This window comes from Prionailurus bengalensis, chromosome D2 (genome assembly GCF_016509475.1).
Source record: "Prionailurus bengalensis isolate Pbe53 chromosome D2, Fcat_Pben_1.1_paternal_pri, whole genome shotgun sequence".
Classification (NCBI taxonomy): Eukaryota; Metazoa; Chordata; class Mammalia; order Carnivora; family Felidae; genus Prionailurus; species Prionailurus bengalensis.
Genome location: NC_057351.1, coordinates 67,005,707 through 67,294,064, shown reverse-complemented (window position 1 = coordinate 67,294,064; position 288,358 = coordinate 67,005,707). Strand labels below are relative to the sequence as shown.

At 40.1% G+C, this 288,358-nt stretch overlaps 3 protein-coding genes across 16 annotated transcripts in view; 1 reads left to right on the top strand and 2 right to left on the bottom strand.

Annotated features, from left to right (window-relative positions):
- The window catches only part of SMNDC1 (survival motor neuron domain containing 1), an 11,853-nt gene extending 7,078 nt beyond the window's left edge, over positions 1-4,775 (top strand). For both annotated transcript variants that reach the window (XM_043597486.1, XM_043597488.1), the window contains exons 4-6: positions 65-226; positions 2,657-2,810; positions 3,519-4,775. In XM_043597486.1, coding sequence (XP_043453421.1) covers positions 65-226; positions 2,657-2,810; positions 3,519-3,656 — 454 coding nt within the window. In that variant the 3' untranslated portion in view covers positions 3,657-4,775. The remainder of the gene's footprint in view (positions 1-64; positions 227-2,656; positions 2,811-3,518) is intronic.
- Positions 4,776-10,579: 5,804 nt separating this feature from the next.
- MXI1 (MAX interactor 1, dimerization protein) lies at positions 10,580-92,543 on the bottom strand. Of its 2 annotated transcripts, none has more exons than XM_043597484.1 (6): positions 92,076-92,543; positions 73,705-73,837; positions 48,545-48,574; positions 18,371-18,485; positions 17,579-17,750; positions 10,580-13,148 (listed from the first exon to the last, which is right to left on the bottom strand). In XM_043597484.1, exons 1-6 carry the CDS (start codon positions 92,335-92,337, stop codon positions 12,985-12,987), a joined length of 876 nt encoding a protein of 291 aa, XP_043453419.1. In that variant the 5' UTR covers positions 92,338-92,543; the 3' UTR covers positions 10,580-12,984. The 2 variants fall into 2 exon arrangements, with proteins under 2 accessions (XP_043453419.1, XP_043453420.1); XM_043597485.1 differs by lacking the exon at positions 92,076-92,543 and adding an exon at positions 75,255-75,494.
- Positions 92,544-148,721: 56,178 nt separating this feature from the next.
- On the bottom strand, positions 148,722-274,685 carry ADD3 (adducin 3). Of its 12 annotated transcripts, none has more exons than XM_043597472.1 (15): positions 274,336-274,675; positions 178,493-178,716; positions 167,425-167,563; positions 163,569-163,720; positions 162,512-162,592; positions 161,299-161,448; positions 160,724-160,867; positions 160,511-160,609; positions 159,226-159,408; positions 157,868-158,125; positions 156,462-156,581; positions 155,683-155,769; positions 153,268-153,391; positions 151,592-151,687; positions 148,722-150,959 (listed from the first exon to the last, which is right to left on the bottom strand). In XM_043597472.1, exons 2-15 carry the CDS (start codon positions 178,685-178,687, stop codon positions 150,667-150,669), a joined length of 2,121 nt encoding a protein of 706 aa, XP_043453407.1. In that variant the 5' UTR covers positions 178,688-178,716; positions 274,336-274,675; the 3' UTR covers positions 148,722-150,666. The 12 variants fall into 12 exon arrangements, with proteins under 12 accessions (XP_043453407.1, XP_043453409.1, XP_043453408.1 ...); XM_043597474.1 differs by lacking the exon at positions 274,336-274,675 and adding an exon at positions 272,767-273,027; XM_043597473.1 differs by lacking the exon at positions 274,336-274,675 and adding an exon at positions 272,136-272,491.
- Positions 274,686-288,358: the final 13,673 nt, after the last annotated feature.

Below are 288,358 nucleotides of genomic sequence, written 5' to 3'. Positions count from 1 at the left end.
GTAAGTCTTATAGGTTGAGTACTAAACCTTTACTCACCTGCTTACAGTCATGATATCTTTACAGGTGTTATGAAGCCGAGATTGAGGAGATAGATGAAGAAAATGGCACCGCTGCAATCACCTTTGCTGGCTATGGCAATGCCGAAGTGACTCCACTGTTGAACCTCAAACCTGTAGAAGAAGGAAGGAAGGCAAAGGAGGACAGTGGCAACAAGCCCATGTCAAAGTAAGTGACTTTGACTTTAGCAGTTTAAATGTAATCTTCCCCATTTTGGTATTTGAGGCAGTCTGTGGAATTCACGCAGGCTAGATTAGGGTGAGAATGTTAAAATACTCCTTATCATTGTTTTGAAGATTAGCTGTATAGGGTCAGCATTGTATGTGTATACCTAGGTAAAGTGAAGACATTTTGGTTCCCACTTAGGCATTCAGTAAACATTTCTTAAGAAGATAGTATGTACCTCTCACTGAACCATGTGCTGGAGTTATACCATAGTGAAAACAACCAACTTAGACCTTGTCCTGATTGAGTGTATAGTCTAGAGAAGAAAACACAAAATTAAAGGAGAATTTTAATAGTAAATTATAGAAGTTACTAAGGGAACATAATGGTTACTTTAAGGGAACAGAGGAAAGATACCTAAACTGTACTTTAGTCATCAGGGGAAATTTCTTTGAGAAAATGACATCTAAACTGAGATTTGAAAAGAAAAGGAGTTGGCTAGGTAATGAACTTGAAGGTATGACCTTGGGCAAACTTTTTAACTTCTTTCCTCATTTGTAAAACAGGGTTGATAGTATCTATTTTGTAGGGTTCTAAGGATTAAGTGTTAGCATTAATAAAGCATGTGGTACAGTTCTTGATAATGTAAGAGTTTAGTAAATGTTTACTTAAAGAAAACAAGGTGGGAACATAGAGGTAACGGAAACAAATTCCTATAGTGAAAATAGGGCTTGAAGATGGGTGGTTTGACAAGAGCTTAGAGATTGAGGCCAAATCACAAAGAGCTTGACAGCCACTGATGTATTTCAAATAGAGGAGATAATATGATCATAGTTGAGCTTTCAAATAATCCCTGACAGCCGAGGGAAAGCAGCTAGTGCAGTGATCAGGTGTGAGGTAATGGTGTCCTGAACTCAGGGAGCAGCAGTGGGAGGATAGAGAAGTGTATGGCTTGACCTGTATATGAGGTAGAATTAACATTTTAATAAACTTACACACATTTTCCACAGTTTTCTCTTTCTGGATTTTTCAACAGTTTTGTTGTTTTAAGTAGGCTCCATGACCAGCATGGAGCAACGTGAGGCTTGAACTCAGGGCCCTGAAATTTAAGACCTGGGTTGGACACTTAACCAACTGAGCCACCCAGGCGCCCCTCAAGACTTTAAAAAGTTGCTACATAAGTAAATATATTTGAGCTTGGGGAAACTAGATCACCTAAGTATCCCAATAAGAAAATCAGACTGTAGGGGCGCCTGGGTGGCTCATTCAGTTAAACGTCCAACTTCAGCTTAGGTCATGATATTGCGGTTTGTGGGTTCAAGCCCTGCATCGGCCTCTGTGCTGACAGCTCAGAGCCTGGAGCCTGCTTGGGTTGCTGTCTCTCTCTGCCCTTTCCCCACTCGTACTCTCTTTCTCTCTCTCCCCAAAATAAACAAACATTAAAAAAAATTAAAAAATCAGACCGTAGAACAATGTAACATCGCTCTATTTTTAGTCTTTGACATCTGTGTAAAAAAGCCACCCTTAGCTTCATAGTGATGATTACATGATACAAAGACCTCTAGATTGTATTGCCTCTTTTTTAAAGACCTCATCATCCTGTTGGTGAGAAGTCAGTATGTAAACTGAGCAGAAATTATTGAGAGAGCTTTAGGCTCTGATCCTAGATAGAGGAGTGTTTTTGAAAACCCCAGTTTTTGTTTTTAAGAATTTTAAGCTGTGATTTTCCTTTGTTCTGTACTTTTCTAGTCTAGATGAAATAGTTTTATCTGCATTGCATCTCTTTATATAGTTTTGCAAAATGCAGCATAAAGTTGCTATCCATTTAGAAAAGGATAAAGGTTTAGACCTCTATTAACATTAAAACTCATTCTAGGGGCGCCTGGGTGGCTCAGTCGGTTAAGCGGCCGACTTCAGCTCAGGTCACGATCTCGCAGTCCGTGAGTTCGAGCCCCGCGTCGGGCTCTGGGCTGATGGCTCAGAGCCTGGAGCCTGCTTCCGGTTCTGTGTCTCCCTCTCTCTCTGCCCCTCCCCCGTTCATGCTCTGTCTCTCTCTGTCTCAAAAATAAATAAAACATTAAAAAAAATTAAAAAAAAAAAAACTCATTCTAAAACACATCTGGCAAAAAGTGAGGTAAATGTCAGAAAGTCCTAGTTTAAATAGTTGATTTGAATGGGTAATAGATTATAGATATGGTTTGAAAGCTTCCAAGGATGCTGTGTATCTCAAATAACCTTACGTAGTAATACTGGGTGATTGGCACTGTTGATGTTTAGTGCTTCTATTCATGGAATGTGTAGGTTTATTATGGGTTTTTGTTGTTGTTGTTGTTGTTCTAGGGTTTTGTTTTTGTTTTTTGCACTGCTAAATATCTCTAAAGAAATCATCTATTAAATCTTAAGAGTTGACATTTAGCTGTTATATCCACACAGAAAAGAAATGATTGCCCAGCAGCGTGAATATAAAAAGAAGAAAGCTTTGAAAAAAGCACAGAGAATAAAAGAACTTGAGCAGGAAAGAGAGGACCAGAAGGTCAAATGGCAACAGTTTAACAATAGAGCCTATTCTAAAAACAAAAAAGGCCAGGTTAGTAAATCCTTTCATCATACTTCATGAACTTGAAAAGTGTAACTGTCATTAAAATAACTTTAAAATGAAAAAGGTGGTGGGGGTGGGGGTGCACCTGGGGTGGCTCAGTCAGTTAAGCATCCAACTTCGGCTCAGGTAATGATCTCACAGTTTGTGGGTTCGAGCCCTGTGTCAGGCTGTGTGCTGATAGCTTGGAGCCTGGAGCCTGATTCAGATTCTGTCTCCCTCTCTCTCTCTCTCTCTGCCCCTCCCCCACTCATGCTCTGTCTCTCTCTCTCTCTCTCTCAAAAATAAATAAACATTAAAAAATAAATGAAAAAATGTGGTACATAGGTTCAAAAGATCATAGCTGGGTCTTGTTATCATAATCCTCTTCAATCTTCCATTTGGCTTATTGCAAAATATCTCCATTAGCCATGGTCTCTGCAATAGAAACACTATGAGAGAGTTTATATCAGGAATTACAAAAGATCTAGATTGTTTACCCTTCTGTAAATTAAAATTTGAAAAACTGTTTGGTACCTAACATACCCTTAGAGGGAGTGTGGTGAATCCTACCTGTTTGTTAACCTGCTTTATATGCTGGGGATCTCTGGTAGATTTTATTTAAAAGAGCACTCCAGTTCTCTTGATGTACTTAAGTGTATCATAGAAATTTTGTTCCCCCAAAACTAATCAAAATGGTTTCTGTTTTATTTCCACTAGGTTAAAAGGAGTATTTTTGCTTCACCTGAGAGTGTAACCGGCAAAGTTGGAGTAGGAACTTGTGGAATTGCTGATAAACCTATGACACAATATCAAGATACCTCTAAATACAATGTCAGGCATTTGATGCCTCAATAATCAGAAAAACTGTTGGATTTCATCTCTGCAGGGCTTTACATTTACCTTTTTATCCTTATATTTTTCTAAAGGTAAATTATTTGTTAGATGAGTAAGGAAGATACCATTGTCGTCCTTGTTTGACTTCAATAGAATGAAACTTGAAGAAATTGCATTTGATAACTGCTATTCATTTAACTTTTGTTACTACTACCACAGTTTCCTCAAAGTTTGTTGAATAAAGCAACTTTTCTAGATAGATGCTGCATAAATACAGCACTTAGATGAATTGTTGATCTTCCTAATATCAGGCCCTTACTTAATGGATGGTGTATACATTTTGTGAAGTCCTAACTTGGAATACTCAGATCTTTGAACTTGCCACATATTGTAGCAATTCACTGGAACATCAAGGCAAAAGACCAACCTGTTAAAGAGCTCTTTTATCTTCAACGTAAACCTAGCTATTGCCTAATTAAGCCTAGAAATATGTTAATTTGTAAATGGCAAACTTTGTTTTGAGGTTTTTCCTTCAATAATTTGTTTGCTAAGCCTATTAGGCTATCTCTAAAATTGATTCAGCTTTTACATTCTTTCCACTGAGTTTTATGTAATAAGAAACCATGTTTAGGACCTGCTACCTTTTCTAAGGTGGTGTTTTTTTTTTTTTAATGTTTGCTCTTTTCCTGTGTTGATTTTTCCCTTATGGTAGTGGTACCATTTTTTGGATGTGTAATGTTTATATAAGAAAACAAAAAGCTGATGTATAGCCCTGTATACAGTGTAGATACTATTTTTGTAAAAAAACAAAAAACAAAAAAACCAAGGCTAAATTAATGAACAAGAATACTGAATGTTTCATCATTAAAAATTTACTGTATTTCTTGTGCATTAATCTGACCATAATTTCCCTGTATATTATGTTCATGTAGCTGAGTTTGTAATTTTTGTTAACTAGATCAAGTTGTCAGCATTTGTTGGTTTAAGTGAACATCACAGTTATCCTGAGTTGAGTTTAAGCCAAATATATGCATAGTAAAATGTCTTCCTATTACTGGAAGATGGTGATTTTTAGGATATGTGTTAATTTCAGTTTTTTGTATGTTTAACTTTTATTAAATAAAGTGTTTTTAAAATCTCCAGGATGTGTTAACAGAAGGGTGGTGAAGTCCTAGCTGGCAGCATTGATCTAGTGATTAAGCTTCAGTGTACATGCATTCATCATTTCCACAGAAAAGAGAATATTGAGTGTGTGATAAAGGTTTCAATAAATCCTTACGTACTTCTTCCATTAGATATAAGACATTGGATCCTAAAGGACAAACTATTTTTATTTTAAGGGTTTGTGCTGTGTATAGAGGTGTTTGTAAATTTTGGTAAGGGGGAAAATAAAAATTTTAATTTAATGAATTTTAATTATTTTGGCAAATTGAAACTTAGGAGGACAGTGGTGAGAAGTAGAATTCTTTACATTGCCCCTTCTCCTCCCTCCCAACCCAGGAGGATCACTGTTTTCCTTTCTATAATTTATGGCCACAGGGTAGAACTTGTAGGACAGAATGAAAGGTGAAGTCTTTCTTAAATACATGGCACAAATTACAACAGAAAGGGGCTACTTAGCCTGAAGAACTCCTAAAAATACACTGTTCTTGTAACCGGTGTAACAAGCATCTTAACTAATAATGGTATCTTTGAAGGATTGCAAGGAAACTCTAAAAAGCACTTGGAAGGAAATTTGGTATAATTGTGTCACCACACAAAATGGATTTTGGTGAGATTACCTTGGCATGTTTGTTGGAATAGTAATTTCACCTGGTGTTTGTGTAGGCAAGACTCTTGTGTTGAGACTTGTATCTCCTTTGACCCAAAGAGTCACATTTAATTTCTGCACATTTAATTCTGGAGGGGCTTTGCGGGAGAGAAAAGTAATAAAGGTGACCATACTATATAAAACATTAAAAAAAAAAAAAGTGTATAGCACAAGTGTCTTTGTGTCAAAGACCTAGATATGGTCCTTTGAAAAGTCCTGGTGTCAAGATGATAACAGTGTTTCTGGACTAAACTAAAAGGATCCCTAGGGACATGGAGTACCTGTCTCCTAGTGTGAGGTTTTAATGAGAAGCATGATACCAGTGGTATTTTACAAATGAAGGTGGCTAAGTTCAATACTCTTAAAATCAAATATGACACTGTCTTATGGAGCTCTGTTATAAAATGTAATTTCCCCTCTGTCAAGAAAGGAGTCTTGAAGCTCTGATGAAACTGAATAAACCATTTGTCATGTACAGCCCCCAAGTAGCTGTCATGGATCTTCTCAAAACTTGACATTTGACTTTGTTATTGACTATTTCAAGGAAAGAACAGTCCCAACCCCCTCCCCCCCAAAAACCCCAAATAATTACATTTAAAATTTTAATGTCACAGATAACAAATGCTTTTTTAATTAACATGTAGAAAGGCCACAGAGGACTCAGGAGCCAGACTGCTGATTGAATCCTGGCCCATTTGTAACCTGTGTGCATAACTCTTCTTTGCCTTAGTTTTCTCAGCTGTAGAATATGAGAGTGTGTTTCATTAGGTTGTAAGGATGAGTGAGTTAATATGTGTAAAGTGCTTAGAATACCTGACATATGGTAAACACTGTAGAAGTGTTTGCTATTACTGTGCAAGCAGTAATGGTGAAGATCGTTTTTTCTAACCTTAACAATGACAATTCAGGGGCACCTGGTTGGCTCGGTTAAGCATCCGAGTCTTGATTTCAGCTTAGGTCATGATCTCATGGTTCAAGCTCTGCAGTCAGGCTCCACGCTCACAGCTTAAGTCTGCTTGGGATTCTCTCTCCCTCTCTGCCCCTCCCCACCCTCTAAATAATAAATATTAAAAAAAAAAATTCATTGGGGCGCCTGGGTGGCGCAGTCGGTTAAGCATCCGACTTCAGCCAGGTCACGATCTCGCGGTCCGTGAGTTCGAGCCCCGCGTCAGGCTCTGGGCTGATGGCTCAGAGCCTGGAGCCTGTTTCCGATTCTGTGTCTCCCTCTCTCTCTGCCCCTCCCCCGTTCATGCTCTGTCTCTCTCTGTCCCAAAAATAAACGTTGAAAAAAAAAATTCACATTATAATGGATTATAATGCCCATTACTTATAATTTGAAGCCTTGAGTTACAAATGTATTAGTGAAGTGCTATCAAATTACCAAAGTTCTATATTAAGTACATGCTACAGAAGTTTTTGTGTTAGAATATTTTAGCACATATCTGTAATGGGAAGAGGTTACAAGTTTATAATAGTTACCTCTAATGCTTGCTTAAAATTAGAGGAATTCCTGGATTTGGGTCCTATTCCAGAGCTATTTAGGCCAAAGTATATCTGTTTCGAGACAAACACCACAGGTGATTCTGGTGTGCATCCCTGGCCTATAACCATGTTACGTTAAACGTAAAGTTTGATTTTTGAAATGAAGGAAAAGTTACATTAGTAACTGGCAATTTTCTGAAGATTATGAAGATTAGGCATCAAACCAAAATGAAGTGCGTTCATTTATTATAACTCCTTATTTTAAATGCTCTGTCACAATGAAGGGTGTGCATGTGTGTATGTGCACAGGGTGTGTTTCCATTACGACGCAGTTTTAACGCTGAGTGAATCTGCCTTTAAAATAGCAAGGGGGATGGTGCCTGGCTGGCTTGGTCTATTAAGTGTCCAGACTTGGTTTTGGCTCAGGTCGTGATCTCATGGTTCCTGGGTTTGGGTCCCTTGTAAGGTATCTGTGCTGACAGAACAGAGCCGGCTTGAGATCTGTCCCCCTCCCCCACCTCCACCCCCCACACTCATGCGTGCTCACTCTCACCCTCTCAAAATAAATGAACTTTAAAAAAAAAAATAAGGGAAAACCGTCAGGTTAACCAACAAAAATCATAGTTTTATAAATCATGTGTCTGTAGGTCGTAATTACAAAAGGTGAAAAACCTCACTTCTGCAAGTTTAACCAAAAATATTTTTAAAGCTCTGGTTTGGCTTTTTGCCTCAACTTGGATATTAACTGAAAGATGAAGGGGGGAAAAAATCTTAAAACTAGTTTTTATATTTGTTAAAATCTTTAAAGAGTTCAATAAATGTCTGCTGGATCGTAATATTTGTATTTTACTATGAAGCAACCAGTTACTATAAATGGTAATTTACCTGTTCAACAGTAAATGTAAACATGCTTTATATCTAGGATTTTTGAGTTGCAAGTTAAACTGAATTTTTACTATAGTGGAGAGGAAGAGCATAGCAGACAATGTAACAGGTAATACCACAGTTTAAACACAAACCCAAGTAATTGAATCCCCTAATACTGTGTGTGTACAGACATGTTCTTAAAAAAATACCTTAGGAGGCACAGAGACCAATATTGACATTCTAAGAATTTGTTTTGGACTAGCCAAAAGAAAGTAGTAAAAGAAAACAAGATGAAGGTGTTAAGAGTTCTGTGAGGTTCTTCAATTGCCTTTTCTGCCTTTCAGCTTATGTATATATAAAAGTGGTTCTTTTGTGGACTTGAGGGGGTAAAGAAGATCTGAAAATAATACTGGGCCTTTGGTAGTTGACAGCTGAACTAGCTAAAAATACCGAATTTTGGATAAAGTAATCTTCTAGTTCCCAGGAAATAAAAATTGACAATTTACTTACACCAAGCATTTCACCAATTCATTTTTACAAAACCAGTACAGACTCAAGCTACTGCAATTACTACAATTGTAATTTGTTTTCCCAGTTATTTAAGATCATAGCTAAAGAAGCCGTAGTTAACACGCATTAGGAGAAAAGGTTGCTTTTTGTTTGAAGAGCTACTGTGTCAACCTGAGGCCCAAAGTCGTATTTATTATTTTGCTGGCTCATGATTTCCTTTTCTTGGTGAAACTGGATGTGCTTTTATTTTTTCCCCTTTCAAGCCCTGAACTGACTTTAGCAAGATGCGATGCATTTCTAACCAAAGAAAGAATTCAGGCTTGGAGGAAACACTTGATTCTATATCCTGGGAAAACTAGAGTTGAAGCCTGAGACCTGCAGCTAGGCTAGTCTTTAACAGATGGTAATTGCCCAATTGTTCATTCATTGCTCAGAAGTATGCAGGAAGGAGTAAATATCCCTTTGGTTCTTTTGCCAAGTTTTTCCTTCCAAAAAAGCACTGTCAGGTTTAGTTGACATAGCTTTCAGAGTGTGATAGTGCTAATTTAGAAGCAACTGGCCTCTTAAATCTGTATTTTTGACATATATTTTAGAGATATTTTATGGCTTTTACATTCTACAATGCTGTCTGATGCCGTGATGTGAAAATCTAAGATAAATATGGCAGTTATTGCCCTACCAGTAAAGACTTGAAGCATTCCCTCCATAACAAAGAGTTAAGAGCTTGAGGAAATGGAAAAAATTTCAAAATTATAGGAAGTTAGTTGGCAATACTTTAAAAGAGCTTCATCTAAGCCATTTCCCCTAACAATTTATGACTGCATAGAAAGGTAAAACAGAACCAAGAAGTGAGGTTGTCAGCCAGTACATGTATCTTGAGCTACACTTATTATTTAAAAGACTCAGACGTATTCCACAAGAAAACCAGTTTCCTATTAGATCTAGTACATGAGCCAAGATTTTTTTCTTGGCAAGGCCAACACTAAATATTAACTAGGGCATTATGCAATGGTTACTATTAGTATTTAACATACTCAAGCTCAGGTTAGTCTTTTTTTAGAAAGACCAGGTAATCACTAAAACCGCTGATACATCAATCTTATAAAGTCTTTATTTAAAAAATTCTATAGGACATCAAAATTGACTTCTTACAAAGTATAGCCTGTCATGGAATTTTGTGAAAATGAACCATTTTATTTAATAGAAATAGTCTTTTTCTGTAAGACCCAGAGTCAGAATAACTAAAATTCAAGATTAAAGATGAAAAAAATTAGAAGGTTGCATTAATCAGAGAAAGCTGAGAAGTACATACCTCTTACTTTCCTTTTGGTGCTACAAACTCCTAGACTGAGTCTTACAATCTTTCAAGATAGAGGTAGTATTTACAACAACTTTTCAGGAGGAAACAGGGTCCATGAAGAAATTAAGTAACTTGCCCAGAGTCCTTAGCAAATATTAGAACTGAGATTTAAATGTGACCCAAAAAACCCTATTCTTCCCACATTATGCTGTTGTTGGTAGGAAGTATGGAATTTTTGAGGTGGAAGGATAATGAAAGAAGAAAGGGAAAAGCAGCTAGTTGCTTCAAGTGGAAGAAAACAAACTTCCCAAAGAAATTTACCTAAGAGGTTAAACAATTTTCTCATGAGAAATGACCCAGGAAGTAGTGTGGCCTTAGGTTAGAAGATGTGCCTCAATAATCCTGCCTTTTGAAATCCCTTCATAATGCTAAAAGCTATCACTGTCATGGGGACTGGAAAAGGCATTTCTACCAGAATTCTCATACCTATTCTAATCAGAAACTAGTTTGACTTCATCAGAATCTTCTTTGGTAACAAATATGCACTGAAACAGGACTTTACCTCTATCTATTAATATATTACTTAGCCATTTTACACAAAGGGTACTTTAACTCAGGTTAGTGGGTGGGGACTAAATAACTTCCAGACTTATTTTCAATTTAAATGACAGTACAAAGTGATTCCTCTAAAAAGTTATTAAGAACGGATAATAACAAATGGCTTTGTGTCCTACCTGAAGCAGTTAAGATTATCGGGTACATTAAACCATCTGCAGTTAGGTTACATGGAGTTATCACATCAGTCAAGAAGGCACCTGTTTAAATTACAGAACAGGAAATGGCAATGATTCAAATTGCCATTAATTCTGGACTACTGAAGTAGTATCAGCTTAGGAGATAGTTGCTTTTCAAGGTGTGGATGCTCATTCATATTTTTTCCTTCATAGAGAAGGGTGTACAAAAAGCACTCGGGTGTTCTTCATTCACAATTTTTATTTCTTGCAATTAACTTTTATATCTTCAAAGTCGATTTGTCTTTTAAAAAATTAATACTTTTCACTCATCATACAATCCATTCCCCTCCCGCAAGGAAAACAAACCCAGGGAAGGAGTAATTTAGGGGGCAGTTGAAATAGGTATTATAGATTCGTGACAAAGGCTTCCCAGCCCACCAACTTGTACATATACAACAAAATGGCAGCACCTCAAGTTCTCCTGAATGAAGACCGAAATTCCAGCCCTAGGCAAGTGATGTAAGTGAATGCCATGGGAGTAACAAAATGGAAGCTGAATCACTGGCTTCCATTTTCTTTCCATGGTAGTTAGCAGAGTCTTTAAACTGTCTCCCTTGGGAAAGTCAAAAGAAAGCAAATATATAGAGCAACATTTTGACCCAGCCAGGAGTAATTATAAGTAAAACCAGAAGTAATTTACCTGGGCCAGAGAAATGAATTTGCCATGTTTTTCATTAAGTCCCCAGCACCTGAAGTTATTAGCAAGTTCTAATAATGGGCTTCTAAAGGCATGCAGTTTTTCACACATCTACTTCAAAGAATTTCTTCCACTCAAACATAGCACAATCAAGGATAAAATATTTTGGGAGGCACAGGAAAAGCACAAAAAACAAGTAAGTATATGCTGAGGCCTTGTGTATGGCCAAGATGGTACACTTCATACAGAGAAGCAGTGAAAGCTGTTAAAGTGCTACTTACAAAGGATAGTCTAACATTACACACACAACTCAACTGCACTGCTAAATATGGTTGTCTTTATTTTCTTTTTCCTTGCCCAGCCCTATCTAAACAAAATAAAACTACAGGACTGAAATTAACAACCCATTAAAATCAGCAATAAGTTATGAAAATCATAAAGCTTTTTTTTTTTTAAGTAATTAAGGGTAGTTAAATTATTTAAAGTATACAAAGTTCAAAGAGCCAGGGATAAGGTGTCCAAGAAGGCTTCCTGGGGTAAAGGAGAGGGCCAGGGGGAACCTTGGATTTTGAAAGACAAAGGGAACACATGACATCAAAGTGCAGGTTAGAAAAGAAATTTCACTTAAAAGAAAACATTTCTGAAAATATTGAGAAGAGCAACAATAGCACCTGCACAGTGGAACTGTGAGGAAGGAGAGAGACTGCCTGTAAGAAAATGGAAGCAAACCTTTACAATAAAATGAGACAAGTGCCAAACTTAACTATGTTAAGTATTATAATGTGTCTACTATAGATATCAGCTGGTTAAAAGCTGGTAAAGGTAATGATTCTAAAAGAAAACAAAAACAGCATTGACCTTTTTCTACCTAGCCCAGACCTCATTCGTTTTGTGCACTATAAAGAGTGAGGTGTGAGGTGTTTTATCATTATCAAATGCTGCATCAAAATAGATGATTTTTTTCCCATGTGTTTTTCCACTATAAAAGACATCTATGTTTTTTATGGACAAGCTTTAAAAAGATGTCATTTTGGTTTTCAACACATACAAACAGTTATCAAAATCTGAAATAAAAATGCTGCCGTGGCTCAGACCTTGACCTGCTAATCTGCGTTGCACAACTCTTCTGGCCTACGCAGACACAGAGGCATGGAGAGCTTTTTCCTTCTGGCCCCTCAATCCGAATTATAGGCCCTGTGTGGTAGAGGCTGTCATACACAGACTGCCCCCATGCTGCCCAAGGGCCTAAGGGCGGCTGACTGTTGAGCTGGCGGTTGGGTGCCCTACTGCTAACAATGCAGGATAAGGTTAGCTTGCTTAGCATGGAATCCAACAGAAAGCTGAGCTGCATGATGATCCCTTTCAAAAGGCTTCATGGGAGTCTCTCCTTTTGCAGAGCATGAAATGAGCTTGCTTTTTTTTTTGTTTGTTTTTTCAAGAATTGATCATCCACAGGCTTCATGATAAGCTGTCCCAGGTTGAGTTTTAATAGCTCTTTAGCTATCCAAGATTAATGCCTGATTATCTTGTCTTCTCATTACTATAGGTTTGATTTTGTTTTTTAGGACCATTAAAACTCGGGAAGGGTTCATAACCCCATCCTTAAATGTGTCTACTCATTGTAGTATGAGCAAACTAGAGAAGATAGAGGACAGAATCTCCAATGTCCTCTTTCGAATAAACTAAATCAAGAAAATTTCACAGAAGTTTTCTGCTGCCATTAGAAGCTGTGATTTTCAAATACGAATGAGTATTTGTTCCGCTGGGGAGGCTCTGCCCCACTTTTTGCTAAGTATTTGCTTAAATAGAGGTCTTTTGACCCTTTTGTTCAAGTATAGTTTTGTTTAGTTTTAAAGAGGAGACTGCATCATGAACCCAATTTAAGAGATTGTTTGGATTGAATTGGCCCAGTGAATATTTTGCCCTGCACTGTTATGTCATGCTGGGTTCTAGGAAGTGAATGAAAGTTTGACACTGGCACTGGAGTAACCCTCGTCACTCCCAATACTCTGCAGGCTGCTGTGGTCATCAATGTCACTGATGCTGGTGGTACTGATATTGTCCACTTCTCCATGGGAGAACTCTGTGCTTTCAACATCCACTTCAATCTCCTCTGCCAAAGAGAAAAAAGGAAGAACATCAGTAATCTAGTATACATGCACTTTCAAACATTAATGAGGAAAGGGCATAAGAAAAGTGATTACTTTGGGTAGTATGAAATAATTTTTCTTAAATAATTGTTATACGAGCTTATTATCGGTGAACCCTGGAGGACAGAAGTAATCAAAGGTGAAGAGACACGGATATATTTTTGCAAAGGGGAATGTCTGGTATCCAGCGGTGGTCTCAATTTAGGCAGCAAGTTTTCTAAAGCCTTTGACGCCAGTCCGTCTGGACCTCCCACCAAAAGCACTTGGCCTATTTGGGAATTAGTGCTTAATATTAAAAGATCCCAACCCCAACTGGTTTAACAACATCTGTTTTGCATTAAACTAGAAACTAATTCTCAGTGCTGTTTATTAATCAGAGTTGCCTTAAAGAGGAAAAAAAGCATAAACTTAGTATAGGTGAACGAGAAAATTTATCCATTAATTCTTGCCTTTGGTAATATCATCCTACAGACAGATCTACAGACTTCTAGGATTCATCATAAAGACCTCTGTGTATTCAATAGCCAAACTAAGCCAGTCATTACAAAGTGAACTCTGAGGGATTTGCCTTCAATTCAATTTAATGTTCTTGCATCAAACATAGCTTGAAATGAGGGTATGAGCCTGAAAAGTCTCTGGATTATAGGGAGATCTACAGTAAAGATTATAGTAAAGATATTTCAATGGTGATATTTAAGTTTACTTCAAACATCAAACATGATTTAAAAAAAAATCCCTAAATACATATACGACCAGCTATCAATAGGTAGTTTGTTAAACATTACATATACAATCACCAGTAATACATAAAATGCAACATACATTTAAAAAAAAAAAAGCACTTGAAAAATTGTTCTCTCCCATAACAGCTAGAATGAACTCAGGATTATTCAATTCTTTTAAACTCAAAGCCTAATGTTTTATATTTGGCACTGATTCTAAGGGTTCACACTGATCACAATTGCTTTAGGAAAAGTGGATTCTTGCTGAGCCCAAGAAGACAGAGTAAGTTATTTCAAAGAGTATAATTTTCAAAAGGACTTGTTGCTTCAAAAAGTTTTAGAAATCTGTTTCTAAAATGCAGGCATCTATCCAAATAAGCTGTCCAAACAATCCTATGAATTCATAACTATTTGTTTTACATCCACAATGCTTCACAGGCTATTTAGTGTTTCCCGGTATGACAGAATACTCATCCAACCTACAACTGGAAAATAAAATCAAGACACCCTATCCAACAGAGCATGCTGCACTCAATCATAACAGTGTAAAATGAGATACTGCTCTAGTCAAATGGACTAGAGATATTACTAAAAGTCCCCTGTAATACTGGGAAACAGGGCTTCCAGATAAGAATAGGGAAAAGAGGTACTACACTAGCACTACTAAAAAAAAAATGAACACTATAATGAAGATATACCATTAGTCAAATTTGGAGGTTGGGATGGGTACAAAGAGGAGTTAACATCAGGAAGGGCAGCTAAAGCTGAACACCTGACAAAGTCACACAGCTAGTAACCAGTAGAAAAAAGACTAGCATCAAGGTCTGCCTCCTAATTCAGGGTTATTTCTGCTACACCTCAGTGTCATTCATAAATGTGGCATGTCCTTGAGGTTCTTGCTGTTGTCTCTGGTAAACTTTTGTTCTCTGAAACTGAGTGCCATGTAAAAATAAACTTACACAGCAAAACAACAAAAACAATAAACCCAGGACTCCCAGGGTTGTGTTAAAAGGGATCAAAAATCAATTTGAAATGCTTCTATGGAATGTGGGAAATTTGATTATTAAAAAGAATAAAGGTTCGCCTGGGTGGCTCAGCTGGTTGAGCGTCTGACTCTTGATTTTGGCTTAGGTTATGATCCTGGGGTTGTGGAATTGAGCCCCGTGTTAGACTCTGCACTGAGTGTGGAGTCTGCTTAAGAGTCTCTCACTCTCTCTGCCCCTCTCCCCCTGCTTGTATTCTTTCTAAAATAAAAAAATTAAAAAAGGACAAAAAGAATGACTTCATGGATTAGAACATATTCAATACATGAAAACCTATGAGGAATTCATAAGATAATAAAAAACAAAAGGCAAAACAAAAAACCCTGTTACCTCTGGAGGTTGCTAAGACACTGATGATTCATTATTCAGAAAATTGACTAAAAAACCAAAAACACCTAAGTTTAAAAAAAGAATCTATCCCATTTTCCCTATATGGACTTTATTTCAGGGTAACCAAAAAAGTTGATGAAGAAACGTTCTTTTTTTTTTTTTTCAATGTTTTTATTTATTTTGAGAGCGAGAAAGAGGGTGGGGAGGGGCAGAGAGAGAGAGGGAAGCAGAGGATGTGAAGGAGGCTCTGTCCTGACAGCAGAGAGCCCGACATGGGGCTCAAACTCATGAACCTCAAGATCATGACCTGAGCCGAAGTCAGACACTTAACAAACCGAGCCACTCAGGCACCCCCCAAAATTTCTTCTTTATAAAAAATTTAATAAATGCAAGAAGAATGGTAGAATTAGGAAGTACTATTTGTAATATCTAAAAAAATAATAAATTGGGGCAATCACTGATGATTACTAAAACTATTAAGTGAAAGGTTGAGCATTTGCATAAATGTATCAGTATCACCTATGAAGTATTCTTGCCTCAAAAAAGAACCTGAATTTAATCAAGTCACTAGATCCACCAACCAGTTTACAGGAAATAAGGACAGAAGAACATGTTAAATGACATCATGAGGATTCCATCAGCCAAATCTAAAATGTGGGAATTCTATAAGAAAAATGACTCAGTTTCTACAACAAAGAAATGGGGAAGGGAAAACTATTATAGATTAAAAGTACCTTAAAAGGCAAAAACAATGCAATATGGATTTTAGGCTCTAATGAAAGATAAAATGCTATCTTTGAGAAAATCTATCAGAAATTGGATTATCAGACATTAAATAAGATTATCTGATTTCATTGATTTTGTGGGCTATAATAGCATTATGATTTTTTTAAGTGCCATTTATTAAAGATACATACTGAACTATTTAGGGACAAAATTATTAATGTTATCTGGGATTTGATTTAAAATATTCCAGAAAAAATGGTGAGGATGAGGGGATAGATAACAGATGAAACAAGTATGGCAGAATGTTGACAGCTGTTCAAATTGGATGATGGGTACATGACAATATTCGATTTTACTTTTGTGTATGTTTGAAAATTTCCATAATAAAAAGTCAAAAGGTATTTTACAAACATTTCCTTTTTTGTTTTAGAATCCTCATGAGCTGTTTCCCCAAATGTAAAGCTTAAAATCATGAGGGTGAAGTTCACCTCTGGGATCTTTTAAGTGCTACAGGCCTGATGTGGTGGGAGTTATAAAGAGATCAGTAAAATTCAAACAAATTTTTGATTAATTCTTGTTCTTTCATTCTGCCAAAGACAAATGTTATGGGACAGATGGGAAGAGAGAAATGAAGGGTGTGGTGCTTTAAAATACAGACATAAAAATTTATATCACCAGTAACAAAACATATCAACATCACATATCTTCCTGATAGAATGAATTGAGAAGGGCACATCACTTCTGTGATATTTCTTCCCCCCAAATGTGTAACCTCAATTTAATAATGGGAGAACATAAGACACTAGAGAGACCCTGTCTAAAATAACTAACCAATACTCTTCAGAAGCGTCATGGTTGGGGGGCGCCTGAATGGTTCAGTCAGTTAAGTGGCTGAATTTGGCTCAGGTCATGATCTTGTGGTTCATGGTTCGAGCCCTGAGTCAGGCTCTGTGCTGACAGCTTAGAGCCTGGAGCCTGCTTCAGATTCTGTGTCTCTTTCTCTCTGTTCCTCCCCCACTCATGCTCTCTCAAAAAAATGAATAAACTTAAAAAAAATTTTTTTAAAAAAGAAGTGTCATGATTACGAAAGACTGAGGAACTATCTAATGCAATGTTGGATCCTGCACAGGATCCTAGATCAGACAAAGGACATTAGTGGGAAAACTGATGAAATTTGAATAAGGTCTACAGATTAATTAAAAGTATTACATGAATATTAATTTTCTGGTTATAATAACTATATTATGGCTACATAAGATGTTAACATTAGGGAAACCTGGGGGAAGAGCATATGAGAACTCTACAATTTTCTATAGAAAACACTTTTATGTCAGTCTAAAATTGTTTCAAAGTGGAAAGTTAATACATTATGTATACAATCAAGGAAAAAAGTTCTATAGTTCATATAGGGGTTGCTAGACAATGTTGTGATTGCACAAAAATCTAGAACGTTACAGTATTAGCTGAAGAAGAAAGCAAATAGAAGAAAACAGAATGCTTTCCAACTTACCCTGCCTAAATTTAGATACAAGGATGCTTAGTATTTCATTAGGGAAGAAGTACACTGCCTACCTCGCTCTGAATCAGAACGATCTGAAGAAATAGTTGATCCAATGCTGTCCATTCGTATTCGTTCCATCTCCTGAGGACCCTGCAGCTGTTCCAGTCGCCGCTTTAAAAATCTCTGTTCTCGTTCCAAGTTCTCTAGCTGGTGCTGGCTCTTCCTTTCAGCTTCTTCAAGTTTCTAAAATGATAAAATGATATTTTAGTTTGTGCACAGTCCAGTACAAACAATAAAACTGATTTCTACCTAATATCTTAAAACATTTCTTCTTTGGCAGAGAAAATATGAAAATACAAGTATATATGTGTGTGTGTGTGTGTGTATAAAAACATACATAAATACATACTTTTAAACATCAAGAATACTTCTTTTTTCACTTTTTGTGTGTGTAATGAATGCTACATTACAAGAACAGTATGGAATTCTCAAAGTCTGTAAAGTTATCTCCATGAAAGAGAAACTTGCTCTGCACTGTAGTTTGATGGAAAAATACTGAGACACGGAGCCAAATAAACTCATCTCCACCAGAGGGCACAACTGCCTTCCTTCTAGGGATCAGCAGAGTAATTGTTTTTCCCTAGTATTTCCAGCTCCTCAAATGGCCATGCTGTCAAAACAGTTTAGTTTAATCAGTTTATGTTGCTCCCATCAGATTAGTTGGTAAGTTTTCAGAAAGATGTCTCTTGAGGTCAGTGATTAAGGAGGGCACAGGGGGCTAGCTGATGTTTATGAATAGGAATCACTGCTTATAATGAAACAAGGGCCGAGACATGTACAAATATGAAAGCAGAAATTCTCACCTTGATGTGTGCTTTGGCTTTGTTGAGCAAACCAAGTGTTGTGTGCCTGGTACAGTCTGGTCCTAGTGGAATCAGAACTTTTAAGCGTTCTAAACACAGGCGCAGATGAGCTCGTCTAAGAAAGACCAAAAAAAAAAAAAAGAAAGAAAGAAAATCAAATCAGCACAGCTTGAATATTCTACTAGAAACATCCTAAAATCTATTTTAAGACAAATAATAATTCACACATTATTTAGTCTATACTCATGTTACAGCCCTAATTCTTCAGTTTCTAAGTATCTGCAAGTATAGGCATGACTACTGGTTTTCAGTCTCTGCCATTTCTGTTGTATTCTGTAGACATGGTCACTTCAGATTATTATCCCCAATGGTAATCTGTCAGAGATGATTTAATTTTTAACCCTCCCCAACTGTCTCCAGCTGTATTAATGTGTAAGTAGGAAAGCATACAGGGGAATTAACTGTATTTCATTTCGAATGCCTAGAACCACAGGCTAGAGACCTAGCGGTCTTCAGCTGGAGTACCCCCAGGGGGTAGAAAAGGCTCACAAATTTCCATTTCCTCCCTCCCATCTTTTGCACACACCCACACACATACCTGTCCCCACAGGGACAGGTTGTTTCAGCCACTGAAACAACAACCTACTTCCTAATATCTAAATGTACCAGCTCATTAGTTTTTAATTTTTATTTCTTTCTCCCTCTCCTCTCTCTCTCATTACCCCACCTCCAATTTTCTACACATGGCAAAAAGCTAGGTGACAAAATTTTTTACTAAAAGTCATTGCATTTATTTAATCCACCCATCCTTTGGGCAAGTTAGGAAAATTTTCTCCTGAAAATGCTAGCACAGAGTCTCACAGATTTACCTTCCCCATATCCTTAAGATACTATGATCATGATGACCCATGATGAGGGTTCTAGGTACATAATTGTACCCTAAAACAATCTCTGGTTCTGTGCTTCATAGGCATAATATAATTCAGCAATTAAAAGTATATCTGAAAAGAAAATCCAAGTATGTATTTACAGTTCATCCTTATTCCTTAAAGAGCTATAACTGAATATTTATAGCAACTGTCTCAGTTGCACCAGGAACAAAACACATCATCTTCTCAAGGAGGGCCAAAATGGTTTTACTAGTTCACCCACCAAACTATGCTTCTGTCTTAATACACAAGACATAATGACAAGTGAAATTCTCAAATGCTAGCAATTTGAAAGAGGAGTAGGAGAAGGCAATAAGCAACCAATTATGTCACAGATAAGCAAGATGATTCAGGGGAATGAGATCAGAGGTTTGGTGATGAACTGTCAAGATTCTTACAGTACCCACTACCCCGGCTATAGTTAGAGGTCCATTAGTATTTCCATTCCAAATCTCTTTACTGAGCCCATTAACTCAAATCTAATAGTTGGCTCCAAGATGAAATCTGTCATACCTGATGTAGATAAAGGAATTTTAAAAATTTCCCTAAATTAAAAGTATATCAATGGATTCCCCTTAAAGAGATTTAACAATTTTTAAAAAATTTTTTAATGATTATTTATTTTTGAGAAATAGAGTGTGAAGAGGGAGGAGGAGTAGAGAGACAGGGAGAAAAAATCTGAAGGAGGCTACAGGCTCCAAGCTATTAGCATAAAGCCTGATAAAGGGCTCAAACCCACGACCTGCAAGATCATGACCTGGTTGCTTAACGGACTGAGCCACCCACGTGCTCCAACTTCAATTTCAAATGTAACAATTTTAATTTTTTTTTTCAACATTTATTTATTTTTGGGACAGAGAGAGACAGAGCATGAACGGGGGAGGGGCAGAGAGAGAGGGAGACACACAATCAGAAACAGGCTCCAGGCTCTGAGCCATCAGCCCAGAGCCTGACGCGGGGCTCGAACTCACGGACCGCGAGATTGTGACCTGGCTGAAGTCGGAGGCTTAACCGACTGCACCACCCAGGCGCCCCTCAAATTTAACAATTTTAAAGTCACTCTGCTCCCCTGCTGTGCTACCCCAAATCACAGAACCTTTAGCAAAATTCTCATTTTTAACTAGGAAACCTCTTAAGGGAGGATTCACATGATCACAAAGCGCTCTTGCTGAGTAGACTAAAACATCAAAAAACCAAACCAAGCAAAAAACAAAAACAAAAACCACCAAAAAAATCCATACTAAAAAATCCTTTAACCTCTTCATTAGGATTATTACAGCATATGCTTAACAACTGTACTCATGATATTACTGGAGGGTAGAGAGAAAGACTGGTGGTTGTCTAGCTAATTAGAGGCTGTCAAGGGGGGCTCTGAATTCAGTCATCTAAAAAAGTTAATAGAGCAACTAGTAAAGTTAACATAAATGACAAGAATAACTTATCAATTTTGTTTAAATTACTTAACCCCAGAACTACATAGGAAGTATCTTTTACAGAGTTTAAGGAACTTCAGAATGACTCCTTACTTTTACATCAAGGAAAAAATAATGGGTGGGTCAGTTTTCTGTTTCGTGAGATCTACAGTCACATTAAAATCTAGGCAGAAATCAACTAACATAATATTAAAATATCTATGTTTTTTCTTTCTTCTTATTATCGAGGGATTTTTTTACTACCTTTTGTTTATTCAGCAATATTCCACACACTTGCTTGAATGGCAGAAGTAGAAACAGAAACTTTAAGAGTTTATAATCTAAACTACAGAATGAAACATATTGTTTTGTTCATTTGGTTCATAATGAAATGAGTCATACAGAAATCAAGGGCAACAGAATCTGAATAAAAGGAGAGATTGTAATTGGAGAAAGAAGACTTACAAGAGAAGCTGAAATTTGACTTTGGACTTGAGAGATATTGAATTCATCTATGAGAAAGCAACACTTCTCAAGGTAATTAAAAGAGTACAGGACTCAAGTTCATATATTGAAATCAAGTTTGAACCTAAAATTAAAAATATCTTAACTTTTTTCTTTCAGGGGAAAACAACTAAGTTGGAATTTTGTAAGGAAGTATCAGCCAAGTTCAGCAGTCTGGTCTGCTGCAATAGCACTATCAAATCAGAATTTGCCCAGGCCAAGGGAGTCAATGTGTAAGATGGCCGATGAACAGGGAGGTCAGACTGCCCTCTAAAATACTTTTTATTAGCCACTATCGAACATTTCTTCAGTCAAATAATTATAAATGTGCTCCAAGTTACAGCTTAAGAAAAGATACTCTGAGTTATCATGTCTCACAAAGGCCAGTGATGCCATTTTCCATGTCTTGTAAATACAATCTCCAAAACAGATATGAGTATGAAGGAGTGGTAAATGATGTCCTCTGCTCTCCTGTGGGGAAAGGTCTATCTGTGAGAGCCAAATGTCATTTCCTTCAGGTTTTATACTTGTGAGTCAGGAATTTATAGAGAATAAAGTAACAAAAGGTTAATGGCAGTTGAAGGACAGCAACTGACCAAGTGGGAGCCACACTTTTCAAAGCTGCCATCCAAATACTGCACACAGTTTTCCACATGCTTGTTATATGCCAGTTTTAGGTAAATTCACCCTTCCAAGAGCCATGTGATACCCTGTGACTGTAAACTGGAAAGTTAAATCAGAAAATTCATTCACCTTCATGTATAAATTTTTTTTCTCCAGCAAATTATTGAAACAAACCGTACGGCAAAATTCTTCTTCCCTTACAGTGGTGCTGTGCTGTTCTCACCCTTTCCCCCATGGTCTCCCTGCTGGTAACCAGATTGCAAGCTTAACCACCAACGACCTAGAAAGGCATATCTTTTGATGCCATCTGGTCCTTTCTTTTCTTGCCTTCATTCTCATGTGACTGGTGGCTCAGGAGCCTCCTGTAAGGGGTTGCCAAATCATGGGCTGCAAGACACTGGAGGAAGAAAGAGGACAAGAGACAGAAGGAAAAAAAAAAACAAAACAAAAAACAAACCCTTGGTTTGATTTGACAATCCTTATGCACTGAGAAAAAAATTTGCCAGTAACATAAAATGGTATTTTTCAAGTCTCCAGGTTGTGGAAGAGCTGACATAGGATTCATGAAAGGCATATACTGCACCTTTAGTCAAAGCAGGTTAAGAAGGCTGGGGAAAGTTAAGGCTGCTGCTCTGAATATTCTGATGAACACCAGACTAGCAACCAACAGAAAAAGCCTGACATTGTAAAATTTATGGAACTAGCCTTGACAGAAAATGAGAAAAAAATTTAGCCCCCTGGTTAGCATTTACTTAAGTTTTCACAACACATGGATAGTTCAATAAAAACTATGAAAACATAAATCCTTCCTAATTTAGCATGAGGATTAGACACTGCAGCAAGGGTGCCCTGTAAGAAAACTGGAGTCTCCTTGCTGAGGGAGGGGGCAAGAGAATGGAGAGATACCAAAGTACTTTTATTTTCAAATACTCTTTGAGGTCTGTTTTAAAATAGATTTAAAAGTGGGTTTTATCCAGGGAAAGAGGCAATTCCCAGTGACTAACCTTGTTAGAGAGAAGGTCCTATCAAACTAACCCATACCTTCAAAAAGGACAAGCCCCCAGCGGGAAAAGGAACAATTAGAGTCTGTTTGGCTTTTATTTTGGTAGATTGGGATCATTTTTCCCTGAAGGAACCAACACTGCTTTTGATTTCAAACCTTGTAAACTCTACTGCCAAACTGAAATATCACAGAACATGAGGAGAAATGATTTTGCTATAAAATGGCCCCTCTTACCTAGTAGCTGTGATATTTTAAAGCAGAGGTATATACACCACAAGAAGCACACAGTGTTGAGGGAAGAGAGAGGAAAGAATTCTCTTTTAGAAAAAAAAAAATTGCAAGTACTATAGGATGATGTTTTTTCAAGCCGTCTCTTGAAACGCTAATCCTTCTGCCCAAAAACAATATGAAATTTAACACCTGCCAGGTCTCACAAACTATCCATTGGCTGATGCCCTCGGAGGCACGGTCCTTCATTGGAACTTGCTTGTCTTTCATTCCCCCACTACAGGATACCAAGACTGTGCCAAGTAACTAAATCAAAATGGAAAACAAGTCAAGTGATAGGGACAGTTTTTGTACTTTCCTCTCTGCTGAAAGTTATGCAACGGGCTGAGAGTCCTCCCTTGAGCCACATTCTTCAAAACTGCAGTGGCTTGTGGCCAGGTTTCCCAACTCCCTACACAACACTTCTGCACATGACAGCAACTAGCTGCTTATCCTATACATTTTTATTTCAATGTTTCTCTAAAATTTAGTGTTGAAAAGCTTCAAAAATCTCAAGTTACAAAAAAAAAATCTGCCTACCCTCTTTTTCTTATGAAAAACGACATTAAAAATGGATCCAGATATAAAGTCATGGATCTTATTTACAAAAACAAATATGATCATATTCTGTTCAGCTTATTCTGTTTGTGAAATAAGAAAACTTAGACAAGCTATTCTCATAAAATGGCATGTGCTAATTATATGTTTTCACTTACAACTTACTTATTATCTGCCTCACAAAAAATAAACAGACTATTAAAGTGCTCCCAGGTAGTAACTTGGTAAATGGCATTTCCCTAGCATCAGAACTGATGGTGGTGTTGTGAGGCTTAATGACAACAAAATAAAAACTTAGTTGAATAGCTGGGACTCTAGTAAAAAAAAAAAAAGCTGCTTTAATATTCATCGTAATTCAATTGATATCTTATCAAATAACCAGATAGAAATATCAACAAGTGTTATAATGAAACTGTAAATTATATATACTATATAATACTATACTAATATAAATTATTCCACAGTCACACTGTCCATCTTAGTACTGAAGGGCTCATCTCTATACAACTGAATAAAATCAGTTAAGGCTGAGATACATGTTATTCACTCTTGGAAGACTTTTTAAAATCACTTTCTCCAAATAAAATCTAAGTAGTTCTTAGGGTAGAAAGCCAGAATATTTAAAGGCAGAAGGTTAAACATACAGTAATATGCCTTCTGAAGTCCTACTTTTCCTCAAAGATTTGGAAGAAAACACCGTTTTATAGGAAAATAAACACAAATGCAAAGTACACTTTTAAGACAAAAGAAGAGTTCAAATAAATCTTGCACTATTTTACACTGTATCTCAAGACCTCCAGGAATCTATGTTCAAACTACTAGAGCAAGTTGCTACAGATCAGTATCAGAACTTTAGAATTCAGAATATCACTTCTGAATCATAGCTAGGATTATGTTTTTCAAATGTTTAGAGAGTGAGGGAGAATGGAGTTGGGGAGAAGAGACGGGGAGACGTGAGTACTCAATAAATTAATGAGGACAAAATAGTGATACATTCTTTCTCAAACTGCACAGATTCCATATGGGTTGAGTTTTATTTAGTCTTTACATCTCAGATATGAAGAGGACGAAGTGCCATTCAGTCAATAACAATGATTATCAGTAAACAATCAGTGGCACCTTATTATGATGCTGAAACAAGATGCTGTGATGCCAGTAGTAATTTTTATCTGTTTGAAGATGCTATAATTTGGACTTCTGCCTACCACTTTTCTAGCCACACTTTCTATTGCCCATATCCTTGCAAACCTCTTCCACAAACCAAATGTGCTTTTATACTTACCCATTTCTCTACCTGGAATGTCCTTCTCTTTACTATCTACCTAGTTCGTATCTAACTCATTTATCAGACCACAGCCAAACTACTACTTCTTCTATGACACCTTCCTTACTACATCCTTCCTCAGAAAATTAATAGTTGGTTTTCATACTAATCATACTATATTTTTGTTACTTTCTAGATAAGACTGAGTCCATATTTTTAGTCATTTCAGTTTGTCCAATAACAAACAGAATAACTGGCACACAGTGGGAAGGAGGAATGTAACATAATTTCTAGTGGATATTTCTGGGACTCTCTAACTCACAAAGTTGAGGTAACAATACTGGGGCCTCCAAACAGTATATTCAGATGCCAGGTCGACATTCATGAGAGATCTGCTTATGGATGCCAGAACTGTACACTAGAAATTCGTGTGCCACTGAAGTTACCACCAAAGATGACTACTTGTAGAGTTCCTGACAATCTCCAATCTAACTCTAGGGTCAGCATCTCTTTTAATAGTGAAACAGGATTAAGAATTACAGCCATTAGACTGATTTATCGATGCATTTACAGGGATGGGGGACTAAGACAATGTAAAATGAACTTCACAGATTTTTTTTTCTTTGTAGGTTCCCTGCGCAGCATGGAGCCCAATATGGGGCTTGAACTCACAACCCTGAGATCAAGACCTAAGCTGATATCAAGAGTGGGACACTCAACGACTGAGCTACCCAGGAGCCCCCACAGATCATTTTTTTTAATCCAGTTTTTTGGTCACCAATTTCAACTTTCTAACCTTATTAATAAGCCTCCTAGCAAACAGAAAATTCAATTTAAGTTTGGCCTTTGTTCCAGCTGTTGTTCAAGAAATAGTAACAGCAACAAGTATAATGGCAGGAAGGCAATTACTAAGAAAAAAACCAGAAAAGACATAAAGCTAAGAAAACCGAGGTAAGAGAGGGAAAGTCTAAAAAGAAATACTCTACAATGCAAGAGAGAAAAAAAAAATTAAATGAACAGTTTTATCCCATCTGATAACATGAGAAACTAGCAACTGCAGTTTTACAAAATCACAGGACTGCTGATCAGTTAAAGCCTATAGTACAGAACACATAAACAATTTTTAAAACTGTCCTGCATTCATCTATAAGGAAAACTTGATTTTTGACAGCCTTATTTGAAAAAAAAATAAAATCTGGTTGTAGAGGCATATGTTCTTCACTGAAAACCCCCACAAGGAACCAAATCTCCAAAGTGATTTAACAAAAATTGTTCATTTGACATCCATTCTGCACTAAATTTAGCTTCCATGTATACATCTCATCCCCCCCGCCCCCTTATCTGCTTATGAGTATTTGGTTAAAAAAAAAACCAAAAAACTTGATCATTCATTCACCATATTTCTTCTTTGGTCACACAAGAACTTTCTGTATTCCAAGTTTCAAAGTCTGGGAAATAGGGCTACATCACTGGAGAAAACAGTGGCAATTTGTTCTAAATACAAAATAGCTTATTTTCCTTTGGCAACTCTCCAGGGGTTTGGGTGGAGGGAAAGGATTCTCCTCTCTGGAGAGATCAGGCTCTGAACCTGGCCTACTGTCAAAACTTAGCTGTGGGTGGGAGAGAAATTTTTAACAATTATTTATCTTTCACATCAATTTGGAAACTGATTAAAGATTTTTGCATTATTAACAGTTTTTCTATTCTTCAGCTTTTTGTTGGTGTTCATCCCTATTCTGGCAGCCCCCATTGGCTGATTTAATGGTACCAAGGGGCTGAGAAGTGTTGCTGTCCAAAGAAAAAGCATTCTCTCACAGGGACTGGGAAGGCAATCTGCAATCACAACAGTAGCTACTTGTTAATTTTCTATTTGAAACACAGTGATGTCAATAGTATTGTACCCTGCCAGCCACCATGGGGTAAAGTACATTTTGAAACCAAAACAAACTTCCTACGTGCTGGCAAGTCAGATTTGAGACACGGTGATAACGTTCTGTAAGATACTGCCCTAGTTTTACACACAAAATGCACACAGCAAGCATTAGTCTACTCTTCTATAAGAGTGTAATTCTAACACTCACAGCCCCACTCCTACCCACAAGCCCAGTGCAACTATTTTATTATACCAAATTATAGTCCAGGGTTGTAGAGGGAAATGAAGAAATACTGTTACTTATCTTTAATAAAATGATGATTCTACACAGCACAAACAACATGCTTGAAGAATGCTTTGGAATACAAATGTTCATTTAGAATTATAAAATGAAAATAGCACAATGCTTTTATAACAAGATGTGATTAGTATAATAGTTCATTTTAAGGAAGTGTACTCACTTAGAAGAAAGACACATTTTATTTAAATGGAAAAGAAATACTCTGGCCTAAGAAGGAACACATCCCTGGAAGATGAATATCCATAATTTGTACTGAATATAAGTAACCTGAAATACGAAGCTAAATGATTAAAAATAGCGACCATGCTTACTACTGGCAGAGGGCAAATGGGTCTGGCATTGCGGAATATCTGCCAATTCAGTCAAGTTAGCCAGGGATTATTTTTAAAGTCCCATTTTAGAAAAATTCCCCTGAAATTGAAATGTGGGGCTGTTTTTTGTTTTGTTTGGGAGAGTGAAATTTAGGGCAGGAAAAGGGTAATAACAAAGAGCAACTGTTGACTAACGTATGATTAAAAAAATAATAATAATCCTGAGGTATTTATTGGGCATTGAAAATCCCTAAAAAAATAAGATACACAGGATGTTAAATATGCCACAGTCCTGACAATGACAGAGAATTAATCTTTTGGTTTATCTTTATTTCAAAGTTACATAACCCTTCCCATCTTTCTCTTTTATTATACTGTATCATATTTTTTTCTGATCACAAAGGGCCCAACTTAAGTGTAGTTTTTGAAAGTTTCTTTTGGAGGCAGCTTCACAAAACACCTGGCTGCAATTCTGGGCATGCTCTCTTCTGATAAACAGAAATATTTTCAGTGTTATATTAGGGCACTGAGCATTTTTAGCAGGTAAAATATGAACATGTCATAAGAACTACTTTACTTCTTAAAACCCTTCTGAAAAGGAAAAAGTATTCAGCAGAGTAAAAACAATTACAACGTCTCCTAAAAGACAAATTTTATCAGTAAAAAACTGTGTTCAAATTTATGACTTGTTTCTATTTGTATCTGTCTAAATCTTAGTTTGACTCTCCTCTGGATAAGCCCAGGAAAAAAATTCAATGAGAGAAAAATCAGAAATCTAATACTTATTTTGTATGATTCCAGCCTTAACTCAATACCAACATAGCCTTCTGTCCAAGAATGCTGCACAAGTGCCATTACACTTTGATTATAGAACAAATCTAGACTGTTCTATGAATATGAAAAGAAGAAGAAGCCGGTCTGAGGGAACATGTTCCATTTTGTTACCACTGCCAATCAAAATCCTGGCTGTTCTGCAAGGCAGTTTGTATGGCTTGCCTAAGTATATTCCAATGAGAATATAAAAATTGTTGCTCCAACCAAAGAAGGTGACAGAATTTGGAGAATAAGTTTGCCCAACTTGGCTGTATTTCCTTTCAGATACTAGAGATATAACAGGATGAAAGTCCTGAAATATCTTTGGGATCACCAACATCTCTAATCTCAGGGGACAAAAGATATGTGAAGGATCCTTTGAAATGATGAAAAATAACACCCAAAATGTATTCAGTAATTTCTTCTAAACATAACAATATTTCCTTGAACATTGCAAGCCAGAAAATGCATGTTTCCTCCTTCATCTGACCCAATACATACAGCAGTAAATTCCAACTGCTTTCAAGGGAGTTCTAGGAGCCCAGTATCACCAAATTGCTCTTTAGGAAAAGCCTCCTGCATTACAAAAATAGCAGTCTTGCAAAGTCATTCAGCTCTATCTAAATTGTGTTATGTTTACAAATGTTTTAACTACAAAGACGGAATTTCCGATTGAAAAAGAACCTTATTTAGAAAAGACTGGATTTTTTTTTTTTTTTTTTACAGCTATGCCAAATACAAGCTGTTCTGTAAAGGAATAATTGTGAATCAGACTGGAATAAAGTGAATCAAGATAGAAAAACCATACAGACATTACAACCCTAGAGAAAAATGCCGTAATTGGTCACACCAATGATCCAAATACCAAAGAGTACATATTTGTCAGTGACACCAACAGATGGCTCAGGAAAAGGATGATGGTTGTCTTCCATGACCATATATATATATATATATATCATATATATATATATATATATATCATATATATATATATATATGATATATATATCATATATATATTACATATAGGGCAGGAATATATTACATATATTACATATATATATGATATATATAACATATAATATATATTATATATATATGATATATATATCATATATGTTATATATATGTTTTATATATATATATAAACAGTAGCAATGTTTTATTAAAGAACTGATCTAAAGTGGTTTGATTTTATTTCCATTTTTTATTAGTGTAATAAATCCCTGTAAGAATTTCACTGTGTAAAGCAGGACTATCCATTTTCTTTTTTAAATTCAAAAATCCCTCTTTTAAGCTTCAAGGGACTATACTTCCTAATTCTAGTCATTATGATTTTGGTGAAAAAAATCTTGGTGTATCCTTTCTTCATTTCCAGATTTCTCCCTTCTTTCCAAATTAGAAAACCCAAATTTTCTCGTTTAATTTTACAGTAGTTTAAAGCGTTAATATTGTTCTAATTACTTTTGGGTAAAAATATTAGAAAATAAAGCATATTATGAAAAATAATTTTTTTTGTAATGGCATAAAATGCCATATAAACCTCCAGTATCAGTTTTTATGCAAACTTAAGAGATAGGCTGTATGTTGAAATTTTTAGAAATCAGTAATCTAAAGTTAATGTACTAGAAAAAAGTTTACAGAAGCACAATATTTCCCACAGAAACATCTTGTTTGGGGTTATCTATTAAAGGATAAATTGTGAAGCACTCAGAAGAAATGTAAGTCACAAAGGGAAAAACATAATCACAGAAGTTTCTAAGACTTCATCATATAGGGCTTACTAAAATAAAAGGAACATCTTCAATAGTACTCCAAACCAAAATGACATAGAAGAGATTCTGGAGAGCTAAGGAAATGGGCTTTCAGTTTTCCTTATTTACCCAGAGCTATAGCAGATTTAACTGTCCCATGTCCCAGTTAAAGCTTTTTCCACAAGACACTTGGGTATTCACCAACACTGCAACTACAAAAGGGAGAAAACCATAGTAGACACCCCTCAGTAAGAAAAACAGCCACTAAAAATGACTTCTGTATTTTAGCTGTGACATGATATGTCACAGCATATCAGGAAAGCAACTATAGATTAAGAAGACTTTATCACAGTCTTTAAATGTAGTCCCAGGTCTATATGAATCTTATACATGCTGAATAGCTGAAAGTTCACTTTCACTCCAGAATAAGTGACAAACTATATTTTAATGATTAAAAGAGCAAAAAAGCTTCAGATGCAGCATTTTTCCTGAAAGCCCTTTCAAACATATTGAAAATATGATAAAACCAATTTTGGCAAATGCCTAGACAGAAGCACACAAGTCACAAGAATAAGCACTTGTAACTAAGTTGTTTATGCTAGTTTTAGCCTATGATAACCTGCTGCTATGAGGTTAACTCAACTCCCATCTGGGATACACACAAGTCAGCACTTAATTATTATATTGCTTATGGGGGCTTTATAATATATATTTTGTCTTCTATCTAGTTAGACTATAAATCCTCAAAAGCAGAATCCAGGACTTCTCCTTTTATCCTATCCCCAGTACCTAGCACAGTCAATACCTAGTAAGTAAGTGCTTATCAGTTGTTTGTAATTCTCTTTAGGGGTCCTTTGTCAGTGCCAGAAATGAAGCCACTTCAAATGAACTCTCATTTCCACCAAAGATTTTAAATTAGAAAACATGATGTTGGGGTTAATGGTGTATAAGACTCTTAAAGAGACATTAGCATAGACATCTAACCATCAGGTGGAAGTCATCTTAGACTGATACTCAAGTCATCTTAGATTGGTGTTCAAAACAAATGCTAAATTTTAAGGATCAAGGAAATTTGAAACAATTCCTAGAACAAAACTTCCAACATATTTCCTAGTTATCTCACATAAAAGTACAAAGGGTGGGAAGGGGGTAGAGAGAAAGAGGTCAAATTGTACTTTGGTGGATAAAGTAAAACTAAAGCTAAAAGATGAATGATTCTTAACAATTGTTTATTTCTAACCTCTGTCTGTTGGACCTGTACTAGCATACAACCCCTCTGTACTACAGTACTCAAAGCTCGATCAAATAGGTTGAGAAACCTCTAATTAACCTTCATTTACCAAGAGAGGTAGAGCCACTTTGCAAATTAAAGCTGCCAAGTTCAAACACCTGTTTGAGCTCCAGCTTTGCTATGCCTAAACTATGAAATCACAGATAGAACACAGTTCTTTATATCATTTCTAAAAATGTTTCTCCATAAAGAACTACCATTTGAAAAAACCCTGTTTTTAAATTAAAGCACTAACCAGAAAATGCCCTCAAGCTAATGTTTAAAAATCTGTTTTTTCAAAACAGATGTTTAAATATAGAGAACAAACTAGTGGCTGCTAGAGGGGGGTGGGGAGAGAATGGGCGAGACAGGTGAAGGGTTAAGAGTATATATGTCATGATAAACACTAATATATATAATTGCTGAATCATTATATTGTATACCTGAAACTAGTATAACACTATATATTATACTTGAATTAAAAAACAAAAATCATTTTTTCCATTCCATTCAAATATTACTAAACTAAACACTGTTGACTACAATTTTAAAATAAAAGGAATTTTCTTATAGCAAATTCTACAGCCAATTAAAAATTTAGAAAATGACAAAGGCCTATTAATTTTCTGAGTAAATTAATCTACAATCTTTATTTCTATGAAAGTTAAAAAAAATCTATGAACAAGAACAGTGAAAAACTAACCTCTAAAATCTTTTCTTCCAAGCATAGCAGATCAAAATGTGCTAAACATAATTTTTAAAATTTCTAATAAAATGCTCAACAAAGCAAGAACAAGTTTCAATATACCATATTTGAAATTCACTAGTTACAGATTTAGTAACTATTTAGTAAAGTCTTATCTCTATTTTAATTACTTCATAGTTTTCAAATGAGCCAAACTCATAACTGCACTTTAAAATAAAACTACAGGCACACGTGTGCACACACACAAATACGCTTTTGAATTCTGGTATAGTAAGTATGACTAGATGAAAACCTATGAACACCAATCGGCCCTTTCAATAACAATCTCTTTGGCTAGAAGCATTTATGGAAATACTCAGCATTCTGTGATTTTGTCCTAAGGTTGTTAATTCTAAACTAAGAGAAACATTAGCCTTTCAAAAAAAAAAAAAAAAGTCTTCCTAAGAATCTTCCCAAGCACAATGTTCTAGCTGATAATGGGAACTTTAATGAGAGAATCTGTTTAAAAAATTCTGCAGGCTTTTAATGATGTCAAATTAAACAGCTAACAGAATAAACCAAGTTACCAAAAAATCAAAAACAAAACAACTGCAGATAAAAATCATAGAAGACTATATCTCAAAAAGCAAGCTGAAATTTAGTAAGATGCTAATATCAAGTTATAGAGCTATTTAGACAGAACAGGGTGACAATACATCAAGGGCAATATGCTTATATAAACTCCCAAACATTTTGAGGAAATGTTTTCACAACAACAAAAAGATCTATCACATCTTCTATGCTATTTATAGTAAAACTTTAAGTCATAATTGAGTTTCTTGGTCTGCTGTACCAATTCAAATACAGAGAAAAATGTACTTTCATCTGTAAAACCATCACACTCAAGAGGCATTTTCCCATGGTACAACAACTTTAGCAGAGGTCCCATTATGAAGCACAATCACCACATATTTCCTAAGTGGGTCATATTACCTAGAATATCCTATGGGGACAAACTGTTCTCTCTGAAGCACGAGTGGAGAACAAAGTATTTTCCTTGGAAAGGGAAGATATTTGCAGGGTAGTAAATATCTCACTATGTGCCTTCCTAAAATACTTTCTATCTTGAAGTTGCTGGCTTCACAAAACAGCAAAAAACAAAAACAAAAAAATCCCCACAGCTGTTTATTTGGTTTGGCATTTAACTTTCCCCTCTTAATCTAACATGAGGTGCACAGCTTGCCACAAAAATCAAACAAAAATATTAATTATTAATTCACTGAGCACCTGTTATCCAAAAAATGTGTGTCAGATATAAAAACGAGCAAGTTAAAATTTTTTCCCTCACGTGATATATATGATCCAGAAGGGAAGGACGTTGTATTATAAGGTAGTGTAGGTGAAATTCATGTAAGTGATACAAGCAATGTACAGATAGGAATTTAGAGAAGATATCCCTTTGTACAATCAGGAAACACTTCATGAAAAACATTTATTTTTGCTGTACCTAGAAGGCAGTGTGGAAAAAGTTCTGGTTTTGGGTATCAGAAAATCTAGATTCTTATCTTGACTTTGTCATTAATCAACTTGGTGGAGAATATAACTTAGATGGGCTTAGGTTTCCTTATCCATAAAATAAGGATACCAGACTAGATGATTTTCTTTTTTTTTTTTTTAATTTTTTTTTCAACGTTTATTTATTTTTGGGACAGAGAGAGACAGAGCATGAACGGGGGAGGGGCAGAGAGAGAGGGAGACACAGAATCGCAAACAGGCTCCAGGCTCTGAGCCATCAGCCCAGAGCCTGACGCGGGGCTCGAACTCCCGGACTGCGAGATCGTGACCTGGCTGAAGTCGGACGCTTAACCGACTGCGCCACCCAGGCGCCCCCAGACTAGATGATTTTCTAAGGCCCCTTCCAGCTTTATTATCTATGGAAATGTATTAATAGGATATGTATTACCTTTTTAATATACACAATATATATAATATTCACAATATACACTTTTATTACAAAAACTCTAACAATAAAATCAACATAATAGTTTCTATTTGACTCCCACTCCCTTTCCTGGAGGTAACAAGTGTATCAATCTGACATTTATCTTTCCAGAAATTTTCTAATGTATTTACACAGATGACTGTGGTAATTTTTAACATAATGAGGTCATATTGAAAATACTATTTTTCTATTTGCTTTTCTACTTAATGTGCCTGGAAATCTCTCCATAAACACACATGGAAGTCTGTATCATTCTTTTTACCTGCTGCAAGTTATGACTATATTACACCATTCCCCTATCAGTGGAAATTCAGGTTACTTCTTCATTTTGGTTATTGTAAAAACTTTTGTTATTCTTGTTCATGCCATCCTGTGCATTAGATGGTCAAAAGAGAAGCTGGGGTGGGGAGAGTCAAAGAATTTGAGCCAAAAGTATAAAAGCAGAAAATAGAGAAGATGAAGTTTGAACCTGGTGTCCAGTTTCAGCAAATGAGGAAGTGGAAGTCATAATAATATAACTAGAAATGCCTTTAAGAGTTAGGAGATAATGGGTCCTAGCCCTTGGTCCAAAAACTGCATCTGAGAGTAAAAAGTGGGATTGGGTACTTGAAATCTCAGAATTTTCTGGACTAGAAGAGATCTTGAGGATCATTCAATTCTATACTTAATTTTAGAGAAAGTAAAGCCGTATCCGTAAACTAGAATGTGATTTTGCCTCACACTCTCTGGGGGGGATTAAAAAAAAAAGTTGAACAGTCACTGTGCTGAATGCCAAATGCTATAGGGAGACAATAAGTGGGAATGACTGACTCCTAAGGAGGTTTCAGTTAGACAGTATAAATTCTAGTGGACTTAGCACAACTCTGGTTTCCAAGAACCCTTAAGAACTCTAAATGGGGTGGGGGTAAGGGATAGTGGAGATGTCCCAAAATTAGGGCTTGGCAGACTATCAAAGTAATGAGGACATTATTGAAAAGCTACTTTGATTCTTCAAATGGTAAGGAAGAAAGATTCTAATACATTGACCTACAGCTACTTTCTCTTCAGATTGTTTATAGATAAAATGTTTTAAGCAAGCTAAACCATCCTTCCTTAAAGTTCTGTGTAACAGCAACGTGCTTTTCCCTCCTGGTATGACATACCTCATCTAGTGATCACAGGGGCCTATTAAAATGACTGATTTGATACAGCAATACAGTTACAATCACAAAACAGAATTTCTGGAGCCTAAGAAAATATAAACTAGTTAGAGAATTAAAAAAAAAAAGTGACTAGGATTTAGCACAGTAATGTTTACAGATTAACTTGTTACATTTCCTTAGAAGTCAGTGGTAAGTATTTTTCCAAAAGGTACAAGGTCCTAAATACTCAGTAGTATTTAAATTTCAGAATTCATATCTACCTGTGTGGGTGTGTGTGTGTGTGTGCGTGTATACAGCTTTGAGGAATGTGTTTATATTATTTATATACACACAGACACATATGCTTCCCAAGGTAAATTCTAGTTTTATAGAATTATAAAATATTATCATTTTAAAATAAGTACTTTTTTATCATTATAAAATAACTACTTACAAAATAGGCTTTTATTATTGTAACTATGGCACCATGTATTACAATAATCTTTAGATATTTTACAAAGTCCCAAAGTTTAAAGGATGAGAGATTCTAAACTCATTTTTCCAGCTGTTTTTTTCATTTTGTGTGTGTGTTGGGAGGAGGGGTTGCATGCATTTGCATTTATGTATGTATTTGTAAATACATATGTTGCACATGTATTTATATTAGGAAAATGCTTTGCAGACAACAGAATAATAAAGTTTCTAAAAAGAATAAAGTTTCTAATATGCCTATGATTACTGAACTTAAATTTCACAGAACTCTAAAACTTCATGTAGGGAGGGAATTCAGAAATCATCTAGGTCTCTTCCTTTTACTGCCAAGGAAAAGCAAGACTCAAAGAAACCAGATAATTTATATAACATCCACAGCCTACCAGTAGTAGAGATGAAAAGAAAATATCTTCTGACTTCTGGTACAATTCTCACATTAACAGATTACGAATCCACAAAGAAGCTGTGTTGGATTCCAGGTATCCTTTTCAACAACTTAGCCCTCAAGCCATGTTTAGTATTAAAGTCTACCTTTCTCCATTAGCTTTCCCCAAAGTAACAAAACAAGGAAATCATATACTTATGAGCTTATTAAGTTTCAACTTTTCTTGAGTTTGAAAATATGAGTATAAGCAACATGTCATGTGTTTATCCCAGGGCTGTTAATTATTTTCTAAGCAAATTTGTCTTCAAGAACTGGTTAGCAAGTAACTATATTAGAAAATTCTATTCTCATTACTGAGTTCTCCTTTAGATCTGTGGTTTTTCCACTAGTAACACCCACGGGACTTTCAATTGGCATTATTCACTAGAATACATAGAAAAATAGAAGTACAAAAGAACTTCTCTTCTCTGAAAAAGCTAAAATATATCAAACATATCTGAATTTCTTCATTTTTAAAGGTTAAAAAATGCAAGATACCAAAGAAATCTCTTCATGTAATAAAAAGATTTCTTACTGATGTACCTTTTGGCATGCATGCTTTAATTGCCAAAATTTCTACCAAAATAGAAATTTCTTTAAATGAAGAAGGTGCTTAAGAAAAAGTACTTGAATTGCAGTTATTATTATTAAACCAATATTTATCAGAGCATTTACACTATACTAAGTACTATATGTGGCAAAGGAATTTAGCAAAATAGCATATTGCCCTTAGAGTCTAGAATTCTGGGTGCCAGCTTGGCTCAGTTGGTTCAGTGTCTGGCTCTTGATTTATGCTTAGGTCTTGATCTCACAGTGTGGTTCATGAGTTTGAGCCCTGCCTCAGATTCTGTGCTAGGAGCATGGATCCTGCTTGGGATTCTCTCTCTCTCTCTCTCTCTCTCCCTCTCTCTCTGCCCTGCCCCTGCATGTGCTCTCTCTCTCTTGCGCGCGCGCGCTCTCTCTCTCTCTCTCAAAATAAATAAACATTTTTTAAAAAGTCTAGTAGAATCCTGCTGCTATATAATTACTATGGGCATCAGTATAAAAAGTATGGCTAGTTTTATGGATCAAACATATTCCTCAAAGATGCATATAAAGTAAAAAGTGATACAGTATCATCTGTATCATCTAAAATGTATCAGAAAAGTCTAGTAATTAAACTATTCCCTTTTTAAAATTACAAATTCACAGTTTGAGAGGAAGTGTTTTCTTAACCAAGTTATAGCTACACAGAAATACACACTCTGCAATCACTTGGATAAAAAGATACTACACCTTCACCATGTTAAGATATTCACCATGTCAATTATTTAAAGTCTTAACAATTATTTTTTTCTAGACAAAATTTTAGAGTTTCAAGTTTTAACATTTCTGGGCTATTTTTAAGACCTACTGTTCTCCTCTCCTCCCATCTTATTGGTTGTAGAAGTGATTTCAACTTTAGGAACTGTACAGCTATAGTTCTGAAAACACTTGATTTCTAGCATGTAATTCTTGTCTAAGTCTGCCTCTGTCACCTTGCAGCCTGGGTCCGGGAGTAGAAAGCTTAACCTTAATGAGCTATTTCTGACAAAGGTCAATTCAGAAACTGTGAATCTATCTAAATAGCAATGCAATGACTTCACTGCATAGACTGCATTTTAGATGTGTAATTTTATCTTGGCTATGCTTCCTTTATTAACCATAAATTTTATCTTCAAAACCCACCAATTACTTCATCTCTATCTCATATAACATTTAATTCTAACAGGTGCCCATCTCTGCACTCTGACAGTTATTTTTAGTTTGTCTGCAGTTTTCAGCATTCCTATCCCTTTACAAAAATACAGTTAAAGTATTCATTTTCTTGCATACAAGAATAAATGTATCAGATATATGTCTCCATGACAAACAACATGGTACTCTACATACTGTTTGATAATGTTAGCATCTACATTTATCTGGTTCTATAGCTTTATAAATAGAAAAACTCTGTTAAATAAGTATCCTCTACTTTCCAATGCATAAATACTTTTTTGTTGTCTATAGTTACTCTCAGTAACTCAGTACTGTAACTGGACTCCTATTATCTAAAGAAGTACAAAGAATAAAATTATCTTATTCAGGACTTTTACATGAATTAAAAATAAAGGTGTCAGTTCTCCATCTTCAGACTAAAAAAGGGAAGTAGCTTCATTTTATTTGCTGAACCAGAAAATTAGATTGGTGGTTCTTTCCTGGTCTCTTGACAATGATATTTCTCCTTCCCTCCACAACTACACTTTTAAACTTTGTTGTTCAAGTCCTAACAAATACAATCAGGCTGTATTTTATTACACCTTAAGAGAAACTTGCACAATTAGTACAACCTTTCAATGTATTATGCATTATGGTCTTAATTCTGTTAGATTTCACTGTTAATTAGAGGTTATTAAAGACCCTTAAATATACCCTTCTTACATGCGACTGAGCTCAAACTTTACTCATTATCAAGTACTCAAGCCATATTAGGTAGTAGCACTATATATTATATTGGAAACTTATCTGTGTTTAATTACAGGTCTTAAGTAACTATAAAGTGTTGAGTCATTTGAGTAGTGTCATCAGATGATGATGGCATCACTACTTTTTAAGTGCCAAACTATGAGTCAGTCAACTTTTTAGGACCTTTCTACCAATCAATAGTGACTGATACAATGAATGGATGACCACAAAAGTTGGTGAGTTTTTTTAAGTTAGCCATTAGTGAGTGTGAGGTAATATCACATAGTTTTGATTTGCATTTCCCTAATGACCACTGATGTTGAACATCTTTTCATGTGCTATTTGTATATTTTCTTTGGAGAAATAGATATTCAAATCTTTTGCCTGTTTTTATATTGGGTTGTCTTTTTATTGTTTAGTTCTAAGAGTTCTTTCTATATTCTGAATACAGGGCTATTAGTGGATACATGTTACAAGTATTTTCTCCCATTCTGTAATTTGTCTTCATTTTCTTAATGGTATCCTGTGAAGCACAAATGTTTTTAATTTTGATAAAGTTCAATGTATGTAATTTTTTATTTTGTTGCTTGTACTTTTGGTGTCATATGGTAAGAAACGATTGCCTAGCACAAATTCATAAAGATTTACTCTAATGTTCTAAGAATTTTATAGTTTTCCTTTTAAATTCAGGTCTACGATCCATTTAAGATAATTATTATATGTGGTGTGAGGTAACAATCTAACTTCATTATTTTTCATTGTAGATATCCAGTTGTATCAGCTACCACTTGTTGAAAAGACACTGAACTGTCTTGATATCTTTGTTGAAAAAATGTCTTTGGCACAACACAAATGTGAGTGATTATCTCTGGACTTCATTCTATTAATCTGTAAGTCTATTCTTTGGCCAATACCACATTACCTTGATTATGTAGCTTGGTAGTAAGTTTTGAAATTAGGAAGTAAGAGTCTTTCAATTTTTTTTTTCAAGATTGTTTTGCTTATCTGGGTACCTTGCATTTCCATATGAACTTTAAAGTCAGTTGTCAATTCCTGTTAAAAAAGAAGCTGGGATTTTAACAGGCCTTGCATTGAATCTGTACATCAATATAGAGAGTACTATCACTTGAACAATGTTAAGTAGTACTTCCCAATATTCAAATATTTTGCCTCCTTGGTTAAATTTATTCCTGGTATTTTATTCTTTTGGATGCCAATAGAAGTGGAATTATTGTCATAAATTCATTTTCAGACTAGTGTACAGAAATACAACTAGTTTTTGTGTGTCAATCTTGAACTCTGCAACTTTGCTAAATTTGTTTACAAGCTCTAATAGGGTTTTTTTTTTGTATATGTGGATTCGTAAGGATTTTCTATACATAAGACTATAATATCTGCAAGTAAAAATGGTTCCTCTTGCCTTCCAATCTTGATGCCTTTTATTTTTCTCTCACCTAATTTCCCTGGCTAGAGCCTCTAGAACAATGTTGAATAGAAGCCATAAGAACAGACATCCTTGTCTTATTCTTGATTTTAGGGGAAAGCATTTAGTCTTTCACCATTAAGTATGATGTTAATTGTGGATTTTTCAGAAATGCCCTTTATCAGGCTAAGGAAGTTACTATAAGGTATTTTCATACTGAGATTTACATCTTAGTAATGAAACAAGGCTAGGAAGAGCTTTTGATTAAACTTCCCAAAATTATTGAACCAATCCCAAACTGTGGACTTCTGATCCAGCTACAGTCATATATTTCAAACCTACAATAAAAGTTTAGTTTCACTAATCCCATAACTTGTCTTTAATGCAAGCAAGTATCTTTTGAGTGCTATTAGTTGAGGTAAAAGTTTCAGTGAAAGTTCTGCCAAACCAATCTTGTAATTTATTTTTTCCTCCTAACAAATATACATTTTTTTCTAAAATGTGCACATTATATATAAAAATGTACATTCTTGGGGTGCCTGGGTGGCTCAGTTTGTTAAGCCTCTGACTCTTGGTTCAGCTCAGGTCATGATCTCATGGTTTTGTGAGTTTGAGCTGCACATTGGGCTCTGTGCTGGCAGCAGGGAGCCTGCTTGGGATTCTCTCTCTCCTTCTCTCTCTGCTCCTTCCCCACTTGTGCTGTCTCTGTCTCTCTCAAAGTAAATAAATAAACCTGAAACATTAAAAAAAAAAATGCATGTTCTTGGGAAGCCTGGCTGGCTCAGTCAGTGGAACATGTAACCCTTGATCTCAGAGTTGTGAGTTCAAGCCCCATTTTGGGTGTACATATTACTTAAAAAATAAAATATTTTTTAAAAAGTGCATATTCTTTTTAAACAAATGTTATACAAGCACCCAAAACAGGCAGCTAAAACCAATCAAGATATGCTCCTCCTTCCAAGGAATCCTAAATAGTCAGGTAATATACTAAGATACCACTGCCTTAACCCATGGTCACCAAGATTTAGTCTTCTGTTTTGTTCTAAGATAAAGTAGACCAAAATAATCACTCTGTCAAAATGTCCATGTCAAATGGAGACTGGCTATGTTGATAGTCTAGAAAAAAAATATTGTATTCTTGGGGCGCCTGGGTGGCGCAGTCGGTTAAGCGTCCGACTTCAGCCAGGTCACGATCTCGCGGTCCGTGAGTTCGAGCCCCGCGTCAGGCTCTGGGCTGATGGCTCAGAGCCTGGAGCCTGTTTCCGATTCTGTGTCTCCCTCTCTCTCTGCCCCTCCCCTGTTCATGCTCTGTCTCTCTCTGTCCCAAAAATAAATAAACGTTGAAAAAAAAATTAAAAAAAAAAAAATATTGTATTCTTTATCATGTAAAAATTATTGGGATAAAGATAACTAATACATCAAAAATTCTAACACAAAAAAAGTTGAAACTATTTATGATATTCTAGTCTCCAAGTATATATAAATCTTTACCTTGTAAAAATGCTTGCCATTTTCAACTCATAGAATGAAAAAGAAATGAAGATCTCACAAGTGGAGCATGAATTCCATCAGATAAACTATTTCTCTACAAAATTACCTTTGTCTTAGTGCACTATATGATATCCTAATGAACTGAAAGAATCAATTAGTTGCTGATTCTCTTCTTATAAGCAAGATAATGTCCTTCATGGTAAAAACCTTTTAAGATGTTCCCAATTATGAAGCTTTTTCATATAATTTATTTACGTTTTAAGAATTCATTAAGTTTTCCATATATATCCTATAAAATTATTTTATTATGATAATATGTCTGTTGAACTCGAGTATTTTATAATTGTCATTTTTCACTGAAGCCATTATAATTCAAGTGCATATATTGTTTGTGATGGGTATACTCAATAACACATATAATCATTTTTTCATTCAATGAATATTTACTGAATGACTGCTATGTGCTAAGGGTAAATAAAGCAAAGTCCCTGCCTTTCTGAAACTTACATTCTATAAAAGAAGTCCCATAACTCAAACATAAATAATTCAGACAGACTGAATGTTAAGATGACAGAAAAGGCAATAGGATAGAGAGTGACTGGGGAGCAATTACTGTTCTCTAAGGAGATGACCTGACAACTAAATAATAACAAGAGCTAGTAGAGCAAGGGTTTTCCAAGCAGAGGAAAGAAGTGCAAAAGCCGTAAGATGAAAATTATCATGTGGAAAAGAAAGCAGTGTCAGCTGGACCACAGGAGACAAGAGATAGGGTAGTAGGACTTTGTAGGTCATAGATTTTACCTAATTGCAAAAGGAAGCTGTGGAGGACTCAAGCAGAAATGACATGATTTGATATGCCCTTTAGGAACATCACTGTTGCTATGCAAATAATGCAATATAAGGAAAAATGAATGGTAGCAGTTAACAGAAAATAATATTCTTTCTTTATGGTGTTGCTTAGTCCTCTGTCTTCCTTTCTGTTCCCAATTCCATTACCTGAGTGCTGGTTCCTATATCCTACTACTAGATGAGGTCCTTCAAAAGCATCCAAACTAGTCTGTACTTTTTTTTTTTTTAATTTTTTTTTTCAACGTTTATTTTATTTTTGGGACAGAGACAGAGCATGAATGGGTGAGGGGCAGAGAGAGAGGGAGACACAGAATCGGAAACAGGCTCCAGGCTCTGAGCCATCAGCCCAGAGACTGACGCGGGGCTCGAACTCACGGACCGCGAGATCATGACCTGGCTGAAGTCGGACGCTTAACCGACTGCGCCACCCAGGCGCCCCTGTACTTTTTTTTTAATAAACACTTTGATCATACCTATCATTTTCCTTCAAAAGCCTCAAAAACTCACTACTACCAACAAAATAAAATCCAAATTCCGTAACATTCAATAACATTCCACAATTGAATACTAAAACACCTTTCTAGCTTCATTTCCCATTTCAATAGACTCTGCTCTTCCATTCAATATGGTCTACTCAGTCTTTCCTTTATGATGTCACCTTCCATGGCTTCCATGGCTCTACTTACACTGACCTCTTTCCCTATTTTTTTTCCATAGATTCAAATTCTATGTCTTTCTTCATGTCTCAGCATACATTCTCCTTCACTATCCAGAGCAGTGGCTTTTTGACTATGACCACAATATTTTATATCATAACCCAGTATACACAAGTCTCATAATTCTACATATAACTTTACTTCAAGCAACGCACTTTGGTATTTTCTAGTCTTTTCTATTTCTTTTTCAAAATGACTCACTGAATGATTGCATAAGACTACTAGGGGGTTTCAACCTTCAACTTCAAAAACACCTTTAATGCACCTTTCTAGACATTCACTGATAACTAAACTAGATCCTGGTACTGAAAGATGAAACCCATAATTACCAAACTATAATGACCTAAATCTTAAAGATAGGATAGAGTCACGATTTTATACTTCATTTTATCCACCACAATGCCACAAAGAATATTTATTAATCATTACTGAAGATTTATATTAAATACAGCTAACATATTTATGATCACATAGAATCATGGTTAGGACTGTTTTTGTGTTTCCATCATCTTGTTTCAAATTGTAGTTATGATGGTCAAAATGGCTAGTTTTCAATAACAATTTGACCTACACTTTCTGCCTTCCTACCATACAAGATTACATAACAGTCTTGCATAGTGGGGGAATACAGTAAGTACTCCATAAATGTCATTTTTATCTTTCCCTCAGAAATATGAGGAAGTCTCTATATGGAAGACACCTATTACCATTCATTGGACCTGCTTCTCTTTTATCCCAAATACTCAGGCACTTCTGCTCTGCCAGTATCCTCATTTGGCCCTACTAGGCTTTGCCAAAATTGCAATAAAGATAAGCCTTTTGTTTCAAAGGAATAACAGCTATCAGGGTTGAATGGCCTCTTCTAACGTTCTTGACCATTAAAGTCCTGTTAAAGTTGTTGACGCTTTTTTTTTAATTTTTTTTTAACATTTATTTATTATTGAGAGACAGAGACAGAGCATGAGCATGGGGGGTGGGGGGAAGGGGCGGGTGGCGGGTAGAGAGAGGAGGAGACATGGAATCAGAAACAGGCTCCAGGCTCTGAGCTGTCAGCACAGAGCCCGATGCGGGGCTCGAACCCACAAACTGCAAGATCATGACCTGAGCCAAAGCCAGATGCTCAATCGACTGAGCCACCCAAGCGCCCCATGATGCTTTCAAAAACATCATCAATAATCTGAATTAAGAAAATGAAAAAGCAATGAAGTGATCTAACATCTGCACGGGATGGGGTTTTTTTCTCTGCTAAGGCTACAACTCATAAGATAAGCCAATGGACGACGTGAACTTCTTAATTCTTAAATCTCAAAGATTCATTAATTTTACCATGAGAGAATTCACATAGATTCCTGAAGAATGTAGAACATCTACATCTAAAGGTACTTTGCTTCCCTTTTACTTCCACCTCTGGAGCCAGTTACAAGTTATTATAGGTCTAGGGGGATAAGGTAAGGATACAAATAATAAATGTATAGGTCTAGGGGGACAAGGTAAGGATACAAGTAATAAATGCTCTGAACCGTCTAGAGTAGGCTCAGTGTAACCATCAGGTTTTAGGCAGAAATAAGCCCCCAGGACCTATCCAGAAAACCCGAATCCCTTTATCAGTCTTGAAACTACTTCAAGCTCCGTATATTGGGGTAACTGCAGGTCAGAGCAAACTACACAGGGCCTGCCAGACTCCAAATGTCAACCATTAGGCTTTCCTCTGAGATATGGGAGTATGAAAATCAACATTTGCTGGCTACTGTCTCCTCAAGGCCAGACCCAGAGCTTCAACAATCTTAGGGCTTCAAGATAGCCATCTGGAATTCCTCTGTTATTCGCTAACACTTCAAAATCATCTACATTAATTCTCACTGCTTTGCCCCAGTAAAAAAAAAAAGACTCAGAGCAGCTTTATATGCAAGATTTTAAGCCACGTTAAAAAAAAAAAACAAAACATTCCTGACATAAATATATCACATGTAAAGTATAAATAAAGACATAAATATATCACATGTAAAGTGGAAAAATTTCAAGAATATGAATTACTTTAGGAACATCTTCTCAGAATGAAGACAAAATCAAATTACCCTTTTGATAGTGAATTACTTTCCTCATGTAAAATCACACTCAAAAGCAAATGAAAGGCAAAGTCAAAATTCTATTTATTTTAAAGGAAGTCAAAGCTAGGTTAACTTTTTTTCTTTAATGTATCAAATAAAAATGGTGCCTTGGGGAAAAGAAAGAGCTGTTAAATAAAATGAGCAAGGGCTTAAAAACTTAGTAACAAAACAGGCTTAGATTTTAAAAATATTCTTGCCTTGTTGCTATTTGGCTAAAATACCTCTCTCCCTTTAAATTATCCTGTGCTTACCAATATTTTTGGTTTTCACTAGATTGCAAGCCTCTAACTTTTCGTAAATGGAGTATAGATTATTAAAATGGATTGATTATTAAAACGGATTCTTCTTTGTTACTCACCATTAAATTTGAGATTTATTTATATTGATAACTACCCCTTCTAAAAACAAATACATCTTGGGGTGCCTGGGTTGCTCAGTCAGTTGGGCATCTGACTTCAGCTCAGGTCATGATCTCATGCTTCATGGGTTCAAGCCCTGTGTTGGGCTCTGCACTGACAGCATGGAGCCTGTTTCAGATCCTCTGTCTCCCTCTCTCTCTGCCCCTCCTTTGCTTGCCAGCTCTCTTTCTCTCTCAAAAATAAATATTTTTTAAAAAACCAAATACAGGGGCACCTGGGTGGCTCAGTCAGTTAAGCGTCTGACTTTGGCTCAGGTCATGATCTCACGGTTTGTGGGTTCGAGCCCCGCGTCAGGCTCTGTGCTGACAGCTCAGAGCCTGGAGCCTGCTTCAGATTCTGTCTCTCTCTCTCTCTCTCTCTCTGCCCCTCCCCTGCTCATGCTCGTCTCTCTCTCAAAAATAAATAAAATTTAAAAAATTAAAAAAAAAGAACAAATACATCTTGGAAAGGTTAAGTTTATATTACCTTTCAATTAAGCCTCAGGGAAGAGAGGAAAGGAGAAAGAAAAGGAGAGAAGGGAGAAAGAAGAAGACAACAGAGGATGAGGAATCATGTCTTAAGTGAGGTAGGGTAGGAAATCAGCTAGAGAGTCTTAGGCCTAAGTAAATAAAATGAAAACAAAAACCTTCACTGGAGATACTGGAGATCACATAAGGACCAGGTAATCAAAAGCTACACATGTTACACCAGTGCCACAGACAGATACTAGATTAAACAACTTTAGGACAAATCAAAGTAATAATATGGGTGATAAAGTTATCAATAAGTCAGAATTGGTACATGAAATGCATTAAACAAAATTTACTCAAAGGTTTAAAAAGCTCCATTTCAAATAGTTTACTAAAGAGTCTCTTCACTTCAGTGTTAAAGGCTTTTACCAGGTTTCCAATGAAGGTCTCCCAAGGACTACATTTGGATGCTTACCACTATTCTATTTTTTAATTTTGTTAAGTTTATTTATTTTGAGAAAGAGTACAAATGGGGGAAAAAGAGAGAGAGAGAGAAAGAAAGAGAATCCCAAGCAGGCTCTGAGCAGTGCAGAGCCCAATGCGGGACTCGAACTCACAAACCCTGAGATCATGACCTGAGCCGAGATCAAGAGTTGGACACTTAACCGACTGAACCACCGAGATGTCCCTAGGTGTTTACCAGTATTTTAAAATGTGATCCAAAATACAGTCTTGATGCTCTAATTTAAAGTACAATGTAAGTTTTTAATTTTAGAATCCTCAGAGCTGTCATTTCTTGGTGTTTTTGTCATGTTTAATCTAGCCATAAATCTTTCCCACAAAGCAGTTTTGGACTAGACCACTGAACTTTGCTCCAGTTTTATCCATCAATATTAAAGCCATCACTTACTGTAAATGCATCAAATACTAAGTACTGAGGTTACAAAATTGAACAAAACAGAATCCCTGCCTTTGAGGCAGTTGTAGTCATTTGGCAGAAAGAGACATGAACAGGTAATTACAATACTACCTGATTAAGTTTTACAATAGGAGATACGAACAGAGCATTGTGCAAAGTGGTAAAAGCCACTAAGTCAGCCTGGAGGACTATGCTAAGCCTGTTCAAGAGGATTTGACATTTAAATTCATCTACAATGAGGCAGTTAGGTTAGTCAATCTATAAAGCCCCTTCTATTTAAAAAAAAGGACCAAGGGGTGCCTGGGTGGCTCAGTTGGTAAAGCATCAGACTTCAGCTCCGGTCATGATATCATGGTTCATGAGTTCTAGTCCTGCATCGAGCTCTGTGCTGACAGCTCAGAGCCTGGAGCCTGCTTCGGATTCTGTCTCCCTCGCTCTGCTCCCCACCCCCACTCATGCTCTGTCTCTCTCTCTCTCTCTCTGTCAAATATAAATAAAAACATTTTTAAAAACTTACAAAAAAAAAAGGACAAAAAGTTGAAGGTCATGGAAATCTTATTTGTCAGAAATGGCTGATGCAGATTATTCCAGTTTGTTGTTATTAATCTAGTCTCTGTATCAAAAACAATATTTTGCTCATACAATCTCATCTTCTCTCCCAAACAATTCCTCGTCCTGCTTTCTTTTTCTTGGTAAATAGTAATACTTCCATAGTCAACAAACCACCAATTTCTACTGATTCTACTCCATATAGTCTCTTTACTCTGGCTACTTCTATCTCCTACATTGGAAGCTTCCAACAGCTTCCAAAAGAGTTTTCTTGTCTGAGATCCCTTCTTCCAATCAACCAGTTCTTCACACTATGGCCAAAGTGATTTTCCAAAACACAAATCTGATCACATGACAACTCACCTTAAAATCATCCAACTGCTCCCTACTGCTCTCAGAAGACACCCAAACTCTTTAGCATAGGTGTCAATAACTAGCCTGGCTTGCCTCTTGCTATAATCTTTTATACAGTACTCATACTGAACCTCTTATAGTTTCTTCAACACAAAGCACTCACTCACCATCGTCTCTAGAGCCTTCTAAGACTCCCTCAAAAGAAAATCAGATGACTTTCCAAAATGATTTTTCAGTATGCTCTACTCCATTACTATACTTACCACACTATACAGTATTTTAATTACCTGTTTCCCTCAGAAAGCTGTAAGTTCTTTAAAGACAAAAACTATCTCACACATTCTTATATTTTCTATCTAAAGCATTATGCCTGCCTGGCACTGACATATAGTTCATGCTTGATAAAGATTGCTGAATGCATGAATAAATGAACAAATAAACAAACTGCAAAAAAAGAGAAATTCAATGGCCTATGATTTGTCATAATATTTGTTAGCTACACTACAGAAACCTAATCCTATAGCATGACCATATTTAAGCCATAGCCTATTACAATTAACCTGTTTTTAGAAACAGAAAGAAAGAAGGCTACACCATAAACTCAAAATTCAAATGAGCTTAAAAATTTACTGAGGTCCTCCAGTTTAGATGGTATAAATTTACTACTTAAGGTCATTTTTTTTGGAAAGAATACATACATACCAGATTCATGATATGCTATACATTTTAAAATTATAACTACATATGTACTATTACATTATTTTCACAGATAAAACACTGAGTTTGCTTTTTAACAAAAATGAAAGCTGCGCTCATCACTGACTCACCGGTTCTTTTCCAGCTCATTGTGTGTAGACCTAAAAGGAAAACAAAAAAGACCATTAGCCATTTGTTGCTAAGGTTATGGAAAGGGGGATTAGTTACTGCTGTACCACACCCAGAGAATTTCTTTAACAATGCAATACATAGTCAGACTTCTACAATCACACTCATCAAGAAGAAATAGCCTACGTTCGTTAGAATTATTCATTCAGATATAGTGTCTTCAGTTAACAACTAAATATTCTGAAACTGGTGTTTCACTGTTACTTTTTTTTAATGTTCATTTATTTTTGAGAGAGGAGACAGAGTGTGAGCAGGGAAGGAGCAGAGAGAGAGGGATACAGAGACTCCAAAGTGGGCTATGCACTGACAGCAGTGAGCCCCATGTGGGGCTCAAATTCTAGAACGTGAGATTATGACCTCAACCTAAATCAAATGCTTAACTGACTGAGCTACCCAGGCGCCCCTCACTGTTATCTTAATAAAATTAATGCTAGCACATGTTTTCTTGCCTACCCCTATCCTACATTTTGTTGATTTGTAGATTAAAAAAAAATTTTTTTTAAGTTTATTTATTTGAGACAGAGAGAATGTGCATGTGCATGAGTCAGGGGGAGGGGCAGAAAGAGGGGGGTAAAGAGAGAATCCCAAGCAGACTCAAGGCTGACAGCACAGCTGACACAGGGTCCTCGAACCCTGAGGTGATGACCTGAGCCAAAATCAAGAGACAGACACTTAACTAAGCCACCTAGGAGCCCTGATCTGTAGATTTTTAATTCACATATAATCCATTTTTGTTTAAAAAGAAAAATGTATTTCTATGTCCTCTTCCATCTCCACTTAGTCACTCCTAAACACAGAGAGAAAAAATGTTTTGGCTAGCACAGAAGCTGAATAAGGTTTGCCTTACTGCTAAGTGATTTTATTTTTTCAAGAGTTTATTCATTTTTGAGGGAGTGGGGAGGGGCAGAGAGAGAGGGACAGAGGATGTGAAGCAGGCTCTGGGCAGACAGCAGTGAGTATGATGAGGGGCTTGAACTCACAAACCCTGAGATCATGACCTGAGCCAAAGTAAGATGCTTAACCAGCTGAGCCACTAGGTGCCCCAAGAAACACACTTTTAAAAGACTGGGAGGATATACCCCAAAATGCTAACAATGGTTGTTTTCTTTTTGGGCCTTTTTTTTCATTTTGCTTACCAATATTTGTTATAATACTTACCATCTACTGAACAAGTACAGTGTCTGCTAAACAGTGTGCTAAGCAGTCCATATATTATTTCATTTTCTCCCCCAAATACCCTTGTTTTATAAACAAGAATACTGAACCTCAGGTCAAGAGACATGCTCTTGTCCCAAGAGTGTAAGTAGTAACCAGGATTTAAGCCCAGGTCTTTCTTATCCCAAAACTCAAGTTCTTAACTACCTGGAAAGAGAGGTTAAGGGCCAGACTCTAGGCCAGATCTCCTGGGTTCAAGTACTGTTTGGTCTAGTTAAAGTCTTCATTTCTCTGTGCTCAGTTTCCTCATCTATGAAATAGGAAAAGTAACAGTACTTGCCTCATGTGATTGTTAGGAGGAATAAATAGTTTACACTGAATAGCAAAATATAACAAACTCTAAAGTTAGCTATTATTAGAATTATGTTATACTAGTTCTCTTGAATGAATATATATTACTTTTACAATAATTTAACATTAGCGATAACAAGAATTTTATAAAGTAGAGTTCAAGTTCCTGTCACAGAAACTAATACTTTAATCATTTAATATATTCTGGTTAATGTCAACTGTTTTCAGAATATTACTGATTACCTTAATCTGATTTGTCATTCCAATGGATATTTAACAATTACATTTCTAAACTTTAGGGGCATCTGGCTAGCTCAGTCGGTTAAGCGTCCAACTCTTGATTTCAGCTTGGGTCGTGATCTCATGGTTCATGGGTTCAAGCTCCACATCAGGCTCTGTGCTGACAGGATAGCACGGAGCCTGCTTGGGATTCTCTGTCTTCCTCTCCCTCTGTTCCTCCCCTGCTCATGCTGTCTCTCAAAAATGAATAAATGTTAAAAAATTTTTTAACTAAATAATAAAACAAATAAACAATAGGAGTGTTGTCATCAATCTCAATTTGTAGAAATTTTACCCACTGTCTTAGTTCAAGAGCCAAAGGTTTTTTTGAGTTACTGTCTCCTGTCCACCCTCTGCTTTCTTAGCAGTATCACAAGGTCCAAGTGACACAGGATAAAAAAGACTAATGTTCATTTTCAAAAGATTATCTTAATAAAAGGACTTCTCCTTCAAAAGAGGTTAAAAAAAAAATCTTAAGATGCTTCAAGAGTTCAGTCAAATTAACAGCAAGGATACGTACAATTCAGATGGAAGAAATTATAAAAACATAGAACCTTTCGTTTAACAGACTTAAGAGTTCAAAACCCAACAAGTAAATTACAGCCAAATCTCTATCACTACAATAAGCATTTACAAAAAGTTTTAAGTTCTTTTTTGTCAAAGTGAATCAGTAAGTCAAAAGAGGAATAAGACATATTTTAGAGAGATTTAAAACAAAAAATTTGTTCAAAATTTGAATGGGTAATCAATAATGAAATTCCCCACCCCCTTGTAGTAAGTTTTGGTTTAACTGCCTTTATCTGAGAAGAAAACCTAGAACAAGTAAAATAAAAACAATGAAATAGTAAATAATAAATGGAAACAACCTATTTAGACAGAAGTAGATTACTTACCATAAACTTAATCTAAACAGTCTAGAGATCCCACATATGGCCATAAATGCAAAATAATATATACCCAAAGATAACCAATTGTTGAATTCCAATATTGCATTGAACCTATTATCAAAGCTAGCACCAAAAGAACATAATCTGACCCACTGCTGTGAACAAAATTAAAACAGCAGGTTCTTCCCACCTCTCTCAGACTTTTATTTGTCTTGTTTCTAAAAAAATATAAAATGACAGCTAAGAATATGAACTTTTTCATCAAACCAAGAAATGCACATCATACTAGTTATACCCCTAGTAGCATTTAACAATATTTCCAAATATCAAGAAACAAAAATGATTGTGTGTGAACTAATCTTTACCATACTGTCATGTTCTTACACTTTTTAAAAAAAATCTATCAGTAGTACTTCTGTTTTCATGGCTTTTTTGCCTGTAATATCAAGTAAACAAATAATGTGTATCTTTAAGACTGTCTTAGACTACAGGGAATCAAAGACTGTCTCTGGTAAATTTAAGACATGTATACTAATAATTATAACTCAAGGCGAAATAAATACATAAAGAAAGGTACAAAGTGTTATGGGAGTTTAAAGTAGGCAGATTTGAGGCGCCTGGGTGGCTCTGTCGGTTAAACATCTGATTCTTGATTTTGGCTCAGGTTATGATCTCATGATTGTGAGATGGAGTCCTGTGTCAGGCTGTGCTGGGCATGGAGTCTGCTTGAGATTCTCCCTCTCCTTCTGACCCTCCCCCACCAAAATAAACAAACACAAACAAACAAGGCAGAATTTACTTCCCAAATATGGCTACCAGGGTAAACTTTAGAAAAAGGTGGCATTTGGTATGGATCTTAAATGATGGACTATTTGCTACTAGTAGAGGCTGGACCTGACAGGGAGAGGACATACCAAGTGGAAAGGAGCATAAGTAAACAAGCAGAGCTGTCCCACAACTACATGGCCAAGTAATCTTCAACAAAGCAGGAAAGAATATCCAAGGAAAGAGTTTCTTCAAGAAATGGTGTTGGGAAAACTGGACAGCAACATGCAAAAGAATGAAACTAGACCACTGTTTTATACCACACACAAAAATAAATTCAAAATGGATTCAAAATTCAAAATAAATGTGAGATAGGAAACCATCATAATCCTAGAGGAAAACCTCTCCGGCATTGGCCGTAGCAACTTCTTACGTCTCCTGAGGCAAGGGAAACAAAAGCAAAAATAAACTATTGGGACTTCATCAAGATAAAAAGCTTCTGCAGAGCAAGGCAACAATCAATAAAACTAAAAAGCAACCTTCAGAATGGGAGAAGATATTTGTAAATGACATATCTGATAAAGCGTTAGTAACTTAAAATATATAAGGAACTTATAAAACTCAACACCCAAAAAAACCCCCAAATAATCCAGTTAAAAATGGGCAGAAGACATAAACATTTTTCCACACTTGATCTCAGCCAAAAGGCCAAGAAGCAATGAATAAACATTTTTTCCAAAAAAGACATACAGATGGCTAACACATACATGAAAAGATGCTCAACATCACTCATCATCAGGGAAATACAAATCAAAACTACAGTGAGGTATCACCTCACACCTGTCAGAATGGCTAAAATTAACAACACAGGAAACAATAGATGTTGGCAAGGATGTGGAGAAAGAAAGAGGAACCCTCTTATACTGCTGATAGGAATGCAAACTGGTGCATCCACTCTGGAAAACAGTATGGAGGTTTCTCAGAAAGTTAAAAATAGAACTATTCTATGATCCAGCAATTTATACTACTAGGTACTTACCCAAAGGATACAAAAATACTAATTTGAAGAGATACATGCACCCCGATGTTTATAGCAGCCTCACCAACAATAGCCAAAGTATGGAAAGAGTCCAAATGTCCATCCACTGATGAATGGATAAAGAAGTTGTCGTATGTAATATAATGGACCATTACTCAACAATAAAAAAGAATGAAATCTTGCCATTTGCAGTGACATGAATGGAGCTAGAGTATTACGCTAAGTGAAATAAGCCAGAGAAAGACAAATACTGTATGATTTCACTCATATGTGGAACTGGAAAAAACAAAACAATGAGTATGGGGCGGTGTGAAGACAGACACACAAACCATAAAACAGATTCATAACCATAGAGAACTGAGGGTTGCTGGAGGGAAGATGGCAGGGGGAGGGTTAAATGGGTGATGGGCATTAAAGAGGGCACTTGTGATGAGCACTGGGTGTTGTATGTAAGTGATAAATCACTAAATCCTACACCAGAAACTAGTATTACACTGTATGTTAACTGGAATTTAAATAAGAACTTGGAAGAAAAAATAAAAATAAAAATAAAATAATAAAATAAGCAGAGCTGTAATGTCCAAAGCAAAACCAGAGAACAGCAACTAATAGGTCATAAAGACCTGTGGTGTTACAGGACAAAAGTCCTGAGTCTATTAACTCCATCACTCACACTAGCTGTGTAACTTTAAACAAATTATTTAACCTCTCTGATTAAGTTTCCTCATTTGTAAAACTGGAATAATAACATGTGGCTTGGCTGGGTTACTGTGAGAATTAGAGAAAAATATGTAAAAGCATGTAACCATAATAAATATTCAGTAAATGTCAGCCATTGCAACTACTCTTATTATTTTTAACAAAACTAAGAATATACTACCTAAAACAACTGAGTATACTACATGGGGCAATAAATCAATAAGTTCTCAATATACTCAGAATGAGCCTGGAAATAAACAACCATAATGATGAAAAAAGAAACTGAAAGAAAATATAAGTATTTTGGTCATTTAGTCAGCTGTGAAGATAGTACAAGGTTTAGGTTATGACAGAGAGAAAGATGACTAATTATGTGTACACAGAAAAAATAATGATCTAAATACTGTTGGCAAGAAATGAGTATCACATACTAGGAACAACCTCTTTTTGCTTCTCTGAGCCTATGTGTCCAAACAAACCCTACCAATAATGTGCCACTGAAATACTCAATTATGATAAATTCTCTATAAAACTGAGATGTTCTAATAATCCATCGGGTTAGCCCACTTCTCTTCTCCAAATAAAATGCACCTCTGAAAGCAAACACTAATGAATTGTATGCCTTTCGGATACCCTTACTCTGAATGCTTAACTTTCAAGGACAGAGAAAAGACATTTCTATCATTCTATCATTGAATCACAGGTAATCTTTTTCACAAATAATATCCCTTTAAGAGAGACATGCTAATGAATTCCCTGTCTGAATGGGAATCATTATCTCAACCAGATCTGTGACTTTTCATTGACTACAACAGAGCTCTAATACATAAACTTTTAATTCTTTAGATTGTAGTTTGTGGCAGTCAATGAAGTGACGCACAGGACTGAAACTGAACAAAACAGTTTGGCTCGAGTAGTGCCACCGTGGAAAAAAATAAAAGCAGCTATTCCCAGAATTAATATTCTCTTTTAGCAAAAGGAAAGATCTCACCACCTTTGTTGAACTGATGAGCCAACCCCAAATTTGTTAACATTTTTGTTTTATTTGCTTTGTAATCCTAAAATGTCTTATGGATGTTACCCTCCACACAATGAAAAGAACACATTCTCTGAAGCTAAACAAATATCTACTAATTGTATCTTAAAGTTTGTAATTTCATATACATATATTTAAAGGAGAAGAAAAACAGAAAACTTCAGCCACATTAGTGCTGAGATAGTTTGAAAAACACTGTAAAAGAAGAAAACCATGCTAACTGGCAATAAAGTAATTATTCCTTTTTTAAATTAAATTTTATTGAAGTATAATTAACATACAGTATTAAACTAGTTTCAGGTACACAACATAATGATTCAACAATTCCATACATTACTCAGTGCTCACTTAGTAAGTGTAGTCACCATCTGTCACCAAACAATGTTATTACAATTTTATGGACTATATTCCCTATGTCATACTTTTTACCTCCAGGACTTATTTATTAAAGTAATTCTTTCAAGAAGGTAATTTTGTATATTTGTTCCTATCAAAGTTACATTTTAAAAACCATAAAAACACTAAAACTTGAATATTGCAGGCTTTTAGGAAAAATGCCTTGTAAGAAATATATTGCTTCTTCCTTAACAATGACAAAAGCGTAACTACCGTAATAACTAAGGTCACAAAAAAAGCAAGTGTCTAAAAAGGATGTGTAACAATAACTACAATCAATTAAATTTCCCTTAAAACTTACATATGAAAGCTGAATATATGCAATCCTTACATGGACTCAGCATCTCCACACATAGGCATATACCAAAATAATATATATGTTCATCAAAGAACATACAAAGCAATGCTTATTCTTTTCATACTAGCCAAAAATTAGAAACAAATGTCCATCAATAGTAGAATAAACAAATTGTGAAATACTCATACAATGTAATACTACAGAGCATTGAAAATGAACACCTTTTATTCAATAACATGGATGAATCTTCTAATTTCAACATAATGTTGGATGAAAAAAGGCAGACACAAAAACATATACTGTGTAACTCCACCCATACAAGCTCAAACCTGGCCAAATTAATTTAAAGTATCAAAAGTTAGAATAGTGGTTGCCTCAGGGAGAGGGTGACACTCACTGGAAAGAGTCAAAGGGAAGGGCTTCGAAGAGAGTCTGTAATATTTTATTTCTTTACCTTTGTGAAAATTCATCAAACTGTACACTTAGGATTTGTTTTTCTGCATGTTCACTTTCAATAAACAGGGAAAAATTTTAATTACATATGAAATTAATTCAGTAAAAAGCAATTCTTATTTCAAATATAGCAAACACCCTAATTTAAGCCTCCGATAAATCTTCTGGCTCACTACATAAATATCCCTAAGTTATACACTTTGTAAAGTATAATTTTCACTACTAAAATTATACAGAGTAAATTCTTTTACCTTAAGAAGCTATGAAAAGAAGAGCAAATTAAACTCAAAGAAATAGAGGAAGGAAATAAGAAGTTACAGGTTAAAGAACAAATCACAAAGAAATTAGAAAATAAGGGTGCCCAGCTGGCTCAGTTGGTAGAGCATGCAACACTTGATCTCAGGGCTGTAAGTTTGAGTCCCACGTTACTTAAAAAAATAAAATCTTTAAAATATATATATATATATATGTGTGTGTGTGTGTGTGTGTGTGTGTGTGTGTATGTGTGTATGTGTGTGTGTGTATATATCCACTTGAAGGTGTGTGTGTGTGTGTATATGTGTGTGTGTGTGTGTGTGTGTATATATGTATATGTATATGTATATATGTGTGTGTATATATATATATATATATATATATATATACACACACACACACACACACACACACACACACCTTCAACTGGATAATAAAGAAAATGCAACATAATCAAAATTTTCTCAATACAGCTAAAGCAGTGCTTTGAGACAAATGTTTAGCTTTAAATATTTTTGTTGGGGGTGGAGTCCAAAATCAATGATCTGAGATTCCACATTTAGAAGCTAGAAAAAGAAGCACACTAAACTGAAAGAAGTTGGGCAATGGTTGTCAAGTGTGGGCTATTTTGCTCACCAGAAGATATTTGGCAATGTCTGGAGACATTCTGTTATTACAACTAGGGAGATCCACTGGCATTTGGTAAGGAGAGGTCAGGGATGCTGCTAAACATCTTATGATGCTCAAAACAGAATTATCTGGCCCAAATTGTCAAGTGCTGAGGCTGATAAACTATGAAGTACAGGAAAAAAATAAAGACAAGAACAAGAATGACCAAAATAAGAAACAGGAAACAACGGAGAATAGCCATAAAACCAAAAGCTGACTGGGGCACCTGGGTGGCCCAAACTCTTGATTTCATTATCTCACGACTGGTGAGTTCAAATCTCACATTAGACTCTGCACTGACAGTGCAGAGCCTGCTTGGGATTCTTGCTCTCTCTCTCAACATAAATAAACTTAGGGGGGAAAAAAAACAAAACAAAACTAAAAGCTGACTTTAAAAAGGTCAGCAAAACTGATAAACTTCTAAGACTGATGAAAGAGACAGAAACTACCAATAAAAAAAAAAAAAAAGCCACCAGGATGAAAGAGCACACATCACTATGGATGACACACATCACAAGAATGGTAAGAGAATATGATGAACAACTTTATGCCAATATATTCAAACAACTTAGATAAAATGGATAAATTTCTTGAAAGATAAAAATTATCAAAACTGACTCAAGAATAATTAGAAACCCTGAATATTCTTGCATCTATTAAAGAAACTGAATCCATAATCAAAAATCTTCCCACAAAGAAAAGTCTAGGCCCAGAAGTTTTCATTGGCAAATGTTACTAAGCATAAAATCTTTCAAAAAATAAAGGAAGAAGAAATACTTCCCAACTCATTTTGAGGCCAGTATTATCCTGATAGCAAACTCTGACCAAGAAATTACACTGGGGGGAAAAAACCTAAAAACCAGATTACTATCCTTTATGAACATAGACACAAAAATTCTTAGCGAACTGAATCCAACAGCAAATAGAAAGTATGAGTTTTACAATAAAAAAAATTTGTCTGGCCTTTGTTCTGACTTCCTGAAACCTTGGAATTTTCAAGTTATAGGAGTGTCTACATTATTCATGGTGGAGCCTTGGACCACGCTTGAATTTATGCTGAAGAGATGACTCAAATCGGGGGCTGGTCTTGCCAGAAAGATGAACTGTGTGATTAGAGGGTTGAGGCTGTAAGACACTGATATCACCTGACCTCCTAACCTCCAGGGAGAGAATGGTCACTAGAGATTGAGTTCAATCATGTGGCCAATGATTCAATCAATTATGACTACATAATGAAAAACTCTGAAATCTGAGGCTCAGGTGAGCTTCTTGGTTGGTAAATACATCCATGTGCCAGGAAGGCAATGCATCTTGATTCTACAGAGAAAAAACACAAAAGCTCCATGTTCCCAACTCTCCCAAACTTTGCCCTATATATCTCTTCATTTGGCTAGTCTTGATTTGTATCATTTATAATAAAATCTGTAATAAGTATAGTGCTCTCCTGAGTTCTGTGAGTAGTTCTAGTGAATTAACAAACTTGAGGGGATTGTGAGAACCCCCAAATTGGTAGCCAGATAGTCAGAAGGGTAGGTGGCCTAGAGACTCCTGAACTTACAGCTGGCGTCTGTAGTGAGGGCAGTCATGCTGAGGACTGCACCTTAGACTTGTGGACGCTGTGTTAACTGCAGGGTGTTGGCATCAGTATTGCAAACTACACCATGACCAAGTAGAGTTTACTCCAGGAATGCAAGACTGATTTAAGATTCAACAAAAATATCAATCACTGTAACTGACCACATTAACAGAATAAAAAAATACAGTATAGTATAATCTCAATAAGTGAAGAAAAAGCATTTGACAAAATTCAGCATCTATTAAAGATTTAAAACACACACACACACACACACACACACACACCTCATAAATTAAGAATTTCCTGAACCTGTGAAAAGGCATCTACAAAAAATTATCATACTCCATGGTGAAAGGATGCATGTTTTCTCAAGATGAGGAACAAGGTAAGGATGTTCACTCTCACTACTTCTATGTAGCACTGTATTAGAGGTCCTCACCAGTAAAATAAGGCAGGAAAAAGAAATATATAGAATGGAAAGGAAGAAGTAAAAATATCTTTACTGGAAACAACATCATTTATCATCTATTTAGAAAACCCTAAGGAATATACAAATTATTAAAATATGCCAAATTCAATTGCCATTTGCAATAATAGCATCAAAGAATAATAAATACTTAAGGATAAATTTAACAAATACGTACGTTACTCACATTCTGAAAAACTACAAAATATTGCTGAACTTTAAAAACATCTAGGGGCACCTGACTTCGGCTCAAGTCACGATCTATGGTTCGTGAGTTTGAGCCTTGCATCAGGCTCTGTGCCGACAGCTCAGAGCTTGGAGCCTACTTTGGATTCTGTGTCTCCCCCTGTCTCTCTGCCCCTCTCTCACTTGTGCTCTCTCTCTCAAAAATAAATAAACATTTAAAAAATAAAACATAAAAAACATCTAAATAATTGACAAAATGAAGAGACATACCATATTCATTAATAGAAAGATACAATATCGTTCACATGTGTCAGGTCTCCCCAAATTAACCTATAGAGTCAATGCAATCCCCATCAAAATTCTAGTAGGCTTTATTATAGAAACTGACAAGCAGATTTTATAATGTATCTTAAATTGCAAAAGACCTAAAATAGTCAAAGGAACTTTTGAAAAAAGGAGCACATTGGAAGACTTACACTACCTGATTCCATGACTTATTAAAAAAAAAAAAAAACTATAGTAATGAAGACACTATGGTTTTGAAATAAAATAAATATTTTGATCAATGGACCAATCATAGATTTGCACATATATGGTCAAATGATTTTTTACAAAGATGTTAAGGTAATTCAATGTAGAAAATATAGTCTTTTCAAAAAATAGTACTAGAACAACCAGATGTCTATTTGCCAAAAAATGGTATTTAGCCCTTGCCTCATACCTTCTACAAAAATTAACTCTAAATAAAGCTTAGATCTAAATGTAAAACCTAAAACTGTAAGACTGCTAGAAGAAAACAAGAGAAAATACTCATGATCTTGGATTATGAAAAGATTTCTTAGGACATAAGGAGCATGAACAATAAATGACAAATATCAACTGGACTTCATCAAAATATGCAACTTTGATTCTTCAAAAGACACTGTTAAGAAAATGATAAAGGCTGGGGCGCCTGGGTGGCTTAGTCGGTTAAGTGTCCAACTTTGACTCAGGTCATGATCTCATTATGAGTTCGTGCTCTGAACTGGGCTCTGTGCTGACAGCTCAGAGCCTGGAGCCTGCTTCAGATTCTGTGTCTCCATCTCTCTGCCCCTTCCCTGCTGGCACCCTGTCTCTCTCTCAAAAATAAATAAGCATTTAAAAAAAATGATAAAGGTAAACCACTGAGTAGGAGAAAACATTTGCAAAACCCATACACAGTAAAGAAATTATATCCAGAATTTGCAAAGAATACTTTACAGCTCAACAAGAAAACAAACAACTCAACAGAAGAAATGCAGAAAATATAATCAGACGCTTCACCAAAGAAGATATATCAATACCAAACAAGCATATATAAAGATGCCCAGGATTATCAGTTATAAGGAAAATGCAAAGTAAACCAGAAGCTATCATGACCCACCCGCTAGAATGGCTAAAATTTACAAAGACTGACAGTACCAAGGGCCATCCAGGTTGTGGAGCTACTGAAAAGTCTCTTACGCTGCTAGTCAGAATGTAAAATGGGTACAGACACTTTGGAGAATGGTTTGGCAATTTCTTTATAAAGTTAAATATACACTTACTGCATGACTCAGTAATGTCACTCCTAGGTACATATATACACAAAGAGCTGTTCGTGAAAGTACATGGCATCTTTACGTATAATAGCTAAAAACTATATGCAACCTAAATGTCTATCAACTGGTGAATGGATAAACAAATTGTGGTAGATTCATACAATGGACTATTACTCAGCAATATAGAGAACTGAACTGTTGAAATACAGAACACCATGAATGAATCTCAAAGAACACTATGCTAAGCGCCCCTGAGTGGCTCAGTTAAGTGTCTGACTTCAGCTCAGGTCATGACCTCATGGTTCATGGGTTCGAGCCCCACTTTGAACTCTGCACTGACAACTCAGAGCCTGGAGCCTGCTTTGAATTCTGTGTCTCCCTCTCTCTCTCTCTGCCTCTTCCCTACTTGTGCTCTTCCTCTCTCTCAAAAATAAACATTAAAAAAAAAAACCCAAAACCCTATGCTAAGTGAAAGAAATCTGACACAAGAGTATGTATATTATTTTATTTATATAAAACTGTAAAAATGGCAAAACTGCAGTGACAGAACAGTTCAGAAGTTGCCAGGAACAAGAGGTACAGATAGGAAACTGTCAAGAAGCATGAGGTAATATTTTGAGGTGATGAAATGTTCTATATCATAATTTTGCTGGAGATTGTATGATTGTATACATATGTCAAGCCACTGAATTATATACTAAAAACTGGGGGTTTTTATTGTATAGAAATTATATCCAAACAAAACTTATTTTTTAAAAAAGTAGTAAGCCTCATCCAGAAATTGAGGCAATAATCTAATGTACCACAAAGTACTAAAAAATGAGAGTAAAATATTAATTCCTTATTGTGGGAGACTAATAATATAAATTACTAGAAAGTACATAATTTAAAAACATCATTCCTTTGGGAAATATCTATATTTATGTCCACTTAAAAAAATTTTCATTTCTGGCATACAATTAATCTGCTGTTAGTTAAGAGTATAGACAGTCAAGTCTTCATCTTCTGTAACAGGAAATCAATAGATAATAAGCAGGACAAGCTTCTCGTTTATTTATTTAAATATTTATTTATTTCTGAGAGATAGCACAGGGGAGTGGCAGACAGAAGGAGAGAGAGAATCCCAAGCCAGCTCTGCCCCTGTCAGCATAGAGCCCAGAAACCAAAAGGGGGTTTGATCTCATGAACCCTGAGATCATGACCTAAGCCCGAAGTCAAGAGTCAGATACTTAATTGACGAAGCCACCTAGGCTCCCTGCTTCTTATTTAGAAATAAAAAAGCAGGGGCACCTGGCTGGCTTGGTTGGAAGAGCATGCAACTCTTGATCGTGGGATTATTAGTTCAAGCCCCACACTGGGAGTAGAGATTACTTAATAAATGAAAGCTTAAAAAAAATAAATAAATAAGAAAGCAAACAGCCGAAGAAATTGTTATATCGTTGGAAGTGGTAGCGTCTAGGAAGTAGAAAATGGAAGGGGAAAGATAAGGCAGGGAAATGTTATTCTTCTTTATAAGCCACTTGGTATTAATGGACTCCTGCTACTATATACAACTATTACTTTTTAAACATGTTATGAATTTAAAATAAAAGATAACTACCTCACTTTCTATTCTTAGCAGTGCCAGAAATTAAGAAGTATCTAATACATACTAAAGTTACACATTATTTATGAAATAATCACTTCTTAGGTGAGAGAGCAATATTAAAAACTACAGACAGAAGCACCTGGATGGCTTAGTCGGCTAAGCGTCCAACTTGGGCTCAGATCATGATCTCACAGTTCATGGGTTCAAACCCTGCTTCAGGCTCCGTGCTGATGCTCAGAGCCTGGATCCTGCTTCAGATTCTGTGTGTGTCTCTCTCTCTCTGCCCCTCCTCCACTCACACTCTTATCTGTTTCTCTCAAAAATAAAATAAAAAAAAATTTTTTTTAATTTTTAAAAGAAACACAGGGAATTTTGAAATTAAAATTATTGCTCTTAAGCATACTTCCAAAAGTTAAAACAGGATATTTAATGTGTGATAACACATTCTATTACAGAGCAACATTCTAAAAATGTTTAAAAATGGAGAAAATATCAGGGGGCTTGGGTAGCTCTGTCAGTTAAGCATCTGATTTTGGCTTGTGTCATGATCTCATGGTCCTGGAGTTCAAGCCCCACATCAGGCTCCGTGCTGACAGCTCAGAGCCTGGAGTCTGCTTCAGATTCTGTGTCTCCCTCTCTCTCTGCCCCTCCCCTGCTTGTGCTCTATCTTTCTCAAAAATAAACAAACATTTAAAAAACGGAGAAAATAGGGGCACCTGGGTGGCTCAGTCAGTTGAGCGTCCGACTTCGGTTCAGGTCATGATCTCACAGTTTGTGGGTTCCAGCCCCGCATCAGGCTCTGTGCTAACCGCTTGCTCGGAGCCTGAAGCCTGCTTCAGATTCTGTGTCTCCTACTCTCTCTGCCCCTCCCCCGTTCACGCTTTGTCTCACTCTGTTTCTCAAAAATAAATGTAAAAAAAAAAAAAAAAAAATTAAAAAAAAATGGAGAAAATATAGGTGATTTCCTAAATCCCTTGACTTCAAAATTGTAATTTGATATTTTAGGATAGAGTTGGGCATGAAATAGACATTCAGTAGTTACTTTGGTGGGAAAAGAAATGAATGGAACCATAATTAACAGCATTACTTATAATATAAAGCCCATTTTTTTTTGAAATTGATCCTAAGTTTTATTGTTAATATATTACATTCTTCTCTATAGTACTAGATGTTATGCATCTATTTCAAAGAATCTTACTAAGAGAAGTACATCACACAGAAAAGTGATTCTCAAAGAGAGTAGTAGAAGAGAGGCTGGCAGGACAGCTGAATCTCCTTGCTTTGGTAGCTGTGGGAGAACTGAGGTACCTTTTTCCAACTGGCTACACTCCCTACTTCTAACCTCTTATTGGTTTATTTCAAGTTTTGAAGGCTTCATTGCTTAATATTTATGCATTCATTCATTCATTCATTCACTACACCTTTAGTTCTTTTTAGCATCTATCACATGTTCAAGACTCATCTTAGTGCAATAAACAGGAATGGGCAATTTTCTTTTTCTTTTACACTTCTACTGAGGTATAATATGCATACTATAAAATTCACCCATTTTAAGTATACAGTTCAGTGAGATTCAGTAAATTTATACAGTTGCATAACCTTTATCACAACCTAGTTTTAGGACACTTCTATCACCCCCAAAAGTTTCCTCATGCCCACTCGCAGCCAATTTCCACTCCCATTTCCTAGACCACCACTGATCTGTTTTCTAATTTCTATAGTTTTCCCTTTTTTATAAATTTCACATGATGGAATCATGTGAAATATGTACTATTAAGTATCTGACTTCATTTAATGTTTTTGAGGTTCATCCACTTTGTTATACATATGAGTAGTTTATTTTTATTGCTCAACGTATTTCCATTGTATGAATATACCTCATTTTGTTTGTCCATTCATTCACCAGCTTATGGATATTTTGTTTCCAGTTTTTGGTGATTATGAATAATGCTATGACCATTCACACTCAAGTATTCCTGTGGACATGTAGAATAGGAGACCTTCATCTCATAGGACAGTGTTTCACACTTGTTACACTCTATCATTAACATCCAAGTTATTTACCACATCTATGAAAAAGGCCAACAGTATGAAACACTTACTGGTACTTAGTAAGTTAATATTAAATTCCTACTAATACTTAAATGTTTGTTTAAAGAATAAAAGAAACGTTACTCAGCAATTCTGATAATATGGGCTTCAACTTCAATGTTAAAAACACAAACATAACTTTGTCTGCAATAAGGATACCTGTCACAAAATTACAATGAGAATAATGACATTAAACACCCCTATATTTCATACAAAGCAATCAATTGTGCCTAAGTCTCTCTAAAAGTCTTGTCAAAAATATGTGAACATTTCATTCAAAAATACCTTCAGATCTACATGATCATGCTCAAAGTATTCAGCTATTCATTTAGTATTTAATGAGTAGCACCTACACTAGGAATATAAATACTGTAAAATTACAAAGTCTCTGCCCTTGTATAACTCACGTTCCATCACCCACTTTTTGCAAATAAATAAATAAGGCATAACTCATTAAAAAAATTACAACTATATAACATACACTATGACTTTGCCATTATATCCTTACAATAGTTAAGTAACCACCATGTAATTCTATTTAATTAATTTATATATACTTAAAGACGTTTAACTTTTATGTAGATAAATTGTTTTGTTTCTTTAAATGGATGAAATGTGGTGTTTGTGATAAATTCCATAAAAATATTAGACTTTGGGTTTTTGGTAACCTCCCTAAAAAACCATGATTCTATAGAAAAATGAGATTCAAATACTTCTTTTTGGCATACTGTACTATTTCCAGGAATGTAGCCTGCCTTCCAAAGGACAATGGACTGGATAACATGTTAAAATGATAATGTTAAGAACATCAAATGGTTTTAGAACCAGACTAGTTTTAAATTTTAAATTGTAACTTCTGCGGACTGTTACCAACAAAGACTACAGAAACCAATCCTAACACGTTCCGTATTAAAAACAATATATCGCCCAGAGTTTTGTGGAGTCTGAAAATCACTTTTTTCCTGGTATTCATATAGAAGACATATACTATCACACAAATCTATGGTAATCAAAACTTAAAACCTCAAAATTTACACTTCCTCTAATACCAAAACAAACTTACCTTTTACCCGCTAGTCTCTCATTACATAAAAAGAAAGGTTCTTTACAGTTCCTCAAAGAGAATCCTAAATTGTCCATGTCTAATTAATCAAAATAAGAATAAAGGAAAATCAGTTGTTTTGTCAAAATATGTGACAAATTTATGTTCTTCTATATTTAAAATTATATTCTTCTATAATTAAAATTATGTTCTATATTAAAAATTATGTTCTTCTGTATTTAAAATTATATTCTTCTATAATTTAAAAATGCCCATTTCAAATGGCTTCAAAGCTCTCATCATGTGGCCTCCACAAATGGTGTTTACATAGTGTTCTCAAAAGACTATCAAAAATATTTCCCATGATAAACAAACATAAGGAAATAAATACCGCACAGAAACCCTTTTATCCAATGTCATAAAACTAAATAAAAAGAAAATCCACAATACTTTTCCCTGAAATGTATGAAGCAACGTTAATAACAAAATTATCTATCAAACCAAATATTTTCTAAGAAATTAGTTACTTAGATAAAATGCAAGGAATTTCACTTACATTAAGTTATGGAATCCCTATATCTCCCTGAATGTATGTTAAAGTTAATCAATGAATAAGTATATACTAGGAGTCTACAGCATTTCTACAAGAACCTATTGTAATCTTTTCTATAAATCTAAATAATTTAATCTGTATACCTGTCATCTGATAAATAAAAACAGCCATGTTTATGACATCTTACTGATTGGATTATTTACCATTTTACTATATACATATATTTCCAAACATACCATAAACTCTATTGTAGGGAAGCATGTATAGCAACATATATAGCATATATAGCAACATATATAGCAACTATATATATATATATATATAGTGTCAGTTCAATACATTTGGTTACTAATTACCTTTAAGAAAGCAGTCTCAGTAGCTATAGTGAAAAAGGAAGTAAATTACAAAAGTTGAAAAATATTGGTGGGAAGGCATTAAAGTAGCAGATGCTGACCACGTGTTTCAAGCATTTGGCAGAGCGGAAGAGGAGAGCGCTAACACAAAAATTTCAGGGTACAGTCACTGAGTCTTTGTTTTTTTTTTAATGTTTTATTTATTTTTGAGAGAGAGAGAGAGAAAGAGCGAGCGAGCAAGCAGGTGAGGGGCAGAGAGAGAGGGAGACACAGAATCTGAAGCAGGCTCCAGGCTGTCAGCTGTCAGCACAGAGACCGACGCGGGGCTTGAACTCACAAACTGTAAGATCATGACCTGAGCTGAAGTCGGACACTTAACAGACTGAGCCACTCAGGCACCCCTTTAAGTAAATTATTACTGAGGATTATTTGCTGATCCTAGAGAAACAAATCCAGGGATCTGTCTCATCTCCTAGTTCTACCTGTGCAAGTTACCTTGCATTGCATGCCAGTCCAGTTTCCTCATCAAAAAAATAGGGAAAATATTTTCATTTTACCTCACAGAACTGTTATGAAATTCAAATGAGGTAATAATGTACATTACAGGTATTTATGCATAAGTAGTATATTAAATGTAAGGGGTTACTATTCATTATTATTGAAGATGGATTCTACTCTTTGAGCCAACAATTCTAATTCTTCATGTTTATCCGAAGGATCTAGGTGGACAAATGCACAGAGGTATCTGCACAAAGTTGTCTGTTCATAGTGTCCTGTTTCAAATGAAAAAAATTATCTAAAAATAACTTAAATGTCATCAATGGATGACTGGGTTAACGAATTATGGTATACACATGAATCAGAGTATCATACTATAATTAAAAATGATTTAACAGATGTGTATGAACATGAAAAAACATTCAAGATAAGAGAAAGCAAGACTGCAAAAGGTTCAATTCTTGAGATGCCTGCCTTCATCTATCAAACTTAATCAGGTCCTCTGTTATGCCCCCCCATGGAATCCTATATTTCCCTCATATTAAACTCATCACAGTTTGAAATAATATATTTATATATTTACTTGACAACATGTGTTTCCTTCATTAAATGGTAACGAAGATGGTGTGTACACACACATACACAGCCGGGGGTGGGGGGGGGGGGGGAGAGCGGGGATGGGGGAAGGCTGCCAGTACTTTAAAATGTAGGAAGCCAAAATGAAAAATAAAAATAATCTAACAAAAAATATGCACACTTAAATTACATTGGCATTACTGATCAAAATTGGGACCCAGAAATATACTTGGTCAAACCATATCATCAAACCTCTTTGATTAGATTTCTGTTTGGAAAACAGCTTCACTTAAGATATCATACTATACCCAAAAGGAGGTAATGCTGTTTCATTTGTAAGGAGAAATCTAGAAGGAAAAGGCTTTCTTCAGACCAACAGTCTCATCTGGTTAGAATGATGCACATTCTGCTTAAAATCCAGACTGATCTTAAACCAACCACCACTTATAGTTAAATAGGTATCTCTTACCATCTCTAGGTCACATGAGTGTTAATCACAAAATGAGTGTTAATATCTTACCTTCATAAAGCAGAGAACTATACCAAATGAAATCCTGAATTCCCTTTCTAAAATTTGTGATCTTCTACATCATGTATTCAATATTCTGGCAAAAGGCTAGGAACATAAGCAGCTGTCCTACTGACTTATAAGTCATGATCATCATGTCTCCTTGAAACAATACTTCCACAGGGAGTATGTCCTTTAGAAACTCTGCAACAGTAAACTTCTGTTTCAATGAAGCATTTAATGGAAAGTCTGAGTTTGTTTAGAGCGAGGCATATAAATAATTCTTGAGAATTTTTCATTTAAACTTGGTTTTAGTCAAAGAATATCACAGAAAACATTACATAGGCTGTGTTAATCACTCAACGTTTGGAAAATACTGAAGAACAATACTAATATCACAAAGAATTTAACTGCTACTAATCTCTACTTTTGTCCTGAAACTTTGGGAATTTTCTACTCGACAGAGACTCAGAAACTATTTCTTTTTTTAAATTTTTTTTAACATTTATTTATTTTGAGACAGAGAGAGAGAGACAGAGCATGAACGGGGGAGGGGCAGAGAGAGAGGGAGACACAGAATAGGAAGCAGGCTCCAGGCTCTGAGCCATCAGCCCAGAGCCCAACGCGGGGCTCGAACTCACGGACTGCGAGATCGTGACCTGAGCTGAAGTCGGACGCTCAACCGACTGAGCCACCCAGGCGCCCCAGAAACTATTTCTTGATACAGAAAATTTGAAAAGCACAGAATAGTAAAAAGAAATTTCACAATAACTATATGGTTTCATTCAACTATTTAGTGAACAAATAGGTACATGTTTAAAAATAAAAACAGAAGATATAACAAATTTCAAATTACTTCTACTGGAAAGAATCCTCTACAACTATCCTAAAGAAAGAATTCACCACTATTCCCCCCAAAAACTAATAATGCACAAAGGCAGCTCAAAAGGCTACAAACCTGAAAACATAACACTACAATCATTCCCTCTAAGACTAACATATTTAATTATTCTGTAGTTTTAAGAAAAGTTAAACTAAAGCCTTACAAGCAAAAGGAAAGTTGTTTTGTTTTTCGATGTCCTCAGTCCTAAGCAGGTGGAACTGAAATATAGCTGTTATTGTGAGATTCCTTAATATCCAAAAAATACCAAATAGAATAAATTTTTCTCAACTTAAAATTCAAGCATAAATTGGTACTTACTACCACTTCCTACATCATCTTAAAACAATGCAATTGCTATGTGTCATAAGCTCATACCAACATTTACTGCCAATATTTGATAGACTTATGGTTCTTACATATACAAGTTTTAATATTTTTCGTGACAAGATGACAATGAATGTTCTTTAAAATTAAGTGCAACATTCTACAGTCTACTATAATATACTTATAGACTATATTATAGTATACTATAATATACACTTAGTATATTATAGTAGTTTGAGTTTTTTACTCTTCAAATACTATATATTATTTTCCCTTCCAGATGTATTATTGTTAACGTCCTTTAGGATACAAAGTAATCAGGGGTACCTGGGTGGCTCAGTCGGTTAAGCATCTGACTCTTGGTTTCAGAACAGGTCATGATTTTGTGGCTTTGGGAGTTCAAGCCCTGCATTGGGCTCTGTGCTGGCAGCATGGAGCCTGCTTGGGATTCGGTTTCTCCCTCCCTCCCTCCCTCCCTCCCTCCCTCCCTCCCTCCCTCTCTCTCTCTTTCTCCCCCCTCCCCCCCTCCCCTACTTGTGCTGTCTCTATCTCTCTCAAAATAAATAAATAAATAACTTAAAAAAAAAAGTATTCAGTTTGCCAAAGCAGGAATTGCATAATTTTTCCTTCCACAGTTGAATATGATACTCAGCACAAAGAGAAACTCAATTCCTAAAGAAGGCAGGCTACCTGGAGTTTGAAAACCTTCCATTCTTTAAGAAACACCTACGATGTACAAAGCACTGTAATAGTTACTGGGGATAAATCCTTAAGCAGTAGAGATTCAATTTCTGCTTTCATATAGCTTCTAGTCCAATGAATGAGACATGAATTCTTCAGTCAGAGAACTGTATGTATCTACAAACTGTATATTCACAAACGTGCCATCAGGTACGTGACTACCTTATCTACTTTGGCAGATGAAGAAAAGCTTCCCAGAAGTTATGACTGAGTGGAAATGAGTGTTATTAGACAGACACAATTTGGCACAAGGGGAAAGAACAGAATATGTGCAAAGACAGTGAAGCAGGAGGAAACATGGTGTACTGAAGGAACTGAAAGGCAGCTAGCCAATATAATTAATCAGAATTGTATATGGGGCAGGAGTGGTTGCACAGATACAAGTTAGGAGGTTATGATGGTTCTCCAGGTTGAGAGATGGATGGTATCTCATCAGCAGGGTCGTAATGAAGATAAGAGAAAAGAAGGTAAATTCATGAAGTATTTAGGACAATATCAGCATTACAGTGAAGCCAGGCAGACTAGTGGTAGTAGAGTTCTAAAGCTGACAGATCTTGAAATTTTTCAGTTGTGAGACCAAAGAGTTAAAACGCTGGGAATTTAAGCTTATCTGATGCTCCTCAATGAGCCAGATAGCAATTGCAGCCAGGTTTTCTAATACCAGTAACATCTCAGGAAGGGTAATTTCAGGAAATGTGCCAGAAGGCCATGGCCAAGACTACAGTAAAGTCAACCAGGTATTTAAAAAATAATTACATATTATAGATCCCACTTCTGAATTGTCAGTTAGAAGGATACCAAAAGATGAAATTACTGAGATTTTCAAGGTACATGCCTGTAATATCACATTACATCACTTATTTTCTCTCCTTTGTACTTGTGTGAAAATAAGATTTCAAGACTTATAATATTAGGAGTTAACATTCACCCATAAATTTATAAAATAATATTTTATATCAGGAAGACCATATTATACCTGACAATATTAGGGGGGAAAAATCAACCAACATTATATCTAAAAGATCCTACAATGTCAGAGAAATGAATGTCATTGTATGACATACAACATACCCAACATCCAAGATGCATAACAGTAACAACCTCAACACAAGTGCTTTTTGTTCCCAAAAGTAAAACAAATATACTCATAACTCTATTCCTTTCCTTGTTTAAGATGACCACAAGTGGAAATTTTTACAAGTATTCTTTCTCTATGTATATATGTATATATACATATATGTATATATGCTCTATGTAACCAATATAATAAAATTTCTTTTAAGTCCAGTAATAGGCTTAAGGTTAACAGAAGTCTATAAGGTCTCCTTCAAATGGACTAACAACCCCATTTCCACATACCCTGGCACTGGAAATTGATCCTTGGCTCCTCTAGTCCATGAAGCAGAAATTTTAAACGAATGTAAGGAAAAATAATTTCTAATGTTCCACTTAACATACTAGTTCTCATCTATAGGCCCCGGCCTAAACCCTACCCATGGGTGGACCTTAATACATTCTGAACTCTATTTCTTTCTCTTTCCTTCTTATTACTTACATTTCCATGAAAAATTATCTTCCTTAGCCTTGGGTGGTCCAGTATATACACAATTATTTTCCCATGGGTACTGTAAGAACAACATGGCATGCCTGTAGTTTTAAAATTTTTCTGATATGCTATGTTAAAACATATGGTAATTAGCACTGTGGTCCTACACACAATCACAGAATCCTAAAAGGAACACTACCACAAAAGAGAAACAGCACTGAGTCAAAACTCCAAGCTGAGCAAAGTATAAGTCAACAGATGACAAAGACTTATTCATGACCTGCAACATAACTGGTAAAATCTAGAAATGAATGTCTAATTAATGCCTCTATAATCCTTGAATTGTTAGTAAAAATGTCACATCTGCAATGATGGAAGTGGTATATTGAATAACTAATATAGTAACTGATCTCTAAAAGTATCAATAAATCAGTGTCATAGAACTTCAGGGGAGGTAGGGACCTTGGTGAGTACGTGGACCATCCCTTCATTTTACAGATGAGAACAGAGATGAAGAGAAAATGTAACGATATCATTTACCTGATTTCTATAAAATAGGAAAAACTCAATAAATACTTGTAGCATAACAAAACCCAGGCCTGGTTTCCTATCTGGTACTCTCTGCACATCTCTAAATTAAAAAAAAAAAAAATTTTTTTTAACCTACACGTGGGTTGAAAAACCCATGAATTCTTGAATATAGATCCTAATTGCTGAGACATTAACCAGAGAAACTGTGAACAAGAAAATTTGTATTTATTGTTTTAATACTGTACATCATGTTACATATTTTCATCCCAAACCCATCATACTATAGCAAACCCTCTAGGCCCACACATAAAAATATAACATATCAAGTTCATGGGTAATTAGTTTTACAATTTTAAAAATTAAGTTTAAAAGATACAAAATAGTCTTAATGACGAAGCCAAAAAAGAAAACACAGCTTTAACGATTAGTCAAAGGGAGAAGAGTGAATCCTAGTTTTGCCTCAGCAGTGTCAAAAATACAGAGTGGGAAGATCCAACCTTTTAAGCTTAATTATTATCTATAGGAGCCTCAGGTTTCCTGCATCAATTAGTAAGAGCCCCTACTCCTGCTCTCTTCCCAACCTGCTTCTTCAAGTGACTACCCAACTACTTGCCCAGAGTTCTCCAAACTCTTCAAGCAAACTTAGTTACTGGGAGATTGCTCTGTACCTCTCCAAAAAAAATGCTTGTAGGGGCGCCTGGGTGGCTTGGTCGGTTAAGCGTCCGACTTCGGCTCAGGTCACGATCTCACCGTCGGTGAGTTCGAGCCCCGCGTCGGGCTCTGTGCTGACCGCTCAGAGCCTGCAGCCTGTTTCAGATTCTGTGTCTCCCTCTCTCTCTGCCCCTCCCCTGTTCATGCTCTGTCTCTCTCTGTCTCAAAAATAAATAAACGTTAAAAAAAAAAAATTTAAAAAAAAAAAAGAAAAAAAAAGCTTGTATTCTCTTTGGGAATCAGGAAAAAAGGTCTCATTTAATTCCTTTTACTGATGGAAAAGACAACATCTGTTGATTTTAAGATGGCCTTTTGAAAACTTCCTATGAGATGAATCCTTAGGATTTGCTGGCCCTCTGGGACAAAACACTGAAGAGACAGCCAGACACTACCAAAAGTTTTCAAAAAATGGAAGTCAACTGTGTCTGAATACACCCAGACAGGCATTTTCTAGGGACCTCTTTGGACTGAAAAGTAAGCATATTCTTTGTGTCATTTGTTGTTTTTAATTTAAAATCTCCCTTACCAATTCAATCTTACCCAATAAGAGACAACACTTTCATAGCATGGTCTTCCCTTTCATCCATAAACAACAAACAGACCATGCCCACTAACTTCCTACTCTAAATATTTTTATTCCTTTAACAAAACCCTTGATTCTGCTTTATATCCTGCATGAGCTATTTCTGGGTTTTAGAAATTCTTGGATCATCCAAGTTTAAGGCTGGCCCAAGATTACTTTTAGCACTCGGTTGCATGCATGGACACATGCTGCGAAGTCCCTCAACTTACTGTCCCTCTCCATCCGTCACAGACCTCCTGGCTTAATCCCAGCAAGAACTCTTTAGTGGTCTTTCGGATTCCACTTCTTCCCTTCCACACAAAGTCAGGTTAGGATATCCAGAGTTTATTATTTTAAAAGGGCCAAATCTCCAAGGACGGTCGCAAAGGAACTCATTTGGCTATTATTCAGTGCCGCTCTAGACTTGGTATTAGAGAACTGAGGTCACCAGGGCCTGCATTTTTGCCTGAGCGTGTGCTCCCTCCCACCAGCAACCCTTTCTAAACCTCCTCCCACAGCTTGCTACCTGTTGGCAGTGCTGGTGTTGCTGCTCCCGTTGCTGTGTTTCTGTGCCCGGGTCAATCTCCTTGGGGGCTTCGAATGCTGCAGCCGCGGGCTCGGCATGGAGGGGAACGTTGAGGCATAGCCATGTTCACACTCTAAAGAGACAGCAAGAAAAAAAGATGTAACAGGAACATACCCAAATCCATGGACCCACAGATCGGAAGTCCCTGCAGTCACACACTGCTGAAAGCAGCTGCAGGAAAAGAGGTAAAAATTTTTCCACTTTTTGGAAGGTAAAATTCTCAGTCCTTGCCAGGACACCAAACCTGTGGCATTATCTACAGACCCAGCCCGTCACCCGAAAGGTGTACAGATACCACCTCCTCACCAAGTAAATTCTCCATCCTCTCCAAAATCCTCTTCGCCAAGAATTCTTGACTCAAACACGCTGCTTTGGGAGACTAGTTACCATTCACTTCAGTTATCTCGCTGGCCTCAAAATCCCCCTTTAACTCTCCCCATTCTAGGTGTCTCCTCCCCAAGCGCCACATTTTCACGTACTTCAAACAATTCGATCGCCTTGTCTCAGAGGACATTTTCTCTCCTGCCACCAGTTTCAGAGGTCCTGCTCTTCGCTCCCCCGTGTCCTGACACCTGTGCCTGATGGGGTCCCATCTCCTCAAACCCCAGCTTCTCAGGGGCCCCTCCCCCACGGGTGGGCAGCCTCCTCCCCACTCGCTCTCCAGTTGGCCTCCCTTGCGACGCCGCGGGCCGGGTCTCCCCTACCCCTGCCCGCGCTGCTGCCGCCCCCTCCCTGCAGTGCGTTCTGCCCTCTCTCCTCCCCAAGTCCTCGGGTTCACGCCCACTCTCAGCACACACCCTCCCGCTGCTCCCGCCACCCCACCCCCCAGCCCCCAGATCCCCCTCGCCCGCCTCGCCTCACCCTCCCCGCGCACACGTGCCACCCTCACACACACACACACACACACACACGCACGCACGCGCGGCCGCTCCCGCACCGCCCCCTCACGGGCTCCAGGTGCCTACCATCACCGCACCCTCCCCTCGCACCCCTGCTCACATCGCACCCCTGCCTCGCCTCCCCTCACATGCACTCCTGCCTCCTCTCACAGGCACTCCCCTCCTCACGCGCACCCCTGCTTCCCCTCACACGCACCTCTCCCTCCCCTCACGCGCCCTCCCCTCCTCACACACACCCCTGCCTCCCCTCGCACGCACCCCTCACGCACGCACCCCTCCTCACTCTAACCCGTCTCCCCTCACGCACGCATCCCTGCCTCCCCTCACACGCACCCCTCACGCACCCACCCCCGCCTCCCCTCACACGCGCACCCCTCCTCACACACCCGTCCTTACACACGCACCCCTTCCTCCCCTCACACATCCCTGCTCACACACGCACCTCTCCCCTCACACTCACTCCACTCCTCACGCACGGACTCCGGTCCTCACACACGCACCCTCCCTCCCCTCACACGCCGCACCGCACTCGGAGGAGAGCGCGGGCTCAGGTTGGTAGCGGAGGCGAGGGCGGCGGCGCCCAGCCGTTACCTCGGTCCCGGCGCTCCAAAAACTCGGCCGCCTCAAGCAGGCGCTGCACGTTGATCATCCGCACCCGCTCCATGGGCACCGCTGGTGGCGACCGGGGCCTCTCCGCGTTCCCTTCCCCGGCCGACAGGAGGCGCCGCGGGCGGCTACAGGCCGGTGCCGCCCCGGGACATGTGCGGCGGGCGGGCGGGCCAGCCCGGCCGCGGCTCGGCGCGCTCTCCGCCGCCCTTGCCGCCCCCGCCGCGCCCGCCTCGCCCGCCTCGCCCGCCGCCGCCTGCAGCCCGCGCGCGGTTTGTTTACCTCTCCGCGAGAGCACGGGGGAGGGGCGGGCGCAGCATCGAGGCCCGCCCCGTCCCGCCCCTTCCTCTGCCTCCTGGGAAATGTAGTCCCGCCCCTCTTACTGCACGCCGGGAGTGGTAGTATGCCCACCCCTTCAGTGAGCCTGCGCCCTGCCGAATTCCGCAATGGCCGCTGGGAGATGTAGTCCCGCTTAGCCTCTGTCTTCAGGGTGTAAGGACTAAGAAGTTATCGGGGCTTTACTTCTGGGAAGTAAGAATTTGAGCGAGGTCCCAGGAAGCTTCTTTCTTAGCGACTCCCAGCGGGTGCCCAGAAGCTAAAGCATTCTTTATCTGAAGTGCTATGTTCCAGCCCTCTGTCTAGTACTACTTTTTCCAGTAACTTCCATGCCTCAGTTTACCCATTGCAAAATGTGCTGTTCGGCCAGCACATACAGAAGCATTTGAAAAACCAAGATCACTGTTCAGAAACAAGGGATCTGATCCCGTCAGAGCCAGAGAGGGCTTCCATAAGGCCCTTCTTCCCCCCTTAGTTTCCACACAGTAGTTTTGTTTTTCATGGGTTTTTTAAATCTTATTTTTAAAAACTTCTTTCTCCTCAAGCCCCTCACTAGTGACTTTAGAGGCTCGAAAGCCTCTCTGGTGCTGCAAGTGAAGGATATAATTCAGTGGGTAAGTGATTTGGTGCTGAAGTCACACAGGGCTCAGTTCAGATCCTGACTCTGCTACTTACACTAGCTGCCTGGACCCTTAAGGCCTCATTTACTCATGTATAAAATGGATACGGTTACTCCATTTATCCAAACATTGAGGGCCTGTCATGTGCCAGGCACTGTACTAGACATAATGTGTAAGGAGAGAAACAGACATGGATCCTACTCTCAAGGAGTCTATAACCAGTAGGGCTTATTGTGAAGATTCAATGAAAAAATTACAGCACTTAGTACATAATACTCAATTAATGGAAGCTGTGATGGCTGTTTCCACTCTTGTTCTCCTCCATAGAGAGGGAACTGAAAGCAGTGGCTAAGGAGAGCAGGTACCATAATAAAGGACTGCCAATGGCTACCCTCACTGTCATTCTCTTTCCAAGTCCTCAGTCTAACAAGCCCTCGAAGTCTAGACCAGAGTTTCTTAACCTCTGCATTATTCACATTTTGGACAAATAATTCAGGAGGGTTGGGGCGGGGGTGGACTTGTGCTTTGTAGGATGTCCAGCAGCATTCCTGGCCTCTACCCACTAGATGCCAGTAGCACACTACCAACCAAAAAGGTCTCCAGACATTGCCAAATGTCTGCCAGGGCCCAAAATCACTTCCAGTTGAGAACCATTGGTCTAGGGAGAGGAAGGGCAAGAGGGTCAAAACTGTTGAATGCTCTAGGAGCAAGCTGGGAATTGTGTAAACATCCATAACTTTTTCCCACCCTGATTATTTTAACCTGCTTGTGGACATCCAAAATAACAGGAAGCTCTTGGTGAGGGGAGAATTTCCCCTTCCCTGTGGTCATTCCAGTGGCTACTGCAGAAAATATCATCTCAGAATGAAAATCTTACTCTCAAAAATGTTATGAGATTCATGCTGCATTTTAATGTCCTCTCTCTTCCACTCTTTTTTTTCAAAGTGAACAAGATTCCCAATGAGGTCAAAAGCTGCAAAATTATGTCGGCCCTTTTAAATATTACATTTGGCGCCACATTTAAGAACCAAATAGGTGTTCCATCAAATGCAGGGAGACCCAAAAGTGAAGGTGTTCACAAGCCACAGGAGAGTTAATTTTGCAAAGACTTTGAAACAGGGACTTTGCTTCTTCTGCTGTTGGTTAGGTCACTTCAGATACGGGCTTTCCCACCGGGTATCAATAACTCTCAACAAGGGATACATTGGGTAAGGGGAAGAATGGAATTATTTAAAAGAAAATAGCTATTCAACAAGAAGACCTGTTGGTTGAGGGCAAAAATTATTGGTTGAAAGTTAGTTTCTACCACTTGTAGACTCTTAATCTTTAGATCCCAAATTGCTAAGGGCTACTCCAGGATTTAAAAGAGGTAAATTTATGACCAATAAAAGTCTCCCCAATGGGAGGTAAACCATGTGACATGCAGTCAAGAAAAAAAAGTACCAACTGAAAATGCACTTGGGATTAAATCCATAGATCATAAGCCCTAGCAGGTTATTAAGGGAAAGCAAGATACTTGGTGCACGTGCCTGACCTTTCACAGTTGACCTCCAGATGAACTAACCAGCCCTTCTTTTAGAGCCATGGCCAAGAGGGAGATGAGGAAATGGAAAGTAGGGCAAGAGTCACCAAAAAGGCCACCTGCATATGTTAAAGAATAGTAGAGGTGATGGTGATGGTGGGCAGTAGGGCAATGTTAAGGATGGATTTATGTGCAGGAATATTCAGTCTTTTCTAATAGCAATTGAAGGTGCTATTTCCTTCTCCCTGCTCGGGCTCCCTGAGGTCTTGCTTTGACATTGGCCACAAGGGCCTCCCACAGCACAAAGCTTGGGGCTCTAGCCTCAGGAGAGTAATGCTCCCCACAAACCATCCCTCAGCACCAGTCCCAGCCTGGAGGAACCCAAAGGCAGCCATGGCCTTTCTTTTGCTCAGATGAATCCAGTTTGCACTACAAATGCAAATGTGGAAACTGAGGAAAAGCAAGGCTTCCAGCAGGCTTTTGCCTTCTGACCAAAGAACCTGGAATCTTACCCACAGTCTCTGGTTCTGTCCTGTCCCTAAAATATGTCTCTAAGGGAAGCCTCATTTGAAGATGGAAAAAGTCCCCCTGAATCCCCCAGACCTGTAACAAACACGGCCCAGATGGGGGAAATCTGCCCTTCAGAGTAAACAGGCAAAGCTCTCCATTCTTTGGGGTCCTTTCCATCACAGTTTACTCAATGCAAATTTCCAAATGACTTATTGCAGATTCATGAACAATGGAGGGGGCTGGTCTGTATTATATCTTTTCTGCAGACAGGAGAGATAGAAAGAAGGGAAGGGACCATGAGGTTAAGCTACAAGTCCAAAGTCACTGTGTTGGTGACGCCTGGCACTTAATAAGAGTACTTCCCTGAAAGTGCAACATGCTTACTGTGAAGGGCACTGTTTTCTGCAATTATCTTTAAGGATGGGGGGTTTTCAAATAATGAAGGTTGAAGATGGAGGAAGGGTGAGTCCTGAGCTCTTAAATGAAAACCGTAATAGCTATACATCTTTCCATCCTCCACCCCGAAATGGCAACCGCAGCCTCCTTCCTACCTCTCCCCTCAGGGCCCAAAAACGTGAAGAGCAGCAGAAAACCTTTCCTTCTGCCCAGTGAGTCAGCCTTGCCTAACTTCATGCGTAAGCTCTCCTCAAGTCAGCGGCAGCTCAGAACTGCGGGTCTGTGTGCAGCCGAGATAAATTTGGGTCTAGAAGGGATGACGTAATGCTAAACCCGAGAGGTAGCTGCCGCCTCCCAGGGCTCCAGTCGCCAGGGCTGCCGGCTGACATCCCAACCACACGGAAAAGCACCAAGCCACCCAGGTGCCTGAACTGGGGAGACAGGGAAAGAAAGGACATGGGGGTGGGAGGAAACGGTAGGGGGAGGCAGTGCTCATCTGAGATCGCTGAATCTGGAAGTTTGTTGTTTTTTAACTTCAGTTTTCTGGTGAGATCAGGCCACTGGCAGAGGCTCAAACAGCTGCACTTGACTTCCATCCTGGCCTATCTCTTCCCCCTTAGAAAAGGGCTTTTTACAATTTTATTAAATGGCCCTTATTACAGCAGCCTATTTCGGTGATTATAATGGATGCGTTAATTTCTTGAATGTGCTTTTTCTTCTTTTTTGCATTAACTTGGATCCAAGAAGAAATCTGCATTGCAGGACTCAGTTAATATGCACATCTAAGCCACTTGCTGACCCTGGAGCATCCCACTTGGGGTGTAACTGATCAAGTATTCTGGATTTTGGAACAGGATCTTGCCACGGACATGCCACATTAATGTCCCCCCCAAATATCATTTCATGGTTTATTTCATAGAAGTTTATATCAGTAAGCTTATTCCTCAATCCAGTCTCCATTTTCCATTTTTCAGATGAGAAAACTGAGGGGTCAGAGAGGTAGGGTAACTTACCCAAGGCCACAGAGCTATCTATCAAATCCAATGGAGCAAGGATTAGGATTCAGACGTACAGGCTCTCATCCTGTGCTCTCAACTCATCTTTATATTCTTTTTTGTTTTTTTTTTTTTTTTGGTTGATTCGTGTTCTTAACAATAAATAAATATGTAAGTATTGTGATCTTTTAAATTTGTGGAGCCCCAAACCTTTAAATATCAAGTTACATTCCAAAGGGATCCACAGCCTGCTTTTGTTTTCTGTTTAAGGTTCATTGTTCTCTAAGGAAAGCGGTGGCCTCAGAATCAACTCCTTTGCTGGTGATGACCACAGAGCCGTGGGCCTAACCTCATTACACCGCTATAATTAAAAGACCACCACAGGTAAATAATCTTTATTGTATGGAAGTAGTTTTCTTCATCAGGAATGCCTCCCAAATACTTTTTTCAAATGACATTTCATTTGTGGTTGTAATCATCTATACTGGTAGATGTTGTGAGTTTCAGCCATCCCTGGCATATAGCCTGGTCAGCCACAGTATGTTATTCTTTTGAAACAGCACTCATTCCATGAGTTAATATTTTCTTTAGAATGTTTGTATCTGTATTCAAAAGCAAGAATATACTATTTTTTTGTTGCATGTATCAGGTCTTGGATGCAATGAGCAGTTCTTTCAAACATAGATGCAACTTGATTTTAAAGCCTTAAAAAAAAAAGATCGCCGGAGGCCTTCGTTGCTGCTAAGAGGATGCCCCACATTCTTGCCACAGTCCTGGGTAACCCTCCCTCCTCTGCCAGGAGTCTGGCTAGAGCTGCCCTGCCCCCACCCATTGGCATCACCACTCCCTTCCAGGCAGCAGAAACTTGTAGAGGTCACTCTTAGGCTCAGCTAGGCCCTGGACACTATTAATTAAATCCCACACCTAGCCTGCTTTCTTGGGGCTGAGTTCTCAGCCTCAGGTGCACCATTTAGAATAAAAACACCAGGCCCTTGCCTGCCCAAGGACATCAGTGATCTCACCCTCTCTCCCAGCCCCAGCATTCTGATTCTGGGATTCTGGGATTCCCCAGAGACCCTAGAACACTATGCCTCCATTTGCATACCAGCTTGCATGAAATGAGAACCAACTGTGTACATGACTGCTGCTCATACAGTCAGTTCATGTAATTCTCAGCACACCTCTGAGATTCCCTGTTTCACAGATGAGGCCCAGAAAGCTTAAGGGATTTGCTCAATGTCACCTAGGTAGTGACTGGATTCAAACTTAGATTTTCTAATTCTGGGACCCCACAGCATTCATCAAGGTATGTTCAATCAGACAAAACAGACAAAATTGGTTAGGGCAATGGTCTCAGCCAGGGGTCATACCAACCCCCAGGAGGTTTTGGAAATAAGTAGGAGTGGCTTTCTTGAGTGTCACAATGACTAGAGGGTCCTGTTGGCATTTACTGAGTGGGAACCACGGAGGTTACAACCTGCATTATTCTACACTAATCTTCACAAGAAGAACTACCTCACCAGTAGCTCCCTTGTTGAGAAGCACTAGGTCAGAATATTAAAGACAGAGAACTCATCATTCATTCAACAGATATTCCTTAAGCATCTATTATGTGTTGGGCACTAAGCTAGATGCTGAAGATAGAATAATTAACGAAACTACTTAATGGTCCCTGTGCTCCAGGTGCTTGTATTCTAGCCGGAGAGACTGATGATAAACAAGTAAAATCATTGCAAATTGTGATAAATAGGATAAAGGATAAGTGATAAATGGGGGGTTGCTTTAGGTGGGTAGAAGCATCAGGGCAATCACAAGGGCTGTCTAGGCTGGCTTCTCAAACTTAAATGAGCAAAACAATCACCTGGAAATTGTGGCAAAATACAGATTCAGATCCAGCAGGTCTGGGGTGGAGCCTGGGAGTCCCATTTCTGACAAAGTCGCAACAGATGCCAAGGCTGTCCATCCTTGGACCACACTCACTCTACATAGTCAGGGCGAGATAAACTATTGAAAGGCTTAAACAAGTGACATGAACCCAGTTATATTTAAGATCACTCTTGCTTCCTCAATCTTCACTGAGGAGAAGAGGTTGGACCTATGCCAACTGACCAGAACCAGCCTGCCCACACTGTCACGGTGGCAGTCAGGGTCTATAGCTCATCTCCGCAGCTCACACGTGCCTCTCGCCCCTCTGGCTTCTGTGGCAGAAGCCCTTGGCTCCAAGCATGGCCAGACCAGTTCCCCTACAAGCTCGAACGCCTTCAGGAAACCTAGTATAGCCTCATAGTGTATGGATTCACACCCTTGCCACCCTAGTGTGCAGAACCACAGGAGCTCTACTGGTTGGGTGAGTTCCCCAGGGGGTGCTGGGCAAGGTGGTGCTGCACATGCAAGTAGCAACACCCTAGACCATTGCCCTTCAGGAAAAGGGCCCTAGTCAGACTTTACTGTCAATACCCAAAGAGCCCTGGAAGGTTTTGGCTGCCCTGTCTCTGTCCCAGGATGAGTGGGAAGTAAAGGAAGTCACTCCAGGGAGGCATCCCCAAGGGGACCCTCAGCTCGGAATTCAAACAGTCCAGATTCCATCTCTTGCCTCTTGCCCCCTGAGGTCTAAGTTCTCCTAGGAAGAAAGAAAAACCTAGGTTTGAGTCTCAGCTCCGCTCTATGTTAACATGTGACTTTAGGAAAGTTAGCTAGCCCTGCTAAGGCTAAGGCTTTCCTCACTTATAATGAGGATAATCCTAGCACCCTCCTATTCAATGGTTGTGAGGATTTAATACAAAGCACTCAGCATTGTGCTCGTACATAGTAACTGCTCAGTAAAGGGAGTCATGATCACTATTCCTCTGGAAAATAGAGAAAACATTGCACCTGTCAGCAGTCCCCTTGGGGACAGGTTATCAGACTCCTAGGAGACAGACAAGAATTCTTTATTGGTCTTTATTTGTCTATCATTTGCACTGGAATCTGAGCTGGAACTCTCCAGCTCCACACCTCCTGCACTTTGAAAGGACCAAGCACAGTGCTTGGCTCCTGGCAGGTCTTAGAAATTATCTGTTGAACTGAGCTACATTTTACAGCTGGTGAAAAGAATGAAAGAGGGTCATATGCAAGGCACTCCGGGCCTTAAAAGAGTCAAGAAATATGGTATGGGAGGTCAGGTGTGGTGGAGGTAAGAGGGAGATAACACAGGGATGCCATAAGGCAGTCTGGGCCACCGTAGAAAGAAAAACAAAGGCCATCCCAGCTCACACTTCGCCACCCATGGCCACGAACAAAGCAGCCCTGGGCATGCCCTCCATTTTAATACAACACTATTAAAACTGTCCCAAATCATCTTTATTCAAGTATTCTTGCTAATGGCCCTAAACACACAAGAGTAAAATATCTCAAATAGGAGGTAATCCAAATCCCTTTTTATTGGCTTTAGTTTGAATTTCCTAATCTCCCTCAGGACACTATGTTTATCTTTCTAATTTTGCTGTGTTTAAATTTCCTTAGCAGATGCTGGAGTTGGGTACTAGAGATATGTGGCCAAGGGCATGTTATATAGGAGGGTGCGCTTGGTAGGAACACTGGTATGGACAGTCCTCCAAGTACAGAATGCCCCGTTCTGGAAAGAACTGAGAGTGGAATGTGTTTATTTACAAGGCTGCTCACGGGGTACTTAGTTCCTAAGCTCAGGTAGTAAAACAATAACAACAACAACAACAACAACAACAAGTCAGATCTGGAAAAATTACAAGGACAAACACAAAAGACTTTAAACATGGAGGTGGGGGTAGGGGGTGCAGGGAGAGGAGGATAAATTTTGTTCTGTCTGTAATGATGTCTAGAACTGAAGACACAAAATCCAAGTCACGTGTAATTCTACATTGTTGGGGTTTAAGGCAAACGAATTTCTAAAAACTGGCACTGGAAGAGAGTATACACTCCATGAGGGCAGGGACTGTTATCTCCAGGACCTAGCACAGTGCCTGACATAAAACAGTATGTGCTCCTTAAACATCAGTCTGAGGGAAGGAAGGAAGGAAGGAAGACATTCAGGGAACAAATTTAGGGAGAACCCCTGGCAAGAAACATAATTCCAAATAAAAGTATTTGCCACAATGGCCTTTTAAATTTTTTTTTTTTTCAACGTTTATTTATTTTTGGGACAGAGAGAGACAGAGCATGAACGGGGGAGGGGCAGAGAGAGAGGGAGACACAGAATCAGAAACAGGCTCCAGGCTCTGAGCCATCAGCCCAGAGCCCGACGCGGGGCTCGAACTCCCAGACCGCGAGATCGTGACCTGGCTGAAGTCGGACGCTCAACCGACTGCGCCACCCAGGCGCCCCTACAATGGCCTTTTAAAGAGAGTTTCTCTAATTTAAATTTGTTTTAAAAAAAAGAGATCTTATTTACATATATTTCCTGGAGATTTATTGCTCAAAACAAGGGTCACCTGAACTTTCAAAATGTTTCACAAGCAAGGGGCCTAGCGCAACTCTGCAAAGATGAGGAAGCAGAGAAGGAGGCTCAAGTTCTGGAGGGGATGGTGGCAAATTCCCATTATTTTTGGCCAGAGAGATCAAGTCAGCTGTTGACAGCTTTAACACCTCCAGCCAGGCCACTCAGGGACAATGATATCAGAGACAATTACTTCCCTTTAGTAGCAGAAGAGCCAGAGAGCAGGTGTCTGTCCCTGTGGAATTGAAGCCACTCTTCAGTGTGAGCCCAGAGCTCCACCCACCGCCCCCAGAGGAGGCCCCTCTGGGAAGACTTGTATTTCTCCTCCTCAGATAAGGCTTGGGTAGCCATCCTGTCACTGTCACTGCCTTTGGACTCCTCCTACTTCCCCCAGCCCCAGTGTAAAAGAAAATTTTTTTTTTTCTAAATGGCAAATTCAAATTAGCTTCATTTTGAAAGACTGTTGTGAATGTTGCAATGGCCTTTGCAATAACCAACCTGCCACACCCTAGGATCAGTAAACCAGGTTTGAGAATTGCTGACTTTATAAGCACCTGACCTGTAAAACAAAAGCCCAGTTTGGGGCTCTGCTTGTAACCCATTCTCACACCAGGCAAGAGGCTCAGAAGAATCTGGTTCTGCTTCTGCTGTGTCATCTTGGGCAAGCCACTGTCCCTCTCTGGGCTTCAGCTTCCCCATCTGTAATAGGATGATGGATGCTCTGTGACCTCTGGGGCTCCTTCTGGCCCTGACACTCTGTCTTACCTCCTGCCTCCTTTAAAAACAAAACCCAAAATGGAGTGGAAGGAAGAATGGGAAAGGCAAGAGAATGGTTCAGAAGGCCAGTCTGCAATACGGCCTCCGGCTCCCCATTTCTGCCTGCTGAGAATTGCTTTCTTCATTCTGCAAGAAGATTCCCATTTCTTGCTGGGTTGTTGCTTTTTCACTCCTTCTCTCTCTCTCTTCTCTCTCTCTCTCTCTCTCTCTCTCTCTCTCTCTCTTTTAATCAAAGCCACAAAACCACAACTTACCTCCCCAAAACGGGTCATTTGGAAGCCAGAGCTGTCGGGGGTTAGGTGTGTCAGGCCTGGCATGCTGGTGGTATCTAAGTGAAGACCAGGCCAGGGCAGCCATGTGCTTCTCCTCCAGAAACCCAGTTTAAATCAATATTTATCCAACTGTATTTATAGAAAGTGGTGGTGGTAGGGAGGAGGGGGTGGGGTAGGGAGGCAGGGGGGATCTAAAACAGAACAAGCCACAATGACTGATGCAAATCTTTGTGGCCAATTCGTTTCTGCAGGGCCAGGCTTTTTTTAAAGGCAAAAGACCCGGCTTTTGATGAACCTGCTGTTGGCCCCAGTACCATAGCAACAGCCCAAGTCCTCTGATATGCCCAGAGGACGGACTTGGGAAAGGCAGCAGGAGGGGGTGGTGTTTCCTAGGAGCCTAAACTTGAGTTAGGGCCAGGAGAGTTGAACAAGTCTGAAAAACAAAAACAAAACAAAACAAAAAACCCTCTCTGGTTGGCTATTCTGTCCTCGGCCTTACTTCTAAGCCTTTTCTAAGCAGGGTGTGTACAGGAAGACCTTGAACAATCAACAGAGTGTTTCAAATACCAGCTCTGCTTTAGGTTGCTGGGTGACCTTGGGCAAGTCATTTTACCTCTCTGGACTTCATTCCTTGACTGGAAAACGTGTACATGCATATATGGTTAAGACTGCAGGCTCATTCGGGAATCAGAGGCCTAGGTTCCAAAAATTAGCTTTGCCACTTACTAAACCATATGACCTTTGGGCAAGTTACTCAACATCCCTGCACCTTGGTTACCCCCTCTATAAAATGGGGCAATAAAATTGCACACATCATGGCGTTGTTGTGAAGACTGGAGGAGATAATGCATGTTTAGCCCCATACTTGGTATATAGTCAGTGCTCAAAAAATGGTAACCAGTATTCACCGTATGTAATGCAATTAGTTGCTGCTGCAACATGCTAGAATCTTCTTCATTTCCCTCAGTTTTGCCTCCAAACTTTTGCCCAGCCATCCTCAGATGAAAATTCCCATTTCTGGGTATGTCAATGGTACAGCATTTTCATCAGCAAGGGAAGGTCAGTGAACATGCTGTCTTGCCTTGGAGCTGACGGAAGGAACTTCCTTTCCCCCCACAAACCAGGAATGGTTCAATTCAACTTCTCCGAAATTCGAAGGCTCTGTTCCCTTTCCCTGGGCATCCTCTGTAGGGTGCCTAGTCCCTGGGAGCTCTGGGACTCTGAAAGCCACAACTATCCTCAAAGTCGACTTCTGGCATTTACCAGTGGGCAGAGATCATATTTAAAACTGGAAGAAAAAAGCTGAATCTGAGAAACATAATTTAGGATACAGCAAAAACAAAAACTCGATTTACGAATGTTCTTTACACAGGGCGCCTGGGTGGCTCAGTTGGTTAAGTGTCCGACTCTTCATTTCAGCTCAGGTCAGGATCTCACAGTTTGTGAGTTTGAGAGCTCATGTTGGGCTCTGTGCTGACAGCATGAAGCCTGCTCAGGATTCTCTCTCTCTCCCTCTCTGCCCCCCCCAACAATAAATAAATAAACATTAAAAAAGTGTTCTTTACACAACTCCCCAAAAACCAAATGTCCCATTCCACTCCCACCATAAATGAACCCACAGGATTTTCAGGAAAAAAGCAAGTGCACATAGTACATGTTCAATACATATTTGCAGAATGAATGAATGAATTGTAAGATGCCCGCTATGCAGAAATGTGACCTGCTTGAACATTAGTTGCCATCAAACCTCTTAATTTTAGCATAACTTGCCCTAGTCTCCTGCTCTCTAAGCTAGTAACATTCATTTTCAGGGTCACAGTTGATGACAGTGGGCACTTTCAGCTCTCCAGGCCTGAACTACCATTTCTTTGCAGCCCCTGGTCTTTGTAGCCCGAGGGCACTCTATGTTGATTACATGAAACTTCTCCTCTCCTTGGAAGAGATCAGTATTGCCAATTCTTCTCCAAGTCTCCAGAAAGTCTATTCTGTGTCCCCTGGCCTTCAAACCTGATCACTGTGCCATAGCCAGTAAATGACAAATCCAACCAATCAAAGAATGTACATTAAATGTCTTCTATATGCCCAGTGGTATGCTATATGCAATGGTGACATATACTGAAATACTATTGGTGATCTTTTCCCTTAGGATGCTAATCATCTCCCTGTGAGGATAAAGCTAATACATAGGAAGCAAGTGGAAAATTGCATAGTACTGATTATCAAGGCTCAGAGACTATTTATTGAGCACCTACTATATTCTAGGTACTTTAAATGTTTAAATAGAGTACCTCATTTAGTTGTTCAGCAATGATGTGAGGCTGGTGTTATTGTTATCCTCATTTTACAAAAAAGAAATGGAGCCTCAGAGGTTAGGTAACTTGCACATACAGTCACAAAGCCAGTAAGCAGCGACGGAGGAATTTGGGCCCTACTCTGGGTAACTGTAAGGTTTTCATTCTCTCAACTACCCTGAATTAAGAAATAGCCAGAGGAGGCTTCCTAGAGGAGGTAGGAACTTACCTAGATCTTGAAGGGTGAGTAAGAAACAGATAACCCCAGTGGAGTAAGAGAATGAGGCCATTCTAGACAGAAGGAAGAGTCTGAGTCAAGCACAGAGGCATGACTGCGAAGCCTGCTTGCTGGTGGACCTGCTGGACGGGAGCAGAGGCGATTACATGGGGAAGGCAGGGTGGGGCCCCATGAAAGCACACAGCAGCAGCTTTTCTCCATCAGGAAGAAGAGGCTGCCCCTTGGCCTGTCCATGCCTGGTCCAAGAAAGCACCTCACTCTAAACCCAGATAATCCACTCCAGAGGGCGATCTATGGCTTCTACTCCCATGTAATCATTCTTCTCTATCTTAAGCACTGCCCCCCAAGTGACCCTCCCCAGACACTGGGAAGCCCATTTCTAACCCTCTAGACGTTACACTACAGTTGCTTTTACTTGACCACGGAACAGCTTTTCTGCACATAACACTGCTTTGTGAATCTCATTCTTCCTCCCTTTCAGTTTAACCTTTTCCAAAACAGGAAGTAAATATTTTTCTAATTATCAGTCGGTCCTAAATTGCCACCCCTTCACTGTACCCCAAATGGATAGAGGTGATGCCAGAGATGATTTATATATAACTTCTGATTTTGTGATAACGGGTCACAGTCTCCATGATTAATATTTCTGGAGACCTTTAATTTGAGATCCTTAAGGATTCGCATCAGTTGGAACTTCAGGAGAATGTACCCACATATCCTTGGGAATCCTTGCCTTGCACAGAACAGTCAATACTGGGTGACTTAATTTGAACCCCTTCCTCCTGAGGAGGCTCACCATACCTACTGGGAATAATTCAACATTGTGGCCACAACTCGGTGAGCACTCCTCCTACTACGGAAACCTCAAAGAGGCAATGAAAAGCAGTTCTGGCAACAATGGAAAATAAGGCAAGCGGCTGCCAAGTAAGTACTTTGCAAACAACAGTAAAAACGAAACGTGTGAACTCGTGACCAGGGTCTACTGGAGCCTTTCGGGAAGGTCTCACCGAACCCGAAATGAAGAATCAAAGCTGACACCCGTCTCAGGGGAGAAGAGCGTCCCTTTAAGAAGGGATTGTAGCAGCTGGCCACACTACAGCTCCCAGAGATTTCCTGGCTTGCCTCCTGGCTCCACCCACCAGTTTCAGGCCTCAGCAACGCGTGATGTCAGAGAAAGCTGAAGCTGCCGATAGGCTGAACAACGCAGCTAGGTCAAGTCCAGTCAGAGGAAAGAAGTTTGTCTCCATGTGGAAACCATGTGTCTCTAGCTGGGAGGGGGAGGAGGAGGAGGCGGAGAAACTGAGATCAAGTGATTACAGGGGAACTGGCTGAAATGAAGGCGGGGAGGTTGTGCACCTGAGCCGGCCAGCAGTGCCCTTTGCAGTAGTGACCTAAAAAGAGAAGAAAAAAAAAAAAACAAAACTTGCCCAACAAACAAAACTTGAGCCCCCTCCTATCATAATGAACATCATAAACAGCTAGGATCCCTGCTTCCTTCCAAAAACCAGGGACCTGAGAAATGCTGGAGTCCTATCGGAACGCCCAGATCCTCCTCCCTCCCCCAACGACTGAATGATGTAAGCGTTTCGGAAAGCGGGGCTCTGAAGCAAAACAAGCCCCGCGCGCGCGGAGCGACCCGCAGTGCCCGAGCCCGGCGCACGCACGACCCGCCCCCCAACTCGCGTTATTGCTGTGCACACGCGGACCGCCGTGACGCGCGGGCATTGTGTGCAGCGAACAGAAAACAACGGCGAGCGCCGCCAGCGCGAAGAAGCGCCCCCAATAAATTGAGGCAGATGTAGGGCCCGCCGTTTTCCGTACTGGGAAACCCAGCCCCAGTGGGAGGTTGGAGGGGGAGTCGAAAGTGGGGAGGATAAAGCAACCCCCGTGGGCCGCTCCTGTTTGCAGGGGGCATAATAAAGGGCCTGGCGATGGTAGCCCTTAGTTTGCTGGAGGTCACCCTCGCCTGCGTGAGCCGTTGGGGAGGGGACGAGGGCCTGGAGCAGGGTCCCCGCAGCCAAGCTGGGCAAGGCGCAGCGCCCCCACGCTCTCGGGGAAATCTGGGGGCCGTTGGCATCACGTCATGCAGAGCCAAACAGCGGCAGCAAATAGAGGCAACAGAGCTAAAAATACTCCCGCGGGGAGCCGGCCGGAGGGGGGGCAGTGGGGCCGAGGGGCTGATTACGCACACGAAGTTGACTTTGACTGGGGCGCTGAGGTTCCTGAACCCATCTTCGGGGGCTGCTGGGCTTGCAGCGCGGACGCTCGGGAGAGGGACCAGGAGGAAGCCCCCTGGCTTCCTCCGCCACAGGAGCCCCAGTCGGCTGCCGCTGGCCCGCCCCGTGAGGGGTAGCCCGGCCCGGCGCGCCCGGCCCTCTGCTTACGTGACTGGTGGCCACGCCGGAGCCCCGGCACGGGGTAAACTAGGAGGTGGCGGCGGCCAGGGCGGCGGGGGAGGGTGGGGGAGGCGGCAAGGGGGGGCGGAGGTCTCCGATTGTCTGCGGGTGAGGAGGGGGGGGCGGGACGCGGTGGAAGCTCCAAACGCCTTCTTCGTACACCGTGCTGGGGGTGGGGGTCCCAGGTTTGCCACACACTGCCAAGGTGCCCTCTTTTAGTGCACCCCCACCAGAGTCGGTACCACGGGACAGACTCCAGAGAACCCCGGACAGGGGTGGGGGGTAGCTAAAGAAATCGCGCCCCTCCCCCCTCCAACAAAAGCAAACACACCAAACAAAACCACGTCTTCACCCAGCTCCCTACCAGCTCTAGCTTTTCAGAAACTACCCTCCTGACAAATGCACCTCGCCCCCCTCCCCCTCCCGCCCGGATGAATAATCGCAAACTGCTTCGGCTACACAGCCAGCGATGCGCCTTTCTCGCAACCCAGGCACTCCGAGAAAACAGGAGAGAAGAGAAAGAAAAGAACGCACACAACCGTCCTCCCAACACAAATCCTTGTTTTTGCCTTCAGCCACTGCACAATTGCGCTGGCAACACACGGTTACTTTCACCACGGAGGCCTGGGGTGTTGGTCAGCTAAGGTGTTTTTGTGTTTGAGGACTGTTGTTGTTGTGTTTTGGGGGGAGGAGGTTGCAAGATCTGACACGTTGCAATCGGACCATTTTTTTTTTTCCCCCTCGCTCTCTCGTCTCATTGATCTTCCTACTTGTTCGGACAGATTAAACAGCCTGGTTTTCCCTAGTCTATCGGTTTTTCTGCCTTGGCCCTTTCCCCCTTCTCGCAGCTATTATTTGTGAGGACTGTGCTGGAGACACCGCACACGCGTGCCCCCGTTAGGACGCTGAGTCGACTGCCTGGGAGGACTGGGGGACCCAGCAGGCAGAGGCAAAAATGAAACAAACAAATACAAAAAGGAGGCCAGGCCGGGGTGGGGCTCCCAGCACCCCTCTCCCCAGCACTGCTCTCCACCTGAATCGGCCGGGGGGGGGGGGGGGGGGGAGAGGAGGACGACAGTAGAAATCGACAAGGCAGGCGTTTGCCTTCCCAGCCAGGCGCGCTCACTCGTAAGTCGTCTCCCGGAAAATAAAGAAACCTCACACAACAGCCCACACCTTCTTCCCCAACTATTGTTTCCTGCGAGATCCCAAAGTTTCCTTTTAGCTGTGTCCCCCTCGCCAAGTTTCCCGGGCGCAGGACGGCGGGTCCGGGGCAAGCTGCTGGCGCTGCCCGGCCCAGCCGGCCTGTTTGGTGGAGGGAGGGGGGGGTGGCACCCCAGGGCAACAGAGGTGCTGGGGGACTGCATCCGTGGACGCGATGGCCTGAGCCCTGCTACGAGAGGGGAGGAAGAAGCACAGTAGACAGAAGGGAGAAGCAGAGCCGAGCCAGCCAGACCAAGCCCATGCCGTGGAGGGCTGTTTGGTTGTTGTTGTTATTGTTGTCGTGTGTGTCTGCGTGTGTTTTTTTCTCCAGCCGCTGAGCTCTGCCTACGATTTCCAACTTTCGGCTTCTAATCCCCACCCCACCCAGGAACGAGCGACAGAAAAACAACACTTGTCTGCCCGAGAAGGCTCCGGGGGGGGGGGGGGGGGAGAAAAAGGAAGAAAGGCGACCTCGAAGAGATGAGCTCTCGGCTCAGTTGTCAGCAAACAACACTCCCCCGCTTGTCCATCCGGCGGTCCTCCCAGCCTCCCGGAGACGGACAGACGGACGCACCGACAGGCCCCCCTCGCCATCCACCCCCCGCCCCCGCTCGTCTTTGTTACATCTTTAGCAGCTTTGTGCGTGCGTGTCCTTTCTCCGGTGTCATCGGCTTTACTGCCGAGGGCTGGATGTGTGTTGGGGGAAGGGGGGCGCGGGCCGAGCAGGCGACAGGGGTCGCCCAAGTGGTTGAGGAAGAAAGAGCCGGGCGCCGAGGAGGAGCAGGGGCCCCTAAACTTACTTTTGTTTTCTTTCTCGATCTGCTCCAGGTAGCTGGCGGCCTCGAGCAGAATCTGCACGTTCTGCAGAAAAGTGTTGATGTGCTTCTCCATCGAGTTCTCGCTGGTGTTGAAAATGTCCGAGAAGGGGCACCTGAGCTTGGCCCCCGCGGGCTCCTCGGGCTGGGCCGGGGGCTGGGGCGCGGCCACCGCCGGGGGCGCGGCGGGGGCCAGCCCCGCGCCCTCACAGCGCGCTTCCTTGCGCGGCCGCCCGCGTTTGCCCATGGAGGAACCGGGGTCCGCCGAGCTCGTCCTCTTTTGGGGCTGCGCGGCCCCGCCGAGCTCCGGTCCCTGGAGAAGACCCGGCTGGCCGGAGCGGAGGAGGCGCCGAGGCGAGGAGGCGACCTGACTTCCCGAGCCTCGCTGCGTGCAGTTGTGTGTGTGAGTGTGTGTCTGTCTCGCAGTGGGTCTGTGTGTATGGGAGATTGAATGAACCTACAGGACAGACGGAGGCGCTCTGGCGCCTGGGTCCTAGTGCGAGCCTGTCACCATCGGACCGGTCAAAATAAAAGGTGGAGAAAAGCGAGACAGGGACGCCCTCTGCCCGTTCCTGCACCCTTCCCCGCCTCTCCCCAAATCTTACCTCAGAGCAGAGCACTGTATTTTAACACAAATGGAAAAAATACTCGATGCCTCCGAGTGCACCTGCAGGAAAACAAACTAGTGAGCTATTTTTTTTCTTCACATAAAAATAATACCTGGTAAAGGGTCCAGGACAATGCCTCGCACATAGTGAGTGGATCCCCAATAAATGGCAGCTGGTATGACTTTTTTAAAAAATACAAGCCCAATCCAAAAAACCCATCATATGTAGCCTGGAGTTTCCTCCCCCCAGTTCACACACCCCTACACACAGACAGGCATAGGCATGTGCCTTCACCGGGTCAAATGAAATCCCCAAGCCACCAAATCCCAGTTACAAATTTACTTAACTCGTTCTTTCTCCCTTCAAATGCAAAGCTATTTTCCAGGAAGGGGAGGAGATGTAAGCATCTCTCTCCACACTCCTCTTCCCGGCCTTGGTCCAGCTGTGCAAAGCTCACACTAGGGTGCCTCCACACCTGGCACCCTTTTATTTGACAGAGCCGCAGAAAAATGGCAGCCCAGGACCGACCCCCACCCCACTCCAGCTGAACTCCACCTTTTGGCTCTGAAGACTGAAGTCGAAGTCGAAGATGTTGTCTTTGCTGCTGCTGCTGCTGTCACCCACCCACTCAGGGTCTGCCGGAACCATGGATGCTTTCCAGGCCTGGGAGGTACAGTGGGAGTCAGAGGGATAGTTGAAGGCCATTGGGGAGTGTCACAGAGAAGAGTTCAAGTCCAGCTCTGAAGCACATAGACTGTGTGAGTTTGGGCAAGTCCCCCAACCTCTCTTGGCCCGTTCCCCATCCATGAAACTCCAATAAGATTCTTGTGCTGATTAAATCATATCTGCACTTAGCACACTACCTGGCCCCTAGTAAGATCTTTTTCTTTCAATCCAGACCCAGATGAGAACCTGGGTCCCCTACTTGTATCTAAGAGGTGGAGGGAACAAGCTACAGGAAACAAGACTGTTCTGCACTTTGTTGGAAAACATCTCTGCAACAAACCCATCCAAATATTGTCACCTTGCAAAGCCAACTGGAACCCCCCCCCTCCAGCCCCCCCACCCGCTGCCAGGGAACCACTTAGGCAGAAGACACATGGAATACTGCCCCCTGCAGTTGAGCAACCCAGCCACCCTAAAACTCAGAGTGGCCTCACACACATTAGTCCAGAAGACTCTTACTGGAAATGGAAACTTTTTTTAAAAAAGGAGAGAAAGTACATTTCTTGGTAAAACATTCGCTAAAGTCTTGTGTACTTTTAGAATATAATAACCTGCTGCTGAGAAGACGGCACCAATCAGTGGCATTTTAATTTTTTCTAACGTTGATTCATTTTTGAGAGAGACAGACCGTGAGCGGGGGAGGGGCATGGAGAGAGAGGGAGACACAGGATCTGAAGCAGGCTCCAGGCTCTGAACTGTCAGCACAGACCCTGACGGGTGCTCGAACCCACAAACCACAGATTATGACTTGAGCTGAAGTGGGACATTTAACTGACCGAGCCACTCAGGCGCCCCGGTAATTGGCATTTTAAAGCAAACGTATTCACATTTCCAATTCACATTTGGATACAATCATACTACACATACTGTCCGTTCATTTTTCATCCTGTGACAAATTTTGCATGATTGGTCTTTGCATCCTTTAGCTAGGGGAGAGCAGAAGCTCCTAGGAGCTGTGAAATAAAAGTTCACCTTCCATGATCAGACTGACTACTGACTTTTTGTTCCTGCTGGGACCACAACCTGAGTCTCTCATGTTTAAAAGTCCCTAAGTGTCTGAGGACTTTAGGAAGGTATATTTTCAAACAGCTTTTATCTAATGCCATTTTGCAAAACCTGGCACGTGTGTAAGACAGCCCCGATCTCCCTTGTCCCAGTTGAAAGATGATAGTGAGACAATGAACCAGCTAAGCCCCAAGAAAACCTTAGTCTCTAATTCCCCAGTGGGTGCCAAATGCGTACATATGCAGTGCTGTGACCTACATGTCTGTCTACCCACACCCACCGAGGTAGGCACACCCCACACATGAGTGCCTGGGCGGGGGTAGGGTGTTTTGTAATTATTTATTTATCCCTGTTTCATCTCTCATAGGTCTGCGAGCTTCAGAAAGCCCAGTGGGAATCTTCAAGCTGGGCCACGGATCTGACCAAAGCCAAAATAAACAATGGCTTGAAGAAAATCTACAAAAAAGTGCTGATTTGCACTATTCCCACAGTCCGCCACAGCCCCCACCATCATTCCCATGGAAAACACCACTGCTGGTGCCAAATCAAGTTCCCCCCCTTCATAGGGGCATTGTTTTTTGTTATTATGTGAGTTCTTAGCATCAGACAATGGCACCACAAGAGACACAGTGGAGGCAGGAGAAATGCCTTTTTGTTTCACAAAGTCTGTGCTATTGTGCCCCAGACTCTAGCCCACATATAGTACAGTTGCATGTATGCATTTTGGTAACATGTGTGTGGAATGATGAATGTGCCAACCTAAAGCTCCAAGCCCCTTCCTTATTTCCCCCCCCCCCCCCAGCCCATCAAGTGTTAAATTGAGAGCATCATACTGCTCTCTCCCTCCTCCCACACTATCCCCCAATTCACAGACTCCTCTAATAACATTGGCCCCCACAGAAAGAGTGGTGTTTCAGGGGTTATATCACAGGACAGGCATCCAGGATGCTGGGTTACAAGCTCAGCTCCATTCCCGATTAGCTTTGCTTCCCAGGAGGAACTATTCAAGCCCTTTGCACCTCACTTTCTCCGGGGCTTTGACTCCATAAATAAACGGCTTCTTTGGAAACTTGCTGGCAATTTTTGCAGAGAACAGGTAGTGGATGAGAAGGCAGCTGGCCTGATAAAAACATGTGAACCCTTTGAAAGAAAAGTAGTGACTTTTTGCAGTGCCCAGTGAGGCCAGCCAAGATGTTCCCAAAGGCCCAAGATACCTTGGATGCCTATTCAGTCAGGGTCTTGTTTCCCCAAATTTCTGTTTCTTTGTTTGGCCTATTTGCCTGTTGGTAATATTTTTCTGTCAACCTTGTTTGCATTTTAAAGCCAGATCACTCTCTCATGTATTTGCCCCCTTTCCCCCCCAGACATTCTACATTCTCACATCAAAGGAGTTTGTTTTGCTTGTTAATTATGTCTTCAGGTACACAGAGGCCGGTTAATTACTAAGACCCAAGGAGAGTGCCCCCCCCCCCCCCCCCCGCCCTGAGCTCCCCATTCTACGTGTGGATGGGATGCCCTTTCCTGTCCTGGGCCATTTTGGTTCTCCTAGGTTCCTTAGCCCCACTCTTCCTCTTTATCCATCCTTCCCTCCCTAGACCTTTCTTTCTAAGTCCACTACTCCACCATCTAGCTTTTCCTTGGACCTTGCCAGCATGGCCAGATCAGGTTCTTCCCTGTTCTTTGACCTGTGGTCTTTGTACTTAGGCTTGATAAACACCATCAAGAGATCTCCTGTCCCCAATATTGTCACCCGAGTCCTAATTCCCCAGACCTTTCCTAGCCAAGTTTTTCCTGAGCACCTTTCCCTTTGGAAAGGGATTGTCCAGCAAAGACCTGAGGAGTTGACTTCTTCTTTCCTTGGGAGCCCTCACCTACTAGGAGGTGATGAAGGGAGATGAAGGGAGGAGCCTTCATCTACTAGGAGGGAGAACTGGCTTCAAGGAAAGCCCAGGAGTAGAGGTTTACGGACTGGTTAGATGCAAGCAGAATGACAGGAACAAGGAGAACTGTGTGACTACCTCTCCCACTGGCTCCTGGAACAGCCTTAAAAGTGCTGACCAGGCCTCCATCAACCACTCCCCATACCCCCACCCCCACCCACACATTCACCAGTGGGTGTAGACAAGGACAGAGGATAAATAGCCTCCACCCTACATTGGAGCTCACCCGGGTGTCACCTGCTCCTGGGGCATTATCTCTGCTCTTCTGGACTCTGCCCTCCCTTCTGCTGGACCTCCAAGCTGCCAGGCTCTTCCTGTCTCAACCAACTCCTGGGCTTCTCCTATGCAACACCCAGTACTTACAGGGTTCATTAGATTATGAGCTCATTAAGGGCACGGAGCATGCCTTGCTCCCCCTGGCATCCCCAGCCCGTGGCACCTAGCACAGCACATACACGGCACATGACAGGGACTTAAGGCATGAGGGTCAAAGTCATGAATGCTCCTTCCTGCCCGGCTGGAACCTTGGTGCTGGCCCTTCATGGCTTCCTTGCTCCAGCATGGCAAGAAGAGGCATTTGACACTGTCTGCAAAACTATTCCTGAGTCACTCGTATTAAAGTTTAAATATCAAAATACTGTCTGTCAAGAAGCCAGAAACCCATTGAGCCAGATGGTTGAGGTTCCCTTCCCCAAAAGTGCAAAGGTTCAATCACCCTTTCCCCTGTCCTTACTGCTCTATATCTCTTGTGACAAGATGGGCCTTCTCTGTAATAAGATGCTTCTGATGGAAGTATTACCAGATGATGAAAGCAATGGCCTGAGACCAAAGTGGGAGTCATATGGAGCTTTTTTTTTTTTCATTGTATTCTCATTGTAGGGTTTCTACTAGCTGAGAGCAGTCCTTCCGGCCCCTATTTTCTTTAACATCCCCATATTTTAAAAAATGCATTCAGGGGCACCTGGGTGGCTCAGTCGGTTAAGCGTCGGACTTCAGCTCAGGTCACGATCTCGCGGTCGATGAGTTCGAGCCCCGCGTGGGGCTCTGGGCTGATGGCTCAGAGCCTGGAGCCTGCTTCCCATTCTGTGTCTCCCTCTCTCTCTGCCCCTCCCCCGTTCATGCTCTGTCTCTCTCTGTCCCAAAAATAAATAAACGTTAAAAAAAAATTAAAAAATAAAAAATAAAAAATGCATTCAGCAAAGATTCAAAATTCACGTACATTAAGGTACCAAAAAGGATCTTCCTTCTGATTATTAGCTGGTTGAACTTGTGTAATTTGCTTAACTTTTTAGAACCTCAGTATTTTCACGTGCTCAATGGGAAGAACAATGTTTACCTTGCTGATGGGATATATATAAAGGGACTTTGGAAACTGTTAGGTGCTGTGCACATGTCAGCATAGTATTAGTCTCAAGGGTCCTGGAAGATTTTCAGGGAAAACAAAACCAGTGACAAAAAGATGGGAGAAAGAGATACAAGCCCAGGGTTTTGGGCCAGCTCTTCCGCTGCATGACCAGGTAATTTTGGATAAAAATCCCATCATTTGCAGCATCTGTGTCCTCTCCTCTGAAGGGTGAGTTCTGTGGCACCGTCTTCCGCTCTTCCCCATTCCAAGAAGCATCATTAATTCATCTCCTCCAGGCTCACTAATGCTGGGATGCTACTGGGATCTACTGGGATGCTACTGCCTGTTTGGGTCAGCAGGGGAGAACAAGTATGACCACACTAAGCTAGTAAAATTCTAGCCCAAAGCAAAGAAACTGGAATCTTGGATATCCCAATCCGCCTTATCTCTGAGAAAAGCCTGCTTCCCACTGTTTTTTGTTTCTTGTTTTTTTGTTTGCTTTGTTTTTTTGTTTTGAAAACAAATCAACAAAAAGTCAGAGGAGCCCCTTTCTGTCTTCAATGAGGTCTGAAGGCCCAGGACCCCGGTCTGTGAAAACACTGGACTCAGTAACCAGGGAGGCAGCCCCCCCCTCCACCCCCCACACTGAAGAAGATACAAGATCTACAGAAGGAAGCAGCCCAGAATGGTGCTGCTTTTAGTTTCTGAACTTCTGCCCGGATACCTGCCCACTACTCACCCCTTCTTTCCTTCTGAAGCCTATTTTCTCTTTCTCCCTTTTCCATCTCTCCTATCTGAGGCTTGCAAGTTGCCCTCTCTCTTTCCTGCTCCAGAACTCAGTTCTCATGGGTGAAAAGGTTGATGAGCAAAGGAGTGGGTACATTTATCAGGGATAATGGATATATGAGCACATACTTAACATGCAGATTAATTCATTCCATCAGAAGACATAGTCTTCCATATGTCAGGCTTGTTCTGGTTATAGGGACTCAGCAGTGAGGAAAGGGCCAAAACCTCTACCCACACGGGACTCATCTCTTACCCCAGGTATAAATATAGAAGACATAGGACCAGTCGTACATATACAGATATACATATAGTCACATACATGCACACAGAGACAGGCCTCTTTACTCCTGTGTCTTTCAGAAAATGAAATGTAAACCTTAAGGTGGAGCCAGAATATGGGATTCATACCGAGAGACTATTACATCCTCTTACACATCAAAGAAACAGTCGTAAACGAGAGTGAGGACGGGTTTACCTTCATATCTCCCTTTCTCTAGCTTCTTGCTTACGTTGGACATTCATTTTTGTTTGTGTACAAATGAACCTTTGCATGTTTCCACATAGTAAGAATACTGCATTATGTCTCAGAAGAGTTAAATTTTTTTTTAATTTTATGTCATCCTATTTCAGAGTTCTGAAGCTCTCGCAGATATGTGTGGCCTGCCAAAGAGTCACGTCAAAACAGCTGTCTAAAATTATAACCTACCTGGAAAAGTCAGAAATGTAATCAGAGGCTATTTCCATATAACTACACCCTAAAAACACCCATCCCAGACAGGCCAGCACAGGAGAATGACATGTTGGTATACAGTTGCCAGAATCTGTCTTAGACTTTTGATACTTAATTGCATCATTGTTAAAGTTGAATTGAGTAGAATATCCCCAGCAGAAACACTGGAATTGGGAAATTGGTCTGCATTTCCTGTGTCCTTAAAAAATTTTTTTTAATATTTATTTTATTTTTGAGAGAGGGAGAGAGAGACAGAACGTGAGTGGGGGAGGGGCAGAGAGAGAGGGAGACACAAAATCTGAAGAAGGGCTTCCAGCCGTCAGCACAGAACCTGACGCGGGGCTCAAACCCACGACACGGGAGACCATGACCTGAGGTGAAGTCGGACGTTTCACTGACCGAGCCACCCAGGCATTTCCTGTGTACTTTTTAAAGCCTTGGAAGAACTGGGCTCTATCAATTCTTAGGCTGAATTGATGTTAAGGGAAATGTTTTCTCATCCCATTAGTTTTAATTTTACATCCTTTGGGCATGAGGGCTTTTGAGTTTATTATAAAACGTGTGATGTAGTCCCAGAGTATCTTAGAAACACGGTAGGCGCAAGAGCTAGTATTCATAGAATGCTTGTAACATTCCAGGCCCCATTCTCCAACCACAATTTTATTTCAGCTTCGCCATCGTTCCACGAGCTATTATTCTCACCCCCATGTGACAGGTGAAGACATGGAGGCTGGGGAAAAATAAGTGCCTTGCCCCAGATGGCGCAGCTAGCAAGTGGCAGAGCTGGGCACCCCAAGGCCTCCAGCCTGGCACAGCGGAACATCCCTTCCTCCTGTTCATAACCCGCTTACCTTCATCCAGTTCGGCCCAGCCGCACGTTTGGAGGGTATGAGTTTATGCGGTCTTGCTAATTGGGTTTACGTGCATTACAAGGGTGCTTGTTCCAATTCCTTATTCGATTATAGACTGAAAATTTCTCCAATAGAGGAAACTTGGGTCCTCCCTACCCAGGCTGTGAGTTCTTCCAGAGCCTCCGTGGTGTCTCCAGCAGGGCCTAACAAATGCCATGCCCAGAAAACCTGTTCAGTAGACATTGTTTGAAAACTGGAGCTTAGCACTCGGGACCAACTCAGAAAATAGAAAAGCACCTTCCGTGTCATTTATCAGACATCACCAATCTACCGTTGACACCAAGTGCCTCTCATGGTCTGTCCTTCCTTTTACACAATTAGCTCCACGGCTGAGGTAGAGGACACACAGAAGGTGCTGAGAAACCACATGTATCTGCTGCCTTGGCCAAAGTTTGCGAAGCTGGGAACAACAAGTAGTGCATTTGGAAAGACTGTTGGACACACACGACAGAGGGTCTCAGCCTGTGCCCTTAGGGATGGGATCACCAGATTTATCAAATGAAAATGCAAGACGCCCAGTTAAATTTGAATTTCAGGTAAACAAGGAATAATGTTTTAGTATAAGTATGACCCTTGTAATATCTGGGACGTACCTAGGCTAAAAATTTTTTGTTGTCCATCTGCTATTCAAATTTAAATGATCATCCTGTATTTATCTGGCAACTTTAGTTTGGGAGATGAAGTGCGATTAAATTAGAATCTCTGGAATACTCACTTCACAAGGTTATTACGAGGATCCAATGGATTAATGCCTGTAAAGAGCTTAGCACGGTGCCTAGCATGGACGACACATTCAATAAGTAGCTGTTATTAGTATTTCATCGCTGCTACCTTTCCCAGATCCCCCCTGCAGATCTTCCTCTCCTAAGGCTTGGCAGTAAAATAGACAAGATGGGTGGGGCAGCAGTACAACCTGGAGCCCCCCCCCCCCAAAGAGTCCCTCCGTTGGACAGAACGTGGGCTCAGACCTCCTTGTTCTCACCTTTCTGTCTTTGAGCCCTTGACCAAGTCTTGTAAAGTAGGATGACTCAGTACAAAGGAAATGGACTAAATTCCAGTTGTGACTCTGTCACTAACCGGTCATGATCTTAGGCAGGTCATTGCACTTCTCTGGGCTAAATTTCTTTACCTATAAAATGGATATAGGGCAGACAGTCACTTCTATTCATAATACTCTGTGATCAGCTCACTTGTAGAAATTCTGGCCTTGACGCCACAGACGCTCTCCCCAGAGAATTGATTCTTTTTCCACCTATTCCCAGGGCTATAAAGTGGAACATCAGTGTTCATGCAGGGTGGAGAGCTTTGAGACTTTTGGGTTTCCTATCTTCCCTTCAGGTAAGTATACTCTTCTGTTTTGCTAAAAAGTGCAACATACCCTCCCCTTTAAGTTATGTTTTCCCTTCAAAGAATGGAAGGAAACTTTTGCTTTCACTTTATCTTTTTTCCTTATTTAAGGTAACCAACACTGACCATTGCCATAATCCCTGGGTGCAAATGCAATTGAAATGTGAAGGGGCCATTTTGAGGGTGTCGTTCAAAAGCTGAAGGTTCCCACCCCCAAACTGGAACACCCTGGATACACCTGTTCTTTTTCTCTAAGGTAATCCTTTCTTAATCCTTTTCCAAATTTCACCTGCCATTGAGAGTCCACCGCTGTTGCCATTTTTGAAGGACAAACCTGTTTTTCAAGTGATAATTGCATTGACCATCTGTTTCCATTAGCCATATTGTGCCCCCCATCTTCCTCCAAACCCCTAAATGACTGAAATAACAGTGCAATAAAAGAATCTAGTTGCAACAGACAGCATTTTGTCCATGTGTGTTCAATATGAGGGTGGACCTAAGAGCAAACCAAGTAGCAATAGAAAAATCTTCTTTGGTTTTCAGAAGTTTTCCCGCCACACTTAGGGCTCAGCGCTGGAGAAAGAGCTGACTGTCACCTCCAATGAAGAAAATCATTTTATTAGTGTGGATCCCAAGAAGGGGCTGTGCTGTTTTTTTACAAGGGGACATAACTGGGTAACACTCATACTGATGGATATTCTGAGAATGTGCCCCTTTCCATTAGGGCTTGAAATAAAGTCCTAATCAAAGTGGTCATGAACTCCTTTTGAAGCTGCACAGGAAATCTCTGGGAAACACAGTTAAAAAGACTCTAGTTCAAAGGAAACTCCTCCTTTATTAATAATATTCAGAGATTTGTTCCTAATTTGGTTTTGGTAACTTGCTGTGCAGAAAGAAAGAAAATGGAAATTTGGTCAATATCTCTCAGAAATCAAACCCAAAATGTTGGGGGAAGGAGGCTGCAGGTAATTAATTTGGAGGGGGGCACATTGTCAGCCACCAGAGTTTTTGCATGGTAAAGCAAGACCCAACAGCTAGTCATGTTGGGGGTTTTAGGACATCCATCTTGGATGTAAAACTATCTCCACTTCCCCCCTCTTTGAACTATCAAGATTTAACACCCTTTGATGGGGTTAATATTACTGTGATGACAGATTTACCTAGAGAGGATCCTTACATGGTTTAGGCACAATTATCTCTCTGGAAAGATGGGCCCAAAATATGTCATGGAGGTATTCCATTAGCAAAGGACTCTGATCACCTAAAAATGCTGGTGAGTTAAGCCAAAAGTTAGCATGATACTGAAATTTCAATGGGTTTTTGCTTTGGTTAGGAGGTACAAGTAAGAACTTGGGGTGGGGGAAAGAACTTCCACTTCTAGGAAGATGGGGTAGACATACTTTTTTCTTTCTACTAAGCACAACAAAGAACCTTGAACATTATATATAAAACAAACATAAGACAATTCTCAGAGGAGGAGAGAGAAAGGCACAATGGCTAGGCATCTCAGGATTCAAGGAACAACACCGTGGTGAGCTCTCTGGGCTTTAGTTTTACTTTATTTACCTTAGTCTTGGAGCTAAAGAAGGCAGCAACCTGGAACACCGGGTGCACATAGAAAAAGGCCAAACAAAAGTCTGTTCTCTGGAACCAAAGGACCAGGAAAAGGGCATCCTGGCAAGACAAAAAACTTTTAGGTAATAACCACTCTGCTTCAGCCAAATACCACAGTAAAACTGTAACCCACACACACCCACACAAGTAAAGGCCAAATGGGGAGAATAAACTTTTACTCCAGCCATGTTGTAACAAGGCTCCCCGATACCCACTTCCAGAGTGATGTCAGAGAAGACGGAGTATGGAGCTAGGGACGTCATCCCTACGGGCGTTAATGAAAGTCCTGCAGTCTTAGTGCAGACCACATAGGGAACTCTCACCCTTGCACAGCTTAACAATGTGCCCTTCTCCTCAGGTGCCAGTGGAGGCTAAGAGGGATACCTGGACTCTATCTCTACCTACCAGTAACAAGGCAGCACCTCTCTTCTCCTGCCATAGTCACTGGAAGCCACATGAAACAGATGGTTTAAATAAGGTGCAGAGTCTTATAATGTAATATGAAAGTGTCCAGGTTTCAGTAGAAAATCATTTCGAGAAACAGGAAGATCTCAAATCAAATGAAAAAAGGCAATGAATGCCAACACCTAGATATGATGGAAATATGTTTCTGTCAACAATTACAAACATGTCTGAAACAAATGAAAAAACAGAAAGTCTCAGCAAAGAAATGAAAGATCTAAAGAAAAACCAAATGGGAGATTTAGAACTGAAAAGTACAATAATCAAAATAAAAAACTTAGTGGATGGGCTTTACAGCAGAATGGAGGGGACAGAAGAAATAATACATGGACTGAAGGCAGAGCAATAGAAACTACCCAGTCTGAACAACTGAGAGAAAAGAGACTGAAAAGCCAAAAACAGCTCCTCAAGAACACATAGGACTATAGCAATAAATCTAATGTTCATCTCACCGGAGTCCCAGAAGGAGAGGGAAAAAAGACTGAAAAAATACTTGAAAAAATAATGATTGAGAACCTCTGAAATTTGCTGAGACATAACTACAAAAAAAACCCTGTTTTGTTTTTGTTTTTGTTTTTGTTTTTGACAGAGAGAGAGGGAGAAAGAGAGAGAGAGAATGAGTGCAGGGATCCCAAGCAGGCTCTGTGCAGTCGGTGCAAAGCCCGACACGGAGCTTGATCCCATGACCCTGGGATCATGACCTGAGCCAAAATCAAGAGCCAGATGCTCAGCTGACTGAGCCACCTGGGCACCTGTAAACTGTAGTTTTAAGAAGGGGAGGGAATACCAGACAAGATAAATCCAAACAAATCTATGACAAGACACATTGTAATACAATGTCTAAAAATTAAAGACAAAGAAATCTTGAAAGCAGGGGAAAAGGCAGATATAAACAAGATTGTTCTAAAGTTTATGTGGAAAAGAAAATGAATTAAAATAGCTAAAACAATTTTGGAAAAGAAGAATAAAGTGAAAGGACTCAATCTGCTTGATTTCAAGACTTTGTATAAACCCAATCTCACACCACTCACAAAAATTAACTTGAAATAGATTAAAGACTTAAGTGTAAGAGCTGAAACTGTAAAACTCTTAGAAAAAACGTAAGGAGAAAGTTCATTGACTCTTGTCTTGGCAATGGTCTTTTGCACATGACACTGATAGCACAGGCAACAAAAGCAACAATAAACAAGTAGAACTTGTCAAATTAAAAAGCTTCTACTCAGCAAAGAAAAAAAAATCAACAAAATGAGAAAGCAGTCCATGGAATGGGAGAAGATATTTGCAGGTCATATGTATGATAAGGGGCTAATATCTAAAATATATGAGGGGGCACCTGGGTGGCTCAGTCAGTTGAGTGTCTGACTTTGGCTCAGGTCATGATCTCGCGGTTTGTGGGCTCGAGCCCCGCATTGGGCTCTGTGCTGACTTCTCAGAGCCTGGAGCCTGTTTCAGATTCTGTGTCTCTGTCTCCCTCTTCCCCTCCCCAGCTCATGCTTTCTGTCTCTCTCTCTCTCTCTCTCTCTCTTTCTCTCAAAAATAAATAAAAACATTAATTTTTTTTTAAATATGAGGAACTCAGGCAAATTAATAGCAACCCCCCTCAAATAATCCAATTAAAAATGGAGAAAGAACGTAAATAGACATTTTTCCAAAGAAGATATGCAGACGGCCAACAGGTACACGTAAAGATGCTCAACATCACCAATCATAGGAGAAATGCAAGTCAAAAACCATGATGAGATATCACCTCACACCTGTTAATATGGTTTATCAGAAAGATGACAAGTGCCAGTGAGGACATGCAGAAAAGGGAAGCTTTGTGCACAGTTGGTGAGACAGGAAATGGATGCAGCCACTATAAAAAATAGTATGAAGTTTCCCCAAGAAATTAAAATTTGAACTATCATACACATGATCCAGGAGTCTCACTTCTGGGTACATGTCAGAAGGAAATGACAGCACTAGCTCAAGGATACCTGCACCTCCATGCTCGCTGCAGCATTATTTACAATAGCCAAAACACAGAAACAGCCTAAGTGTCCATCCACAGATGAGTGGATCAAGAAAGCATGGTATATATCCATGTAGATAATAGAATAGTATTTAGCCATTAAAAGGAAAGAAATCCTGCCATCTGTGGCTGAAACTACCAACATGGATGAAACTTAACTCGAGGGTATTATGTTAAGTGAAATCAGTGAGACAGAGAAAGACAAATATTCTATTATCTCACTTATATGGGGGATCCAGACAACAACAACAATGAAAAGTGAATCCATAGAAACAAAGAGTAGATTGGTGGTTGCCGGGGTGGGGGTTGGGTGGTGGGAGAGATGGGTGAAGGTGGTCAAAGAGTACAAATCTCCAGGTACGAAGTTCTGGGGATCTCACGTAGAGGAGGGTGACTACAGTTAACAATACTGTGTCGTGTACTTGAAAGTTGCCAAAAGAATAGATCTTAGAAGTACTCACAACACACACACAAAGGCAACTGTGACGTGATGGTGTGTTAACTTTCTTCTGATGACGACTTCACAATATATATGTGTATCAAATCATCACACTGTATACCTTAAATCTGTACAATGTTACAGATCAATTATATCTTAGAAAAGCTGGGACAAAAGACTCACTGTATGCATATATAAACATATGTGTGCTTGCAAGATATTACCAGGCAGGAAGCTCTCTTTTCTGAATGTTATCCTGGTCCTTGGGTTGGAATTCTCTGTTTCATGTGTCCTGGGAGAGCTCGCCTGCACCCAGCAGTTTTGGTTTCATTTTTTCTCCTTTCCAAGCCTGAGGTAGCCACATGGCAGAGTCAGGCCAAGGAGACCCACAGTCTGCCCGGATGTGTAATCTAGCATGAGTCCACAGGATTGTGTCTGAGGAGACATGGCTGCAGAAAACAGGGCCTGGTGTGGTGACACGTGTCCCAGGTAAGGTCATGGACGTTGTCCCTGAAAGACTGGATGAGAGGCTGAAGCAAATGGAGATTGCCTTTTTGTTCTCTCAGCCCCCTCCCCTCCACCCCCAGCTCTCCTGGTCCTCCAGCCATCTAGCTTGGATTTCCTTTAGTCTTTTTTTTTAATAGCTTAATTTTTAAAAAAAATAAGTAAATAATCATCACAGAAATACAGAGAAGAAAAAATAGGATAATAAAAATTTACCCAAGTCCCAGCTGCTACTGATAACATTTTGGTGGATATATACACACAAACACACCTACTTTTCCCACTTCAGGCCCCTAATTTGTACCACCTTCCCCTCCAGGGTAAAGTCAAAAATGTTCAGTGAAGAGCTTTATTACCATAATCCAGAAACATTCTGTATAAGGCCCTGTATTACATGTGCCTTTAGCAATCTTCCCTAAAAAAAGAAAGAAAAAAAAAGTTCTCCCTAGCTATATTATATATATGAATATATTTTTATATATTTATATTTATATGTATTTTTTAACCAAAAAATGAGGTCATTCTGTACAGGCTGTTTTGTAACCTCTTTTTTTTTTTTTTTCACTCAATAATGAATCATGAACATCTTTCCAGGTCAATAAATATGCTCTTACAATATTTTAATGACTGCACAGTATTCTATTGTATGACTGTACCATCATTTATTTAACCAGCCTCCCAATGGTAGACATTTAAATTGTTTCCAAATATTTTTTGCTGCTGTAAACAATGTTACAATAAACATCCGGTAGCAAAATCTTTGCTCCAAGTCCTTAATTATTTCCTTAGGATACATTCCTGGAAGGGAATAGCTGGGTATACGTTTGCACATTTTTAAGGTTATAAAAAGGTTTTGTCAAATTGTCCTGCACTTAGTTTGCTCCCACTAGCTAGCTGTGTCTAAAGACGTCCTGCCCCCTCTCTCCAACACACGCAGTGTCCCCATCACTTGGGTGCCATTCTAATTTTCAAGAAGCTGCCACCTAATTCCTCATTAGCTCTTAAGTGATGCAAAAGGAGTTTAGGCTGATGACACATGTTTGGACCCTTCCTGTGGCAATTTATACTCTAAACATGGTGTCTGAGGAGGGTGGTGTGGGTAGTGTGCCCTCTATAATGGGCCACACCTTTGTAACATCTGCAGCTGGCAATCAGAGATCAGAGGAGGTATTCTGGGGTGTCCCCAACTACTGCTCACCACACTGGAGGGTGGCTCGCCAGGAACACCCCTCTCCCTACCCCTTTTGGGAAGGAGTGATTCCATGAAAAACAGCCAAGCCCAAGTCCCTCAAGGCACCCACCCACCAGGACGGACACATATCCCTTCTCAGACGTCCAGTTTCGCCAACTTCAGTCGGCCATAGCACCCGATTCTAGGTCATCTCCGGTTTTCAGTCCCACGCAGGAGGCCCCACACTTGCCATCTTCACTCTCTTGAGGACTTTTCAAGGCAGCACAGCAAGTGGGCACACATTCCACATCACTGCCTCCTTGGCTGGGCCGCCTTAGAGCCACATCTAGAGAAAACGTTGATCCTGAAACCAGGGAAACAGAGGTCTTGGGTCTCCCTCTCCAGCAGGGCAGCCGGGGATGTGGAGGCCAAGCCCCCCCCCCCCCTGCCCCCACTCTGTTTCATCTCACTGGGCGGCAGGAAGAAGAGGTGTCCTGTTCCATATGTCTTCCAAGCTCACAGGATTGGACAACCAGAGAATGGTGAGAAAGGGACTTTGAGCCCTCAGGATACACTTACCTTGTGTTTATTACCGTTGCACCGTTAATGGCCCCTAATACGCACCACACGCTGCCCACCACGGGCCAGGCACAGATTGCTGAACAGGTATTAGCTCATTGAGTCTTAGCAACAATTCTATGAGGTTTAAGTCCCAGCCTTACCCTCAACTTACTGGTAAGTAAACTGAGGCACGTAGAGGTCGAGAGATCACCCAAGTGCCCACAGCTGGTAAGTGAGGGAACAGCTGGTAAGACACAGGAGTCTGACGTAGGTGGTCTGCCCCCAGAGCCTCAGGGCTCCAGAGCCCAAGCTCTAGGCACTGAGTGGAACTGCCTGTGCAATAATCCCAGTGGCCTGAGCCACAAGCCACTGAGCAGATAAACTCGGTGTCTTCGCTGGAAGGCAGTCTCGCTGATCACAGTCACTAGTTTACAGATGAGTAAACTGAGGTCCTGAAACAGATTTGATGGCTTGTCCCAGGGCCAGGAGAACCTTGACCATAATTGCTCACACACCGCTTCTCCAGCGGCCAGCAAAGCCCTGATCAGCGGTGACAGTGGGGCGCCAGGACAGCATCTGTGTTCTCACTCCCCAGGACCCCTGGCAAACAACACCCCTCCCACTGCTCCCTGGCTTATCTCCTAATTAAGCATTTTGTCAGGGCAAGTGGCTTTTTGTCCTCAAAACAGAACTCTTCTTTTCTACCGAAGAAAGCAATTTCCTCTATGTCAAAGTTGCCAATATCTTTTCATTGTTGTTTCCTGGAGCAGGGGCCTGGGTGACACCATCAACAATGTGGTTCTTGCAGCGCCCAGGGCCCTCCCACCCCCTCCAGGCTTCCTGAGGGCTCTGGCCTTATCTTCAGGTACAGCATTATCAGTTTTCAAAGCCAGCCGGCTTTCTTTATTTCCAGAAAAGAGGGGGGAGAGCTTTTCAGCCCTGACTTGATTTGCGATGGCCAGTCCAAACCTGGAGGTGAAGCAGCCTTCAAAGGTGGATGGAGCTCTTTCACCAGGATTCGTGTTCTAGACCAGCTATGGCCTCAGGGTCTCGGAGTCTTTTTTTAACCTGAAAGTTATATGTGTTTACACACAAACACGTTTGAAACGATACAGAAATGAGTGGTGTAAAAAGTACAGTTCTCGTTCATCTTGCCACACCTCCTCAGATCACTCACCACAATCCTACCAGGTTTTTCCTCATATATTTGCATTTGTCTTTGCAAACATAAACATATGGAATTTTGTAGATGTATACCTGTTTATGCACAAAAAATAATATGGTATAAATTGTGACTCTTTTCCACGCAGCAATATACCGGGGTATTCTTTTGAATAAGGAAATAGTATTCATAGTATGAATGTGATTTCCCCCCCCCCCCGTCTATTTATTAGAATTTTTTTTTAATTAAAAAAAATTTTTTTTTAATTAAAAAAAAATTTTTTTTAACGTTTTATTCATTTTTGAGACAGGGAGAGACAGAGCATGAACGGGGGAGGGTCAGAGAGAGAGGGAGACATACAACCCGAAACAGGCTCCAGGTTCCGAGCAGTACGCACAGAGCCCAACGCGGGGCTCGAACTCACGGGCCCCGAGATCATGACCTGAGCCAAAGTCGGACGCTCAGCCGACTGAGCCACCCAGGCGCCCCCTTAGAATTTTTTTTTTTTTTAAGGAGAATATATACACTGAAAGTGCCAAACAGTACAAAGGGGTATATATTGTGCCTGTTTCATCCACTGGTGTATCCCCAGTGCCTTAAACAGTGCCTGACACATAGTGACCCAATAAACAAAGGGTATCTCTTTCCCACTCCTGGACAACCACCACCCTGGTTTCCTGTGTATCCTTCTGGATATATTCTGGGCACAGGCAAGCATATCTTTCAATACGGTCTGTGACTTAAATACAGCCCCTCACCATCTTCTTCCCTCCCTCTCCTATACCCATGTAAATTGTCAGGGGGCAAAGCTTTGAGGGAGAGAGATAACCTTCCCCGCGAGTGCCGATCAGCCCCAAAGCAGTAAGACTGGGTGGAAAGAATCCCGGCTTTGGCATAAGGATACGTGGATTGGATTCCCGCCTCTAAGGCGGACTTCCTAGTTGCCTTATAGGCAAAGGGCAGGTGGGTGGTGGTAATCACGTGCACCACTCAGGGTCATTCTGCAGAAACTATGGGGCAATGTGTGTGGAAGCAACAGACACGTGGTAAGTGCACCATCAGTTGGAACAGGTGATGGGGTGTTGAGCAAGCTGCTCTGAGTACTGCCCCGGCCTGGGGGATGCCAGTTTTCCCAGGAAGTAGGGCAGAAATCTAAGTTTTACTTTTCTGAAAGCCGATGAGACTTCAGAGCAATCTATTTTCAAGCCATGGTTTACTGCTATCAATCAATCAAGAATATATTTGAAGAGTTACCAGGGGCCAGGCATTGGGCTAGATGCTTAATACACAAAGTAGGAAAAGTTTAGGTGCCAGGATCCTCTATTCGATTAGGAAAGAAAGACACAGCCATTCAACATATATTTGTTGAGTGTCTACAACAGGCATAAAGGATTCATCAATTAAAAAAATGGACAAAAAAATGCATAGAGTCTATCTCAGGGGCTCAAATAAAGAGAGACACATAGTGGCTGAGACAGCTAGATCAGCTAAAGGGGCAGAAACAGCTTCCCATAGAAATGACCCTTGAGATCAGTCTTGAAGAACCAAGAGGAATTCAGAGGCAGCCAAAAGGGGAAGAGCATTGAGTCAGAGAGAACAGCCTTTGCAAAGGCACAAAGGTGTGAAAGAGAATGGTGTACTTAAGGGCAGCCTGAGTGACTGAAGGGCTGAGAGGCTGACGAGGTTGGCAGGAGACGAGGTTGGCAAGGGTAAGTCAGGGAAAAATGATGAAAGGCCTTGTATTAGTTTCCTATTGCAGTTGTAACAAATTACTACAAACTTAGTGCTTAAAACAATGAAAATTATCATCTTCTATTTATGGAGGTCAGAAATGACCTTACCAGGCTAAAACCAAGGTACCCAAAGGGCTATGTTCCTTCTAGAGACTTTAGGGAAAAATCCTTTTTCTTGCCTCTTCCAGCTTCTAGAGGCTGCCTGCATTTCTTGGTCTATCTGTAGTCCCTTTTCTCCATCTTCAAAGCCAGCAATGTACTGTCTTCAAACCTATCTTTCTCTCTCTTGCCTCCCCTTTTCACTTATAAGGACCCTTGAGGTTATATTGGGCCCACTTAGATAATCCAGGGTAATCCCCCTAGCTCAAGATCCCTAGCTTAATCACATCTGCAAAGTAGATGTAGAGGTAATTTATTCACAGGTCCCAAGGATTAGGGGACAGACATTTTAGGATGTAGCCCTTTTTCTGCCCACTGCAGGCCTGTTAATTAAACCATGTTAGAAACGACCTGGCTGAGTCATGGGCAGGGACTGTTTGTAACATGGGGGCTGGGGGTGTCTTATCTTGTGAGCATCAGAGAGAGCCTAAAGATGGGAAACCCCTCCAGAGGCTGATAGTCCAGGATGGAGAAGAAGAGGTTCAAATGAAGCAGGTGGTTTTGCAGATGGAGCAGACAAGTGGACTTGAGAAAGATGTGGATACCTGGAGAAAGACCTTTCTAGAAGTCTAGGGCAGAACAGAAAAGGAAAATGGAGTGGAAGGGACATGTTTCTTATTTGCTTATTGGTTGATTTTGCTTTATCTTTTATAATAAAATAAAGGGCTTCGGTGTGATTTTGCTTGGAGGGGACAAGACAATGGATGAAAAGGGAGATCTTGAGGGATTAAAGATTGAACGAAGATTATGTACTTCTTTCACTTAAAAAGCTAGTGTTTGGGACGCCTGGGTGGCGCAGTCGGTTAAGCGTCCGACTTCAGCCAGGTCACCATCTCGCGGTCCGTGAGTTCAAGCCCCGCGTCAGGCTCTGGGCTGATGGCTCGGAGCCTGGAGCCTGTTTCCGATTCTGTGTCTCCCTCTCTCTCTGCCCCTCCCCTGTTCATGCTCTGTCTCTGTCTGTCCCAAAAATAAATAAAAAACGTTGAAAAAAAATTAAAAAAAAAAAGAATAAATAAAACATTAAAAAAAAAAAAAAAGGGGGCACCTGGGTGGCGCAGTCGGTTAAGCGTCCGACTTCAGCCAGGTCACGATCTCGCGGTCCGTGAGTTCGAGCCCCGCGTCAGGCTCTGGGCTGATGGCTCAGAGCCTGGAGCCTGTTTCTGATTCTGTGTCTCCCTCTCTCTCTGCCCCTCCCCCGTTCATGCTCTGTCTCTCTCTGTCCCAAAAATAAATAAATGTTGAAAAAAAAATTAAAAAAAAAAAAAGCTAGTGTTTGAGGAGACTCTCAGCTAGAGAACCTCCTTTGTTTTCTTTTATTCTGGCCAAAACTTCTGGCTCTAAGATAACAATTTCAGGAGAGGGTATTTCTAAAGAGCATTCGCCCAATATCGAGTTGAGAAAAAGCAAGTTCTTCTTATAGATATTATTTCAAATCTTTTTGTATCGGTTTCTTCAAAAAATATGAGCTAACGGTAACTGGAGCCCTCTGGTTCCAATGCTATGATAACATCAGAGCTGGATGACCAGTTTACTTTATGAAACCACCTCAGACACATTTCATACTGGTGGGAAGAGCTCTGGAATTGGAATTGAAGACCCAGGCTCAGGTCTTAGCTCCACACACACACCTTTGTGACCTTGGATAGATCACTTATTCTTGTAGCCTTGGCTTCCTCCCTGTGAAACAAGAATAATTATAACACATGCCTGCTTACCTCACAGTGTTGTTATGAGAGAATCAGTTGAAATCGTCCACAAAGAGCTCTGTAATTGGGAAAGCACCATACAATTATGGGCACTATTAATTTTTTCATGCCCAGACACTTATTCTGTTATTTTTCCTGAATATCACACTCTATCCCATCTCTAAGTGAGGAAATGAGTTTGGGGCAAAGCCAGGTAAGTCTCACCTGACCATCAGGGGAGGTGGAGAAAGAAAGTTGTGGCAATTGCTCCCCAACTCCTTTCTCAGAAGGGCCCTGCAACTCCTGCATCAACCCCCCCCCCACCCCGGGGCTCTCTGCCCTCCAGGGGCTTACAGTCCAGGGGGACAGGGGGGAAAGAGAAGTGACAATTGCATGGATTAGGCAAGTGCTGCAGATGTCTGAATCTGGGAGAGGGAGAGCAGATCCCTCCAGAACACGAATCTGACGCTGAGGACTGGTGGTCGGGGCTGGCTTTTAGGGAGGTGACCATACACTGAATTCAAACAAACAAGCAGGTAGGCAAAGGGGAAAGGGCACTTCACGTGGAAGAAACAGCAGGTGCAATGGTGCAGAGGTTTTCAGCCATAGGGTGGGTTGGGGAGGGTTGGATCACATGGGCAGATTCGCAAGGCTGTTGCGAGCTCATACTTTTATCTTATGGGCTTTCCAAAGCCCAAAGCCCATCTCAGTTTGTTCTTCTCTGGCCTGAGGGTCCCGCAGACTGCCTCTGTTCCCTGGAATACAACTCCATACGGTTATGGCACTCCAGGAGCTCCCAACAGCTGGCCAGCCAACCGTGGCTCCTTTTCCATAGAAGGCTTGGGTTGCAGCCTCTTCTCCTGGAATACATCTACCTTGGAAACAGCCGTCTGCCATGAAAGAGTTTCTCACTGAAGGCAATTTTGTTATTAGGGAAAAGAAAGCCCCTGTCCTCCCTTCCTCTGCCAACTCCCTGACATGAGTCCGTGTCATTAGCTACTGCTTTGGCAGTTTTATTATGGAAATGACATATTGAAATACAAATTGGGATGTGTACAGTGTAATTACTAATACTGCATATTCATTTCCTCCCTTTGTTACTGCTGAGTCCCCATAAAGCCCCCTCACCCCCGGCCCCATTGCTTGTGCTTCTTGTCTCTTTTCTTCTGAGGGCCAGGCGGGGCTGCAGGGGGCGGGGTGGGGGGGGTGGGGTGGAAACACAGCCAGAGGAAGTACCTGCCTTCCCTGAGAAGGGCTATTTTTGTGACAATACTGAGCTGACGTGGCAGTCCGGGCCTCTGAGGTCCAAGGGCTTCCCAGCTCTTCCCAGACAAACAGCTCGCAGACGGAGCCAGACACGGGAAGTCCCAGGCAGGGGACCTTTCTAAAAAGTTAAATGCAACAAAACAAGCACTTTCAGTGATCTGGGGGTCGATGCTCCAGGCTGAGCTGTGCTATCCCTCCAGGACTGCTTACCTCTCTTCCCTCAGTGCCTCCTCAGGAGAGCCTGGTTACGTAAGTTGGCCAAGCTGACCACCTGCTAGAGCTGCACAATCAGGCATTGAGGGATGTGTAGCCTGTCCAGTCTCCCTTGATGGCTTTGGTTTCTGTCCCTCCCCAGGGAAGGACTGTGCCGTGAACACACCTGACTATGAGACATGAATGGCTAAGAGAGTGCGTTCTGGGTTCTCATCTTGCCTCTGTCGCTTAGCAGCTGTACCACTCTGGGTAAATTTGCTGAATTCGTTTGTATCTCAATGTCCCCACCTGTAAAGTAAGGCTACCAGAAGTTCCCATTTCATACAGGTGTTATGAGGATTACATACCTAAATGTAGATAAGATATGTAGAACAGAACTATTGGACTGTAGACTTATTGCATTGACGGCCTCAGTTAACGTCCTCTCTGCATCAGGCCCTTTGCAATGTGGCTTTGTAGGGGCTCCCATCAGGAATAAGAATCTACTCTCCCACTCCTTGAAACAGAGCCAGCTTCTTTCTTTGTTTGGCCAGCAGAAATGACAGTGGGCCACTTTTGAGCCTACGCCCCAAGTAGTCTTACTTCTGTCCTGTTGGAATCCTGCCTCTGCCATTAGAACAAGCCCAGTCTTGCCTACTGGATAAGAGACTAAATGAAGCAGAGCTGAGTTAGCCTTATTGTTCTAGCTGAGGCCCCAGACATGTGAGAAAGCCCAACCATGATCAATGAGTCAACCCACAGGCAACCCACAACTAACCACAGGAGCATGAGTGAGGCCATCATAGACCAGAATAACCACTTAGCCAACCCACAGACTTAAGAGCTAAATACATGCTTATTATTTTAAGCCACTAAATTTTGGGGTCGTTTGTTATGCAGCAACAACTAACCGATGCATGTAGCAAACTATTATTGTACTTTCTCCTTCCTCCCATACTTACTATCTATATGCCTTGATCCATTATTATCTAGACTAAAGACCCCATGGACAGGTAGAGAGCAAGATATTGGGGCAAGGGGATAGGCCCTGGAGAAAGACAAACAAAGTTCAAATCTCAGCCCTGGCATGTATAGAGATAGGACATTTTGCAAGTCATTTCTGTTCCATTACTTGGGAATAATACTTTCTATAATATAGGATATAATATGGATAAAGTAATGGATGGGGAAGAGTCTGGTACCCAGACTCTCCTCTTTCCTGAGGAAGTTCAGTGTCTTATGAATAAAGTAACATTCAATACATGATGATTGAAATAATACTTTTCTTGACTAGGTTGAGCTGTTAAACTCAATTACCTGATGCTCTAAGCAAAGACACAGGTCATAGACCCATTCAAAAGCACAAGAGAAGTATTCTCCAATTAGCCAAAGGTAGTAATCCAAATACTAATAAACAACAGAAATCCATGCCATTTGCTTAGTGTTTATGAAGCACGTTCATGCATACATGGTTGAACCTCACAGTGACTCTGTAGAACCCCTGAGGACCAGCACTGTTCCCACTGCATAGCTTCCAAGGAAATTGTTGAGGTCAGTGATTTATCTTTTGATACACAGTGGATGAGTGGCAAGGCTGGGACTCTAAGGGCCCATGTTGTCCCCAATATGCGAGCTGTTACAGCACTTATGACCCATGAGGAGTCCCACTAATGGGAAATTAATTCCTGATAATCTGTTTATTGAATGCATATAGCTTAAAATGAAATGTTCCTGATCTCCTAGAAATAACTCAGACCTCACCTTTGCTCAACGCTGGGGTCTTGGGCTCTTTCAGTCCAGGAGCCTTTTTTTTCTGGGGTGAAAAACCTCTCCTTGTCCTCATCACTTACTTCTAGGAAATAAAAGGACCCACAACGGTTCTCAAGGAAAACTAACCAAGTTAAACTCTGAGGCTGACACGTGGGCAGCCAGCCTAGTGCACTGAGGGTCCTTCCTTCAGCAGTTGCTGGAAGTGGCCTCCCAACCACCATCGGACAATGTCCCAGCCATTGAGTCCTTCAAGGATTCATGTATTTCTTGAATAAAGATGATCAGTTCCTTTCTAGAAGGACAGTAGGAAAGATAGGGCTACTCTCTTTCTTCCCCGCAATTTCAGACAGCAGATGCAGAAACCTCCTCAGCAGATGCAGATGGACACATTTCTGTCCTGGGTGAGATAGGGGGTTGAAAAGTAGGCATAGGAGATACAAAATGTCAGGGAAAGAGTAAGTGCAGTTCTTGATTTCCAGGAGCTCAAAATCCAATAGGGTCCTGGGAAATGCCCTTCTGGGGAAGCTGTCTCCAGGAAATTGGTCAAAAGTTAAAAAGCCATTTGTATAAAGATATTTATAGCAGTGTGATTCAGAATGATGAAAATCTGGAAATTGCCCACATGCCCAACCAAACAGGGTCAGTTAAGCAAAGTTTGCTTTGTCAAACTAATGAGACATTACTTCACCATCAACAAGGATAATAGTGAAGTCTAAGTGGATGCATGGAGAGATGTGTAGAGGAAATAGTATCAGGTAAAGGAAGAACCTAGAAACAGTTTGCAGGCCTTGGTGGCATGTGTGTAAAGTCTTAGGTGCACAGTGATAGTGACTGTAGAAAAGCACTAGAGAATAAAAATGGTTGTTTTAAGGTAGATGGGCATGGTTGTAATTTTCTGGTCATGTTAGCTTACTATACAATGAAGAATCTAGAAAGTAGCATGAGAGGGACAGGCACGTCATCTGGCTTTCAGAACACTATGCAGAACACCAACAGTACACAGCAGTGGGGGAGTTAGGAAGAGCTGTGGGCGTCATTGTGCGTAGCTCAACGATGGATCACAGCTGAGCCGGCACTCCTAGGAACATTTCTGGGGACCCCCCAAAACACGAAGCCATACTCACGGAACATTAGCAGTACCTACGATGGAATTTCAGACGCGGGGCCAGGATGTTGGGGGAGAGTTTGGGAGGGCAGGGAGGTCTCTTTGGTGCCCTTGAGTTCACATCGGTGACTTACCTGCATCATGTAGAAGGCTGGTCCTCAAGCTACATTCAAGTTCTTTGTTTTGTTTTGTGTTTAAATATAAACAGCAAACACTACACAACGATGAGGAAGAAGAACAAGGGTGAGCTGGACATCCCATTTGCTTTAAAGAAGCAAAGTCATTATCAGTGTGTTCATTGTGGGGCATTTCTGAGGATTAAAGGGAGGCCAGTGCGTCTATCCCCTCTTAACTCTTTCTGTAGCCTGTGGTTAGTCCCCCAAAATGTAGAGCCTGAGACTCAATCCATCTGTTCTCAAACTTCAGTCTGAAATGTACTTTGGATTCATAAATATGCAGATTCCAGGTTCCCACTACCTGATTCTGACTCAGACCACAAACTGTGTGTCAGCAAGCCTGTTATGTGATGCTAATGAGTGTGGTCCTAGGACCATACTTTGAGAAGCACTCAGCTCGAACACTTCAATTTATTTAAAAGTTTAAAACCGAACCCAGCCCTTACCACCTTGTTTGGCTCCTTGAAGGCTTATGGGCCATTTTCCTATTTTAGTGGGGAAATGAGAGGGAGGAGAGAGAACAGAAGAACACAGGATGCTGAGGAAGAGGGGGCAGGTCCCCCTCCCCCAGTGGAGAAGTCAACACCAGAAGGCCAAGGGCTTTGTACCCAACTTTACTGATGCCACCTCTGCCACCATTGGCCAATGATGTACAATGTTGGCCATCTTATTAAGAATGGATTGGGGGTGTGTGTGCATGGGCACTTGTGTGTGAGTTTAGGGACTCAGGCTGGGATGAGAAAAGAAATGGAATGGGGGTTTGATCCTCTTTGATCTAACCCTAAAGGTGCTCACAGAGATGAAGAGACATCTTCGTCTAATATTACAAATTATTATAATAAAATAATGGAAAGTGCCCCAAAAGGAGTAATACGAGTATTGTGGGAACCAGGCAGAGAAGGGAATGAATGACTAATAACTCTGTGTGGGGGGAGGGGGAGGGGAGGGCTCGCAGGATGATTAGTTGATGACCTACCACAGACCAACATGGTAAACAGTAATTTCATCTTCACAACAGTGTTGCAAAAGGAGGTATTCTTTTTATACAGATGAATGTGGATCTCAGGAAGATCGGTTGTATATCCAGGACCGGACAGCACAACTTGGACGCAGCTCTGTCCAACTCTGAAATACGAGGTGTGATTTCCCCCTAGGATTCATTTGGCTGTAATCTTGGGTGAGTCACTTCCCCTCAGGTTCCTCACCCGTGAAAGCAGGGTTGGGCCCCCTGTGTGGTACAGATCTCCTCCCCAGCCCAGAGCAGGGAAGGGCGAACAAAGATCTCATGTGCAGAATCACCTTCCTGAAAGAAAGGAGGATCCTGCATTCTGAGAGAGCCATTTGCCTTCCCAGGACCTGTCATCACGAGACGGGAAACCCCCTATGCCCCGCCAGGCTTTTGAGCTACGACTCTCAGACCTCAACAGGAGGCGAGCATGGCCATTCCAAAGTTGGGAATACTTTAGCGAGTCCCAGGGAAACAGGGTATTTCTCTTTCTGATTTCATGCTTTGACTCCTGATCTCCCATCTCTGTTAGAAAATTTACTGCTCCTCAGTGCAGTGTGGGATAGAGGATGTCTTCTTTATTAGCAGTTAAAAGATCTTCTTTTTGGCCACTGGTGGCCCCAGCAGCCCAGGGTGGTCACAAAATAAATGGGCCGGGAGGAAGACAGCAAGGCGGGGGTCCTCTCGGGGAAGCCCCGGGAGGACCACACATCAGGCTTAACCTCCCATAGTGTAAATGCAAACACAAGGAAAATCATCCCTGGGTGGTGTCAAATCCCTGGCTCAAGGCTGTTGGGAAGAGAAAAGACACCCCGTCATGTCCCTGGAAGCTAACAGGTCACCAGAAATCCTCTCCTGCCGCAAAGCCGTGCCCAAATCCCACCCCAGGAACAGGGCTGCTCATGGGCTCCCAGAGTGTCCTACCACAAGCACAGATCAAAGGACGTGGAGACTGATCATCCCCTTCCTGGGGCGGCAGCCATGGACAGAGCCCAGGGTCACAAAGGGCTCTAGGGGGCCACTCCAGCAACAGCCCCAGTAACAGTTAACCTCCAGTAATAGAGGTGTTACCGCTTGGTTGCTGCACATGAGCTCTGCAGGTGGGGGGGGGGGGGGACACTGGTGGCCGAGCCCTAGCCTTTGGTCCATAGTTATTTGTCCAGTCTTCCCAGCCAGCCTACCAGCTCTAGGGGACACTGTGTGATGCTTTGACACCCAGAATGACCAAGTGTTTTAGACCAAATATTTCCCACCTGTGGAAATAGGCAGACCAGATCTGCCTATTCTCAAACCACGAGACGCAAAGCAAAGCACATTCGTCCGATTCTCCATACAGGTCAGGAGAGCTTTGGCTTCTATTAGTAACAGGAGCAAAGGCTTGCTAGACACTTTTATATGAGTTGTCTTATTTATTTCTTAAAGTAACCTGGTGTGGTGGATACCCGTTATTATTCCTTTTTTACAGATGAACAAGCTGAGGCTTAGCATAGTAAGTGGTGAAGTACGATCACCACCAAGGCCATTTGGCTCCTGAGCCTGGGCTCTGGACCACCCACCGAGGGGCAGATCCTGGGCTCCTCCCAGAGTTAGGAAAAATCCATCACGCCTTCCATCCGACGATGACCAGCCGGTGCGAAGTGTTCAGGGGTCCTCTCCCTCTTGGGAAAAGAGGAAGCAGTTACTCCAGAAATCACGGGGCACATGTTAATGGGGGTGGGGGGTGGGCGGGGAGAGCTGGACTGGGTGGGGGAGGGGAGAACACATGTAGCACCAGGAGGCCACTTGGGATCCAGCCACCTTGGCTTGGCAGCCTCTGTAGACCCCTGGATGCTGATCCCACTCAGAGCGTAGGTCCCGGGCCTTTCCCTTGGCAACTTGCTCTCCTCCTGCAACTTATTCTGAGCTAAGTGTTCTAATGGGCTGTTGGCTGCCCCTAAGTCCCCTGTTTCCTCCTTTCAGTCACATTTTCACGGGGCCTTTTAGAAGTAAAGATGTGAAGTGTTGGGGATTTGTGGCACCACAGGAGGTCTGAGGGAAGATCTCAAATTGAACCCTGCAGGTTGCCACCCAGCCTGGGGATCCTCATATTCAAGGGGCAGAAAAAAACCTTGTGGGTTGTGGCCAAGATATGGAAACAACCCAAGAGTCGTAGACAGAGTAGATAAAGAAAATGTGTTGTATTTTGTGTGTGCATGTATTATATATATATATACACACACATATATACATTATATATGTGTATATGTACACATATATAGTTTATATATATATAATGTATATATATACATATGTGTATATATATAGTTTATATATATATAATGTGTATATATACACATATATAATGTATATATGTATAGATACACATATATAATGTCTACAATGTATATATGTATCTATACATATATAAGGTATACAGTGTATGTGTATATACATATATATACAATGTATACATAATGTATACAATGTATATATGTATCTATACAGATATAATGCATATATGTATATATACATATGTATATTATATATACATAGTTATTATATATATTATTTGTATATAAGCACACACACACACATACAGAATGGAATATTATTCAGCCTTCAAAAAGAAGGAAATCCTGCTTTTTGAGACAACATGGATGAATCTGGAGGACATTATGCTAAACTGAAATAAGCCAGACAGAGAAAGACAAAGAGTCCATGGTCTCACTGACATGTGGAATCTTAAAAAAAGCCAAACCCCTAGTAACAGAGAGTAGGCTGGTGGTTACCAGGGCTGGAGCAGGCACAGGAGACGGGGGAGGTTAGTCAAAAGGTACAGACTTTCAGCTATAAAATGGATATGTTCTGGAGACCTAACGTACAGCGTGGCGATTAGAGTTGATAATTCCAAATCCTGTATTTGAAATGTGCTAAGAGAGCAGAGCTCAGGAGGTCTCACCACACCCCCACACAGAGAGAAGCGTGTGAGGTGATGGATACGTTAATTGGCTTGATTGTGGTTGTCATTTCACAGTGCGCATGTGTATCAAAACATCGAGCTGTACCCCTGCGATATCTACAGTTCACATTTGTCAATCGTATCTCAATAAAGCCGGAAGGAAAAAAAGTGGCATCTGCCTGGAGAGCTATCCCAAACAAGAGATTAGAGAGTGGGACTGGGGACGCAGGGAGAGGGCCTGGATACACTCCCCGGGCAGGCGCACGTCCGCCTAAGCTAGGAAAGCACGGAAGACTGTTTTCTTGTTGTTGCTGTTATTAATTTTCTCACAGGGGTTTCCCGAGGATGGGGTCAAGCGTCCCGAGGACGCGCTCTCCTGTCCATGGACTAAAGTAAACCTCCTGACCACCTGGGGAGTAGATGCCTGCAGTTAATTAGTGTCCCGACACCACAGATGAGAAATTAGGCTCAGCAGAGTTAAGTAACTGGTTGAATGTGGCTGAGTTAGCATGTGGGAGAGCTGAGGTTCCTGCCCACATCTGGCTGCAAAGTCCACACTCTTAACCATTAAGTGCATCCTCTCCCCCACCCTTGAGAAGGATTGGTGAGCTCCCCATTCCCAGAGGTATGCAAGGGATGCTGTCACTTGCCTGATCACAGGAGTCACCCGAGATGCTCCAGCGGCCCAGGCCTCACCCCAGAACCACAGCCGAATCTCTGGGGAGGGCCCCAGAGCCTGTGTTTGGGAACGTGGAAGCTGGCTTTACGGGAGTCCTTCCCTGAAAGGAGGCTGGACCAGATGTCCTCTCAGGGTTCCCAACTTCTGTGTGGCCTGAGATTCTGTGATTCTATTTTTAGGGCAGGTCTTTCCTGAATCGATGTGTCAGACTTTCTGGCACCTTCTGATGGCTCCAGGGCACCTGAGCTGTCTTCAGAGCTGCCCTGATGCTCCAGAGATATGTGTGTGGAGCAGGGCTGGGAAGAGCCCGGGGGAGGGGGGGGGGGGCAGGAGGCAGTAGAGGGAAGCCACATTCGCTGAATGGGAGGGGACTAAATGAGGCGAAGAAAGCCTTTCATTTCTGAGGGGCAATGGCTGATCCTCTCCACCCGGAGGCCAACAGCTGGGAGGCTGGTCTTTGTTACCACCCTTCCTTGCAGAATATTATCCCTTATCAGAGAGTATGGACGGACAGAAGGAGGTTTCCATGGGCCATTTCCCCCACTGCTTTGGGGGGATGGAAGGTGGCTTTTGGGGAAAGGGTAGAGGAGATGCTGTAGGGACCCCCCACTGGTCCCAAACGGTGGGAGTGGTTGTGGAGCCTTCAGGAGTGCCCATGCTGCTTCCGTGTCGGGCACTGTGCTGAGTCCCTGCATGCGGCCTCTCAAGCCATCCTCACGAAAGTCCCAGGAGCACGGCCACTGCTGCCATTTGCCAGAAGAGTTAATAAGGGAGTCACTTAGGGAGTGAGGTTACTTGTCTCCAGCCCCACATTGACTAGCAGAGCCTTCAGATCTCCTCAATGGTGAGGCCACACTCCAACCACCTCCCAGAGGACTTCAGTGTTTATTTTTTTTCTTTTGAGAGGGAGAGAGAGGGGGAGAAGAGCAGAGGGGGTGGGGGGGGAGAGAGAGAGAGAGAGAGAGAGAGAATGAATCTCAAGCAGGCTCTATGCTCTGTGCAGAGCCCGACACGGAGCCCCATATGGGGCTCGATCCCACGACCCTGGGATCATGACCTGAGCCAAAATCAAGAGTCAGACACGCAACTGACTGAGCCACCCAGGCACCCCTAGTGATTCTTAACTTCATTTTGTATTATTGACTTTTGTTGACAATGTGCCCAAAGCTATTATTTTGTCCTCACAGCTAATGATCAATGATATTCATTATTTACTTAATCCTGCTCTGCGTGCTTTACATGTACTGATCCATTTAGTCCTGGCAACAACCCTACAGGGTATTATCATTATCCCCATTTAGCAGATGAGAAAACAGAGCCTTGAAAAGGTTGAGTAACTTGTGCCAAAAGCTGTAAACTGGTATAACCAAGTTTCAACCTCAGTGTTTGACTCTGAAGTTCACACTATTAACCATTATTCTACACGGCCTTATTCCAGAGAAGTACGGACTTTGCCAGCCCCCAACCCTCTACACAGGGAATTTGGGGCTCTCCTGAAATCCTCTTTTGGGGTCTGGCTCTAGGTTAACAATACCCAAGGATCAATTTAAAAAAAAAATCAAAACTTGGGCGCCTGGGTGGCTCCGTCGGTTAAGCGTCTGACTTTGGCTCAGGTCATGATCTCACTGTTCGTGATTTTGAGCCCCATGTGGGGCTCTGTGCTGACAGCTCGGAGCCTGGAGCCTGCTTGGGATTCTGTGTCTCCCTCTCTCTCTCTGCCCCTCCCTCCCTCATGCTCTGTCTCTCTCTCTCAAAAAAAAACCAAAACACTTAAAAAAAATAAAAACTCAACGATTTGGCTTTATGCTTCCAGGAAGACCATGTACTGGAAGACGGGAGTGAAGGCCTAGGGCCTTTGGCCAGGCTGCTCTGAAGCTTGCCTTTGCCCCTTTGCTGATTCTAGATTCTGGGGTCTCCCCCAAGGCTGGGGAGAGGTCATGTCCTGCTATGCTTCGCTTTCTGAATGACCATGCCATTGGGCAGCTCCGTCTCCTCCCTGGTCCCTTGCCCTGAAGTTACTGGGCTTGTATTTACCTTTCTGGTAAGATGTGATCCAGGGGTCCGGTCCAGGATGGGGTGGGGGGGGGGTATCTGGGAGTGCAGCAGGTGGAGGAAATACTGCAACTAGATCACAGGTGTCTGCAATTTTTGTTTACATCACAATCACCTGTTCAAGAGCCAATCGCTGGGACCCACCTCCAAGGATTCTGATTAAATGTGTCTGAGGTGGGTTTTTTTTAAATTTTCTTTTTTTTAAATTTTATTTAAATTCAAATTAGTTAACATAGTGTAATAAGTGTTTCAGGAGTAGAATTTAGTGATCCTTCACTTATATAGGACACCTAGTGCTCATCACAGTAAGTATTCTCCTTAATACCCCTCCCCCATTCAGCCTAGCCACCCAACACCCCTCCAGCAACCCTCAGTTTGTTCTCTGTATTTAAGAGTCTCTTATGGTTTGCCTGCCTCTCTGTTTTTATCTCATTTTTCTTTTCCTTTCCTTATGTTCATCTGTTTTGTTTCTTAAATTCCACATATGAGTGAAATCATATGATACTTGTCTTTCTCGGACTGACTTATTTCACTTAGCGTAATACCCTCTAGTTCCATCCACGTTGTTGCAAGTGGCAAGATTTCATTCTTTTTAGGCCTCAGGAGTTTAATAAAGGCCCATTGACAAAGGCTGACCAAGGTCAGAGTCCACATTATCCGCCCAGCCCACAGTTGTAATCAAGAGAAGGACTCTCGGTGAATTCTATGCGTGCCTGGGGCAGTGGCACAGGTGTGGAATCCCAGAGGGACAGGGCAGGGGCTCCTGGGCTTGGATCCTGAGCAGGACGAAAGGAGAGGGAGTCCCTGGGACTTCTTTACACCTGCTCCTCCCTGATTCTGAACAGTGGCCTGTCCTTCCCCTCTCCCCTGCCTCCACTTACCGGCCTTCACCCAGCCTCTCCTGAGTCTCTGCTCTGAGCTTTGCAAGCTGCTGGGGGATGCAAGACTGAATTTGTTAGGGCAAGACATGGTTCCTGGCCTCAAGGGACCCAGAGTCTAGTTGAGAAGGTGGACAAGCCAAGCGAGAAATGTCAATGAACTTGGGACATTGAAACCAGGGGACTGTGGGAGCACAGAGCACAGCCCAGGGGGCAGGAAAGAGGGTGTGGGGGAGGGAGGTGGTTCCGAGTGAGAGGCCACAGTGGCGGGGAACCTGCCAGGTAGGGTGACTAACCCACCAGTTTGCCAGGGATGAGGGGGGTTTCACTTTCAGTGAAAGTCCTGGGCAGACCCTACAGGGAGGGCAGGTTGAGGTCATCTTCGGAAGGACCTGAGAGCTTCTCCGAGGCACAGAAGAATCCTTCAAGACACCAGACTCTGTCTCCAGCAGACAGGAGGTGAAAGATAGCTGGGGAGTCTGGAGGTTTGGGACCCACTTCTGAATACTCTGGCCTCTTTCGCAAACTTTGAAAGGTCCATTGAAAGACAGAGGGCTGGACCAGATCACCTCAAGTTTCAAGTAAACAGATGAATTACACTCTATGACGCCGTAGGAGGAATGGCAACCAAATTCCTTCTTAATTGAGCTCTTCCTGTGCGACAGGACTGTGGTCAAGTGTCTAAGAGAGACGGTCTTATTTATTCCCCGTAACTTCCCTCCGAGGCAGATTTCATTACTCCCATTGGACGGATGAGGCACAGAGGCACAGAGGGAGCAGATCATCTGCCCCTTAACTGAGGAATAAATAAAGATCCACGGAATATTTTCTCTAACTGGTTGATGTGAAACACCCCAACGTTTTAAACAATGCTCACCTGTCACAGAATGTAGACCCAGAAATGAGGAAATGACTTAAGTCAAGGCACAACATTAAAAAAAAAAAAAAAAGACAAATCCAGCAGAGGGGGTCAAAATGAATCTTAGTGTTTTAAGTTGCATCCTGAATGTCTAAGGTGAACCAAGAAGCTAGAGCCTCCGCAAGCCTGTTTTCCCAGGTGGAAAGGTGCTTTCTGGTTGGAGAGGAAACGTAGCATTTGAAAAAAGAATGAAAGATCAGTTGCATTTCTGGAACACGGTGAATAACAAAGGGGGCCTCTGTCGTTCTCTGGGTCCGGCAAGGTGACACTGCTAATCCTAAAATCTATCCTGCAACCACCCGGCCAGGGAGAGGCCCCTGTCCCCCAAGCCCTCACACAGGCTCAGTCGGAAGACGAGGGTAACCTTCCCTTGGTAGTGGCCCTTCTTTCTGGAAGGAGGGCTCACAGCAGCGTTTTCCAAACTTTCTGACTACAACCCTCGGTAAGAAATACATTTTCTGTCATGACCCAGCACAGACTTGCGTGTATATGTTTCAGAAAACAATACCTACCTGTACTGAATGCAGTGCACTCTTGTTTTTCATTCTAGCCAAATTCGTTTTAAAGCTGGTCATGACCAGCTGAATTGATTTCACTAACCGCTAATGGTTTATGATCCGCAGTTTAAAAAACCTCCAGCCTGGTGAGAAGGGCCAGGGAAACCGAGCAGGAGGTGTTAATGACGGAATTTACGCTGCAATCACTACCTCTACCATTGTGCCTTTGAATGATGTTTTGTGTTTACCCCACATTCATCCAGTTGGCGTGTTTCTCAAACCGTTGTTCCATGGATCACCTTTATTCCAGATTTTTAGTAGATGTTTTTCTCCAAAGTGGTCCTATGGTCAGACAAGTTTGGGAAATGATAAATACCATAGCCACACCTGACACATCACAATGCACCTAGATGTTCAAGGCTCTGAGAAGGTCTGCTGTGAAGGAACCAGTCTAACTATTTATCCAGCCTTTTCCAGACTATTTTGGCCACAGAGCCACTGATTCCCTTATGGGAACACTGGTGCTCCCCAGAAGCCAGTCAGGGCCTGGCTGCTTCATATTTTCCTTTGTGAGCCTTACCCTATCCCTGTGAGGCCAGAGAGGCAGGTGTTAGGGGAATGCTGATGGAAAAGACAGTTCACCTACTTGTTTGCTTCCCCACATGGAAGGGGGGCCAGAGCAGGGCCAGACCCAGGCCTTCTTACTCTCAGTCAGATGGGGGAGCCCTCAGACAGTCCTATGCTTCTGAAGGGCTACTTTCTGGAAGGGCAGAGAAAATCCCTCTGTCCTGACATGTATGCAGGGACAGTGGAAGGGTGCTGAGTGTCCCAGAAGTTCAAAGCTTAGCCTGAAGTCCCTTTAGCTCTTTAATCTCCCTGAAGGCAGGAAGGAGATGGGAGCCTTGTCACCTCCTTCCCTCCACTCCTGAACAGGGGTTAAGCACCTCGCCAGTCATTGTGCGGACAGAACAGCCACCTACTCCCCGAACTTCTAGCTCTTGTTACAGTTCAGATCAACCTTGGCTGAGGACCCCGTGTTCAGATTTGTGAAACAGCTCTGCTGGTTTCTTTTGTTACTTATCTTGGAAAATGTCATTTGTTTCTCTAGATACAAAAGAAACGCAGAGATATATAATAACATTTTTTTCTCCTAAAAAATGAAGAAATTTCTTCTTTTTTATTATTTTTTATTTTATTATTAAAATAATTAAAATAATTTTATTATTATTTTTTTTTTTGAGAGAGAGAGAGAGAGAGAGGGAGAGGGAGAGAGGGAGAGAGGGAGAATCCCAAGCAGGCACCATGGTGTCAGCACAGAGCCCAATGCAGGGCTTGACCTGCATTTTTTTTTTTTTTTTAATGATGCTTCGGGGGCTAATCGTGCACGCCTGAGCACGCGCGTGTAGGCTAGAATCCTAGATGAGGAGCTGCTGGCATAGTCAAGGCACAGACACGGCTGTAGGTGGTGTTAGGGGCTATCTAGTGGCTCTACTCTGGTGGGGGGATCCCAGGGAGACATGTGGGGTTTCCCTTTCCCATCGGAAGGTTTGTCCAGCCAGCTTCATGCATCGACACTGGACTCAGGAAACATGGGGTGTGGTTCTGCCCTGTCTTAAACCAGCTCTGTGACCCTAGGTAAGATACATATCTAACCCGGATGTGTCCCTGCCTTTGTAAAATCAGGGTGTTGGAGTACAAGCTGTGGGGACCCACCCGCTTCTTACTCTTTATGAATCTGATATATGTTCTCGGTGAGTTTTCCAGGGGTGGGGAAGGGCAGCACTAACCTCTTCTTACTGCCTCATCTTCCCTCCATTCTGGAGACACTTCTCATTTAGCACCTGCTCTTTGGCCTTGTTCTTTGGGAGAGGCCAACTGAGCCATGTGGCTCGCCTCTGTTATCTCCTTCCACAAAAATAGGATCTCCACGTGGACTGGGATGTAGTGGGTCTCCGTCACCTCTGTACTCCAGCATCTGGAGCAGCACTGTCAGCAGAAATAACTAAGGTACTCTGAATTATTCCTTCCTTATCAATGACAACATCGAGGCTCAGAGGGATGGAGTCATCCAAGATCTCTCTACTCAGTAGAAACAGTCTCAGTAGAAACAGGCGAGGTCTGTTTGACCCCATGCTGCCATTTCTCTACCCTGGGGGAGCTCACAGAATTCTGGAGGAGTCAGGACACGTGGTAGCTAGAAAGACCAATAAGAAAGGAGCAAGACACTTGGTGGGGTGTATGGAGTGGTTCTGGGTGAAATACCGGTGGGGGGAAGGCGGAGGCAGGAGAGGGACAAATAGAGGAAAAAGAAAGTGGTTCTTTGTGGCAGTGTCTTTGCACAGTTTATAAGCCCCAATTACTTCCTGCTGCATTGCACGGGTTCCTTGTTTGACCCGAATGCCCTCCCACCCTCTCCAGAGACGCTCACATACAGCAAATATTTCTGGCCACCTAAGAATCAGGAGTAGATGCTTTCAGGTGCTATAGCTCATTTACATATCATTTCCAGATGAGAAAACTAAGGCCCAGAGACATTAAATAACTTGCCTAAAATCACAAAGCATGTAAGTTGCAAGGCTGAGACTCAAACTTTGTTTTTGACTCCTAGTCCAGTGCTCTTTTTTCTATAGTAGTGATTCTTTTTTTTATATTTATTTAGAAAGAAAGAGAGCAAGTGGGGGAGGTGTTGAGAGAGAGAGAGAGAGAGAGAGAGAGAAGAATTCCAGGCAGGCTCCATGCTGTCAGCACAGAGCAAGATGTGGGGCTCAATTTCACCAATTGTGAGATCATGACCCGACCCGAAATCAAGAGTCAGATACTCAACCAACTGAGATACTCAGGTGCCCCTCATAGTAGTGATTCTTAACTTGAGGCAGACTGTGGGTCCCTTTGGGAATTTTCCCCCGGTTGTGCGTGAACTTTCTGTGTGTGTGCACTGGGGTTCATTCCCAATCCTATGATTTAGGGTGATGCCCAGACCTTGGTTAACTTGCTCTGCATTTCTTGAACTGTGAGGGACCCCTCACAGGAGCAGCTGTTTCACAAGAACCTATTAACACCCCCTGGAAGACAAAGGCAACTTAAAAGAGCTGGTTCATCACAGAGCCGGTCCCTTCGTTGCAGGGCCAAGCAGACCCGGAAACCATCAAAAGCTGAGGCTGGGAAACCCGGCTTCCTGCTTCTGGCCTCAATTCCCCGCCACCATCACCACTGAGACCACTAACAATAAGACCAAACCCAATACGTGCCCTCCCCAAGTCATTCTTCTCGTGGTTTATCTCCCTGCTTCCTGTTGATCTTAAAGGTGGCTTTATTTCACAGCCTCTGACTTCTGTTGACAGCCCACGGGCACCCCCCACCACCCCCCCGCCAGCTTGAGAGGAAACATCATTGAAAAAGGACCAAGAGAAGATGGAAGGTGGGAAAGAGCAGGGTACTAAGGGTCAATGTCCCGCCTCTCTTCATCCATTTTGCTGGAAAGGTGGGGGACTCTCTTCCCACCCTCCAGTGTGGCAGCAGTCCCAGGGAACTCTGGTCCAGATGCTATCAAACACTGCCAGGGATAATCCTGGACGAATCTTGGCTATTGGTTTTGACAACTGTACCTACAGACTCACCAATGGTTGTAGGGATATGGAAGGCATCATTGCTCTCTGGACCTACGCAACCAGTAGAGGACTGGATCACAGGACATAGGATCCTTGGGGACAGTTAATGATAAATGCCCTTTCCCTCTCTGCCTCTGTCCCATGGAAAACCAAATGTCATTGGCCCATTTTTCTCATTTACCCCCCAAATCCTTCTTCCAGCCATATTTGGAACTCCAACCCCTCCAAGAGATCTCCCTGGAGCCCTGCAGTGAAACTTAACTCTACCCTCATCCAATCTCTTAGCCTCCCTTTGCTATATTATTGTACATCTTCTTTGCTAGATTGTGAGCTCTTGGAGGGGTATGGATGACCACTGAATCACTTTTTAAAGTTTTTTTTTTTTTTAAGTTTATTTATTTTGAGAGGGAAACAGCATGAGCAGAGGAGGGGCAGAGAGAGAGGGAGAGAGAGAATCTCAAGCAGACTCCACGCTGTCAGCACAGAGCCCGACGTAGGGCTTGATCTCAGGAACCATGAGATCATGACCTGAGCCGAAATCCAGAGTCAGATGCTTAACTGACTGAGCCGCCCAGGAGTCCTTTATCACTCTTTTTTAGAAATTGTACAACTAACATATGTTTGCTGTTTGGAAATAGAAAATTCCGAGAGCCCTCCCCCGCAAAAAAAAAAAAAGGATAAAATTTATCCATGATGCCCCAGCTGGGACTTGTAGCATTTTGGTGATCTTTCCATTCTCCTATGCAGACACACACACTCACACACACCACATTCACTTAGAGTAGAATCTGTTCTATTTTGGATTCTCTAACTCCTTTTATGCCTGTTTAATAATCTTAAGATATTTTCATATCAACATTTTATTTCATTGGAAATCACTGCAGAGTGTCCTATCAGACAGTTGTATCACGTTGTTTTTTTTCTACCAGTCTCCTATTGTTGGGCCTTTAGGTTGCGTGTAGTTCTTTTTTTAGAAAACAGCTTGGGGGCTCCTCGGTGGTTCATTCGGTTGAGTGTCAGACTCTTGGTTTCAGCTCAGGTCATTATCTCGCAAGTCATGAGTTTGAGTCCTGCATCGGGCTCTGCACTGACAGTGTGGAGCCTTCTTGGGATTCTCTGTCCCTCTCTCTCTTTCTGTCCCTCCCCCACTCTCTCTCTCTCTCTCAAAAGAAATAAATAAACATTATAAATAGATTTATTAAGATATAATTTACATACCATACATTCATCATGTGAAGGTGAATGATTCAGGGATTTTTAGTATGTTTACAGAGTTCTGCAATCATTATCACTGTCTAATTTTAGAAAATTCTCATCTCCCCCAAAAGAAAGCTCACAGCTGTCAGCAGTCACCATATTCCCAGGTCCCAGAAACCTAATCTATACTCTGTATGGATTTTACTATCCATGAGATTTCATATAAATGGAATTGTACGATATGTGGCTTTATTCACTTATAATGTCACATATCACCACTTCTTATCTGCTGCTGAATGACATTTCACCATATGGCTAATACCACAGTTTGTTTATACATCCGTCAGTTGATGGACACTTGAGTTGTTTCCACTTTTCGGCTATTATGAATAATGCTGGTGTGAACATTTGTAAGGTTTTATGTGAACATACGTTTTCAACTTGGAGGGCATATACCTAGGAGTGGAATCGGTGGATGGTAGGGTAACTTCAAGTTTAACTTCTTTGAAGATTTGCCAAACTGTTTTCCAAAGTGGTTGGACCATTTTACATTTCCATTAGCAAAGAATGGATACTCCAATTTGTCCACCTCCTGGCCATCACTTATTTTTGTCCACCAAGTGGTTTTTAACACAAGACCTGTCCCTTGAATATAGGACCGGCTGAATCCACATTTGCTGGATTGATCATGCACTTGCCCCAAACAGAAACTTTTTGCTTCTCTGAAACTCATTTACACAATTCATTCCCCAAACACCAAGGCAGATCCAGCCTTTGTACTTGGAGTGGGGGAAGGCTTTGTTGGGGGAGGGGCGGGAAGCGTTTGGGCTGGGAGACAGTTGTAAAGGCAGAGAGTGGCTTTGGGGGTACCACCAACCCCTTGAGACTTTGGTGCAATCACCCACGGAGCAAAGACTGAGGACAGTAACCCACCTCACGAAATAACGCAAGTAAACAACTCGCCACAGTTTCCAGACACACAGTGGGTCCTTTTCCCCTTCTCCTCAGGGGGACGAAATGTTGGCTCCCGGATGAGCTGGGGAAGGACATGCCCCTCAAGGAAGGGATATGCAAGGACACAGGCATGACAGCACGCGGCTGCGGTGAGGTCAGAAGGCGCAGCGTGGAAATAAAGCCAAGAGTCAACGGGGCCAGGTCCCCAAGGGGCTCCCGTGTGCAAAGGGAGTTTCACCTTTCCTCCACGGCACAGACTCTAGGCGGGGAGGGGACAGGACCACAGTTTGCGTGTTAAAGGTCTCCCTTTTCAGCAGGTGAGCTGCACTGAGGGGCTCCGACAGGAGGGCTGAGCAAGGGGGCTGCTGAAATGAACCCAGGCGAAAAATGAGGAGTCTAGACTAGCACCTGGACACTGGGAACAGCAAGAGGGACCCAAAGGGAGAGAGATTTAGGAGGGGGCGTCAATGGGATGTGACAGCCCCGTGGTCCCTCTGTCAGCAGGCTGCCCTAGAGATCTCACCTTTGTAAATTCTTACAACTCCGCAGGACAGACCTACTTTCCAGTTCTGGACTTGGCACCTAGGCTCAAAGAGAGTTAAGAGATTTGCCCAAAGTTGTAACAGAGGGATACGATTTGAACCCAGCTCTGCCTGCTCTCTTTGTTTTGGCCACTCTGGGAAGGATGTGGCTGCGTTGTCAAGCCCAGGAAGGAGGAGGAGGGAGGGCGAGTAGGGGGGCGCGAGTCCTCAGGGAGGGGCTCACTGGGCTTGGCGGGCAGCCCAGAGCTCAGGTGGGTCAGGCCGAGGGCTGCAAGGCCTCTCTGAGGAGCAAGGCAGAGGGTGAAACAGGAGAATTTGCCCCACAGGAGCTGGGATGTCTCTGATCCCCTCTCTTCCTCAGGGGGTTGGGCACAACGTGAAGCCTTGGAAACAGAAGTGTGTTGAATGGAGACCATAACCCAGCCAGCCGGCCCTGTTTGGAGTGAGGGTGGCACACGGGCCCCGGGCGGAGAGCAGGCAGCTCTTGCCTCATTCAGAACCCCATCCTTGGCCAGAAGCCTAGATCCTCCGGATTTGGGGCCAACCTGGGGAAGGGGGGTGTCAGGGGCTGGTGGCTGAGACTGGATCTCCCAAGCAGCCTCGGGCCTTTCCCTGAGCACTCCCTTCAGCAGGGCCGAGAGACGCCAACCCCTTGTTGGAAAAATCCACACTCGCAGCGTGGGGGCCTGTCCCAGGCCTGCCTCCCAGGAGCAGGTGAGCCGAGGGGGCAGTGTGGAGATGGCGCGAGATCCCCTGAGTAGGAGCGTGGGGAAGGGGGCGCCAAGAGGGGAGTCCTAAGCTGCCAGGCCTCACACGGAAGGGGAACCCCTTGTTTCCACGTCCCCCCATGCCATACTCCCACGGCCCCCTTCCTGTGCACATCGGCCTTTGTGCGAAAGGCCCTGCTCACTGGGCTTCAAGTTGGCAGAGGCCCAGATGGGGACGTGGCAGGGAGCCATCTGGCCTTCTCCCAAGACCCTCGAACCTCCCCGTCCCCAGTGCCGTGGCCGCCTCAGCCCAACTACCCCTTCTTCTCTGCCCTGGAGTCTTTACCCGTGTTTACTATCTGTCAGTTAGGTGGCCTCAATCCCCTGCGTGCAGAAAGCCAGCCAGCCAAGCGTGGCGATCCCTGGGCTCCCTCCCCGTGCTTCTCCTTTCCTCTGGCTTGGAGGAGTCGGGGGCGGGGAGGAAGAAAGGCAGTCTGCAGTCTCCCCTCCAATTAAGAGTGACTGTGGCCACGGTCTCTTTGCAGTCAGTTGTCTCTCCCAGAGCGGAGTCGGAGCTCCTGGGGTGGGAGGCAGGGGTGAGGAGGGAAGGTGGCTGTGAGTGAGGTGGGCGGGTAGGTCAGGGGCATGGGGTGTGGTTGTCACAGGACCGATTCGGGCCTGGCTATCCACCTTTCCCATCGGAAGCGTCCTAGGCCACCAAAGGGTATGTCCAGTGACCCCTCCGGGAGGCCTCCAGCCACTGAGGAGGAAATGGGAGAGAAAGAAGGTGGGAGAAGCAGAAAGAGACAGGAACAGTGAGGGGCAGCAGGGGTAGGGCTGGGGGAAGTCCCAGGAGGGGCCTCACGTGCCTTCAGTGACAGCGTCGGGACGCCTGGGGTGGACCAGCTCCGGTGCCAGGCACCCGACTCACACTTGTTCCATCCCCAACATCACCTCTACGAGGCAAGTAGGCTCACCTCCACTTAGCAGCTGAGAAAACTGAGCTCAGAGGAGAAATGTGCCCAAGGTCTCTCAGCTGCTCTGTGGAGCTTCTGGCTCCAAAGTTCACGTTTGCTTTCTTCTCCTCGGCCGCTCAGCGTCTGCCTCGCCTCATTCTCTCGTCCTGGAGTAGAGTCCGTGGGCCCCAAGCACAGCTCTGTGTCCTCTCACCAAAGGGGCTCTGCCTTCTGGAGGGACACATGCCCCTACGTCTCAGGTCTGAGATCTGTTCTGGAAAAGCCTGTCTCACAGCAAGGATCACTCGAGCTGCCCACCAGCTTCCCAGGATGAAACCTCCATCCTTGGAGGAGGGGAGAACAGGCAGAGGCACAGGAGAGGCAAGAATTGAGAGTCCCAAGCACGAAAGAAGCTACTTCTCTCTCGGGAGAGACACAGTGGCTCAGAGACACCAGCCTTTGATTCCTGATCCTCAGTCACTGATCATCTTGGGCAAGTTGTTTCGCCTCTACGGGACTGAGGTTCCTCGCTCCTAAGACAGGGTAAATAATATTGGAGCCTGTCCCCCCAGCCACTGGGTGGTGGTGGTGGGGTGTTGTCCAAAAGTCCATCTTCCAGGTAAAGCACTCAGCTCACTGCCATCGACGCGGCAGAGGCACAGTGCCTAATAGCGGAATTTATCATTCCTGAACCTTCTACCTCAAGGTTGACCTCTCCCAGGGCCCACACTGCACACTCTCAGGGAAACACTGCTGACGGTCAGGGCACAAGGCCACTCCACAAGACCTTCACTCACCTGCACATAACACGACTGGTCCTGGCTCACGGCTGCCCATCTGGCAGGACTGTGAGCTCCCCCTGCTTTGTTCAATGTCAGTTGTCAGGGGCTTTCGAGAGAGGGATCAGCTCCAGCTAGGAGGAAAGGGAAAACTCAATTATAGACCATTAAGCCAGAAGGAGATCTGAGGGGAAGGTGGCCTATGGGTCCAGTCCCTCCCAAGGTCTCCCTCTGCTGTCCCAGTGAGTGGCAAATCTGGTCCACCCGGAGGCCAGCTCAGGGGACAGTTTGCCCCATACACACCCTGCTCCCACCAGGGCACACAAGCCCCGGGGCCTGTGCCAGTTAAGCCCTTGGTGGTGTTCCAGGTGATAAACTCTCAATATTTTTACTCCTTCTCTTAAAGAGGAGGCTGAGCACAGACAGAAGGGTGGAGGACCAAGCAGGGCGAGGTGGGAGTAGCAATGGTCTTTGAATGCACAGATCACACCCAGAAAAAGAAGCCCTGATGTTAACCAGATCTTCCCCTCTGGAGACACATTGATACAAGAGTTCTCGATGACTTCCCTCACCCCAAAATACCTCATCAGGTGTTTTTTCAATCTCAGATGGTTGAAACATACCTGCTAAGAGAAATTCCAGGGAGTCGATGTTTTATCTTATCAGGATGGTTTTTAGTGCCTCTATAGACCAGAGTCCTGGTTAATGCCCAGTTGGCCTACTTCTTACTCCAGCTCTGGAGTAAGACAATAATGCTCTGGTTGTGACAAACAGTGCTGGTTCCTCAAACTTCCAACTCAAGGAAAATTCTCTGCACGGGGAAATGTGCCTTGGGAGCTGAGAGTAGCAATGGCACAGAGCTCCAGTGATTCTCCAGGCATAAGTTCTCAGAAGAGAGGACAGTGTTGACCAGAGAATCCATCAGAGAAGTTTGTTTCCTAAGAGGAATGGAGAGGCCATTGCTGAGAAGGGAAGTGTGGGCAGGGGAGGTAAGAAGTCACAGTGCTTTCTCCACAGCCATGGCCTGAAAACCTGGCAGCCCAAAGAACTGGTCCTGCCCTGGATCGGGTCCCATCTCACAGTGGCAGAGACCAGCAGCTACCTTCGGAGGAAGGTACCCATGTGACGGTCAACGGCTGGGAGGGCAGTGCTGGGAGAAATCTATATTTGGAAGAGGGCGCTAAGTTGGGCGGGTGGTTCCCTGGCCTTATCAAGCCCGTGCAGTCCAGCATGGCACCAGGGCAGATGGGCTGTCCAATCTCCACCCTATTGGACTTGGCTCAGTCCCATGAGAGGGAGGGCCTCGTCCTCACACACCCTGTGCTCGGTGTCACCCTACTCCATTGACCTCACTGGCGTCCGTGTCACAGCCAGCTATAATGGGAAGAGAAGTTGGATGGCTTTCAAAGTCAGGGGTGAGCAGAGGCATGGCGCTACCTGCACTGGGCAAACACTGGCAATGGCAAAAGGCAGGGGAGGGGCTTCCGAAGGAGAGTTGACACCTGTTTGATTCCAGAGGCTTTAGAAATGAGTTAAACATCTCTGTCAGAATTCATTCAACCGGGAGTATTGCTCATATTTCTCCCCGGTGGCAAAATGGTCACGGTTTAGGTAAGTCAAGAGGGCAAATAATCAAGAAAGCGTTCCTTTTCCCACTGAGGTAGAGTGATGGCACAGGTGTGATCTCAGGCTGACAGGTGCTTCACGTGGTCCTCTGACACTATGTGACCTTGGACAAGTTAGAGGCCTTAGAGTTCTCACTTTCCTCACCTGTAAAACTGAGAATATGTTTTTATGAAATGAAACACAAAGGGCGCCTGGGTGGCTCAGTTGGGTGAGCGTCCGGCTTTGGCTCAGGTCATGATCTCACGGTTAGTGGCCCCACATCCGGCTCTCTGCTGTCTGCACGGAGCCCGCTTCAGATCCTCTGTCCCTCTCCCTCTCTCTGCCTCTCCCCACCTCTCCTCGCCTCTCCCCTGCTTGTGCACTCTCTCTCAAAAATTAACATTAGCAAAAGTGTTGAAATTAAACACAATAATGTACGCTAAGTCCGGAGTACAGAGCGTAGGACAGTAGGTGTGCTCCGTGGGTGTTCCCTCTGTCCAAAAACCTCCTTTCTTTTATTTCTCATGGTCTTTACCTTCTCATTTGACTAATTTGATATTAGTTGATTCTTTTTTAAATGTTTATTTATTTATTTATTGACAGAGACAGAGACAGGGAGACAGAGAATCTCAAGCGGGATTCCCCCGACATGGGGCTTGAACTCACCAACCGTGAGATCATGACTGTGAGTTCATGGTGAGTTCAAGCCCTGAGCCAAAATCAAGAGTCACATGCTCAACTGGCTGAGCCACCCAGGTGCCCTAATTCTGATTATTATTCCATGTGTTTGTTTTTCAAATCTGTGCATTTATTTTAAGAGAGGGAGTGCAAGCAGGGGAGGGGCAGAGAGAGAGAGAGAGAGGGAGAGAGAGAATCCCAAGCAGGCTCCGCACTGTCAGCGCAGAACCTGCTGTGGCGCTGGATCCCACCGCCTGAGCCGAAATCAAGAGTCACGTGCTCAACAACTGAGCCACCCAGGCGCCGCACCGTGTTTGTTTTTAAATATGACTGCAAATTCTTTGACGCTCCCTCCTTCAGAAGGTGGCAACTAACATCCCTCCCCTCAAAGACTGGCTGGACCCAGTGACTTGCTTTTGACGAAGAGGGCAAAGCCGAAGTGAAGGTGTGTGACTTCTGAGGCCAGGTCATAAAAGGCATTGCGTTTCTGCCTTGTCCTCTTTTGGGTTGTCTCTCTTTGGGCCACCCTGTCACGAGGACAAGCAAGCAGCGCATGGAGGGAGGACGGAAGGTGTCCCGCCAACAGCAAACGCCAGCTTGCCAATATCCTGGCAGTAGACCCTCCAGCCCCAGTCAAGCCCTCAGATGACCGCAGCTCTGGCTGGCATCTTAACTGCAACCTCTGGAAAGGTCCCCAAGCCAGGATGCTCCTGCATTTCTGACCCAAAGGAGCCAAGAGATACAATAAAGGCAAACTGCTGTTTCAAGCCTCTGCATTTTAGAAGGACTTGTTACACAGCAACGGATTAATACATATCCATTCACTTCCAAAGAGGTTCTGAAACTGCAGAGAGGTAGAGGCCAACTCTAAGTATGTGGAAAACGATCAGAACAAGATTTGAAAGATGGGAGTGAATAAATGGGGTGGGTATAGGGAAGAGTCTATTACCTTCGCTTAGAAAATCTGGTTAAAGACAAAATAAAGCGTTAAGTCTTCTTACAAGCCAAGGTGAAAAGGGAAACCTAACGGGCTATTAAAAACTGGTTTTTCTTTTCTTTTGGCTCAGAATAAGGATATGCATTTGACATGTGGGCCTTTAGCTAAATAGCACCACAGTATGATGGATGGTGATACTTGGTATCTTACAGATGCTCTACCTACTGTAGATCATACTGAGCAGGTTTCAAAAGAGGAACACACAGTTCACTTACACTGAGACGCTTTCTGACCGTTTACAGAAACTCTTGGCATCACAAAGACTGGAAAAAATGTACACTGTATTTTGCAAGCTTTTTATATAGGTACTAAAGTATAAAAAGGTTTATAGGAAAAGTCTCCGTCCCACCCCTGTCCCCCACAGACTAGTTCCTTTTCCCATGGTCAGCCCCCTGTGATTGGTTTCTGGTTTATTTTTCCAGAGATATTTTACCAGAAATAATATATACTGTTTGCTCCCTTTATTACACAAACAGTAGCACACTACAGGTGTGGTTCAGTACTGTGCCTTTTATTATTCAATACTGATATAGGATTTAAAGATCACATTTCCCTTAATTTACCATAGTGTTTGACTTTCTGAGTTTTTAGTAGTTTATGATTCAAACTTTGGAAATATAAAAAAGAGTCAAGAGGATAAAAAGCACTTTTAATTTTTTTTTTTTTCAACGTTTATTTATCCTTGGGACAGAGAGAGACAGAGCATGAACGGGGGAGGGGCAGAGAGAGAGGGAGACACAGAATCGGAAACAGGCTCCAGGCTCTGAGCCATCAGCCCAGAGCCTGACGCGGGGCTCGAACTCACGGACCGCGAGATCGTGACCTGGCTGAAGTCGGACGCTTAACCGACTGCGCCACCCAGGCGCCCCCAAAAGCACTTTTAATCCCAGCATCGAGAAGCCACCACTGTGGCTGTTTGTGTTCTTTCTGGTCTTTCCCCTACGAAGATGAAATACGTAGTATTTTTAATTTTTCAAACCATGGAAAGAATTTCACATGCTGGAGTTTTCCTCCCATTTACTTGTACACATTCCCATTCCCTCTCCGTTACTACTAATCATTATATTGTGAGTATATTCAGGTTTTTCTTTCTTTCTTTTTTAATTTTTAAGGTTTATTATTGAGAGAGAGAGAGAGAGAGAGAGAGAGCTAGCAGGGTGGGGCAGAGAAAGAAGGAGACACAGAATCCGAAGCAGGCTCCAGGCTCTGAGCTGTCAGCACAGAGCCCGATGTGGGGCTCGAACTCACGAACTGTGAGATCATGACCTGAGCCGAAGTTGGATGCTTAACCCACTGAGCCACCCAGGCGCCCTTCATAAAGGACCTTTCTAGATTGCCAAGATGAGACAGTTAGGGCCACAAAGCTCACAGATGGCCCACACCCTGTGTGATGGCACTCAGCTGTCAAGGGGCAGAGAGAGCTAGGAAAGGTCGGCCTTGTTAACAAGGGCCCCAAAGTCCGTTGCTCCCCTGAACACGACTTGGTATCACAGTGATCTGTCCAGTCCTGTGGGATTCTCCAGAAAGCTGCCCTAGGTCCAGGCGCTCCCCTTGATCTCGAAGGAAGTTGCCCCTCTGGAGCTTCCTTGCCTGGGAGGAACGACCATGTCAATTGTCTCATCCATCACCTTCCAGGGCACAAACCCCACCTCCCAATGCCATTTCTTACTGGAAAAGGGCAAGTTACACAGGGCTATCTACTCATTCCTCGTCATCTTCGGTCATTTTTCAAAGATTGGAAGTCTGGTCACAGTTGTACAAAGAATTCTGGAAAGTATAAGAATGACAACATTTCAAATGGATAACAGTGAAAGGGATAAGCTAGCTAGAGTTTAATCTTTTTCCTAATATGCATTTTCTTCCAGCAGATAAAGGAGATGAGGGGGCGGGGAAAGCGGTAACACCAACAAAGCTAACATTAATTCAGGGCTTACTGATACTGGGGTAAGTTTTGTGTATATTATAATCCTGCTTAATTTTTATAACCGCCCAAAGAAGAATTTTTAAAACTGCCCCAAACCGCCCGTTTGATAGAAAAGCGAAGAGCTAGGAATGAAAGTCAGATCTCTAGGACTCCAGGGCATAAACTCTTAGTTTTGAAACTATCATGCTTTGTTGTCGGACAAAGAAAAAGAATGCTACAACAATGTTGGATGTGGAAGTTGCAGGGTATTATTGGTATTAATTGTTTAATAAGACAATGTGACAGGTCATATGCCATATTCTAGCACCAAAATGACTTGAGAGGGAAAGAAAACGTGAGCCTAGGGCAATGTCAGTTTATTTAATTGATGTCTGCTGTCCCCAGAGATTCACGTAAATTAAGATGACAGGACAGCAGTTATCTTTTGGAATCAAAGACCATAGAAGTATAAGCTCTCAAGTTTGATTATGTCGGTTAGAACCTAAGGTTTGCCACTAATTGTGTGACGTCAGGCAGCTACTTTAAACTTTAGTTTTCTTATTGGTAAAATGGGATAATAGCATCTACCTCAGAGGTTTGTTATATTAAATTAATGCATCCAGGGGTGACTGGGTGGCTCAGTAGGTTAAACATCCGACTTCGGCGCGGGTCATGGTCTCATGGTTCGTGGGTTCGGGCCCCGTGTCAGGCTCTGTGCTGATAGCTCAGAGCCTGGAGCCTGCTTCAGATTCTGTCTCCCTCTCTCTCCGCCTCTCCCCCGCTCACGCTCTGTCTCTCTCAAAAATAAATAAAAATGTTAAAAAAATAAATTAATGCATCCATCTTAAGCACTTGGTGTTTAGTAAATTCTAGCTATTACATTTAACCCACAGAGTTAGAATGTGTCAATGATATCTATCAATGACAGCAGCCTTCAGTTAAATAAATAATTATCGGCAACACGCCACTTGGAAAACCACACTGGGGTTCAGGATGTGGTGTGATATCACTGTCCATTTAAAAACATATCTGTAGTAGTTTGCTAATACAAAGACCAATCAACACTCTTTGTGGATTCCCCAAGTTGTCCTTGGGTTCCTAACCAAAACCTCATTGTGCACTTGCACAGGAAGCCCCTCCCCACCCTGGATTAGTGAACGCCTGCCGGGCTGCTCAGGCAATTTGCCAGGGGGGCAAACTCTGCCTCACCCGGAGGCCACTTTACCCTGAGAGACACAGGTTGGGGGAGGCTTCTCTGACATTGCTACAAGCTCTAACACTTGATTTTCCTACTAGCTGAGAAGAAGGCTGCATTTGGTGAATAACCTGGCATGACAGTAAGAAACAGACTTGGAGTCTGAATCCCAGATCTGCCACCTCCTGGGTGCCCATGTAAGAGAAGTTACTCCGCTGCTGTCTAAACCTTGGGTTCCCTTCAGTGGCATTAACCCTACGGTGCAGATCGGTGGATGAAACGAGATAATGTAATTCAAACACGTAATACAATGCCTACACAGGGTAGGCACTTGATAAACCGTGGCAATGATTTGCCTTACAGGTCAGACTAATCACGTCAACCAGGACTTTTATCCTAAGCCACTTCCCGACTTTCACGATTTCGTATATACGAGAGCATCTTTTTGCTAAACACGTATCATTCACCGTGTCATCAACGTGAACCGTGCTGTCTATTGTGAGCCACAGAAATGCAGATTCTATTTTTGGCCAGGCACGGCGGAGGACAAAAGGATGGGCAAGGTACAGTCTCTGTGCTCCCAGAGCGCCCGAGCTGCTAGAGGAGACAGATACATAATCGATAATGTTAATTTAAGACAGGCTGGGAGAAGTATGATCCCAAAGTACTACTGGAGTTCGTAAAGGAAGAAAGTCGTTCTGATGAAACATCCTCCTTCAGGTGGCGGAGGATGCCAGGAGAGCCAGGAAGGGACCTGAGAGGGTGCAAGCCCTCTTCCAGGTGTGTGGGTTAGGAAGACAGGTGGAGAGAGGGTCTGCTTACCGGGGAGGAGGAGCGGGGGTTCTGTGGACCACTGCTGGCTTAGAGGGCTGAGTGATTCAAGCAGACACTGATGACAGGTCTGAGCTCCTACGGGAGAGGGCCCAAGGAAGCCATTCTCTCTCTAGCAGCAGGCTGGAGGAGTGAACAGAGAGGTCATAATTTGGGCAAGTGCGGCAAGAGGAATCAGAGAGGCCTTCCGAGTCACGGCAAAAGGCGATGACCACCGCCAGCCTCATGGAGGATGTACCTGGTGGAATCAAAGCTGTTTGGCTAAACGCACAGCCTCACGTATTCCAGGAGGAGGGAGACACCACTCATTCTCTTCAACCCAGTCGGTACTCGTGGGGAGCATCTTGTGGTGACTCCCGGTAGGGGGCCAGAGTCGTCGCCAGAGCTAATTTTTGTGGTGACACCGTACCTTCAGATAAGGCAAGTGAGTTCACGAGGAACATCGGGCCGGATTCACAGCTAGCGTTTTGGTAGCTCGTTGGCCGTTGCTAGCCCTCCCAGGTAGGTTCTGGTGTGAAATAGTAACAAGACGCTCCCCCTGCCCTGCAGCACTCTTACATGGCTGTCTGCTGTCACAGGGGGCTGCCTCCGCTGGGACAGTCGGGCCAGGCCCCTTCCGGTCTCTGCAGCACAGCTCTCCCTCCGCAGCTGGAGCCCCTGGCCCCCCTCCCCTGGCTGTGGCCTCCAGGACCAGTCCCGATGAGGCAGGAGGAACTAAGGCGGCTCTAGCTCCGGGGCTCTGGGGACTCACTCAGCATTAAGCCACGCCTGTCTCTGGGCCAGTCATGACCTTGTGTCTAGGCTCCAGCACAGCCTTGCTCCTGGAATTCTGAGTGGTATCGTGTGCCTCGGGTCTGACAACAGGATCTCCATCTGTCATTCTCCTTCCATCTGAGTTCCTGTCCTGAGGAACTATCCCCGGGCCCCTTAAGCTGGAGATCCTGCCATTGCCCCACAGGAAGCAGAGGAAGGGCTGCTCTTGCAGCCTGTGGCTGGGGCTCCGGCAGCATGCTAGGAGACTTGCAGTCCCGCTTTCCTGCTCCGGATTCCTGACTGGGACGTACACTTCCCCGACGAAGACCACTTTATCGGACCGTGCTTTTGGTCGACTGCCATGTCGCCCGGGGTCCGTGTTTCACCTGCTGGCCTGGACTTCCTGGGCCTCGGCCCGAGCCGTTCTCCCCAGGCCTGACTTTGCTCGGTGAGTGGGGTAGGATTCCAGAGCTCGCCCCACCCAGCCTGCCCTGTTCCTGTGCAGTTAATTGAGCCACGCTCAGCCTGACTTTAGCGAGTGCACGAGCATGTAGTCTTGCCCAACATTAACCTAAAGGTCAAAGCGGAGACATGAGACCATACCGATACAAAATCATTTCCTGTAAAAGATATTTTAAAAACGAAGAGTCTCAATTACCACACAACAAAGTATTTTAAAAGGCCAAACAGAGCCAAACATCGAGGGCTGTGGAAGCCTCCCCTCGCCCCCGTGGGCCAGCAGCTAACATTTTGGAAAACGTTTTTGGTGGTCTTAATAGCCCTAGATTACCTTCATTTAAGTTGAAATGATTGCAGCCAACACTTCTAAACTAGAAATTGGGTAGGAGGTAATCGTTAACCTTAACCAGTGAGCCTAGTAAACACCCCCGGAAGAGTAGGCCTGTGCCCGCCATTAAGCTGGCCGTATCTGCCGGCTCGCTCCTCAAACCGAGCGGTCACCTATTCCGAAGTCAAAGTCTATGAAGCCGGCCACCACTGAAATCCAGCCCCTGGAGCATTACTCAACAGGAAAGGGTGAGTTATAGAACGCAACAACGACTTCCTCCACAGCTCCCGCTCAGAACCTATTGCTTTTGGGAAAACCGATTAGTTTAGATCCTGCCTGTGAGAGAAAATGCTCTTACATCAAGGACAGACACCAGACTGGCAAATCCTTGAAGAGGGTCTAGCAGCACTGCAGCCCCAGGCGTGGGCTGGGACAGTCACTGCCAACCTTTTTTAAACCCAGGAAAGGTACTTGAGGCCAAGTGTACCAGGGGGAACTCCACAAAACTGTCTACCTCTCAACTCCTGAATTTTATAACCATACCACTTTCTCGTTTCCAACCCATCCGTGAGAATATGACTGCTGTGGGAGATCCAAGCTTTTCTTGAAAAACCTCCAGGCTAAATATCAACCTGAAGGGACACTGGTCTGAGAAGTCCAACTAAATGATACTCCAAATTGGTCTGTCCCCAGGGCTCTTAAATTTCCTGGCTTTTTGAGGGGCAGTCTGTTCTACAAGTAGACAAACAGTGAGGACACAATCCTGTCTACAAGATTTTAGACAAGATTTTGTACCGCATACTGGTTGTCATTTTGAAAGCAGAGCTAAAAAGCTTTGGAATCATTCTGTAGAAACTTCGTATTTATCAGTGCACCTCCTAGCTAGATTAATACTACCACTCTGCTTCCTCTTTTGCCTTTTACCGAATTAGATTAATACAATCAATGCTATTGATTCTAAGGTATGGAGTTTAGCAAAGAACTAGTATTCTGGCGAGTGATGGGGGTTACCTGGGACTGAAAATGAGGGTTTTTTGGTGTGTGTGTTTGTTTTTACTATTGTAAGCAAGGTCAAAGCTGGCCCTGGAGGATGACAGATCCTAAAGCTGTTTGTGTAGGAATAAAACAAAAGCTAGCTTAATCAAGAACGTTCACCATTGCTTCAGTATCAAGACTTACCCAACAGAAATGATACAGGTCTTAAAAATAACTATGGGTTGGCTATGTATCCATTTATCTTCTTGCTGGATAAAATACATAACGTTTTTGCTATGAAGTAATATCAAAAGGTACCAGAGTTTGTCACGTAAGGTATAAATGACATTTATAATATTTCAGGTTGCAGCAGTAAAAACAGCATTTTGATTAACTTGGGAAAATGCATAAAACTCTCATAGACATCTTACAGACTTGAAACTTTAAGGAAAACAATTATTGATTACATAATATACAGGCTCAGTCCTGCAATATATTTCTCTCAATGATTTCCATAGTAACATTTTAAGCATTAATTTGCAGGGCACTCTAGAATGTGTATGTGTTCCCAGGTTATGATCTGATGAGCTTCTAGGGGAAATTATGGTACAGCAGAAGAGCGGGAGATACAGACTTGAAGCCCTTTGCTTAAATCCTGGCTTAGCGGCCTCTGAGCTTTATGTTAGGCGAGCACAGCTTCTCTGAGGACGGATTCTTCTTAAGTCAGAGCAAGAAAACCAGGCTGAAGGAATGGAGTAATCTGGTACCTATAAATCTTCCTCAGCCTTAAATGGTACCCAGCAATCCATAATCAGAATCAAGTCCCCAATGGAGGTTCAAAGATATTTTGAAGAAAAGTTCCCGCAATGAATTAAAAATAAATTTAGACCCAGGATTGCCCTCTGATGATCATCTCTTAGAAATGAAATCCCTTTGAAAACCAATGAACTTGCAAGTTTTTTCTATCAGAACTTCCCCAAAAGGCTTATCCTTGTTCTGATCGCCAGCATGTACACTAGATTTTTCCCCACAAAAGATCGTCTTCAAATATATTCATTTAAATAAAGTTGTATGCAAATTAATGTAGACTTCGAAGCTACTTCTAGAACTAGGGGTGCCTGGCTGGCTCAGTTGATGGAGCACGTGACTCTTGATCTCAGGGTTGAGAGTTCAAGCCCCACACTGGGCCTAGAGCTTACTTAAAAAATAAATTAGGGGTACCTGGGTGGCTCAGTCGGTTGTGTGTTCGACTTCGGCTCAGGTCAATATCTCATGGTTTGTGAGTTTGAGCCCCGTGTCAGGCTCTGTGCTGACAGCTCAGAGCCTGGAGCCTACTTCAGATTCTGTGTGTGTCTTTCTCTCTGCCTCTCTCCTGCTTGTGCTCTGTCTCTCAAAAATGAATAAATGTTGGGGTGCCTGGGTGGCTCAGTTGGTTAAGTGTCCAACTTCAGCTCAGGTCACGATCTCACGGTCCGTGAGTTCGAGTCCCGCATCGGGCTCTGTGCTGACAGCTCGGAGCCTGGAGCCTGTTTCGGATTCTGTGTCTCCCTCTCTCTGACCCTCCCCCATTCATGCTCTGTCTCTGTCTCAAAAATAAACGTTTACAAAAATTAAAAAAAAATGAATAAAATGTAAAAAAAAAAAATTAAAAAAAATAAAATGTTAACTTTTTTTTTAAAATAAAACTACTTCCATAACTAGATTAAGCAGTCTGAAAGTTTTTAAAATGACATTTTCCTTGGAATGTCTCTCCTTGTCCCCAACACTGAAAATCAAAAAGGAAAATAAATAAAGCCTCTTGTATCTTAATCAAAGATATAGAGATACCTGGTCTTCCAGGAGTCATGGTGAAGGTGTTAGGGCTGGTTCTTAGCCTAAAGGATAATATCACCATAGGCCATTCCTGCTTTGCTGGTATTCATCAATTTCTTCATTCTTGAGGTGATTTGTTGAAAAAAGAGAAAAGTCTCCCAAATCAAAAGTTAACATTTTATCCCAAATCTATACCCCATCTTCTATCAAAACATGAATTCACAATGGATGGACTTACAATCCCAACTAAAAAAACCTCACAAAAAATGTACCCTGGAGCCACATTGGGTCTGGCACACATCTGTCACTAATTTTAGAAATCTGAATTTTTATGGGTGAAATAAATGCTAGCACCTCCTTTTCATTTTCTGTAAGCTTTAGTCTCATTATCTACAAAATGAAAATAACATCTACTTGGTTGGATGTTGGGAAAGCCAAATTAGATAGTACACAAAAAGCACTTAGCATAATTTTTGATAACAGAAGGCATTAAAAAAGAGAGATGTTATCAATTACCTCCCCAGTCAAAACATGCCAATTATTGAAGGAAGCATTTTATCTCCACTCACGGGCATGAAGAGTAATTTTCTACCATGGTTTCTGAGACATCACTTCAAAAATTGTTTCGTCGTGTTCACCACAGGCATTAGAGTCCTTGCTGGTGGTGTTTTTATTGGTGAAATGGGACTTGCTATGACAAAACGTTGAGAATAGTCTAGTGAGGAGAATGATAAGCAACAAAGGAAACGTCTCCTCTTCTAAGTTCTGGGTATTTCACAACAAACATGGTGCCTACAGACTAAAGCGAGGGAAGTTAAAACTCAAAGGACTAGAAACAGTGGATTGTTAGGTCTATTACACCCTCTAGTGGCCAAAAAGAAGACTGTTCTCTTAAAAATCTTGGTTTGGTCAAGATAGCAACTGGATGCGTATGTATCACCCTTGAGTTTAAAAAATAACCAGCTTGCCTTTATGCGCTTTTTACCTTTGTATTTACTCCATGCTGAATGAAAATACTAAGCACTAGAGGACAAGGCACAGGCAGCACACCTCTCATCCTAAATCAATTCTCAAATGTAACTAGAGTTAATCGTCTTTGTTGCTTTATGGAAGGGAATTTTGAAATGTGCATCTTTCTAAAGCAGCAATTTTTCACCACAGGGTTATTTACAAGCCAAGGTAATAATTAAATATGCCCAAGACTATGAATCTATTCTTCTCTGCCCAAACCCTTCATTTTTATAATGGGTAATTATAGTAAAAACTTCAATTAACCAGAACCCTCAATTAACATGATTTCCCTTCTTGCACTCTATTTTTAGGACAAAGTGGAAAAAAAAATCACAAGAAGTCGTTCATGTGAAGGACTGGGTTTGGAAATCTTCTAGGATGAATTATACTAAGTAGGAAAAAACCCACATTCACACCGTGATAACCAATATATAGGAGACCCATCTATTTATAGATCATCAAGAGCTGGAAGGGAATAGCTTTATTTTATTTTGAATGTTAATGTGCTGGAATTATAACCTATTTTCTGTTTTTTGTTTTACTGTCACATTGTTGCATAAATAAAAGGCAAAGAGAAGGGTAATGTATAAACTCAGCATATGTTCTGCAACATTTTCTATTCTATTGTCCACAAATCTGAACAGGAGAACTGAGACAGAATCAGACCTAAGTCCTTCAAAGGTCTTTAGATCCCAGAGACACAGTTAAGGTCACCTTACACTACTGAGACAAAATATAGGTCACTTGGGGAACATTTCTTCTACCATGAGAGCTGACATAAGAAACATTTTTAGATAGCGAATTTTAAACTAATCTGAAAATAAATTTACCAGGACATCACTTATTCAGAAGCAACAGTCCTACTCACAATCTCACCATAGTAAAAATAAATTCCACATTCCACAAAGGAATTCAGGCTAAGCAACCACCCCTGAATTAAAAGGTCATGATGCCAAATCCATCTATTTAAAATACTGTTTATTTGTGATTTAACATTAATTAGCATTACATCTAAGAGCAATATCAGATAACATTTATACATTTTCCACAGGACACAGAGGTTCATTGGCTCATTCTTTATGCCAAAGCAAGTAAATAGAGGCATTAGCAAAAGGTGCAAATAGTTCACTGTTGCGTTTAAAAAATATTTATGCGCATTGCATTCATTTAAGATATATATATATTTAAAAAGTTATGGAAAAGCATAGTTCACAGGTTACTGTTTCTACATACGTTGTAATACAACATAAATGATGTAGAACATAAAAAAAAATCCTCAAATACAGAAGTAAGCAACTGAAAGTTTCTGCTAAGAGATTAAAACACTGATTCCAGTAGTTAGTGAGATCCAGAATGAAATTTCCAGGCTCCGTTTCAGCTTTGCATCATCGTACACATACGGCCAAACAGAACCAGCTGCTCCAGAACGCACTGTCATGTGTAATGTGATTTTGACACGCCAACTCATCCTCCAGAAACACTTTGGATTATTTTCACCCACCGACCATTTCGGATCATCGATTTTACATTGATTTGTGACATCACTTCGGTGAAGGGGAGAAAACTATATTAAGTCTAGGTTTAAATTTGTATTTACATTAGAAAGAAAGTTAACTGAAATAAGGTGAGAAAATTTTGCAAAAATCAAGAAGTGGTAGGTTTTCTCGTTGGGGGATCAGACCCACTGATTTCTTCTAGTGCTGCTTCTAAAGATACAGAAGTTAAAAGGAAACCAAGAGACACGATGATTTTGGCAGAGAAGCAGAATTTTAGAAATCTGGGACATGTTCCAAATAAACCTATGCTTCAAATCCTATCGTGACTGTGGGTCTTCATCAAACTAGAATTCTTGGCATGACACCACTTTTGTTCCCTTCATTTTTCACTTTCTCTCTTCCTTTTCATTTGTTTCCCTCATGAGACCATCTTCATTCATTAGCAATACTAAGAGAAAAATACATTATAAGGTTCAAATGTGAATCTAGTTATACCTTGAAATGCTTTAATCTCCTTTAGATACCAAGTGCCTGGATTCTTGAATTAGATTTAAGCATACTTAGTACGAAGCAGCTTCAAATATGCTCTACTGTTATATGATTGGCTAATATGCTTATGATGCTTTTATATTGAATGGTATACAAACATCTCAACATACAAAAATCGTTTTTGCCAGAGTTAAACTAAATAACCCATGTACGTGTACAAAATCCCCTTTGTTGAAAAATAAGGGGCTTTCTCAACTAATAAAAAAGGAAGTTTTCAAAAATTATAGTTTACTAAAATGATTTCTTTTTTTTTTTGGCAAAGAAAGTTACTTCAGGTGAGGAAGTTTTATACTATGAATAAAATTCCAGATGAATCTTTTCTTAAATTTTTTTTTAAAAAAATTCTGTGCCAGTGTATACTAATGCTATAGATTCTTAGAAGCTTTTAAAGCGTTCTGTTAATGCCCACTGAAACAATGGGAACCCAAAAGGTACAGTCAATAATCGTGGTAAAAAATTATAATCTGATTACCCAGTGAAGCAGGTGTTGAGAAATAAAAATTCTCTCACTTGTGCACTGGTATTTCATTTCCAACAGATACTATGGAGAAGGCCTGAAGTAATTCAGACAGATATCTGTTTGCGGTGAATTATAGTAATACTTCATGAGGGCAGAGCTAACTAAAACCAGCAATTATTCAAAAATTCAAAACCTTTTTTGGACATACAAAATGAGAGATGAATTTGAAGTTCTTTTCATAATATGTTTTTCTTTTAGTAAAATCCCTTTCCAGTTCTTAAAGTCCAGTTTGCTACATACCCCCAGTCTTCTCTACCACTGCATATTAATTATCAACTTAAGTGTGGTATTTAAATGTGCAATGTCACATTGTAATAATCATAATTATAAAAAGAGTTAAGTTAGGCTTCAACTTTCTCCTTTTTTTTGTTCTTTTTCAGAAAAGAAGGAGTACGGAATTTCTTCTTTTTCTTGGATGGCGATTTTGAAGGGGAGCCTTCAGGTGACAGGACTTCTTCAATTTTTTCTGGAGACTTAATGGTAATCTCGATGTTCTCTATGGTCGTGCTTGTGGTTAATCTACTCACTCGCTTCGCAAGCTCATCTTCAACCTCATGCATATCATCCTTGCCATTCACCACCATGACGGGCACCTCCATGGAGATGAAGCTCTTGGAAAATAGCTCATGGTTTTCTACAAAAGGGGAGGGTTGGGTTGTTGTTGTTTTTTTTGGTTATTTTACATAGTTAACATCTTGGCTTTATTTTACAAAACTGAACTGATTTATGTAGCAACGTACTAAGGCATTACTTAAGTTTCAGTAAAGACAAATCATTACCTTAACATACTATGGATCTATTGGCACGAAGCTAGATTTTCTTAAATAGTATAAAGGGGAAGGGGTCAAAGTTGTTAGACCAAAGCATGGAGGCTAGATAAGTCTGGTTTGATGATCTGACAGTTGCATTGTAAATCAAGTCAGTATAAACAAGGAAGACAACATGTGTTTTTCTTGAATTTGGCAATCAAAACTGGAAAGATTTCATGCTCCTGATTGGAAGATGTAGGACAAACCACTTTTAATTTCACAAATTCTTAAGAACTACCAGTTGCCAAAATCCAGATTAAGGTAAGTCAACATAAACACTGAACAACACCAGCACACCACTTGGTGAAAAAATATATAAAATTATTGGGAGCTTTAGGTAAAATCCATGGCAAACTCATTGCAATCGGGTGTTCAATTTCCTTACGTGAAGACAAACGACAGAGGACAAACTCTTAAGACTAACTCAGTGAACGCTATGGGAAGTTACAGTGAATACCTTCTAATTTTTCAGGGATATTTTGCGGTGACTGAGTTTGAGACTGAATTTGTGAAACAGATGAAGCGTCATCTGAGAGTAATTCCTGCTCAGCATCTGTTGGACGAGAGTTTAGTTAAAAGCCATGCAAAACAAAGAAGCATAAGGTTTCGGGAAGGTTAGTGCATACGTCAAATGCCTGCAGACACATGATAAACTCTTCAGCAGTGAGCTAAGTATACTAACGGCTACCCCACGGATCGATAACTGCGCATTAAGAGGAGGTGAATGTGCGAACACTTCTGACTCTGCTAACAGTAACTTTACATACGTGCTTAGTAAGGAAGCATGGCTACGGGCAGCCCAGGCAAATAATACGTAAGCATTTAGCTTTTGCTAGAGTGTTAGAAAACCAAAATATATTGAGCAGCCGGGTGAAAAGAATTAGGACGCCTCACCAATGATGCTGCGTTCATGAGGCAGAATGCCTCCAAATTTTCAAACAATATCCAATTAGTGATTTCTGTCAGAGCAGTATTAGTGAGCTAATTCAGAAAGCCATAATGAATGTGGAAGAAACTATTTATTAAAAAAAAAAAAATAGAAGCTGATGGTTCTAGAGTGCAATATTTGTTACCTGGCATCTTTAGGCTTTCAAAAAATAAGAGATTAAAGAGGGACATTTTACAAAATAGAAAAATAGAGAAAGTCTCTAACCTTAGGTTAGAATAAACAAATCCAATAATATCACTTAGAATATTTAATGTCGTCAGGATGACTCCCTTTGTGACAAAGGCACTAACACACTGATAAAAACTGTTCCCGGGATGATCCAGATGTCAATTCTTTCCACATGATAGCTAATGTGGACAAACATTTTTAACCATTGGTTCTGTTCTGCTTTGGGAAAAAATTTCCACTGTATGTTGTGGATGCTCTAAAGCAGAGGCTCTTGCCCTCTTGTGGGGTCACAGATTTCTTGTCCCTTACCCTGAATGCCCTCTTTCCCCAAATGTGTATCGTACAAAATTAAGCACTCATTTTTCAGATGGTTCATGAACTGTTTGGAGCTTATCCAAAGATGCAAAATCAAGAACCCCTGCTATAAAGAATTTCTTATTCTTGAGAAAAAGGGAGTTAGTATTTAATTAGCTGGGGTTTCATTAACAATTTTTAAACAGAATCCTTACTTAGGGTTCTGAAGTCAGAAAAACTCAACCTCACTAGAGTGCCCATGTACTTAATTAAAGAAAGTCACATCAAAATTCTGGCAGTTTTCTTTATGTTTTGATTTCAAGATTATATATTGGCACTTTGTGGCACCCAAAAAGCATAAAAGCCACATAATATACATACTCTGTCATGTTTAAATCTATTACTGTATCTGTATTTATTTTAGTAAAGTAATACTTTACTTATCTGTGGATTTCATTTTACTATGGAAGACTTTTTGCTAGTGATCAGATTGCTTTCTGAGAAAAACTTTTCTCTACATGTTGACATACGTGAACTACAGTGGCTCTTCGCATTTTAGCTCCACCTACACTCAGTAAGGTCTGGGAGAGAGGACAGGGAACAATCGATTGTCAAAGGAACATTTAAAAAAAACAACAACACTGACTGCCTTCTATCATCCAACTCAAGGTGTTCTGCTGTTGGTAGCATGGTTATCAGGCTTAATCTAAAAATGAACGAACCTTCCAGGCCTTGCTGTTTACGCTCGATTGTCTTCTTATACTCTTCAAGCTCGCCTTCTGTGAGATGACTGAAGGGGTTGGGAGGAGCTGGTGGGGCCTGATCGTCATCTTCAAATTGCATGGTCTTGCAAAGAAAAACATCGACAGATCGGAAGCTTATTCTTCAGAACTGGTTAAGAGGGCACAAAACAGAGCTGAGGGCTCCCAGGATGATAGTGGGAGACAGGCTGGAGACTGAAGAATTCTCCAGATAAATTAAACGGCCTCAGATAAAAGAACTACAGATATTGACATTTGGAGACTCCCCAGAGAGACGACCCATCAGCCTACAGTGAAGCTCACCGATTGCCAAGCTCTGCCCACACCCGGAGCATCGGACTGGCTTTTCAGTGTCCATTCTTAAATATAAACAGACTACCAGGTATTACCGGGTATTACCTGAGGAAAGCTTCCACCATGGAAGTGAGAGACCAGAACAAGAGAGAACTCAGAAGAAACAAGGACAATAAAAGCAGCTGAAGAAAATTTAAAATCGATTCCCTCAGAGCAATGAGAGAAAATACTGTATCCATGAAAGACTAGGATGTTATTTAAAAAACAAACATTCAGGGAATAAGGAGTCTTAAACAATTTTTAAAAATATATCAAAATAGAAAATTAAATAGAAGCATTAGAAAATAAAGTCGAACAAATCTCCCAGAAAGTAGGATAAAAAGACAAAGAAATGGAAAGTGAGAAACAGCATACCCTGACAGAAAAAGAAATTGGGAGGGAAAAAATTATTGAAGAAATACATTTAAAAAATGCCCAGAGGGGCATGTGGGTGGCTCAGTCGGTTAAGCGTCCGACTTTGGTTTCAGCTCAGGTCATGATCTCATGGTCTGTGAGTTCAAGCCCTAGTCGGGGCTGACAGTGAGAAGCTTGCTTGGGATTCTCTCTCTGCCCCTCCCCTGCTCCCTCTGTCTCTCTAAAATAAATGAATGAATGAGTGAACGAATGAATAAATAAATAAATAAATAAATAAATAAAAATTAAAAAAAAAATGCCCAGAACTGAAGAATAGGACTTGGCAGATTGAAAAGGGTTACTAAATGCAGAGAAATACAAAGAAAGACTAAAAGAAACCTACTACAGGGGCTCCTGGGTGGCTCAGTCGGTTAAGTGCCTGACTTCAGCCCAAGTCATGATCTCACGGTTCGTGAGTTCGAGCCCTGTGCTGACAGCTCAGAGCCTGGAGCCTGCTTCAGATTTTGTGTCTCCCTCTATCTCTGCCCCTTTCCTGCTTACACTCTGTCTCTCTCAAAAAATAAATAAAAAATAAAAAAAAAAGAAACCTACTACAAAGCACAGCATTATAAAATTTCAGAACAGCAGGAATGCAGAAAAGGTGTAAAAGAATAAAAAAGAGCCCTAAAGAAAGTTACATGAATCACAGTGCTCTCTTCCTTCTCATCAGTAACAGGGGACAACAGAGTGATGTTTTCCATATTTGTGAGGTAAATGATTTCTAAACTAGAATTCTATGTCTATTATTTAAACATTTCAAGGTAGAATACAGGATTTCAGGCTGTTACCTCCTATGTGTCCTTTCTCAGAAAGCTATTAGAGGATATGCTCAATGATAGAGGGGGAAATCAAGAAACTGGAAGACTCAAGGCAGGAAAGAGGAGATAGTACAGAGGCAAGAGGCAGAAGAATCCCCAGGATGAGCCTGTGCAGCTGGCCTGAAAACCGCCAGTCCAGATCTGGGCTGGAATGACAGAGCAATGAGAGATTAGCTGTTACCCTTGAACCTTTGTAAAGTAATATTAAGAAGGACTTTATAGTTCTTCCCAAACTTTTAAGCCAATGTACCCAAAACACTAAGCCAATGAAAAACGGAGGCAATTATTAACTCTAGGGGGAGAAAAGTGGTATAAGAAAGGAAATGTAATCATGGGATACTACCTGGCTGAGCAGTAAACACTAATAACATAAACACCGAAAGCTGATTTAACAAAGAAATTGTAATACAATCTTTCCCCAACATTTTCTCATCTCTGAAATCTGAACTCATCCAATAATTGATGGCTTCCTACAATTATAATTGTCAGGGTTTTTTCTCTTTTAGGGATCTACAAAATAATGGTACTTCTTGGAGTTGATGACATAGACTCAAAGTCAGTTGAGGTCTAAAATTGATAGGCGAAGAAAAAGCAGAACAAAGAAGCTCTTTAGAAACATGAAGGTAAATGCTAGAAGAAAGTCCTTGCCCCTGGAAATTGGGAGCTGACGTGACATTTTAAGCGTTGCAATTACTTGACTCTTTAACTTGCGCTTATATTAACATTAGTAAAAATAAATACTCATATTTAAAAAGCAAAGAAATTAGTGTGGTAGATGAAAACCCAAGAGCATGTGGCTTCATGGACTTACAGAAGGGGGCTTGTCCACAACAATTCCAGCAAGCAACTGGGACTGTGGTCCAGCTGTTTTCAAGTCATACCGGTTTTGTTCTCGAATCTGAATCAAAACACAGTAACGAGTTCTTGGGGGCAACTATGCAGACAGATGATTTTTACTCTTTTACTCTCTTTTCCCACAGGCTTGCTCTTTGACCACCTAGAGCCTCTTTCTTCCTGCCTCCACAAAGCCCTCTCCTACCATCCCAACAACTCACACTCATCTCCTCCACTCTTCCTAATGTATGATTTCCTATTGTCTTACGTGGTTGGAGAACTACCTTTTCCACTAACACTAGGGCTCACTTTCACTGATAAAGCAGCAGTATGTGTACTACCTCTTCCCCATGGAGCCCACTTGCCAGTGACTAGCACAGAGCTGGAGGTGTTCAATACAGGGTAACATTATACTGAGTTTCAGGACGTCTGGTGGCTCAGCTGGTTGAGCGTCTGACTCTTAATTTCAGCTCAGGTCATGATCTTGCAAAAGGTTTGTGAGACTGAGCCCCACGTTGAGCTCTGTGCTGACAGTGTGGCGCCTGCTTGGGATTCTCTATCTCCCTCCTCTTTGCCTCTCCCTCACTTGCACGTGCACGTTTTCCCTCTCTCTCTCAAAATAAATGCACTCATAAAAAATTATACTGCATTTCAAATTCTTCTGTATTCGTACCCCCTAAGCTTGGTATTAATCAGATTTAATCACATAAAACAGTATAAAAATGACTCCCTTGGCCACAGATGACTACATCTTACCTTATTTCTCTTTTCTAGTACCTCATTCGGGTTTGTGTTTAAAGGAACAAATTGATTTGGATCTTCAATTTTGATAGGTGTTCCACTACTAACTTTAGAAGAGTCCTCTGCTCTCAACCACTAAAAAATAAAAAATTTTCTAGAATGAGGCTTTGTGTTAAGGAAATATGGTAGGTTTTTGGTAACTGTTTATTGTTTATTGACTCAAGGAGAGGGAGCACACACTGCCAATATTTTAAAGAATTTCACTAAGCAGTATTTAGTGGTCAATTACTGTATGTCTCATACTAGTTAGAAAAAGGCTCATGATCAGCACTCAAAAGATGTGATTACTATTTGCATGAATACTCACCTAGATGGCTATTTAAGTTTTCTTAATCTCTTAATCAGAGTCTGATCTCTTATTAACTCACGTTTAGAACTGTTGCCTGCACTAAAGTTTCATCAGCTGATGATGGCTAAGTCACCAAAAAGGACTCAAGGAATCTCTTCAGATTTAGTTTTCCAGACTTCGCTTTTCTATTTTTGGCTGCCAGGAAAGGCCAATCCCCTGACCAGCATTTTACACAGAGGGTAATCTGGTAGTAATCCATAATAGAACTACAGGGATGGAAAAGCCTTATATAATTTTTCTCCTTTATCCCTTATCATATCCTTTAAAGAAGACGAATATTCATCAAGATCAATAATGGCTGGCCATCAGTCTCCACCAATAAAATCAATTCTGGGAAACTTAGGAGTTTAATTATGTTCTTTTACTAGGAGATAAGAAATCTTATAAGCTAGGGAAAAACACTTTGATGTCTAGGCACTTCCACAGTGAATGTTACTGATTTATATGAGAGGATGAACCAATTGTGAGTATCTACAGAATATCTGGTGATCAGTACTCTAAAACTAAACCAAATCTGAAGCAAAATGTTGAAAAATATAGGACAATCCATTTCTCACTCTTCAAGATTTTGCCTAAGCATAACTGTGCAGTAATTCATGAAACTCTAGAACCATCACGTGTCGATAACTTTTATGGTTCTGATTCACTGGTACAATATAAACTGCAAAGCAGGACCAAGTAGTGGATTAAGAACTGGGCTCCAGAGTCACTGTATGCATTCAAATCTTGCCTTTACTATTCATAAATGATTAGTTAATCCCTCTGTGCCTCAGTTTTCACATCTATGAAACGGGAGAAAAACCACATCCTCTCCATGTTAAGAGTATTAAATGAGATAATTCATTTAAGTCACAGAAAACAAAGTATCTTGTACAAAGTTTATACCTGATAAATGACAGGTTAGTAGTATTATATTCAACTTTCCCAACATTTTTAACATAGAACATTCAATTCATATAAGTAACTAGGCAAAATATTTAGTAGAGGCAAACCACATAAAATAGCAACATACTGTGATTTTGGTCCTGGGACTGGTTTCCCCATTCCGAGACTCCTCAGGCACATTCACTTTCATGTAAGTATTTGGTGAGTTCAGCCATCTTGTTTTTTCACGCTGCTGTCTCTGTGCCATGTATTTGAGAGGAGAGAGTGGCACTGTGTCATCCTCAAAGGAAAAAGCAGTCACAGTTGCTGGGATTTCCACGTCACTCTTGTGCCTAGGCTTCTCTCGAATGAGAGGATGCCTATAAGCATAGCCTGTTCTATACCCCTAAGGGAGCAAAAAAACCACATTTGAAATGATCAAACATGCACCAAACACAGCATTTGGGCTCTTAATTCTTTAAACAAGTGATCAGAAAGACTCCTTTGTTGAAAAACAAAGACGAAAATATCTGTCAAACCTCATGTAACCTCCATTTATAACACTAGGGTTGAAATTAAGCAAATTTCAAGATCTGGTGAAAACAGATTCCAGCTGACAATGTGATTTCCACTCACACAACTGTTCCTGACAAAGGTAATTTCAAAACTGCTGACCAGAAAATTTTCCTAGCTATTTTCCAGCTTTCTGGAAGCCAAATCTCAGTGCTCATTTAAATCTTTGTTCCTCAGTCTCAAGGCAATCTTCTTCTGACCCTTAGTGGAAGAGGGTAAAATCTAAAGTAAGATGACACTTAAATAAATAAATATAAACCAAAAAAAAAAAAAGAAAGAAAGAAAAAAAAAGGGGCGCCTGGGAGGCTCAGTCGGTTAAGCGTCCGACTTCAGCTCAGGTCATGATCTCACGGTCCGTGAGTTTGAGCGCCGCATTGGGCTCTGTGCTGACAGCTCAGAGCCTGGAGCCTGTTTCAGATTCTGTGTCTCCCTCCCTCTCTGACCCTCCCCAGTTCAAACTCTGTCTCTCTCTTTGTCTCAAAAACAAATAAACGTTTAAAAAACAACCCAATCAAACAAAAAATGAGAAGGGGTGCCTGGGTGGCTCAGTCGGTTGAGCGTCCGACTTCGGCTCAGGTCATGATCTCACAGCTCGTGAGTTCGAGCCCCGCATCAGGCTCTGTGCTGACAGCTCGGAGCCCGGAGCCTGCTTCGGATTCTGTGTCTCCCTCTCTCTCTGCCCCTCCCCCACTTGTGCCCTGTCTCGCTCTATCAAAAATAAATAAATGTAAAAAATAAGATAAATAAAGATGACACTTGCATGTTTCACTGTTTGATTCTTAAAAATGTGGTAAAATTACACTGGAATGCCTCCCTAGAGTCAAACTCAGCTCCCAGAGGCATAACCATGTTCCCAGACCAAAGGGAGATGGAAGCGTTTGCTCTCGAATCTGCAGACACGAAATCCAAGTTTACGTTCAATTTTTCACCTACCAAATTATCCAGAGTCCTCATCAGCCCTTCAAACTCAATCTCGCCAACCTTCCATTTCTGATGGGAGCCCATATTCACTCCTCCTCCTCCAGTTGTTGCTATAGCATGAGTGAAAGATTTATACTTCTGAAGATCCAGCACCAGCAGATTGTCTACTCCACCTGCCCCTGCTAATGCCTGCACCTGTAATCGATGGCAAAATATAGAGGCACAAGACTATAAAAGATTATAATGAATATTTTACCTTTAAAAAGGCAGGATTTCACTTCAGCAAATACCTATAACTTGTCCAGGCTCCTAACAACAGGAATAAGGCAATACACTTGTAAAAATGGGCAGCTGAAGTATCTTTTCCATTGATCTGAAAAAGATACCTTCCAGGATTCTGATCCTCCCTGATGGAAAACACATTTAGAGCCATTCCTTTTAACATATTTCAAGAAACTGAATTCTCTTGCCAAATTTTAAAGTTATCTTGCAGTTTTCCCTTGGCTATCCTTTTTTTTTTTTTTTTTTTTTTGCTGAAAGTTATAATTTTAAAGGAATAGAGACACTACACTGTGAAGTTAAGGATATTTAGGCAGAAGCAGCTCATTATCTTAATTTCATCAAGCTTTTCACAGCTTCGTTTAAGAAGGGGCTGCTAGAGCAACAACAACAAAAAAAGTTGTTAGACATTAAAACTGACAGAAAAGATTTTTCCCCTTTATTGTGGCCCTCTAATAAATTAAGATTATTACCATTTGCTTCAAGAGAATCTTCTTGAAGAGGGAAATTAGGTCTGTTAAAAATACATTCAGCTTCTCTGAGGAAAAAAGTAGTTAATAAATAGCCAACCTATTATAATAAGGTTGAGGCTGTGAAATTGTTGGAAACTGCAGGAGTTCATAAAACTTCTGGCCCTGCTCCTTGCACTTTTTATAAAAGTGGCTACATCTGATCTTTGATGACGGACGGTTGCCTCTGTTTCTAATTAGTGTGACCACAACCACTACAGGGTAAAAACAGAGACAATTACAATTAAGCAGGATTATGGGGAAAACGATGTTTATGAGGCTCTCAGATTTGTGTGTGTGCGTCTGTATGTGAATTTTAATTTTTTCCTCTTTTCAATTCAAGAGATAACGGAGTTGACCCTTTTTATTCAAGTAAAGCAGATCTCTTAAAAGACAAAACAAAAAGCCACCAACCAATAGGACTTTGAAAATAAATAATACAAAACCCAATACAACAAGCAAATTGCAAAAAATAAAAAACAAGTGTGTGGGGGGATAATTTTTCCTACCTGAATCTCACAGGCTATCTGCACATTAAATATATAATGAAAGGCCTCCTCAATCGTTTCTCCAAGGGCTACCACACCATGATTTCTGAGTACCAGCACCTAAAATAGAATCACAAAGCAATCACTTTAAAATAACTGGCATAGCTCACACTGTTTTTCATCAACAGCAACAGCAACAAAAATAGCTCCTTCGATAGGAACTCTACTGCATACCTTACAACTTGGCCCCAGAACTTTCTGTAGTTGAATTCTCTCCTCCTGTTCATCAAGTGACCCTTGGTAGTCATAATAGGCGACATCTCCCAGGAAGAGGGACTCTTGAGAAATTGGAAGGATCCCACACTTCATGGAGGATACCTATTTGATTGGGCCCATGTTAAAAGAACATATTTAGTTACTAGTTACACTCTCCTAAGAACCGGATTCTTTAGTCAGCTCAGGAAGCACTGGCCTAACTCACTGAGTCCACCATTCCAACCCCTCTCTCACTTTAGCTCTTCACTTCTTCCAGAAGGAAAAAAGAAGAAAAAAAAAAAAAAAGAACTTAGGGGATAGAACTCAGTTTAAACGTTGTGCCAAGTATTATGAAAGAAACTTTACTCCAAAGAGCTCAGCACCCAATTATTAGCTGATTAGTGAAAAATGAAAATGCTATCTCTCTAGTTGTTTCCTACGATGTCAGCATTTGGTCCAAAGGAAATTTTGCTTTCTGGGTATGCAGAGGATTAATATTTTCAGTATACTACACTTCCCAGGGTCATTGCTGGTTTTAGCCTTCAGCAACTTACAGCTGCTGTTGCCAGGGTATGGATGTGTATCACACACTTAACATCAGGACGTGTTGAATAGATCGCAGCATGGGGACTGAAGCCTGTGTGGTCAATTTTCAAGTTAGTACTTCCCTGATCAACCACTTCTCCTATGATATTGACTTTCACCTGGAAAAATCAGAGAGACATATTTCATTGGTACACATGTATCAAAGTTTGCCTGTGATCCACAAACCAAACCAGGGGAGGGGGCCAACTTTTTTTTGTCAAAGGCCAAATAGTCAAAATTTTAGACTTTGTGGGCCTCTGATGCAACTACTCAACTCTGCCACTTTATGTAGAGCCACTCAGAACTGTAGAAGAATGGGTGTGGCTTTGTTCCCATAAAACTTTATTTATAAAAACAGGCAGTCTGAAACAAAATTTCGAAGTTAGTAAGAAGCAGTTTCCAAAAAACCAAGTAACTTAAACCCTTCACTAAAGGTCTGAACAAGTCCAGTGTTTACTGAATTGGCTGGAAAATTTCCATTTGCTGACACTGTAGCACCCAGAACCAATGGAGTTCCTGTCATCCCAGAGGTCAATGACAGTGCCTATGAGTACAATCATGGAAAAATAAAATGCCACACAGTCAGCCAGCCCCTCTGCTCACACCAACTGAACTTTATTGAAATCTATTTATAAAATACACATAGACTTTGTGTTTTTTAAAAGTTCCAGAGTGTACAGGGTGGAAAAAAAGTCAAAGGATTCCCTCCAAAACATGGATAGTTCCTGATAAGACCAACTTATTTATGAGTCTCTTCAACCACCTTGTTTTTCTTGACCCTGAAAGCTTTTCTTAAAAATCAACATAAGTTGGGGTGCCTGGGTGGCTGGCTCAGTTAAGCGTCCGACTTCAGCTCAAGTCATGATCTCACGGTTCTAAATTCGAGCCCCACTTTGGGCTCTGTGCTGACAGCTCAGAGCCTGGAGCCTGCTTCGGATTCTGTGTCTCCCTCTCTCTCTGCTGCTCCCCCGCTCAGGCTCTGTCTCTCTTTCAAAAACAAATAAAGGCTAAAAAAATTATTTTTTTAAAAAATCAACATAACTTTCCAAACTCTTTCCTGTTCACTAAGCAAATGTTTTTTCCATCCATACCTTTTCTTGTTCTGTCCCGTACTAAAAGCTGAAAACTGTTAGAAAAGCACAAAGAAGCACAGAAAAAGTAACATAGGAATGAAAATTATACCAAATTGGAGGCTGTGGCTTCAGAAAAAGACAGGCCCCTAGGAATTATTATTATGTGGTCTTGCTCCTTACTTATTCTTACCTGGGAGAAAGAAAAACAAACAAACAAACAATAGGCAATTGCTGTGAGATCATTCATATTTTGCAGTTTAAACACGACTAGAAATATATTTGTAGTGAATAACTGTAAGAGATCTGGGAGGGTGGGGAAAGCAACAAAGTAGAAATTAAAGGTATGCAATGGGAAACTTTCCTTGAAAAGTTTTCTTCCCTCAATACTCAAGCACTTGCTAAAAATTTCTGCCATTAGTTTCTCATTTACTTCCCTAAAGCTTTATCCCGGGAGCTCTAAGGTTGCTTAGGGTCAGCTACATTCATGAGAAAATATTAACTGAATGCGGTAATGACTATAATCTTGATTTACAACATGGAAATGAAGGGGAAAGGGGCAAAGGAAAGAGAAGTCTTCCTGGGAAGGCAGGAAGGAAGTGGAGACGGAAGGGGAAACACAGGAGAGGCTGCAGGGGGTGGGGGTGGGGGTGGGGGTGGGGAAGAACTCTGGGAAGACAGCACCTAGCACTGGCACCACTTCCATTACAGTCTTTTCATACTTTTTTGCTTCCAAATGTTGTCTGGTTTCCAAGTGTGACAACATGAAAACACAGATGATAACGAACGGAAAAAATACACTTAAAGAGAATAAAGACCAGAGAGGAAACGTCTCAGGCCTCCTCTACTTTGCCTGCCCCAAGTGCTTTTCAGTGACCCTCATGCTCAGACAGAATTAACACAGAGAAAACTGTGCCAGAAGGATTTCTTCTCAGATGGTTTTTGCAACTGGTTTGAACGAAAAGGACAACACAGACGGTAAATGAAAGAGAAAGTGAGGTTAACCACAGCCTCTCCTTTGGAGAGGTTTAAATAAGGATTAGGTTGTAACGCAGCATGCTAGGTTCAGAAAATGAAGACTGATCAGACTTAGGAGTCAAGGGGAGAAGAGTACAGTTGCCTTCTAGTTGGGATTTTTTCAAAAAGGAATTGAAAGCCAAAGAACTCACGGAGATATAGGTATTTGCCAGGTGTGCCCATCCAAACAAGTCCACGAGTCTATACAGGCTGGCAAGCTTACAGCGAGTAAGTTTCTCTCCCTTCACGTAGGAGGATGTATCTGCCCCAGGGAGGTCATTGATAGGTGTGACCATGCCGAGACCTAAAAGGAGGAGGTGTGGATAGAGACTGTGGTCAAGTCAAGTACTGCTGCACCTGGAAGCAGCCGGAGTCTGGGAGTGTCCCAGCCTTGTAAATTCGGATGTGAAACTTATCAGCCTGCACAATGTTTCATTAGCTTATCTTCCTTTGGAGAAAGGCGCATCAGCAATCTTCTCTGCTGTTTCTTCTAGTACTGTACTTGTGTGGGAGGGACTTGGTAGGGAGTCAGGTTCACACCACTGGAGGAAAATGGTCACGTGATCCCAAAGGTGAACGTGTTCTTAATCCTGAGGTTACTGCTAACTTGATGATGAAAAGATCCCAACGGAAAGCTACTTTTCTAATAGCCCTTTTGACTTTTAGTCAAACAAAAATTATTTAAAATGGAAAAGAATGCATTCAAACCACACTGTGCCTTCTGCCATGACTAAGCAACAAAACCTAGTTTTGCTTGGGTTTTAATGACCCAATTGCTAACTTCAGATGTGATCAAGTTCCACTTTTTCTTAGTCTTTGTTCTCCTTGACACCATTTACCACGTCTTCCCTACAATTCTTCTACAGGCCTGTGTGGTATCATCTGGATCTCTTGTTCCCCTTTCACCTGCTGCTTCTTTCTCCTTCAACAAGTTCTCTTCCCTTTCTCCCGTCTGTGGCTCCTTCCTGAAGCTCAACCGTCCCCTACACTCCTCTCTCATGTTCCTTTTCCCCATGAAAACGCTACAGACTCAGACACCCTGGTCTTTACCTGTGAGCAGGCCCCCCTGCCCACCCTTCAGCCTACTGCTTCTAACTGCTTGACACAGTAACAGACTAGTTAAAAGAGTAGAAAAGTGATTTTATCTCCCTGCTTTTTCCTACCTTCTCACTTCTCCTCAGTCTTCTGATACTGATGGTACTACAATTTCCACAGGATCAACGTAACCTGTCCTGGGCGACCAGGCGTAATTCATCACCACGTTCCACCACTCTCTTCTTTATGAGTTCCCTCATTCTCCATCCTTGAGTTCAGGCCTCATCTCACATGTAAGCTTTCTCATTCTTGTCCTCGCCTTTGGCCCCTCTCTTTATAAATCCATTCCACATAAAGTCATCAGATTGAGCGGTTAGCCTCACTACTCCCCTGCTCAAAGTTTTGCAGAAGCCCCAGACCTGAAGGCCTACAAGATATTCATGTAAGTGCATAAACCAGGCCTGGTGCAGCCCGTAGGCCACTAGAGATAATACAGGCCTGGGATGAAGGGGCAGCTGTAACTCCACAATCAGCTGCTACCGTGTGAGAATCTGAGTTCAGGGCTATCAGAAAGTTTCAACTTTAAACTTGGGCCCCAAGTCAATACTGTAATGTGAGATCTTCTACTTGTGAAATGTTGTGAACTAATTCAAAGAAATAGTTTCAATATGTAAGCCATTATGAAACAACATAATTTCTAACAAAATTTCAGAGCAGCCATTTAATCGATCTCCCGCTTTCCCTGCCAACTTTAACTTTCACTTTCGACAACATAAATTTTCCAGCCAAACTGGCTGATTTGTACTCCCTGACCTCTGAGCTGTGAGACACAGCTTTCCCGCTGCCATGCCTTTGTACATTGCAGCCAGCAACCTCAGCGGCTCCCCCTTCCTGCTGGGGTATCTAGGACACACACAGGATAGCTCCTCTTATTATTTTGGTCTTCCTGGACTAGTCTTCCTCTTCTAACTTTCGAAATTTTCTCTTTAGACCCTTTTCTTCTCTGCCTATACCCTCTTGTATGATTTAATCTACACACACGGCCCTGATGAATACTTCCCCATGTCCATCTGCCAAGTCACTCTCTTAGGCTCTAGGAGTGTTTTTCCAACTGCTACAAGGTCTTGGCAACTCTGGGCAACCCTGGCATGCCTGAAGTTGAACTTCTTCCATTTCCCAAGCCAAAGAGATCCCCAACTCTGGACATTCCTATTTCTGTCTACTAATAATACCATGAAATTCTCAGTTAATTCTTCACACAGAAACTATACAGGTCTTTCTACATCACCCTTCTGCTTAAATGACTTTTCAAAATTAGAATAGAATCCAAACTTCCAACCCTGGCTGCAAAGCCCTACATAATTCAGCCTCTCTGCCTGTTTCTGATCTCACTTTGTTCTACTGGTTTCCCCCAAAACCATGTTCCAGACCATAACCTTTAATTTTTGTTCCTTGAAGAGACCACCAAATTCATTGTCCTCTTATTTCCATCTGACACTTGTACTTGTCCCTTCTACTTGGACTGTTTTCTCTCAATCTTGGTATGGTTTGCTCCTTCTTGCCATTCAGATTTCAGTTTCAATGTCCCCTCCTCAGAGAGATTCTCTCTGATCACCTAATCTAGTCACCTAGCTCCTCCTATCAAATCACCATCTATTAATTATCTGCATAGGACTTATTAACTGACCATTTTCCATCTCCACAAGGACAGGAATCTTGTCTCTGGTTTATCAGTGTATCTCCTATCTCTAACAGGGTGCTTAGAACACAATAGATACTCAATATTATAGGAAAAGCAAAACAAACAAACAAACAAACAAGCTCAACCTTTGAATTTTTATGTTTCTTCTAATAGAATGTTCTTCCAAGATAGAGGAGTGATTTTGTAACTCATAGTTCTTCTCCCCCACTATCTACACCATCTCCTCACATCAAACTGTTACTAAGTCATCTCTATTCTTCCTTAGTTATGCCTTTCTCATATCTCTTCCTTTTTGTACTCACACTACTATTTTAGTTCAAGCACATATACCTCACATTGGGACCCTTTCAAAGATTCTTTAACCGGTATATATGTGCCGACACACTGGTCCACTTTGAGTTCTACAAACATACCTTAACCCAGCATGTTTTCAACATCAGGTCTCAATTGTTATGCCATTCCTCTATTTGGAAAGTACTTGCATTTACTGACTCTTACTTATAAATCTATAACCAAACCAAACCAAACCAAAACCAAAGAAAGGCAGAAATGAAGGAAGAGAAGGAAAACAAAAGAAAAGAAAAAAGAGGAAAAGAAAATCCCTTGATGCTGATATGACGTCTCATCCCTTGACTCGGACCCGAAGCAGTCCCTGACATTACCTTCTGGGACTCTGCACCTGTCCTGGTATTGCGGGGAGTTCTGGACATACCTTGCTGATGTATAAAGTGCTTAGTGTTCAGCTCACCAAACTGGTGCTCTTACTAAAGAGTTGTTAAATGTAAAAATATCTTAACCCCTCTTTTACACCAAATTCTAACCACTCCATCTTGTAAAGCCTGGTTAGCTCAGGCCTCTCTTTTTTTCAGAGTTTTCTCAGTCCACTTCAACCAAAAATCAACCTCAACTCTCAGTTCATAGTATGATGACTTATAAAAGGCCATTAGACAATTTCTTACGAACTGCTTTGTAATGTTTTACAGTTATCTTTCAGTTTTAATTTTTTTTTGCATTCATGGTAGGTCTCCTCAACTAAAATTATGCATTTATGTAGGACAGGGCCCATGTCTTGTAACTATTTTACAATCTCACAAAGTCTAGTAAATGCCCGGTTGATAACAAAAGGTAAGAGAGTTTAACACTATATTACTCTAAGTATTAGATGTTATAAACTTAAGGACTGAACCAGAGTAGAATATGCTGTTAGAGATGTGCCGTGTTCAAAGTAGAGATAAAATTATAATTTTTTAAACTTTTCAAAACTGACGTACTGAGAGGAGGTGAAGTAAAGCCCGAGAAAGAATTGGTCGTGATGTAATCTGCGATCTGCTGTAATGCCAGCAATCCAGTTGGGTTGTGGCCTTTCTTCATCTGTTCTTGGATAAGGCATTCCAGATCTTCCCGAAAGGCCTGTAACACACAAAAATGACCACTGAGCTCATACATCTCACTTGGAGCAGAACAAACCAAACATAACTTTCTCTATGATCAATCTTTTTCCCATCCCTCTTTTGAATACGGTTTCATCTACACAGTTTTGAAACAAATATAAAACATAAAATAATAAAACAGTGGAAGAAGGAGGCAAGAAGCTTGCCTTCAGGGGAGGAAAAAAATCGTTAGAAAGTCTTACTCTCAAAGAAAACGAGCTATCATCTACAATAGACAGATATAAAGCAACTCTGTTAACAATATGGAACTAGAGTACCAAGTACAGATTGATGCAAAAAGAGAGCCATTCCTCGCCCAGTGGCCTCATTACCTAGGTTGGGCTAGAGTCCCTATTTGGATGGGGCAAGACTCTGACTACAGACTGACTCACAGAAATCTTCACTAAGACATACTACATACATCACAGCTTCCATTTTAAGAATTCCGTGGCAATTCCCTTAACTCTATGAAGACTGAAAGCAAACTGATAAGAGCTGAGAACTGTTTACTCCCCTTCTGTGCTAAAGAAAGGACATTTCCCCCAACTTTGGGTACTATATGTTCCTGTTCTGGAATTCTGCTATATTTCTTGGGGGCATATGTGTATGTGTCAGAAACAGTGTTCATATCAGTAAAAATTCTGAACGTTAAGAGAAATTTTCTATTCGAATAACCCTAAAGTTGCTAATATGATTCATCATTTGAAACCTCTCTCAATCCTTTACATTACTTGAAATAGCTCATTTTTTATTTCCATAACACCTAACCAATACTTATTTTATTAAATTCATTTGTTTTCTTGCTCAAACCTTTTCCCATTCATTTTAAATACAAAAGCTCTTGCAATGTAAGTCCTCTAAACCTTGCTTTTGGTTACATATGAAACAGAATCCCTGCCAGAAATTAAGTTCAATTTTTAACCACTTCACCTAAGAGGGAGAAGGCAGAAAACTGCTCCGGAATCACAACCTCCAAGAGGAGTCCATACAAATACCTTGGAGATCACTGGAGAAATCTTTTTCAGAAGGGTGAATTTCCTTTCAGTCACCAATAGCAGCCTTCCTTATAAGGCTGAGAATAAGATCTCCTGGAGTCCCTGCTTAGATGTAGACTTGCATCGTGGATGACCAAATGATTCAGATTTTCAGAAAGGACTTCTTAAAAAAAAAAAAAAAAAAAAAGGCATAGGAGCCCATGATGGAAGGAGAAATGTGGTTTGAGGCTATGAGGTAGTAAATATTAGGACCAGTCCTGACTCATTGCTTGTGTTGCTTTTAGAGAAACAGTTGAGAGGCATCCATGATCTGAATTGAAAGAGCTGAGTGCGAAAAACTATAATCTTGGGAGTTCAATCATGGGGCACCATGGAACACCCTAAGTCAGCTTAGCACAGGAAGAGGGGGAGGGAGGTCACCTTTCCCTGATGCCCCAGAGTGGCCTGTGCAGACATCTGTGTCAACAGTGAACCTGCATCTCCTGTTGGACAGGGTAAGACTCGTTTTCAACACCACTACCATGTGCGCAGGAAGGCACAGTGGCCGAGGTGGACTGAAGAGACTTTAGCATGACTCACATGTGCACATGAAGACATACGTACATGCCACATCTTGGATATAGAAGTCACTGGTGAACCCTTTTGCACTGTGTAAGCCACTGAGGTTCTTGGGACAACTTAGAGGAGAACAGAAATTCCAAGAGGAAGATACTGTACTTTCTGCTAATACAGCAGGTGAATGTTTAAGAGACGAATTTAAAAACTAGTAGTGACCATATTTGAATTCTGAGTTCATGGAGCAGTTTATACCAGTTAAACATGGCTTTTCTTTTACAAATTTGAGGGCTGTTAAATGTAAATCGTTAGCACAGTTATAAAAATTCTAAACATCTGGGGTGCCTGGGTGGCTCAGTTGGTTTGAGTGCCCAACTTCAGCCCAGGTCATGATCTCAGGGTTGAGTTCGAGTCCCACGTTGGACTTGCCGCTGTCAGTGCAGAGCTCACTTCAGATCATCTGTCCCCCTCTCTCTCTGCCCTTCCCCTGCTTGTGCACTCTCAAAAAATAAACAAACATTAAAAAAATTCTAAACATCTAAATCCATTGACTGTACCTTGCTCATTTAAAAATATGACTTAAACCAGAGACACTATCCTATAAAATATCCTCTACAAAGACACATTACATTGATCAGAAAACTCCATTAATACATTTCTACGACTTAGTGAACATAAAATGGTTGTGAGCTATATATAAGATGGATGGACACTTTCATACAGATGAGTAACATGAGTATTTTACCATATTTAAGGCTGGATGAGAAAGAATCTTTCAGATACACTCATTTATCTTTTATAAACCATAGAAAACTTCTGGACACCTGGCAAAGGGCCAATCTGCTCTTTTGAAACTTTATCTTTCCTTCAAAACCAAATTCTATTTAAACTTTCTTCAGCTGAAAGCAGCTATAACCAATATTCATTCAGTAAAAAAGCCAAAAAACAAACAAAAAACCTGATGATACCTACTATGTGTATCACTCATTATTTACATTGCAATAACTTACTGAGAAATGGGAATATTTTATTGAATGCCCCTCCCCATGTGGCTCCAGCAAGAATTTAAGGCAGATTCTAGAGATCAAAATTATTAAAAAAAATAAATACAGGTTAGATAAATTAAGCTAAAGAGAATAAATTAGTATAAGGAGGTTAGTTAGAGCCAGCAATGAGATTAAGATACAAAGTGCATGTTATAAAACCGTAGGCATTTGCTACAGTTGGCATAAGCCAACATGAATTAATTAAGATAATCTGCTCAGTATGATTTATAATGGCTTTAAGATTAAAAACCAACCAGTTGCTCAAGAGAATCACAACTATTTATGAGCTGATGAGACGTTTCTGCTGAGTGGGATGAAAAAGCTAAATAAGAAAGGTTGAAAAATTTGTCCAAGGCAGTAAATGTTAAAGGCAAGAACTCAGGTCAAATGCTATTTTCACTAGTGAAAATGCTTTTACCACTTCCATACATCCCACAATACGGTGGGCACAATCCTAAAGCTTTGGGATGATCCATGGTATCATAAGGGGATGTGTAAGCCCTTCTAAAATCAAGTCAGAGAAAAATATGAATTTAGTTTCCACAAAGTGCAGGAAAATGATTTTCAAAGTAAGTGAAATTGCCCTAACGTTTTTACATAGTTGAAAGTGCTTCAGCGGATAAGAAATCTTCTATTACAAAAGATTTAATGTTTTTGGTCATGAACATTTATAACTCATTTTTAATGTTTCAAATATATTTGGAGTATTATTCAGATAATTACCTCAGTCGTAAGACAGTATAAAAATTAATGATAAAATTTCAGCTGGTTTTAAAAATTTATCTATAATCATGTTAAGCTTTAAAATACTGTATTCAAAGAATAAAAATGTTATTTATCTTTACGATGACAGTTAACCATATTCTGAAATCCAATGTTAATAAAATAACCCTTTATAGTTATTCACTTGAATCTCACAACAAAGTCCTGAGATAGGCAGTGATTTGCTCAAGGCTGCACAGCTAACAAGTAAATGGAGTAAAGGTTGAAATCTGTAACTCTCAGCTGGGCACAGGATCTTTCTGTAATTTTATGGGAGATGGGTTGTATCACTGAAACCAAATACAACTAATAAGGCAGCAGGCATGTTGTGATCAGAAATACAGAGTAAACCTCTTAGGCTAGATTAGGGCATTAGGTTGTGCTGAAATAGCAAAAAAATTACATAGCAGCAGATTATGATGGTCCTCAAGTACCAAAATACTTGCCCTCTTACAGCTGGAAATTTTTCCATCAAAGCAGAATGAAAAACTAACTTATACACAGGGCAGCAAGGTCACATGCTTGGCTTCTGAAGTCAGATTAAACCAACAATTCCCTAGAGCGTCCACTAGAGAAGAGTCAGGGTAAAAGACAAACAACACGTACACAAACCACAGCATAAACCATGTCTTCCATCTTAGAGACAGAAGAGCAGAGAAGAGGAAGTAGTGGGAGTTGTTGCACCTTGAATGCATGAATCCATGAACATAATAAACCTGACTGCCATCAGGAGGACAGATTCTCTGAGACCTTTAAAACCCAAAGTACGGTCTAAGGAATTATAATTATATAATCTTCAAAGTGTTGCCATAAAGTGCTTTAAATCAGCAATACTGTATATAAGTCATGTATACAATTTTCACAAAAATACTTGACTACTATGGGCTAGGCTCTGCACAACTTGCTTTTATGTTATTTCATTTAATTGTCACAACAACTCCATGAGGTCCATTTTACCAACAAGGAAACTGAAGCTCAAGTTAAGTGAGTTTCCTAGGCCACGCAGCCAATAGGTGGTGGTGAACCCAGATCCAAAGCAAGCACTGTGTGCATATATATGTACATATCAAAACGTTTGTTATAAACAGATTAGAACTGGAAATGATGAGAAAATAGGCTGACTCCTTATAGGTCAAGCAGTCTGGTACTCCAGGATCTCTATAATTCGTCATGCAACTTTTTGGGTGTACCTACTGTTACTACCTTGTGCTCTGATTTAGCCTATGAGGTTTGCGCATCACTCTATGATCACACCGTACTTTTCTATCCCTGTGCACTCTATTTCATCAAAGGGAAATGCTGGCTTCTGCTGTTCCTCTACCTAGTCAGTGCTTACCCTTTATAACACTTGTCTTAAATGTGATCTTCCTGAAGTCTCTCCTTTAATCACCCCAATTAGGTGGGATCTCCACTTTCTTCTCTTCCCACCCAACTCTAATTCTTTTGACATTTGCCTTTACTACTCTTAGGATACCTATCATAGGACTGTCGTTTACTTTTCCCACTCTACCACACTATGATATCTGATGGTTGAAGCTGTTGTCTTTCACATTCCTGGAGTCTCCCTGAGTGTCTAGTTCAGTGCTCAATTAATAAAATAGTGAGAGTGTTTTCCTTTCCTAGAATATAAGGAAAGAAAGTAAAGAATCTGATCTTAATCTTAATTGAGTTAATGATAGTAAAATCCATTTCACAGGTTTTTAGCATTAGAATCTGAAGATCTAAAAAAGCCTTGAAAGTTTGTTACTTGAGGGGCGCCTAGGTAACTCAATTGGTTAAGCATCTGACTCTTGATTTCAGCTCAGATCATGATCTCAAAGTTCGTGGGACAGAGCCCTGCATCGGGCTCTGTGCTGGCAGCCCCAGAGCCTGCTTGGGATTCTCTCTCTACCTCTCTCTCTGCCCCTCCCCCCTTCCTCAAAGTCAGTAAACATTAAAAAAAAAAAAGTCCATTATTTAAATGAGAAATTCCTCTTGTGTAATTAGGTCTGTCCATCATAGAATGGGAGAAATTCATCTATTTTTTAAAAATAAGAAATGAATCTTCACTGAACGTTATAAAGTTTTGGAAAGTCATTTAATTCTTCAACTCCAACAAAATCCTACTTGAAAACTTGTTTGGTCCCCAGAGTATTATATTTTGGACAGCTCTCTCATTAACACACATCCAAAAGAGTATGATAAAAAAAAAAAAAGTAAAAAATCACTAGATGAAAATCAAAATGTTTGAATTAGAAAAAGCATGCCTTAAAAGCCTTATCTGAATCTCATACCCTTTTATTTTATGCATTGTCTGTCAATACTGACACAGCAATTCTATAAATTCTGAATTCATAAAGTATGGATAAAAATAAACGTGATTATAAAAACAAGAAAGAATTGGAGACCTGAGATTCATGTAGGTAAGATTATACTTTAAGTACACACATATTCATGTATACTAAAAACCAAAGGCAGAATTACCTTGAAGTATTAGATCCTAGTTTCTCTATCTAAAATCAGAGCTTTCAGGAGAAAGTGATATTGGATGGAAGGTATTGTAAATCACAGAAAAGAGGGCCAATTTGGTAAAAGAAAATAACCTGATTGGATTATTTCAGTTAAGGCTAGAGAAAAAAAAACAAAAACAAAAACAAAAAGAAAAGAAAATTACATAGGTTGATTTATAAGTAATGTTTAACTTATGGACATTATGTAATGGAATACTGATAAATACCAGAGATTGATTTTAAATATTCACACCTGGATGTTCTACCTCATAATAATTACTAGAGAGAAAAATTGGAGAAAAAAGAAAAAAAAAAAGATTACAGACTTACTGCTCCCAAGGCACTCTACAATTATGTTATTAGATCTCTCCCAAAGTGGGATTAGGAGCATAACAAACTTACTTAGAATTTCTCCATTAAGAAATGTATTCATTTGGAAATAGATTACCACTGGTCCTGTTGAAAGGAGAAAAAAGAAATAAACCAAATTTTCTTCTGGATGGTCTTTATCCTCTACCTAAGTCTTAATTAATATGAAGCTAAAGGTTAGAATACTCTTTTCTTGAAGCTAGTATGTAATAAAAATGCAAACAAAATTAATAAAGAATACCTTTATCTTAAGCTTCTAACGTGACCAGATAAATGACGGTGATTCTGACCAACTAGGTGCGCTGTTAACATTTTAGGCCTTATAGTGATATTCTGAAATATATATGGCTTTGAAGTTTCTCCTATATTTGAAGTAGCTTGTAGCATTACATATTGCCCTGTTATTAAGAAATGTTAGTGTGTCACATGCCTGAGCTATCACTACCTATAAGTTCCTGTTGTTCTATCTTTCAGAGTAGCATTGCACATTTCTCAACCAGATTAAACAGCTTTCCATAGTGGTGAGGTTTGAGAACATTCATTCTTTTTCTGAAACCCACCAACTATTTTCCACATTAAGCTGTTAAGTTCAACAGGAGCTTGATAGACAACCTTCAAGAGTTTAATGACTCAAAGCCCACCTAGCTATTCATATATCCGTCCATCGATGTACATAGAATTTTACTAAATATCTACTATGCACAATGTACTGTTAATTTTTCAACTTATATGCATCTTTAACTTTGATGAAACATCATTTAATTCCAACAGTTTGCCTTAGACACCTCATTCTGAGATAAGGGGGTTAATGATAATCTAGGGTTTCCATAGGCATATGTATGAGTGGTGTACTGGTTAAAGAAAACTTGTAGATTCTCCCTGCTGCATTAACAAGATCTCTAGCTAAACCTTGTTTACTCACCAGCACTTGATTTCTAAGACAAACACTTTATTAGGTTTAAATATACATACACATTACAATATACTAAAAAATATATATATGTGTGTGTGTGTGTGTATATCTATATATATATCTATACACACACACACACACACACATACACACACACACACACACACACATTACGAAAGATCATGAAATTCCTAGAAGTAATACTTGGGAGTCAAGATGAAACATTCTTTTTTCTTATTTTCTCAGCTCAAGGCAGTAAGGTACTGTGTTTGTCAAACAAATTTACAGACACCAAAATGTCTTGTGATTGGAAACTCTTCCTATGTTGGGTTAAATGAACCTGAACAACAGAATTCGAAGATGAATAAAACAATATATGGGTGAATTTTTTCATTGTTATTGAATGCTTTAAGTGGTACAACCTACTGGTTAAGTCTGAGTTTTGGAGTTTACATTCAGAGCCCACAATTTAACTAAACTTGTAAAAACTTTAGCAAGTTATTTAACACCTCTAACTTTCAGTTTATTCATCTGTAAACTAGGGATATTAATACTTTTCTGTTTGAGTTGTTCTGAGGATTAAATAGGATTTGATACATAATAGTGCCCATAATAGGTGCTAATAAGGGGCTTAATAAAAACAAGTATTATACTTTGCTTTTATTAGTTTCCCTATTTTCCTTTCTTCCCAAATAAACTCAGCATTTTAAATAGAAGGCTTACAAACTTGTTTCTTACAAACAAGAAATTAGTCATATCTTTGATTTGATCATTAGTGGTTATGGGTTTTGTCGAAAAGAGTGAACTCCAATATTCACAGGAGACCCACACAGGTTTTAAGAGAACTATATTTGCAGAAACACTGCAAGCTTGGGCCTGAAGGAACAAAGGTAGTTCCAAAAGAAGAGGTCTTTGAACCTCAAAACCTCTACAAGAAGGAAGAAGGCTGAGAAAAGAACACAGGCTAACTTTCAAGGAAAAGGAAAGAAGACTCAGAGGGTGGAACCAAAAGCCCAGAAGGCAGAGCCACTAGCGAGAGTCACCCCTGGAAAGTAGGACTACGTCTTCATTAAGGGAACTTCTAAACATTTGCCCAGATGGATTTCACACCTGCTATGAACCAGTTATTCCTCTGTACCCCTAACTCCCCCCTTTTAGAACAGGAATGTTCAGTAGCAGTTATCTTTGCTTGCCCCACCATTGGCTGTGTGTGTGTGTGGGGGGGCAGATTGAGTTCTTTAGTTCTCAGGTGTACAGAGTGAGAGGACCTGTACTTAAGGAATCACACCTGAGGGGCACCATCTGTAGCTGGACCAGAGTTAGATGATGAGATTCTGGATTCAAGCAAATATTATAATGAGCTGAAGCTTTTGCAGGAGTGTTAGGAGACAGTGAGTGCATTTTGCATGAGGGAGCAAGGTAAATAAATTGTGGCAGACTTCAATGCTTTTCAACTAAATTGTGGTCAGAGAGGGGACAAGTCTCCCTTCAAAAGGTGGATCTTAATTCCTCTCTCCTTCTTTAGCTCCTGTATGAGCTGAACTTAGTGACTCACTTCTAACTATAGATATGGTGGAAGTGATGGGTGTTTCAGGCCTGAGATTAGGTCATAAAATGCACTGCAGACTCCTCTTGGTTCTCTCCCAGATACTTGCTCTGGAGGAGAACATTCAAACCGTCTCAGGTAAAGGTCCAGATGGCAAGGAACTGTGGTCCTTGGCCAACAGCCATGTGGCTTTTCTACTGGGAAAAGATGGTGACCCATCTCAAGGGCAGAAATCTCCAGGCCAGTCAGGTCTTCAGGTGACGGAAGCCATGGATGATGTCTTGACTGCAACTCTGTGAGAGACCTTGAGCCAGAAACACTTAACTAAGCTGCTCCTGAATTCCTCACCCATAGAAACAATGAGGTAATAAAAGCTTGCTGTTTTAAGTTGCTAAATTTTGGGGTAGTTTGTTATTTAGCAATAGATACTAATGCAGGTCGCCAGGGATCATTTCTTTGTTGAAAGGTTTGTTGTATTAAAAGAAATTTGAAAACCACTGCCCCAAAACATGGCAGGAAGACAAAATTTATGTCTTTTCTAAGTCTTTCACAAATGAGATTTTAAATTCACTAGCAAAGATCTAGGGAAAAAAATGGTCAAACCACAATTCTTTTAAATCTTCTTTGTTCCTCTCTGGGCTGAAAATTACCATTCTTGCTATGTGAATACAGAAATGACAATCTATATGTCTTGCTTTTCCCATTATTTCATTAAGTTCCCTAAGGCATAAATACAATTGGTAATTCCAGCCAATTTACAAATGGAAATTTTTTTAGGTATAAAAAAATTAGATCTACTCGAAGTTATGCTGTCTTTATTTAATGGGGAAATTAAAACGAAAACCCTGGCATAGAAATGCAGCTCAGTACTTTTTACTTTTAAACTTTACAGTTAAAACTGGTCCTCTTTGGAGCACTTCCCAGAGAAATCTCAATATTTAACAACTTTGAACAAAACCTGAACTTCATCTCATTCTCTGTTACTTTATACTATCTGTTACTATAATCATTTGGTTAATAAGTTAGCCCTCAAAAGTGGAGTGAGTTTCTTTAGAAGAGGAAATATATCTATTTTGATCCAAATAATTAATGTGCCCTTCAAGTATTTATAAACACAGAATTTAGATTTGCATTAAAGAAGGCACTGAACATTTACTCCCTCATGATGAATCCTCTGGTTAATCTCCTTTCCATTGGGAAAAGATTTCTTTATGGGTTTATTTAAAGGATAGGTTTAAAGTTAAGCTATACTTAAATTCCTCAAAGTTTGCATTGCTTTTATAACTTGTACTTGCTTTTATCTAGGCCACTGGTGTAGCAGAGTTACTCAGAGTAGAATTCCCCTTTGGCTTCGGGCTCAACCTCTGTGATTAAATTCACAAGGGCACAACAAAAATGATTTACCAGGGCCACCTTAGGCAGTTCTATGCCTTAGTGCTTATCTTAGTACCTAAGTTGGAAGCCTAATTAACCCTAACACGGGCCTCATGTGTCTATGTTTGTTGAACTCTACCTTAAGGGGTCTGTGATCTTCATTATGCATAAAGTTACTAATTCATTTTGCATGTTAAATCAAGGTATTCTCTCTCATTTTCCATCACTGATATGTGACCGTTGCAATTCCACTAAGGGCTTGTAAGAAAACTAACAAATCACTTTAATGTGATTTACAAAGTCTGAATATTACTGTGCAGACAAAATTTTCAGCTTCAGTTTATAATCCACTTTTAGTGCAGTTAGTTTGGTACGTGTGCATCTATGTGCATCTATGTGCCTGCATTAGGTGTATGTCACATTAGGCTGCCAGATCACACATCACCGCAGAAGCTTGAAGTCTTCCTCTGCTGCTCTGAGTGTCAGGGTGCACAAAGAAAGAAAATATGTTTCTTGGCTCTTGACAATTCAGTCATGCCTTTCTTTTTTACACAGATACTCACTCTGAATTGGGGATCCTAGCTCGGCCCCATCTTTTGTCCTCCTTTAATGAAGCGTTACACTCAGAAATCACACAAAGAAAACTTACAACACCAAGACAACACTAGTTTGTTATTAAAGCTTTGCAAATTAAATCTGTAAATGAGGTGTTCATTTTACCTCTGAAAGCCTGGGGGCAACTAGGAGTCACTCTGCCTTCACCCTTCTATTGTGAGCGTACTTTAAGGTACCTCCTACCTCCCTGTATCAAGGTCTCCAGAGAGAAGAAAAAGTATAGCCTTCTGATTATTTCAACTCACAGGACTTTGCAAGATCTGAGTAACTCGTTTCCTCTGCTCCATCATGTTGAAGTCTTGCCGTAGATCAGGAGACATGTTCCTCTCCCGAATGTATTCTGGGTCATTCTCATTGATGCGGTCAAAATATCTCTCTTTGTGAGGCATGCTGGGGGGAGGAGGAGTAGTGACCACACCTTGGCTGGCATCTGAACTCATGCTTCAAGTCGAAGGACTCCCTTTGTTACCTGCATTAATAAACACAAAGGAGGACATTCATGATAAGTTCATTATTAAATTCAGATTTTATGGAGGTCAAACAGAACTTTTTTTTTTTTTTGCCCAGAGGCTAACAGTGGCAGCTTTCTTTAAAAAGTAGCTTCTCAAAAAATATTAGAACAATTTCTTATTAAAGTAAAAATATCTTTGATTATAATGCTAAATTGGAAATTGATATTTTCAGAAGTAACGAAAACTTGTGATTCTATTATGTCATCAGCTGCTAACTGAATTTTTAGAGGGAGCAACTATCAAAATCTCCAAAGTAAGATATCACATCTAGGATTGCCTGGGTGGCTCAGTGGTTAAGCGTCTGACTTCCGCTCAGGTCATGATCTCATGGTTCGAGCCCTGTGTTGGGCAGGTTCAGTTCAGAAACTGGGCCCGCTTTGGATTCTGTCTCTGCCCCTCTCCAGCTCGTCCTCGTTTTCTCTCTCTCCCTCAAAAATAAATAAAGCTTAAAAAAAAAAAAAAATCACATCTACATTTGATCTTAGCCAAAAAGCCGAGAAGTGATAGAAAAAAAAAATCACATCTATAATGGCAAAATTTCCACAATTAGTGAGTACTGTCACTAGAGCTTCTCTTTTCTCTTATTCACACATTTTTTTTTTATTTTAGACCAAACTTTGGCCATACTTAATGACCACTACATTTTATAGTGAATGTAATTTATTAACATGAGAGAAACACAGCTATAAGTTTTTCAAATGATTCAACTTCCTAGAGGAAATGTAGGAATTATTCAGGTTGCCAGACTAAATAACTTCAGCACATAGTGCTACAAATCCAAGTAAGAAACAGCAAAAAGTTATTCAGAAACCGTAAGAATACCTGATTCACTTAATTATCAGGATAATCACACTTTTCTAGATAGATCCAGGAGGGAGAAATTAAAGGCCACTTTCCTCTTAGGGATCTATATCTCTAATAAAGACCAGAGATATCTGGTCTCATCTTTAAAACACAGTAACAACCAGGGAGATTACTATATTTGTCTCTAATAATAGTCTGCTCTGATAGAATTCATCTCTAAAGTTACCTTGGTGCAACTTAGACCAAGCAAACTAATTATAAGACATTAAAAATTCTTGCACCAGATGACATGACACTATATAAAGAAAACCCTAAAGACTCCACCAAAAAAACTACTAGAACTGATAAAAAGAATTGAGAAAGGTCACAGGATACAAAGTCAATGTACAGAAATCTGCTGCATTTCTATACACTAATAATGAAGCAGCAGAACATTAAGAAAACAACTACCTTCACAATTGTACGAAAAATAATAAGATGCCTCAGAATAAACTTAACCAAAAAGGTGAGAAACCTCTGAAAACTATAAAATACTAATGAAAGAAATTGAAAACGACACAAAGCAATGGAAAGACATCCCATGCTCATAGATTGGAAGAACAAATATTGTTAAAATGCCCATATGACCTAAGGTAATCTATAGGTTTAGTGCAATCTCTATCAAAACACCAACTGCATTTTCCACAGAACTAGAACAAACAATCTTAAAATTTGTATGGAACCATAAAAGACTCCAAACAGTCAAAGCAATTCTGACAAGTTAAACAAAACAAGGCATCACAATTCCCAGACTTCAAGTGATAACATAAAGCTGTAGTAATAAAAACAGTATGGTACTGACACAAAAATAAACACATAGATCAATGGAAAAGAGCAGAAAGCCCAGAAATAAACTTGCAATTTAAGGGTCAGGTCAATTAATCTTTAACAAAGGAGGCAATAATATGCAATTAGAGAGAGTCTCTTCAACAAATGGTATTGGGAAAACTGTGTAGCGACATGCACAAGAATGAAACTGGACCATTTTCTTACACCATACACAAAAATAAACTCAAGTGCATAGAGGACCTAAATGTCAGACCTAAAACCATAAAAATCCAGAAGAGGGCACAGGCAGTAATTTTTCTGACATCGGCTGTAACAACATCTTTCTAAACATGTCTCCTGAGGCAAGAGAAACAAAAGCAAAAATAAACTATTGGAATTACATCAAAATAAAAAGTTTCCAGGGGCGCCTGGGTGGCGCAGTCGGTTAAGCGTCCGACTTCAGCCAGGTCACGATCTCGCGGCCCATGAGTTCGAGCCCCGCGTCGGGCTCTGGGCTGATGGCTCAGAGCCTGGAGCCTGTTTCCGATTCTGTGTCTCCCTCTCTCTCTGCCCCTCCCCCGTTCATGCTCTGTCTCTCTCTGTCCCAAAAATAAATAAACGTTGAAAAAAAAATTTTTAAATAAAAAAAATAAAAAGTTTCTGCACAGCAAAAGAACCTACAAAAAATAGAAGACAACCTACTGAATGGGAGAAGATATTTGCAAATGACATATTTGATAAAGTGTTAGTATCCAAAATATATGAAGAACTTACAGATCTCAACACCCCAAAACCCCAATAACCCAAGTAAAAATAGGCAGAAGACATGCTGAACAGACATTTCTTCAAAGAAAACATCCAGATGGCCAACAGACACATGAAAAGATGCTCAACATCACTCATCATCAGGGAAATGCAAATAGAAACTACAATGAGATATCACATCACACCTGTCAGAATGGCTAAAATAAAAAACTCAAAAGACAAGCGTTGGCGAGGATGTGGAGAAAAAGGAACCCTTGTGCAGTGTTGGTGGGAATGCAAACTGGTGCAGCCACTGTGGAAGACAGTATGGAGGTTCCTCAAAAAATTGAAAACAGAACTACCCATTGATCCAGTAATTACACTACTACTGGGTATTTACTCTAAGAATGTGAAAACATCAACTTGAAGGAATATGTGTACCCCTATGTTTATTGCAGCATTATTTACAATAGCCAAATTATAGAAGCAGCTTAAGTGTTGTTCATCAAAAGATGAATGGGTAAAGATGTCTCACACACACACACACACACACACACACACACACACACGCAACAACATGAATGCAACTAGAGAGTATAATGCTAAATGAAATAAGCCGGTGAGAGAAAGACAAATACCATATGATTTCACTCATATGTGGAATTGAAGAAAGAAAACAAATGAACAAAGGAAAAAAGAGAGAGAGAGAGAGAGAGAGAGAGAGAGAGAGAGAGAGAAACCAAAAAAGAGACTCTTAAATATAGAGAACAGATGGTTACCAGAAGGGAGGTTGGTTGGGGGATGGGTGAAATAGGTGAAAAGGATGAGAGTACACTTATCTTGATGAGTACTAATAGAGAACTGTTGAATATATGTTAACTCTACTGGAATTAAAATTTAATAAAGTAAAAAAATCTTGTATTAATTCTGGTCTTAGAAATGTAAACTACTATATACCAATTTGGATGTAAATTTTAAAAAATAAAAAAATAAAGTTAAATTACAAAGTTAAAAAAATGTAAACTAATTTGTTAAAAATAATTTTTGTAAAACATGTTAAAACTTTGTTAGCTTCTATTTGACAACATCACTCTACAACATTCTAGAAGTTTGAATTACTTTCGTGTACTACACAAAAAATTCATGAAATAGGATTAAGTCACTTTATGTCATATCACTTTAGTGAAAATCTGATTTTGTGACTAGAAAGCAACTAATCAGGAAAGAAAATGTAAAAATGAGCTTTTATATAAGTGAGTCTTCCAGATCCTAAATCATTAATCTAAAAATTGAGAGAAAACATGCAATGAACAATGAATATGTGATGATCAAATAAATGGACCCTTCACAGGATAAAGGGGCTAGGTTGTTTTGTTTTGTTTTGTTACAACATCCACTATTAATAGAATGACTCTGGTCATGTGATAGTCTTCAGAAATTAGGTTTTGCGGTACTGTTATTAGCTTGGCTTACAAACATAGTATTTTTCATCACCTTGCTATTACCCAAAAATGTGGCGCAACAGAGCACCAACTCTAAGAAACTTTTTTTCATATCCAATGGGTTTTTTTATCAGTAGTCCAGAAGTGTAACCAATCTTTGGAACCTCGTACTCTTAGAAGCTATTTATAATAGGTCCATCTGAGCTCCTTAAAACAGTTTACTGCTAACACAAAGGAATTTTAAGGAGTACTTAAAATCTAGTTACATAACAGTTTACTCAAGTAAAAAGAACAGTTAGAATATGAAGCCCCGACAGACAAAATACTGTAAGAAAGTAGTTAATGGATAGTGTTCAGATTTCAGCAGCACTAGTCTTTGTAAGCCAGAAGACACAACAAATGAAATATTTCAACTGTTGGCTTTGTTATGGAACTTTAAAAAAATTGTGTTGTGGTCAGATCGGTTTAAATATGATTGCTCTCTATGAAGTATTTTCACTTGAATATGGTTAAAATATTCTAGAACTTTAGCTGGTTATTAGACTAAAAAACTTTTAATTACATTCTAAAAATTTCTATGTAATTCTTTCAAGCAAAAAGCAGAATGGTGCAGAGTACTGGACTGAGGATAGAGACCAGGTTTCAAGTCTTTGCATTTCCATCAACTGTTGTATGACCTTAGAATAGCTATTGTTAAGCTGATAGCTTCTTTTAAATGCTATGATGACCCATTACTAAAGAAACAACTTGTAATTGTTAGAAAATCTCTAGCCGTTACGAATACTAAGCCATATATAGAGTTGAATTATTATACGGTACACCTGAAACTAATGTAACATTGTATCAACTACACTCAAGAAATTAAAAAAAAACCACAATATCAGTTACTGAGCTCTTACTATGTGCTAGCCACTGAACTTTACATACATTATTTACTTCTCTTTAAAAAAATTTTTTTTAATGTTTATTTATTTAGAGAGGGAGAGAGAGTACGAACAAGGGAGAGGCAGAGAGAGGGAGAGAGAGAATCCCAACAGGCTCCATGCTGTCAGAGCAGAGCCCAACGTGGGGCCTGAACTCACAAACCATGAGATCATCACCTGAGCCGAAATCAAGAGTAAGACGCTTAACGGACTGAGCCACCCAGGCACCCCAAAGAGTACAGTTATCTTGATGAACAAATGTATAGAACTGTTGAATCATATTGTACACTTGAAACTAATATAACATTGTATGTTAACTACACTTGAATTAAAAAAAAAAATAGGGTTGGTTAATTTTAAAGAGAAGGAGCCCTGGAACTGAATTGTTTCCCATATCCCCCAGAAGCAGAAATATTTATGCTTAGTTTAGTTGTTCAGGATTAAGAAAAACTAGAATCTCCCCCTACATTCTATTTTTAATTTTTTGAGGAACCTCCATACTGTTTTCCACACTGGCTGCATCAGTTTGCATTCCACCAACAATGCACAAAACACAATGCACGAGACAACAATGCACAATTTTCCCCCCTTCCTCACTAACACTTGTTATTTTTTGTGGGTTTGTTTGACTTTAGTCATTCTGACAGGTGTAAAGTGACATCTAACTGTGGTTTTAATCAACCAATCCTTTATTTACTTATATTTATTTTTGAGAGAGAGAGAGAGAGAGACCACGCAGGAGGGGCAGAGAGAGAGAGGGGAGGGACAGAGGATCTGAAGCAGGCTCTATGCTGACAACAGCAAGCCCAACGTGGGGCCCAAACCCATGAATCGTGAGGTTATGACCTGAGCCAAAGTTGGACATTCAACCAACTGACCCACCTAGGCATCCCTGAATCAATCCTATTTTTAATGTTGCACATACACAGGCATGCTTTCTAGTACTTTGGAGCAATATAAACCAGTACGAACTCTATTAGGGGAAAAATATTGGTCTTCTAAGAGGATTCTTTTAATTCAAAATGATGCAGAAAAACAGATTTTTTAAAAAAGTAACATCATAAAACATTGTCAACACTATGGGTTTTCCTCTGGCCGTGCAGATTAAAAACAAGATATCAGGCATAAACAAAAATTCCAGTTAAAAAAATCTTATCTAAATATTTATGCAGTAACCACCCAACATGTATATTTAAAGAAATTTAGGTTTAAGGTACAAATAGATGAAATACTCTAGAATGATGGATTTCAAACTCTAAAAATGGCAATCCACAATAAAAAATACATTTTATATTGTAATCACATACAAATACATGAGATATTTAGCTGAAATAAATTTGTGATACTTTCTCTATGTAGTACATTCTGGTATTTTCTATTTTAATCTTTTTCATTAAAAAAATTGGTCAGGGGCGCCTGGGTGGCGCAGTCGGTTAAGCGTCCAACTTCAGCCAGGTCACGATCTCACGGTCTGTGAGTTCGAGCCCCGCGTCAGGCTCTGGGCTGATGGCTCAGAGCCTGGAGCTTGTTTCCGATTCTGTGTCTCCCTCTCTCTCTGCCCCTCCCCCGTTCATGCTCTGTCTCTCTCTGTCCCCAAAAATAAATAAAAACGTTGAAAACCACTAAAAAAAAAAAAAAAAATTGGTCAAATAGATTCTTGTTCTACTAATGGGTTATGACCCACCGTTTGAAAAACACTACTCCAGAAACTCTAAAAGTTATGGTCAAATGGGAAACACAAGGAAAAGAAGTGCGTGTATGTACTTGAGACGGGGAGGGAGGAAATGAATATACGCTAGAGATGGGAGGGAGTCGGAAATGATTCTTTGATATTAAAAAAAATGGCAGTAAGATCCTAGTGATTTGGGTGATAATTAAATTGTCCTCCATTTGGGCACTTAGAAAATGCCATCTATATTACTCAATGTCCATTTGTTTTTCACTTTTTCTTGACTCTTAGCTACTTCTAGTTCAATTTTCCAGAACTCTTTGCTTACGTCTGTAGTCCTCACAATGGCAGGGGACTCCATAAGTGGTGGCTGACTTGAATTATTTTACTGTATCACAACTCCTCCCAAAGCAATCTGGTTTGTATTAGTTCTGGGCTGGGAATGGTCAAAACAATCTTATGAAAAATTATTATAAAAAGTCTTTCCAAACTTAATTCTTGGCAGTTTTAACAGCTTTCTCTAGAACATAAGCAAAAAAGATGGCTGTACTTTCAAGTACCAGGCCTATTGTTCCATATTTAAAACAAAAATCAAAGATATGCCAAGATTTCAAGGCAGCATATTTGGTTAAAACAACAGCAGCAACAATAACACACACTGGTTTATGGAGTTAGAGTTTTTCTTAATGAAATTTACTGTAAAATTGTGAAGGTGTTTACAGTTTTAGAAAACAACTTGGACCCTGCACAAACTATAACAAGCCACATCCTCAGATCGACCAGTGAAGTTTTCTTCATTTTAAATTCTAAAAGGCATGAACTACTTACTTTCAACTGCTAGCCAAGATTTTACATACAACTGACATGAAAATCAACAGACTTGGAAAAACCAAACTACACATAGATAAAAGTCAAGAAAAAAAAACAAAAAACAAAAAAACAACCAACAACGGGCACTGAATAGCACCAAGTAATACAGATGACATTTTCTAAGTGCCCCAATGGAAGATTTAATTATCCCACAAAGCACTAGGGTCTTATTGCTATAATGGCTATTGACTCTATGAGAGTTCTCTTGGAATATTTCAGATGAGATTCAAGGATCACATTTTACAGATGCGAGGAAACTAAGAAGTGTTGAGTGATTTTTCTAAAGCTACAATGCTCAAGTATTAGATATTACTATAAAATCATAATAATGATATATATTAGCACTACCAAGCCATTCACAGATTGTTCATGGTCAAAATCTACTCTTTCAGTGAAATGTATGGAGAAAAACAGGCCTATCGCATACATTTTATGCAGGCATTTTATAAATACCATTGACTGTGAGGAACAGGCTATAAGTAAGGGCTAAAAATTTTAGTGCTTGTGAACAGACTGAATTGTATGATGTCCATCTAGCATGCGCAGAAAAGCAGATGTACAAACTGTCCAGTTGTTTAGTGGTAATCTGCTTAACCTAAATACACGAGGAACACCTTTTCTATAAGTAACTAGACTTTTAAATATTAAGATGTATCCACCAACATATTACACCAGTAAGTCAAAGAAGTGCCTTTCACTTAATTCTTTGAAGGTTTTGAAGTCAAAATTAAAAGGATATCTGGTCCAAATCTTTTCTTTTCGAGATTAGATAACTAATGAAAGAAGTCTTCATAAAGAGATGTGCCCAAGAGCATACACGAAGCATCACCAGGGTGATCTACGTTCTCCTAGTCCAGAGCTCTTTCCACGATCCAATATTGCTTCCTCATAATTTGTCACCCCGTATCTTGGTCCTCTCTATCAGTATTTTGGAAGCCAGATACATAAGATGCATAAAGACAAGGAGTATCAGAAGCTATGCTGATCAAGTATCTTCAGGAGATAGGCAAAGATGAATGGTACCATAAAATATCATGGAACATTCAACACAATTTTGAGTTCCAAACAAAAAGGAACAAAATGCAGAGGAAAGGCCCTTAAACTGGCTCAAATTCATATGAAGACACTGCCACATGGGCATTGATCAATATTTTGGAACTTCTAACTGTTAACCTAACAGATGAATACTATGTCTTACTTGGAGGTTATCAAAATGACACTGATTGTGCCCTGGGTAACTAACAATAAATGTTGTTCAAGTTTACACTTTTACCCCTACAGTTAATTAATTCAGCATCAATTTTGAAAGAGTTGAGGGCCTTTGACTATTTATAATGAAATAAATTAACTTTCAAAAACAGATTATGCTGGCAATATACCCACTTTACAGATAAGAACTCTGAGGTTTAATAATTTGCCTCAGATTACCAATTGTTCTTTACCAAGTATGTAATTATTTATGGTTACAGATCTTAGTAGGTATGAAAGAGTTGACAAAAAAAAAAAAAAAGATGGAATGACTCAAAATACTGTCATTTCCTAGAAGTATATACAGCTATTACAACCTTGATTACAGCCTTTCCTTACTGTGGTGCCTGAAAATACATTATAGGATCACAATATTTACCATCAAAACAGAAATGATAAATGCTCTGAAACTAGTAAAGTCTTGTATGACTATCAAATTGGTATAAATGTAGAAACGTAACTCTCTCTGGCCTATTGCCAGAATCTTTTCAAATGGCTTCTGTTGAGTATACTTTAAAATACAATTATAAATTCTAAACTTTAATATAAGTCAGAAAACAATGACTCGACAACTGATTAGTAAAAAATACTATTAATCTAAGCCTTAGTTAAAATCGAAACTTAAAAAGTCAATGAAAACAACAAACAACAAAATAAACTGGTAATGGTTAACAACAACCCATCATGTTGCTAAGTGTCCTTAATGGAATTTGATAGCTGGCTCAGTGTTTATTGACAAAAAAACAACCCCCCCCACACACACACAGATAAAAGAAAACTATCAATTGGAGGGCACAGTTTTGAGAATGTTACGGTTTCAAACTTTGTTTTATAAAGAAAAATAATACACTAATTAAGATAAATTATTTTAGCAAACATGAAAAATACATCCTGCGCTGGTACAACTGGGACACAGTAGTTATGTTTTAAATGTACACTTTGACAACATCTAGGTGAAGAGCAGTAAATGTGAAAATTCTAAGCAGGTTGCTAGGTCAAAATTCAGCAGGGTGAGCCAGACTAAAAGTATTCAACCACTGGACAAAACAAAGGATGAATCTAATCTCTTTCTCACTAAAGTACCAATACTTGATGAAGAATATTTTATTGATCAATATTACCTGTTGCAAGGAACAGTGAACCAGGCTCCCATATTGAAAGGCTGAGATTGGGGAAAAGAGGGGCAGTTACTTGCTTAGACATTGGCAGGGTGAGAAAAAAAAATCTTTCATTATAAATAGATCAAATTTACCAAATATAATGGCCATGTAAGAGGCAGGGTTACAAATGTGAAAATATATATAAAAAGTTCAGACGAAGTGTATTGTCTTAAAGTCTAAACTCAACCATTATCTAGATTTAGTTCAGATTGTACCCAACATCAATTATTTGGAAAAGCAAATATGAAACTGACTTTTTAAAATTTTTATTGAAACAAATTTTTGAGAGAAAGAGAGGGGGGGGGTGGAGAGAGAGAGCATCTTAAGCAGGCTCCATGCCTAGCATGGAGCCCCGATGTGGGGCTTGATCTCACAACCGTGAGATCATGACCTGAGCTGAAATGAAGAGTCAGTCGCTGAACTGACTGAGCCACCCAGACACCCGAAACTGATTTTTAAATAAATAAATATATAGCCTTATAAAATGGTAAGTAAAACAATCAATCACAGAGAGGTGATCCCTCAAATATTTTGCAAAATCCAAAAACACATGGCCTTAGTGCCTTTACTCTCTTTTCTACAAAACTTGATGAATGTTCTGTATATATTCCCTCAGTCATCGTTTGTCTTTAACATGGAGCTTTTGGAAATGATTGGGGGAAAAAAACAAAAGGGTTTTTTTCTTCTCCTAAGAGAAAGTTGACAGAGACTAGTGGATTGATTACTCGAATGTACCTCTCAGACATTTAAGTTTCTGTTATTGAGTCCCCTGGTATCAGTGAAATTTTTAAAACTGAGATCTAGGAAACTATCCAGAACTTGACAGCTCATGATAAATGAGAGGTTTTAAAAAGTGGGATCACTGAAGATTGTGATTTTTTTTTAAAAAAGATTCATTGCTCTCAATTTCTGGAGATACCTTAAATGTTTGGCTCTTACTGTATGGTAGTCCTTCTGGGTAAAAAGTTTCTCTTCTTTCTTTCTTTCTTTTTTTAAAGAAACATCAACTCTCACATACTTCATAAACTGAAGTGTATTTATTTGTGCAGCACTGAGCTCAAAAAATTTAAAGCCCTTGCTTTTGACATTTTCTTGAGACAATGTCTGAAGTCAAATTTACTCTTACCTAATACTGTACATCTATCTAGAAACCTCAGGAAACTTTCCAAAGTGAATATCAGAATACAAGTAATATGGAAAACTTAACTCCCTCAAATTCCAATCTTACATCTACTTATTTCTCAAGGATTCTGAACTCAAGAAATTCTAGTTCTTCATTCTGAAGAAATGCAAACAATCCTACAAAACTCATTATTAAAAATGAGTTGAGTTTGGGGTACCTGGGTGGCTCAGTCGGTTAAGTGTCCAACTTTGGCTCAGGTCATGATCTCACGGTTCGTGGGTTCGAGCCCTGCGTCGGCTTCTGTGCTGACAGCTCAGAGCCTGAAGCCTGCTTCAGATTCTGTGTCTCCCTTCTCACGCCTCTCTTTCTCTCAAAAGTAAATAAACATTTTTTAAAAATGAAGAAAAAAATGAGTTGAGTTTGCAAAACAATCACCCAAAAGTCTAGTCTAGAAAACTGATTTGTTACTGTGGACAATACTTCTAATGGTCCATTCCTAATGGAGCCACAGTGACCAGTGAGAAATAGGAGGGGGCCTGGAAGGCACACACACAAAAGGCGAAGTTCTTTATTTTAAAAACTGAAGGCAAAAAATATATATGAAAGTTAGAGAATACAGGGTATGCATAAGTCCCAAGAGTTCATCCTGATCTACTATTTCAGGCATCCCAACTAAAGAATTTTGGCTTTTATGATTATAACATATAAAATACAGCTGCAAAAGTCAATCCAAAAGCTGTAGGTAACTCAATACATTGTCACTGCAAGGAAGTCTGATTTGAAGGAGTTCCCACCTTCAGATTTTGGCTAGTAAGGAGGATTTCAAGATCATCACAACTCCATCTGTTTTCCTTCTACAGAAAGTCTAATAGTGAGCCACAAAAATGAAATTTATTAAGCATAGGTAATAGTACTTGAAAATCACTTTCAAAAATATTTGGTCATAACCATTTTAGAAATCTGATAATTGTTATGGCAGTCCATGAAAAGAGATGTTCATCAATGTCAGAAACTGCTTTTGTAAAAAAAGAAAAAAATCTATTTTGTGAAACTAGATTTTTCTTTTCTTCTTTTTAAAGCTTTTTTTCCCCCCTCTGAGAGAGAGCATGTGCGCACACAAGCAGGGGATAGGCAAAGAGAGGGGGACAGAGGATTCCAAGTGGGATCTGCACTGACAGCAGTGAGCCCAGTGTGGGGCTCAGACTCACGAACCACAAGATCATGACATGAGCTGAAGTTGGACGCTCAACCAACCAAGTCACCCAGGTGCCTCGAAACTAACTTTTTTCAAATGAACCATCCTTTAGATCTAAAGATCAACTTTACATACTGTACTGGGTTGAAGGTGCCCCCCAAATTCACATCATTACTTCAGAATGTGACTTGACTTGAAAATAGGGCCTTAATTTGTAATCAAATTAAGATGAAGTCATACTGGATTAGGGCAGTCCCTAAACCCAAGGACTAGCGTCTTTACAAAAGTGAGAGAGATGTGGACACAGACACAGAGGAGACAGAGGAGACACAGGGAAAAAAGCTAGATGATGGAGGCAGAGGTTAAAAGTATGCTGAACAAGCTTGAGACACCTGCCAGCACCAAAAGATAGGAGAAGCACATGACAGGTTTTCCCTCGGAGCCCCCAGAAGAAACCAACCTTGCTGACACACTGAGTTTGGACTTCTGGACTCAAGAACTGTAAGACAATACATTTTTGTTGTTTTCAGCCACTCACTTTGTGGTACTTTGTTATGGTAGTTCTAGGAAACAAATACACACGCTGTTCCAATGGAATTTCCATCTTGATGATAATACCGATTTTAAGGAGACAATTGACCATCGCAAGCAACAATGTGGAGATAGCCAGACACGTTTGCAGAATCAAAGTTATCTCCTTAGAAATAACAGAAATCAAAACAGCAACACGAATGACATTCGATATAAGTTAAGGGCGAGGCAACACAGTTATCTTCACAGCGGCATGACTTCTGCAAACTGCAATCTCAGACTGAGAAACAATGTTTCCAAGAAAATCTGAAGCCAAGAACGTATGAATGTTTTTGTCACCTCAGAAGCTGAACAGAAATTTCTTTGTAAAGAAAAAAAAAAAAAGATTCGCAATGAATGCGTAATATGAAACAGTATTAACACAGCTATCAAACTATAAAAGATTACAGTTTGATGGAATTTTTTTTTCATTTAACCAAAGACAGACTTAAAAAGCCACTTGTTCGGATTAGCAGGTTTCTTGCCATGCCTACATACATGCTGTACTTCTACCCATCTCCCCACATGAGGGACCACTGACCCCTAACCTGCAGATTCGGCATCTTGCCATAGGCTCTGGATCCCTAGGATTACGAAAATCCGTAAGGAACTAGTTAAGCAGCTCATCAAGTATAATCTTACTGCTGCTGCTTCCGCTCTGTTGTTTGACTTTCACTTGAGCGATACTTTTCAAACTCTCTCAGCCCTCTACTCACTATAAAAGGCAGCCTATAACTCTTTCTCGTTTCTGTCAGGTAACTCCAAATATTTTCAAAATTGGACCTAAAGTTGCTACCCCAGGTCTCCGTCTTAGACCCTCTGTTTTCTCTTGTTCCCTGAGGTCACCTGATAGCTTGCATCTTGGCTCAGGGGATTTCTGATGCCATGCAGAGGTCACTGGTATTGATTCCCCATCTAGCCTTCTCTCAATTATCAAAACACCCTGCCCCTATGCTCTGCCTACGTACCAGGGTTTGGCATCTACTGTTGAATTGACAGTCCACACACCTGGGTTCTTTCCCACTGTCTGTTGCTAGGGTTCTTTCTGCCCTGTTCTCAAGGATCCACCTAGATTCCAAATCCTTGTCAGGTATGTTCGGCCACTCCAACTCCATCCCTCACACTATCCTTTTTAGTAACTTAGCTTGTGTGTATTTTCATTAAGCAAATTACATCAGAATTTTCAAAAATGCCATTTTTGATGAAAATGTTTTTACGCAAAGAGAGGGGTAAGGGCTAGTAGTCAACATTTCTTGACCATCTAATGTCTAATTTGCTTTAAGAACGTAGCTTGTTTTGGGGCGTCTGGGTGGCTCAGTCGGTTAAGTGTCCGACTTTGCTTCGGTCATGATCTCACCGTTCACAGGTTCAAGCCCCACAGCAGGCTCTGTGCTGACAACTCGGAGCCTGGAGCCTGCTACGGATTCTGTGTCTCCCCCTCTCTCTGCCCCTCCCTCACTCACCCTCTCTCTCAAAAATAAACAAACACTAAAAGAAATTAAAGAAAAAAAAGAATGTAGCATGTTTTAACTATTTTAATCCCCATAATAACCCTAGAAAGGTAGGTGCTATTCCCATATTCATTTCACAGACTAAGAGCAGAGAGAAGTTACTTATCCAAGGTCACACAAGAGTATGTGTGAGTGGAGATACAGAGATATGAATTCAAGGAGACTGGCTCCACAACCTCTGTTCTTAACCACTGTGCTATTTGTTTTTTAACATTTTTAATGTTTTTATTCATTTTTGAGAAAGAGACAGAGTGCTAGCAGGGGAGGGACAGAGAGAGGGAGGGAGACACAAAATCAAGAGCAGGCTTCAGGCTCTGAGCTGTTGGCACAGAGCCGGACGTGGGACTTGAACCCACAAACTGTGAGATCATAACCTGAGTTGAAGTCGGATGCTTAACCGACTGAGCCACCCAGGCACCCCTTACTGTGCTGTATTGTGTCTCTACCTTTCACAATTCCATCCCTCCCCTCAATCCCCAATGATGTTTTACAATTTTTAGTCATTTCAAATTTATACCCATTAAGATCCTTTGGTAAATGTTTCCAACTCCTCTCTTACCCCAGGCCCCACCTCTAAGCGAACCACCTATATGAACACCATATCTAGGTCCCTACCTCTAGTATGAATTCTTTGGCAAAATATATATTTTCATAGATTTTTCCTACCACAAAGTTTACCTGAACATGAAAGCAGGTGGTACAGAACCTGACACCGAGGAATTAGATTATTAAGTCAATAATAAGTAAGCAAAATTCCTGGTCATTCACCAAGTTTAATCTTCCACCAAGTGTAATATCAACTACAACTATAATTGTGAGCTTTAGGAAGAAAAGGTAGTTGCAGGTGAGTCCTTTGGATCCTAATACCTAGATTATATATGCCCCATTATTTCATCTAGAACTGTTTGGACATTTATCATCATTTAAAGAGGTCTAGGTTCTGACCAAGTATAATGTAAGATTTAGCCTTGAAAAGTCAAGGGCACCCAGCTGGCACAGTTGAAGGAGTGTGTGGCTCTTGATCTCAGGGTCGTGAGCTCAAGCCCCATGTCGGGTGTAGAGACTACTTAAATAAAACTTTAGAAAGGTAGGCTTAGTTGATATGAATAAGAACCTTGAAAATATATGTATACCTTTTGGTATTTTATGACAACTAATTCATATATGAGAAAAGAGATGGAGATTCTTTTCTGACATTGAGACAATGGGAAGAGAAAAATGATTAAGTCCCTAACCCACAGCTGAAACCTTCCGTCTTAATAAAAACTAAGAACATTTGAAAGAAGACTTAAAAAGTCTAATGTCGGGGCACCTGGGTGGCGCAGTCAGTTAAGTGTCCGACTTCAGCCAGGTCACGATCTCACGGTCCGTGAGTTCGAGCCCCGCGTCAGGCTCTGGGCTGATGGCTCAGAGCCTGGAGCCTGTTTCCGATTCTGTGTCTCCCTCTCTCTCTGCCCCTCCCCCGTTCATGCTCTGTCTCTCTCTGTCCCAAAAATAAATAAACGTTGAAAAAAAAATAAAAAAAAATAATAAAAAGTCTAATGTCAAATTCAGGAAAAAAGAGAAAGCATTAAATGAATCCATCATTTAATTTATGGAGGAAAATTTAACAAAGAGAACAGACATGCAGATTTTTAAAGGATGCAAAATACCTTTGTAAGGATAGCAGAGAAAAAAAACAATTATAAACCCAAATAACAACTGTCCCAAGAAATAAATATTGCCCTTCCTTAATATTACCTAATTAGAACCAAAATAAATAGCATCTTTAAAACTTAAAGGTGTTAGAGCTTAATAGGACATAAAATATTATTACATCTAATTCCACCCCCTCAATTCTCCATATGATGAAAGAGGTCCCCAAAAGAATGTGACTTCTCAATGTGTCCCTCAATTTATTTCACTTGAGACTTTTCACATTACCTAGACCCACCTTATCTGTTCTCAGATACATAAAACGTATACATATAAAGATCATATGACCTAAGAAAAGATTTAAAATACAAACTGCATTAAAACATCCCTTTAAAGGTTTGGCAATAAACTAATTTCAGAAGCTACTATGCATTGGAGCACCTGGGTGGCTCAGTCGGTTAAGCGTCCTGTTGATTTTGGCTCAGGTCAAGCGTGGCTCTTGAGATTGAGCCCTGTGTCCAGCTCTGCGCTGTGTGGAGCCTGCTTGGGATTCTCTCTCTCCCTCTCTCTCTCTGCCCCTCCCCTGCTCACGTGTGCATGTTCTCTCTGTCATAATAAATAAACATTAAAAAAGAAGCTACTATGCATTAAATGTTAACTTCTATGAAAAAGAAAAGTCACCTGATGCCTCAAGCTCCCATTTCTTGATTTTAAGTAGTTTGTAGGTAAGCATTCAGGGTTAACAACACACAAAACAGATTTTTGGTGTTATTTTCATAAGAATTTAGAACCATTTATACCATTTTTTAAAATAATGAGAATGCTGCTTTTTCAAGTTTTCCTCGTAATTCACTAGAGAGAATAAACTTTATGACTCAGCTTTTTGTGCGTACTCACACATGCCTGAAGGGTTCACTTAAGTTGCTTGTTATATTTTAAATTCAGGCTTGGAGTAGGATTCTTGTTTTTCTGAGGCTCACAAAGACTAGACTCAGCCTAGTTCTATAGTGCCTATTTAGCTGGACTTAAAGCCGACATCAAGTACTTTATTGTCAAATAAAAAGCAATCTTCATGGAGCTTAGTAACTTAAGTAGCTCTCCAGAGTTTGTTAAATATTTTGTTTCTACTTTTGATCTCTATTGTCAAGGAAGGGTTCTGTAGAGTTAGAAAGTGTTTGTTTTTTTTTTTTTTTTAATATGAAATTTATTGTCAAATTGGTTTCCATACAACACCCAGTGCTCATCCCAACAGGTGCCCTCCTCAATGCCCATCACCCACCCACCCCGCCCTCCCACGCCCCATCAACCCTCAGTTTGTTCTCAGTTTTTAAGAGTCTGTTTTAAACATCTAAAAGGTAGTATGGACACTATAACCCTTAGGGTTCATGGTTACAACTGAGAAACACAAAGCTACCTACTGTAATTTTCCAAAAACACAATTTTCTGGGGTGCCTGGGTGGCTCAGTCAGTTAAGCATCTGACTTTGGTTCAGGTCATGATCTCACGGTTTGTGGGTTCGAGCCTTGTGTCCAGCTCTGTGCTAACAGCTCGGAGCCTGGAGCCTGCTTCGGATTCTGTGTCTCCCTCTCAGCCACTCTCCTGCTAGCTAGCTCTCTCTTAAAAATAAATAAACATTAAAAAATTAAGTTAAAAAACTCTGCAAGTTTCTTAGTCCCTCCTTCAAGGAAAAAAAAAAAAAAAAGAAAAAAAGAAAAAACAACCCACCTTGGATTCCTATCTTTAAAAAATACTTAGGAATCAGCCTGGGGGGTGGGGGGAATTCTAAAATTCGGGCTCTGAAAAGAGGATGGAAAAGATTTCCAAGTTTATCCCTCACAGACTTAGAGGAAAATGAGGACTTACCCAAACAGAAGCCTTTTCCCTGACTGATGCCTTGCTCACATTATTTTTTATATGCTAGGACTGTTTTCCCCTCTAGTCTCCATCCATCCAACTTTTTTTTTTTTTTAACGTTTATCTTTGAGAAAGAGAGAGACAGAGTGAGAGAGAAAAGCAGAGAGAGAGGGGGACACAGGATCCAAAGTGGGTTCTATGTTGAGAGCAGATAACCCGATGTGGGGTTCAAACTCATGAACCGCAAGATCACACCTAAGCTGAAATTGGACACTTAACCGACTGAGTCACCAAGTGCCACCATCCATTCAACTCTTAATCCATACTTCGAGGTCTTACTCAAAAGTCAACACCTTCCATGATGGCTTTCCCAATCTCTTCCATCAGAATTAAGAATTAGCCTTCCTCAGCTCCCCCCCAGTACTGCTACCAAAACAATTTTTCAGAGTCTGTGTTGCCTTTATTTGAGTAGGTCTGTCTAGCCCAGTAACCGGGTCACCATCTTTTTCCTTTCTTTACTGTCTGCTTACAGTTATACAATAAAGGTTTATTAAACTGAGTGAGGTGAGTAGGACTATTGAATCATAATATCCCATTCTCTACTTCTTTTAGAATAAACTAGGGCAGAGAATTTAGAGCAACCCTAGAAAACTGGGCTAATCATGGTTTGTTCAGAATGGCCAGCTACCCAAGATGGTTGAGGTAATGAATATTGTGACCTGAATATGAAATGTCTTAAGGTGACTGAAAAGTAATCAAAAAAGAATGACGATATAAAAAGAACAATTTAAAAAAATCTGTATTTTCTCCTGGATTTTGAGACTAGGTACAAGTGATGGTACAAAAATGTCATCTTAAAATAAAAAAAAAAAAAAAACTACTGATCCAATCCATCAGCAAACACTAACTCAGCTGTTAGGTAAAGTCTACAAGGAAATATAAGGCACAGGTCTAGGTCCTGCCTTTAAGGACTTTTCAGCTTAATCATAGAAAGAACTAAAACATGACTACATGGTAAGATAACGGAGAGTAGAAACCAGTTTATGACAACTGTCAAAAGAAAAATATAAAATATCCAAGAGTTGTTAAGAATTGCTGTTAAACAGAATTTTGGGTTAAGATAGTAAAGGAAGATTGAAATGAAAGGTAAGGTCTGATTTTCTTCACGTATAAAGTGAGGTGGTTATAAAATTATTTTAAATACAAGTATCCAAAATTGAATGAGATATATCTCATAAGAGGGCTTGACATTTCATGAGAGAAATGAGTTTGAGGCTTTTTCTTTATACCAGCTTCTTGGTGTGGCTTCCAAAACTCAAAATGGGCCTTTAAGTGGACATTTTTCATACCTGAAAGATGTATATGAAACTATTTAATTTATTCTCGTTTTTGGGGGGCAGGAACTGAGTAAACCTGCAGGAAGCTCATCACCGTTATTAACACATTTTTCTCTTCTTTGTTCTTTTTAACTGTCACGGCTTTTACGCCCAGCAACCGGTTACTGATGGTCAAATGCATTCTGAAGCCCGGCCAAAAGGTTTTTTTTTTTGTTTTTTTTTTTTTTAGGGTGACATGCAAAACAAAGCAAATATTGGCTTAGTTATGACACTTGTTGTTCTAATACATTAATAGCCTATTGTTCACTGTGGTTGTCTCAACAAGATAATACATTGAAAAACAGCGTTTCCTGATAGGAAGTGAATTCCCACTGTGTGTCACAGGACCCCAGCCAAAAGCTGGGCTCCGAAGAAGAAACAGCAGTCCCTTCTTGGATTGCATAACGACCAGAGTAATGATTAGATTTTTTTCTCCTCTTTTACACACACTTACACACACACACACACACACACACACACACACACACACTTAAAATGGTTTTCTGCTTCAGCTCAAACTATAATCTGTTTGACTGTGCTATCATAGGATTGTTTTTCTAAAATGATTGTGAATGTTTTAGACAAAGCTGTTCAACATCCTGTAGACAGCAGTATCCTGTATATTTCCAACTATAGAGAATTTCCTTAGTCATAAATGCCACAATGGATGGGGTAACTTGACAAAGAAGGTATCAGGATGTGTCATCAAGACACAGTGTAACCATTTTCAAGGTGTCATACAAGCACTAGATGAAATCATAATATATGAGGTACAATAATTACAACAGGTTTTTGTAGATCAGATACATTTAGCTAGGCAAAAACTGAGGCTAAATTAGTCCAACCACCGTTGCTGTCTTTTGTTTAGAGTCTGATTAGTGAGAAACCGACGTCACTAGCAGATCCACACACAGAAGAGTGTGCCCTCCACGGTAGATGACACTGTCCAAACAAGACATTAAAGCCCCCTTGTTTTCATCTATTTTCACAGTCATACTTTGAAGAACTTCCTCTGTCCCAGTTATACTTAACCAGTGGATACTAGAAAATTCTAACAATGGAAAAAATAAGAAGGTTGTCATTTTAATAGATTCCAGCGAGGCTGTCTCTGTCATTTCGGTACTTTCACCACTTAACACAGTGCGTATTCGTAGGCGGCCCTCGATACATTTTGCTGAACTGAACCATATGTCAAACAACTGCTATGAAAATGACCACAGAATACCAATAGGATTTATGTAGCACTGCTTACATAATAAATAACATCTCTGGTTTTAGAGAAGGATACTTATTCAAGGTATAGGAAGGCTATACCTAGGCTAAACCAGCATACAAACACACACACAGACTCCCCCGACCTCTGGGCTGAGAAAATGCCTTTTATCTTCTTGTTGTTAGTAAACAAATCAAACAATGAAGTTCTTTGCCATTCTGCTTTCAGGACAGCTGTCATTTGACAGAATTACAAGAATAAAATGGTGAAACAGGCAATCCTAAACATTTTATGTGTGATGCAGCAAAAATTCCTGCTTCTGTTACTTTTTAACTTTGCTGTGTAACTTGGTAACTTTGCTGGCAGGATGATAGCCTGCAGGTCACCTCTAGGCTGCTTCCTCAGCACCAAATCAGAAAACTTTAGCTGTGTTGAGCACTACTGGTTTTAGCATTCACTGAAACAAGACATGGATTAGAGGACTAGAATATGAAAACAATTTAAGCAAGGGGGCTAATGCCAAGTTTCAAAGCCCTGAGGATTAGCCTTGAATGGTTAGATTCACTGAAAATTACAAGGATCCATTTTAAAAACAAACATCACCTCACTCAGAATCTTCTCCTCAAGTATTCAAGTTTGATAAAAAGATCTGCTTTTTCCTGGAATGGGTTTTATACTTTTGAAATGGGCTTTTTAGAAAAGGAGAGTTTATATAAAATATAATATTCAACTTCTCTTTTTCACATTCTTAAACTTTAAAATAGCTTAGTCCATATGGTAGGTCAAATAAATTACACATCACACAATATACACAAAAGATGTTTTCAATTTAAAGACCAGAAACTTAATATAAATTGGGTTATATAGCTTAAATCAATACCCCAACAAAAATGTACATAAATACTATGGTTGGAAAGGGCATTAAAACTCATCTATTCCAATCTCTCATTTTATAGATGGCAAAACTGAGGGTTCAAGGAGATTAAGTAACCTGCCCACAATCTTACACTCAAGTTACCAGACTTTGAGCCCAATGTTATTTCATTAATCTGCTGAAAAATTACTCCCAGGACAGTTCTTACCCACTCATAAATGGCGGGGACAGAGGGGCGTACCCTTGGTGCTCTAGCCAGAGGAGAATTTGATGAGGGGATTCTCTATTTTTGCACAGCACTATCACCCCTTTCCTATAGCACCTGGGTTCTGCCCCGAAATGGAGATAGGAGAGAGGACTGATACCATATCTGACAGGGGAGAAAGGGAACAACTTGGAAACAATCCAGATATCTATCAAAGGACGACTGAATAAATTATAGTACATCCATCCATACACTGAAGTACTATACAGCCATTAAAAAGAATGAGACACATAATGGTATGTGTTGTATAATTTTGTTTTATTTTTTTAAAGGGCACTCATCCATAGAAATTATCTGGAAAAAGAAAGAAGTTTCCCCCCCTAAGGAGTAGGGATGAGGGATTAGGGTTGCAAAGAGACATTTTGTCATATGCCTCTTATATGGTTTCATCTTTTTACTGTATGTATTTTTTAAGTTATAAAATTAACACTTTTTAGAAGTATGTTAAAGCAGAGAAGGGAACTTCTGTAGAGTCCTGGGAAACCTCTGGTGAGAGAGATAGAGATGAGGGTCTATCAATAGTAACCTGATACTCTACATCTATTCCACATGACACATTATATCCAATTCTCTAGAAAAGACTTCCCAACCCTTTTCATGTTATGGTATGTGTATTAGTTTTCACTAATATGGTATGTATGAATAAGATTTGTATAGAATACTGGAATAATCATGAGAGGATGTGAAAATAGATAATTTTTATAATTATAAAAATAATTAGATAATTATTACAAGAAAAAAAATAAGATGAAGTATTACTGGAGATATTAACTACTAAATTCCAAATTTTATAAGTTCCAAATAAAATCTACTTAGAAAATCTCCCTATTTCGATATTTAACAACCAACTGGTTGGCAAACTTTGCTCTGGAGCAACTATAAAAAAGTCTAAGAGTAAATGTATTCTCCTGGAATTCAAGGGGACAGTAGAGATCATCTAGTTCAGTGGACTGAAACCAACATTTTAAAAATGAAACATAAAAAAATAGCAGTGTTTTCTGTGCCATAAGGGAAACTTATTTCAGAAATTAAGTGGTGTGTATGTGATTTGTGTATTGGTTCAGGATGCAAAACACAATTTGAAATTTTTTTTTCTTGTTGAGGTGATGACTTATTAGCCAATTCTGCTCAGAAATAGAATCAAAATGTAAACTTCCAAAATTTCTAATATACACAGTTTATTTAAAGTAAACCTTTAGTTTTCACGTCATTTATAAGAATGATTCTGGGTTAACATCTAAACATTTTTTGGTCTCAATTCTAATCTAATACATCCCCTTTAGTATTGCTGGAAAAGGCATGTGTCTTTACAAAGAGAAGTGGGGTGGGTATTCTCAGCCGGAAAAGATCTTAGAGAGCTAACCCAAATTCCCAAGTTTCCCTGAAGAAACTAGTGGGGCGCCTGGGTGGCTCAGTCAGTTAAGCTTCCGACTTCGGCTCAGGTCATGATCTCATGGTTTGTGGGTTTGAGCCCTGCTTTGGGCTCTGGGCTGACAGCTTGGAGCCTGGAGCCTGCTTCAGATTCTGTGTCTCTGTTTTCCTCTGCCCCTCCCCCATTCGCACGTGCACTCTCTCAAAAAATGAATAAACATCCAAAAAATTTTTTTAAAAAAGTGAAGAAACCAGTGTCCAAAAGAAATAGCCTTTTGATTACCAGGCTAGTGTTTTTTTTTCTGATACCAAGCTTCTACTTTATTCTTACATCTTTGTGATGTTAGAAAATAGCTAAACACAATTACTACTAATTTTCAAAGAGGAAGCTAAAGCAAGGAAAGTGTACACTTCACAAGTGTAAGTCCAAAAAGGATGACACAATGTCACCCCGCAAGCTTTACGAAAATCTGACATTTTCAACATTCAGCTTTGATTTCAACTGAAGCAAGTTGTTTGTCTTGCTTGTACTGAATGGGTGTGTCTATCCCACAAGGGTACTCGATGAACACGCATGAGAGGAAGACAACAGTCAGTGCAGAAGAGATCACAAAGCAGTCTCTCTCTCAATGTGCCTACTTTGGTCAGTGCATAATTAAACACTCCACAGGCATGAAAACCTAGCTACAGATGGAACCCCAATATCTAAGGGGGGGGGGAGTCAGATCCATTTGCAAAGAAAAAATTGCTGAAATGTGGACCTCATTGAATAACAGCAATTCTCTCCTATAGTTCAACTTACTGTTCACGTCACAAAGTCTAGAAAGAACAGAGGCACAGACAAGGCAGGGAACAGAACTTTGGGCTGCAGCCTTCCCCAACTCTTCTGACAAATACCCAACAGCAGCAGGACAAAGCATCATTATGACAGAAATAAAGGCTCTTTAGATGCTGCCTTTTTTTAATTCAATGAACCCACTCTTACACACAAAGTTCATGTCACGATGTCTCGAAATACAGTACCGCTAGATTATGCTGTTAGTGGGTCCAATAAATTCAGTGCAAAACACTACCTTCAAGCATTTTTATGTTAAATAATTAGCACATTTGGGAAACTACCAGTATTTTCCTTAATTTAAACAATCACTGTGATCCCCTAAGCAAAAACAACAACAGTTCAGTCAATTGTTTAGGAAAAAAAGAAAAAAAAAAAAAAAGCAAACAAGTGAACTAATAGGAAAAAAATTTAGTTGAGTGATAAAGCCGCAGGCTCCTTCCCAAGGAGAGCACGGCATATTACCAGCAGCTAACACAAAACTAACCATCTATCTTATCGGTGCTTCCCCCTAAGCTATGCACTATCAGTTTTACAAATAGACAACCCATTACTTACAAAACAATTTGAAGTTGCTGTACATTTCTTAAGCTGGTTTTTGTGTGGCAATTCTGAAGCAATGCTGCCCTAAAAATGAACCTTGTTTTTTAAACAGTGAGATATCCACACTCGGTGCGGTTAGGGCAAGGGTGGAGCCCACTCTGGGGGAAACAACACACCCAAGCAGACTTCAGTGACAGCACGTTGCACATTCCTACTGCTACCCCATTTCTCAGGGTCTCAGAATCAAAACTAATTGGCTGATGATCCTCCAAGAAATGGGGGCAAAGTTCATGTTGTAGATCAGCCTTCCTGCCATGAAATAAAATATGGGCTCATTTCTTCTTGGGGAAGAAAGTGAAGATAAAATGCAAGGTAGATCATGCAGCTCAGCCAGCAGAATGCGAGGAGGAAGGGGACTGACTACTACAGAGGAAGTCCAACTATGCCAGCTTCTAAGTTTAGCAATAGAAGCTTCTGCATATCTCAAGGTGTTGGCAACATAGCTCACTCTAGAACTTTACTTTTGGCCTAGTTGGCCCAAACAGGGGGCCCCATCGTGAACATAAAAGCATGTCCCACCCTTCTCTGTCAAGGGTCTAGTTCTCCTGGTAATGCAGAAACAATAAAAGCATTTTCTTATCCACTAACTAGCAAGAGTTGCCTTAAAAAATAAGGGATTCGATTTATAAACTTGCTTTGGTAGAATATTAAAATACATAAAAGGAAGAATTATTTTGGTGAAAATCACGAATTTGCATACCAAACTTATATTTTGTCATCACCTACTTCTGCAAATAATTTCATAAGAGTTTTGATTTTTTCTGATTGCCAAATAAGATATCCTGTAAGATGTACACATACTGCCTAGAAACTTAGTGTTGAAAATAATTTATCAGTTATTGAAACTGTTACCAAACATCTCCTTATAGTTCAAAGTGATTTTAATCAATACTACTCCTATATGTGTACTTGAAGACATACAACCAACAGTAACTTTTTTTTTAAATTTTTTTTTTCCAACATTTATTTATTTTTGGGACAGAGAGAGACAGAGCATGAACGGGGGAGGGGCAGAGAGAGAGGGAGACACAGAATCGGAAACAGGCTCCAGGCTCTGAGCCATCAGCACAGAGCCCGACGCAGGGCTCGAACTCCCGGACCGCGAGATCGTGACCTGGCTGAAGTCGGACGCTTAACCGACTGCGCCACCCAGGCGCCCCCCAACAGTAACTTTTAATTGAACTCCTGTAACTCATGGAATAAAAAATTTTTTTTTCTTTTTCAGTAAAATTTTCATATATGCAAAAAAAATAAGCTATATAATCATTTACACTGAATTTAAAACAATGAAAAGGCTTTTGGATAAGACCAGGAAAATATTTTTTTTTAAATTTTTTTTTCAACGTTTATTTATTTTGGGACAGAGAGAGACAGAGCATGAACGGGGGAGGGGCAGAGAGAGAGGGAGACACAGAATCAGAAACAGGCTCCAGGCTCTGAGCCATCAGCCCAGAGCCCGACGCGGGGCTCGAACTCACGGACCGCGAGATCGTGACCTGGCTGAAGTCGGACGCTTAACCGACTGCGCCACCCAGGTGCCCCAGGAAAATATTATTTTTAATGATACATGTTGTCACATTACCCTTGCCAATTGCTACTTTTTCACAGTGGAACAATAAACCAGTCTGGAGTACTGAACATTTTGATATTTTCTTTTTTTTCCCCTGATGTTTTCAGAGATGGCCTAGAACACTCTCTTTCAGGATCCTAGGAAGGGGGTGCTTGCTGACTGATCTAGCTTTTTGTTGGATTATGAGGTTGCTCTTGCCATAAAATAAATCCATTCAAAAATACTTCTCATAGTCCATGTGATTGAGCTATTTTTCAACCATATATGTATTTATGAACGGCCTGCCATCCTTTGCTCTTTTCCATCTCACCCCCAAACTGAACTCCCAGGTAGCAGATATTATATTTAAAGAATCCCATTTTGATATTTTTTGGATTTGCCCTGCTGGAAATGTCTGTTTTCAAGTCAAACTTCACTTTCACAGCTGCAAAGGAAATGACAAGAGAAGAAAAACACAGCCAATGTATATCAGCAATTAATTCCATCCACAACTGCCCAGCTGTTTGTGCATGGAAGAATCAGTCTGTTTCCTTTTGGGCCTTTCACCACTGAAAATTAATACTGCACATTCAGAGACACAAGCTGTTTGTAACATGTCAGGAATGCGCACAAGATCACACAGAGTTGAAAAGACAAAATGAAATCCAGATCTAGTTATCATGGGACTTACCAGTATTATTTCATAGTTAAAAAAATTTAAAAAAAAATCCTAAAAACACCCCAATCACAAAGCAAAATACATGAAAAAATATTCTCCCTTCTGAATATTATCCTTCCAATAAGGAGGAAAATCTGCCAATGACATCAGATTTAGTATCAAGAATAGACACTCTGATTTATTGGCATAGACAAGGTGTGACATTCTTAGGAATCCACATGCCCCCAGTACGTTAAATTCAGCCAATACTTTTTGGACGACACAGTTGCTTGCCCAACGTGTAGTTAGTCCCTTAAAAAAAATCCTTATAAACGTGAAAGTTGTTGGGAACCAACGCTTTCACTACAGTCATACAGAAAAGTTTTTCTTGGTTAGTTCAGACATTATTTGGCACTCATATACACTTGCCTGGTTCAGAGATTCATGTAAATTTACAGATCCAATCTTCTAGGGTAACTCTCAAGCAATCAAATTTCTCCTTCCCTCTCCCTACCAGTTTTGTGGATTTTAAATAAAAACACTCTCTACAGAGTGCCAAAGGCTTAACAACTATAGTATGAACTCCTGTGAGACTCAAAATATCCTAATACCCCTCCCACTGCCCTCCAACTCCAATTTTATTTCAAATATTTGTTTCATGTAAATCTTGTAAAAATGCCATTTTGTTACATATTTTCAAACACACAGTATTGGAAAATAATGTGTATTTTTAATATGTAAAATGACTTGTAACCAACTGTTATGAAAGTTAGGAAAAGAGATGACATTTTTAGAAGAAAATAAGTCAAAACATATTTTAGCTATCTTATTGATTTTTATATGGAATTAGGTATCCCCATGACTGAACTCATTGTTCTAAGGACTCCCCCCCTCTGCTTTTGCTGTAAAAGAGTTCATGCCCTCCTAATAATGCTCATACATTCTCAAACACAACTTGGATGAGACACTAATTTGGGGCACCATCAAGGGCTAGGGCTTAACCAATGAACAGAAGATAAGCTCTCTGTTTCAAATATGAGGGGGACATTCCACAGGCTTCAGAATGAAGATACTCTCAAGTGCCAGAACTCAAACCAGCACAATGAGAAGTTGTCTCCAACTCAAGTGCTGGGAAAGCATGAAGTGTCATTTTTTTTAAAGAAACATAAGGCATCTCAAACTTGTGGTAGACTGAAAACAAACCATAAAATCAAAACAAAAGTGCTTTTCCCTTAACAAGGATATATCTGGGGTGGGAGGGAGAAGAGACAAAAGTTTAATCTCTGGCTGATGGGGATGTTAATTCTAGAAATATGGTAGAACCATTAGTGACTCAAAGAGCCACAGATATGAGCTTTGCTTGGCAAGCTTCAGTTCTGTGGAACGTTCAGACTAACTTGAGATGTCTCAGAGAAGGAACCTTCCCATCTACAAGACTGGCTAAGGAAAGAAAAGGTTTCTCTAAGCTGTTTAAATCAGGTCAAATTCATGACACTCCAACTAGAGCTGGAGGTGGTGTTAAAAAAGACTCTTCAAGTGAAGGGGCTGTTAATATGAAATTGTCAACTCATTTTAAAAGCAATTTCCTCACCCCAACAATTTATTGTAATAATATCTTAAAAATAATACTGATTTTATTCAAAATTTCAAATTTATAGCAAATTGAAAGAATTTTACAGTAAGCACTATATAAGCCCTCACAATTGTCTGTTTCCTGGTATAGCTCTCACACGTGCTGCAAGCAACTGGCAGGCTGGGCCCCTCAGCACCTAGCATAGGGCAAGTTCAAATATTATGGACGGTAAATGAATAATACCCTTTGCCTGTTTAATATCTAATAGATGGTTAAAATCTATTTAATATCTAATAGATGGTCAAAAGGGGTAATCCAGGATTTAAGGATGAAGCAGTTACAGAAAAGGCAAGGTTGGGAATAAGTGAAATATGGGTTAATGTTCAAAACTGGGTTTTTTTTGCTGGCTAAAAAAATGTCAACAACATAACCTACAATGATTGGCGAGTTAAGCTTACTGAAGTTGAAGCAGAAATTCAGAAAATCATTACGTCTGAAGATGGTTAATTCTTGTTTTAAATGGGGATCATGCCCAAACTAGTCAGCCTGTATTATATCTGAAGGTTGTCAAACTTGGAAGTAAGAAAAACAACATGTGGCTTTGACTCTCCAATGGCATAATACTTCCAAAAATAATGCATTTTATTAACAATCTCTTAGAGGAAGACAAAGACTACATAAAAAAAATTCAAAAGTGAAGAGTAAATATATATGTGCTATTAAAAAACCTGCATTCACAAGTAATTTCTGCTTTGGGGGAAAAGTTCAAAATACAGAACAGCAAACAAATGTAATATGGCCACATGACACAGGAAACATTCATGACACATGCAATTTCTTGTTAAAAATATTACTGTTCCTTTGATCTGCTCCATCCAAGAGTATGGGACTAACGTAGGCATTTTTTAATTGTTTTTCTAAATATGAGACAAAATCTAGTTGGAAGAGTATGTCTCACATTTCAAATAATTTATCCAATTAAAACCTATTTTTTTTAATCTTGGGAAACTTAAGTATTCTCATCTAAAAAAATTCAAGTACTTTGCTTCAACACTGCTAATAAGATAGGTAGGTGACCAAGCTGACAATTCATATGACTTAAAGGGCCAACCATCTTACTTCTCCCCCCATCAAGTTCTAGAACACTTGCTACCTGTTCACTGCAAGAACCACATCCTGTAGTCTAGAATGAAAAGTTCCAAATCCCCAGATACTATCATAAGACAATGCAAGAAACAGGTTTAGAAATGTTCTCTCCTTTTTCATGCCCATTCCTCAACCACTCCAGTTCCACTAGTCTCAGTGAAAGTACCTGGATACTAGGTGGCCAGCTTTCTATTCCCTTAGGCAAACTAGTAGTATGAGAAGAGGTTTAACTGAAACAAAAATGAACAGTGGTGCCTGGGTGGCTTAGCTGGTTAAGTGTCTGACTCTTGCTGACAGCTCGGAGCCTGCTTGGGATTCTCTCTCTCCCTCTTTCTCTGCCCTTCCCTTGCTCGCGTGCATGCTCTCTCTCTCTCTCAAAATAAAAAACAACAACAACAACAAAAAAACCCAAACACAAAAACAAAACTAGCCTGTAAACACATCTCTTCTTAGCATTATAGAGGCACTTCAGTTCAGTGCATTATACTTTCTGCCCCCAAATATTACTGAAGGTGGAGAACATCAACTTGTTTCGTGCCAAATCTATAGCTGAACTGATTTTAATTTACTCTGGTTTTAGATTTTAAAAACTTATTTTTAAATTCTAAGTTGATAAGTCAACCCATTTATAAATCTCTCTACTTTCTGGTTAAATTCATTTATTCTTTTAACAACAATTCCTTCAACACCTATAATGTGCTACAACTGAAGGGGCAGTGTGGTGGAGAATGCAAGAAATCAATGAGCCATCATCCATGATCCTAAAACACTAGCAACTTAGTGGGCTGGGGGAGGAAGAAGGGAGAGACAACTTGTTTAACAATTATATTAGCCCACGGCATTATTGGGTTACAATCGACAAATTACAGATTCAGAGAAAAGAGCCAGCTTGAAAGGTTCCTGAGAAGTTAGTTGAGCTTGGTCTTAAAAGACTGGGGAGGGAGGCCGGGGGAGGTGCTGTACAACTCTGGCAGAAAAGATATGAAAAGACAACATACTTAATAACCTTGTACTTTAACGCATGGCTTTACTTTACGTAAAAGTATCACAAAATGCACCCAATACCAAAGGGAAATAAAAATTGTCATGAGTTAACAACTCACAGTGGTTTGTACAATTTAAGCTATAGGAACCCTACAATCTACTAGCCAACCATACAGTTTTGTGTCATGAGCTTTTTCTTTCACCCTAGTCTTCTGACTTGCACGCTAGGAAAAGAACCTCAAAAGCCATTTATATCCTTTCTTGGAACAATGTTTGTTCCTACACTGCACTAACCAGTGACTTAGAAATAATTAAGACCAATTATCTTGAAGCCAGTCAAACTGTGATCTGCTACCACATCATCGTGGAAGGAGGAACAAGAATGTTCTAGGTTAATACCAAGGTCAGTAAACAAAGACATGGTTAACCTGGCACAGGTACCCCATACCCTGTGGGCTCAAATACTTTCTTTTTTTTTTTTTTTTTAACGTTTATTTATTTATTTTGGGAGTCAGCAAGCACTCCATTCAGCGTGGAGCCAGAAGCAGGGCTCTATCTCAAGGTAGGGAGATCAAGACCCGAGTTGAAATCAAGAGTCAATGCTTAAACGACTGACCCACCCAGGTGCCCTGGACTCAAATCCTTAAAGGTTTCAAGTATGAGGACGGTAGATTTAGTGGGAAGAGCTGGGAAGAAAAAAGAAAAACACAAATAATCACAAGCATTGCGCTTGTAAATTGCCTAAATTTTCAAATTCAAGGCTCAGAAAGATGTTGCCACATGAGAAAGGTTACTCTTGTGGGCTGCAAGACTGGGCTAATCTGACAAAAGTAAAAGGGATGCCACATTAAATTGCTGAGAACAGCTCATCCATTTTGATCAGGTTACTCTTGATGTAAAAACGGCATAAGGTTAACATTTAAGATAGGTTTCCACATGAAAGTACATTCACATAAATAACACCTCCCATTTTTATGAAGGACAGTATGAAGGTTACTTACAGCATACACTCTGTGACAACCTAAGTGACAAACACCTAAAACAGGGAAATTAAGGTAGGATTGTTTATTATTATGTGAATTCTTTCTTTCTTTCTTTATTTTTATGATGATGTAACACAGTGAGTTTTTATTATGTGAATTCTTTAAAGATTCTTTGTCAGGTTCTTTTGAAAGTAATTCCTGTGTTTAACCGAGGATACTGGGATGCAAAAGCCATCTGTACTTTACGTTTGTGAATTCACACCTAGAATACCGAAGCTCTGACAAAGAAAAAGAAAAACCTCTCGCAAAATGTTCAAACGGAGAGGTTTGACCCTGGAGTAGGAATTTCTCAGTGAAACACATAACTGCGGACAGCGTATAAGTAACTTCCTCAGAATATTCAGAAAAAAAGGGGAAAAAACCTCATGAGAACCGCTCCTGAGCCTTTTAGAAGGCCGGTAACTAGAGCAGGACACAAACTGGGGGGAAGAGAGCAAAGGAAGAGTAAGAAAGCAGGTGAAGAGACATCTTAAAGGGGCCAAGAGTGACAAGAGATAAGGAGTAACTGAGACAGTGGCATGAGGCCAGCCACACCCACAGGGAGCTTTGTGGCTTATTTCAAGGGAGTGGAACACTCACTCAACAAGTGAACAATTTTGATTTTGCTTAACTGAAAGGTTGTGCAATCCTACAAATGGGAAAAAGGGAGTGTTTTTCCAATATAGAAAGTTAGGATGTAATAAATGGCTATCACTTAAACCAAAGAGAATACCTTATAAAATATGAAACTGAAAAATTTAGAACTTTGAGGAAAAGCAATGTAAAGTCTCTGTAAACCCAGAGCTGCAATGTTAATCGATTGTCACCACAAAGATTTTTATCCTGTGAACTATGCCATCCTTCAAACAACAAGATCCCCATAGACCACACTGACAAGAACGCTAGAGTATGTGAATCAGTGGGAGGTTTTTCTTCACTCCAACTTTCAATTAGGCAGCTTATGGAAACAATTCTTAATGGCTGAGTTTTTAAAACTTACTCCAAGATAAGCAGGACTGTGACTCCTGTGGGCTATTTCCAAGTTGCCAAGTCATTAATCTAAAACAGCTCTCAACCCCTTTAAACGGATTCCTGCTGGCCCAATATAATAAATGATACGGTGTTTTTTTTTAAAAAAAAAAAAGGGGGGGGAGGGAGAGGAAAGAAAGAAGGCCCACACTAGTACCTTTGGAGTTGCTTTTCAGTTAAAAAAAAAAAAAAAAAACAACTGGAAGCAATAAGATAATACATATTTATTACTATATTTTTCAATCATGTGCCTGGAAGCTACAGTAAGGGTTTTGGAAAGGACTTCTGCCAAAAGCAAATTACTTTCTTTGATTTCAAGTTTAAACAGTTATTACCTTTGCTACACCCCCAGAAATGAAAGGTAGAAAAAAAAAAAAGACGTTATTTCAAGCTTTGTGCAGATGATTTACTACGTCCATCAAATCTATTCATTCTTATTAGCATTAATTAATATCTTCCTACAGGAATTGGAAAAAAGGACAATGGGCATTCTCAACAAGTGTTTGCCTTTGCTCTGACACAAAGGTCAAGATGTACCTGATAAACCAGTAAGCAAGCAGTGCGCCAATGTTTTTAGTACAATCAGAACAGAGCAACCAGCCATAGCTTTAGTGTTTTGGCTCACTGGTTTAAAAACAAAAATTTGTAGTTAGGGCTCAAAAGAGGAATCTAATCATTCAAATCGTTTTCAATATAAAGCTGTTATATAGATCATACCATTATTGGGAAATAGTCGCAGAAATACTCTTATTTCAGTAATTTCCAAAATAACTAGACAATTGAATTGTATCACAAAACAATATAAACAAATTATAAGTGCTTAAAACTTATGAAAGAGTTCCTAATCATAGCCATGGTCGATTTATTTGGATGAGTAAGATCAGAAGTGAAAAATAAAAGTTGCTTGGTCCTCTGAAAATGAGGAGTTCAATGCTGTGAAGAAAAAATTGCTAAATTAGAAACCAGGTTTTCTTCACATCAGAAGTTATGGGGGTAGAGTTCTTTCTACCCCCACGACACATATACACATAAATCCAGAATCCTAAAAGGTAATACCTTTGGTTAAAAGGGAGACAAAAAAATGTGTCCACTAACAGAATTAAAAAATGTGAGTGTGCACACACACCAAAAAAACTTAAATGTGTCTTTTCCAGAGTGCTGACTGGAAGAAGAAAAAGTCTCCCCTGAGAATCTGTAACAATAGGCCCACTCTTACGAGAATTTGGTACTTGCACGCCCGTGCTCGCAGACACACACATGCGTGCGTGTGCGCACGCGCGCGCGCACACACACACACACACACACACACACACACACCAGCAGGGTCCAAAAATATTTTAAGCCAAGAGAACAGTGAGTGGTCCTAGGTTGGTCTTAGGGTTGACACCCTACAAAAAGGAAATATAAGTTCCATCTGGAGAAAGGTGCTCTCAAAATAGGCTGCCTAAGGATCCCCACAGATAAAATCCTGCCAAATTAAAAATTCAGAATTACAAACCACATGAGTAAACAAACCACATTAAATAAAAGTCAGCAGAAACAACAGAGTAGAATTTAATACCTCTCCCCAAGAACTGCAGACAGTGGAATAACGAGACACAGAATATAAAATTGTATTACAAAATCCTTCAAGACAGAATTGGAAGCATGAGAAACAAGATGTTATAAAGTAAGACCAGTAGAACTGAAAAACTACTGAATAATTTAAAAAACTTGGTGACCATGGATGGAATTAGAGAGTACAATGCTATGCAAAATAAGTCAGAGAAAGACAAATACCATATGATTTCACCCACATGTGGAATTTAAGAAAGAAAACAGATGAACATAGGGGAAGGAGAGGAAAAATAAGATAAAAATGGAAAGGGAGGCAAACCATAAGAGACTTAATGATAGAGAACAAACTGAGAGGTGCTGGAGAGGCAGTGGGAGTGGGTGATGGGCATTAAGGAGGGGCACCTGTGATGAGCAGTGGGTGTTATATGTAAGTGATACAACACTAAAATCTATTCCTGAAACCAACACTACACCATGATGTTAATTAACTTGAACTGAAAATCTTGGAAAGAAAAAAAACATAGTGAATAGATTAAACAGTAGACTGGACCCAACTTGAAAGAATAAACTGGAATCCAAATCTGAAAAAACCAGCCAGAATGAAGCACAGAGAGACAAAGAAATGGAATGTGTAACAAGAGACTAAGAGACATTGAGAGAAAAGAAATCTAACATACTGGAGTTTTTAAAGAGGAAATAGAATGGGGGAGAGGTCATATTTGAGAAGGTTGTGGCTAAAATTTTTCAGAGACAAATCACCCATAAAGGACTGATAATTAGATTTGCAGTAGACTTCAAAAGAAAAAAATGTCATAAGACAGAAATAATAGTGGTGAAAGAACAGTCAGCCTAGAATTGTACATCAAACAAAACTATTAAAATAAAACACTGTCTCCTAAAGAGTTCTATAAACTCATTAAAGTAACTTTAAAAGATCAATTTAAGGGGTGCCTGGGTGGCGCAGTCGGTTAAGCGTCCGACTTCAGCCAGGTCACGATCTCGCGGTCCGGGAGTTCGAGCCCCACGTCAGGTTCTGGGCTGATGGCTCAGAGCCTGGAGCCTGTTTCTGATTCTGTGTCTCCCTCTCTCTCTGCCCTTCCCCCGTTCGTGCTCTGTCTCTCTCTGTCCCAAAAATAAACGTTGAAAAAAAAAAAAAAAAAGATGAATTTAAGAAAAATTAAAACTAGAAGGAAGAACAGAGATGGAAGAAAGAGGAAAGAAAATGGTAAACAAGTAATTTTTTTTTTAATGTTTATTTATTTTTGAGAGAGACAGAGAATGTAAGTGGGTTAGGGGCAGAAAGAGAGGGAGACACAGAATCCGAAGCAGGCTCCAAGCTCCAAGCTGTCAGCACAGAGCCCGATGCGGGGCTCAAATTCAGGAGCCATGAGATCATGACCCGAGCCTAAGTCAGCCACTGAACCAACTGAGCCACCCAGGCGCCCCGTAAACAAATAATTTTTAAAATACTATATAAAACAATAATAAGCAATAACAAATGTAAAAGTTTAAAAACAAGGTGGAACTGAAATCCTGATCAATTATATCACATAAGATGGAAATGCAGAATGAGAGTTTAAGTGTTTTTAAGATCCTTGTATTGTTCAGAAGGGAAGAGTGAGCTTTTGACTGTAGACTGATAAAACTTTAATCTGATAAAATATTATCCAGAATATATTTTAAAAATCCCTTAAAAAAAAAAAAGGATCTAATCTGCTTATTAGTAAAAGGTTTAAACAGGTACTTCCCCAAAGAGAATATCTAAATGACCAATAAATGCATGAAATGCCCATCACATTAATCATCAGGGAAATACAAATTAAAACCACACTGAGATATGCTATGTACCTATCAGTATAGTTAAAATAAAAACAAAAAAGCTGTTACTACAAAGTATTGGCCAGGATGTGGAGCATCTGGAACTCTGAAACAGTACAAATCCTTATGTCAATTAGTACAAGTATTTTGGAAAATCTTTTGGCATTATCTACAGAGGCTGGAATCACACATGCTCTGTCATCTAGCTATGCTTCTCCCTGGAGTACACCTAACAAATGCATATATATGAACACTAAAAACATACACAAAAATATTCATGGCAGAATTATTTTTAATAGCCCCAAACTAGAAACAATCTGAATGCCCATTCACAAAAAGGATTATTGTACATCCATAAAAAGGAATACACACAATAATTAGAAAAACTATTGTGACATGCAACAACATGGATGAATTTCACAGTAAAAAATGTTGAAGAGAAGAAGCCAGACACAAAAGAGCAGATACTGAATGATTCCATTTATATAAAACTCAGAAGCAGGCAACGCTAACCTACGACGTGCCGGGATTATGGCTACCTTGCAAGGAGGAGGTAATGGTTTCTGCTGTTCCATTTCTTGATCTGGGTGATACTATACAGTGTGTTCACTTTGAACATATTTGTCAAGCTGTATCTTTTGACTTGTGTGCTTTTCTGTAGCTGTATTAAACTTACATTTAATGGTTTACCTAAAAAAAATTAAGATAAGCTATAAGAGACAAAAGCCTCCCTTTTTTCCTGTAGGAAAAGCATATAACTCGATGCCATGTTTTCTGCTGGCTACTTCTGCTCTCCAGAAACACTGTTAGATCCTCTTTTACAAAACCAAAGCATTTTCCTAATCCAAACTCTTTTAAGAAGTAATCCAAACTCTCTCACCTGTTAAACCGTATATTTCCCATAAAAACAAGAACAAATTAAGTAATCTCTTGTGAGTCTTCAGCACGGAGGAAAAAACTGAGAGATTCTCAAACAGAATTTGGGTCTCCAATCAGTATGCTAAATACTCTGCTTCTTCACATTAACAATACAGTGAACGGACTGAAATGCACAGTACAGCTGAAATGATCACACTGACCAATAGCAACATTAAGTATTAACACGTTCCATTATCTGAGCTATTCAACAGCATCTCCCATCTTCAGAACCTGCTACCATTTTTTCAGTGAGTAGAAATATTCCCAATATATTCACAAAACATTTAAATATAAAATAGGCCTCATAGTCATTAAATAATGAGGATGTTCAAAACTAAGCAATTATGCAAAATAAAAGCAAAAAACTGCATAATCACTAATGCATAGCAAATAATTGGGATTCTTTTTTTCTCTTTTATCACATTCTCTCTGCTGGGTTAGGAATCTGAAATCCCTATTGAAAACCAACACATTTCAGTGTTATCCATTCTTGCCCTGTCATGAGAGAATTTTCTGGATTCTTACTGTGGAAAATTTTATATTTATGTTATCTTACTTTTGCTTAACACTATCTTATCTCATGGTCCAAGAACCTAAGAGAATGTGACATGAAAATGTATCTGTTGGCAGAACGCTACTTTCAGATGTTATTGAAGAGCAAAGCCTCATGGTGAGGTTTCATAGAAAAAAAAATGGTGAAGATTTAGTCTCACTCAGTAGCTTACTAAAACTGCATGCTCTTTTGCAAATTTTTGTGGGTATACTTCACATTTTAAAATATATAAAGAATAGGTATGTATTCTCAATAATAAACATTTACGAGTAAGCAGAACTGGGTTCTAGTTCCAGTTCTGATTCTATTTAACAGCATGATTTTGGCCAAGTTACTCATTCTTCCAGTTCTGATTCTATTTAACAGCATGATTTTGGCCAAGTTACTCATTCTTTCTGGGCCTCAGTTTCCTCAACTACAAATGAGAGGACTGAATTAGATTGTCTTAAAGATTTCATACAATGAAACATTTCATGATGAATTTACTGAAGGAATGTATCTCAGACTAGAAATTTACATGGATGATTATACTACCTAGATAAACACGGTAATACAAAAGAAGAAACGAATAGTTAATGCTTCATTAGCCAGCCCATTTGTTATGGAAGGTCTTCATGTAAGTGGATATTTCATTTTCCCCTACAAGCACTTGTACACCATCTGTGTATTTCAGTTTTTATGTGCATTACCAAAAGAACTTATAGTACCAATTTGCTTCCTTCCTTACAAAAGTTCTTCTTGAAGATGCTTTCATTTTAAGTTACCGAAGAAAGGGTTGACTTTAGTCAATCCTCTCACTTAGACTTCTCCAAGACCAATCAGCAGTAAGAGAAAAAAAATACAATCCTTTTCTAGACTGTACTACACCAACAAAAGTTGGTGTCACTGAGTAAGTTCACCCATAAGCCCCTGTCCATTACCCTATACTGTCAGGAAGCCGTCGGTGTCACCTGCGTCTACCTGGGCTATAGTATTTGGTTTGGCTTGATGAGCCCCACCATCTGAACACTGTGGGTTTTCATCTTCTTTTTTATCTTTCATATTATATAGTGAGTCTTTGAGAGTAATAGACACTAATAGAATGAAAGACACAACTGCATTTTGTGCTAGCAGAGCTCAGGTTTCACGAACAGCAAATAGCCGGAAAGACCTTAAAGGTCATGATGTCATAGTCTGTGGGTTCGAGTCCCACGTCAGGCTCTGTGCTGATGGTGCAGAGTCTGCTTGGGATTCTCCCTCTCCCCCCCTAGACCCTCCCCTCTCTTTGTAACTTGTGAGAATTCACAGGTACCTAAGGTCGTCACCTAAGGTCATTCAAAGTACTTATCTCCAGACTTCAGACCGGTACTGTTTCACCTCTTCAAAGTTACAGTTGCTGCTTAGGAAAGAACGCACAAATTGGAATCCTCTCTCTTATGGACATGTTGTCATTCCTCTGTATCATCAATGAAACACTCCACCTCAACTGAGATATCAAAAAACATCTCAAACATATCTGAACAATGTCAAAATGAATTTGTGCTAATGTGCACAACCTACCAGTGTATTAAACTTAACCTTAAACATCAGAGTATAAAATTCCAAGGAAGGAAGGAGCTCTGGGTTAATTAATAGTATTCCAGTGGCAATCAAAGATGTTTAGGATGGTTAGATAAAAGAAATAACATCCTGAGGTTGTTCTAAAACTTTGGAAATAAAATGGTGGAATAGTTAGAATACAGAGCAAGTATAGGATGCCTGGGTGGCTCAGTTGGTTGAGCGTCTGACTTCTGATTTCAGCTCAGGTCATGACGTCATGGTCTGTGGGTTCAAGCCCCATGTGAGGCCCTGTGCTGATGGGGCGGAGTCTGCTTGGGATCCTCTCTCTCCCCCGGCTGTCCCTTTCCTGTGCTTGCTCGCTCTCCCTCTCTCTGCCAACCCCCAAATAAATACATAAAATTAAAAAATACAGAGCAAGTACTTAATTCGCTATAAAGGAACTGTGTGGCTTAGTCTAAAACATTCAAATGCTCTTGGGACCCTCTTTTAAAAATTTATTCAGAGGAGGTTTCTCCTTGTCATTCAGTTTTTGCAGCACACATACCCCATATTTAACTCACTCTCTGCCTATAACCTAGTATTTAACCATTGTTCACATTCTCATCTGGGCACATATCCAACCTCTCCCTCCATGAAACACTGGAATAATCTTGAACATATTAGGAAATTAGAAAAATCAAATAAATAGGAGAGAAAGCAAATGCATTTTCACACAAAGTACAGGATACAGCTGTGATCTGTCAAGCTTACAGGACTATCTCCTTAACTAAGAGCAAAGTTACAGGATTCTGCTTAGCTGAACAGGAAGTAGCAATCTAAAAACATATAAATGTTCCAAAGCCCCAGTTCTATTCCCTTCACTTCTCATTTCCAGCATGTACTCACCCTTCGACCAGACCTGTGCAGTACACCCATACAAACAGCCTTGATGACGTGTCAGTGAATCAATGGATGACAAGTATTTTGAGAATCCACAGAATAACCTTTAATCATGATGTCCCCAAATAAAAAACCTTGCGAAGAAACAGATTGTAACAAAAATGACAATACCTGCCTTGGCTCTTAAGTTCATACTTCTATGTATGATCCTTAGTTTCCCATTCCTGAAAGTGGTTTCCACGGCACCAAAATAGAACTAGAAAAACCCAGAATTTCCTTTTATATCCTTTGCAGGATACACTGTAAACTCCCAAACATTGGGCACCTAACCCAGGCCCGAGACGACAGAGGTGGAAAGGGAGAATTTCATAATGGAGCTAACTTTTTATAAATTATATACATGTGATTTGTAAATTATAATTTAAAAAGATAAAAGCCAAAGAAGCAGCAAGAGAATGTTCTAGACACTAGGAGCAGCATGAGCAAAAACAACAGTATATTTGGGCCTGATGATCATTTAATCATATGGCAAATCCTTCCCACAGCTCCACTTTAGAATGAGTTTGTGACCTTGAAGAGTCAGTTAGCTGGACACTTAGAGGTTTATTAGAGGCCCTCTGGTGAATCAACAGGAGATCATATTCCAAATGGTAGTTCTACATACATATATGAGAGGCTCAAAACACAGGAAATTTGAGATATGCTCAAATGGGTATATTTACAGAAGAGAGGAAGTGGTGAGCATTTTAACCAAGAAAACACTAGAAAATCTCTTTCAAAATAATACCCTTTCAACCTTTCAATTTTCCCAGCTTACCTTTTCAATCAATCGGAGGAGAGCAAAGCAGTGTCGCCAAGTTCTCACAAAGTACCAGCACCACGTGTGACACACAAAAACAGGGCTAACTCTCAAAGCACCTTGGGAAGTTACCAGAAAGTCACCATCTTGTCAAGTAGATGGTACATATTAGAAATGAAAAGAGAAGCTGGATGGAAAAAGCAGTAAGAGAACACATGGACAGAGAGAAGGAACTCTGAGATCTTGCCTTCTCTCACAGCAGGCTCCACACTTTATGAGCAGCTGGGAAATTTCCTTTGCACAGGAAAAGGAGGACTTCTTGGTTCACATTAAAGTGGAAATGACAGGGGCGCCTGGGTGGCGCAGTCGGTTAAGCGTCCGACTTCAGCCAGGTCACGATCTCGCGGTCCGTGAGTTCGAGCCCCGCGTCGGGCTCTGGGCTAATGGCTCGGAGCCTGGAGCCTGTTTCCAATTCTGTGTCTCCCTCTCTCTCTGCCCCTCCCCCGTTCATGCTCTGTCTCTCTCTGTCCCAAAAATAAATAAACGTTGAAAAAAAAATTAAAAAAAAAAAAAGTAGAAATGACAAAAACTGTGTATTGCACAGAGAAAAAAAGGTGTTTCCTGAAGGAAGGAGACAGAGTATTGCCTTTATTTCACACACACACACATACACACACACGAAAAACAAAACACATGCATACAGCAAGTAGAAAAAATCTTTTTCAAGAGATAAAGGATAAAAACTACATCAAGGAAATGTTCATGGTAGGAGTTAGCCTCGGTGGGATATAATCACTTTGTCCCAGTGGGTTATCTCAAGTGCAAATACACTTAAGGGGAATGATAAAAATGTATTTGCACTTATTCATGCAGGGATTCTTATCTCTATTTTAAAAATAAATACCTAGTTTCAGCTTTTCTTCCACATACACACAAAAAGAATAGGTTTCATCACTAACTTATCTCTAGTTCATATAATTCATAGTTTCAAAGAATTAATGTTTGAATGGTTTATTCTTTAAATAAAATATATTGATTTTTAAAATGTTTACTTTTGAGGAAGAGCATGCAAGAGTGCGGGGGGTGGGGCAGGGGCGCCTGGGTGGCTCAGTTGGTTGGGCGAACGACTTTGGCTCCGGTCATGATCTCACGATTTTTGAGTTCGAGCCCCGCGTTGGGCTCTGTGCCAATGGCTTGTAGCCGGGAGCCTGCTTTGGATTCGGGGTCTCATTCTCTCTCTGCCCCTGCCCCACTTGTGCTTTGTCTCTAAGATAAATAAATGCTAAAAAAAAAAAAAAAAATTAAAAAAAAAAGTGGGGGTGGGGGGACAGAGGACCTGAAGCAGGCTCTGCTATGACAGCAGGGAGCCCAATGCAGGGCTCAAACTCACGAACAGTGAGATGACCTGAGCCGAAGTCAGACACTTAACCGACTAAGCCACCCAGGCACCCTTAAAATATATTGATTCTTAACAACCATATTCCTTCATTCCACAAAAAGTGTTCTTGGAGTGCCCACTAAGTGCTAGACACCAGTTTACACGATAGAGACACAGTGAAGAATAGGTTTCCTGTCCTCAAGGGAGCTTATGTTATTCACAATTGTGAAGGATAGATTTTAAAAGTCCGTTTGCCTACTTTTGCTTTACTGACTACAGCAGTGGATTTTGAACTTTATACAGCTTTTATAGCAAATCAAAATCACATGAGGAGGTTTAAAAAAAAAATCCCAATACCCAGGGTGCATTCTAGATTCTTGGGGTGAGATTCAGATAGCAGTATTTTTTTTAAAGCTTCCTAGATGACTCCAAAAAATGGTTTGCTGGAGTACTAACGAACTAGAGCATTGGTTCTCAACTTTGGGTCTTTAAAGGAATGGAGAATAAAAATAAAGAATCCCTAGAAATGGGTTCCTCTATCTTCTCCCAATCATGCCAACCAAAAGTCAGTAGGTTCACTGGGGATACAGGAAATTTACTCAGTGGGAGGGGTGTACTTGCTGTCTACACTAGCACCTCCCCCATCCCTTGCCCTAGTCAAAACATAATCCTGCAGAGGGCAAAATATAGTCCTTTTAAATTCCATATTGCTACATAAGTTTATTTAAAAAGCAACTTAAATCAACTAGCAAAAAGCAAATGGAATTAAATTTTTCCCCACAAAAGGTCATTCCCTGCACTTAAATATATCATTAAAGATTAAAAGTTAATGTTCAAAACTCTACAGAGTTCCCATTCTGGACCAGCACAGGTATGTCACTGATCCCTCCCTTCCCGGTTGTTTTCATCTCACAGATGAATCACAGTATTTCTCAATATTTACAGTATGTATTGTATTATCCACGATACTCAGTTTTTAGCATACCTCTTTTCTATGTGAATATTCTAAAGGCTTTAAGCATGGCCCATCAGTACATCCCAAGAATATGCATGGTAAAAGTATGTTAGAAAATAGCATAATGTAAAAGCTAACAATATACACAAACAGAAAACACAAAATCCCCATTTCTAAGAAGGTAGAACCATTCATTATAGTGTGCTGCTTGTTAGCAAACAATATATTTAATGTCTTTTAACATGTAATGTTGATATATACAGTTCAACACGTTACAAAAAATACCTTCCAAGTTTAAGACATGTCTCTAATCTATGAATACCATGATAAAAGATTTGGTGGTGAAAAACAAAAATACCTCTTGGTTAAGTAAAAATGCTTTCCTGCATCTTTTCAAAGGAAGGGGAATTTTCCAGAACAATTATCAGGGAAAATTACTGGCAATTATTTTTGATACACAGCAACAGTATAATATATTCAACATGGAGAAAAGTCAGTTGTCACATAATATCCAATTTAAGAAGGGTGAGGTGGAATGGGGTCGGGAAGGGGAGAATTGGGGGTGTGAGGGAAGAAAAGTATCACAAATTTCTTAAGAATCTGTGTCACTGTCACTAACCGCACCCACCTCTTATCAACAAAAGGCATCAAAAGACTTTACAACCAAAGGAACTCTTGAGGAAATCATTGGAAACTGTTAATAACCTAGTGTTTCCTTGTAACACTGACTACAGGAATCCAAACAACTTTCTAATAAAGACATGGGTCTGGAAAGAACCAAAAATAATCTGATTATATTCCATCTTCCCACTAGGTTAGTCACTGTCCAAATAGTCCCTTTGGAGGCTGAAGACCACCAATCAAAAGAAAGGTGCTCCATTTGCTCTAGATGCATGGTGAGGGCATTTCTGAGGAAGGCCCTCACATTATAAAAAGTAACTTCATCAAGTTTCACTTGGTAGAGGTGGGGGATAAAGACCTTGGATTACATTTATGGCAGTGGTTTCACATTTGGTATTTCTGTGAGTCTATTCAGTGTTGACGAGACAAAAAAAATCTGATTCAAACATTTCCATTTCCCTTTGTTAACTCTTGATCAAAGCAAATTAAACACTCTACAAAGTTAATCTAACTTTGTATTCCAAATTCTAGAATTACTTTGCAAAAAAATTCATTTCTTCCCAAAACATAAGGAAAAGGATTCTACTTCTAAAAATTATGTCTACTGTTGCTTATGATGGAGGGAAAAACCCTCAAGCTAGGCTGTCATCTTCAAAATAATTTTAATTCTCAATGTAAATGGAGATAAAAGACTATTTTTTAAATTCTTACTAGTTCTCACTCACACTTTCCTGCTTTTTATAAATAATGCTGTTCAGGCCTGAAATTGATCATTAAAGAACCAACTGTTTAGAAAAAATACAATTCAAGGGCACCCTGAGTGGCTCAATCGGTTAAGCATCCAACTTTGGCTCAGGTCATGATCTCACAGCTAGTAAGTTTAGGCTCAATGCTGACAGCTCAGAGCCTGGAGCCTGCTTCGGATTCTGTCTCCATCTCTCTCTCTGCCCCTCCCCTTGCTTGCACGCACATGTTCGCTCTCTCTCAAAATAAATAAACATTTAAAAAATTTTTGAAAAAGAAAGCATACCATTCAATCAAGAAACAGAAAATTTACAAATGCAAAATGAAAGTAACTCTGATGTACAATTTATTAATGGAACTAAATATTATATACATTTGAGGTTCATCAGAACTCTTTTTGAGGGCAAGTACTTGTTAGAATGAGCATTGGGTGCTGTATGTAAGCGATGAACCAGGAGAAGCTACCCCAAAAACCAAGAGGACACTTTACACACTGTATGTTAGCCAATTTGACAACAAATTAAAAAAAAAAAAAAAAAAACCTTTGAATTATGTTGGCTCAAGGATTAAGGCTTCCCTTCCAACCCTAAACCTTGGAACTGAGGGATGGTGACATTTATTTTTTTAATATAATTTATTGTCAAATTGGTTTCCATACAACACCCAGTGCTCATCCCAACAGGTGCCCTCCTCAATGCCCATCACCCATTTTCCCCTGTCCCCCACCCCCCATCAACCCTCAGTTTGTTCTCGGTATTTAAGAGTTTCTTATGGTTTGCCTCCTTCCCTCTTTTTTTTTTCCCCTCCCCCTCCCCCATGGTCTTCTGTTCGGTTTCTCAGAATCCACATATGAGTGCAAACATATGGTATCTGTCTTTCTCTGCTTGACTTATTTCACTTAGCATAATACCCTCCAGTTCCATCCACGTTGCTACCAATGGCCAGATTTCATTCTTTCTCATTGCCAAGTAGTATTCCATTGTATATATAAACCACATCTTCTTTATCCATTTGTCATTTGATGGACATTTAGGTTCTTTCCATAATTTGGCTATTGTTGAAAATGCTGCTATAAACATTGGGGTACAAGTGCCCCTATGCATCAGCACTCCTGTATCCCTTGGGTAAATTCCTAGCAATGCTATTTTTAGGCCATAGGATAGAACTATTTTTAATTTTTTTAAGGAACCTCCACACTGTTTTCCAGAGTGGCTGCACCAGTTTGTAGTCCCAACAGTATAAGAGAGTTCCCGTTTCTCCACATCCTCTCCAGCATCTATAGTATCCTGATTTGTTCACTTTAGCCACTCTGACTGGTGTGAGGTGGTATCTCAGTGTGGTCTTGTATTTCCCTGATGAGGAGTGACGCTGAGCATCTTTTCATGTGCCTCTTGGCCATCTGGAGGTCTTCTTTAGAGAAGTGTCTATTCATGTCCTCTGCCCATTTCTTCACCAGATTGTTTCTCGGGTGTGGAGTTTGGTGAGTTCTTTATAGATTTTGGATACTAGCCCTTTGTCTGATATGTCATTTGCAAGTATCTTTTCCCATTCTGTTGGTTGCCTGTTAGTTTTGTTGATTGTTTCCTTTGCTGTGCAAAAGCTTTTTACCTTGATGAGGTCCCAAAAGTTCATTTCTGCTTTTAATTCCCTTGCCTTTGGAGATGTGTTGAGTAAGACATCTTTGGAGTAAGAAATTGCTGCAGCTGAGGTCAGAGAGGTTTTTTCCTGCTTTCTCCTCTAGGGTTTTGATGGTTTCCTCTCTCTCATTCAGGTCCTTCATCCATTTTGAGTTTATTTTTGTGAATGGGGTAAGAAAGTGGTCCAGTTTCATTCTTCCGCATGTTGCTGCGATGACAGTTATGCAGCTAGTCATCTCATTAAGGACACCTGGAACTGTGATACGATTTTTTTTTTTGGGGGGGTTACTGTCTTTACAGACTTTTAAGAATCTGTTTGCAATTTGACAGTCTTCAGGTCATAAAGTCATATGCTACCACAAGCATTATATTAGTTTTCATGTTCAGTTAGGCCTCAAGCTTTCACAGTGGTTAGTATGGATTTACAGTAAGTGTCCATTTTACCATTATAGCCTTGTTCCATTAAGAAAATTGGCACGATGGGTTTTTATGTCATCTAATAAAACATACTATGCAGAGACAGTCTAGATTACAAAACGATTACATAGCTCCTTCTGTGTGCAGAATGCCTTCTAGGCTACAATACATTCTTAAATCTATTGTTTCATTTTATGCTCAAAACAACTCTGTAAAATTATACCTCCATTACACAGACTAAAATCCATCAGAGTCAGTAAATGGGAGAATTAGTCCTGGAATCCAAGTCTTCTGACATCTGCCTCTTTATTCTTAGGCAGGTGAGTTGCCATGCTTAAACTTTTAGCTTCTTGGTTTTTCTTTTCTTTTTAAAGTTTATTTTGAGAGAGCGAGCACAAGTGAGGGAGGGGCAAAGAGAAGGAGAGACAGAATCCCAAGCAGGCTCTGTGTCATCAGTGCAGAGCCTGATGCGGGGCTCGAACTCACAAACTGCAAGATCACGACCTGAGCGGGACTGAAGTCAGACACTTAACCAGCTGAACCACCCAGGCACCCCACGCTTCTTGGTTTTCTTAATTGTGGCTTTCCTTAGGCTTACAATTGAAAAGTCATGGAAAAAAACAGTAAATTCTTAATATTGTAAATATTTATAAAGACTTGGGACCTTAGATAATACTATCTGTCCAGTAACTTATATTGTGAAATTTGGCAACCCCTTTTTTCAGTTTTTATTGTAAGTGCATGTAACATAAAATTTACCATCTTAACCAATTTTACACGTACAGTTCACTGGTATTAAACACATCCATAATGCTGTGCAACCATCACCACCACCCATCTCCACAGCTCTTTTCATCTTGTAAAACTGAAACTCGACACCTGTTAAACAGTCAACTTCTCATTTTCCCTGCCCCAGCCTCTGGCAACCACCATTCTACTTTCTGTCTCTACAATTCTGACTACTTGGAGTATATCGTATTATGTGAAATCATATAGTATTTGTCTTTTCGTGACTGGTTTATTTCACCAAGCATGTTCCCAAGTTTCATTTTTGTTGTAGTAGATGTCAGAATTTCCTTCCTTTTTAAGGCTGATGAATATTCCATTCTCTGTATACACCACAGTTTGCCTCTCCGTTCATCTGTCAATGGACTCTTAGTGGCAACCCAGATTTCTGATGTCTCTGCCAAATACAGAACACTGTGTACTCAGCACTTAGCCCCAAATATGCATATTTTAAATTAATGTTCAAGAAGTAACACATGTAGTATTTCTACAATTAAGGATAATAGTGATAAGCAGCAAAGTGGTCTATGAAAAGAATGGATTTACCACTCTTTTCTATATCCACGTCATGCCAAAACAATTCTGAACACACGGGCAAGAAGTTCAGCAGTTTAGTCAAATATTGTTATTACATCTCCTTGGCTGTTTTATCACCATAGCCTATTCCTGGTTTTTGTCCTTGCAGCATTTTTTTTCCAGTTTATGTCAGTCAAGGAAGATTTCAGCAGCACTGTAACAACAGTTAGTATTACTGGGTACTCACTAGATGCTAAATACTTTATGTGGATTTAAGAACAAGGAAACTGGGCCCTCAAAGATTAGCTTTCTTCCAAGGTCTTGAGTTAGTTGGGTGGTAGTTCTGGAATACGCATCTATTACTTCTAACTCTAAACCCAGTGCTCCTTCCACTACACACAAATATTAGCATTATCTGACAGTACAGTACTAAAATATTTTGTGGCTAAGAGTTACAGCTTTTAATCTTTATGCTACATTCTTAATTTCTGAAAATTATAGAGGTAATAAACATTCATATTTACACATCACTCTCCAGAAGTAAATATTAAATCAGCTTATCGGGCATTCTTTCATACATTTTCTTGGCATCTATAAACAAACATTTTTTTTTTTTAATTTTTTTTTTTCAATGTTTATTTACTTTTTGGGGACAGAGAGACAGAGCATGAAAGGGGGAGGGGCAGAGAGAGAGGGAGACACAGAATCGGAAACAGGCTCCAGGCTCTGAGCCATCAGCCCAGAGCCGGACGCGGGGCTCGAACTCACGGACCGCGAGATCGTGACCTGGCTGAAGTCGGACGCTTAACCGACTGCGCCACCCAGGCGCCCCTAAACAAACATTCTTGTTCACAGTTAAAAATAACTCCTTGTGTTACATTTTCTGTCCTACACCTTAGTTTTTAAACTAATTATATGGTGGACATTTTATTCTAAGTCTGTAATACACAGAATGATGTCATTCTTCAATGGTTGCAGTGTATGGTTATGCCACAGTCATCCCCGATTTTCAGTTTTTAAAATCATAACCCATTCTTCAATAATGGATATCCGGGGCGCCTGGGTGGTGCAGTCGGTTAAGTGTCCGACTTCAGCCAGGTCACGATCTCGCGGTCCGGGAGTTCGAGCCCCCGCGTCGGGCTCTGGGCTGATGGCTCGGAGCCTGGAGCCTGTTTCCGATTCTGTGTCTCCCTCTCTCTCTGCCCCTCCCCCGTTCATGCTCTGTCTCTCTGTGTCCCAAAAATAAATAAACGTTGAAAAAAAATTTTTTTTTAAAAATAATGGATATCCTTATTCATATGAGTTATCCATATATATATATATGCACATACATATGCACATTACTCTTTGGAAGTAAAATGTAAGGTAAATTCCTAGAAATGTAATTGATGGGTCAGGGGTAAGCACATTTAGTCTCTTATATTGACAAATTGCCTTCAATGAAATTTAAACTTAACAGTCTCCTTACCAGTGTATAAATTAGAATTAATGCTTCATTTACAATTTCTATTCCAGGGGAATCTCATCCACTCTTATTTCTATACTCAGTGAAAACATTAAAGCTCAAGGAAAAGGAATCAGGGGTTCTATTAACTTCATAGCAAGATTAGACTAATTTAATTACTGAGTGGTTTTTTTTGTTTGTTTGAGTGACCTTAAAGAATCCACAAGGAATAGGCATCAGGGTGGCTTGGTTAGACGTCCAACTCTTGATTTCAGCTCAGGTCACGATATCATGGTTCATGAGTTCAAGCCCTGTGTTGGGCTCTGTGCTGACAGCATGAAGCCTGCTTGGGATATATTCTCTCTCTCTCTCTCTCCCTCTCTCTCTCTCTCTCCCCCCCCCACCCCCCCGCCCCCGCTCTCTCAAAATAAGTAAACTTAAAAAAAGAAGAATCCACATGGACAACTGATGATATATTAGGAAATACTTATTAAAAAGTGAAAAGTTGTATCATATCCCATTGTCATTTTCCACTAAAAAGAAGTTGTATTAAACTCAAGCAGAAAATGGCATTATTTAAATTCACCTACTTAAAAGTAAATCTAAGAGCATCCTTTTTATTATCACTGAACTAAACGTGAAAATGTAGAACGATCACCATGGTATGGTAAATTGTTGAGTTGATTCTTCCCCCTTCTGTTATCATCTTATTCTCTCAGCCATATGGGTTGTATTTACTGTACTGCTGGGACGTTATAGCTGCTCACTAGCAAAATTCAAAAGCTCTATCTTTCCTATTATGCTTGCAGTTATTCCTTATGTGCTTTTTTCATTTTCTAAAACAAGTATTTTGCCCACCTCAGAAAATTGCTCTCATTATTATTTGTTAACTGAAAAGAATATGCTATACTTTCTTACAATACGGCTGTCGCTGTGTTGTATTTGAACAATGATTTCTTGAAGCTCTAAGGAAATTCCTCTTTCCTACTCCCACTTCTCCAGCAACCGTAGCTCTTTAAAGGGCCCTATAGGGCCTCTATTAATTTTATGTATCAACTTGACTGGCCACAGAATGCCCAGATTAAACGTTACTTCTGGGTGTGTCTGTGAAGATGTCTCCGAAGGAGATCAGCCCTTGAGCTGGTGGATTTAGTAGACTGCCCTCTCCAGTGTGGATGAGCATCATCCAATCTTCTGAAGGCCTGCACAGAACAAAAGGTAGAGGAAGAAGGAATTCATTTTTTCTGCCTCTTTGAGCTGGAACATTTCATCATCACCTGCCCTTGGTCTGGGTTTTACATCATTGGCTCCCCTGGTTCTCAGTGACTTCAGACTTGGACTGAATTATACCACCAGCTTTCCTGGGTCTCTGGCTTGCTGACCAAAGATCCTGGGACTTCCCAGCCTCCATAATCACACATGAGCCAAAGTCTCTTTTGGTAGATAAATAATCCTATTGGTTCTTTCTCTGGAGGACCCTAATATGGTTCCTTTCATTTGAATCACTGTCACGTTCTTTATTATCAAATACACATATAACCTCTGAAATGTTTTTAAGCTAAAAAAGAAAACTATTCATTGATTTTTAATATAAGCTATTGTCAAAATAGCTGTGGTATACTTATGTAGAGAAGGAGCCTGCACTTTAACCTGCGCAAGGGAACTAATGTTTTACTCTACACATTTGGTACCACAGACGATTTGAATGAAGCAGATATTCTATGAGCAGCGATTCTTTCATGTTTTTCTTAAGAGGGAGATGGCCTTAGCTCTTACTCCTTCTCCAGGCTGATAGAGAGGTCATGTAAAAGATCTATATAAAAACTCACTGTTAGTGTATTTCAAACTTTTTTTTTCAACTTACTCATAAGTAATACCTGCATGTGGAGAAATATTTTATGGTACCAAAAAAGTCAAATTGTATAATGGAGTCTACACACTGCAGTTATCCTTCCAACCTTGAGCCCCTTTCTAGAAGAAACTACTTTTGTCACTTTGTTGTGATTCTTTCCATTGATCTCTTTACCCGTTTTTATAACAATTATAGAACGCATGCTCTCTACATCTTGCTTTGTTCCACTTTATGGCATATCGTAGAGTCCATTCTGTTTCAGAATGTAGAGATCTACCTATTTTTAAATGGTTGCACAGTATTCCATTTTATGGATATCATTTTTAAATTCCACCATAATAGGTTTTCCTATTTTACCTACTTTTTTCTTTCCTAATGCTGCATTGATTATCTTTAAATATACTTCTTTGTACATATTTGTTACTCTGACTCTAAGATAAATCTCCAGAAGTGGGATTGCTAGGTGAAAGATTATACAAAATAGTTTTTAGTGTGATAAAATATGCATAAAATTCACCCTTTTTAACCATTTCACTGTTTAATTCAGTGGCATTACATATTCACAATGCTGAATGCACAACCACGTGCAACCATTACTACCCATTTCCAGAACCTTTTCATCATCCTAAACAGAAACTATGCCCATTAATAACTCCCTTCCCTGCTTCCCCCAGACCCTGGAAATTTCTATTATACTCTGCCATTATGAACTTGCCTAGATACTTTATATAGTAGAATCATATAATATTTGCCCTTTTGTATCTGGCTTCTCTAAGCATTATTGTTTTCAAGGTTTATCCATGTTGTAGCATGTATTAAAATTCCATTCCTTTTAAGCATTTTAAGAGAGAGTGCACATGCGTGCACGCACAAGCAGGGGAGGGACAAAGAGAGAAGGAGAAAAAGAATCCCAAGCAGGTTCTGTGCTTTCAGCACAGAGCTCAATGTGGGGCTTGATCCCATGACCCATGAGATCATGACCTGAGCTGAAATTAAGATTTGTACGCTCAACCAGTTGAGCCCCCCAGGCACCCAGGAATTTCATTCCTTTTAAAGGATGGGTTATATTCCATTGTATGTATACATCCCATTTTGTTTACCCATTTACCTGTCAACACACATCGAGTTGCTTCCATCCTTTGGCCACTAGGAATAATGCTGCTATGGATACTGGTGTACAAGTATCTGTTTGCATCCCTGCTTTCAAATCTTTAGGGTATATACCTAGAAGTAGAATTGCTGGATCATATGGTAATTCTTTTTTTTTTTTTTTTAATTTTTTAAAAAATTTACATCCAAATTAGTTAGCATGTAGTGCACCAATGATTTCAGGAGTGGATTCCTTAACGCCCCTTACCCATTTAGCCCACCCCCCTCCCACAACCCCTCCAGCAACCCTCTGTTTGTTCTCCACATATGCTAATTCTAGTTTAAGTTTCTGAGGAACTGACAAACTGTTTTTGACAACACTGCCATTTTACACTCTCACCAGCAATTTCCAATTTTTCCACATCCTCGCCAACAACTGTTCTTCATCATTTTTGATAACAGCCATCTTCATGGGCATGAAGTGGTATCTCATGGTTTTGATGTGCATTTCCCTAATAATTAGTGATGTTGAGGATTTTTTCATGTGTTTATTGGCCATTTGCGTATGTCTACTCAAGTTCCTTTTTTATCTGTTTTTGAATTGGGTTGTCTTGTTGAGTTGTTCTTCATATGTTCCGGATAATAATTACTTATCAGATATACAACTTGCAAATATTTTCTCCCATTCTGCAAATGTTTCACTCTTGATAAAGTGTTCCGTGATGTACAAAAATTCTTAATTCTTATAAAGTCCAATGTATCTATTTTGTCTCCTGTTGCCTGTGATTTTGGTGTCATCTCCAAGAAATCAATGCCAAATCCACTATCATGAAGATTTCCTCCTATGTCTTCTTTGAGGAGTGTTACAGTTTTAGCTCTCAGTTTAGGTCTTTGGTTCATTTTGAGTTAATTTTTGTATACAGTAGTCCCCCCTTATCTGTGGGGGGGGAAATATTCCAGTAGATGCCTGAAACTTCAGATAGTGCTGAACCTTATATATACTATGCTTTTTCGTATACATATGATAAAGTTTAATTTTAAATTAGGCACAGCAAGAGTAACAATTTACTATAAAAGGGAACAATTATAATATACTGCAATAAACGTTACGTGAATGTGGTCTCTCTTTCAAAAGTATGTTCTTGTACTATACTTACTCTTCTCGTGATGATGTGAGATGATAAAATGCCTACGTGATATGAGGAAATGAAGTGAACGACGTGGGCAGTGAGACACAGTGTTACGCTACCGCTGACCTTCTGACCACACGCTGGGAGAACCATTTGCTTCTGGACTATGGTTGACTGCAGGTCACTAAAACTGCAGAAAGCAAAACTGCAAATAAGGGGTGGGGGTTAGGGGTACTGTATGGTATAAGGGTTTACTTCATTCTTCTGCTTGCGGATATCCAGTTTTCCTAGTACCATTTGTTGAAAAAGACTGTCCTTTCCTCATAAAATGGTATCGGCACCCCTGTCAAAAGCGGACCATATGTGCGAGGGTTAACCTCTGTGGCAATATTCATTTTGATAGTGCCAAATTGCTATCCAAAGTGGATATACCAACTAAAACTCCTGTTGATCTAGGAAAGGGCTCATTTTCCATGCCATCCAGAGATATTTTTGCAAGCAATAAAATACAGCTTGAGACCATATATTTCATATCATTTTTAAGTATGTATTTTAATAAGTTTATAAATATCATACTTAGGTAAATCTTTTTGTAAAATGTTAGTTTCAAATGGGTGGTGGTTCTCGTTCATTAACTATAATTTTTTTATTTAAAAATTAAAAAAAAATTTTTTTAATATTTATTTTCGAGAGAGAGTGTGTGTGTGTGCACACGTGTGCACAGCGGGGGAGGGGCAGAGAGACGGAGACACAGAATCTGAAGCAGACTCCAGGCTCTGAGCTGTCAGCCCAGAGCCCAAAGCAGGGCTCGAACCCACAAACCATGAGATCATGACCTGAGCCAAAGTTAAATGCTTAAGTGACTGAGCCACCCAGGTGCCCCTTTAAAAATTTTTTTCAATGTTTATTTTTGAGAGAGACAGAACATGAGCAGGGGAGGGGCAGAGAGACGGAGAGACACAGAATCCAAGGCAGGCTCCAGGCTCTGAGTGCAGAGCCCAACACGAGGCTGGAATCCATGAACTGCGTGATCATGACCTGAGCCATATATATATATACACTCAACTGACTGATCCACCCAGGCACCCCTTATATATAATTTTACAACATACTCAACTTTACTTTACCACCCAAGATACTCACAAAATGTTCTTTGAGGATGCACACAAAACTATTTTTTCGGTGATAAGTCACCAGAATTTAGATTGTTTTTTCACCCCAGTTTCTAAGAAACTATCTCACTCACTTTTTGCTCTGCAACTGAGTCTTTTTCCTATGGTTGTCTTTTCTTATTTTCCCCTAAAGATCAACAATAAGTCGTGTAACAAGAGTTTCTCTCCATTGGCCCCAAGATACCAATTTAAGATTCAAAGAAGAATAAATATTATAAGATAGGGTTTGTAAAAATTTTCATTTATAAAATGGTTCTTAACCATTGGCCCACATAAAAACTGTCTAGGCTCAACCTACAGAGATTCTGACTTAGAAGACCTGGAATAAGACCCAGATACACAAACTTGTAAAATGTACTCCAATTCTAATGTATCTCTCTGCTTAAGAGCCACTAGAAATCACTGGACACGACAACTGTAAGTAGTAATTCTGTGTTACAGTGTGCATTTATAGATGACAAACTTGAGGCTATGTTAGCCAAGTGAGTTGCCCAAGGTCATGTAATAGAATCCAAGTCCTTCAACTATATTACACAAAACTGTCTAAGCCCAATATTACGCACAAGGCTGCTAAGTGTTAATTTGGCAAATCTACTTTGTAAGTAGATTGTAAATTATCCATGTGAGTTTTAAACATATAAACAATCTATCCATAGGAAGACTCTTAAAACTGCCCTAAAAGCTAATATTAAAGAATAACGAATAACATATTTAGCTAATTTGAACTAGCTATCCTTATTATTCTGTCACACTAGGAAAGCATGACCTTAAAACATATATCACCAAGTAATCTGGTGAAAATTCCATTCCAGTGTCTTTAGGATAACAAATTCTTCATCTCAACAGTTAATATCTGTGACCTACAGTCAAATCTCATGGTTTATATTAGACATTACTTCAGAATCACATTACTTCAGAATCACACTAGATCTCAGCACTGCTTAAATATAAACTCCATAAAAGAAACCAAAAAAGAGACAAATTATCGTGGATTATGACAGTATTTCAGGTTTTACTCTTTTTCAATTTCAAACCAAATATTTTCAAACCAGTATTTTATAATGCTTAATATTTTTGAAGCTCTTATTATGTTCAAGGCACCATGCTAAATGATTTACATATATATTTTATTTAATGTTCACCACTAACTTAAAGGGGTAACTTATCTCCATCTTGTAGATGAGGAAAACAAAGCCTAGAAAGGTTTAGCAACTTCCCCAAAGTCACAACAGTAAATAGCTGAATATGAATCCCATACTCATGACCACTGCTTTCCAATTAACCTATACATAAAATCTTCACTTTAGATAGGAGTTCATGTTCTTCAAAGCTTTTGATCCCCCTGTAGAATTATATAGATAAAACTTTTACAAATTATTGATATAAGTAATAACTCAAAAATGCTAAGTAGCAATAAAGGACCCTGTAACAATCTATACTTTCACCAGGAACAAAGTCCTGGTGGAAGTATCAGCATCAGCACAGTATTTCAAACTCTGTGTGTGGGGGAAAAGTACTCAAGGAAAGCAATCAGCTATCTCCCTGTGCTGTTCATAAGGCCAGAGAGTGCTTTATAGTAAGCTTCCACTAGTAAGGCTGCAGTCAACATCCAATCCTTGCCAAATGCACATAGCAATCTATTTTGAGGCATGACTATGCATATCTACTACACACACACACACACACACACACACACACACACACACACACACATACACTGAATACTATAAGTAAAGCGTTTTTAGAAATAGCATTTGATAAGTAAGGTTATCCAGTTCCAAAGTATAAACCACAATAGTTTTCCAGTTTTAATTAAGAGGGCATTATTTTTTAATTTCATGGGAAAAATCTGAAGACTTCACTGCTTAACTGTTCTTTTGTATTATTACTTCTGTAGTTTACAATTTTATTGTGAAGGAGTGTATTTGTTCCCCTCTCCATGGTATCTCTATCTCTGAAATAAAAATTTCATTGGTGTTACTTATCAGTTAGGGATGTTCTATGAATATATTTAATGTTTTGAAGCTCATGTTACAGAGGGCAGCATCTTTGTTGGACTAGAGCACAAAACTGTATGAAATACTTGTCTGATTCAGTGTGGAAATTTCTGTGTTCCTTACTGGCTCTTTCTCTCAAATATCATGTAATAAACATCAATCAAGTATGAAGTTTTGTAAAAACATAGACAAAATATACGACTCTTACTGTCAAGGAGCCAATGGGCTAATAGGCCAGAAGATATAAGAACACAAAACCATAAAGTCTCACATAAGGTTTACCATAGGATATACACAAACTATAAAATTAATTTATATAGCCATAAGTTTCCTTTTCTGGGGCGCCTGGGTGGCTCAGTCAGTTAAGCATCTGATTCTTGGTTTCGGCTCAGGTCATGATCTCGTGGTTAGTGAGTTTGAATCCTGCACTGGGCTCTGTGCTGACAGGGCAGAACCTGCTTGGGATTCTCTCTCAAAAATAAAGAAATTAAAAAAAAAAAAAAAAAAAAAAAGGTTTCTTTTCCTTCTAAGTGTTTAACAGATGTTATCATAAAAGACTTATAAGAATAAATTCCCTAATTCTCTCATTCTCCCCAAACCAAAAATAATCAGTCCTTCCTTTAAGCTACCACAGCCCCTGAACTGTGCCTTCTTACCACTCAGTACTTTATACTGCAGTTATTTAAGTACACAGCGTATCTTCCCCCGAGTGACTCAACATTCCTTGAGGAAAGGATCTATTTCTGATTTATCTTTGTATACTCTATCCTGTTTAGTACCAGCAAGAATTAAAATATTTATTGAACGAAGAATTTAGAATTCCTATATAATAATTTGAAAATAGCATCTTAGATTCAAAGGATTAATGTAGCTTTTTAAACTTCCCAATCAAGGGGCGCCTGGGTGGCGCAGTCGGTTAAGCGTCCGACTTCAACCAGGTCACGATCTCGCGGTCCGTGAGTTCGAGCCCCGCGTCGGGCTCTGGGCTGATGGCTCGGAGCCTGGAGCCTGTTTCCAATTCTGTGTCTCCCTCTCTCTCTGCCCCTCCCCCGTTCATGCTCTGTCTCTCTCTGTCCCAAAAATAAATAAACGTTGAAAAATAAAAAAAAAAAAATTAAAAAAAAAATAAATAAATAAACTTCCCAATCAACTCTTGGGAGAACTTATTTGGTGAAAAACTATGGCCCCCTCAAAGAAAGATATGTTCTTTTTACCATATCATTCTTCCTGAGCTATTCAGCCTCAGTTGCAATATAAAAATAAAAAAGAGTGGGTAATTTAACCATAAAGTGGAATAACAGCAAATGGGCGAGTGAAATATCTAGAAACATTCAAATGCAACAACACAGTAAAGTCACACGAAAAGACTAGCTATACTCAAAAAATAAATAGGGTTGTTAGAAAAAACTGGGAGGGGATCAATTTCTCTACATGATAATGTTACAACTTTCTCTAAAAACTAACTTACATATAGCTAAAAATAAATACTCATTTTCTCAAAAATATACATGTGCAAATTTGAAAGTTCCTATTACATGATTTTAAACTAACGAAAAAGTTTGAGGATATATTTATCCTATTTTTCAATGCTTAAAATTATTTCAGAAACAGCTCATCTGGATTTAAAGGCTAAGACTACCCCAAGTAAAGTTACAAGTACTACAAGACAGAAAAGGGAGAAGAGCAGGAAGAGAAATCTACCTGTAGAGAGCAAGCAGTCCAAGCAAAGAAAAGTGGGCTGGCCCAACAACCATACAGACTAAAGTCTCCAGCACACAATTCAAAGGCAAACAAAATTACTAAGTCTTCCCCAGGCTATTCCACAGCCTGGAAACAAGTTTTGTAAATCAACATTCTTGACCACTGAACCAAGATTAATCATTACTGGCCCAAAGGGTGCAATTTGCCAAAAAGCTGAAATACATGACAATTCATGAAAAATAAAATAAAAGGCGACCAACTGAATCCCTGAAGTATAAAATGCATTCTACTTTTTTCTCCAAATTTTAACTAGTTCAGAACATTAATTTAAAATTTCTAGTGTGCATTTAATTTTATGCAAAGAACAAAATCAAATTATTTCATCATTAGTGGAAGCTTTCTTATGAAATAATTGGATGAGGGAAAGTGTTGTAGTAGTACTTATTGGTAATTATCAGGAGAATTAGATTTGGCTTTAGGTCTAAGAAGTGAAAAAAATTGATGGAAAAAAATACCAGAACAAATTCAGTTATCAGATTATTATTAATATATTAGTGTCCTAATTCTAAATTGCAATCCACATTTCATGTTATTCTAGAGTATTTCCTGATTTAAAAATACAATTATTTTAATTGAAAGGAATTATTTTTTCTCTTTTTTTAAAAATTTATTTCATTTATTTTTTGAGAAAGACAGAGAGAGAGAGTGCAAGCTGGGGAGGAGCAGAGAGAAAGAGGGAGACACAGAATCCGAAGCAGGCTCCAGGCTCTGAGCTGTCAGCACAGAGCCTGACGTGGGGCTCAAACTCATGAACCGTGAGATCATGACCTGAGCCGAAGTCGGATGCTCAACCGACTGAGCGAGCCACCCAGGCACCTCTATTTTTTCTCTTTCTAAAGCATGAAGTTTTTTTGTAAAAAGGATTATTTTTTTTACAAATAGGATTACAAATAGGATTTTACAATAGGATTATTTCTCAGCTCACCTAACTTCACTCAACACTTCCAAGTCACTTGGGCAAGACAGACTTTCACAAACACACTGCGATGAACAAACAAAAACACTTTTGCACTCATCATACCTCCTGAATGCCTGTGCTTTTGTCACCTTCTGGCTTGCCTTACCACCACTGCCCTCTCTGCCTCCTTCCCAAGAATATAGAATGTTAGTTTAAAATGACTATTATTGGGGTGCCTGGGTGGCTCAGTTGGTTTGGCGTCCGACTTCAGCTCAGGTCATGATCTCGCGGTCCATGAGTTCGAGCCCCGCGTCGGGCTCCGTGCTGACAGCTCAGAGCCTGGAGCTTGTTTCAGATTCTGTGTCTCCCTCTCTCTCTGTCCCTACCCTGTTCATGCTCTGTCTCCCTGTGTCTCAAAAATAAATGTTAAAAAATAAATAAAATGACTATTATTTAATATAGTTGTGTTTTAAGTCAACTTATTTTTCTTGTTAGTGTGTCTGCCCACAGAATGGGAAACTGTTTCCTAATTATGGCAAGCTCTGATATAAATAAACAGTAAGGCCTTAACAAAACAACACCACTTATAAACCACTATAGAATTCCTCACCTACAATTATCTACTCACAAAATATATTTCCAAAGAATGAGCCTCTTTCTGTAAACACATAAAGTCATAAAATCTTCAAGGAGATTTTTTTTTTTTTAGATCAGGAATTCAACACAGGGTCTGTGAATCCCAAGAAATTACAAGGATAAACTTCAGAAAAGTTAATTTAGGCTCTCTCAAATAAAAACAAAAACTTAAATGTGCACTTTTTGGGGGAGAGTCCATAGCTTTCATCAGATTCTCAAAGTGGCCCGTGATTCCAAAAAGAGTTTAGGAAGTGATCTAACCAGACTGGAGGCTTTAAGTCTGGTTTCATAGGTACATGCCTATTAGCTGCGAGGGATCTATAACAAGTAATTTGGTAGATTAAGTACCCATGTTTGTGAAATGCTTGCTTTTTGAAATATATAATGGAATAGACCCAAAGTTACCTTTATATTAACGTAACTCCCATTTACTTGCATTTTTTGCATGACAGAGACAGAGCAATGAAACTGCTCATAATTCAGAGCACATCCACGGAAATGCATTGTGTATGTGAACTCCCTATGTTACATGAAACAGGAAAAAAAAAATTTGAGAATTGCTGATTTGAACCACCCCCTCATTTACAGATGAGGAAAACTTAGGTTCAGAGATTAAGTGATTTGTTGAGTCACACAGGAGTCCTAGAACTTTAATCAATGTAACCTCAAGCAGTGCTGGGATTAGAATGGTATTTGATAAAGTTCCATCCTTGGAATACCTCTCTCACTCTGTACATTCACCTTGCACAACCTCATGTACCTCCCACAAGTTCAACTATCATTTCTCAGCTCATAATTAATAAACCTGCATTTCTAGCCCAAACTTCTTGGTTGTGCTCCAGATCTGTATGTCCAACTTCTCACTTTATACTTCTTACTGCTTTACGGCTGTGCAAGCCTCTCCACGTTTACCTGTTGAAAAATCAAACTCCTTTTGCCCACACACTCGAGGGGGAGGGAGAAGGAAGAAATCTTCGTCCCAGTTCTCTTTCTCAATGCCAAAAACCTCGGAGTTTCTTCAATATGACCTTCCTCTCCAACCACAAGTTGAAGTCTCTTCCTCTCCGTCCCTCAGAGACTGATTTACTTTAGGCACTTGTTCTCTCTCTCATGGAATACTATAATGATCCTTTTGCCTTCAACTCCTCTCCATCTACTTTCAGTACTGCTGCCAGAATGAGTTTTAAAACAAATCTGACCACATCACTCCACCTCTATAAATCTGTCAGTGGTTTCCCCATTACCAAAAAATAAAGTCTAAATTCTTTAACATGGTATGTAAATGTCTCCATGATATAATCTTTGCTATAAAGCCAATATCTGCTTTATAGTACAATGGAATGAGTACTTAAATTTGCAGTTAACTACTAATTATGGATAACCATTTACAAACTACTGTACAAGTATACATATATTTTAATTGGTATGTATATTAATTGGATATGTGCTGTGTAATCCTGCCAGTGCAATTTGTTCAGTCATGTTTCAGGTAAGCTGGCCCATTAATCACCTCTCAATCTTGGCAAAGTTTTACACCATGTAGGAAGAGCTAATAAGAAAAGACTTCTGGGGGCCTTTGGGTGGGTCAGTTGGTTAAGTGTCTGACTTTGACTCAGATCATGATCTTGCAGTTTGTGAGTTCCAGCCCTGCACAGGGCTTTGTGCTGACAGCTCAGAGATTGGAGCCTGCTTCAGATTCCGTCTCCCTCTCTGCCCCTCCCCCGCTCACACTCTCACTCTCAAAAATAAACATTAAAAAAATGTTTATAGAAAAAAAATTTTAAGTAAAAAAAAAAAAAAAGGAAAGAGGGTTTTTGGGACAGTCCATAACAGAAGATGGCAGGCTTTGATGGGGACAGAAGGAAAAAGAGAAGATTCAAAAAAATTTCATAGTCTAAAAAAAAGAATATTGGTAATCAAAATTGGTCTCCAACCTACAGCTACAGCAGCACCTTGGAAACTTGCTAGAAATGAAAATTATTGGGCCTTACTCAAGACCTACTGCTTCAGAGAGTATAGGGTGTGGCCCAACGATCAGTGGTTTAACAAGCCCTCCAGGTACTTCCTGAAGCATGCTGAAGTCTGAGAACCCTTAGTCTAAAGGGATTCAGGCTACAACTGGTAACAGGAGCACCAGTCCCACTGCAGGGAACGTAGACAGCTCCACCAGTACAGTTTCTGTTTATTCAGCTGGTCTCACTTGGCTTGAAAGCTTTTGATCTCACTTTCATTGCTGAAGCTCCTTTTTTTGTGGAGAGTTACCACTCTAATCTTCAGGCATCCCACCAAGCAATATCCTTCAGAATAAAGACTGTTCAGATGAATCTACTCCCTACTACCTGTAACTCCTTTAAAACAAGGGATGCTGATAGGATGGGGTTGGGGATGGAGGTGGAAAGAGAGTATCAACCAGAAGAGTTATTAGCATCAAAGGGGTACTGAGGGGATGGTCTCACTGAAGAAAGAAAACCCTTTGGGTGAGATAATTACCAAGAGAGTAAGTGTAAGGATCTTATACTAACATAACACACAAAGAAAAAAATGTTTTACATTTCAGTATGAAAGAATCCCTCCCTCAAAATCCATTTGGGGTTTGATGGTCTAGTTGTAACTACTACTTAGCATTAAACATGCCATTTTTAGTTATTCAGCAAATGGTAAGCCAAAGCTAACAGATACACGGTCTTCCAAATACAACTGAAAATAAAATATTATCTCATGGTTTGGTTTGGCAGTTAATGGTAAAAGAACTTTTTCTGGTAAGAGACTACATTTATACATTACATGCCCCAAAACCTGAAATATGGCTGGCTAAGCTTTTTTTGGTTTAACTGAATTTATGCACTGGCTCACGATTAGAAGGGTGAATATATTTAGTATTGTCTATTACTCACAATATGACACAACTTTCTAATTTTCCAACCTAGGGATGATTCAAGATCCACATTTAGCTGTAACATTTTTTTAAAAAAAACACATTTAGATATCATTTTTAAGGAATTCATGGAAAGCAAAGAAAATCCTTGATGTATATTCAAGTTAGAGAACATAACCAGTAGACTTTGGTATAGATAGGTAATTTGTTTATCCTTAGAGTGCCAGTGTCTTAGTTGACAGTCTCAAAATCTCATTTCACAGAGTTAATTACATGGCAGTATCTTAGGTTATTGAAATCTTTAGTTTTCCTTCCAGTTCAAATGAAAACAGACTAGCTTAATTGCTACTAAAACATCTCTTTACCTGATAGTTGAACTTAAAACAACTACATTTTATTTTACTCTTAAAAATATATATAATTTAAATTAGAAAATAGCTTGTAGATGGGGTGTCTGTGTGGCTCAGTAGGTTAAGCATTCAAACTCTTGGCTTCAGCTTAGGTCATGATCTCACGGTTTCGTGAGTTCAAGCCCCGAGTCGGGCTCTGCACCGGCAGCGCGGAGCTTGTTTGGGATTCTCTCTCTTCCTCTTTCTCTCTGCCCCTCCCCTACTTGCACCATCTCTGTTTCTCTCAAATAAATAAACTTAAAAAAAAAAAAAAAGAAAGAAAGAAAATAGCTTGCAGAGAAATTATCTGGCCAATCAAAAGTAAATGTAAATTTTTAAATACAAGGGAAGTTACATTTACTAAAGCATCAAAATGCCCCAAAAAGATAATGGCAATATGAATTTAAAGACATATTCTAAGGAAATGAACATTTCTCTGTAAAACTGCTTTACAATATTGATATGAAAACAAAACTTATAGGGGGGCCTGGGTGGCTCAGTCGGTCGAGCATCCGACTTCAGCTTGGGTCATGATCTCACAGTCATGGAGTTCGAGCCCCGTGTCTGTGCTGACAGCTCAGAGCCTAGTGCCTGCTTCAGATTGTGTCTCCCCCCTCTCCCTGCTCCTCCCCTGCTCATGCTCTGTCTCAAAAATAAATAAAAACATTTTAAAAAAGAATTAAAAAAAAAAAACTTATAAACACAAGCATTATATCCCCAAGCCCAAGACATTTTTAACTGCCAAATAAAACTTAACTGTGATTTTTTGTTAAAAAAAACAGTAATCACAAAAATAAATTATGAAATCTGCCAGCGCATTACTTAAGGATTTTGTTTTCCCTATGTTTTTTTTTTAATGTTTATTTATTTTTGAGGTGGGGGAGGGAAGGGGGAGGGGGAGAGTGGGAGACACAGAATCTGAAGCAGGGCTCCAAGAACTCATGAACCGCGAAATTGTGACCTGAACCAAAGTCAGATGCTTAACCAACTGAGCCACCCAGGCACCTCTTCCCCAGCTATGTTTTAAGAAACAAGAGTTCCACAGGATATTAACACATTTTACCACATAGAGTGATTAATTTCTCTGGTCTGTGTGACATTTAATTTGAGATATAATGAGGTTTTGTTTTGTTTTGTTTTTTAAAGGTAAACCAGTACCCGGCAATATTTCTCAGTCTTTGCTATGTTAATGTGCAGTATGATGAATCTTTAAGAGAGAGGGTTAAGAAAGTAGTTTTCCAAACATATTTGAAACTATTTTTCCTGGGTAATCTCTTAGAATGACAGGCCATAGTGTGGGAAATGTTACTTTGGGGCATGAGATTTCTAATATGAAAATGAAAATGTATTACACTTACATGGGGTTAATTCTGAGGTTAAAAAGAATCCATAGTAGTTTTTCAGATCTAATCTCCTATGATGTTTGAATACCTTGTCATCTGTGCCAAGTGGTCTTTGAGCCTATCTACCTGCTCACCTTAAACAGAGTATTAGTTTTGAGCTCATTCTATACAGAAAAGTTGCCTAAAGATATTAGGCTTTACTCATTGGTGCTTCAGGATCTTTCTTGTTCACAGAGAGGAAGGAGGAAGTTATGATCCCAGGAACTCAAAACAGAAATAAAAAACAAATTAGTACCATACAATGAAGTTAGTGTCCTTGTTCTTTATTATTTATAAAAATGTATGAAGCCTTTGTATTATATGTTACAGTGTTTATACCGTATACATTTTAATGTAGCATATGCAAATTTTAAATTTAAAAATTAACTTATTTTTAACTATACTTCAAGAACACTGGTGTTACTATGAAATCCCATTCCCCAGAAATGGGCTCATCTGGTTAGTACCACTGATCTGCCAGCTGGATGGATCCCAAATAAATTTCAAGCTGGCATTGGGCAAAACATCCCTGTACCCAGGATTTTACATAGAACGTAAATTAAAAACGCATTCCAGAATTTCCCTGAGAACCAAACAATTGTATAGTGACACGAATATATTCAACTTACCCTCTTTATGCTAAATTTGCCAGCTGAGCAGTTTAAATAATACTTCAAATTCTGTGCTTCAATTCTGCTTACATTTATTCTGTGTTAGTCGTTGGCATCTAACACTGGATTAGGAAAGACTGCTATGTGGTAGTTATAGCAACCTTTTCTAACTTGATCGGAAGTTGAAGACCGTGAGCCTCAAAGAAATGCAAACCAGGTTTATTACTATGAATATATCAAAATCTTTTTTTTTTTTTTAATAGTCATTCAATAGGGCTTTTCACTTTAGAGAAACTCTGTGTGTGCTTGCACACTCACACATTATATAATCGACCTACAAAAGTCAAGTTTTAAAAGAGGTTAAAGGGATGAATGATTAAATTAAATAAGCAATTAGGTCCACGTTCCATTCACGCACAAGGCTACCACTGTCCCTTTGATAAAGCCTAGGGATGAGAGCCAAATTAGCCCTATTTAAATTGGCCATTTAACTCTAACTTCCCTTAATCACGCGGGTGTTCTTGGGTACAGACATTTTCCTCTCGAAGTTACAGGTGAGCAATGCTTCAGATGACATGTATAAACAGCAGAAAACAGTAACAACATGTATAGAGCATATGAGCAAACAGTAAAGGTTTTCAAATTCATCATGATCGTAATACATCATGAAGGACAGCCAGAGAGGTAGAACAATGACTACCTCACATCCTATAATTTCCTAAGGTTATCCAGTTATGGTAATGGTAGAGCTGGGAAAATTTAATCCATGTTATGTAGTTAGAAATTTTATTTTCCTCCTAGTATTTCAGTTTCTTTCCTGAAATAATAGTATTTTACAGCTTACATAGCTTTTAATATTATAAATATATAATATGCATATATATGTATAAAAAGGCTTTGAATCTGAACTTGTCCAAACTTCCCTGCAGGGCACCTCCAGTCTAGTTTTACTCCTTGAACCTCTTTGTTGTTCCTTCACTCTCCGCATCTTCCCAAAGTCACCACCACTTGCTTGAGCCTGAACGAAAGCAGCAGTGAGTAAAGGCAGCATCCAGCCGTCCAGAGCACTAGTGAACTGTGATTACATCTACTCTGATTTACACACTAACATGCCAACACGTGGACTATTTCCCCATGCTCTCATTCCTAATGCAACAATGTCAAGGACATAGCCATTAAGAGATGACCTAGGATTATTCAAGACTTATCCAGCTCAATACGCTTATTCTATCCCATTATTTTACTTCAACCTTCTCCGGCTATAAAAAGCCCTTTCCTTATATGGCCAGTCATTTAAATTTAAGATTTGATATTCCTGGCATTTAGAGGAGACTCTTCAGTATCGCTTCTTGAAGGCATCTCAAACATTCTTTGCTGACTGATTTTCAAGGTGGGAGATGTTCTTTCACATGAGGCTTTTAGATTATGTATCCTGGTCAACAGGCCGTCAATAAGCTTAAGTCTCTTCATTAATGTTTGGGCCACTCACTAGGTATTAGCAGGAAAAAAAGGGTGGCCTGGCCAGAATGGGGGCACTGAAGTTGTTCACCAAGAAAAAAAGGATCAGCTAATACCATCTGGCAAGAGACTCCTTTATATACAGCACTCGGCTTCATGCTAAAGGACACAGTTAATGGAAAACACATGAGAGCATAATATAGCAGAGATAACAATGGATCTAGAAGCAGACAGAACAGGTTGAAATCTTGATTCTGCCACTTACTAGCTGACCCAGGGCAAAGTCACAATGTATCTGAATCTCTTTCTTTAGTTTATACTATCAATCTTGCAGAACTGATGTGAGGATTCAAGATTTTATGTGAAGTACCTGGCACAGTATCTGGTATATGGCAGGTACCCAATTAACAGTAGCTATAAAAAATTGTTTTTAAATCACCTGTCTTCAAGAAGCAGCTGGTCAGGAGTTAGCAACCACTAGGGGTAGAAGGCAGAGTAACTTCAAAAAAAAAAAAATAGATCTCGGGGCACCTGGGTGGCTCAGTCTGTTAAGCATCTGACTCTTGATTTCAGCTCAGGTCATGATCACAGAGTCCATGGGATTCAGCGCGCATCAGGCTCTGCACTGACAGCGTGGAGCCTGCTTGGGATTCTAGCACTCTCTCTCTCCCTCTCCCCCCCCCCCCCATTCTTGCTTACGTGCTCTCTCTCAGAATACATAAACATTTAAAAGAATAGATCTTATAAATTGGGAGTTAAAGGAGAATTAGTGGCTTCTTGTAGGCGATAGCTCTCAAAACAGCACTGTAATACAAAGTGGCTCAGCCAAGTCTGACAGAACGGCTGTAGCTAAGGCATTCTGAGGAAGCACTTCCCTGACCCTCTACAAGCTCCTAAGTATACACCATAAATTCTCTTATCTTTGTAACAGTATTTTCCAGTGTAAATATAATGTAAGCCATAGCTGTTTTTAAATTTTATAGTAGCCACATTGAACAGTAAATAGGTGAAATTTTAATATATTTCATTCAACACAATATATCAAAACATCATTTCAACATGAACCTTAAAAACTGACTTATTTTACATTCTTTCCTTTTTTTTTTTTTTTTAAAGTTTATTTATTTTGAGAGAGTGAGAGCCCACAAACATGCACACATGCAGGGGGAGGGGCAGAGAACGAGGGAGAGAGATTTCCAAGCAGGCTCCATGCCCTCGGTACTGGGCCTGATGCGGGCTGTATCCCATGAACCCTGAGATCATGACCTGAGCTGAAATTAAGACTCGGGTGCTTAAGTGTCTGAGCCACCCAGCCACCCCTACATTTTTTTCCTCGTATTAAGTCTTAGAAATTAAGTATGTATTTTACACTTAACACCTCAATTAAATCGAGCTAAATTTCAAGTGGTCAACAGCTACATGCAGCTAGTGGGTACAATACTAACAGTGGGGCTCTACAATCCTTACATCAAGTCTGGGCCCAGTCCAAAGAATCTAATACTTGTTGGTCTACTATCCTACTAAAGACCCTAAAAGTCTTGTTAGAAGATCTCACTTTTGAGATGTAAACATCTCTGGGAAAACAGTGAAGTGATCAGTGGTCATTTCAAGAGGGATTATGTGACACAAGTTAGCCACCTGGAAGTCAAGAAGAAGGAAAACTAAAGAGGGTGGGGGGGGGGGGCATGAAGGGAATCTTAAGGAAACCAAAGACATGTTTTGTTTAGTTCACAAGTTAGCTTAAATCCAGGCCACTTAAAATCATTTCACAAATCCTCTCTAGGTTGTCAAACCCTAGATTACTATAATAAGATACCTGGATATCAAAAGCTCACAGTCAGCTATGACAAACATATACGAGGTCTATAACTAGTAACAGCTGGTGGGAGCTATAAGACATTGGTAGAGGAATGCCAAGCACATCAATCAACACCATTTCTTGATTGCCCATTAGTGGAGTGTATTCTAATCAGGTCAGCATCTTTAAAATTCCTGAAACCTGAAAGAACTTTTAGTAAATAAGACCTCTGTAAGGGGTCACTAGAATAATGTAAAAGTCTGAACAATTTTTAAATGTTGATTAACTGTAAGAATCCTTTCTTGTTGAAGTATCAGGATAATTCATGCATTTGGATAATTATGCCTTCAGTTTGTTTAAAGTTCAACTATAACTGTAAACAACTTTCAATCAGGTAAGAAAAGTCTGTGTCATATGGTTTGCTTTCTGCAATTCAAAAAGTACTTTCAAAGTATGTAATGTAAAGTGCAACCAGATGCTGTTGGCAAAGAACTGGATATTCAAATGTGACCAAGAACATCACCACAGATGTGGCCTACACACTGGCTGAGTATAAAGCTTTGAAGAGTTCACATCTAATCGAATCATCTATTCAGAACTCTCCATGCTTTCCCACATTTCAGTGATGTTTCAGATCTTCAAATAAAGTAAGTTTCTCAAAATGCAGAGCATACGATTTAAAAGCTGCCTCCTCTTGAACAGACTCAGAACACAGCATACAGCTAATGTCATAAAAAGTCCCCATTCTATCTAAAAATACGAATTGATGTTAGTGCCTGAATAGGAACAATGTAATATAAATCTTAGTCACCAAATGGCAGTTTTCTTCCATTTAGAAAAGTTTTCCTTAGTTCCAATTACTAAAAAGTTTACAATCATCTCTAACCTAGGACTCTGTAGACTAGCTTTCCAAAGCAGATGCAAAACACATTTAAATTCCAAAATTGCAATAACCCGTGTGACAGCATTTGTATCATATCTAGGAAAAGATAAAAAGAAGTATCTTTAATAATTGAGGTTTTTCTCTTAAATGACTGAAACTTAGAAACATTTATAGATGCTATGTTTACTGATTAGTAGGGTAAATAGATGGAAACAAAATAAATGGCAAAATTCATTTCTTAGTATTTAAATGTAGAGGATGAACTATTTCACAACATTACTTCCTGAAACTTTCAGGTAATGGTCCTGAATTAAAATCTCAATTAACTACAACAGCTTAGAAACTAGTTTTTTCTGGACAAACACTGTATGAATCTTGGTCCATTTGGTAAACTGGCTAAGTTTTTTTAACCTATTACAACATTCATTTTAGGCGCACCTCCTTCCTCTTCCTTTTCTCACAAATAGAGATTTGGGAGGGGTGGATGTCAGTAAGCAACAATCATTTATTCAAAACGAATTTACTGAGCGCCTATGTACCAGAATACATATGACCTATTTTACATGTCATCTTATTTAATCCTCAAAGCAACGCAAGAGATGGGTATTTTTATCCCAAGTCCATATACGAATAAAGTAAAAAGGTTCAGAGAAGTAACTTGCTCAAGGCCAGCAGGATTTTAAGTCAGATTTGTCTTTACTTATACTACCCAACACCAACTCCTCTCTTTCTGTTCCAGCTTGCCGCACTCAAGTTCAATCAACTGCACCTGCCCTCTAAAGTTCTCATTCAATAACATCTGCATTTCTTTAGCAGTACTAGTTTTTGGTTATCACATTATGAAGGGGAAAAATGGCTAAAACTAAGGACCAAGAATGGTTTATTTTATATCTCAGAAGTGTTCCATTTTCCATTAAATTATAGAAGAGTATACACAGCAACAGCTTCAGTTGCCCCAGATAAACTTCTACTGGAAAAATCCTCAACAGTAACGTGGGACAAAAGAGAAAGATGTTCTAGTGCTGTGCTGTCCAATTTGGTAGCCACAATTACATGTAATTACTGAGTATTTGCAATGTGGCTAATGTGAATTGAAATGTGCTATAGTGTAAAATACATATAAGATTTCAAAGGCTTTTGGGGCACTTGGGTGGCTCGGTCGGTTAAGCATCCTACTCTTGATTCTGGCTCAGGTCATACTCTTAGTTTGTGGGTTCAAGGCCCGTATCGGGCTCTGTCCTGGCAGTGTGGAGCCTGTGTGGGATTCTCTCTTTCTCAGTCTCTCTCTCTCTCTCTCTCTCTCTCTCTCTCTCTCTTCTCCTCCCCTGCTCACACTTTCTCTCTCAAAATAAATTTACTTTAAAAAAGATTTCAAAGGCCTGGTGTATAAAAAAGGGCAAAATATTTCATTAACTTTTTATATGGATTACATGTTGAAAAATAATACTTTAAATATACTGGGCCTAATAAAATCTATTTTAATAAAAAAATAAATTTTTAAATTTTCATATATATTCATTTTTTTAATAACATAGATATCTGAAAATTTGAAATTACTATGTATTTGGGGGAGAGGACAGCAGTATTCTAGGGCCTTCCTAGGAGACTTCAAATCAGACTATGCAGGTAGGTAGTACATAAGGCACCCACCTGTACAAACTCCATCCCTGAACAGAAACCCCAAACCTTTACAATTAAAACTCTTACAAGATAGTGTGCTATCAAAAGATAACACATTTGTATTCTTTAAAAATTTTTTTTAATGTTTATTTTTTGAGAGAGTTGGAGAGAGACAGAGAGTGAGTGGGGGAGGGAGACGGGCAGAGAGAGAGGAAGGCACAGAATCTGAAGCAGGCTCCAGGCTGAGCTGTCAGCACAGAGCCTGATGTGGGGCTCAAACTCACAAACTGTGAGATCATGACCCGAGCGGAAGTGGAGCATTTAGCCAACTGAGCCACCCAGGCACCCCAACCCTTTTGTATTCTTAATCATTTGGTCTTCTCTCATTAGAGGACCCAAGGAATTTCAGGTAATTGAAGTTTCTACTAACCAATGTTTTATTCTCTACAGACCAAAATCTCAAGGAGAAGTACCTATAGAAAGCTTTTAAAAATTTATCATTAACTTAAATATTGCATGGTTTTTATAAAAATTGATTTTAAATAAAAATATTGGCACCATTGACTATTTGCGACAACATGGATGGACCCAAGGGATATTATGCTAAGTGAAATAAGTCAGACTGAGAAATTCAATAACCATCATGATTCTACTTGGAAGTAGAATCTTAAAACAAACAAAAACCCACAAATTTTGTCACCATGAAACACAGCTAGTACCTAAGCAGTTTAAATCAACCTATTAAAACAATGAATTCCAGATTCTCCAGTAACTTCCTTGACTTTGTACCTATTCCTATTAAAATTGATTTAAAAATAGATTGAAGGACAGCTTTTATACCCACGGTAAAATCAAAAGCAATTATATTTTATTTAGACCCCAACCATAATAATGAATCTTTTTAGTTCTTCAGAAGGATGTATTATTGAAGGCCTTATTTTGAATAGACCAGGCTATCTTGGAAATTACCTTCTAAAACTGTTGTCATGAAACCAAATGTCAGAGCAAACATGGAAAAGAAAATCAAAACAAATCTGATAAATTCCATTCAAAGTCCTTGGTATGATGTAACATAGATAAATGCATTCTTACAGGCTAAAAACTTTGATAAATGAGTTTAATCACAAAATTAGACTAAAACACTAACACTTCCAATAGGACAGATTTCTTCCTTCACTGTGTTATGTATTGGTTAGGATTTCAAATCCACTTTTGTTTAAGACTTAAGTGAAGTCGTTTTGATCTAAGGGTGAATTTGTTTATACTGAAGAATCTGCATCAGGATGTTGTCATCAGTATCTGTTGCTGTTGATAAGCACTCCGTAAGTTCAACCATTGAGGGTGCCGCTGGGGACTTATGGATAAGAACATATGGAAGAATGGCTATGACGTAATGGACACAGAAAGGTACACCTAAACTAAATTTGGACTATCTTTTGTGTCTCCTTGGTCTGAAATAGTGTAATTGATCTATCATTGGTTTGGAGTATTTCTTTACTGGCTAATCAAGAGACACTGTCCTGTATGTTATTGGTTGTAAAATATTATAAATTATAATTCCTGCAGGGAACCTGTGTTAAACTATTGGCAAAGACCATGTTAGTCTCTGAGCATAATTGCCTCAAACAAAACTCTGTGCCTCATGTAATGGCCCACTTAGTTGAAAATAATGGAAAATTGGGGGCATAAATCCTCTAATCTACTTTACTTAAACAAATGACCTAAAACTTTCCCTTTTCTTTGTAGTATGGAACTGTTTCTCATTTAAATGTGCTCTTTTCCAAAAGAAAAAAAAAATGTCAAGGCCGCTGAATACATCTAGTTTGAATTTCCAATATAATGTTCCTAAACATGTCAGAACCATTTACCATGCACATGACTGGCTTCAGGGGTGAGCAAACTAAAACTGGAACAATATACAGAAGATCAGCATAGTTTTTTTTCAAAATAACAAGAAAGTGCATGACACATTCCAGACTTTTTAACTCCAAAAAAATTTTCCTAATTCAATGAAAGATTTAAAAAACAAAGACAGGCAGCAAGTATTTCTTGAAAAGCAGCTTCAAATCACTAAGAGACTGTGAGGTCTCTTATCCTGTCCAAACCCTGCTCTAGGGAAAATCAAGTGAAATTCTGGTAACTCCCTTACCCCAGAATTGCATGAATGGGTTAAGATTGCTAGTAAAGTCATAAAGTAGAAAAGACACTGGACTGAGAGTCAGAAACACAGGTGTAAGTCTAGATCAGCCACGAGTAACATTATCTTGAACATGTCACTCCATTCAACCAGACCAGGTCCTTCACCCATAAAATAAGGTAGGGGTTTCCACAATTTTGAGTCTAGATTTCATCCCCCTCTTTACCCCAAATTCCTCCCCCCAACTTTAAGGTTTACAGAGAATTCCCACTTCCAATCATTAAAATGATAGAAAGTCTAAACGATTCACACAAAGGCAGAATTTTAGCATCCAAAGAGACTTGCAAACCTGGGAACTCCTACTTCTATTAGCGGGGAAACTTTCTTTTTATTGGGTCATGAAGGCAGAAGTCAGCTAGTACCACTCTGCAGATTTCCATCTATTCCATAATTATTAAACACTATCTCCAACCCACTAACATAGAACTTGCACCCAGGGGTACCTGGGTGGCTCAGTCAGTTGAGCGTCTGACTCTTGATTTGGACTCAGGTCATGATCTCGTGGTTCATGAGTGTGGCCCCGCTGTCAGTGCAGAGCCTGCTTGGGATTTTCTATCTCCCTCTCTCTCCCTGTCCCTCTGCTGCTCTCTCTCAAAATAAATAAATGAAATTTAAAAATAAATAAAAAAAAAATTTGCACAGCTGAGGGGTATAATGAGGCTATGGTTCTTCATTTTAAAAATATGAATCAAAGGCTACAGGCTATGTGCCCCTTGTCTCAACTCCAGGGGCTTGAATGCCAATCATGACCTTCACTGCATAATACAGATCTGTATAGAGTTTCAAATTACAATCTCGACTGGGTATAAAAATAATAGATTTTGTATCACCTGAAACATTGATCTTGAAGTAGCTTATTTTAAATGTTTATTTATTTTGAGAGCAAGAGAGTGTGCGTGTGTGGGGGCAGAGAGAGAAGGAGAGATAGAATCCCAAGCAGAGCCCGACACAGGGCTGGATGTTACAGTGAATCATGACCTGAGCCGAAAGCAAGACTTGGATGCTTAACCAACTAACCGAGACATCCAGGTGCCCCCAAACAATTTTTTTGATCTAAGAATATGGAGGAGGGATGGAGAATTATTGTTTAATGGGTACAGAGTTTCAAGGTTACAAGATGAAGCGTTCTAGAGATAGTGGTGACAGTTATATAAGATTACCATTAAACTACACATTTAAAAGTGGCTAAGATGGTAAATTTTATGTTGTATTTACCACATTAAAAAATACTGGAAGACACCAGACACCCAGGACTCCAGATGGCATCAGCTGTACTAGTGAAGAAGAAACTCGTGGATGTTAAAATAGGGAAGCTGGCAAGCTGGATACTGATGCAGAATTTCATCCCTAAAGGCACTGCTGGAGGGTTTCAAAGAGCTCACTACCAATATTACAAGTAAGTCAATGTGAAGAAAGAATTGCTGGGCTTTCTATGGTGCTGGCAGCTTATGTGCTGTTCAACTATTGCCTTTCTTACAAGGAACTCTAACAAGAGTGGCTAAGTGAGTACCACTGAAGAGGGCCCAGTGTCGAGGGTGGCCTGGCACACCTGGAGGAATTCCATCATTGCTGAATCCTTTCACAGCCCAATTGAGAATATCCAATAAAAGATGGCTGGTACAAATTTAAATATATTGGAAATTTTAAAAAGAACTGCCCCCCCCCCAATATAAGACTATAAGTTATAGTATCTGCATAGGAATGACATTCTATTAAACAGCATTCAAAACAAAAAAAGAAACCAAGTCTAGTAACTGTAAGTTTAGAGTCAGGCAATCGCAAGGCTTGGGAGAAAATCTTATGACTTAATGGATGGCCAAAGGCAGTCAACAAAATAATGCCAACTACTAAAAATTAAAAGTTTTAGAAGAGATACAGTTACAGCTGGCATCATGGGGTAGATGTGCAAAGATGGTAAGGGCTGACCATTCCTGACCCCTTCTTTGCCCTCCCTAGTAAGGATGTTTTTCTATGGGAGCACTTCTCAAACAGAATGTGCTGTTAGCATGTATCATTTCATAAAGTTATTGGTAATTGCTTAAGTGAAACAGGAGTGACAGATGATTACAATTTCCAATTCCCACTTTCCATACCTCTGCTGTAAGTGGAGAGAAAGCTAGGAAAGGGCACTCTTAAAAAAGAGAATGGAGGGGCGCCTGGGTGGCTCAGTCGGTTAAGTGGCCGACTTCGGCTCAGGTCATGATCTCGCGGTCCGTGAGTTCGAGCCCCGCGTCGGGCTCTGTGCTGACAGCTCAGAGCCTGGAGCCTGTTTCAGATTCTGTGTCTCCCTCTCTCTGACCCTCTCCCGTTCATGCTCTCTGTCTCAAAAATGAATAAACGTTAAAAAAAATAAAATAAAAAAAGAGAATGGATCTGGAAACTATACCCAGGAGAACAGCACTAGCTTTTCTCCAGGTTGTTCTAAGCCCAAGGCTCTATTTCTTACACAGCAATTAATCCAGTGGTAGGCAGGCAAAGTCTTAATTCAGGAATTTAAAAATAAACAATGAAAAATATCTCTGGAAGAATATACAAGAAAGAAAGAGGGCTGAACGGTTTGGGGTGGGGTGACAACTTTCTTCTCATTGTATACTCTTGTGCCTTTTGGATTTTGTTCCATGTGAAGTTTCTTACTCCAAAGTTAATTTCAAATATTTAAAAATGAAAATGATTTTATAAAAATATGACTCGCAGTTAAGTTTACCTTAGAAATGAAGTTAACAAATTCTTGCTTTTAAATAATCAGTGAGTGCTTTTTATGCTTTTGATTGCCAAACTTTTCACAGTATTTTTTTAAAAGTTTATTTATTTTGACAGGTCGCCTGGGTGGCGCAGTCGGTTAAGCGTCCGACTTCAGCCGGGTCACGATCTTGCGGTCCGTGAGTTCCAGCCCCGCGTCGGGCTCTGGGCTGATGGCTCAGAGCCTGGAGCCTGTTTCCGATTCTGTCTCCCTCTCTCTCTGCCCCTCCCCCGTTCATGCTCTGTCTCTCTCTGTCCCAAAAATAAATAAACGTTGAAAAAAAAAAAAGTTTATTTATTTTGAGACAGAGAGACAGAGCATGCGCGTTGAAAAAAAAAAGTTTATTTATTTTGAGACAGAGAGACAGAGCATGCGCGTGCAAGTGGGGGAGGGGCAGAGAGAGAGAGGGGGGGGGGCGGGGAGGGAGGGAATGAGAATCCCAAGCAGGCTCTGCATTGTCTGTGCAGAGCCTGATGTGGGGCTCACACTCATGAACAATGAGATCACAACCTGAGCCAAAGTCGGATCCTTAACCAACTGAGCCACCCAGGTGCCCCAAATTTTCAGAGTAATTTATATGAAGTATTTTTAATTTTAAGAATTGCTTTTGAATAAGCTATTTTAATACTTAAAATTTTTTATTATTTTTTTTAAATTTTTTTTTTAACGTTTATTTATTTTTGAGACAGAGAGAGACAAAGCATGAATGGGGGAAGGGCAAAGAGAGAGGGAGACACAGAATCGGAAGCAGGCTCCAGGCTCTGAGCCATCAGCCCAGAGCCCCACGCGGGGCTCGAACTCACGGACCGCGAGATCGTGACCTGAGCTGAAGTCGGATGCTTAACCTACTGAGCCACCCAGGTGCCCCAATACTTAAAATTTTAAAGCACAAAAGCAAGTTTTATCCTGTAATATTTTAGAAGTCAGTTCTGTTAAATCTGGTATTTTCTTCCATCTATTTATAAAATAACTACATCCTAGTAGATCACCCTCTTTGTTACATGTCTTATTAGAGGGAGCTATAAACCAACAAAAATTACCAGCCATGCCTTTTAATAAGTAGGAAACATTAGGAGGAGACATATGTTATATTACTTGTTTCATTATAGAAATATGTAAAAACTCTCACTGGATTGGATTCTCCACTACATTTACACCAAAAAAATTTATTTTGAATGTGCTTCTTTTGACATTTTCTAATTGTTTCCTATAAGAACTTACCATATGCTTACTTTTGAAAGCTTTTTTAAGTTTTATTTATTTTGAGGTGGGGGGGGGTGGAGAGAGAGAGAATCCAAAGCAGGCTCCATGCTGACAGTGTAGAGCCCAATGTGAGGCTTGAACTCACCAATTGTGAGATCATGACCCAAGCCAATAGGAGTTGGACACTTAACCAACTGAGCCACCCAGGTGCCCCACCACATGTTTACTTTTGAAGTTCTAAGACAAACCACTAAATGGTAGCAAGGGGGAAACCTCAAGATGGCACAATGACTTCCTGTAATGACAGCATGCAATACTCGATATTAAAATGCCCAATAGGGGCGCCTGGGTGGCGCAGTCGGTTAAGCGTCCGACTTCAGCCAGGTCACGATCTTGCGGTCCGTGAGTTCGAGCCCCGCGTCGGGCTCTGGGCTGATGGCTCAGAGCCTGGAGCCTGTTTCCGATTCTGTGTCTCCCTCTCTCTCTGCCCCTCCCCCGTTCATGCTCTGTCTCTCTCTGTCCCAAAAATAAATACTAAAACATTGAAAAAAAAATTTTAAAAAAAATAATAATAAAATGCCCAATATCTTCAATTCTTTCTTTTTTATTATTCCACTATGCAAAAGTTTAAAATACAAAGCACAGCATAGGGAGGAAGTTTCATTTGGAAACAAAAAGAGTATTAAATCAAAATGAGGACTACTTAACCATTTCCAAAGGTACAAATGAAAACAAATCCAAAGACTGAACAATTGGGTAATAACTGACAAGCAGTGAAAATTAAGGAAAATTAAAAAGTAGTCAGGTTTTGGGGCACCTGGGTGGCTCAGCTGGTTAAGCATCAGACTTCACCTCAGGTCATGATCTCAGGGTTCATGAGTTCGAGCCCCGCGTCGGGCTCTGTGCTGACAGCTCAGAGCCTGGAGCCTGGTTTGGATTCTGTGTCTCCCCCTCTCCCTGTCCCTCCCCTGCTCAGGCTCTGTCTGTCTCTCAATAATAACCAAACGTTAAAAAAAATTTTTTTAAAAAGTACTCACGTTTCTAAAGTCTTTTATGTATGGTAAGAAAAAGATACATTTACAAATCTTCCTCATTTCTAGTAGTACAAGTCCATCTCCCTCTGTCATAAATCAGAATCGGAAATGGAGTAAAATGCAACATTTAAATTTCTACCCATGGTGATGGAATGTTCCTTCCACCTCTACATTATTTAGCAAGTTGTACAGATTTTTTGCCTCCAAAATGTCCCATTCCTCTCTTTCTAATCTCAAAGTCACTGCCTTACTTCATTTGCTCATCTCAAAATGCCTAACTTGTCTCTCTGCCAACACTTTCTCCATGACAACATTCTTCACACACCAATCTCGGACACATCTGATTATGCCTCTCATCAGCTAAAATAAGTGCCCTGGAATAAAATCTAAATTTCTTAAAATAGTACCAAAGGCCTTCATGATCTAATGCTCTCAACCTTACCTCTCCTGTTTCCTCGCCCATCACATTTATCCTACAGACCTACATGCTTTCCATCAACTTCTGTAATTCACCCTCCTCCAACATTTGGAAGATCCTATAAAATTCAACTCAAATGTCAACCTCCTTCGGGGTACCTGGGTGGCTCAGTCAGTTAAGCGTCCGACTTCGGCTCAGGTCATGATCTCACAGTCAGTGAGTTCGAGCCCCACATCGGGCTCTGTGCTGACAGCTCAGAGAGCCTGGAACCTGCTTCAGATTCTGTGTCTCCTCTCTCTGCCCCTTCCCCACTCATCCTCTGTCTCTCAAAGATGAATAAATATTAAAAAAAAAATGTCAACCTCCTTCATGAATTGTTTCAGTGGGATAAACATTTCCCTTCCCTTTGCCCACCTGGACTTCCTTTACATTGCTGCCTTAACACAGCTCTCAGGCTAGTGTTGGAGTTAGTTACATAGGTGCCCATCTTCCCCACCACACTTCTTGTCCAGTTCATGTGTTGCCCTTAAAATGCTGAAAACTGGGGTGCCTGGGTAGCTCCAACCAGTTAAGCATCTGGCTCTTGACTTCAGCTCAGGTCACGATCTCACGGTTTGTGAGTTTGAGCCCCACATCGGGCTCTGTGCTGACAGTGCAGCCTGCTTGGGATTTTCTCTCTCCCTCTCTCTCTGTCCCTCCTCCACTCATGTGCTTTCTTTCTCTCTCAAAATAAATAAACGTTTATTTTGATGCTGAAAACATCTCAAACCATTCAAGTAATAGGGACCTCTTTTGTCTAGAAGCTTTCATTCTAATAAAGGAATACATAAATATATATATACATATGTATATATATATTAGTATATATACATATATTATAAATATATATGTATATATGTATATATATGTATATAGATTTATGTATTCCTTTATTAGAATTCCTACATTAGAATGTGTATATATATATATATATTTCATAATAAAATTAGGGGGCAAATTTTATGGTATGTGAATTGTATCTTAATAAAAAAAATAACATTAGGGTAGTAAGTGGTATATGAAAGTTAAAGATAATCCTTTCATGTATTTCCTTAGCAGGCAATTCTTTGATGGTAATAATGTTTTTAAGAAGGTAAATATCATCAGGGCACCTGGTGGCTTAGTCAGTTAAGCACCTGACTTCAGCTCAGGTTATGATTCCACAGTATCTGAGTTTGAGCCCCACATCGGGCTCTGGGCTGACAGCTCAGAGCCTGGAGCTCGCTTCAAGATTCTCAGTCTCCCTCTCTGTCTCTTTCTCTCTCTATGCCTCTCCCCAACTTGTGCTCTCAATAAATAAATAAACACTAAAAAAAAAAAAAAAAAGTAAATATCATCTTGGTTTGGCTAAAAGAAAATTATTGGGACTTGAGTTCTCGATATTTTTAAATTATAGGTACAGAGAAAGAAGCCATCTTAATTAAGACCTAATAAACTTATTTATATACTGGTTTCTATTTTCTGAAACCCACAGAAATGATAACCTTAGAGCTTTCTTTTGCATATGTAGGCCATCTCCATGAAATTGGATATTTAAGGAAAAAAAAAAATTAGACTCATCTATGACTTGCCAAGGATAGGATCTCAGACTCCCTCCTGATGTCTACCTGAAAGATCTAAATAGCTTAACTCTGACTCTCTAGGCGAAGCAAGCTAAACCAGGTTTAGTGTGGTAGTCACGCTTCATCAACTTTGGACTGGGAAAGCAGTTCCATTTTAGAAATAAGGTCCACATACGTTGTTTTAGTTGTTTTTGTGTACACATGTGCACACACTTTTTTTCCTTGTATCTTTTTAAAAAATTGAGATGTAATTCACATACCATAAAATTCAGTCTTTTAACTGTACAATTCTGTGGCTTTTAGTACATTCACAATGCCGTGCAACCATCAACTCTGTCTACTTCTAGAACTTTTTCATCATCCCACAGGGAAACCCAGTACCCATTAAGCAGGTCACTCCCTATTTCCCCCACCCCCAGCCCCTGGCAACCACTAATCTGCTTGCTGGATATGCCTACTCTGTGCATTTCACATGAACGGAACCAGACGATATGTTTAGCCTTTCATGTCTGGCTGCTTTCATTTCGCATAATGTTTTCAGGGTTCATCCAAGTTGTAGAATATATCAGTACTTCATTCCTTTCTATGACTGAATAGAATTCCATTGCATGGATATACATTTATCCATTAATCAGCTGATAGACATTTAGCTGTTTCCACTTTTAGGTTATTACAAATGCTGCTGCTATGAACAATAGTCTACAGGTTTTTTGTGTGAACACATGTTTTCACTTCCCTTGAGTATATACCTAGGAGTAGGACTGCTGTGTCATAATGGTAACTATATGTTACTATTTTTAACCTGAGGAATAGCCAAACTGTTCTATTTTACATTCACACACACATTTCAAAGGACAGTAACAACAGTTTCACATTTTGATTGAAACCAATTGTTCTAGGGGCACCTGGATGGCTCAGTTGGTTAAGCATCCGTAGTCAGCATTCTTGATTTCAACTCAGGTCATCTCATGGTTCATGAGTTCAAGCCCCACATCTGGCTCTGTGCTGACAATGAGGAGCCTACTTGGGATTCTCTCTCTCTTCCTCATTCTGCCCCTCCCCCAGTCACACTCTCTATCTCAAAAGAAATAAATAAACTTTAAAAAAGCACAAACTGTTCTATCACTAGAGAAAAAGATTTCCTTTGGGACCAAGTGTCTTTAGAAGTTAAAATAAATTCAAGGTTTTACACAACATATTAAATCCCTTTAAAACATAAAGATGTAAAGCAAGACATCAAACCCTTACTGCAACAAAGTTTATTCTAGTCATCAAAGAGATTAAATATGGAAATATTTAAAAGTGAAAGAGGAAAATAATGACAACCATCAAGTTTATATAATAAGCCAATAACTATATTTTCACTCATAGCAACTTCCTACTCAGTATCTCTAAAGTGGATGTTGAATAGACATTTCAAACTTATGTCTCAAACTGGACTCCTATTCCCTTTGCCTCCCAAATTTGTTCCTCCTGCACTTTTGCCTAGGCACCAAACCTTGGTCTCAAGTTTGACTCACATATATACCCCACATCCCAGTGGGCAAATCCCGTTGGCTATATCAGCCAGAAATATCCAAAATCCAATCACATCTCACCACCTTTACCAGGTACATCATTTCTCGCCAAGATTATTGCACCACTATGGTCTGGTGTCAAAACACAGCCAAAATAATCCTTGGAAACTCTGTGTCAGATCATGTCCTACCTCTTCGAAGTCATCCAACAGCTTCTCAAACCCATCCCTCATTCCGTTTCATCTATGCTAGATGCTCTTGGGCCTCAGGGCGTTTTCCCTCTGCCTGACACAATCGTCCCCTTTATATCACATACATGCTCCTTACCTTTTTCAAGTCTTTGCTCACATGCCACCTTCTCAATGAGTGCTTCACCTAGCCATTATTTAAATTTGCCGTACACCCAAACAATCCCTTTATTTTCATTCCCAGTTCTGTATCTCTCCATAACATGTAAACCAATACAGCACACAAGTTACTTGTTTCTATTTACCTTCAGGAATATAAATTCCATTAGGACAGGAGAGTTCTTCTGTTCTACTTACTGAATTCCCAAGAACTTAGAGCAAGGCCTGGCATGTATTAAGTGCTCAATAAATATTTGCTAGATGAATAAATGAATAAAAGGAAACATAAAACTGCTCAGAAAAGAAGAACTAAGAACAGAAGTCGGAAATATTTATAAGGAACCAATATACCAAACATAGTAAAGATGGAATGGGAATAGAAAAATACTATTTTTAGAAAAATATGCCATTATGTTTCGACAGTTTGCTTTAGGAAAAAAATGCTATCCTTGTTCACTTCATTGTTTTTGACAAGGTTCTATCCGTTGTCCATTGCCAAAGGCCTTTAGTTTCTGTGGAACTAAAATAAACTTTGGGGGACCTGGAATGATAATGTCCTTTTCTCAACTGCCACATATACACAGAGCCAAGGACTTTCATGGTTTTGGCCTTCCATTAGACCTATGCCCAGGACTTTCACACAGTTCAATCATAGGTTTCTTGGCCACCTTCCAAGTAAAACCACTAATTGGTGACTTTACCTTCCTTGGAAATAAACTCACAGAATCTTCAAACTGGAATGGTTCTTAAGATGATCTATCCCAACCCCTCACATATTTTATAATTAAGAAAACTAAAGTGAAAAAGAAATAAAGTGACTTGCTCAAAATATCCTGAATACTTACACTAAGTAATTTTCAAAAAATAAGTGACAAGCATTACAAAATTTAAGAGAATTCAAACACTTGGAACAAATCCTCTAAAATTCAAAACTAGACTTTCTTAACAAAAACTAAGTAGAAATTATATTTCATAATATGAACAACTCTATCCATAGATTAGATTTAAAAGATACAACAGAGCCATCAACAGAATTACACTCCAGTATTTGGCAAAGTACATAATGGACAAATTCGGATTTTTTTTAAAAAGGCACATCTCTTCCCCAAAAGAGGCTTTTCTTATTCAGTGTTAGAAATGATGAGAATTTGGGGCACCTGGGTGGCTCAGTCAGTTAAGCATCCGACTTCAGCTCAGGTCATGGTCTCAGAGTTCATGGGTTTGAGCCCCACATCGGGCTCTGTGCTGATAGCTCCTGATAGCTCAGATTCTGTGTGTCCCTCTCTCTGTCCCTCCCCTGCTTGCTCTCTGTCTCACTCTCTCTTGAAAACAAACAAACATTAAAAAAGAAAAAAAAAATTTTAAATGATGAGAATTTAAAAAAATTTTTTTATTGTTTATTTATTTTTGAGAGAGAGAAAGAACGTGCATGTGTGCAGGAAAGGCAGAGAGAGGGGGACAGAGGATCTGAAGCAGCCTCTGGGCCCCTTCTCTGTGCTGACAGCATAGAGCCTGATGAGGGGCTCAAACTCACAAACCATGAGATTATCACCTGAGCCGAAGTCGGACACTTAACCGACTGAGCCACCCAGGCACCCTGAAATGATGAGAAGTCTTCTTCCAAGTACCAATTTCCCTAAGCATTACTTCAAAATAGTAGTGTTAGGAGGTTTCTATGAACCAGTCATTTTCACATCAGGTTCACAAGAACCAGGTTTCACGTCAGGTTAACTTTCACCACCACTCTCTCCCTCTCATCCTGCAATACTCTAATATACCTCCTAGGGATGTGTGTCCTTGGCACTATTTCTGATAAGAGTATACTGTAGCCTTTATGTGCCTTGCAGTGGGAAGACATTGTGAACCACTATTATAAACGATCTCCCATCATACTAGAGAAAAAAAAAAATATTTTCATGGACAGTAATTTTTTGCCAAAAATCCTTTCCATACCCTGCACCTAATGAAGTCCTATCCTGTCTTTCAAGGCCCACCCTTGTCCTCTGTGCTGGAGATTTTTTCTGACCACTCCATTTATGGGGCTCCTTTCTTGACCAGATGACCTATAGCCTTTGTTATCTGTACCTGTCATCCAGTATTTATCACACACGGGCAAGTAACATCTTTTGTGCTGTCATCTTAGTTGTTGCTGACCTTTCCTACATTTGACTGGAATGCAGAGTCAGAATCCAAGGAGTTATGGAATTGATGTTCCCATGGGGTTTTCTGAAAGGCAAAGCATAATTCTCTTACATACGAAAGGGAAGGTCGTCTTAAAGGAGTGACTGGGTTTAGAATACACAGCACAACCATCACTGAACTACAATTTTAGAAGCTTTTGGTTATACTAAAACAATGATTCCCAACCCGTTAAAGTAATCAAGATATTTTAAGGTCAAAATAGGTTTTAAAAGCCAAAACCACATTCAAAGAGTAGGTATTTCTCTTAATTGAGAAAATAATGCATTCAAAACTATTGGTACATATATTAGAGGTACGGTACTCAGAGCACACTTGGTGTGCACAACAAATTGTTCCCCCAAGATCTTGATTGGCACATGGTTGAGTTTTATTGTGCTGTGGACATGGGGTATTACTACAGTATTACTACCTAAAAATATTTAGAAGCAAAATACAGAAAGACAATTAACACATCCCTCCCCTCCCCTACAGCAACCCTCCCCCCCGCCAAAATCCCAGCATAAAACCCTTCTGTAGCCCAACCCCTCCTCCCATGAAGCAACATGAAACAATTCACTGTTTCAAATTTTTCTTGTGGTTTTAAGTTAATATAGAGAAAGAATAAAGAAATGAATATTTTAGATAAACCAAATAGCAAATATTTGAAGGTCTATCTTACATACTTCCTGATCTTTCTGAAATTTCAATCCTATTTACCCATTTCATCACCCTTTTACAAAACAAACAAAAAACTACCAATATTTTCCAGCAGAGGCATAAATACTATTCTGATCTTGGTTCAAGTCTTTGTGTAGTCACCAACAAGAACAAACTTAAATAAATGAGCAGTATAGCATCCTGTTTAAAGCAGTCAGCCCTGGACTCTGCCACTTATCAACGGTATGAACTTGGGCAAGTTACTTAACTAAATTCCAGATAATTTATGTAAAGTGCTTAATATAATCCTTGGCAGGTTTTAAGGGCTGAGAAAAATGGTTACTGATTAATTACATAGGATATATAACAGCAAAGATATTTTAATTTCAAAGCTTCCTTTCAATTCATATTGTCAAAGTTCCTTCTTGTCTGGCTTTGACAGGCCTATTCCAGGTATCATAATCCTATAACTGGTTTTGTGACCTCTAGCTCTACCCATGACTACTATCACTGACAGTCTCTGGAAGTTAGGACAAACTGGACAGAACAATCCAGGAGGCTCCTTGAGTACAGGAAAACAAAATCCACTCTGAAACAGTGAAATCACTCAAGCAGGAATAGTGCCTTAGAAATGGAGACAAAGTAAAAAGAAACGAAGACAAAAGGGCAAGAGTAAAAAATAACTGAAATATTCAAATACTCTTAGAACCCTTACCTCCAGATAAACAAGTGATTTCTCTGATTTTAGGCCCAAATTTTAAACAATATCATTGTTGTCTGCAGAAGCCATCAATAAGCAGAACTACTAATGAAATATGCCTCATTAAAATAATTTTCTTTACCACTTTTGATTTAATAATGATTTCATCATTCCTAGACTATTTTTTAATACAAAGTCTCAACAACTTTTTGAACTTTCTCCGTTCCCACGCAATCCAACAAATGGGGAATTAGTTCTTCATCATGGGTTTAGGCCTCCTGCTGGAAAGTATAATTAAAATTAGGGAAGCAGCAATTCCACTTAGTACTAAGATCCTGTCGAATTCTTCAATGAAGCTCAGTCTGGTTTCTTCAGTAGCCTGGAGAGTTCTGTAAGAAAAACTTGGGGCTGCTCAACGTGATGCTGGCCATTCAGTAGATGGCACTCTTCCCTTTGAGCCCAAATTAAACAAGCTCCAAGAAGCATGTTTTGTGACAGTCAGGTGTGATACAAAACAGGGTTTCTCTCTTCAAAGCACTTAATGATAGTCACAATCCCACCAGAAATGCATTCATCAAAAGCTGGTGGTCCAACTAGACACTTTTAAAGAGCCCAGAGAAATTCAGATTATATAACATCAAACACAATATAAAATCAACTAACTCAAGTGATTACCAAGTAATCAGCTTCTCAGAGCCTTCACTACATCAAGCAGATATACCGTTCTTATTCAGGTATAAAATGTTCCTTTCTGATTACTTTCTACTCTAGAGGTGACGGTCTTTCAGTGGCTAGTGACCAAATCATTGTCCCTCTAGTATTTTATTAGAGTATTTAATAATATTTTAGAAAACTATGATTTTTATCATTATCAACATTCACTAAGACCAATAAAAGATGTATTTCTTTCATATTACTTTCAACGTTTTGGTTAAAAATAACTTTCGATACCAACTTAAAAAGAAATAGCCGAATACAAAATTACTGTAGATTTAGTTTTGCAAAAAGGTGTTTCAACAGTATGGGTTTGTGATTCATTAATAATATGTATCTTATTTTAATGCATAATGGTTTCCAACTATTACCTGACAAGGTTTCTCACACTTCTGTTTGAGATCTTTTTTTGAAACTTAAAAAACTGACAGTTGGGGAGAGCAATGGAAGGAAATTCCTGTTAGCGCACTCTAGCTGAAAGCCAAGCTTTTAAGGGATCAGATACGAATCACCTTGAAAATTCCACCTTTCTCTAGGAGAGGTAAAACTCAGTCCCAGCAATAAAAGTCAGAGGAAGGCAAGGTAAAACAAAACAAAACAGCAACACAGCAACACAGCAACAACAACAACAACACAGTTTAAAAGTTAAAGTGAGAAAAAAAAAAGTTGGGGGAGTGGGACAAACAACAAGACCAGTACATCAACTCCATTGCCAATCTTTTCCACTTTCCACTCTTATCTGTGCTGCTCATCCTATGCACTTAAGGCCATTCACAACTCCACTTGAGCTGTGACCATCACCCTTCCCCAACCACTTCCTTAGATAGTAAGAAACACTGCCCTGATAGAATCTTTTCATGTACTAATAAGACAAATGAGATTAGAAGTGACAATGCAGCTGACAGTTGCTGGCTCTACTTTCTGAAGGATTAAAAATAGAGTGTTCTTAAAGAGTCCCTGGAAAGGACTTGATCCCAAAATACATTTCTTCAGACACTCCAAGTAAGCCTAATTATCTTCTCCATGAGGATACGGAGTAAATCCCCCCCCCTTTTTTTTTTGCTATGGCATTTAGTCATTCCAGCAGATCAAAAGATGACAGCATGAGAATATTGTATGGTAAAAGGAAGAAGGAAATGCTATCCTTGTACAAGAGAGCTGAGCCATTGTGGAAGAACGTCACAGAAACATTGCTGATGGTGACAAATTAAAGGCACACACCAACTCCCAAGATACTGAAAAACTCAGCACTTCTCCAACCTGATTGCTTTTTCTACATTGCTGGAATTCCAGCTCCCCTAGGAGGCAACCAACAACAGCCAGGAGCTTAATTAAACAGACTCCTGAATTCATACCTTTCCTTTTCCAAAGAGGTAAGGGGATAAGGGAGTAAAAAAAAAAAAAAAAAAAAAAAAAAAAAAAATATATATATATATATATATATATATATATATATATATTAGAATAAATTTAAAGGAGTATGAAAAATAGCACAAAGTAACAATTTCATGTATGTTAACTGGAGTTAGAGTTCCATCTTATTTAATGAATCACTTGCCTTAATGTCTACTTGCCTTAATGCACCTTGTGAGCACCAGAAGTTGTTGTTTTTTTTTTTAATTTTTTTTTTAAGTTTATTTACTTTTGACAGAGACAGAGTGTGAGCATGAGCTGGGGAGAGGCAGAGAGAGAGAGAGGGAGACACAGAATCGCAAGCAGGCTCCAGGCTCCAAGCTGTCAGCACAGAGCCTGGCGCAGGGCTTGAACTCACGAACTGTGAGATCATGACCTGGGCCAAAGTCGGACGCTTCACCGACTGAGCCACCCAGGCGCCCCCACCAGAAGTTTTATTAATATATACAGTGCACTTCTTGAGACATTGGTTTTAAGAACATTATGTCATTTGTCCTTAAGCTTCCAAAAAGTGTTCTTACCCTTGGCTGGCTAGTTGTAAGAAATTTTTATCCTGTGGAAACCATGTGTGCGTACTGCATTAAAAGGGAGTTTCATCATCCCAGGTTCAAATTGTAGCCTTGTCTGAGGAGGTAGCAATCTTAAATGCTAGCTAATGTACCGCCTATACACCAGTATCCTCAGGCACAGTTTCGGACAATTTGAAACAAATAGTTCCAAAGTTCATCTTATACCTGGGAGTTACAATTAAGCTTTAACTAATGCCAACTTTTAAAAACAAGTAAGTATAAAGTATATGGTGGCAACGGGGTTCGGTTTTACATCAGATAAAAGCTCAATTTACATCTAAACTCATTAGCAGATGTAACTATATGTCAAAGCCTAGACATCTTTTACAACAACAGTTCAGCTTTGGCATAGTTAGAAAACAGACTATACTATCTTCCTAAGAAGGAAATCTACAGTAAACTTTTTAATGTCGAAGATGGGTTTCATTCATTTTATAAAATGGTGATCATGGTACCACTTTTTGGGTTATGCTAGATAACACTGAAAGCCACATTCATTCTTTAAGGTTTCTAGGATACTCATTAAATTGCTCTTTCAGTGTAGTAAGTAATGTCCTAGAAACCTGAGATTATTAATGCAGCTTTTCAAAGGTATCCAACAAAAATTAGTTTAAGGAAACAAGAGACTGATTCTCGTTATCTGTACTATCATCTAAGGCTTCAGAGTAAGTTAAACAGTACCATCTCAACATCCAAATAGGTTTTCAACTGTGCAATTTTGAACTGCATTTTGAAACTTGTCCAGATATAAAAGATTATTAAAATACACGTGACATAAAGAGGTCACAAAGAGCTCACAAACCTTTTTTTCCTCCAACACTTAATTTTAATTAACACAAAATTAATTTTCAGTTAAAATTGTCCAATGCATACCGTTGACACTCAGATTATGTATTGCATGAATTCCAGGTGAATAATTTTTTAACTTTACATGAAAGGAAGAATATCCCCCAAGTAGGATGGTTACACACATGTGTCCATAGCCAGTGACAGCAAGACGAAAAAAATAATTAAACTCATCTAGTTATTATATACAAGGAATAACCGACATGTTTTCTTTCAAGTCAACGAAAGACTTCTAACCTGTATGATATGGAGGATTCTCAATACATACAACCCATTACAGTAAAAATTTCAGATTGTCTTGGCTTTTGGCCAAGAAAGCTTAGTCACTTGCAGAACCTGAAAGACCTCATAATAATCTCATCTATAAATATGCTGGAGGGGCACCTGGGTAGCTCAGTTGGTGAAACGTCCAACTCTTGATTTCGGTTCAGGTCATGATCTCACAGTTCATGGGTTTGAGCCCTGCATAAGGGCTCAGAGCTGACAGTGTGGAGGTTGCTGGAGATTCTCTCGCACTCTCTCTCTGCCCCTCCCCCATGCATGCGTGAGCTCACTCTCACTGTTCTAAATACACTTAAAAAATAAGTGGACTGGAATGGACCCCAAGATCAAATGATAAACCATTAACACAGAAGACATGAAAGAAAGTATTAGGGCACTCATTTTGAACCTCGATATGACAGTCTACAGCTCCTCAATTTTAAAGAAGGTGTCTGTTTAAAAGAATAGGGCTCTAATTAGACATTTAAGACTTTTTTTCTATTCCAACTCTACATATTTAGTATTTCCAAAGGATTTGGAAACAACCCTGAACATTAATTCTAGCCAAAAAATGTAGTGCTTATTTAGATGAGAAACAGTAACCTGTATCTTCAATATAGCTTGAGCTTCCTTAATTCAACATATGCTTGTTTTAAAACAATTTTTCCTGGGGCACCTGGGTGCCTCAGTTGGTTGAGGGTCCAACTTTGGCTCAGGTCATGATCTCACAGTTTGTGAGTGTGAGCCCCCCATCGGGCTCTGTGCTGACAGCTCAGAGCCTGGAGCCTGCTTCAGATTCTGTGTTTCCCTCTCTCTGCCCCTTCCCTGTTCATGCTCTATCTCCGTCTCTCAAAAAATGAATAAACATTAAAAAAATTTTTTTTCCTAACTTTATGTTTCACTAAACTATCAAAAAAAGGACTTTTCAGTTCTCTACAGTAATTCCTTTTTTTTTTTTTTTTTTTTAAGTAGGTTCCAAGCCCAGCATGGAGCCCAATGTGGTACTTGAACTCACAACCCTGAAATCAAGAGTCCAACATGCAACTGACTGAGCCACGCAGGTGCCCCTACACTAATACTTCTAAACATTACTTAAAACAGCTCCTAATTTGGGTTATGGTTTATGTGCCTGACCTCTCAACTACACTGGTGAAGCAGCAACACACAATTCCTTGAGGAATGTGACAAAGTATAAGCCACAAGTTATATCTTACAGCTAATTTTAGAAGGCATCTGAGGGGATATTTAGAACAAATTTAAGTTAAAATCCATCTTAGGTTGGTATGCTGTTGATAGTCAGAAGATCAGGCCTACTGATTTAGATACTGATTAGAACCAGAATCTCTCCAAGGGGAACTAGTGCCTCTTGGGGCTGGTGGGGCCCAACAACACCTAGTAAGTTTAAAAAAAAAAAAGAAAAAAGAGGAGAGAGAGACACTTTAATATCTTTAGTAATTAAAAAGATAACATACTCTAGCTCAAATCCCAGCATCCTAGCTAAACATACATTGTATGAATCAAAAGAATCCTCTTCCAAAGTCAAGAGGTGATTCTACTTAATGCAGATTAATCACCACTCTTCATATTTAAAAACCTGGTGGTATTAACACACCAAGTTGTAGCTAAACAAGCACAGGCGCAGCTGTAGTCTTGGGAACACCGCGAAGACCTTTCAATGATTTGTAACTACCATTGCAACTATAATAGCAAGGCTCACTCCAGAGTCACACTCTGGGTTCAGAACCAGCCTGTAGCGCCTAGTAACTATACTCCTTGGACAAAATACTTGAACTTTCTATGTCTCTTTAGTCACTGGGTTGTCATGAGGAATAAGTAAAACCTATAAAACTGGTGCAGAGGTAGAGGAAATAAATATTAGTAGCTACAAGTATTTGCTGAGTCTTCACTTGCTAGGTAGCGTAATAGAACCACCAGGAAAGAGTCATTTTCTATACTAACGATGGTAAACACATAAAGCACTGAGAACCATACTATATTCTAAACACTTTACATAACACCACTTGGTTAAGGTTCTGATTATCATTCCTTAACACTCTACAAACTGAATTTGTTCACAGATGGGTTTCTATGCTTTTTATAGGATTTCTTCCCTCAATACAAATGCTTCTTACACCCTGATGACACGCATAAGTGCTGCCCAGTACTGCTAACCACCTGCTTTGCAACAGAACAGATTAAACAGCTAACAACCTATATAGGCTCAGGTGTAACCAAAACAGACGTGATACACCTACTTTAGGAAACCTCACAACTGCACAAGTGGGGCCTTACCTTGAGTCTAAACTTTAGGATTGCGTGTGGGAGCTGAAGCTATGTGCTCTTAGTCTCAAAGACATTCTGGTTTTACAAACACCAAATCCTCATTTTAAACATCACTGAGTGGAGCTCATGTTATTCCCAGTACAACATTATCGAAAAAAAGGGGCCAGAAATAGCAAAGTTACAATATAATTTTCTCATTTTTAGAATGTAAAACCTATCTTGAAAATACAATCCTTCTAGCATGAAAATAAATATTTCCCAGGTGTTTTATGATCACCTGTCATGTCAGATGTTTACCAACATTTCCTGTTATCATACATGTAAAAAGCTATAACATATTGAATGTCCCAAAAAACAACAATCTCAAGAATTCTTAAATAATCTTTAACATTCAGGGCACCTGGGTAGCTCAGTAGGTTAAGCATCTGACTTCGGCTGAGGTCGTAATCCCAGTTTGTGGGTTTGGGCCCCACATCAAGCTCTCTGTTGTCAGCACAGAGCCTACTTCTGGTCCTCCAACTCCCTCACTCTGTCTGCCCCTCCCCTGCTTGTGTGCTCCCCGCATGTGCGCTCTCTCTCTCTCTCTCAAAAATAAACAAACATTATGGGGTGTCTGGGTAGCTCAGTTGGTTCAATGTCTGACTTTGGCTCATGATCTCCTCGTCTGTGGGTTCAAGCCCCATGTCAGGCTCTGTGCTGACAGTTCAGAGCCTGGAGCCTGCTTTGGATTCTGTGGTCTCCCTCTCTCTCTGCCCTTCCACCACACTCTCTCTCTCAAAAATAAACATTTTTTAAAAGTTTCAAAACTAAATAAACATTTAAAAAATTACATTTAACATTCAAAATTGATACACCACTTTTTTCTTTAAAAACTATTACCAACATGCCAGTATTTGAGGTTGATTTTAAGAGTGAACTCTTCAGGGGAACCTGGGTGGCCCAGTGGGCTAAGCATCTGATTTTGGCTCAGGTCATGATCTCATGGTTCTTGACTTCAAGCCTCACGTCTGGGTCTGTGCAGACAGCTCAGAGCCTGGAGCCTGCTTCAGATTCCGTATCTCCCTCTCTCTCTGCCCCTCCCCTGCTCACACTCTGTCTCTTTGTCTCTCTCTCTCAAGCTCTCTCAAAAATAAACACCTTAAAAAAAAAGTGAACTCTTTGAAAAGTTGAAGCATTAAATGTAGTGGCTTTTTTTTTTTTTTTTTGGCCCTCCCTGTCCAAAATTAATCCACTCAACTTAAGCAAAAGGAGTTAGAAGGCAGTTACAATGCAATCAAGATTTAGAGACAAAAAAACTTTACACATATGCTCCCGAAGTTTAAACTTAACCGTATAAATGTGTGGGGACCATACCTTAATCACACAAATTTTTAACAAACATCTTATTTTAACGACAGATTACACTGCACTCTTAGTCTCTTCAACAATACCCTCTTTAGAAGTCTTCTGAAGTCCAAATTAGGATACACCAGGCATGATGCAGAGGCACTTCATTCCAGAAAAGCAACCACTTCACACTGCTAAATCTAACATGTTGTATAATTTAACATAAACACGGACACACGTTTATGTAGCTGGTTCCAACCCCAGAATCTTATCAACTCGCTCACCAAACTCAACTCGCTCATATAATCCCAACTCAAAACCTCCTGGCTAAGTGAAATTCCGTTTTTCTCCTTACCACTACAGTGGCCGATTGCAACAGCACATGTGCCAAAGAAATGAGTTGTTTTACTACGCTCCCATTTTAAGCGGGCACCTACTTGCAATTAAATCTCTGCAACAAAAAAGTTCACCTGAGGCCATTCTTGCCAATTTAATGGAGACCTAGTTTCTTCTACCTGTCTCTGTGGTCTTACCTCAGCTATAGGATACTTCCAAAGAGGCTGGACGTGCCCCAAACACCAGCAAAGCGGACCCACTGCCAACTCCGCTTGTCACCCCAGGCAGGAAGCACAACCTAACGTGTGAGCGTTTGTAGGGCTGTGTGTGCGCGCCGGAGGATGGGGACGCGCGGATCACAGGAGAAAGGTAGTTGAATACTTGCAACTTGTAACAGAAGTTTTTTCAATGAGGAAAACAAACCAACATTCCTTCCCTTACCTCCCTCCACCTTTTCCAAGTGCAGCAACCTCCCACCCTCCGGGAGCGCACCTTCAGGGCTAAGGTTCCCAAATCACTGACGCTTCAACTAGCTCACAATTTTCAGAACGCCTCACCCTCTCCAGGGAAACCAGAGGGCGCCCTAGAATCGGGCCCACCCCGCGACGCCCCAAGGCCTTCCCCCGCAAATCTATTCCCCTCGCACCAGCCCAAGGCTCCCATTTCGGCCCCCGGGCGGGGGCAGAGAGAGATTCACCTGAGGCCGCAGGAACATCCAATAGGAAGTCCCATCGGCCCCGCAAGCCGCGCCGCTCCAGCCCCCGCGAGACCCCCTGGAAGGGTCCCGCAGCCCAGCCCGCGCGGGCGCCCGCCGTCCCCGCCGGGAGGAGGGGCTCAACGACGGCGCCTTCTCTTCTCTCAGGATTACCTCGCAGCTCGCTTCGCGCAGCGGGCTTTGTGCTTTCCTTCCTCCTTCTCCGCGGCCGCCGGGACTGCAGCGGCCGCTCGATCCGCCGCCGCCGCCTCTTAAGCGCCGCGAGGCTCCAGAGGGGAGGGCAGAAGGGGAGGGGGCGTGAGAAGGGAGGGACCTGGGCGCCAAGCCCTCTGCAGCAGGAAGCGGCGACACCTGGGTCGCGATGCCTTTGGCTCTCGCTCACAGTTTTTAAAAAAATAATTTAACCCCCCCTTCCTTCCCCTCCCGCCACTCGCCCTGGCGACCGTTACCGGCGGGCCGCTCGCGCTCTGGCGGGACTGGCCAAGCGCCCCCGGTACGTCCTCTGACCACGCCCCCTAAGCCCCGCCCTTAGGCCCCCAAGCGCCCCTGGCTCCGCCCCCCAAAGGCTCGCCCCGCAGCCCCCAAACGCCCCTGGTCCCGCCCCTTGGGCCCCCGAGCGTCCTAGCCCCGCCCCTCGGAATCACAGGATGTTCTGGGCCCCGCCTCCTTAGGGCCCCGCCCCTCGCGGCCCCTAGGGCCCCTCTCGAGCCTTGGCTCCGCCCGCTGCGGCCCCCTCCCCGCCCTCTAGCACCACATCTGTGCAGCCGCCGCCGCCAGGACCTACCGGGCGGCTGGGCCTCTCGGAGGGCCTGGCGCTAGGCGGCTGCTTGGCACCTCTTCAACGTCCTCCTTTGGTTTATGCAGTTCCGATCCGTGGCGTCCCCTGAGGGTCGGAGGGGGAAACGACCCCGATACGGAAACCCGAGTACCAGGAGGAGGAGAGGCACCTCAGAAATGTTGCCCGCCCTAACCTGAGCGATCCCTCCCCGTCCCAAGGCTGAACCGCCGCTTTCTGTCAACCTCTGCCGCCTTCTCTGGCTGCTGGGTGTTGAGAGGGAGGCCACTGCTGAGGTTCGACCTCCGCACGCCCCCCATAGGAGGGGCCTAGATTTTCTCAGCATGCTTGCCTATTGGGCGCTTCCTGCCCCCCCCCCCACGCCAACGTCCACAGAGGGGCAGGGCCGGGGTTCTCTCAATCCTGCTCCACTTGGACCAGTGGAGGGTCTTCACCCCTACTCTGGCCCCTGGCCTTGTGACCTTATAAGAGCTGACATCATGGAGGGGAAACGTCGAGGGAGGCAGCGCCAGCCTTGAAAATGAATTCGGGGCTGGGTAAACTTTTGCAACGTGCAGTAGCAGGGATGTGGATCCATCCACAGGTGACACTGAGCCCCCCAACCCCATCGCCCAGACACGTTTCTCACCCTAAGCTATTCTCGAGACAGACCTCCCAGGAATGTGTATCTTTTTCTGCCACCTACGACTGGCACATCCCTCCCTCACACGTGTCCTCCACGGGCACGAATCCACTCACAAGCACACCCCTCCAAGCGCCATTCTGGTTATTCATGGTCCCTTGAGTCAACCCCACCCTACCAAGCAGAACAAACTTCATTCCCCACCCTTATCTCCCTTGGTTTCCAAGGCACTGGCGACAGTCCACTTCATTTCCTTCCTCCTCTGCAGACTCTTCTCTTCCCCCTCAAATACTTCATGCCATCCCCCTCATCTTTATCCCCTCCCTCTTCCCTAAAAATGTGCTAATTAAAATGTAGTTTCCTCTTCCCACATATGAAGTGTGGAAAATGAATCTTGTGTTGGCACAAACTGTGATTCATTTATCCTCATTTTCTCTCTCCACTGGACTAAGGCTATAGAAATTTCAGTCTACCACCATCTCCCATCTGCTCAAAATCTAACCATGCCTTATGATTTTTAAATACCCCTAAAGGATCATGGGGAAGACTTCCTAACTTTGGGGAGAAAATATTTAGAAAACGCTCAGCCTGTCATTTTATTTGGCATTTAAAAATATCTGCAGTATTTGAGAGAGAGATTGGGAGTGGCTGGATGTTTTCTCGCATTTATAAAGCAAAAAATGAAAAGCTTTTGCATGCATCAAGGTTAGCCTTTTAATAAACAGCAAAAAAAAAAAGTATGTTAACAGCACTTATCAGACAATAGTCTCCAGTATATACAGCATTTGCCAGTCACAAATCTAGACACCCCCCCTCCCCCCGCAAAGGAAGACAAATTAACATAATCCATTTCAAGCATGTCTGATGAGCAATCTTTTCCAGGATCATTCCCTTTCCCACAGTTTCTGGACAGAACGGATAAAAGATCGGCTCACCTGCTGAAGATGCAAGGCTTTCTTGCGTCCAGGGTAGTAGACGTGTGTGTCTTCTGTTCTGTAGGTGTGGATTCTGCAGTGCTGCACAGAAACCCACTGCAGCCACAGACCGGCAGCGGCAGCGGCAGTGGCGGCAGCGGCGGCGGCGGCGGCGGCGGCAGCAGCAGCAGCAGCTTCTCCCAATGCTGAGTAGTAAAGTGTGTGACTTAGCAGAGACTCCCCAGATACCATTAGGCGCTTACTTATAAAAGAGGAGGCGGAATCTTTCTTAAAGGAATGGGTTTTGTTTCTCCTCTCTACTATTGCTTCATAAGAAGCAGAAGCAGGGACTTTTTGGGACTGAGTAAAGCAGTGCAGCTGTGGGAGGTCAAGGTTAAAATTAACTGGACTGATTTAGTATGAATCAATGAACTGCTGGAAGCATACATTAGTTTTAAAGAGCCCTAGTAACTTCAAACATCGGGGTCCATGGCAAAAATAAAGTGGTGTGCCTGAAAACTGGTTAGTATTTTGTGCCAATATTTAATTTACAATCATTGCGCTAAAATGATAACCGAATAAAAGGAAGTTACTAGCATTTAACACAAGTATGCCGAAAAGAATAATAAAATGAAACTCATTTATGTGACTGGGAGCAATGGAGTCAAGCCTTCTAACACTTATAAGGATACCTGGAATTTCAGTGAATGTTGATATTAGAAAACATATTATTGACAGATTTCAGTGTGTATTCATGTTATAAAAAAAATCACAGTATTATTTATAAAAATACTGAAAAATGTATCTAAAATAATTCTGGACCATAATAGCAAAGCACTGTTATTTCAGTGGCAATTCAAAAGTCAGCAAAATTAAGAAACTCATAGGTAGACTAACTTACTTTAAATGCATGTGAATCTACTATTTAGACTATTAAAATATGATGCGCCCATACAGGATGAACTTGATAGTCTACATTATGACTTTAAATTTTATTCAATAATTAATATGCCTTGATTTAAGCATGGAACAGCTGTGATTACTTTCTTCATAAGCAAATGTAGAGGTGTGGTTCATAATGTGAATAGAGAAAAATATGGAAAATGTTTTGCCATTGATTTTCTTTTCAAGGCCTTTGCTGGGTGCATATGTGATCTTGAGGTAATAAGTAATCTTATTTGATCCTTTGTTCCCTATTTTGTAAAATGAGGAAGTCGGGTTGAAATTTTCCCTTAGCATTCCAAAATACAATGATTTTATGACATTTATGTGCTTGTATTTTTTGTTAATTTAATGCAAGTGTGTCTCATTCTAAATTACTCTTCATGAAAACTTGGATTAAAAATAAATCTTTATTTTAAACGTATAACCAGAGTTTGTTATTTATTGCCATTTGGGGAATTATTTTGCAAATCAAATAATCATTATTGTAAAATGAAGAAACTTAATTTTATCTGACTTAAGATTTTGTATCTAACTATGACGTATTTTCCTGAAACAGGACCCTGCTGTATTGCTAAGTATATTGAGTGGAGTACATAATTTTTGTTTAATAATAACGAAAACATCTAAAAACTAAGCATCACTGGATGGTAGAGTTGGAACAGAGTTTAGAGCTCACTGACTCGAATCCTGAAATTGTATAAATGGAAAAATGGAAACCCAGAGAAGCAAAATGGGGACAGAGCTGGGATTTACTCTGAGTCTCCACTCTTCACATACACACAAGGCAAATAAACAGCACGTATGGACATACACACACTTTCACATACCCACAAAGAGGGCTGAGCTGGACCCGGCACGACAAAAATCAGTAGTTTCATTCAGTGACACTATTTACGTACATTTAGTATAAACTAAGGAATACCCAACAAGTACTTACAATGTGTGTAATATTAGCACAAAATTTGCCTTTGGATTTACACTAGAAAGTGAAGGAATTTGTCCAGGAAAACGCTTTTTTCAAAAAGTGACTTCCGGGGCACCCGCATGGCCTAATCAGTTAGACAGTTGGGCCTCCCACTTTGGCTCAGGTCATGATCTCAGGGTTCGTGAGTTCAAGCCCCACATCGGACTCTGTGCTGACAGCTCAGAACCTGGAGCCTGCTTGGGATTTGTCTTTCTCTGCCCCTCCCCTGATCTCTCTCTGTCTCTGTCTCTCTCTCAGCAATAGATAAACATATAAATAAAGAAATAAAGTGACTTCCAAGGAAACACTCATTAGCAAACTCTTGGCTTATCTTCCACTCAAATGACAGGGCCTTCGATTCTGTTGGTTGTTTTCCTCGTGCCCACTGGTGCCTCTGTTCCCTTTTGTCTACATCCTTAAGCATGTCTGCCAAGAGGAAAAGTTTGTTTAGGAGCCAGGCAGGGGAAAGTATTGTAGACTTAATTCTGGCCTTCAGAGATGCTTTTTGGAAGTCATTTTTTGTGCTAGATACTAACATTTTCCCTTAAATCCTGATCTGGTGTTCCTGGTAAAGAACCTGACACCAACCTAAGCCTACTCTCCCTAGTTTCAAGGGGTCATTATAATTAGTCTGTGTTATATTAGATGACATAGCAAACTTGGTGTTATGTGTATCTGGAAGGACAATTTATCACCTTGACTTAAAAAAATAATGCTTCCTACAGGGAGAGAATTAAAGGAAATTAGTTGCCCAATTTCTTCATCTGTTTTGGTTTATCTTGCTCTTCTGCAAGGAAGGCATTTCGTCTACCAGGTGGTAATAGGCAGTGAATAAAATGGCAATTATCTTCATAATTCATCCCCCCTCCCCATTAAATACATTTCTTTGTATCATCCCCAAAGTGCTGAGTACAGTCTCTTATATAAAGGCACTTAATAGATACTTTAAAAAATGAATACGCGAATTAATGAATGAATAGCCCCCAAAATATCCAGAAACTGATTACAAAGTGTTTCTGTTTGTTTGTAATTTGCATTGTCTGAAACAACTGACTCTATTCTCTACCTCCCTTTTCTAACACAGTCATGATCTAAGAGAAACAATCTCCTTTCTGTAGAGCTCTTTAGGCATGCCTGATTTGTATTCTCCAATTAAATTGTAGCTGCAAATCTCCACATGAACTCTGGGTAGATCGAGCCGTAGCCAAGACGCTTTCTGCCAAGAAAACACAGGCTTAAGTTTCAAAATTCCAGTGCTCCAGTTCTAGTTGTGACACCAACTGGTTATGTGACCTCAGAGAAGTTTCTTGACATGCTTATGCCTCAGTCTAGCCATCTTTTAGGTGGTGGTGACGGTGGATTATACCTGGTATACCTACTTCCCAGGGTTGTTGTGAAGTTCAAATGAAATAATAAATGTAAAAATGCTTTGAAGTTTTCAAAGGACTATGTAACTGTAAGGTATTATTATAGGCAGATGTATTTAAAATCAATTACCTAGTTCAAGGGACTTTAGCCTAAACAACCTGTTTTACTACTTATTGTTTCAGAAAGCAAACAGGTTTATCTCTCCCTGTGTGTGCATGTGTGCACTCACCCTGCTGCTTCCAATTTAACAGCTTTGAGGCTCTGAGCCTCTTCCCCTACCCGGGGAATATGCATCTGCAGTTGAATATGAAGCGCTAAGACTTGATTATAGAGACCGCTCCCCCATTCCTTCTCCCAAATTTACCTTTTTAAAAAAGCTCTCAGAAAAAGTAAACTCAGGGAAGCACAACAGGCTTTTCATACTATGTATTGTCATGTACCTAACTGGAGGGGCTAGGTGACCCATTCATTTGAAACTTGGTCATCCTATATACATTTTGAACACCCTTTTATGCCAGGCCCATCTGGAAAGTACTTGGGGAACAGAGTAGGAAGAACTGACATGAAATTCATGCTAATGAGTTCTTCATTACCTAAGGAGACGTAATCTGGACAATACTCAAAGATTCATCAACATATCTTATTAGTACTATGTGACCTATATGGTTTATTTTAGAGGAATTATCTCAGCTAAATACCTGACAGGTCCTTATACAACTGTTTCAGTAATCAGGGCTGATAAATTTCTGTAACATTAATGAAATATCATCCTTAGTGGTCTCCTCCTCTTTTTAAAAAAGGTATTTATACTCATTTATTCATTTACTATTTGGTGAGACTTTTAAAAAAATTTTAACGTTTATTTATTTTTGAGACAGAGAGACTGAGCATGAACAGGGGAGGGGCAGAGAGAGAGGGAGACACAGAATCTGAAACAGGCTCCAGGCTCTGAGCTGTCAGCACAGAGCCCGATGCGGGGCTTGAACTCACGGACCATGAGATCATGACCTGAGCCGAAGTCGGACGCTTAACCGACTGAGCCACCCAGGCTCCCCTGGTGAGACTTTTAAAATCATCATAGCTAAATAAATAGCTGCCAGTAAATAACCAACTAATAACCAAACAACCACTATAAACAAGATACTCTGAATGAGAAGTGCCCTCGCAGGTGGGACATAAAAACTCATACAAAATAATAAAAAAAACTTATACAAAATCAATTTAAGTTATCAGTATCTATGTAGAGAAACTGTAAAATGAATACAAATGTGCAAGTGCTGTGTGAACCTAAAATACATCAGTTTATCTTTACATTTCATAGGCCTTAAGGACATAGGCCTTAAGATTTCAGCTGCTAATCTTTAATATATATGTCTGAATTCCTGATTTCAAAAACAGGTGTTTCAGGGGCACCTGGGTGGCTCAGTCGGTTAAGCGTCAATTCTTGGTTTCAGCTCAGGTCATGGTCAAGGCCCACATCGGGCTCTACGTTGACAGTGTAGAACAGGCTTGGGATTCTCTCTCTCTCCCCCTCTCTCTGCCCTTCCTTCACTCTCTCTCTCTTTTGCTCTCTAAATAAATAAACTTTAAAAAAAAATAAAAAAAATAAGGACAGGCATTTTAATCCTCATGGCACTATTTCTATAATGTGATCAGTAACCACCAGCGACAGAAATACTTGGGGCTATTTCCTGCAATACTGATTCTTGGGCTCTATGCATGAATTGGAATATTTTAGGGTGAGCCCTGGGTCGAGAGTTTTTTAAAGCAGTTCAAGGGATTCTCATGTACCAAAATTTGGGCACTGCTATCCTTTAGGAACAATGCAATGTATGTAGACTCTCAGAGTCACAATGAGTAAAATGCAGATGGGTCCTTTTTCATTATGTGAGAGGCATTCAGAGGAGCACTGGCCCTGGATCCACTCCTTCTATGGCATCACTTGGGCAAGATACTAAACTTTCTGAGCCCCAGAGTCCTCATTTGTAAGATATTACATGTTTGACTGTGTTATTGTGAGGATTAAACAACATGTGGAGAGCTTCTACTCTAAAACCTGACATAACGGAACTTAAGTGTATGTTCATTCCCTGTCTCCTTGTTCAAAGATGAGTTTAAAGGTATGTTCTTCTTGTCCAGTCCTTAGTGTGCTTGGTAGAGGCAGATGAATTAATTAGTTGTTTAATAATAGCTAATATGTTGTGTTCTTATAGTATGCCCGTCCTGAATGCTTCATGTGCATTATTTTATTTCATACCTACAATAATCCCTAAGGGTAGGTACTATTATTATTTTTATTTTACAGATGAAAGAACTAAGGCTTAAAAAGGATAAGTAACTTTCCCAGGATCTCAAAGCAAAGCATCAATGGTGCTGCGATGCAAACCGAGTCTTTCTGACTCCAAAGCCTAACTATTCATTATGCTGTATGTTTTGTACCTTCTCTAAGTGCTTAGATAAAGCTTATGAGCCAGTCTCTTGGAAGGAATGAGCAACTGTAAAAAAGGACTTCATAAACATGCCAGAAACACAGATAAATGTCATCATTTCCTTATTTTAGAAGTCTTTGCCTATAACCGATTATGGCACGTGGTAAGTGTTCAAAGTATTTATTGAATGAATGGAAGGCAGAGTTTTCACCAGCACACTGTTGAAGCAGCTGACATATCTAAACCCAAGTTTTAAATTAAAAAAACAAAAGTATGTTTTTTTATTTTTGAGAGAGAGAGAGACAGAGACAGAGCATGAGCAGGGGAGGGGCAGAGAGAGAGGGAGACCTGAAGCAGACCCCTGGCTCAAAGCTGTCAGCACAGAGCCCAGAACTCATGAACTGCGAGATCATGACCTGAGCCGAAGTCAGACGCTCAACGAACTGAGCCACCCCAGGCGCCCCAAACCCAAGTTTTACATTGCAAGCTGAATTGGTCTGATTTTCCAGATCAGCTTATGTTCTGACATAATGCAAGTCACTAAACTTCAGAGCTACAGATCATCATATCATTTACAACAAATAATTCTTGAGCACATGCTATGAACTGTGCACTAGTCTGGCACTGGGAAGATTTTTAAAAAAAACCAAAAACCTTAAGACATAGCTTATGCCCTAAACATGTAGTTGGGAAATAAAATGCAAACGTATGAAGCAACTAGATTGCAAAATCATCTGGGATATAAGATATATGAGATAATAAATGTGAAGATATGAGATATGAGGTAATAAATGTGAAACTCCTAGCACACGGTAAATAATAAATATCTGCCTTATTGTCAATAATATTGCTTTCATTTTAATAATTATTAAGACATAATTACAGTTTTATTGTCAATTAGAAGAAATAAAAATTGTTGGAGCTATCATTTAATGAGTGATTACATGCCAAGCATTGTGCTTGGCATCTTATGGATGTTATATTTGACCATCTTATCAGTATTGCTAAATCAGTATTATTAATCCTATTTTTCAAATGAAGAAACTAAGGCTCAAGAGAGGTCAAATAACTTGCCCAAGGCACACGTTTGGCCTTGATTCAGGGTAAATAGTATATACAAAGAGTCCCAGAGGAATCAGGGAAGAGAGAGGTCATTTTTTGCCGGCGAGAGGAGGCAAGGCATCTCAGAGTAGGAAGAAAAGCAGGACTGTCGTGGGGGGAAGAGCAGAGCCTTTGGTGACAGAGGTGGCAGGGGCAGAAGTGTGTATGTGAGTTTTCTGAGTCAGGGCTGTGCTCATGGTGAATGCGTGACCGAGGTGTCTTCACTAAACAGGGACAGGAAAGTATGAGGTGTGTTGGTAGAACAGCAAGTAAACCTGTTTGTCTGGAATGAAGTTTGAGGAGGACAAAGTTAGAATCTATGTAGTCCCCAAACCCATAACCCTGAAAACTCAGCCCTTGTTTACTGGCGGCCTGTTTAAGTAGTCCCACTTGAGTTACTTTCCATTAATTCGCCCACTTATTTTCATTCATCGAGACAATAGTGTTTACTGAACTCCTACTGTGTGCTAGCCATGATGGGTGCTAGCAATAGTGTAGTGAATAAAACAGACAAAAATCCTTGCACTCACGAACTTTTATTGCACTGGGAAAACACAGATGCTAATTGATAAATAAGGTTATTTTCAGATGGTGAGGGCTATGAAGGAAATAAAACAGACTATTGAAAATGATTGGGGTGGGGGGCTTGGGGGGCTCAGTTGGTTGAGTGTCTAGCTCTAGATTTCGGCTCAGGTCATGATTTCATGGTTCGTGGGTTCAAGCAGTGCATTGAGCTCTACACTGACAACACGGAGCCTGCCTAGGATTCTCTCTCTCCTTCTCTCTCTTCCCCTTCCCCACTTGCACTGTCTCTGTCTCTCTCAAAAATAAATAAAAAAATAAACAAACAAACAAAAATAGAAAATGACTAGGGTGGAGGTGGGGTGCTGTTAGGATGGCTGAAGAAGGCCTCTTTGAGGAGGTAACATTTGGGCCAAGACCCAAATGATCTGAAGTCGTCAGCTGGAGAGAAAAGCAAGTTCAAAGGTCATGAGGCAGGGGGTGCCTGGGTGGCTCAGCCGGTTAAGTGCCCAATTCTTGATCTCGGCTCATATCATGATCTCACGGTTTGTGAGACTGAGCCTAACATTGTGAGATTGAGAATCCCACCTGCTTGGGATTCTCTCTCTCCCTCTCTCTCTGTCCTTTCCCTGTGCATGCTCTCTCTTTCTGTCTCTCAAAATAAATAAATAAGCTTAAAAAAAAAGTCGTGAGGCAGGAACAAGCTTGATGTGTCTGAGGGACTGAGAGAAGGGCATGATGGTTGAGCACTGTGAGAAAGGGACAGAAGGGCCCCAGATTTGACCAGAGAGCTGGGTGGGAGCTACATCACACAGGTCTATAGATCAGGGTGAGAGTTTGACTTTGGGGTAGTTTTAAACAAAAGAAAGTTAGGGTGTCATTTATATTTTTGAAATGTTATTCTGGCTGCCATAGACAGAATAGACTCTGGAGAGATGTGATCAGACTGGGAAGCCAGGTAGGAAGCCATTAAGGCCATCCACACAAGAGGAAATGGGGTCTCGTTGGAATGGCTGTGGAGATAAGAAGTGAATGGACTTGGGGATCTGGAGGTAGAGCTGATGTGACTTGCTGATAGAGTGTACATGGGAGGTAAGGGAATGGAGGGAAAGAGAGGAGTCAATCCAGGATGATCTCCAGGCCTTTGGCCTGAGCATCTGGGTGGATGAGGGCACCATTATCTGAGATGGAGGAGAGTTGAGAAAAAGTAGCATGACAGGTAAAGGTGAACACTTCTGTTTGGTCATGTTAAACTTGAGATTACTCTTTTTTTCCTTCAGAATACATATTCTACTCTAATTATCTTGTCAGTTAATTTTTTTTGTTGTTATTTGTTCATTCTTAACTTCCTCCCCAAAAGAACCTTCAAAAGAGCAAGAACCTTGTTAATCTTGTTCCTTGTTGAATGCCCAGAGTCTAGAACACTGGTTGGCACAGCGTATATGCTCCATAAATATTGGGATTTGTTGGGTCTGGTTCAGTGGTTCTCAAGGGTACATCAAAACCACCTGTGCAAACTTATTAAAAGTTCAGAATCAGCCCCCACCCTATCGCCTCCCCACCATGACTCCGTTTTAATAGTTGTACTGAGGAAAATGCATATTTAGCCAGCGCTGTAGATGACCAGTGGTCCATAGTTGAAACTAGTGACTTAGATATATTAGTGTTCATTCATACATTTACCTTAGAAACCATATTTCAGCACCATCCCAAAAGATTTCAAAGTGTGGCTTCAGAGAATTCAATGGTGTTCTTAAATACAGCCAAATCACAAGGTGTTGATTTAAGAACTTTTGAGAGAAAACCATTGAAAGAATCCTGAGGTCCCTCCCATCTCATTTAACTTACATGCTATCATTGGAGACTAGGAAGGAGTCTCTTACGAGGGTCCTTCATGTAAAGAAAGATGGCTCCCTAAGTGCTGGGCCAATCCTCCTCTTTTATCATACCTCTCACGTGTCTGAGCCCCACACCTATTTGCAGGTAAGTGAAATTCCTTTACTTGGTGATTGTAGTAAATGTATGTTTTTGTTTGCATAGCATCTATTTCCATTTTTAGTAAGAGTGCTTCAGTATTCCTTTGAGGAACCCCACTGCTCTAATGTTGGGGCCCTGTCCTCCCCCTGATCGAGGGGCTGGCTCCAAGCTGGACCAACCAGATGTCCTTTCCCTAGCATTTGAATATTGAGTAGAGTGGTACAGAGACTTAAGAAGATCAGAGTTCATCTTGAGGGAGGTCCCTGAAGAGAATGTGATTAGATTCTGCTGCAAGGATCTCACAGAGGTGAGACCTGGTTCTTCAGTTTCTTCTTCAAAATTCTACAAGCTGCAAACTTTCTTCTTCCAGTACATTTCTGTTTTGCTTAGGGTAGTTTCAGTTGTTTGCAATATAACCTATGACACAGAAATTAACAAACATGCAACTTATAATTAAGGCTTTGGAAACAAATCCTTGTGGGGAGCAGTAGCACATGGACCGCGTTTTCACTAAAGTGTCAATGTCTGATAGCAGAGCCTGAATAACACACATCAGCAGGCAGAGGCAAGTGAAAGGGCTCCGTGGCTTGATGGAAGTTCTACCGCCCAGGTAGGAAGGAATAGGATGGCTGGGACATGACACATAAATCTTACTCGAAACTTGCTCTGAGTTTACTCATGAGATAAACACATTTCTGGAAACTCTCAAACCTCTCTTTTATTTCATAGTTTCTACTTAGTCCTCCCAGCCCCTGAATTTCTATCATCAGACTCAACTTTCCAAGTAAGCCTTTCCAAAGCAGGGCATAATTACTAGGCCACATAAGCCGAAGACATCAATTTATGAACATGAGAACTCGTAATATTAAATTTAGTTCTCATTTCCTTCAGTGGCCCCTAAGGGAAAAAGAACATCCTGTCCTTTTAATCATTTGGGTTAAATCCTAGTCATTTGTTGACCTCTCTCCTCCCCCCCATTTGAAAAAAGAGACCTACAACTCTTTAAGACTCTGAGAAATTAATGACTTAACTCGTGTCTTATAAGCAATAGTCTTTGAACAAGAGGAGATTCTCACAACCTTATTGGTAGTGATTACAGAAACCAAGTCACAACAGATAGGATACTCAACAAAGCCAACAGCACTCTGAGCGTGAGCCACACCCGGGGTGAGATAAGGAGCATGTTATAGTTTAACAGCACTAATAAAAATGAAACCTCATCACTTGAAGATTGTACATAGCGTAAATGGAGCTGAAATGTAAAAATCAGTCTAGTTAATTTTTTATTTTTAGCGGGGTTTGCTATTTGTAAAACCTAAAAATACCAGCAAAATCTGAATATAAATCTGAAAAGAGTCTGCGTAGCCAATCGTCTTCATTTCAAAATTGGAGGGATCACTTATTCTTATCTTTAAAACATAAAATAGTATTACTAAGATTTGCTGAACACTTCCTACCTTCCAGGTACCCTTCAAAGTACTTTATAATGTAGGTATCTCATTTAATCTTTGCAACAACCCCATGAGGTATTATCTTATTATCCCCGTTTAGAAATAAGGGAACTGAAGCACTGAAAAATTAAGTAATTTCCCCAAGATCACAGAGTTGACAAATGGCAAGTTTGGGTTTTAAATTCAGTTAACAAAATGGTTCCAGAATCTGGGCTCTCAACCCCCTATCTGGACTTCTCTTACCACCTTCCAACCTTGCTTGGTCAATTAGTGAGACAAAACCTGGTCTTTCCTTCCACCACCATTTGACCTCCTTCTAACCTTCATTCTGAATGCTTAAAGTGACATTTAAAAAACGACCTGAACCAGGTAATCAAAACATAGGCTTTCTAGGAGCCCAATTGCTGGATGTTAATTGTTAACTAAATGGTGAGCCTTTCCAGCAGCCTTGACAGAAATTTACTCACCCAGATTTTTTATTAAGTAAAGCAGTAAGAGTTTAAGGATCTAATCTAAGTCTCCAAATGCATGAACAAGGCCTTCGCTTTTCAAACTCCCTTGAAGGGTTTATACTTTGTTACAGTGGATTTGAGGGTGGAATGAGTGACAATCTCTCTCCGAAAAGTGAGTTCTTTTTCTGAGAGGTGGTTCTTACTTCTTCACCGGGGGCGGTAATTGAGACGCCAAGCTGGGACATGGACCCGCCTGAGAGGAACCTGGGTACGGAGTGTGGGTGACACTTACATTAAACAAGCTATTCTCAAACATTCAGAGGCTCTTTGAATACCAGTGCGGATTTTCTGAGCTAGTTTCCCTGCAGTCTGGCCACGGCAACACACACTTCAACCTAGTTGGTGGTAGTTTCTTGGAGACTTTTCTTAGTTCTACCACTGTGGTAGGAAGGAATAGGATGGCTGGGAGATGGTGCTGGTACACTTAGAAAAGGAGAAGGGAGTTTGAATGTGGACATGATAACATTGCAGTTGACTGTATGTTGACCTCTAAGGAAACAATCTGCAGGAGAGGTGGAATTTAATCTTCACTCTGAAACATGAGGGGTTTGAGTTTTGCTGCAAAGAAATCATTTGCTTCTAAAGGGAAGGTTAGTTGGGGCAGGAGCTAAAACGTGCACTGGGGGGAGAGAGTGTGGCATACAGAAAGCATGTTAACTTTACTGCACTGAAAGGAATTGTGTGAGTTTAGAAGTGAGATAGGACAGATCCTGAGATCTCACAGTCAGTTAAAACCTCACGGAAAGTTTTCTCGGGAATGAAAGCTTCGAAGTGCCTCCTCTTGAATTTAGCCATAATTATAAAAATAAAATAAAAACATATGACTTTTTAACCAGGCAAATCCACTTGAAAGAAGCTACTCTACAGAAATCCTTGTAGGAGCATTTAAAACAAGATAGTTACAAGAATGTTCACTGCTATGTGGCTTCCAATAACAAACAAAAGACACAACGATCTAAATCTTTCAATCAGAGAATAATAAAAACAATTATAATAGACCCATAAAATGGAATACAATGCAGCATTAATGAAACATGACATTGACCTTGGATATGCTAAACCGACATGATGCTCATGATATGGTGCTTTGGAAAAAAGGAGGTTGTAGAACATACGCAAAGAGTAATGCCATACTAATACGTACGTGTGTCCATATATGTCTGTACACGCCTATAGATATAAATATATGGTGTATGTTTTAAAAAAGAGTTTGGAAATCTATATAGGAAACTATTAATGTTAATAGTTACTTCTGAGGAGTAGGATTAGGCAGGTAAGTGAAAGTTTAATTTTTTTACTTTAAATGCATATATATATATATATATATGCTTTTATGTGTATAAATATTATTTGTGTAATTTAAAAAAAAAAATGAAATGAGAATTGCTGAACTCAGAAACATATATGTGTAAGCACTTGGTTACCTTTCCCTAAGTTTCAGGAGCCCTCCCTCTGAGAATACCTTTTCCAGGGAAATGGTTAAAGTTAATCTGTTTCCTCTGGATAAAAAGAATCTCAGCACTGAGAAATCTCCTTGTTTAATTCTTGTTTAGTTATTTATTTATTTATCTCTTCATTTATTTGTCAGCAGTAAAGCATAGAAGTTAGCAGTCAGTTGGGGGATTTGGAGTTAGAAATAATTGCATCTGAATTCCTGGGCTAACCCTTACTGGTTGTAAAATCTTGCAAGTTATATGACCAAGCCATGCCTCCATTCCTCACCCGTAAAATGGGAGCTAGCCCAGTACCTGGCACATATTACATGCTCAACCCAGGTGAACTATCATTATTTGTGAGTTTGTCATTCAAAAAAACCCATTTATCGAGCACTTACTGTATGCCAAATTTTGTGTCAGATTCTGAATTTTTAATATGGTTTGGATATGATACTGGCTTTTAAGGGGGTTAAGTCTAGATCAGAGGTCAGTTCAGGGATTTCCTGAACTCGGATGGGAAAAAAGAAATCACATCTCTACATTTTACTAACCTCTAACTGAAATTTAACATTCCTTCGATTATCAATTTATACAACAAATCAGAGGTATTCACACTATATGCAACTTTGACACCAACAGAAATCATGGACATTTCTTTTTTTTTTTTTAATTAAAAAAAAATCTTTATTTATTTTTGAGAGAGAGAGAGAGAGAGAGAGAGAGACAGAGTGTGAGCGGAGGAGGAACAGAGAGAGAGAGAGGGAGACACAGAATCCAACACAGGCTCCAGGCTCCGAGCTGTCAGCACAGAGCCCGATGCCGGGCTCAAACTCACAAACCCTGAGACCATGACCTGAGCCGAAGTCGGGTGCTTAAGCGACTGAGCCACCCAGGTGCCCCTCAAATTTAGTTTTATATTTTGAAAGCTATATATTAGTTTAATTATTCTGTGCTCCTATGTCTCTTACTTCATGCATTTAAAAAGTGTTCCGAAGTGAGTACATAACATATATTTTCCACGTATGAGGATGTTCATGACAGCACTATTCATTACAGCATAAAACTGAAAACAAGCTCCATGTTCATCGATAGAAGAATGGATAAATCAGCAGTGGGATATTCATACAATGAAATACTACCCAGCAACGAGAATGAATAAACAATTGCTACATTCACAAATGTGGATGAAATCTCACAGCTAAGATTGAGAAGAAACCAGACCCAAGAGGGAACGCACTGGATGATTCAGTTTATATAAAGTTTAAAAACAGGTCAATTTATCTCTGAAGTTAGAAGTCAAGGCAGTGTTTACCGTTTTGTGGGGTGGTGGCTGGGAGAG

Coding starts and splice junctions, on each gene's coding strand:
- MXI1 (XM_043597484.1), bottom strand. CDS start 92,337: ATGGGCAAACGCGGGCGGCCGCGCAAGGAAGCGCGCTGTGAGGGCGCG. Junction 18,486..48,544: donor AATGAGCTGGAAAAGAACCG/GTGAGTCAGTGA, acceptor GGTCTTTCTTAG/ACGAGCTCATCTGCGCCTGT. Junction 13,149..17,578: donor TCGTTCTGATTCAGAGCGAG/GTAGGCAGTGTA, acceptor TCTCTTTGGCAG/AGGAGATTGAAGTGGATGTT.
- ADD3 (XM_043597472.1), bottom strand. CDS start 178,687: ATGAGTTCAGATGCCAGCCAAGGTGTGGTCACTACTCCTCCTCCCCCC. Junction 167,564..178,492: donor CTCAGATCTTGCAAAGTCCT/GTGAGTTGAAAT, acceptor TGTGTGTTACAG/GCCTTTCGGGAAGATCTGGA. Junction 159,409..160,510: donor AGATAGCCTGTGAGATTCAG/GTAGGAAAAATT, acceptor CATCGATTACAG/GTGCAGGCATTAGCAGGGGC.